The following is a 282992-nucleotide window of genomic DNA, read 5'->3' on the forward strand; positions in this document are numbered from 1 at the left end:
GATCTGCCCAGTGCATTGCCATGGCAGCTGGTTGCTGGAGGAGCACAGGGAGACAGGAGGAGGATTTGGTCAGTGTGGGTACAGACCTGGAGAGATTTCAGAGGGTGTCTCAGCAATCCAGATGATCCAGGGTCAGCAGCATGGAGAAAAAACCTTTTGGATTTCCTTGGGCAGAGAAACCAGACAGGCAGGGCTGGCAGAAGGCAGGGACACAGCCTGGCTGAAATCCTCACTGCTGTGCTCAGGAGAACATCATTTGTGTAAAAGCCATTTCTGAGCCCCAGGAAAGGCAGCAGAAGCCCCTCAAGCCAGCTGAGAGCCACTCATGGACAAAACTCCCCACAGCATCAACCAGTTCCCTGCAGAGCCACCCCTCAGCTCAGTGACCCCACTCATCACCTGGGCACTCCCTGAAGTTAGTCACACCTCATGGGACAGGTGTTGGGGGTAAAGCAATTTAGACCCACAAACAGATCCCAGGGCTTCTTAATTTCTTAATTATATAATTGCTCATTAGCCTCCCCCAAAATTTCCTACAGCCCTGGGTGAATGAGACAAGGGTCTAGGGGTGCTCACTGTGCCCTCATCACCTGCTGCCACCACCCCTGGGTCCCCTCAGCCCACGGTACCTCAGACACCCCATCAGTGCCAGCACAGGGTCCCTTAACCCCCCTCCCCTCAGGAGCAGCTCACCCTGCCCAGGCTCACACACCCCCACAGGCAGGAGCTGCTTTCTGCTGTCAAAGAAGTTTTGGTTGGGTTGGTTTGTTTGTTTTTTATTTCACCAGCACAGCAGTGGTCACTGGTGGGCACAGCAACAGTGAACAAACCCAGCAGCTCCAGCAGAAAACCTTCCCTCTGGAGCCAGCTGTGGGATTATTTACACCTGGGGCTCCCTGCACAGCCCCTGCTGTGGCACAAGTCCCTCCACAGCAGCTCTGCACAGGCTGGGTACACACACAATTTCCCCCTCCCAATACAGTTCAAGAGAGAAATTGTCCGGAGATTCGTTTGTTTTTGTACAAGTTACAAACTTGGTAATAAACTCGGGGTTTTGGAGTAGTTTAATGTTTCTCCTGGATTCAGAACTGCAGCTGACAGCACAAGGAGCTGCTGTCAGATCCTGCTCTGAGATTTTGGGGTGCTTGGGGATGCCTTGGTGGGAACAAGAGCCAGAGGGGAAAACACCACAACCTGCAGGAGCAGCAGCTCCTCCTTCCCCAAAACCACACTGCCCTGGGTACACACCTGAGCAGGTACAGCAGGACCATCCTCTGCAGCCTCCCAGCTCCAGGGGGATCCCCACCAAGCCAGGCAGCTCCAGGGGGGCTGGGTGGGCCTGGGGTGTGTGGGGAGACACAGCAATGGAGACAGGAGTGCCAAAATCAAGCAGTGCTGTGGCCAAGTGTGGGGCTGAGCTCTCAGCAAGGATCCCACTGGAGCTAAACCCACCTGTGCTGGACTCAGCTGGTGTCCTGCACCCCAGCCTAGGACAGGCAGGATGGGGACACACAGCACTCTGTGCTCCTGCAGAGTTGGGAACATCAGCAGTACTGTCATTCCCCCATTCAGGAACAATACCTGGATCCCACTGGGCAGGGGTGAGGCTGCTGGAGCCCTGCAGCATCTCAGTGTCACCAGTGTCACCCCAGCACCTTCGTGTCCCCTCCTGCCCACACTGCCCTGCCCAGCAGCTGCTGGGAAACACCTGCCCATCCATCCATCCATCCATCCATCCATCCATCCATCCATCCATCCATCCATCCATCCATCCATCCATCCATCAGCACTGAGCCACAAACCCCACAAGGGCTGGAACAACCTCACCAGTACCTTGGAACTCTCCTGCCACGCTCAGGCACAGCCTCAGGTGTGCTTTGGGCTCCTGGCACACGTGGAGAAGAGTGGAGGGAGAGCACAAACACGGCTCCAGGGCTGGCACTGAAGGGTGGCACAGGCTCTTCTCTCTCCATCCCAGGGCTCTGGGCTCTGCCCATGCTGCTGGGGAAGGCTGCCATGGCAGACACAGCAAGCTGGGCACAGCTCTGCAGCTCCTGCCTGAGCCTGTGTCCCCTCCTGCTGTCCCAGCAGCTGCTGCAGGGCTGAGTGACCCAGTGGCAGCCAGCACTGCTGTTGGGGACAGCAGCCCCAGGCCCCTCTCTGCCCCTGCTGGGTCACTCTGCAGCCACCGTCCCCAGCAGCCTTCCTGCACACCTGCAGACACCAAGCAGCACACAGTATTGCTACTGTGCCAAGTGGGAACTTTATTCTTTGTCGTGGTTGGGGTTTTTTCCGCTGTTTTTTTCCGAATCAGCTCAGGAGGCGGCTTTGAAGATGGGTCAGATTTGGATAATTCTTTTTTTTTTTTTTTTTCCCCAGCAGAATCTGCAACATTTTAATAGCGTTTTGCCCAGACATCAGCTCTGTGAGTTTGTACAGCTCAGAGCCACGGAGACACCAGCAGCAATAACCTGGGAATGCAAAGACTTTCCACATCGTTTGTGCATTGTCTCGGATTCTTTTCTTTTAAAAAAAAAAAAAAAAAAAAAAAGCACAACAGAAAAGACACAAAACATCGATGAACATTTAAAAACCTGTACATTGTAAAAAAACAAAACAAAAAATAAAACCCAACAGAAAAAAAAAAAGAAAACAAAAACAAACCCCAAACAAACAACAAACATCATCATTCTCTTGCTTTGAAATCAGAATCAACCTGGGAACGTTGCAGGGGGAAAAGAAAGTTCCTTGGGGGAGGTGATGGTGCCTGAGCCCGCGGGGCTGCCCGAGGCTGGGGCTCCTCTAGCGTATAGAATGCAAAGCATTTAATACATTTTATTTTTTTTTCTTCTTTTTTTCTTTTTTTTTTTTTTTTTTGCCATTTGTTTTCCCCCCAGAGCGAGAAAGCAGAAGTGAATGAAAAAAAGTCTAATATTTTTGTTCTTTAACCATGTAACTGCAGATATGAGCCAACATCATGGAATGAAAAAAATAATGTAAAGTAGAGCATTCGTGTGTATCACAAAAATACAATAAAAACTTTTTTTTAACTTTTTTTCCTTTTTTTTTTTTTTTTTTTAAAGTTTCCTGTGAACTCCCTGCCACGCTGGCCTCCTGCCCACTCTGCCCCTGCCCTGGCCAGCTCAGAGGGCTCTGGAGAATCAACGTTTACAACCAGCAAAGGTGTGTGTAACGGGGGGCCCTGCAACCATGGCAAGATTTTTGTTTGGTTTTTTTTTTTTTTTTTTAAACTAAGTACATACATTCTCCTGACTCTCAGATAACTTGGATGGATCATTGTTACCTTTTTTTTTTTTTTTTTTAAACCCTTCCATACAATGGACAAATGCATCAAAGCCTGCATGTAAGAACAGAACCTCTTTTACAGCATGTAATACTGTGTTTTGTTTAAGTCCTTCCTTGCGTAAAATATTGACATAATTCACCGAAGGTATCAAAAATATACCCTGTAGACCAATACAATTTACAATTGCCTTTTCTCACCATTCAGAAAACAATGCACTTAAAGCAACCAGCCCCTCCTGGGCAGTGTGAGCCAGCCCGGGGACGGCCCTGCCCGCTCCCATTGCTTCCAGCAAAGGGACCACGAGTTGTTTGTGGGTTTTTTTTAGAGAAACAGCTCTTCACTCCCTCCCTGCCCACTCCTCCCAGCCACCTTCCAAGCATGTCCAGGGCTGATAGGTCTGGTGGCACGGGAATGCCCTCGATGAGCCAGGGAACCGACCTGGGGCCTTCTGTCCCGTTTCACTTGTCAATAGTTTGGGTTCTTTTGTTTTTTTCGTTTTCAATCTTTTCTTTAACCCGCTCAAGGTTTTGCAATTCTGAGGCACATCCCCCATGGCCGGGTCCGGGGCCAACTCTGCAGGAACATCCAGCAGCACCTCACTCTGTGCAGTGTCCGAGCGGTGCCAGGATGGACACACGGCCCTGGGATGGACACACGGCCACTCCTGATGGACACACGGCCCTGGGATGGACACACGGCCACTCCTGATGGACACACGGCCACTCCTGATGGACACACGGCCCTGGGATGGACACATGGCCATTCCTGATGGACACATGGCTGCTCCTGATGGACACACGGCCCTGGGATGGACACATGGCCCTGGGATGGACACACGGCCACTCCTGATGGACACACGGCCACTCCTGATGGACACACGGCCCTGGGATGGACACATGGCCATTCCGGATGGACACATGGCTGCTCCTGATGGACACACGGCCACTCCTGATGGACACATGGCCCTGGGATGGACACATGGCCCTGGGATGGACACACGGCCCCTCTGGATGGACACACGGCCATTCACAGTCTCTCTCCAGCCCAGCACGGCTGCCAAGATCGAAGATGGGTTCCTTGGGTTTTGTCTCGTTAAGGCTTTTTTTTTTTCTCTATATCAGACCGAAGAAGATGCAGAAATTTCCAGATGTTGAGAAAGAAAAAAAAAATAACTCAAAGAAAATGAAAAAAAAAAAACCAAACCAAAAATAATAATAATAATAAAAAAAAAACCATCATCCCCACCAAATTTGCTGGTTGGGAGGGAAGGGAAAAAAAAAATAAGGAAAAGGGAAAAATGAAATAGCTCAGCTCCTGCATCTTCGCTGGTGAGAGCCGGCGGGCCGGGGTGGCCCCGGCGTCCCGCTGGCTCCCTGTGCCCCGGGTTTGGTCGCCGTCTCCCTGCCCCGGCTCCTCTCATTCACTGTCCGAAAGGGTTTCGTACTGGGAGCAGAGCAGGGGCTTGGGCTCCTCGTCCCAGGCGTGGTGCTGGCTGCCGGGGGCGCCCTGCGGCAGGGGCGCGCTGGCCGCGGCCGCCACCACCCCGCTGGGCAGCCGCATGGTCAGCGGGTTGTAGGGGAACGGCGTCGAGCCTGCCGGGGAGGAGCGGACACTCAGCACCGGGGTGGCCCTGCCCCTGTCGCCCTGTCCCCATTTCCCCTTGTCTCCCTGTCCTCTTGTTCCCTTCTCCCCCCGTCCCCTTGTTCCCACATCCCCCTGTCCCCTCGTTCCCTTCTCCCCCTGTTCCCATGTCCCCTTGTCCCCATGTCCCTTAGTCCCCCCGTCCCCTGCAGCCTCCCGCCCCCGCCAGGGTGTCTCTGCCCGTCCCCCCCAGCCCCACCTGCGGAGGAGGGTCTGTCCTCCCAGACGCGGTTGGTCAGGGGGGTCCTGCGGTTGCAGTCTCCCTCCGAGTGCACGGAGGACACGGAGGGCGGCCGCTCGCCCGAGGGCAGCCCCGGCGCCGGGGACTTGGCCTTGCGGCTGTTGGGTCTGGCAGCGATCTTTGGCTTCCCCCCTCCTCCTGCAAAGAGAGGCACCGCTGTCACCCGGCTCCTGGGACAGCACTGGGGGCTTGGGGCGGGGCTGCGGGTGCCCAGAGCTCCCCCCTTGGGAGCTTGGCAAAAACGGCTGGTGGCAGTGGAAAAGCTCACCCCGGGATGATGGTGATGGGGCAGGGGGATGCAGCGGCTGCAGGAGGGTTCTGTCCCTCCTGGGCTGCTCCACTTTGTGGGTTGGTGCCACCAGGGGCAGGGCAGGCCGTGTGGCTTTGGCTGTTTCCCTGCAGGATCTGCTCCTGAGCTCCGTGTGCCGCCCCACATGCACAGGCAGTGACCCCCCCTCCTCATGGTCTACATGGCCAGGATGGTCTTTCACCCCTCCTTACATCCCTGGGGATGATGTTCAGCAGTTTGTCAAAGGGCCTCTGTGGGGCAGGGGAGCCCAGCTAAAGCAGGGGGAGCTCCCCAAGGGGGGATGATGGCCCTGCATCCCACCCTGCCTGCCCAGCAGCAGCCAGCCTCACCAGCCATGGGAGGAAACAGCTGCAAGAAGCTGCTGGTTTCATGCAGGAGCCAGAAAAGCTTTTCTGCAAAAAGCTTTAGAGTGGCTGGTGTTAGCTGCCCCAGAGAGGTGTGAGCTGACCTGGAGGAAGGTGCAGGTGTGCACCAGGATCTGTCCTGAGCAGGGCCTCTGTCCTGCATTCCCGAGGGTGATCCCTGGCAGTGCTGCCATGCTCTGTGCAGGGCTCTCACATGAGGCACTCTGCCCTCATGTGTGGGGGTAAATGCTTCCCCCATCCATCCCTGGTCCCCTTCCTCCCTCCCTTTCTTAACTGGGGATTTGTGCAACCACCCTCTCATCTCTGCTCAAGTCTCCCCAAAGCTGAGCAGACCCTGCCATGGGGCAGCTGACCCCCAGCTCACCTCTCTTATCATTCCCCAGGCACCACTTTTAGCTCCCTTACAATCTCCCTCTTGCTCCAGGTGCTCCCAGATCCCAGCCCAGGTTGGATTCTGCCCTGAAATCCCCAGAGACTGCAGTAGGGAGGGAAATGTCTGCCCTGAGTCCTCCACTCCAGCCCTTCTCAGCACCTTCCCCTATTTTGGCAGCAGCAATCCCCCTGGGGGTTTACAGACAATTGGGGCTGGCTATTCAAGTTTATGCCTTTGATTTTTTGGGTGGGGGGATTCTCCACCCCCATAAACTTCTCCATTGTGTAAAAAAAAATTTAGGAAAAGGAGATATTAAAACCAACAAATAGGGAAAGGAGCAAGTCAGTGGTTTAGAGAAAGCAACAGCACCTTTGGAGACTATTAAATTAACATCAAACAGGATTAATCAGCAGATCCACAAAGCTCAAAGCTGGGGGAGGGAGGGAAGGGAGGGGAGAAAAGAAAACCAAAATGAACAAAAACGGGGAGGGGAGGAATAAATCCCCCTGTAAATGGGGAGATCAAAAGGCAGAGAATTAATAACACAGAGAGGGTGAAGGTGGAGAGGGCTGCAGACCTGGCAAGGAGCGCACGTCCTCGTTTCGTCCATCAGCAGGAGTTATGGGCATAGCAGCGGGCAGGCTTGCACTGGCATTCAGAGAGTTAAAAGCATTGGCACTGAGAGGTGAGCGCTCTTCCCACTGCTCGTCATATTTACCCATTAGGGCTTTCCTAATTATTGCCTCCAACCCCATGTTGGTACTGGAATTCTCTTGGACCGACTGGCTCCTACAACTGATTAGCCCTGGGAGATACGGGAGAGGGAGGAGAGAGGGGATGGGAGATGGGGGGGAGCCAAATGAGAAGAAAGATGGGGGGGATGGGGAAAGGGGGAGAAAGGAGACAAGGGAGAAGGGAAGAAACAAACAGTCAGCACATTCTCGCAAAGCAACAAACTTTGTCATCTTGTTCTTTAAAGCACTGCGATGCACCCGTCCTCCTCCTCCTCCTCCTCCTCCTCCTCCTCCTCCCGCTCCATCCCGCCCCGGGGCGGGACTCACTCTGCCATCTGGGCTTTGGGAAGGTTCCCCAGGGCCAGGGAATGGGGCAAGGGATTGTCACTGAGCATCTCCAAGGAGCAGGAGCTGTGCTCCCAACCCAGCCTGGGCTTGGTATGGGGGCAGAAGTAAAGTCATTTGGATTTGGGGTCCATAAGCACACACAGCAAAAGTCAGTGTGCCAGGGATTGGGAGGCTGGGGTGGTTTCCCATAAAGGAAATCAGGGAAGAGTAAGGAGAACCCCACAAAAACACTTGATGAGAAAGACAAGCCTGGATTTGGCCCTGGGGTGACAGGATGCAGGCAGCCCCCAGAGCTACACCGGGAGAGGGGAGCATCCTGCTGTCCCTCCTCGTCCTGCTGTCCCTCCTCGTCCTGCTGTCCCTCCTCACACTCCCTGCAAGCCCCTGCCCCCCTCCCCCCCCAGGCTGGGCTCCCTGGGCCCAGGACAGGGTGCAGAGGCGAGGTGTGCCGTGGGTGTGAGTCTCAAGCCATGCAGTTATATTGCAGCACCGCACAGGGACCAGAGGCTCAGCCACCATCATTCCCAGGGTGGCAGCCACAGGGAACAAGCAAAGGGCAAAATATAGACACAAAACTGCCAGGCCCCCCCAGCTGACCCCATCCTGGAGTGCTTGGCCTGGGATTCCTGCCCCTCTGCTTGGAAAGGGACAGATCCCAGGCTCCTGTAAACCTAGTGTGAACATTTGTCTTGCTGTAAAAACAAGCAGGGGCTTTGCTGGTCCCCTCCAGCCAAAACTGACCCTCAAACGTCTGACAGGGTCCCTCAGGTCCTACCCCAGCAGCTGATGCCAGCTCACTTCTTCTCCCAAACTCATTTCCACTGGCAAACAATCCTGTACCACTGGCCCTCCCACAGCACCAACCTCCTGCCCTTGGCTGTGGGAAACCTGCTCTTCTCCTACTTAAATCAACCTGAAGGATTCCTGCTGTAGGAGAGCATTAATCTCCTCAATCAATTAAGTAGCAATTAGTATTCCTCAGTGGGGATTCACTCCACTGGTGAGCCCACCTGGTCAGTGTGACAGTTTCCCACTGTCATTGTCCCTTGGGCTGGTCCTGGGCCTGAGCACTCCTCCAACTCCCAGGGAACACCTCCTCCTGTCCCAGCACCCCTCATCTCCCTTTCAGTCCTCAACGTGGCCACTCTGCCCAGCACAGGGTGCTGCTCTTGCCCCAGTTTGCTTTTGCAACTGGCTCCTGCATCCTGCCCAGCCCACAGTGACACAGACCCCACTGCCCACCCTCACATTCCCCTTTGCCACTGCCCTCCCACCAAGAGCAGGTTGCTCTCTCCAGGGGTGAGGTCCACCTTGCTAAGGTGGTTTAACCCTCTGATGGCATCAGATGGCTCAACCTTCAACCTCTCCTCAAACTCTGCCAGGATTTCCAAGGAATTACACTGCCCTTTCTCCAACCCAACAGCAGGGAGTTGTGCTGTGCCCTGAGGCAGCAACTGTTACACTTGGTCTTAAGGGAAAACAGAACAAAGGAGATGCTTAAATCTACTGAGCCTCCTGCTCTCCACAGCTGTAAGCCCTGTGGGAAATGAGGTACAGGTATGTGGGGAGTTACCTGCTCCAGTAATCGCTGGCATGTTGAAAATCTCTGTCCCAGGCTGTCCCACATCTGCAGAAAAACAAAGAAGCTCTTCAGTACAGACAGCAGCACGTGCAGGTTAGTGGCTGGGAGGATCTGCTGTGGCTGCCATGACAAGACTCCCATCCCTGTCACAGCACTCTCAACAGCAGCCCAGCTCCCCTGGCACAGGGATGGGACTGTGGGTGCTGGCTGGGACCAGGAATAACTCCCAGCACCTTTGGGAGACACACAGTGGGCACCTTCCCCTTCACCAGGCAGGAAAGGGCAAAAAAGCAGAGCCCTGAAAGGCAGGGCAATGTCTTTGTGCTCAGTACTTTCCTCCCTCCTGCCCTTGGGATTACAAGCTCCATGAAGCCAAACCCTCTCTCCTGCCTTTGGGATTTTCAAAGGCTCAGTGCCCCCTATCCATGGAGCAGGATCTGGGCAGCAGAGAGGGCGAGGAGGAGGAGAAATGTTAAATCAATATTTTCCCTCTTAGCCGAGCTGTTTGACTTGGATATTGCTTTCCTTAGAATAACAGAAATTCTCATCAAATAAGAGGCGTATCCAATTTCTATATATTTTTTCTTGATAAGGGAAAGTGTGGAAGGTCAGGGGGTTCAGCCACATGTCCCCAAAGGGGCATAACAATACTGTTGGCTCATGGTAACATCATCCAGGAGACGAGACAGCTCGGTCCCTCTTATCCGATGCAGCTGTTGTAAGATGGATTCAAATTGAATTAGTATTGACTGTATAATGCTGGGCTAAATTAAATTATGATCCTATCTACTCTATTAGCAGTTAATGAATGAATGGGCTGAATTTCTAATCTGAGCCAGCCTGGTTAGTTTTACAGAGCTGCACCAATATTGATGTAGGGCTTAAAGTAAGGCTGGGGGGAGATGCATCTCAAGGAGGAAGGATTCAGCTTGGCTGGCCAGTCATTAAAATATCAATTGCTCTTAAGTGTCCTCCATGCTCAGCTCATTATTTCCTTCCTACTGAGGTTATCTGGTGAGGGTGGGATTGACAGCCTCAGAGCAGAGAGTCTGGGCTGGGAAGTCTCCCATTGCCTCCCCAGACACGCACAGTGACTGCTGGCACCAGAACACAGCACTCCAGGAAACATTTGGACCTTGTACTCCACAGAATCACAGAATATTCTGAGTTGGAAGGGACCCTCAAAGACCATGGAGTCTGTCTCTACAGTGCAGACAGAGCTGTCTGGGAGCTCCCAGCTCTTTAACACATCAGCATCCATTCCCCAGTCTCCTCTGCTTCAAGTGTCCTCAAGGCTTTTCCTCCCCTGGTTTCCTGCATTTGCCCCCCCACAGGTTCTTACTGTACTCCGTCTCGTTTTTGTTGGTCGTGCTGAGCTTCTTGATGATCTCCTGCTTCTTGGACTTCACCATGGCAGAGTTGCTTTCAGTCAGCTTGCTGAAGAAAGCAGGACGCTGAGTGTTGTTTCCTGGGGACTTGGACCCCATCCTGCAGAGCAAAGCACCACTGGAAACCTCTGCAACGTCCACTGCACAAAATCCTACCTAAAGATCATCTTCCCTCAGTGTAACTGCTGAGGATCAGGCTGGGAGCTCCTGGAATCCTCAGCATCTCCTGCCACTCTTCATATCCCAACCATAAATGCAGCCCATGGTATTGAACAAATACATCCCCCTGGGATGGGACAGAGCTTTGGGCAGCAAGGAAAGCAGCCCAGCCCAGGCCACGTGTGGGGACATGCCCATGCCCAGCTGCCCCAGGCCATACCTCTGCTCCATGGGCTCTCCCTCTCGGAACAGGACGGGGTACGGGGCGCTCTTGGCGTGCTCGGCTTCCCCCGCGCCGTCCGGTGGAGACACGGGCTCGATGCAGCTCTCGGGGCCCCCTGGTGCTGCCTTGCCCTGCTCCGGGGACCTGCACAGCAAGGGGACAGCCACGGGTTCAGTGGGACAGCCATGGGTTCAGTGGGGCAGCCACGGGTTCAATGTGACAGCCACGGGTTCAGTGGGACAGCCACAGGTTCAGTGGGGCAGCCATGGGTTCAGTGTGACAGCCATGGGGTCACTGTGCCAGCCCCTGTCCCTGGCTTGGGAGGGGACAAGGATTCTTGCTGCTTTTCAGCATGGTTTGGGCAGAGAGAGCTGGGCTGAGCCAGGTTTAGCTGAGCCAGGTTCAGCTGAGCCACCCCAAACTGCAGCCCAGGAGGGATTTGCTGGTGGCAGGGACATGGATCCCTGTGCAGGGCTGTGACATTTTTCTTTTGGAGACACTCTCTATTGTGAACACAGCAGAAGGAGAAGTGCCACCTGTCACCCTCCTTGCCAGGAGCTGGGTGGCTCAGGAGGGGACTGGAGCTGGGGCAGCTGGCAGAGGATCACTGCTGGCCTCTGATGCCTGGGACAGGCTCCAGTCTGTGAGGAATTCCTCACAGTGAGTTCTGGGAATTCACATCTTTGTTCTTTCTGTGGTTTCTCTTTTTTCCCGTTTTTTTCATCACTGGGTGGTCAGAGCTGGGCTCTTTTCCTTCATGTCTTAAAGGCAACTCTGGGCAAAACAATCCCATTTACTGACAAGGCACCACTGATTCCTGGATACATCTGGGTGGGTGTTTGGGTGGGAAGACAGACCCATTTTTTAATCCCATACAACAGCAACCAGGCCTGCCTTGTAGCAGCAAGGGGATTTGAAAGTGACTTTAAAACAAATACAGGTGGTGCCTGAAATGAACAATTGCAGTTGTCAGGGCACCTGTGTCTATTAAACTTGTGATTCACTGTGAAGGAGGAAGATAAAATTAACTTTGAACCAATGGAAAACGTGTTGCTTCAGGTTTTTCAGAATCATCTGTGGTCAGGAACAGTGACAGGACAAGAGACAACAGGCACAAACGAAACACATGAAATTCCATCCCAACACAAGAAAACCCCTTCTTCCTGTAAGAGTGCTGAAATGTTGGGAACAGCTTGGTGCTGTCTCCAACAGTGGAGACACTCTGAAACCAACCAGCCACGACCCAGGAAAACCTGCTCAAGAGGTCAAGACTGGGCTGGATGATCTCAGGAGATCCCTTCCCACCTAAACTATTCTGTGACACTGGCCAGATTGGGAAGGGAATTATGCATGGACTCTGAGGGGGTCTAAAGAGCATCTCCAGGACACGGATGGCAAGAGGGAAAAGATGAGACAGATGAAGGAGCTGGGCTGTGCCAGGAGGGAACCCCACAGCACCAAGCCTGGCAGAGCAATGCCAATCTCCTTCTATGTTGAATATTCTACTCTTTCACTAACCAATCTAGTACAAGATACAAATTCTCTAACATTTACATACAACCTATAGGAATTGCTACATTACCATGTTTTACTATTTTTTTATCTCTAAACCTTGTCTTGGACCCTTCCTGTCATGCCAGGAGAGGGTCTCTGCTGCTCTTTGGTATGTTTATCATAACAAAGGGAGAAGACCTTCAGGCATCCACACTGCTGCTCTCAGTCACTCAGTCAAAAACTGCTTTCACCTCAATCTCACTTAACTTTCCATATTCCCAAACTCTTTTGTTAGGCAATCATATTTCTAAGGTTTTCCTGATTCAAGCTGGGTTGTGCCAGGAGGGAATCCCCACATCACTGAGCCTGGCACAGCGATGCCAACCTCCAGCCTGCCCCGTGCCACCCCAGGGCTCAGGGGGGCTCAGGGTGGGCTCAGGGGGATTCAGGGCTCAGGGCTGGCTCAGGGCTGGCTCAGTCAGGCTCAGGCAGGCTCAGGCCAGGTTCAGTCAGGCTCAGGCCGGGCTCAGGGCTAGCTCAGGCAGGCTCAGGCCTGGCTCATGCCGAGCTCAGGCGGGCTCAGGCCAGGTTCAGGGCTGGCTCAGGGCAGGCTCAGGCTGGGCTCAGGGCCGGCTCAGTCAGGCTTAGGCCGGGCTCAGGGCTGGCTCAGGCCAGGCTCAGGGTGGGCTCAGGGCTGGGCTCAGGGTGGGCTCATGCCGAGCTCAGTCAGGCTCAGGCCGGGCTCAGGGGGGCTCAGGGCGGGCTCAGGGTGGGCTCAGGGCTGGCTCAGTCAGGCTGAGGCCGGGCTCAGGGCTGGCTCAGGGCAGGCTCAGGGGGACTCAGGGCTGGCTCAGTCAGGCTCAGGGTGGGCTCAGGGCTGGGCTCAGGGTGGGCTCAGGGCTGGCTCAGTCAGGCTCAGGCTGGCTCAGGCGGGCTCAGTCAGGCTCAGGCTGGCTCAGGCGGGCTCAGGCCGGGTTCAGGGCGGGCTCAGGGCTGGGCTCAGGGTGGGCTCAGGGCCGGCTCAGTCAGGCTCAGTCAGGCTCAGGGCTCACCGCTTGCCGCCCTCGCCGTGCGGGGACACGCGCGAGGCCGCCGGGTGCTCGGGCTGCTGCAGGAAGGCGTCGGCGGGCGCGCGGCGCAGGTCCAGCACCGGGCACGCCGCGCCGGGGAACGAGTACACCGGAGCCTGCAGGTGCGAGTTGAGCTGCTGCGGGTGGTGCCGCGTGTAGTCCTGCGTGATCACCTCCTGCACCAGGAAACACGGCAATGTGGCTGCTTCCCACCTCTGCAGCAGGGGAAGGGGGTGATATGTCCCTGCAGATGGAAATTCTGCCTCTTGGGGACACAAATATCTGGGCTGCACGCTCGTGATGCCCTCTGTTCTCCAGCCCCCAGCTAGAGGAGCTGAGGTCTCCAGCATCACTCCCAGCCCATCCCCACCAGATGTTTCCCTGAGCCCCTCCCTCCCCCCTGGAGCCCCAGCAGGAAGGGGAATGAGGTGAGGTAATTACACTGATGTGCTGGGCCAGCGTGACCACGCGCTGGTTCATGCCCTTGATGCTCTGGCTGGACTGCAGGGGCTGGCACTGGGGGTGCTGCAGGTGGGCGCCTTCGGGAGCCTTCAGCGAGCCTGGGGGCACCAAGGACAGAGCAGCAATCAGATGACATCTGTGTCCCTTCCTTCAAAGGCCATCCCAGCTCTGGAGCTCAGCCAGCCTGGGCTGTCCTGTGCCAGCCCCTGCTCTCACCTTGCTGCTTCTGCCTCGGGTCGTGCTCCCCGTGGCCCTTGTCTGAGTCCTGCAGCAGCTTGGCCCCTTTCTCGTGGGACAGGCTGGGCGAGCTCACGGGACTCACGGCTTCCATCCGCTCAGGGCTGTAGCCTCCATGAAAGCCTGAGGAAATCAGAGGGAGTTAAAAACAGGAGCTCACTCAGCTTCTCCCCAGCACTGTTCCACCATTCCTTCTGGGTGGAGTTGTACGTTCAGCAAAGTGGAAGAAGAAAGAGATGAGGGAAGGCCTGGCAGGTCACACTGCAGGGCCACCTCTGATGTCCAGCTGTGGTGATGGCTGCTGTGAAGAGGTGATGTCTCATTCCTGCAGAACTGGACACTCAGCAGCTCTCAGTGACAGCATCACACCCAGAGACCAAATCCAACCCCTGCAGGCTCCCAGTTTGTTTCCCCATTTTCTCCATCCACTGAACTCCCCCCCATGCCCACACACAGTGGAGGTCTCCAAGTGCATTATAAAACAAAGCCCCAAGCCCAGCATTGCCAGGACCAGAGAGTTGAAAACTGGATGTGAGACCCTGGAGGCCCCAGATGCCTCTCCAGAGACAGTAGACTCACAAACTACAGGGGCAAAATTGGACCATTCTCTGCTTTTGAACACCTTGCACAGACTCATAGAACCATTTAGGCTGGAAAGGCCTCTAAGCTCATTGAGTTCAACCACCAGCCTACCACTGAAAAGTCCAGCAAGTCCACACAAGCCTCTGCACAGACTGAAAGTGCATCAAAGCAGGTAGAGCTGCAGTGAGGGACAACAATCACCTTTCAGCAGAGAGGGGAAACTGAGGCATGGATGGGTTATGCGTCTGCAGAGGAGAGGAAGAGGATGGAGGGGCCCTGGAGGAGGCAAATGCTGCCTCACTCCAGCCAAGCACATTTGGCAACACAGCCTCTGCCTCCACAGACCTTTACCCTCCTAATGCTCTATTCCTAGAGATTGCCCTCAGCAGGCAAAAGTGGCAGGGGACCCACAGCACTGCTGGAGGGTTCCTCCCTGCACCTGAGGCACAGGGAGGGGGGGACTCCATGGAGAACCTCCCTGCACCAGGGATGGGGATGCAGCACCCCCCATTACCCCATGCACACCAGCACTGAAGGGACCACACTTTGGATTCACCCAAATTTAAGTGTCCTGCTCTGGAAAGGTCCCCAACCAACAGTCAGGACCTGAGGAACAGCACCTTCTTTCTGTAAGCTCTGTGGCAAGACCAGAGCTGCCCCTTTCTACAGCACAACACTCAGCTGGATCAAGTACAGGTGGCAGGGAAAAAGTGGGGAAAGCTGAGCCAGAGTGCACCACAGGCAGAGGCACATCCACAGTGCTGGAACATCCTGCTAGAAGGTGCCAGGACTAGACATGATTGAGGGGTGGGGTGGGATGCAGCTCTTCTCCCCAGCCCTGCTGCCATATCCTCTCCATCCTTGGATTACAGGAAGGGGAAGGGACAGAAACTCCCAGTACTCATGGCCAAAGCAGCTGCTGCAACTTGAAGATGGGGTCCCACCAAATCCCCACAGGCTGCTTGTTGCTTTTGAAGGTTGCTCCCATCAAGAATGACCCAGACCTTCCCTACACTTTCTATTGGAATAACTAATCCCAGTGCTTTAGTGTCTTACACAAGATTCCTCTGAGGTGGTTCTTGTGGTCTGCTCTGGAAACAGCTGCTGAGCACAGCTGGGCAGCACCCAGCACCAGGACCCTGAGTGAGGTCACCCCGAGCACAGGGACCCCATCCATCCAAGCTGAGACCCCCAGAGCCCTCAGAGACCTGCAGCTCATGAGCAGGGAGGTGCTTGTCTGGTGGCCAGCAGCCTTGTCACGCTCACAATCCCAGATCTCTGCTTTGCTCCTTTGATTTATTACCCACAACTGTTCCTTACAGACTGCTTGGGAATTTCTAAGGATGGGGAAATCAAAATTAGCAAATGGCTATTGTCTGTAAAAACCAATACCAGGAACTGGACAACGTTTGCAAAACAAGACTTGGCAATAAGAGGGTGGAAGAAGGGAAGATCCTTAAAACAAGCAGAAATAAAAAGGTTTGGAATAACACAAGGGCCAGGAAGCAGAAGGACAAGCACACTCAGGGAGCTGATGGATTCCAATATCCAAAATGTGCAACTAAAAATAAAGAAATAGTGAAATAAAATGGGTGCCAGGCCACAATCTCTCTCACCTCTGCCCTCCAATTTCTGACCATCACTAGAGGAGTGGTTACCAGCCAGGCTCTCTCTTGCTGCCCCTCACCACAAGACACTTGGTGCATGGCAATCCCACCATGAAGCTGCTGCTGCTGTGGGGGCCTTACCGAGTGCTCGCAGCTCCTGCTCCTGCATGAAGCGTTTGCTGTGACTCTTCTCTCTGCTGTGCTGCTCAGAGCCTGAGGCTGCGTGCTGCTGGTCCAGAGGGTGGTGGTGCTGCTGGCTTTTCCCCTGTCCCCTGCCATAGTGGTGGGAGGAACCAGAGGAGGCGGGCAAAGCTCTCGACTCCACGGCTTTAATGGGCGAAGGCGACTGCTCCAGGCTGGCCCCGCTGGGCAGCTTTGAGGTGTAGTTGTTGTCAGTCTGGGCTCGCTCTGCCTTGCTGTCCCGGGCCCTGGGGGTCTCTTTCTGCAGCAGGGCTGGCTCCAGGGGGGTGGCGTAGCCGTCGGCAGCGCCGAGCGAGGAGCGCAGCGTGGAGGCCGAGGGGAAGGCGGCGGAGCGGATGGGTGACGTGGTGGTGGTGGAGGAGGATCTGGAAGGAAAAGGAAGGCAAGGACAAGGTGAGAGAAGCACATGGGGAAAGGGAATGCTGCTACCACAGCCTCAGTGTTCAGCCTTGCCCAGTCCAGGCCATGCAGGGCCAGTGAGGAAGGTTTGGATGGAACTCCACCACAGTTAACTGGCCACAGGCTATTGGGCCTGAATGCACTGACTGGAGAACACAAAACCCATGGACAGGTCCCAGAGACCTCGATAGCTCCACCACCAATCCTCAGCAAGAGAAGCAATACCTGTATTTAGGCACAGGCACACTCCTACTTTTTTCTCCTGGCAGCAGGAAAAGCCACCAGGAAAAGCAAAAGAACTGGGGGTCTCTCCCCATCACAACCTCCCTGAAAGCCCCAATCCTGCTCCCACTGAGACTGAAGGGAAAACAACTCTCAGCCCTTCCTCTCAGAGATGCTCATTAATGAAGTGCTGGTGCAGGCATCCAGCCAAGCACTGAAAACCACGGGGGGGAACGTACCGTAGGACGGAGGGGGTGGGGGTCTCCGAGGAGATGATCTTCATGCCCGTGTTGTGGAGCACGCTGGGGCGCTGCTGGATGGTCTCGTGGGTGCGGGGGGACACGGGAGAGTGCTGGTGGCTGTGGGAGTGCGAGGAGGAACGGCTGCTGGACTGCTCCGTACCTGGGGACAGCACGAGGAAGGGCTTCTTCAGCTCTCTGTCCAACAGCCCCAACCCCACCTTCCACCCAGGGTGGAGGATGTACTCCTCCCCAGCCTACCTGGTCTCCAGATGGGCGCGTGCTCCACTGTGGTGGAGGCTAGGATGGATTTCTCACGCTCCCTCTCTCGTTCCCGCTCCCGCTCCCGTTCGGACACCGACGATCCCGACTGTTTGGTCATGTGTGTGGGCCCTCCTGAAACCCGACCAAGAGGCAGTGAGAGGGCTGCAGACACAGCAGCTCCCCCTGGGAATGCTGCCTGCTCTTCACATTGCTGTGTCTGCAGAGCAGATAAGGAATGGCTGCATCCAAGGTCACCTGGAGCAGCACAGACGAGGGCAACCAGCGCGACAAAACCCAGACAAATCATGGAATAGCTGTCTCCAGGGTCTGACCTTCCACAGAGCTGTTTGCTTTGGGGAGGAAGGGGGAAAAGCAAGGAAGCCCTCAACAAGCAGAGAGAGAGGGAGTCAGTCCCTGAGTGAGAATTAATTTGGGATATCCCAAACTGTCCAGGCACGCTGGACTGGTTACGATCGTCCTGCTCAATCATTTTTCTGCTGGAAAAGCATCCCCCAGCATTACCTGGGGAGAGCGGGGAGCTGCTGTGCCGGCTGCCAAAGGTCTGGGGGGGTCCAGGGATGTAGGTGATGCGGTCCATGGTGGTGGCAGAGGTGCCAGGGGTAGGGGGAACAAGGACAGGCAGGTGTGGCACTTGGGACAGGTCGATGATGCCTGCGGAGAGAATCAAGAGGATTGTCAGGACGATGCTGGCAGTGCACCCTGACCCAGCCTCCTCCTCCTCCCACACCCTGCTCCCCGAGCAGCAGCGTGCTGGCAGCACCTGCTGCATAGTTGAGGGCGAGGGAGGGCTCGCGGGGCGACAGCCCGCGCAGCATGTCCGCCCGCTGCGCCATGGCCGTGGCCGCCGCGTTGTGGTGCATCTGCTGCGACGTGATGTAGTCGTTGATGATGGTCTGGCGGTTCTCCATGGCCGCCGTGTCCGGGTAGCCCCGGATGAGGTACGGGGGGTACAGGTGTGGGTACGTGGGGCTCGGAGCCAGGTGCCTCGGCAGGTAGTAAGCAGCAGCTGGGAGAGAAAAGGGTGAAGATGTGAAGCCGCAGAGATTTTGGGAGTGTAAGAAGGAAAATAACAGTGTGGCCCCTGTGGATGATACAGCTGTCTCTGAAAAGGGCATCTGGGATCTCATACCCTGAGACAATGAAACTTTTTCTTAGGATGGCTGATGTCAGACAAATGTTCACCTCCCCTGTTATCATTTAGGACTTCTACTGGTCTTTAACTTCACTAAATGATTGGTCTTTTCTCACCTAAAATCTTAAAGCAATTAGATAATTCCCAACTTACAATTTCACTGGTTAGAATCTCAATAAAAAACCCCTTGCTATGCCATGCGTTCGCCTTTTGCCAGCAGAACCTTTCCAAGAAATGAAGCAGCTCCGTGCCCCCAGGTGAGGTACCTGCTTCCAGCTGGATTCCCCTGGGGATGGCGGCGGGGTCGAAGGGCAGCGGGATGTGCCCTCGGTACAGGTCGACGCCGCTGACGCCGCGCAGCAGGTGCTCGTAGGGGGACATGGGGTGGTGGTGCTCGGGCACGGGGGCGTGCGGGGACTTGGAGTTGCTGAGCTCTCTCGATGTGGGGGGGATCTTTCTGTCCTGGGACACTGGCTTCCCAGCAGTGATGCTGCCTGCAGGGAGCAGAAGGAAATGAGTCAGAGATGGAGCACAGCGGCCAAGACTTGTCCCTGAGGGAATTCTCTGGCCGAGCGTGTCCCACAGGGACAATCGTAGCTGCCCTGAACTCCAGGGACCTTTCCCTCCTCCCTGTTACACCACCAAGGTCGAGTGGGCCAAGTCTCAGCTGTCCCTTGGCAGAGAGGCCTTTCCCAAATCATCCCTCCACCCCAGCACATCCATGCTGGGCAATCTGTGCATTCACCCTGGCCTGCACAAGCAGATGGTGGTGCAGCTTTGCTGCCAGGCTCTTCAGCACAAGGAGGTGTTAGTGAGAAGTGTGAACATCTCCCACCCAGTGTCTCAAGTACACCACTTTCCTGCTCGCCTATGGAAAAAAGAGTGCTGTGGGCCACTGCTGGGACAGGGAGGACACTTTTGAAACATCAATGGCTTCACCAGCCTTGGCCCAAGTCTCCCTTTGGTCACCCTGGTGCAGGTGAGGTGTCCTCACCCTCACTTCAACAGTGTGAGCAGCCCAGGCCGAGCCCCAGCTATCCCTGGCAGCCACCCCAGTGCCGTGAGTCAGCCGTGGGCGTGGGGGGAGGAACGGGTTCAACAGGCACCTGCTGGGAACTGCTGGGGCAGGTGGGGTCAGCAGCCACCTCCTGCACAGCTCCCTGCTCGGCTATCAGGGATAAACCATGGAGTTTACCATCCCAGGGAAGCTGTGCCAAGTACCTTCGTGCTGCCGCGGCGTGGACTCGCGCGTGGAGACCGGAGAGCCCCGGTGCAGGTGGCTGCTGAAGGCTGTGCTGTGCCCTGCCTGGTGCTCCTCGTAGCCCAGGGCACTTTGGTGGGGCTTGCCCGGCTCAGGTACAATCACAGGAGCCCCTCTGGCGATGGAGCCACCCGAGTTTGTCACAGGGCTGGGCCTGTTTTTCAGGCTCTCCTCGTAAGCTCTCTCCAGATTCCGGGGGTCCTGGATGACGTCCAGGGAATGCACAGGGTGGAACGTCCTGCCGGGACTGCCGATGATGGAGCGCACGTCGTGCTTTTTGGTACTCGAGGAGGAAGAGCTGCTGTCGTACTTCAGAGGGGTACCCTGGGGACAGGAGGCACAGGGGACATCAAAGGGGTTTAGAACAGAAGGAGCCCAGTGACTGCACCCCACTGAGCTTCTACAGGACTCAGGATGCTTCGTTAGTGGGTCAAAACACAAAGTTTTCTCAGTCCAACAGCCACTGGCAGAGTAAAGTACCCACTCAGCACAGGGCAGGGTGGAGGGCCCATCCTGCATGTCTTGTTGTGCTCCAACAGGATGATGATGAGTCACTGCCTGAAGGCTGGCTGTGCCCATCACGCCTCTCTCCTACACACACTGTGAAATGGGATAGGACTGCAAGGTGCCATGGGAACCCTGCAAATATTTGGAGACCAGCAGCAGACAGCATGCCATGTTTCATCCTGACTATTGGCCCTGCTGGGTTGTCACTTGCCCATGAAGGGAGGAGACCAAGTTTATGTGCACCCAGAGTCACAAATGCTGAGGGCACCGAGTTGACTCTGACCTTGAAAAAGAGGCAAATTTGTCCCCTTTTATTTACACATCCAGATGGATCATTGCTTTCTTAACGTGACAGGGCTTCCCTGGGTTTTGAGTTATCTGCAGGGAAGGATTATAGGATGGACAGGATTGGAAGGGATCCCTTCAAAGGATGGGGCAGGACAACCTGCACCCAAGGAGAGCATCAGTTCTTACCAGTGATGCAACACAACCCTTTTCCCTTGGGAATGGCTCCCAGGGTCTGTGCAAGGGCAGCAGTCTGAGCAGGACTGACCTCACCTGCTGCTCACTCCACACTCACCTGTGTGATGGAACCCTCCTTCAGGGGCCTGGTCAGGGAGATGTCTGGTGTCCTCCTCAGCTCCTCCCGGGGAATCTCATGGATTGATCTTCCTGCTTCTTTCACCGTGGCTACCAGGTCTTCATGGGCTGATTTCATTTTTAGAGGAGTCAGATCGTGAGATCTAACCTTGTAGGCATCAGATAAGTCCCTTGGTGGAGTGTTTTCCCTCTTGAGCTGTTTGGCTTCTCTTCTGAGGTAGTCCTCATGGGCCTCCACATAGGACCGAGGTATTCCTGCAAGCAGATGATGGATGCAGAGGTGACTCCCCAGGCAGGCCCTGGGCTCCCAGTCCCCCTGCAGATACTCACTTCTAGGGGGTCTCTAGTCAACACATGTAACTCAGGGACTGGTACCCAGCTGAGCCCACAGAGCAGCTATACCACCAATGCAGCTCACATCTACCACCACTTCCTGCACTCATTTCACACTGATTTCAACCTGCTTCATGCCAATCACTGACAATTTTGTCCCTGACTTTGGCAGAATTCATGTTGGTAGACTGAAAATCTCTGAGCACAAAGCAGGGGCTGCAAAGATCTGACTGGACCTTGACATGCCCATCCCTGCCTCCTCCTGTCCCACCCTGACAATGAGAACAAGGGGCCATGCATGTGAGATGCTCCCCTGCCCATGCCCATCCTGTGCTCAGTTTTACCTTGTGTAATGGAGCCTCGCATGTGATGCTGCTCCTTCAGGTTATGGGGACTGTGTCTGTCTGGAGGGATGGCTCGACCCATGAGACCTGTAAGAGACCCAGGAGGGAAAGTCAGGCTGTGACACAGGAATTAATTCACAATGAGTACATGACAGTGTTACCAGGGATGCCTGGGACAACAAGGATAAATGCAAACAATTTCTAAATTATTTATTTATTTATTTTTTAGAAAGATGTTTTTGTTTTTTTAATTCCTGGAGCTGGTCTGCCAGGACAGACACTCAAGGCAAACAGGCCAGTCTACATTCTGTTTTTTCCCAGGTCAGATGCTGCCCTGTTGGGATACCAGCTAACCACTGCCAGAACACTGGCACAGGAAGATGCATCATGTAGACAGCAGACAAGGTGAAATCTCCACAGGTCACTGACATTACCCTGGTGAAAGGCTCCACCCAGACCCACCTTCAATGCTGGTAGATAAGGTATCACGGGCTGATAAGCCCCTGCTGATCCTCCCCTCCATCATATCATAGGTCCGCTTGGTTCCTGTGGGCTCGTGGGAAGCTCCAGAGCTCCTGCTGTCATCTTTGGGACACTGAGAAGCAGCAACTCCACCTGTGAGGGGAACACCAAGAGGCATGGAAAGGCAGCAGGGCCAAGAGAGGGTGTTTACTGCTGTTTGTGTGCATTGCTGAGGGGTCAGATCCCACCCAGCATCAGCCACTGCTACGCAGTTCCAGAAACATTGCACGGGATTGGCTGCCAGGAAATTCAGCTGGTGTTTTCTCCCCTCCCTGTCTGCCTCAGACTCCAGATTTGTGTCTCCCTCTTGGGTAGGAGCATCCACCCTGTCGTGTCCCATCCCCTCTCCCCCTGGTGGGGCCATCCTGCAGGCAGCAGGACAGTCCTGAGCCAGTGGGAGCAGCTGCAGTTCCACTGAACTTGGCTCTTTGGGTCTGGGGAGTTCTGGTTTTTTTTCCCTGTTTGTTTTGATTTTTGCTAGACACCTACTGTTTGGGATCTTGGCCAGCCTAAACATCTGCTGAGACACTCCCTGGGTGAGAAAATCAGGGAAAACGGAGGAGAAGCAAAGCTGAGAATGATTCCTTGGAAACAGCACAGAGCACACATAGGAACTGGGAGAGATGGACAAAGCAGGACTGATGGAGTGAGTGCTAGAGTGAGGAGAGACCCCTGACCCAAACCTGGAGCGAGTTCCCTGCAAACAAGCCCTGGCCATCTGTGCTGAGCTGCAGCCCCAGCAGCAGCACAGCCCTGCCTGTGCCAGGCAGCATCACACCCACCCCGGGCAATGGGCACCCATCATGTGCACTGAGCTGTGAATTCAGCAGCTCCTGATCCAGCTGGATGCCTCGGGTTTGTGCCATGAGCTCCAAACAGGATGTCAGCTAGGAGAGACAAACGCCTCTGCCCATCATCCCTGGCCAGGCTGCCCTTGCCAAGGATTGCCAGTGCCCTGATCCTCCTCTTTGTGGGCAAGGAAGGCTGTTGTACAATTAGAGAAAGCAGGCAAGTTAAAAACATTCATTCTATTGTGGACAACCAGGAACAAAACTCCTCCTTGGCAAAAGCAGTAATTAATAAAATGGGATTATTACAACTTCACACCCACTGTTGGTTTCCGCAATCAGCACCCACTCAATCCACAAAGTGTTTGGGGCTGTGTGTGGGGAAACAAGAGGGGGTCCGTGCCTGAGCCTTTGCTTCAGCTCCATTTGACAGCAGAAATCCGGGGGTGACATTCAGAATCAGCCAAGCACCATGTGGGTGATGTGCCTGCACCCTGTCATCACGGCACATCTGCTGCACCAGCCCTTGTGCAGGAGGGGACGTGCTCCAGGCACCCTTTGTACCACGGGAAGCAGGGGGAGGGCGTGAGGGAGAAGAGAGACTAAACAGAAAGAAAACCATTCCAAACCCACGTCCCTCGCCTTGCAGAAGCCATCAGCAATCATATGCAGGATGAGAATAACCAATCTAGCACAATTCAGCTCACACATGCTACAGGATCTCGTCTCATTACAGCTCTTTTATTTTAAGCACCCTCATGACACTAAAGAATTTGCAATTTTTTTTCTGCTTGCCAAAATTCATAATCACCAACAGTTTCAGTTTTCTTATTTAATTTTTTTTTTTAACTCTTCTGTTCCTGGGCTGCTCAGGCTTGCTGGGCTTTACAGGGGGAAGGAGAGAGGCAGGGCTGGCAAGGCTGCAGCAGCTTGTGGGATCATTGGGGATGTGATAAATCCTATCAAGCATGTAAAAGGCTGCTGGGGAGAGGAAGGAATTAATTCCTCATCTGTGTCCATGGGGGGCAGCATGAGAGGTGATGGACACAGGCTACAGCCAAGGAGACTGGAGCTGACACAAACAACAGGGCAGAGTTTGGTCTGCAGCTCTCCCTCGTAGCCTGGAGAGGGATCCCAGCTCTGGCATGGGCAGCCTCAGTGCCAGGAGCCCTCCCCATCTCTCCCTGATGCTGCTATTTCTGAGATCAGCCTCACTCGACCCCCAGCCCGGGCAGAGGTGATTAAAATAGCTTCTTGCACAAACAAGTCCTGAAACACTTCCTGTGCCTCCCTGGTGCAAGCCTTGCCAACTGTCCCAAAGGGCATCCAGGCACAAATCTTGCACGGTGACATTTCTTATCTGGGCTAGAGTTGACAGTGGACCCAGGGGGACATGCTATGAGCCAGTTTCCATGTGGCAGGAGAGAGGCAGAGCACAGAGCCCTGGCCTGAAAGGTCCCTGCAGCCCCAGGACACACACCAAGGTGACATCAGCTGGAGTTTGAGAGCTGTCCCCATGGCCTGACCTGAACCCTGTGCCTCCAGCCCTGGATAAGAGAACCCAGCCCATGATGAAACAAGCTGCCTGCACTTGTGGGCATGAGGAAAGGCTGCCCACAGGCAGGTGGCATGGGTACTGTGTCCCAGGGAGCAAGGCACAGGGCTCAGGCAGCACAGCAGCTTGCTGAGGTCAGGATCAGCTCCTTAGTCATCTCCAAACTCAACTGAGAAGGGAAGTGGCACATGAGGACAGCCACCCCTGTGCACACCAAAGCACACACCAGTGTGCTCTGAGTCAACTAGAGGTGCAAGGCAGCAGAGTCCAGCTCCACAGGGATGACCCAGACCATGGTGAAGGGCAGGAATGGGGCTGTTTCCAGCCTCACCAGACAGCAACATCTGCTCATCTCCAATGGGAGGCACTGGGACACGCAGAGCAGCTCTGATGGGCAGTGCTGAGATGGGCTGAGCAGGCAGGAGCAGCTGGTGACCACCTGCAGGTACCACTAACACAGCAAGGAAAAACCTTCCCGTGCTGCAGGGGTGGGGCAGCAGCCAGCACATCCCCAGACAGGCTCCTGGTGGGAAGCAGGAATGGCTTCACCACCTCCAACAGCTCTAGCAAAACTCAGCAGACACTGAGGCTGGGTCCAGGAGGATTCCTGCAGGGCAGCCCCATGCTGGAAAAGCCTCACAGTGCCCAAGTCAACACAGGTGAGAATCTGACATCCAAATAAACCTTTATGCTGAACTACCTGACTTGCCTCCATCTTGCAAGTTTTTGAGTCCACCTTGGCCCAAGAGTTTGGGAGTGCTCTCAGTATTTTCAGTCAGTCCCCCTCCAGGACAGGGTGGTGGGGATAAAGATAACACCTTCCTATCTGGTTCTTTCCTGTTCCCTGTTTCCCAAAATCATTGCAACCCTGCCTGCCATCTCTCAAACAAAATAACCACAAGGGACAGATGGACACAGGGCACCAGGGTGGGAAGGGAGAGAAACACTGGAAGCAAAGACATGAAGCTGGACCGTTGTACTTTGTCAGCCTTTCCTCAAATCCCAGCTACAGTGGCACAAAGCCCTGACATGTGCCCTAAAAAGGCAGAGAGGATCAGACTCACCCTCGTAGGACAGCACGTGGCCTTTCTTCCCTTCATAGATGACATGTCCCTTGGGCACGGCATCCTCCCTCGCCTTCTCTGCCCTGCTGGGGCTGTCTTCTCCAATGATCCTGGTAATGGTTCCCTTGTACAGCACTTCTGCCGGGGTGCCCTTGGAAAGCCACCAAGATCCAGATTTAACAGAGTCACAGGCAGTTGTGTGGGGACAGGCTGTTCCTGCAGGGAGCCCCGCACCCGCCGCAGCCACACAGGCACTGCAGCTTAATTATTGATGAGCATGCTAACGAGGAGCGGTAAAAAGGGACGTGATCTGTGTGAGGCTGCTGGGAAGAGGCAGGGGATGAGGAGAGCACAGATCTCCAACACAGCAACTCTCACCCCTGCGTGTTTTGCTGCCTGGTTTGGGGGACAGGGCTGGTGCTCCCCCGGGGACACCTTAGTGACAGCAGGCACTGCTCCAGCATGAGCTTCCTCCCTGCAGCCATTCCCCAGCCTGGCACGGGTGCCACAGAGCTGTCCTGGCCGCCCAGCACAGCTGCTGGCAGCAGTGTGACCTTCAGTGAGCTGCCTGCGTGCGGGAGCTGGCGGCTGGCAGCGCGCCCGGCGGGACAACAAACCCCTCCTGGAGCAGCTCGGGGAGCAGAGCCTGCCCTGCCTCTCCAACAGCACAGAGCAGTGTCAACTGAAACCTCTCCTTCACCACAGCAGACACAGCTCACAGCACCTGCCCCCAGATCCCCCTCAAAACACACAGAGCTGAATGTCCCTGAGGATGTCCTGTCCCCTTCCTACTGTCCTGTCAGTGCCATGGGGTGACAGTCCCCCTTCCCCACCTCTGGGAAGGCACAATGATGCTGTCAGAGTGACACTCCTGACTGACACCTGTCACCCCAGCAAGCCCTGGGAATGATGCCTGGGGAAGCCCTGGGGATGTGATGCCCTTTGCTGGTGCTTCCAGGCTGTGCCACTCAGGCTCTTTCCCCACCCCTGCTCTTTACCAAGCCTTCAGAGTAGCAGCAGTCCCCAAAAACCAGGACATGCCAGCGTGTGGGTTCAGTGCTCTGGTCATTCACCCTTCCAGTGGATCTGGGCACCTGGTAATGGCTCTCCCAGCCCCAGGTAAGTCACCTCCCTTCCACAGATGTGCTCCAAGGGGATGTGAAAGCAGGTGATGACAGATGGCTTCAGAGCAGAGAGCATATATTCAAGATCTGCTTCCTGTGAACTGGATGACTAATGTGAGATCAAGTATCAGCTCTGGTACCAGGAGCTGCTGCCAGAACAGGGGGCTCCTCCCCAGCAGGAGCAGAGGGATGCAGGCTGCTGGGCCAGCAGGGGAGCCAGGCAATGCCCTGCATCTGAGCTTGGTACCTTCATCCCAAGCCAAAAAAAAGGAATCTGGATGGATTCATTAGTTGGCTGGATTCATTAACTGGATGCAGAACAGTGTCTCAACAAACTCTGCTGATCTCCTGAACTGGCACATGGTGCTCAAGGTCCTTCACGCCCACCCACTGCTGCCCACAGCTGCTGCAGGAGCATCTGAGAGGATGGAGCAAGTGTTTGCTCTGATTATTTACAGCCCCTGAGCACCCACTCCTGGCAGTTGCTGGACACAGGGCACCAGGCAAGCTAAGCCTTTGCTCTGGGCCAGGACTCAGGATCAGGTCCCCAGGGCCAAAGCAAACATGGTCATCCTCCTTGAAGAAGGCAGACAAAAACTGGAGTCTGAGTGTCTTTAAATATCTGAATGATAGCCAGATAAAATCCCCACGGGAAACAGATTTTTCTTTTAATGCTCTCTGCTCTGTTAGCAGATGAGCAATAACTCACACTGCAAGGAACCATCGCCCGCTTGCCAGCTGCTCTTCTGAAGATGGATGGTGGAGATTAAGGCCAAAGTATCTTCCTGCAGAAGAGCCTTTGGCAGGACCCCCAGCACAGCAGGCTCAGCCCTGGCAGGAGCTCTTGCTACCTCACCTGCCCCTCACTCCTCCCTCCTGCACCTGGCCTGGGTTGTCCACCCATCTCCTCTGCTCTGCTCCACTTTTTTGCCCTGGCAAGATGACCTTGCCAGAGCCATTTACAGCTGCTTTTGCCTCTGTTCCTGAGAGCTACAAAAGACAAAGCTGGGTTTAAAGGTGCTGTAAGGTGCATTGCTGTTTGTTGGGCTCTCCCTTCTGCAGTCTCCACTCAGGGGACACAGCTTGTGCCATCCCAAGTGGGGCTGTTTGCAGGGGCTCCATGGGGTGGGAGCATCACAGAGCTGCTGCACAGCCCTGCCCTGCACACCCAGAGTGCCCCACAGACCCCCAGTGCCCACGCCCAGCACCCAGGGGACACAGGGGACCTACGTGTGTGATGGACCCTCGGTAGGTGATGGGCGACTCCGGAGGGGGTCGGGATGTGGGTGTTCCTTTGGTGATGCTTCCTCCAGAGGCAGAGCTCAGGGAAGTACCTGCAGGACACAGAACCTTGTGAGCTGAGGGGTGGGTTTGCTGTTCAGCACAAAACCCATGGGCTGAGGCCAAGTGCAGGATTTGACCCAGGCTCTGTGGTACTGGGTCACCCTCCAAGAGCTGTCAGTGTTCAATCCCAAGCCTTGCAGAACCCTCTGGACCAAGTCTCTTGAGAAACCCATCCCTGTGAGTGTGGGGTGGAAAGGAGGTAAAATACAGGTATTTTGAGGCTATCAGCTCCCTGCTGTCTTTGTGGAGGTGCCAGGCAGATTTATGAGCCTGGGAGAAAGCACAGCCTGGCTCAGCCTCTCCTGATGTGATCAGAGCAGATCTGTGGTGAGATGCAGCTCAGGGTGGCTGGAGTTCATTCACACAGATCTGTCCTGGGCTGGAGCCAGCCCACTGCACTCAGCCTCCCAGCTTGTCTCACTGGGGGTGCTCACAAACCAGAAACCTTTGCATTTATTTTCTTCTGCCTGGTTAATGGGGAGAGAAATCCCTGAGGGCTGTATTGAACCAAAATGGGGACCCTGTCCAGCTGCAGCAGCAACAATAAGGAGCATGAAAACACCAATTAATGTGATTTAGACAGGTCTTGCTTTGTCTTAAGCAACAGATTTTCAGGTGCCCCTTAGAACACAAAACCTCCACCAGAATCAACCCGAGGCCCTAATTTGGGGAGGCAGGAAAGGAGACAGAGACCCCTTTGGCCAAACCTGAGATCACTGGGCAGCTGCAGCCAGTGTGGCACTCCCCAGGCTGGCAGGGCCAGCACCCCTCCCTCCACAGCTGGGTCCTCACCCCTCAGGATGGAGCCCTCCTGGGATGGCTGCAGAACCAGACTTTCAGGCTGGCTGGCCTGGCTTCTAGGAGAAAGTTGTTCCTGCTTTACTCCAGGAAAAGGCACTGAAAAACATGAACCATGTATCAGCACAGGTGCAGGACATGGGGCACAGCTCCTGGAGGCAGCACCTTCTTGGCACCTTTGGCATTCCCAGCTCTTTGGGATGGGCTTCCCCAAGGAAGATCCTTTGCCCTGGCACTGCCCACACCAGGAGCAGAGTTAACATTGAAAATTCTGTGCTGGTTTATAACAGGATCCACACACAGTGGGAAACAGAGCTCATATCTCTCCTCCCCAGGCTTGATCCCTCACCCATTCCCTCCTGCTGGTAAGAAAAGCTTCCAAATCTGCAGACTAAACACTTTCTTTGTTCACTTCAGGCTATTTACTCTTTATCCTACCAGTCTGGGGAGCAACAATATATTTCCTTCCTTCGATCACAGTATTACCTGAAGGGTATTTATAGGCTGGGAAGTGTCCCTGACCGAGTTGTTGCTTTCCCATACTGAACAAATTTAGCTCCCTGTGTCTCTGCTCCCCTGATGGACTAATCCTTTCATCCTCTTAGCAGTTCTCTGTGCTCCCTTGCTGTGCCCTGTGTTCCTCCTTTCCCTTAAGCTTCTGGCAAGCTCAGAGCCTGTAAGAAACAACTCATCTCCCAATTGCTCACCCAGTTTCTTGGGATCCATGGTCAGTGGCAGGCCCATGGTGATGGAGCCCACGGGGACCTTGGCGTGCTCGGGGCTGTAGGGTGTGTGGAGCTGGATGGGCATTCCCTGTGGGGCAAGAGGAGAGGTCAGGAGCAGCTGATGGTCCCTGTGGGGCACCCCCAGCACTCACACCATCACTGGCCTACCTGGGAAATGGATCCCACGGATCTCTCCAGCACTGAGGGGTGCTTGGTGGAGGAGATGAGGGGAGGAGGGTTGGAGATGCTGGCTAATCTCTGCAGCCCAGAGCGAGAGCTCTCATGCAGGTTGAGAGGGATGGGGTGTCCTGTGAGGAGAACACAAATGTCAGTGAGACTGAGGGCAGGCAGAGAGGCTGCAGCCAGCAAAGGGGCACAGGAGGGAGCAGAGCTGGCTGTCAGCCTGCACCAGGCTCCAAGTCACACAGGCATTTTGGAAAGGACTGGAATAGTTTAAATTACTGCCTTGTCCCCTGTGCAGCCAGAGGATGAGCTGTGCCTGACCTGTCTGCCCTCCAGCCAGAGAGGACAGTGCAGTGAGGAATAAAACCTGCCTGACTTTGCACCCACACTGCTCTATGACAAACCACATCCTACACCTGCCCCAGCCAGAGCTGGGACACACTCCTGACCACCCTGGGACCTCTGAACAGCCCAACCTGTGATGCTGGCTGTAAGCACAGCCTCTGTGTCAGTCCCAGATCAGGCAGGGGGGCACACTCCATGCAGCCAGTGGTTGTACTTGCCTGGTGGGTTATACTGGAACAAGTGGGGCTCTGCCTGGGGAGAAGTTTTGATCACATCCCGGGGGTAGGAGAGAACAGGGGGCCAGCACGAGGCAGCCATGGACTCTGCACTCAGCTTCTGAGCCTCTGCAATGGCTGAGAAATGCACAGACTTCTCTGCAAAAGACACAGAAAGAAACTGCATGGTCAGTGGCCACCATGAGTGAGGGGTCCCTAAGAGCACAGGCAGGGGAGCAAGAGCCAGCTCCAAGCACAGGAGATGGTTCCAGTTCAGTCCAAATTGGCCATGAGGTGAGGGATGAACTCCCCAGCCAAAGTAAAAGGAAAAAGCTCAGTGTCACCTCCTGGATTTGACAGCATTTATTTTACTCAGATTTAAAGTGTGGTGGGATGTCTGATGGTGACTCTGCTGGTGCTCACTGCCTGCAGGAAGCTCCATGGACCTGGTGCCATCCCACCTCACCCAGGAGAGATGGCATTTGGCATTCAGCTGGTCTCAGAGTCCAGCTCCCTGCCAGGACCTGGCCATTAGTGAATTGCTCCTGGGCAGCTCCTGCCTGTGCCCACAGCTCCACATCATCCCAGCATGGCAGGGCTGGAGGATTAATGATGATGCTGCCAAATCCTCCCCTGAGGTTAAAGCCAAGAAGCAGCAATGTTGGCATTCCCCTGGTGCATGGGGGCATCCAGAGGGCACCAGCTCACTGCTGACTACACTGTGGTGTGCAGCTGGGCATGGGGTGCCTGCAGAGCCCCAGGCCACTGCCAGGACCACTACAGTGCCACCACACCAGGGACAGGCTCATCCCTACATCACACAGAGATGTGAAAGCTCAGCTGATCTTACAGACTGGCTATAAACCTTTTGTAGGCTGTGGGAAGGGACCAGAAATAATGGTATCAGTTTCTCAGACAGCAAGGGAATAACACAGGGATGTTCTCTGAACACCTGGGACAAGCACACTGCTCCAGACTGTCAAAGGCAAAGGAAGATGGAGACTGGCTCTGTGGAACAACCAAATGAGGGAAATTAGGGAGGCTCACTGGTCTCTGTGAGGCACAGGCTGGGGCAGGAAAGCTTCCCAAAATTACCTGGTTCAGGGCATCCTGGATACCAGGCTGGGTTCATCCTGGCTATAAAAAGGCTGATGGGAGGCCAAGAAGAGCTTAATGATGGAGGAGCTGTGCTGGCAACACCTGAATCCTGCCATGTGCTGAAAGATGCTGAGGAAAAGAGAGGCTTCATTTGCACCAGCTCCATGCCAAGTGCATCCTCACGCTTGGCTGAGCAGAGGGATGAGACAGCCTTTTCTGCATGGATTAGAGGCAGGTTTGGTAGGATTTGCTTCTAATCAATAAACACTTCATTTTGCACTGCCCTTCCTCCCCAGATCTACCTGTGTAACGTTTACATTGACCAGAAATTAGAAACTGGGCAGTAAACAATAGCAGTCACAAATGAGCCCAGCCTTTAACCATCAATTTTTGATAAAAATAGATGCTGAATCCTGCTAAGCCTAATAATAGGGCAAGTAGATTATCAGAGGCCCAATTTAATGAGGCTTTACTACATTATCGTTATTAATGCTCAGGGTACTCAGAAGCTGGGAGATTATTCTTGTCTGCTTCAGTGAGAGAAGAAATCCATTCTGGGCACACAGAGGTGTGCAGCCACTCACACCTCTGCAGCCTGGTGGGACCAGACCTTGGCTGTGGCCTCTTCTGTCCCTGTGCCTCCCAGAGAGGCTCCCTTCATCCTGCCAACAGAGAGGAATCCAGGCACATCCTCCTCACTGATGGAGAGCCTCTGGCACATCCAACACTCCCTGATCTTCTCCCCTTCAGCTCGGCCCCAGCTCTGCTTGCGTGGGGGGCAAACAGCGCTGGGATCTCCCAGCTGAAGATGCTCCCTGACGCCAAGGCACCGTCAGCCAAGGCTGTGTGCACCCTGGATGGCTCTTGGAGAGCCTCATCCTCCTCCCCTCCCCGTGGGAGCCATCCCCTCCCCTGCAAGCCTCTCCAGCCTGTGAAATGTGGCCAGTTCCTAATTGCCCCCGCATTAGAGGGTGGCTATAACTCAGCCAGCTTTTGATAAAATAGCACTTACACGGGGAAGAGAGAGTTCCTATTACCGTTTATCAAGTCCCTGGAATGGGAGAGAAGGAGTCAGAGTTTATATGATCCGTCATCCAAATTAATGCTCTTGGCTCCCCATCGCCTCCAAAGGCCAAAGGAAACACAACTAAATCAGCCCAGGACAGGGCACTGGCGCTGCCAGCGCCGGGCGATGACCGCGCTTCGCCCGACGGCGCTCGGCACCGCCAGAGGACCCGCCCGCCTGCCGGGGCGCTGCCTGCCCCTGCCCCTGCCCCTGCCCCTGCCCCTGCCCCTGCCCCTGCCCAGCCCCAGCTCCTGCTGGAGGCAGGGAGTGCTCAGAAGGCAGGGCTGGCTGGCTGGCCGCCCTCCAGGGCGATGGAGCCGCAGCCAGCGATGCCTCGGCCAGGATGTGTGCACGACGCGGCTTTGAAGCGGAGCCAGCGCGGCTCGAGGGAGGGATGTGCATCCCGGAGCAGCTGCAGGAGTTCAGGCTCTCTTATCAAGAACAGGAGTACTGCTCTGGTGGAGTCAGCCCCTTGCTGGGAGGTGGCACAGGGCTGCTCTCCAGAGGGGGCTGGACCCTCCCTTGTAGCTCCAAGCCATGTGGCAGCACAGTGTCTGAGGCTGGATGCTTGCCACTTCACTGGGATGCCTTGGAAAGCAGGGGAGGGAAGGGATGCACACAGATTTGCCAGGACTATCTGGCTATCTCCCTTCTAACCCCTGACCCACAGCCAGGATGTGTTCCAAGAGGCAGAGACAGAACTGAGATGGTGTCTGAGTCCATACTTGAACTGAAACCAGGGCTTTGGGGGACTTGATTTCTCCCCTCGAGGTGACTCATCACAAACCTGCTGCTTTTCAAAAGGGAGATGCATTCCCATCATGAACAGGGGAGACCTGCCTAGGTCTCCCTGGGGTCCACATGCATTCCAGACCCACTGTGGCACCCAGCACAGATGCACAGCCACACAGGGCTTGGAGAGCACACAGCTGGAGCCCAAGACCTGCTGAGATGTTTGCAGGGATATAGGGAGGCATAATTACTTTCATTAACATGAAAGATTCAGAGCTGCACAGAGGAGAGAATAAAGTGCTTCATATCATTAGTGCCTAGTGGAGAACAAAGCAACAAAAGATCCACCTGGGTAACAGATCATTGGATTTGAAAACGGTGCCAGCAGGCTGTGGAACAGAGTGGGTGACTTCAACCCCTAAACCCTGCCTTGTACCTCATACCCATTGATCTGCCTCACCTCCTCATCCTCCTGTGGCCAGGAGGAAGCTGGAGCTGCAGCACTGGGACATGGGTGATGCAGAGCTCTGGGCTGGAGTGCTGGCTGTGGCACCCAGCTCACAAAGAAGCTGAGCAGTGCAGCATCAGATCTGCACAGGATTAGGCACAGGAGATCAAACCTGATTACCTGCCACTGGGGGGGAAGAGCTGGAGGGGAACTGTTCCACCTGAGCAGCAAACAGGAGCACAGCAGGATAAGATCTACTGCAAATGGGACTTCACGGGTGGCAACACAACAGCTTAGGGGAAACTCCCTTTCTTGCAAGGTGAGCAGTCACCTTCCTTGCTTATATGCAAAACATGCTGAAGGTGTGATGCACACATGGTGCTATTTATTGTTTGAAAAAACTGTGGCCAAGTGCCAGCAACCAATTCTTCTTGCAAGTACATCCTTCTGTCCAGAGGGACATGACAGCTTGAGGAATAACTACCTGGCCTGGGCACTGCAGAGCAGACTGCTACAATCCTGGCAGCCTGAGGCTGAACTTGTGCTGTGATTTTCCAGCAAAAATCACAGCCCAAGTCCAGTGCAGTCTTGTTCACCCTCCTCTTCCATGCACAAGCAGGTGATTTTTGCAGCTGCACCCATTCCTGTTCAGGATCCAGCACTGGTGGACATTGTACCCATTCCTGGCTCCTGAGTGTGCCATTGGTGGCAGCCTCTCACCTTCCTTAACAACAGAGCAACGGGCTGGCAAGGGGGGCAGGGACACAGACTCCAAACTGGAACAGAACCTAACACTCCGATTAAAAACACATTTAGAGGATGGTCTCATCAGGACTTCCCGTCTCTCCTTAACCTTGATCCCCAGGTGATCAAGCTAATAATGTTTCAGATGCTCTACGGTGGGAACTTCTGAATTGCTCATTAGGCAGCCAAACCACATCAGAGCTATTCCGGGGAGAAAGCACTGGGAATCTTTACAGGAACCTTTGGACTCCGAGTCACAGTATTAGCATTGATTTTAAATGAAATAATGGTCCCCGCTGTGCATTAAAAGCATTCTTTATAGAAAGCCAGCAAGGTAGAAAAGAGCCATTGTACCCAGAGCCTTGGCATGCCTCCAGGCCCCTCTGCTCTCTGGTGAATGGCAGATGCTAATAAAGGCAATCTTCACCTCCTCAGCGCTCCACACTGCCCAGCCTTTGCTGTAGGCTCAATGAGACATCGTGTACTGTCTAATGAACATGGGAAATTAGCCATGCCTCTCTCGTCCTGCCTCAAGATGCCATTAAAGAGCTTTCAGGGGTCGAAACAAGCTTTCACCTAAGAGGGGGAAGCTGCTGGCTGTGTACAGCTGCACACGGATAAACACACACACAGCCCCACCTTCCTTGTCACCAACGGCGGGGCTCCGGCTCTTCCCCCTGGGGCTGCTGCTGGGCTGCTGCTGCTCCTTCTCAGCCTGCTGCTGCTGCTGGGGCTGGCAGAGCTTGCTGGGGGGCACGTCCTCACGGGCAGACTCGTGGGCTTTTGTGATCTGCTGCTGGTAGAGAGCCAAGGCGTGGGGAGGCACCTGAGGCTTCGCGCTTCCACTCTGCAGCACCCCCTCTGAGAAACCTTCTGAAATCTGCAAAGCAGAGGTGGTGACACTCATCATGGGCTGTTGGCATTCAGAACAATCTTGAAGACATCAGGAGTTGTGAGAAGGATCTGTCCCACACTATCTTAGGGGCTTCATAGCTCACTAGCCACAGGAGATTAAAAAAGCCCAAGACAAGAGTATCAGCTCTGTGCTGGTGGTACTACAGGAGAGAGTCAGACTTGTGCAAAACCTCTAATCTATAGTAACATGCTTGTAGCTTTTGCCAGAATTTACATTACAGCAGCCACATCTTAAGCTGGAATATGGGAAACTGGAAAAGCATCAGGAATGGGTCCTCCCTGTGCATGCAAACCCCAAAGCAGGGATTTCCTCCCTGCCCATCCAGTGCTGACCCTGGAGATACCAGAATGCTTCTTCTCACAGCCCAAGCCACTCTGTCAGTACTTTTAGTACATGGCTACTGGGCAGTCAAAAAGGGGGACCAAGCAAAGCTCCTGGGTGAGGAAGGTGACATCCTTCAAGCACGAGATGAAGTGCAGGGCTGGGAAGGTGCACTCTTTCTTTTTAAAGCAATGGGAGGCAGCAGTCATGTGGCAATGAGAAGCTTTTTCTGTCCAGACCTCCCACGATTTTCTGATAAAAGAGCTCAAGAGACATCCAAATGCTGCTGGCAGAGTTGCTCCAGCAGCTGGGAACATGCTCTGCACAGGGAGCACCTTGCCTGGCCAGGGCTCACATCACACAGGCACAGCTCTCTGCGGAGCAGAGGCCATCCCCAGGGAGCAGCACATCCTTGAACCCTGACACACACCAGGAGCCCAGAGGGAGAGCATGCACGAGGCACAGGCTGTGCTCCAGCCCTCTCCAGCAGGGCACTCACAATGGGAGGGATGGCAGCAGCTCTCTGCTTCAGCTGTTTCAGGTCCAGCGGCTTCTGCGGCGAGGAGTTGAGCCTGGCATCACTGGGGGTGCTGAGCAGGCTGGGCCGGGGGGACAGCAACCTGGAACCAAAACACAACATCAGCCATGGACAGCTCAATGCCCCAAGGCTCCCCCACACCGTGCACCCCTGCTTTGGGCTGCCAAACCCACAGGACATCCTCTCATCAGAGAGGGGCGTGTTGGACCGCTGCTCGCTGCTGGGAATCTGGGCTCAAAGACAACTCCCATGGGACTGCATGTTCTAACAAGACCCTTATGTCTGCCTCAAGAGGCTCTTGAGCCCACTTTCCCTCATCTCCATGCTATTTCTAGCAAATTTGCTGCTGTCCAGAATAAACCTGAGGGAAAATGAACTCCAGAGCTGGGTGTTATGGAGTGAGGGGACCAGCTCAGATTTCATTTGGACATCATGCTACCCTCCAGAGCTCACATGTAGGGTTTACCCAGAGCTGGAGATTAGCTTCATGCTCTTCTTCAAGGACTGTCTTTTATCAAGGTGCTAAGGCCAGGCCAAGGCACCATGTGCAGCAACTCAGGCCCTTGGGTCATTTGAAAGACGAGAGGCTGGATTTGGATGGATTTGGTACTCAGCAGCCCAGCAGCTGTGTAGCCCTGCACCCTCACCATTCGCTCTTCCCCTTGGCTGTTTGAGCTGCCTGGCAGACACTCAGCCCTGTGCAAACATGGGGGGCATCCCCATGGTGCCACCAAAATGGGGTAGGATGGAGGAGTGCAAAGCCCATGGGTGAAACCCTCAGTGTGTCCAGCTCTGAGCTTATGCTGAAACCTCAGGGACCACGTCTGCCCAGGCCATCTCTGTTTTCCCCCCCTCCTGACTCCAATATTTTGAAGCCAGTTCATAGTTTTCAAGCTTTACAGCTTGATTTGTTTATTTTAGCTGTTATTTCAGTGTTCTCTTCAGCCTATAAATTTCAAGGTCATTCCATGCTCACCCTTGGATGAATAAACAAGTGTGGCGGGGCCATGTGTGGGGAATAAACTCATCATGGTGCTGGGACTGCCCCAGCCCTAACTCTGCACAGTGTGTGCCATCAGAGGGGAAGGGAACCCCCCTCCACACTGGGACAAGGGCTAGGAACCCAGGGGAAACCAACCAAGGGACAGCAAATTTGAACTCTTCCCTAAATAATCCCAATGATGTCTGCCTGCAGAGCCACATGGGTTTTGTGAAACCACACTCCTGGAGGGGTGCAACGCCCCAAAATCTGCAGAGACACAAGGCTGGGGACAAGGACACCCAGAACTTGTTCCTGAGACCTTCCTGCCACGCTGAGCTGTGGAACTGCCACCCCAGCAGCTGCTTCGTGCACTCGTTGGTGCTTGAAGAGGTACATTTAAGCACCCTTAAAGTCCCTTTAAGCACCCTCAAGATCTTCAGGTTTCCTGAAGCCCTCAAGGATCCTGATGCTTCGGAAGCCAAAGTCAGGATTAAATTCATCAACATGCAAATTGCCTAATTTATTACGTCCCTCCCAGCAGATCTTGCGCCAGACAATGGGATGTCTGTTGGATGCTTTGCTCTGGAAATCACCATGTGAACAATTCCTGGCATCTCTTATCCACCTGCTGCCAATGCAGCACCTCCCAAACCCAAGGACCAGTGCCTTAAGATGGATGATGGCATTGGGAAGGATGGGAGAAAGAGCAGGAAGGGATTGGCAGGCTCACAGCATGGAAATGTCCCCTCCCAGGCACAAAGCTTTGGGGATGACCATGACACTGCACTTCCCATACTCTTTCTGCCCTGGAGATGGATGGGGACTAATTCAACAGCTGACCCATGACCCAGCCAAGCGTGACTCCACAGTAGCTGTGTAAAGGCAGAGGCTACCAGATCTCCACAATGGGCTCCCCAAGGCAGAGACAGGGCTCCAACACGGCACTGGCAGAGTCCCTGCACCCAGAGCTGAGCAATGGGATATGCAGCACGGGGATGGCGGGTGCAGGTGTCTCCTGATCCTCACAGGTCTGCAGGAGCTGCGGGTGGCCTCCCTCACACGTCCCCACCTGGCGTGACCTCCTGCTGAACCACATCTTGGCCGTGCTGGCAGCAGCCCTCCTGCAGCCCTTGCTGCAGGGAACCACAGCCAGCCAGCTGCCTCCTTCGGCTCGCATGAGCTCAGCCTGCGCCTCCCCAACCCCGGGCACGTCCCCGCTAGCGTCAACTGCCGCAGCACCAAAAAAAGGCTGCCCCTCCCGTGAACCCTTTCCTCTCTCACCGCGGGGACACCCCAGCCACCCTCTGTCCCCTTCTGGGAGATGCTGGGGACAGCTTGCTGCTTTCACAAGGCGGGGAGGAGCACCCACGCGGCGCGGGGCCGGGTGGGCGGCGAGCAGCGGTGCCGCGGTGCCGGGGCGGCTCACGCGGCCGCTCGGCGCCCGTGGGCAGCCCTGGGCACGGGGGAGCCACGCCTGGCAAGGGCACCCAGCCCCTGCGTGTGCCTGCTGGGATGGGTGCATCAGCAAAACCTTGTATGACTGCCTAGCAAATGATTCTGAGAATATGGAAACCGTGAGTGAGATTGCAATGAAAGCCATCTTTGAGATACCAAACCTTAGCTACTAAATAACTGGAATACAATGGGATGGCTGGCCAAAAGTAATCCCCTCTTGATAGCACAATGGTCCAAAGGTCAGAGAAAACCCTGCTAGCTTGGCAGAGGGGTCCAAAGAGTAGCTTTTAAGGTTCAAAGTATAACACATTGTGGTAACTAATGATTCTTATAGGCTGTATGTAAATGCTGTAGGATTTATATCTTGTATTAGATTGGTTAGTGGAAATTAGAATATTCAACATAGAAGATTTATTGTATTGTAAACGGGAAAATCTCCCTCTTACTTCACTCCCTTACTTCATTCTCTTACCACTCTCTTACCTCTTAGAGCTCTTACTACCCCCCTGTCTCTTTCTGCCCTGCTCTGAGCTGCTGCAGGGCCCTTTTCACCCACGCCCAGTGCAATAAATCACAAGTTTCAAGACCTGGCTTACAGAGATCTCTCTGACCACCATCCCATAGTCTCCTACAGGTGCCAAAGCTCTGAGCCAGCTGAGGATCAGCCCTGTGGGGGCTTCCTGGCCAGCCCTGCCCTGCCATGGCAGCAGGCTCTGCTGCTCTGGGCCGTGCCACCACGCTGGATCACAGAGCAGCCTGGCAGCTGCGGGGAGCCTGTTTAATGTTTAATATTCCTGGGAACTGGGAACTGTTTGACAAGAGAGATAGGCGCTGACTCAGCGAGGAGCCTGATGGAAAAGTCGTTCCCAAGACGACTCCTTGCTCCTGGTGCTGCTGAGAAGTTGGTACAAGCCACTGCTTTCCGTTGGGTTAATGTTAAACTGGAGGACAGCCCTGCTGGCCTCACTCTCCCTTACTGGGAGATTTTCTCCTGTCTGGGAAGCAGGGGAGGGTGGGGAGGGGTGGTGCTGGACTTTGGCCATTGCTGGAGAGGAGCACTGCAGCCAAGAGGCCTCAGCCTTGCCACGGGGCCAGGGCCAGCAGCACCCACACCACCCCCTGGCACTGCCAGCTGTTCCAGCTGCTCAGCAGCGAGGGGCTGCACCCCAGAGGATGCTCTGCACTGACTCCTGCATCAATCACAGGGGAAGCACAGAGGCCATTTGGAGCCCTGGGATACACAACAGCTCCCTCTGACTTCATCCCATCACTTTATTTTTCCAATAATCCCATCCACAGCGCTGCACGCAGCCTGCCCAGCCTGGCAGCACCCATCTTGCTGCCAAACTGCTCCCTGTGAGCCCGTAGATGCTTGCACAACACTGGATGCTGGATGCCAGCCTTCAGTCCCTGCCCAGCTCTGGGTCAAGGAGGGACTGCTGCCCTGACATACAATGGCAGGGTGTACACAGGAGTCCTACCTGGCCCAGGAGCCATCACAAAACTCAGCGCTACAAAGATGTGTGTATTCACATGTATTCTTTATAAAATGGAAAACCCTCTCTCCATCTGTGAGGCTCTTGGGTGGGGAGGGCCCTGTGGGAAAAGCTGGGAGGGGAGCAGGATGTTTCTCCAAGGAGGAGGCCAGTGTTTGTCCTCCCTGTCCCAAGAGCCATCCATGAAGGGTCTGAGGCACTCCTGGCTGCCAGGCCTAGGGGTGAGTGGAGGGCTGGGGGCTGCAGTGGCTCAGGTGAAGACAAAGCTCACACACACCACATTCTCCTGCCTTTATGGCCAGGATGGATAATGCCAACTCAGGCAGAAACCAACCACCAACTCCTGCCAATGCCAACTCAGACAGAAACCGTTCCCAGCCCCGGATGCTGGCAAACCAGCACAACTCCTCTGTCCCTGAGAGCACATCCCGCTCCATTGCATCAGCCAGACTGGCAGCTGCCACCAGCAGATGCAGTGGCTCTGTACCCAACATCTGCCCACGGCCATGTCCCAGAAGCACCCCTACGTTGGGACATCCCACTGCTTGTTGTGTCACAGCCCCTTTGAAAGCAGGGGGCACACGGGGACACAGCTGGCAAGTCCCTTTGCCTGGGGAACGCCTGAGCAGCGCTGCTCCCAAGGAGGAGCTCACAAAGGGTTGTGACACGCAGTGGAGGAGCTCACCTGGCCCTGGGGCCGTGCCCTGGTCCCCCAGTCCCTCTGCTCCTACCTGCTCTTGTCCACGGCATCCTGCTCGTCCATCTCGTCGGCGCTGCAGGTCGCGCTGGAGTCGCTGTCGGGGTTCACCGCGCCGCCTTTGCCGCCCTTGTGGCTCTCCTTCTTCTCGGCCTTGGCCGGCCCCTCCGGCCCCGCGCTGCCAGTGCCGCTTTCCACCTTCTTGTCATTCCCCTTCTCCTTCTCCTGGCTCTCTTCGCTCTCCTCCTTCTTCACCTCGCTCTTGCAGGGCTCCTCGCTCGCCTTCTCCTCCGGCTCCTCCGTTTTCACCACGTCCACCACCAGCTCCTCCGGCTTCTCCTCGGCGCTGGGTGCCTCCGGAGCTGTGTCTGGCTGGGGGCTGGCAGCAGGAGCGGGGTTGGCTGGGGGAGCAGGGGCAGCCTCGGGGGGTGCTGGAGCCTCTTCCCACTTGACTGCCGGCTCAGTGCCGGCGTCACCTCCCGGCCCGGGTGGTGCCTTGGCCCCGCTTTCGCCTCCTTCTTTGGCTTCGGGCCTTGGCGAGGGAATGCTCTCGGTGTCGGAGCTGTTATTTACTGCAGCTGAGAAAAGGGAAGAAATAAAAATAAGGATCAGCCTGAGATTCTTGCTTCCCATATCGCTGCCTCCACCCCCTCCCTTGGGAAGAGAACGCCCTCGTTCCTCTGAGGGGGAGATGATCCCGGGGCTGGGAGAGCTGTGCTGGGATCCCCACATCCAGAGCCTGCTTAGCAAAGGGCTCTTCTGGGGGCCTCTGCTCGCCCAGCACGACTCTTAACCCCCACCCAAACACAGAATCACACGCCCAAAAGCCTGGAGACTGAGTGACTGGGAAGCTGGATTTTAAGGGAAAACCCTGGCTGCTGGCTGGTCTGAAAGGACAAGATCTGCTTCCTTCTTGCCCTCTCACCCATGCACTTGATCAGCTGCCCCAGATCAGGCACCTTAGTGGCACCCTGCTCGCTGACTTACGTCACCTGTGTCCCTGGCTCTGCCACCCCTGGAGCAGCTGGGATCATCCCAAAACACTACACGTGTTTGTTGTTATTTAAGCCACCGGTGGCAGAAGAAAAGAGGTCAGGGTCAGTGAAGGGAAAGTGCTGGCAGTGCTGCAGAACAGGTTAATTATTACATGGGAAGGATCACTCCCAGATCTGCCACCGGCGGCTCGATGCGAGCTGGAAGCACAAGCATCCATGCACTGCTCAGAGGTAGGTGCTGCCAAGAGATTGTTTCTACAGCTGGGGAGAGGATCACTCCCTCCAAGCCTCTGCTGGACAAACATGGCCAGGGCCAGGAACACCAGGAGATTTCCACAGTCCTGTCCCAGCGTGTCCCCACCGGGCAGGGCTCTCACGCTCACACCCCAAAGGCTTCCTCACATGCATCCCTTGACTTGCCTCTCTCCACAGCAGCTCAGCCAGCCTTCAAACACTGGTGAGAGTGCCACAGAGGGACTGTGTCCTGAGAGCTGTACATCACAGCACACCCATCTGTCCTCAGAGTGAAATCATACCACACTCATCAGGAATCTCAGTCTACTCCAATCTTACTTGCAAACAAGAAATGAGGTGTCTCATCACCCAGCCAGGACAAGGTTCACAGTGTGTTGGACAAAACTCTTCTCAACTGCCACCTGATGCTACTCTGAATGCCATGCTGAGACATCAACAGTGTCTCATCCCAAGCTCAAGACTTCCTTGCATTCCCTCCAGATGCTGAACCCACAGTCTACACTGTAATTCCATACCGAGTCTTTCCCCCCGTCCCTGGATTGGCCACAGGGCCCCTGAAACTGCAAGGTATTGTCTGAGCATCTCCTGGAGCCAGTGCCCATCTCCTGCATAACATCACTCTGGCACTTCCATGCCCATCACATTTCATCCCCCTGCTCATGCTTTTCCTCAACTCTGTAGGGCATCCCAGCAGCAGAACAAGAGCCAATGCCTGGATAGTAAGGCTCAGAAGCATGTCAAGAGATCAGACTCTAATCTCAAAATCATGTTGTTTCCTCTCAAGCACTCTTAACAAAGAGCAGTCACTACCTCTCCCTTTGCTCCTGTGAGTCACCTACCACCTCGTGCAAAGATTTACCTGGAATCTGCCTTGTAATGAGTCACTCAAAAGGACAATTCAAAAAGATTTCCCATTTCAAGTCCCATTAGCCTGGGTGCTAAGGCCAGGAACCAGTGTGGTGCCAGAGGCGCTGGTTAAGTCATTAAATACCTTTGACAGAAGTCAAATGGGCATTGTTGGAAAATTGTGTGCATTTTCTCTGAACTCCAAACTGCTGTGCTTTCTAAGCGGTAAATAGCTGAAAATTGTCACTTTCAAGTTGTTTCCTTTCTTTGGTATGGATGGGAGGGAGAAAAATGCTGCCTTAAAGGGAAAGGAGGAGGAAAAGCCCCATAAGGTGCATCAGCCTTGTTGGTGGGAGACCAAGGCTTCCCCTGCCTTTGCTCCAGTGCTGGGCTCTGGGAACTCCACTGGCCAGGAAAGCAGCATGCCCTGCTGGGATGGGCACACACAGACCTTGGTGGGTTATCTCTCCTTGAGCCCATGATAAGCTCCATGAGAGCCCACAGTGGTGGCTAAGAGCATGCAGGGACTCTCCTGTGAAGCAAAACACCAAGAAATGTGATTTACACGAGGCCCTGGGAAGCTGCTGCCTCTTGGAAAGCACAGTGACGGAAATCAGAAACCAAAGGGCTCCCAAAATAGCCATGTGTCCAGACAGACACGGGAGGAGGGCAGTGACCCAGGGCACTCCTTGCAAGTGTGAAATCCACAGGCATCCAGAACGCCACGAGTGCTGTGAGACACCGTCCCCTCGGTGTGACTTTGGGGTGACAGACCCCTTGTGAGGGCTGACATTGCACAGTGTGCTGTGATCAGGCAGCAAAGCCAGCAGAGCTGAGCACGTTCCCTGCCACATCCCCCACCTGCCTCACCTTCTGCCTCCTCTGCCATCTCCTCCTCGTTGCCGCTCGTCCCCGACACCTCCATCTCCTCGTCCTCGGCTGCGGGAGGGAAAGCGGCTTCTTCGCTCTGAACAGCCGCGCCTTTTTTCTTCTTCCTCTTGGCGTTCCTCTCTTTCTCCTGGGGAAGAGGAGGAATGGTGAGAAGCAAAGCCTAGGGGAGTTCTGGGGGAGCAGAGCACTGGTTCTGCCCAAAGGGTCAAGAGGGATGCTCACACTGCCAGGGATGCTCACACTGCCAGGGACACCTGCCCTGGGTGAACTCTCTGAGCACCAGGCTTTGGGAGCAGACTGGCCTGTTGGAAGCCTGGCAGTGTGGTGACACCTGGCCAAAAACTTTTGACTGCTCTGCAATGGCCAGCCTGGCTCCACAGAGAGCTCCAGCCTCAGCCAGCAGTGAGCGTTCAGGGGAAGGATGGCACAGGTACATGGATAAGGGACAAGCATGCAGAGGTCACCAGTGCAGGGCTGGCCAGAGCCTGGGGGTCACATGTGTGCCCGTGACACACGTGGGACGTGCTGCTCCTGCGCATTTCCAGGCTCTACCTGAGCTACACAAACATGTGTGGCTGCACTTGACGCTTATCTGCAGATAAGGAAGCTGATGCCCCAGATACAGCCCAGCCAACATGTACCTGCTTTCATGACCCCTTTGGCAGGTGCTGCCAAAGAACTTTGACTCCCATGCCAGCACAGCTGTCACCACTGGGCAGTGGGCAAGCTCAGTGCAGCATGGCATCCCAGAGGTGACTGCCTGCTGTCCTGGCTTGCCCTGAGACAGCCCCTGGCTGGAGCACGTGCCACAGCCACGAGGGTGTGGACAGCTGCTCCCTCCTGCAGACCTAAAGGAAAAGTCTCGGCTTTGCTATTGTTTCCTGCTCTTGTTGCTTGAGTAAATATTACCGGTAGGAACAGGCTCATCATCTCTGGCTCTCCCTGCAAACCCCACATGAGTGACGTGTGTAGGACGTTTATTTACATGGATGAAAAGATAAAGCCGTGGTGGAAACGTTAACTTTGCTGCTGGATCCCTGCGCTGGGAAGAGCTGGTCCCCCCTTTCCCCACCCCCAACTTTTCAATCCTTTAGAAAACTTCCAGATAAAACAAACAAATACAACTGCTTTTTTGCTTGGAAACGCTGCTCGCTCAAAATCTATTTTTATCAAACTGGGCAGGAGAGAGGGAAGAGAGGCACTTGAGCTGTGTGCAGGCAGTGGGAGGCAGGCCAGGCTCTGTGGTTCCCCTGCCCCATCCCTGCCCTGGCGCTGTCCCGGTGCCGCGGCAGCGACTCAGCACCGCACACTCCGTGTGGAGCAGCAGCTCCCGGCACTGACAAAGCGCCCACGTTACTATGGCAAAGACTTCTCTGCCTCTTACTCACGGGTCCGTGACTCAGCCGCGGGCAGGAGCAGCCCCGAGCTGGGAACGAGCTGGGAAGCTGCCTCTGCCTCAGCACCCTACCTGGCCACAGCCTGGGGCTGGCCCCGTGGGGCACTCCCCAGCTGACCCCACTGCTGGCATTCAGGGAAAATTATGCGAAATGCAGGCAGCAGATTCTGCATCTAGAGATGTGCTCAAGGCCACCACTTTGCCTCTTATCACGCCTACAGCTCCAGACTCCTTGTGCAGCTTTGCTCCTCTCTACCTTCCACCAGGTGTTTCTTGAGGAGCATCCAGGATTTGGTGCATGCTGACCCTGAGGATATCCACCGTGCACAGCAAGGACATGGAACCCTGCACGAGGGGTCACTCCATGCCTCCTCCTCCACAATGTCTTTCCTGACAAATCTGGCCTCTTTCTGCACTCACCACCTCGGCAACAGCCCAAACAGCTTCCAAATCCTGCCACCAACATGCAACTACCCTGATGGGAACCTCCCACAGGCTCAGCCTATCCTAACAGCAGGACCAAGGCAACTCAGACACACTCACTCCCCAGAAGCAGAGGCCACGGGACTGCACTCCTGAAGCAGTTTTGCTGTGCAAAGCCAGCATCATCCAAAAAAGCAAGGAATTAAAGAAATGCTGCTCAGAGGAGGTCCACAGGACTCAATCTGCAAGCAGGGCCAGCCCCAGTGATAACCAGTCCCTCTTTCCTGCACAAGCCAAAACAAGCCCAGCAGTCAGCAGACCAATCACCCCACAGACTGATCCCAGTGAAGACAGAGCCTAATCTCCAGGCACTAAGAGAAGGAGCAGCTCTGAGGACACTGTGTATCCCAATGCCCTGCTTTCCTTCAATGCCAGGATTAGCCAGTGCAGTGTGCAGAAGGTCAGGGCTAAGTGACGCATCCGAGCGGCGCAACGGCGAAACCAAGCCAAAACACACAGCAGGGCAGATAAAGGGAAGCCTCAAGGTGGCCTGACCCTGCCCCAGCAGTGACAGGCTGCCTGTCCCAAGGAGCAGCTGCCTGCTTTGGTGTCTGTTTCCCATCCCACACTGGCCTCACAGCTCCTCAGAATCACCTGCACCCCGCTGAATCCTGCTGTCACACCTACCTGCAAGAGGAGGCTGCAATATTAACGAGCCCCATTTGGGAAATGAATGAGATCTGCTAATTAAGTTTACTCCCATTTAGCATGAGGAGGAAAAGCAGAGCCACTGCATTTCCCTGCACACGATCAGCAATAGCTGGTGGTGCTGAGGTCAGGGAATCATCTGTGGATATTGTGGCAAAACTAAACGATGCCACACTGCTTCGCCACGTGCTTCCTCTGCAGAGGTCACACCTGATACTGGCTATAGGATGAGATTCAGAGGCTCGGCTTGCTTGGGATTATATTTAGGAGTCAGGAAGGAAGGTCTATGGCAATTTCATCTCAGTTGTTCTTTTATTTTATTCAGCTTTCTGGCATCTGCTGTTGCCACAAAACAATAGAGTACAATAAATAACAGCTGAATGTTCATTGTTCTTCTCCACGACCGAATCCCACAGCCTCCAATGCTCAAAAAATAAAATGATGATGCTGATATAAACTGCAAGTGAGAGTGAGCAATTAGACTGGAGAAGTCTAGCGGCTGCCTTGGAGGGACGGATGCAGGGAAAAATGTGGTTCTGCAGAAAAACACTTCCGTGATATAATTTCTGCAACATTAGGGAGCAGAGTAAATTAATACACACCGGCTCCAGTGCCAGCAAAGCTGTATGATCTTATTTCAGATTCTCCCCAGTAATGAACAATGATATCTTTCTAATGTAACTTTTTATATTCAGAGGGCTCGATGCACATTTCACAGAATATTTCATTCCAGCCTTTATATGGGTCTGGGGGTCTTTTATATAGTTTGTTTGCTTTGTTTCTAAAAACAATTTGGTGAAACATGGGAACACAGGAGTGTCTCTGTGCACAGAGAATTAATAAAAAAGAATCGCCGATGTCTTCTCTTTCTCTCATTCCTATAGACTGACTAGGATATTAAATTCCTGGGTGAGTCATTGAATGTTTTCCTGTCTTTCTTTTTACTCTTGCTGTAATAGCTTGCTTGGAAAGATTCCTGCATTGAACATTGTCCTTTGCATTTTCAAAGCACCCCTTGGGGGTTTAGCCATGTGAATTCTATTAGCCAGAAACTGGGAACCCCAGGATACTCTACAAATGAAATAATTATAATCTTTAGTGTCTCTTAGCAGTCCAGGCTATCTCCAGAACACCAAACAAGCCCCACTACATTCACACCCTGCAGCACCACATGCCAGGAAAGAAGCAGCACTTCCCCCATCTTAAGGGGAAACTGAGGCACAGAGAGGTGTGCACATCTGCCTGCAGTGCTGAAGAAATCCTCTTTTCAGAGCCAGGCTTTCCTCACATTATCCTAAATCCCTGATTTTCTTCGGGGCAAACCAAGGCAGTTTAGTTGCAGAACCAGCAAGTCACAGACCCGTGTGGCCCTAGGGTGGAACATCACAATCTCACCAGGGACAAAGCATCTGCACAGCCATCAGAACTTGTGTCCTGGCCAACACAGCACAGCCCTGCTCCTCCTCCTGCTCCTTATCTCCCTGTGTACCAGCCATGCTCCAGACACCCAGGCATCTCCCACACAGCAGCTCTGCCTCATCCAGAGCTCCCAGGGACACACGGGGGGACAATCCCTCCCTGTGCCACTCCACAGTCCCCACAGCTTTCACCAGGGTGACAGAGAAGGAAACACCCACAGTGCCCAGTGCAGGCTCTCACCATTTTCAGTTTGTGCTGCTGTAGGATCTCGTCCAAGTTCTGCCTCTTCTTGTAGTTGAAGTAGAAGTTTTTGCACTGTGAGACGGTCTTGGAGCCCACCATCCTGGCAATGGCCGACCAGTTCCGCCCATGCTCAAGGAGACCTGCAGTGGGAGGAGGCACAGAGCAGAAAGGTTCAACTCCAGCTGCACTCACACAAGGGCAGCATTATCCACACAGCACTGGAAACCTCCTCCGTGCAAGCCAAACTCCACAGGAACAATATGGTCACTAGCACCTGTCTGAATGGCTTCCAGGCCAGGGGATGACCTATGAGAACCTGTTTTTCTTTCCAAAGGGAAAAAAGGCACTATGCTGACTGTCTGTGCAATAAAATACATCCCACAGCCCTGGCTCAGCAGTCATGAGGACGAGTGGTGCTGCATTTCCTTTGGGATGGCTGCAGCAGGTGTTGGCAGGTCCAGGAGAACTGGGGACAGCTGCTCTCAGCCCTTTACACCAAGCAAAGGCTCTTCTTCCCACCCTCCTGTGCCCCAGTGAGGATTTCAAGAGGGAAGGACAGGGAAGCCCAGGCAGGTAAGCAGCAGCCTGCTGGCAGGGAAGCCCAGGTGATGTCCCTGGCTGGGAAGAGGCGTGCCAGGGGATTAGTGCTGATCACAGGCTCATGAGCAAAAGCAGCTTCCCAGGTCAGGCACCACGCCAAGGGCTGGCAATCCTGGTCAGATGGTGCCACCCAAACGTGGGGCAAACCCAGCAGGTGGAGCAGGACGAGGAGGAGGAAGGAGACAGTCCTTGCCATCTCTGCAGGGGTATCTGGGCACCCCTGGTGCTGCAGATGGAGGTAGGAGTTACAAGCCCAGCCCAGGGATGGATGCAGTGGCACCTCAGGCTCCTGGAGGTGACCTGTGAAAGAACCATCCAGCTTTCTGGGAAGTAAAGCCTCACTGCCTGTGGTTACTCCTGCTGTGTGGCTGGTCCTTTGTGTGGTGTCTTGTGGGGCTGGAGCTGCCAGCAGCCTGTGGGACACTGCCAGCCTGCCTTGCTCCTGACTGCCCATGTGATGCCACTATCAGGCCAACAGTTCCCCAGCCCTTCCCTGCACCTTGTGAGGGCACAGGAGGCAGAGTCTGTGAGTCCAGAGTTACTATCCTGCCACAGAAATGTAACTTCAAGATGAAAGCCAGCAGGGAATGAATCTGCTAAGAACATCTTTCTCTGCTGAGAGACTTTCTGCCCAGAGGCCACCAACCACAGACCCCTGTGTTGTTGGGATTAGCACTGGCTCCAGATCCAAGCCTCTCCCTGGCTGCTCTGACACCATGGGGCTTGGGACCACGGTGGGTGCCACGCTGGGGCTGCTGGCACGGCTCTGCTCGTGCCTGGGAACACGGCAGCTGTGCCCCAGCCCTGCTGCCAGCCTCCTGCCAAGCTGCTGCCATGTGCCAGCCCAACAACAAACCCAGGGGATGGGCTGATCTCAGCATAACCACATGCAAGCAGGCCCAAAGAACGGTTTTATATTAATTGCATTATTATTTTATATTATTTATATCCTGCCCCCCAGCCAGGATCTGTTCTGTGCAAGAGGAGGGCACAGTGGTGGGGCTGAGAGCATGGCTGCATTGAATAGATGCCACCATGGACCCCCAGAGAGATGAAAACGCCCTCCCTGCTTCCCAGATCCTGGAAAAAGCCAGCAGCACCCAGCACAGCAGGAGTTAACATCCAGCTGGTGCCTGTATCCTGCCCGTCCCAGCACCAGGCTTATCAAATTGCATGTACGAGGCATCACATGCACTGAGCACCAGAAAAGCCCTGGCAAGCCAAGAAACAAGTTTGAGCTTTAACTCTGCAACTCCCAGCCCTCGCTCAGCCAAACCCACGACCTCCGTCACCCCGCTGATGGGCTGGGACTTCTTAAAAAAAAATATTAAAAAAAAAATCACATCCGGCCACCAATCCTGAGGCAACGAGCAGGGCAGGAGTCCTCCCCCTGCCGCTGCTGAATGCCGCAGGGGAAAACAGGACAGTCCCCAGAGTCACAACCCATCCCCTCTGACACAACCCACTGCTGCCGTCCAAGGCAAACAAGCGGCTCTGTCCCTCTGCTCATCACCACCCTGGTGGCCCAGCACCAAGTGTGACAGCTGATTGTGTGCCCCAGGCAAAGCTGGAACGGAGACGCTGGCAGCGGCGTGGATGTGCCATGGGCACCGATGCTCTGCCAGGAAGCAGGAGCTGGCACGGCAGAGCTTGGGGCTGGGGGGGTGATGGATGTCACTGTGAGTGGTCCCCAGCGTGGTGTGACCTTTAGCAGCCACGGGCAATGCCAGCTCCTGGCTGTGCCCCTGCTGAAGGAGCTGCAGCTGAGCGGGCAGGTGGCCGCTGCTCGGGAGGAGGAGGAGGAGGAGGAGGAGGAGGCTGCCTGCAGCCCCTGCCCGCGGGACCCGCAGGGAGCCCCGCCACTCTTCTACACGAAACCACATCAAAACAGCAACACCTGCTTGCCACGCTGTGGTTATCTGCACGCTCGCGAGGGACCCCCGGACGTGCCGGTAAGCTCCCGGCTCGGCAGGCACCCCAAATCCACGAGCTCCTCCAGCACAGCCACCCCAGAGCCTGCTCCCCCTGCCCGGCACGGCAGCACAGCCCTTCGCTCCGCATCGCGAGTGAAACTATGACTAACCGAGTTATCAGATCCCGGGCAAGGCTGAGCTCCGGGCTCGGGGCGGGGGCTCCGCACGCAGGGTCTGCAGCCACACACATCCTGGAGGTGAACCCCATCCTTCGGCCCCCCCGACCCCACTTACGTGCTGCTCCGGCGGGCAGGGAGCACACCCGGAGCGTGCCGCGGGTGGGCTGCGGGGGACACGGCTGTCAGGGCACTTCTTCAGAGCCCCCCCGGGCACGGCAGCCCGCGGCAAAGCGCTGCGAGTGCTCCGCTCACACCCTCCCCACGCATCTCGCTTTCGCTCCCTCGCAGCAGCCGGAGACAGAGAAGAAAGCAAAGCCGGTTCCTTAAATCCTGGGGGCGAGAGGATTTCAGAGCCATGGGCGGCCGGCAGCGGCGAGCAAACGGGCAGCGAGGCTGGAAACCAGGTCACAGGCGGCAGAGTCCTGACCCCGATGGCAGAAGTTGGTGGGAACACATGCTCCGGCCCCAGCGCTCTTCCCTTCGGAGCCAGCAGCGCTCTCCGCTCCCTGCCGCTCGCTCGCCGAGCGTTCCAGCCGGCTGCAGCCGCGCTTGTTAAGGTGGATGGAAGCGCCGCCAGTATTTTCTCTCCCCTACCTCATCTCCTTGCTCAGCAGCTCGGGGCTATAGGGAGACTGTGCAGTTTCAGGAGATGCCCGACGTTGCCAAGAAATAATAATAATTAAAAAAAAAAAAAAAAAAAGGCAGGAGAAAAGCGAAGGGGCGGGAGCGCGGCAGCTCCGCTCCTGCCAGCCCGGGGACGCGGAGCCGGTGCCGTCGGTATGTGGCGGAGCAGCGAGCAAGCTCTAATCTGTTCCTCTGGCTGACCCGGGGCTCGTTGCATCTGAATGTGACCTCTAGACAGAGCATTAATAACGAACGTGGCGCTGACCCAAGCTGACAAGGGGTGCGGCGCTTGGCACCCGCTCCCGCCCTCCCTCGCTCACTTTCTGTCTCCCTCGCTCTCGGCTGAATGTCAGCGGCAGGGGGAGGGATCCAGGAAAACAAAGCTTGGCTAATAGTTTTCTCCGCTCTCAAGTGGAATCAAAGGCGCTTTTCTTTGGGGACGTGCGCGCCGGCGAGCCCGGTGTCGCACCGACGGGCGCCCCAGGACACCGCGCCCCGCAGCTGCTGCCCTGGCACTGCAGCGATGGATGGAGAGAGGTTTGGCACCGGTGTCACCATGGCCAGAACGGGGCCTCTGCTCCCGTACAGCAAGTGGAGGATTTGGGAGAAGAGGAGCTCGGAGAACGGGGTACTGTGCTCAGCATCTCGGGCAAGTGAGAAGAAAGCTGGAGGGGCAGCGCGGCAGGAGAGGGCTGTGGATCGCACCCCTCGGCTCTCTGCAGCTGGGGGGGATTTTACCAGAGACATTGCAAGGCTCTCCAGCTGCCCAGCTCCACCCTGGGCTTGGTGAGGGCGGAGAGAGCCCGTAAAAGGGTCCGGTCCCTTAATGGGAGCTCACGCGGATTAACAGATCAAGGTTATAGGGGGAAAACCAAGTGATATCATTCCCTACGACGGTACCTGGTGTGATCCTTCAGTACCTCCTGTGCCCACACACCCTCCTGGGAGCGAGCATGGAGGCAGTTCTGGCTACGGCACAGCCAAAATGTGCTGCAATCCTGTTCTGGAGAAGGACCAGCCCTTGGAGCCAGCGACACCACCCAAGGCATCCCCAAAGCGTGGCTGCATCGCCTCCCCGCACTAACCCGGGCTGCTTCAGAGGTGAGTAACCTCTGCAGGGCCATGGAGCAGTGGGTGGCAGAGCCAGGTGCATGCCAGGCTCCTGATGCTGTGCCAAGGGAAGCAGTGGGGATGGCTGGGGGTGAGCCCACATTTCCCCAGGTGCTGGGATGTTGCTGGAGGGACCATGGCACAGGCAGCCAGCTCGGTGTGCTCCTGCTACCACGGTGGGTGATGCCCTTCCTGCCTGCCTTCCTGGGTGAGTGATGCCCTTCCTTCCTTCAGGTGATGCTGGCAGCAGCCTGCTGTGCTCCCAGTGACTCTCACTGGGTGACTGGACACAAGCACACCTCTGATGTGTCCCACAGCTACAAGGGAGCTGAACTTCCAGCACCTTTCACACCCCTCCTGTCACTTCTCTGCAGGGTGCCAGTATCACCAAACAAGGTGTGGGTACATGACCAGCAAGGAGTTGGGACCCCTGACCAGCTCAGCTCTAGTGCTGTCCCCTCTCTGCTGCCCCTGGCTGGGGACCCTCAGCTCCCAAGTCTCCCCTTTGAAACAGAAAATTCCTATACCACTGCATCCACCTGCTGCAAAACCTTGATCACAAACCTTCCTGGTTTTACTACTCCTGCCACAGCCTTTCTTTTTTGCTGTGTCCTATCCTTTGACACCAGGGGACAGATGCCTGCTCCTGCAGATTTGCCATCCCCTCTGGTCCAGTGTGGCAGTGAGCACACGTGGAGCAGCCACTGCTGGCAGGCCCAGCTCTCTTCTTTCACCTGGTTCAGATACTATTCCCGCTCCCTTATTGTTGAAAAAATAATACTCAAAATTAAAATGTAGGCAGCAAATTATAGTAATTACCCAGCAGTTTCTCCTGACAGGCCTTTTGTATTCCATTCACTGACACTCACTAAGCAAATCCTCGCAGTTTGCTCCTACACACTCAAGAAACATTCAGCCAATGGTGGCAGAAAGTGCAGCTCTGGGGGCACGGTGGGCACTGGCACCACAGGCACAGTCCTGGGCAACACCTTGGCTGAAAGGCAGCCAAACATCAGCCTGGGACAGCAGGGATGGGACTGCAGTCAACCACAGCCTCACTCAGGGCAAGTGTGGCTAATTTACACCTTTACAGTTGTGCCCTCATGGCACCCAGTGTGCCCCATCCTGATAAATTTTTACCATGTCACATTGCACAGAGCTCACAACAAACACCAGGCACGCAGAGCACTCTGTCTGTGGGCACTGGGATGGCCAGGCTGGGCTCCCCTTCACCCTGCCTGGATAGAGGACACCTGAGTGGGACACCCCAAGGCACATCCCACCCCAAGGCCACCCAGAAGGACAACGTGCAGTGACGGGCATGGGCTGCAAACCAGTTTCTCCAGCCCACTTTTACTACTACTATCAGCAGGTTTTTGCAGTTGTAAATACCTCTGATGGGAGAAGGGAAGGCTCCAGCATGAGCTCAGGGAAGACAAAAGGAGGAAGGTATGGAGCTGCCAGCTCCCCAGCATCACCCAGCCACTCCTGCATTTCAAAGGTGATGCAAGGTGGCTGACTTTATTTTATGGGAAATAAACGGTTCAGGTCAGTCCAAAACTCAGATGAATCACTGGCAGCACTGGAAATAAGAGTGCCTTCGGTATCTAAGGGAATATTTTGTATCTACCCAAAAGGAACTATATAGGAGTTTTCATGGGTTATTTAACTCTCTGTCATCAGTATTTACATTCATGCCCAACCCTCCTCTGCCTCATCACGCTGACTCCATCCTGTGGCCTCTCTGTATCCTCCTCGTGGGAAAAGGCACAGAGAGCCCCAGGCTGGCTGTGCCCTGAGGACAAGCAGCACAGAGCCTGGGCAAGGCAGGGAGGACCTCAGCAAGAACCTGCTGCTTGCAGCCGCCTCTTTTCAAAGAACAAAACCACTTGTTAGACGCCAGGGGAAAACCCCGGGCTGGGCGAGAACAGGTACCAGACTTTAAGGACTAACAAAGGTCATGTCGAAACCTCCTGGTTCATCGAGTTCAGCTCCAGGGCGGTTGTGGCTGCCCTGAAACTCTGGCATTGGTGGTGACACTTGGTGGAGGGGCTGGGGGGACAATAAACCCACCCACTGATGCAGCTGGTGCTCACAGATGCCTTTCCAGCCCACCTTGAACTCCTGCCTGCCAGGGCTCATCCAGCAGGTCCCCCAAGGCAGGAACTGCCTCAACATCGCCTTTTAAGGAGCAGCCCCATGCTGCTGCTGAATGCCTCTGCACCCTGCCCAGCAGCAGAGCAGTGGGTGCTGCCTGCTTCCCAGCATGGGAAGGGAAGGGGAAATCCTCCAGCAACTCCTGCTCTGAGGATCAAGCCCTGGCACAAGGAGATAGTATCAGAAAAACACATTCCCCCATCGTTATCCCAACCTCTGCACAATTTGACAGACTACTGAATTGAAGTGTATTGCATAATGCAAGTGTCATTAACCAAGAACTTTCCTCTCGCTGGGTTTTTGTTCCCCTATTTAAGTTTAGTAACACAGTACTCCCCTTCACCGTCTCCCCTGGCAGACACAATCCTGCCTTCTCCTGATGGAAACTCCCTGTGCAGCCCTGTGACTGTGGAGGAGAGCAGGCAGCTCTGCCATCTCTCTGTTCCAGGGCTGTTTTCTCTCACCTCCCTGAACACAAATGACATGGAGTTTCCTGCCACACACAGGCATCCCAGGGTGGGCAGCAGGACCAGGCTGGTCTCCTGGTTGGAAGCACCAGGAGCAGTGGTCACCAACTGTACCCATCTACCAATATACCCTGGGGTAGCAGGGCTGACTTTCCCTGGGACTCACATCTTGCTGAACTCCCTAAAGCAGCCAGCTATGGGCTCTCACTGGTACCAGTATGGAGGAGAAGCCTTGGGTGGCTGAGTCCTCCTGTGCCTGGATCTCTGAGCAGGCCACCACCCCCTCTGCCCCTGCCCAGCCCTGCTGGCAGCAGCTCTGCCACCGCCTCCTCCAGCCTCTGAGGTTACCTCCGGAGTTTCACAGTTGCTGTGAGTGGAAACCCCCACCACCGAGGTCCCTGGAAATGCCAGACACAGCCAGTTCGAGGCATTAGAGCTGCTGCTTCCTGGCAGAGGGGAATTTGGCTTTTCTGTAGAAGTCTGGTGTTGCAATCTCAGTTTCCCAGGTTGTAATGAAGGGAGAAACAATCAGCCATTGGGCTTCACACCAGCAAATCTCCCTGCCTCCTCCTGGCCCCTGGGCTGGAATAGTGCTACATGCTCCCACGCTTCATCCTTCCTTCACACAGGCTTTGGCAGCTGGTGTTGAGACTCCTTAAGTGCACCTCCAGCATAAAACAAGAGGCAGTTTTTCACAACCAGATGCTGATCTCCAAAATAAAGAGTGCTCAGAAAAGATCCCTCCAATGACCCTCCCCTGCCAGCATCTGCTCACCCCATTACCTGGCCCCAGGCCAGTTTGCTTGATTAAAGTCTATCTATTAAGTTTTGTGACTATAGAGAGCCCCGTTCAGCAACGCACAGGATTGGCACTGGGCTGTAAAAGAGGGTTGGAACAGATTAAAGGCGAGCGAGCCAAACACTTTGGGATATTCACAGGCAAAGTAATCCAAGTCCACAGCTCCCAGCGGCACCTGGGCAGCCGGCGCTCCAGAACGTGCAATCACCATCCCAGCAGCAGGTGCACTTTCCAAGCTGAGCCCAACCTGCTAACACGCCTCTTTGCCTTTGCCATCCCCCATCGGCTCTCATTTCCATTTTAATTTCCCATTTACAATCCTCTCCGGGCCAGCAGAGCCAGCAGCAACGCAAGCGGGACGCACGGGCTGGGGACGCCAGCTCGACAGCCCATCAACAGGACGTGACTTTGGCAAAAAATTCAAGCAGTGAAAGAGCTGGCGCAGGAGCGGCACGAGGAGGGGAAGTGGCAAGAAGGGCTGTGCTACACTCAGCACTTTTTAAAAACGGTCTCAGCAAAGGCTCTGAATCAGCTCCAGGATGTAAAGTCACCCCACGCTGCCCGCAGCCCCGGCTCTCGAGAGCTCCCCAACACGTGCCTGCGGAGTGCTGGGCTTCACCCCCTGGGTCCCAGAGCTGTGAACACAGGCAGACACTCTCTGTGTGCCTGGAACATCACACTGAGGCCATAAAGCTCCAAAGAGTGGGGTGAAACTACACCCCATACACGCACCAGCAGCTCCAACACTGCAATGGTGTCTTCCCCATTTCCTACAGCCAACTCCTGCCTCGTGGGACACACATGGCTCCAGTCACAGCCCAGGCATCCCTGGTGCTGGGTGCTGGCACAGCTCCCAGGGCTGGAGAAGCTGAGCACACTCCCTGCACCATTCCCTGCCTTCCCCACACCCTCCCTGAGGTGCACTGGGAACAAACCAACAGCAGGACAGGCAGGATCTGGCACCACAGCTCCTGACCTGCCACACTGCACCAAAGCCAGCAGTCAGGTACTTTCCATCCCCAATTGCTGGGTTAGCCCAGCACAGCCGATAAAAGAAAGAAAATGAGTGTCTTACCTTTTTTAGCTGTCTCCATCTCCTCTTCGGTCCAGCGAGAGCTTTCATTCATTTCCAGGGAAGCTGGGAAGGAAGAAGAAAAGAGAGCAGTCAGCTGTGAGCAGGATCCAGCAAGCCCAGTGAGCTCAGAGGAGGTGTCCCAACACCAAAACCCTGTCCCATGCCCTGCTGCCTGGAGGCATGACAAAACCCCATGCAGTGCAGAAGTGCTCCCACAAGAAAGGCTGTCGTGGTGCGTGAGGCTCTTCCACGTCACAGTGCCCCACGCACAACATCCCCTCAGTGATGCAAAACCTCCACTTTGGGCCTAGAGCAAAGCCAGACAGTTTGAGAGTGGCAGCTGCTGGCCCAACCACAGGTAGCTAAGATGGAGCTGGCTGTGGCTGTGTGCCTGGGAGGAGGCAGACACAGGGTGGGACCGTCAGCGATGGACAAACAGCGTCACCTCAGTGGTGACTTTGGCCGAGTGCATCTGTCAGGGGTGTTGGCCGTGTGACCACGAGCTCTCTCTGTGCCACCCCTGGACAACACCTCCGAGCCACTCCAGCAGCACTGGGGGCCTGTCTGGAGCAGTGCCCAGCGAAGGGGACGTGCTGCTCCAGCCAGGAGGCAGGCAGGGGTGTCAGCATCTGATGCTGCCTCTCTCCCCAACCCCAAGCAGGTGCTGGGGACACCGAGGTCCTGCATAAAGCCTTCACTATGCACCAGTCCTCTGGCAGCCTGGCATAGAGCAAACCCTACAATAACAAACTGGGGTGTGAGTCAGAGACAAAAAACAACTCGGTAAGGAAACAGATTTCCGGCTCAGGCTGCCAAGGGGTTATTACTCTAAACAACAGGCAAAGCATTATTTCAACAGTGATGAGAGATGTTTTGACAGTGTCCTTTCAAAATGGAAAACAGGCTGATAGGTTCAGGATAAAGAATACAGGCAAGGAGAGAAGGAAGGATCTTCAAGAAGCTCTACAAGAAGCCCTGTGGGAGGGCAGCGCGGGTTCTGGTGCCCACAGCGTTGGGCAGAACAATCTCCTTCAGAGCTGGCTGAGCACGAGTGCAGGTGTCACCTCCCACAACACAGCACAGGTCACTGCCTCCCCCAGCACCGTGTCACCCCTGGGACACCAGCCAGGAGGGAGGGAAATCGATCCCTCACTGCTTCCCCTGGGAGTGGGCAGAGCCGGGGCCACAACGCTGGTGTACACAAAAACCAGTGTCCCCAAGGCTGTGCAGCCCTGGGCTCAGCTGGTGATGGCTGTTGTTGCATGGCACAGGAATGCCACAGGAACGGCCCGTTTGGTTTGATTAATGGCACTGCCTGAGGTTGCACAGTTATGAAACAGATGCCTACAGGGAGCTCCGGCACGCTGCAGTTAAACCACAATACGGTTTTGTGCTGTTTTTTAATGTTCAATTGGTATTTAAAATGCAATAACTTTCTTAGCCAACCTAAATTAAAGCGCTATTGGAGAGACATAAAGTGAAATCAATTGCTCAGATATGTCACTGGAATTGATCCATTTCTTTTTCCCAATTTAACATGGTCTAAAGGCTTTCCTCTGTGTTCGCAGTGAAGTTTATCAACGACTCTGAGATACCAGGATAAAAAAATCCCATCTAAGTTACTGGCATTATCTGCTGCTTCTCTGCAGCACTGCTGAACAAGTTGGAGGGAGAGAGCAGGGTTCTGTTGTGCTGGGGACTATTTATATCTCCTGTATGAAAACAGAGCGCTCGCAATCAAGGCTTCAGCCAGTTGTCAGCAGAGAACAGGGAGGCGAAACACCTCCGCGTGATTTATGGCACATGGAACAGCACAGGCAGGAAACTGCAGAGCAAGGAAACCAAGAGGAGTCACCCTGCTTTTATTTTTACCTGCCTTAGGTAGCACAGCAGTAATTCTGTACTTTGACAGAGTAGAAAATATAGGAAAATCAGCCAAATTCCTCGATGCATTGGCTTGTGTAAGTTAATACATGAGCTCGCTCCCTGGGGTGGCAACTACTGATGCTGCAAATGCCAGAGGCAGATGTGCCCAAAGTGGGGCTGTGGATGCTGCCATGAATTCCCATCTAGCCCAAGGCCAGCATGGCAGAGTGGCACAGCTATGGCTGGTGCACTGCCTGGATACCATGGTACAGGCAGCACCCTTTGCTGCATCAGGCATGGATGGAAATGGACCAGCCCAATGCCCAAGGAGGAGCAGATCCTACAGGCTGCAGCTGCTCAGGCTCCAGACAAATTTGAAAACAGAGCAGGTAGGAGAAGTGGCAGGGACGCAAGCAAGGCTGGGAGGACAGAGCAGGGTCCTGTGCAGAGGTTGAGGGGACTGGGAAGCTGGAGTAGCCACAAAGGGAACCAGCTCCAAGTGCAGGAGGGACACAAGCCTTACCAAAGCACTGCTAAAATGGAAGGCTTCCCTTTTCATCTCTTGCAACACTTTCCCTCTAAGGCCCTAAAACCCATTAACACTCAGCCAAGAAAGCCCAGGCTTACAAATACCCCAACTCATCCTAGCCAACCACACCGAGCAACCCACGCCACAGAGAACAACCTCACTGCTACTCCCCACAAAGGCGGAATTCACAAAGAAACGAGAGCGGGGAGCAGAGCAGGTGCCACCCCATGCCAGCACGATGCATACCCCAAATCCCAGCCCAGGGCAGCATCCCCTGGTGGCTGGCACCTACCCAGCTCGGCGCTCTGCTGAGGCGTGGCTGCCTCCTCGTTGTTGGCCTCGTTGGCCATGGAGCGGGTGATGCGGCCCTTGCGCCGGCCCTGGCTGTTGGCGGTTTTGCGCCCTTTGCAGGTGACAGTCTCCTTCTCATCGTTGTCTTCTCCGGATGTGTCGTCGTTCTTGTCCCTGCAAAAACAGGGAGAGAAGGGGAAAAAAAAAATAAAATGTTGTTTGGTTGGTCTGATTTTTAGGTCAAGCAATTATTTCTCTGCACGTGTTTGGGGGTTTTTTTCTTTTTGTTGTTGGTTTTTTAGGGGGGCAGGTCTGCAGTTTTTTTGCAGACACAGGCTCTTTTCCTTTGGGGTGATTTGTGGTGGGGTTTTCTTTCTGCAGCTGGCTGCAGCTCCACCACCAAGTGCACGCAGAGACCTGACAGAGACAGGTTTAATACCAGACCATTCAAATTCATCCCTGCCTCCTCCTCATTTATCTTCCTGAAAGGGACCTGCTGGTAAATGTCTTTGCAGCCTAGATATAATGAAGCCAGATGTTCTTTTAAACCAAGTATTAAGCCCGTTACAGATAGCGAGCGGTCTGCGTGCCAACCTTCCCCTGCCACGGCGCTGATGCTCGGTGTGAGGGAGGCAGGGCTGGCTGCAGCTCCTCATCTGGGAGTGCTCACGTTGACATCAATAACACTAAAGGTGAAGAGCCACACTCTGCTGCACCAGGATTGCTCCTCCAGCTCCCAGAGGCTCTCGTAACAACAAAACAAGCTGGAGGATCACAGGAGCTTTGCAGATTGATTGGGTTAATATTTTTTAAAGAAACCCCCATATCGTGTTGCTTTCCCAGTTTGGGAGCAGGAATGAGGAGGAGGCTCTGCTTTTGCCCCCCTGCAGAGGAGGTGAGTGGGCACACACAGGGTCAGGCATCCCTGGACTATGCTGCATCCCATCACCACATTCCACACTGCAGCCCCAGCCCACTGCAGCCAGGCAGGGAGGGTCATCCTTACTTTGTCAGTTCTTCTTTGTCATTTTCTGCTTCCTGCTTGTCTTCTTCCTTTTCTCCCTCCTTCTCTTTTTCTTTCTCTTTTTCATCTTTCTCTTCTTGGCTGCTCCGGGGCATTTGCTGCTGCTGCAAAACAAAGGGTGTAAAATAAACCAAGCGCTGAGGCGGCCACAGGGCAGCACCTGGGCCAACCCAAACAACTGCTGTGGAACAATGCTGGGGGCCAGCAGCCAAGAGGAAAGAGCTGCAGGCAGAGGGTGCAGGCAGGGCACTGGTGGAGGCCACAGGGGCCAAAGCTTTCCAGGGAGATCAGAGGTAGCTCAGGATCAGGCATGGCAGCTGCACTCTGGCTCCTGTTCCAGGCAGTGGGGCAGCCCCAGCTGCTCCCCTGGCATCAGGCAACAAGCAAGGATCTGATGTGGGGGTAAGGCAGGGAGGTGAGAACCACCTTCCTGTTCTGGCTTGGCCACATGGGTGGTGATTTGCAGCCAGTGGATGCATTTTGCTGGAGCATGAAGGAGACAGGGCACCGGTGACACCCCGAGGCTCAGCAATATCAACTCTTCTGATCTTTTTCCCAAGCATCTGACACAGCCCACGGGGAAAGTTTGTGGCTCTGTATCACCAAGCAGGGAAGGTGCCCTCTCTGCCCCACCTGGAACCTTCAGCTGTGAGCCCAACCACCCCAATGCTGCTGCTGCTGCTGCTGCTGCTGCTGCTGCTGCTCAAACCAAGGCACACAGTACCCCAGGGAGGGACACAGTGATTATTACAGTTCTGGATTTTGTTTCAACAGCTGCAGGAAGGAGGTTGCTGTGGAGGCCTGGTTCCCCTGACCTCCCTTCTCTCTGGTGACCAGCAAACGAGAGGCAGTGAATAGAGAAGTAGAAATTAGAGACGGAAATGATTTATTAAACCATCCTGCTCCTGGCTAATGCAAGGCTGCTTGCTCCAGGAAACCCACCCGGGCTCACCCGGCCCCTGCCCAGCCTGCAGGGCTTCCACCACCCCTTGGGAAAGGGTTTGGTGATGTCATGGGGAGTAAAATTGCCTTAGAACGGATTTATCAGCAGAAGGTGGCTGGTCTGGCTGGCATGCAGCCATACAGCAAGTACAGATGAGGTGTCCTCACATCCCTTGAGCCTGTAGGACTGGCCTGATCCCAGTCTGCAGAACTGGGAGGCTGCTTCAAACATGGGCATCCTGCAGCAGCAGCACTGGGTGCAAGCAGAGCTCTTTGACCCCATGGGCTGGTGCTAAAATCAGAAGCATGGAGCTGTCAAATGGAGCAGTTTAACAAGAAAACTGCTGATTCCTACAGGTCCTGGTTGAACAAAAGTCCTTAAAATTCAGGCACAGCCATCACTGAAACCCCACAGACTTTCAGTTCCTCCTTGTACAGGGGGAGGCAGCTGTGCTGGCACGCTGGGCCAGCCCCTGGAGCACCTCTGCACAGGGCAGAACTGCAATCAGCTCACACCCCAGCTGCTCTGGAAATTGCTCCATGGGATGCAAGGCCCCCAGGGGAGAGGGAATCAGGGAACAGTTGGGATGAGCACTTGGTTGCTTAGGATTTTCCAAAATCCCCAGATCTCTAAGGCTTGGAGAACAGGCTGTGTCATGCAGCAGGTACTGGGCACTGCCCTTGTGAGCCCCCAGGCCAGGGGAGCAGCAGGAGGGCAGTGGACAAGCTGGGACAGGAGGTGGGGAAGCTGCACTGTCTGCAGAGGAGCAAAGGGCATCCATCATGTGCATTCCCTAGCACTGCCCTGAACTTTCTGACTCTGAGTCACTCCATGGTGAACCCTGAGTGTGGGTTCAGCCCAGACAGACACCCTGAGGTGTGATGTGAGGGCTGTGACCTCCAAGGGCTGGGCAGGCACCAGGACAGGCTCTGCCCCAGCCCTGGCCATCACCATCCATCTGCAATCCTTTCACCAAAGGCTTTGGCAAGGAAGGGGAGCCCATGGGAAGTTCACAGTATTTCTACCACCCAATTGCAAATATTTTCTTTTGAGGGATGGGGAAACCCTGCATCCCAGATATCCCAGTTCTCCTTCACATTTAAACCCAACCATGACCACACAAGTACCTGCTCCAGGTTCAGGCTGGAGTGAATGTCCAAGAAAGGTTCAGCATCATCTTATCCTGTTTCTACACTTGTCTAAACTAAGGGGCTGCCAGCCTGAGCAGCCATTGCAGCTTTTCCCCAGAGGAAAAGGCTGGAATGGCAGCACTGCCAAGGAGCTCCCTGTAGCAGCCTGCAAACCCAGGAGCAGGAAGGCAGGGAGAGAGGAGAGTGGCCTTGGTAGCTCATGCAGCAGCACAAGGGCTCCCCTGCAGAGGCATCTGCCAAGCTTTGGTGTGATCAGGATGGGCAGACCCCACTGGGCTGGCTTCAGTGGGCCACTGCACATCCCTCTCCTCCCAAACGTTTCAAGCCCAGCCTGGCAGGACATCAAGCTAAGGTTTCTCCCAGTGCAGAGGCACATCTCAATCCAAGGTTGCCCTCTAGTGATTGCCCTGCTCTGGCCACAGCTGGGTGCCCCAGCCAGGAGCGAGAGCCAGGTGGGAAAAGCACCCAGCAGGACAGACAGGACAGGTCTCACCTGTCAGCCAGGTGAGATACATAAAATGGGCATCATCATCATCACCGTGAGGCCATGGTGGGAAAACTGACCCAGCTCCACCCAAGGCTGTGCTCATGTCTTCATGTGAGTAAAGGCTCCCAGCCAAATGCTGATCTGAACCCTGGCAAGCCCACAGTGATGGCTTATCTCCTGTACCAGAGCTTGGCTGCACAGCAGGGCACCTGCCAAACACCCCAGGAAACTGCTCTGCTCATGAAGGGCCCCCTAACACAGCCAGGGGTACGTGCTGGGATGGAAGCTGTGGGGCTGGCACTGAGCACCCAGCCCTGGGTGGGGACAGGGTGCCACTGGGTGCTGAACGAAGCCATTTCAGAGCTCAGCTACAAACAGCACACACAGACGGGACCATAGGCCACGGCAGCTGCCCCAGCCCACCCATGCTGTGTGCCCACCCCAAACCCCACACTGGCATGGAAACCAAGCCATGCCATGGCACAGGGGCAGCAAGGCACGGCCAGGGTGTGCCCACCCCAAACCCCACACTGGCATGGAAACCAGACCATGCCATGGCACAGGGGCAGCAAGGCACGGCCAGGGTGTGCCCACCCCAAACCCCACACTGGCATGGGAACGGGGCCATGCCATGGCACAGGGGCAGCAAGGCACGGCCAGGGTGTGCCCACCCCAAACCCCACACTGGCATGGGAACGGGGCCATGCCATGGCACAGGGGCAGCAAGGCACGGCCAGGGTGTGCCCACCCCAAACCCCACACTGGCATGGGAACGGGGCCATGCCATGGCACAGGGGCAGCAAGGCACGGCAGGAACCCTGTGCTGGCCGGTCCCCCTGCCGGCGCTGCCCCCGCGCTGTGTGGGGAGCTATTCTTAGTGCTGGACACGGACCAGCTCTGCATGATTCAAGGGACGGGACGCCATCCCAAAGCGTGACGGGCCAGGAAATGCTTCCCCAATGAGCAGCTGATGTTTCGCTGTGATTCACACCGCCCCGGCTAGAGGCGGACTGGCAGGTGGGTCAGCCCTCAGCGGACACGCCAAAGGCCGGCACCAAAACTGCTCCGAGCTCCCGGCAAGCTTCAACCTCTCTCCACCTACACCGCTGCCATCGTGGCCGAGAGGGGCTGCACCTCCCAAAGGTGAGCCAGGTACGTGCTGCTCACCTTGCAGGCGAGGCCAAGGGATGTGCCCGAGGCCGGGGAAGATGCCTGTGGCAGAGGGCAGGGCTGTCCCTCCCTCCCAGGTCAGACGCTCTAACCCCGCACCGCCCTTCCTCCTCCTCCTCCTCCTCAGCATCGCTGCTGCTTGTTTTTGCTGCCGACGCATCCTGTTTATTTAAAAAGGCCCCAGGACAAAATCGGACGCGGGACGCGAGAGCGAGAGGCCGAGGCTGCCCGGAGTGCAGGGGGACAGGCTCACTCCTCCGCAGTGTCTGTAATGACCAGCACCTGCTCACCGCTGCCCGCGGCCCCGAGCAGCTGGGGCGGCGCGGAGCGCTGCCAGCTCTCCGGGAACGCCGCGTTCCGGGCCGGCGGCGGGACACACGGGCTGCGGCCCGGCCCGGCCCGGCTCGGCTCGGCTCGGCATGCCCCGCTCCCCTGGCACCGCGGCGGGACACACGGGCTGCAGCCCGGCCCGGCTCGGCTCGGCATGCCCCGCTCCCCTGGCACCGCACCAGCAGCTCTGCCGCCAGGCAGCTTCGCCTCCGAGCTCGCTTTCCGGGCACGGCGGCTGCCAGGTGGGAGCCGGGCGGGGAAAGGCTCTGCCCGCCGAGCGCGCACTAACTCGCTGTCCTGACAGAGAGAGCCCCGGCGAGGAAGAGGTGCAGCTCCTCCCACTCTGTTTACTTCCTCTGCCGAGGCACTGCCTGCCGCTGGAAGCGGGACGGAGCCGGGGGAAGCAGCTCCCCACCTCTGCCCTCCCCAGCCCCGCCGGACGCGCCGGTGCCCGTGGCACGGAGAGCCGAAAGCAGCCACAATCCCCTGGCAGCGCGTCCCTCGCCTCCGCAGCGCCCCGCTCGCTCGCTCCCCGGGAGCCGCGGCCCCTCGTCCCCCCAAAATCACTCACCTCCCCGCTCCCCGGCTCCCGCGGGCGGCCGGTCCCCGCCAGCCCCATGGGCAGCGCCCGGCCCCTGCTCACCGCCCAGCCATCCGGGCGCGCTGTGCCTTACGTTCTCCGGCTCTGAAGGCTTCCTGACGATTTGCATAGTTAAGCCGTAAACTAACCACAACATTCCTCTTATGATTTTGCAATCTGCTGGAATAACGTGGTCGCTCTAAGTCGAGCGATGAATCATCATCTATAAACCACAGCTCTCGTCACCGGGGCTCTCAGTGCTGGCTGCAGCCTGCGTGATTAATCCGCCAGGATGCCAAGCTTAACCTACAGTGCAGGGCTATTTATCTTCCAAACTTGCAAGCCTCCGGAAAACGACCGCTGCTGCCCTTCCCCATCCCCTTTGTGGCGAGATGCCCCAGGCTGTGGCAGGGCACCAGGAACAGGGGACATCCCTTGTTGCCCACAGGACATCCCAGGGTTAGCCACTGGACCGTGCACCTTGCGACTCGGGCACCCACGCCCTCCCCCGGCACCCCTCTCACTCCCTGTGCCACAGCACCCTGAAACACGCACCAAAACACCGCTTTAGCCAGCAGGGATGAGCTCATCCCTGGCACTCCTGAATCAGAACTACCAGCTCCTGCCACCCCAACTACACCACTTGCTGCTGGATACGCTAGTGGGGAGCAGGACATAGTGGTGACACTCACGGAGAGCCTGTCCCTGAGCCCAAGAGCCTGAGCCTGTCCCAGAGCCCTGGCATCTCCTCTCTCCCACACCAGCTTTCAAGGCCAGATTGGCTGCATGGGGGATGCCATTTGGCTGCCAGCAGATGCATCAGCTCCCCTGCCATCATTACAGTGCCCTGGGCTCTAACAGGAGATGGAACCACCGGCTCCTGTTTGTTCCTTCCATCAGGAGGGAGTAAGGCTGTATGAGGCACAGAGGGAGCTGTGCATGCCAGGCTGAGCTGCAAGGCACATGGTTTTGGTGCCACTCAAGCTCATTCCCAGCTACTGCAGGCAGCGAGCTCCGGGTTTTTGTTTAAAGGCAGCTCTGCACCCTTGCCACAGTCTCACTGCCGCAGCACAGGGACCTGTGCCAGCCCTCTCCCAGCATGTCACACCACAGTCTGCCTTGACAGGGACTCTGGAGGGAGCTCATCCCACCAGTGTGAGCCCCATATCCTGTGGCAGCTGGGAGCACCCACTCGCCTGTGCCACCTCTCCCACTTGCAGGGCACCAGCTCCTCACTTGTGCAGCGTGTGACTTCAGATCAATGGCATTTATGATGTTCTCTGGGGCACTCAGCTGCAGAGCAAGCTCAGGCCAAGGTCATTGCACGCAATCAGGGAGTTGCAAATTAAAACCAGCTCGAGATAAGCTGAAGACAAAAGGCCAATGCTGCGCTGGCCAGGAACGCCTGGGGTTTGCTTTGCTGCTCCTCCAGAAGCCCCAGCACGGCTGCCATGGCCCTGGGCACAGCCAGGTGCCTGCTGGCATCACCCTGAACATCCCACAGGGCCCAGAACTGGCACCACAGGGCAGGATGTTCTGTGAAGCACAGCCAGCAGCACTTGGCACTTGGTTTTTACTCCCCTCCCCAGCCCCACAGGTTCTGTGCAGGGCATCTTTGCCAGGAACAAGGCTGGCACCATGCAGTTGTAGCACAGGAGCATCCTCTCTGCCACCTACATCTGTCTTTCCACTTGCTTTCAACTCTTCCTCTGGCAGGTCACACCAGTGAGAGCCAGGGCAGGGACCTGGCCACCCTCAGCCTCCCTGTTAGCCACCACGCTCCCAGGCACCCAGAGTGCCCATGGGACTTCCCTCCTTGCCAAAGCCATGACAGAGACAGAAACACCCACCTCTGAGGTTTGATACTGCACAGCCACTGCAAACACTGCTCCCCACATGTCCCTATCACCTCCTGAGACAGGCTGGACACGCAGCAGGGGGAGGATGGCTTGGAAATACACATGTGTGTCATGTAACCACCTCCCAGGGCCTGGAGCCCCTGCTCCAATGGTCTGGAACGCCTCAAGCCTCGCTGCCACCCAGCCTGGCTTCTCACAGCTCTACACAGCACCCTCTGCTCCTGGGAGAAACCACAAAACAAAACAAACTGCTGCCAAAACAACAAGGGCAGGAAGAGGAATGTCTGCCGGCAACTCGGCTTTTATTGCTTGTGTCCCAGGGCTGGGGCTGATGCTGTTGGCTGTGGAAGCAAGTAAAACAAAAAAAAAAAAAAATCAAAGGGCCAGGCTCAGATTTCATAAGAATGATAGAGAGCGTGGGGATCACTCAGTGCAGCTCAAACTGTGACAGCTCTGAGCTGGGCTGCTGCTCTGCCAGCAAACAGCCAACTCTGCAACACACAGGCATCCCATGGCAGGGATGGAGAACACCAGGGCTGTGCCCAGTGTCCCAGGAGATGTGGACAGGCCCTGTGCACTCACCAGCACGGCTCCTGTGCACCACAGTGCACAGAACATGGCCAGTGGCAGCAGCAAAGTGCTGGCAGCTGCAGCCAGGCTGCCCTGCCATGCCATGGGGAAGCCCTGTGCCACCTCCCAGCCTGCTGGTCCTGGAGCAAGCAGGGTTCTGGGGGCACACAGGGGTGAGGAGAGGGGCTGGAGGTGGAATTGGAGTGATGCTGGACCCTGCTAGACCCTGCCAGACCACAGGACAGCATGCCCAGGTACACTCACCTGAGTGTGGGCTCATCTTGGGCAGCACTGGGAGCAGGCTGGGCACAGGAGCTGTTCAGGCAGGGCTCTGTGTGGCTCAGGCCAGCACAGCTGGCACTGCTGCCTTCCCACCACTCTCTCTGAGATACCACGGAAGCACTGAAGTGATTTTTACAGGACCCTGCTCACCAGATCCTTCCTTGAACCACTGAGGGCTTTTCCATAAGAGGAAATGTTTCTTTTCTGGGTCGCTGCTGAGTTTTTTAAAAAGTGATTTGATTGCTTGTGAAGGGAAAAATGACCCGAAGGGAAAAGAGCATAACGTTTGGAAGCAGTGGAGATGAGCCCCCGCTCTGTCCCAGGCAGGGAACACGTGTTTTCTCCTCCCTGTGGTTTGCTTTACCCTGCTCCCCCCTGCTCACAGCCCCCTGGCCACACGCCAACCCCTCTCCAAGCCCTGCCAACAGAGGAAGGTGCCAGGTCAGCACTTTGTGGGATGCAGAGCAGCATCCACACACGTCACCAACAACCAGGGGCAAAGCAAGCTTTGCATCCTTGTAAAAGCAGATTTCTGGGACTTTCAGCTGTGCCTGCTTCAGAAAGCAGTTTAGCAATGACATGACCTATTTCCCATCCATTCCTATTCAAACCTGGATCACAACAACAGGTAAAACAACTCATCCCAAAATCCAACTGCTTCTGTGTCCTGCGGTGAAGATGCTGCAGGTGCCTCGCTCAGCCTGGATCCCAAACCCTGCCCCAGGAATACTCAGGTGGGCAGGGGTGTGGTGGAGCACTCCCTGCAAGGACACATCCACCTGCTGCTGCAGAAACACCAGTCCCAACCTGGGGGCCAGCTGGAGTGGGGGGTCACCTCACTGCAGTGACTATTTTGTTATTGCTACCTGCAGATGGGATCAAGCAGTGCAGAAGAGCCTGGCTGTGAGGAACAAAGGGTCCAGCAGCAGCCTGAGCAAAGTGGCTCTGTGTCCCTGCCTGTCCCTGCTCTGAGCCCACAAGTCTCCCTGCTGTCCCTGCACTGCCACCAGCCCACGTGGGGACCTGGGACCAAGCAGCCACCCTCCTGTGGCAACGCATCCTCTGATTCTTTTCCCAAATATGGCCATGCCATTCTCATTAAATCACCCCCAAAACTACAGCTGGGATTTCAGGAATGCAAGTTTCCATTGTGTTTGCCCTATTGTGCTGCCTGGAGGGGTGGCAGGGCTGTGGGAAAGCTGCTACACCCTTGTGATGGGGGGACAGACACGATGGACCTTACAGGGCACACCTGGGGGAGCAACAGGAGTCCAGACTGACAGAACAGGTACCAAGGGAGGGTTACAGAATCGATCTCAACTCAAGCATCACATTTCTCACACCTCATCCACCTCCTGGACAGGCATCCTGACACAAACCTCCCTGGTGACTGCAGGTTTAAAGAGTGAGCACTGAGCACCCAGGGGACAACCACTCTGAGATGTTTCTTCCTGTGAGGCCACTTGAGCAGGACCAGGACCACAGGGTCTGAACAAGTTCAACTTCTCACCAGTCCTTCAGCCTCAGCCTGATTTCCTGGGCCATAAGCAGCCCTGTCACACTGCATATTTGTCCAGAAAAGGAGCCAAATTGAAGCCCTTTTATATCCCAGCAGTGACATTTCACTGGCAGAAGATGAACCCATGCCCCAGCACTGACATCTCTGGCATCAATCCCAACCAGGCAATCTCCATCACAGACCGCCCCTGCTCATCCACAGATAATTTCAGTGCTGTTTTAGATACAACACTCCAGTCAGCACAGCTTTAAGTGCCTGCAGAATCATTTCTTGGTATTTGTGGCACAACGTTTACTGGCCACATCCAGGGCTGTGTCTGTGTGATGTGCTGAGTGATTAAACCAGGATTTTGTGACAAGTATTTCCCTGCCTCTGGAACAGAAGTTGTCAAAGCCTTTATCACTAATGAGGAGCTGCTCCCTGGACTGATGAAGATCAAATGGTTCCCAGAAACAAGTATCATTCCTCTCATTAGCTGCTGTGGTTACTGGAGTGGGAGCACTTGCACAATTTACAGAGTTAGAACAGTTTGCTGAGCTCTGGATCTGATCCCTAGGGAGGGGGGAGAGGCACATGGCAAGGCTGGGGCATGGCAGGAGCTCTGCCCCTGCACTGGGGTCAGGGTGCAGGGAGCCCTAGAGTCTGGAATCCCAAACCCTGCTATGTGACAGGGCTGCTGGTGGCCAGGGAAACCTGCCTGGCCAGGTTTTTCTTAATGCTCCAGGACCCACGAGATATCAAACCTGGCCAGATCCTGCTGGGACAGCGCTTCTGCCAAAAAAGTAAGCGGGCTGTTTATAAAAATCTGGGTTGAGGCTGTTTATCCACGTTGGTGAGGGGAATGGTTTGTGTTTGGGGAGGGCGGGACAGACGGCGGGACAGACGGATAATTCGATTTGGGTTTTGGCAGGGTACGGGGAAGAGGGTGGGCCTGGGAAAGGGACAGCGCTGGCCAGGTGACAGCGCGTCCCGCCCTGCGGCACGGCTCTGGCAGGCTCTGGCTGCAGCAGGGGGAGCACACGGGGAGAGTCCTCGAAAGTGTCGGCACTGACACAGCCGGGCCAGGAGTGCGTGAGCACGGTCTGACAGCAGTGCGAGCGGCTGGCGTGGGGCTCCCCGCCGTGACTTCAGCCCGGATGACTCATCCCCAGGGCGGCAGGCGGCTCCTGCACCGCCCATGGTGCTGCTGCCGACAGACCGACCCGACCGACAGACTGACTGTACTGACAGACCAACCCGACTGACAGACCGCCCTGACTGACAGACTGACCTGACCGACAGACTGACCCGACTGACTGTACTGACAGACCGACCCGACTGACAGACCGCCCAGACTGACAGACTGACCCGACCGACAGACTGACTGTACTGACAGACTGACCATCCCGATAGACTGACCCGACTGACAGACTGACTGTACTGAGAGACCGACCCGACCGACAGACTGACTGTACTGACAGACCAACCCGACTGACAGACTGACTGTACTGACAGACTGACCTGACCGACAGACTGACCCGACTGACAGACCGCCCTGACTGACAGACTGACCTGACCGACAGACTGACCCGACTGACAGACTGACTGTACTGACAGACCAACCCGACTGACAGACCGCCCTGACTGACAGACTGACCTGACCGACAGACTGACCCGACTGACAGACCGCCCTGACTGACAGACTGACCTGACCGACAGACTGACCCGACTGACAGACTGACTGTACTGACAGACTGACCATCCCGACAGACCGACCCGACCGACAGACCGACCCGACTGACAGACCGCCCAGACTGACAGACCGACCCGACTGACAGACTGACCTGACCGACAGACTGACCCGACTGACAGACTGACCCGACTGACAGACTGACCCGACTGACAGACTGACTGTACTGACAGACTGACCGTCCCGACAGATTGACCCGACCGACAGACTGACTGTACTGATAGACTGACCATCCCGACAGACCGACCCGACTGACAGACCGACCCGACTGACAGACCACCCCGACTGACAGACTGACCATCCCGACAGACCGACCCGACTGACAGACTGACCCCACTGACAGACTGACCCCACTGACAGACTGACTGTACTGACAGACCGACCTGACCGATAGACCGACCCGACTGACAGACTGACCATCCCGACAGACTGACCCTAAGGACAGACTGACCCTAAGGACAGACTGACCATCCCGACAGACCGACCCTCCCAACAGACTGACCATCCCGACAGACCGACCCAAAGGACAGACTGACCCCACTGACAGACTGACCATCCTGACAGCCTGACCCCACTGGCAGCTTTTCCCGGTGGAATGGGTGCCCACCTGCCCACCCCAGCAGTGTGTGGGGTACTCTGTGGAATGGGTGCCCACCTGCCCACCCCAGCAGTGTGTGGGGTACTCTGTGGAATGGGTGCCCACCTGCCCACCCCAGCAGTGTGTGGGGTACTCTGTTTTTTCCCCCCAGGAATTCACTGGCAGGCAGTGTATCTGGGATGCTGCAGCTGCTCTCCACCACAAGGGCAATGTAACTCCACAATCAAAGCAGATTTTCTCTGGAATAAAAATCTCGCACTCCAAATAATGTTGAAGTAGAGTCACTTTCCTTCCAGCCCAGTTTCAGCCCAACACTTGTGCCCCCACAGTCCAGCAAAAACAGTTTCCCAAAAAATGAAGCACATGGTCAATTTTGGTGACCCTGCTATAGAATTGAGGTTTCACAGAGAGACACTGAAATACCCTGAGAGCAACAGCCACAGCCCCTGAGTTATATGGACACATCAACACAAGGGTTTGCCATTACAAGCTCATGCAAATTTATGCTTATTACTGTACACTGATCATTGGATCACACTGTTTTACCATGGCACAAATTCTTTTTTTTTTTTCAGTGAGAAATGACAAGAGGAAGCTATTTCTCTTCCTGTCAATTCCCCCTCCTTTGCAGGGTTATATTGCCTTTTCATACACAAACACAGAGGATTATTTTAGAAAGATCTTACTCTCAGGAGCCTCAGTATCATGCATCATGACCCACTGGATGTGGTACCTTCCCCAGTGCCATGGAAGGGGAGTGCTGGAGCATCCTGCCTCCGAGTGGGCGGCTGCTCCTTTTTCTGACAAACTGCAAGTGGAATCATGTGAAGTCCCTGCTCTTGGCAGGAGATTTTTAGCAGTAAGTAGCAGCTTTATGAGGAATATCCTTTGCCAGGGGACCATCAGCCAGGGAGCAGTGGGATTCTTATTTTTTAATGGACTTTTAATAAGTAGGCCACAAAGATAGTCTTGAACAGAGCAGCTTTTTTCTGCCTGTAATTATCTCCCCTTCTCTCTCAAGCTCCCTGCAGCCTCCTACAGCAAATAAGACCACCAACCTCTCAGTGAGAAAAGGAGCAAAAAACCAGCATAGGGCCACTTGAAATGCTCTTTGTATCAGATCTCATCCACTCTCCTCTCATCTGACACAAGAACCAACCTCTCCTCCCCTCCTCTGAATTAATTTAAGCTCAGCTTTTGCTGTTAAACTGCTTGAACCTTTACCAGCAGGAAAATTCCTGCTCAGAGCTTGGGCAGTGCTGGGAACATGATGCCATGCCTCCATGTGCTGCAGGAAGGCTGCCTATGATTGTCTCCTCCCTGCAAGTTGCCCATTCCTGTGTGTTCTCTGTCCTTCACCATGTCACCATCTCTGGTCACCAAAAAAAAAAAACCAGAATGAGATACCTGCAGGAACATGCACAGGGTTCCAAATAATCCAGGATCCCTTGGGAACAAGCAGGATGCTGGCTGAGCCTCTGGGACAGGTTACTCCCAAATGAGCACTCCTGAAGCACAGGCAGAATTTGAGCTGCTTCTGAAAAGACTCACTGAGTAAAATGCCAGCAGGAGCATCCCTCCATCCCAGCCCTACAGATCTGCCAGTATCTCCCTCTCCCATGATGGTCTGTGCAGTCACACACTGACCAGTCTGATGTGTGGGGGACACCCTGGCTCCATGAAGAGGGGCAAAGGAGATGCCTCACTGCTCCCACCAGCTTCTGGTAGGATATTTACTATCATATTCCCTTTATCACCTCAAAATGCCACCCTAAAGTGAGTCTCTCCCCAGCAGAGCCTTCCTCTGCAGCACAGACCCAGCCCCCCAGCAGCAGTGTGCCCTTCCCTGCTCACAGGCTCTTCCTGCACTCCCCTCATGCAGTCTTGCAGGAAATGGATGCAAATACTAGAGGCATCACAGCACAAAGTGTGAATTTCTAAACCCCCCCAAGATCTCTTGGAGAGCTGCTCCAGGCTGAATGCAGCAGCTGCTGTTCTGCACCTCTCTCCTACTGTGAATCATGCAGCCAGTCCTTGGCTCTTAAAGCTTTTCTGAACATCCCACCTTCCACCTGAGCATCCAACAGCAATGGGAAATATTCACTGAGTTGCTTCCTCCCAGACTCAGAGGGGCTCCTCTTTCAAAACCAACCATGTTCTGGCTGAGGTCTGCTCCAGGGGAGGTGCAAATTGTTCCCTTTGGTGTGATTCCTACTTGCAAAAACAATCCATGAGGGAATGAAGCAAGTCCCTGCCTCTCCAGGCTGGCACTGAAGGAGGCTCCAAAGGGCAGCACACATCTCTCCAGGGCTCAGGCTGGAAAGCAGCGTGGGAAATTCTGCAACCAGCCATGCCTTGGATCATTTCAAAACCCAAAACACAAACAGGCCCTGCTGGGTGCAGGAGGGGCAGGTCTGTGGCTGCTGGGGTAGGTGGGCAGATGCAGAGCAAAGCCTCTCACTCTCCACACTTGCTCAATTTAACATTGAAACCAGAATGAGCTGTGCTAAATGTCTCCACTGCTAACAAGAAACAAATGTGGCCTCATGTTCCAGTTGCTGTGATCTAAGAAAACAGACCATGGTAAACACTATAAAAATGTACTGGAGGGAACCACCCTGTGTTTGCTGGGAGAGGGACTGGATAATCTAACAGGGCTTTATCCATCTCTAATGTCTCTGAAAAAAAGAAGGGAAAATTGGGCCCTGTCCACGACATTTGTCATGTGCTAGCTATTCTGATGTCTTAATGCTGCAGAAATCAAACTGGAGTGAGGCTACCTATCTGCTTCCCAATCAGGATCTCAGCCCAAGTGCTGCTTTTTATGGCCATGCAGCATGAAGATCTGCTGATGTCAGTGGTGTCATCAGGCCAGTTTTTCCATCCTTATCCCCACATTATCTGGGGAGACAGTCCCTTTGTGGCTACCTCACTCTCCTTGTGACATGAATAACCACTTCATGGACCTGGGGGTCCACCAGCAGGACCTGCCTCTGGCTGAGAGCATTCATGGGGATAAGGCACCTTCCCAAAAGGTTAGCACTTATCTCTTCCTGAGTATCATGGTATCAGCAGCAACATTGCCAAGGCAATGTCTAGATTTGTATCTTGGCCATGGTAATGGTAAGGGTTGACTCAGTCACCTGCCCCCAGGCTCCTCGTGGTGCTTTGGAATCTGCTCTGCCCTTAAACAAAGGGTTAAGGATCTCTGGCAGCTTTAGTGCCAGCCCCACAGGAGACCCCCACAGGGATCTCAGACACCCTCTGGCACTTCAGATGGATTTATATGCTCCTGCTCAGGTGTCACCAGAAGTCCCTCCCACCCAAGGCATTTTCCTCCCACACCTTTCCCTGTGAAGAGCCTTGGGCAGGCTCTCCAAGCAGGAGCCCTGGCACCATTGGCACCTCAGCTGCCATGTCCAGAGGGGAGAGAGACAGACCCCACTGGGTTCAGGCTGCATGGACACCCCCATGCTGCTGACACACAGCCAGGTTTTCCACAGTCACTCCACTCCTTTTTTTAAGCATCTTGGATTTGTTTGTTTTTTAAAGATACCGTGACCTTGGCGTGGGCATGGACAAACACCAACTGCCATTGAACAGTTCTGAAAAGCTACACAGAGCAGAACCACAACCCTTCACAGCCTGCAAGCAGCATCTCCATGTGAGGAGGGGGGAAAGCACCATGTGGGGGGCTCAGACAAACACTCTCTCCTCCAGCTCTTACCTGGCTCTTCCCGCGCCGCCGGTAATTCCTCCTCACCAGGTTCTTGTAATTCTCATTCTTCTTGGTCAGGTAGTAATAGAGGACACAGTCAGCCACGGTCTGCAATGACACAGGCAGCTCAGGGAACAGAAGGTGCTGCCCTCCTGTGCTGTTGGGGCACAGGTTTCCAGGAGCAGCATTCAGAGCCCATCACCAGCAGGTCTCCTGCTGCTCCTGAAGAGCTGCAGCCCCTCAGCCCCCACCCTCCCTGCCCAGGGCCCCCAGAGCAGCAAAGAAGGGGACAATGCAGAGTGTGCTGGCAGAGAGGCTCAGCCCTTCACAGCACAGAGCAGGGCAGTCCTGCAGTCAGAGGGAGATGGGGTGCTGAGCAGAGATCACCCCGTGCTGCAGGCAAAGCAGGCTGACCCCAGATGACCGTGGCAAGCAGAGGCAGGAGGAGGAGCTGCCTGTCAGCCTCTGTTGCAGTGACACGAGGCACAACCTGCCACACTGCTGTCAGCTGCTGTTACTTCCAGCTGCTGAGCTCGCTGGCTCCAGTGACTTTGCTGTGGCCAAACTGAGATCCCAGTGCTCAGAAGCTGCCATCCCAACCCCAGTGGTTGGCTCCACGAGCTCCAGCACAGACTGGACATGTTAGGAAAATAAGGAGTCACAGCCAGGACAGCACCAAGTGTGCCTGTGCTGAACAGGCTGGGCACCTGAACACCAGCCTTGGGCTACACCTTCACATACAGGATCACTGGCTTCACGAAAAAAAAAATAAATTATCCCACAGATCCATCATGCCACAAGTCCTCAGGAGCCTAGGGCAGCTGTGTGTGCCCAGGGGCTTCACTCACCCCATCCCTCTGCAAGGAATGGAACCATTTGCAAAAACAGATTGCAACTTTTAAAGTGTTAATTGGATCTCTTTCTAATTTAGCCCTGATTATACACACACACACGCGAACACAAAAACTTACAGTCATCTGTTCCAAGGGCTAAGATCACTATTTTTTTATAATGCAATTTAAAAATCTATTAATTCATTACATTGAGCCATACTTTGCATCTCTCTCCAACAGGATAATGGATGTGTTCTGTATCATAATTACAGCCTGATTTACAAACGAGTACAAATAAAATTAGAAGACATTTTACAGCTTGGAACACAGACTGGATTGTGAGCACCATCCAAGTCCCACCACTTTCAGCTTTATCGAGTATGAAAGGATGAGGAGCTGGGATCTTACAGAAACAGCAGCAGCAGGAGGTGGCTGCTGGCCTTCCTTGCTGCTTTGGACAGGAAGGTCAAGGTCTTATAAATTATTTCCCCAGCCTGAGTTATGAGGAATCAGAGAATAATTCAGGCTGGAAGTGATCCCTGCAGGCCACCCCCTGAGAGCAGAGTGCTTCCCCCAGAGACAGTGGACACTGTGTGTATGAAGCTCTGCATGAAGTGGGCAGAGGATGCAAATAACTAAAAGGATCAGAAAAGCAGCAGCTTTAAAATGTTTCTTGCTCAGGAGAGCATTCAAGTGATGGACACAGCTATCTTTTCAGGCTGTCCAGGATCTGCTCATATGGCCTGCCCAGGACAAGAGACTCACTCCTCCATCAGGTCTTTTTCTCAAACCTTTCTTCCATCAGCCCAATTAAGATCAAAAACAAAAACTCCAAGCAGCACAACACACGAGGTGTGGGGGAAGTCAGGCAGCTCCTGTGAACTATTCCTGCATACCAAGGGGAGGTGGGGGTACTGTCAGGATGAAATGGGACTCAGCCACCCTCAAAAACCCGAGCCAAGAGCCCCCTGTGCTGTGTGCTGGGGTGCCCACCCCCCGTGCCAGCCTGGCTGGTGCAGAATGCCTCGGGAGATGCTGGCAGTGGCTCCTGGTGGATCAGGGGTGGGCTGTGCCTCCCACACGCCAGCCTGGCTGTGTTCACACCTCCCTGAGCTCCTCTCCCTGCAGCTGACTCAGCCCTGGCTCTGCAGGGAGCCCGGGGGCGGCTGGACCCTGCCCGGGGCTCGCAGCCACACCACCCACGGGTGGGCAGCACCTGCTGGCAGCTCCAGCAGCAGCCAGGGAGGGGGACAGGCAGCACAAGGGAGGTCAGAGGCAGGCTGGCAGGCAGGCTGGCAGTCTTACCTTCCTGTCCAGAAAGGAGGCGATCAGGCCGAAGTTCTTGGGATGCTGCATGAACCTGCAGAGTGACAGGGAGAGGGTTACTGTGGGTGCTGCCTCTGACCCCTCTCAGCTGGGCTGCCATGCCCTGCACGCCCAGGGCAGCAAGGCCAGCTCCCAGAGGGACTCTGGGCTTTGAGAAAATATTTGCCTGCTGCTCAGCTTCCCAGAAAGACAGGAACTTTAAATTTAGCCCTGTGGGGCTGGGCTGGCTGGGAGCTTCGATGTGCAAATGTTCATCATGGGGTGGGAGAGGGAAGGGGGCCAGCAGGGCCAGAGAGCTGCTGATCACCCTGCACCATCCCATGGCCACCCAAACCTGTACCAAGACCAGGACAGGGCAGGCACAGAGGGCAGACACACCTGGCCAAGGCCTCAGGATCTGGCAAGGAAAGGGTGAGGAATTGCCATCACACCCCACAGCGTGGCCATGGGTGGCCCTGGCACTCAGCAGGACCCCGAGCCCTGCTTGGCTACTGGAGCAGCTGCAAAGGACAGGAAGGGAAACCCAAACCCTGGGAGGAAGCACAGAGCTGCCACAGTGCTGAGCTGCTCAAGAGGTCCCCAGTGGCTCAGCAGCTCTGCTCAACGCTGCCTCGTGCCCAGCAAGGGCAGGAGCTGTCAGCAAGCTCATCCCTGGCTCTGGCAGCCCAGGAGGGTACACTGTCCCCTCCAGCAGGGATGCCTCCCCCACAAATCCCTGTGGCTAGCTGCTGTGGAAGCACTCAGGGCCCTTGGCAGGAGGGGCTGCTGCTGGCAGCACAGTTAACCAATGCATTGCCAAAGCATGGAGAGCCTGGTGAGTGGTGACTGTGCCAGGAGATGTGGCCACCAGCACCTGGGGAGCTGAGCAGCCACGTTCTGCACGTGCAGCTCAGCCAGCTGCCAGGAGCTGACAGCTCTGTGCCCTGGGGAAAGGGATCAAAAGGTGGGAGAGCTGCAGAGTGGGTGTAACATGGCCAGGATGTGGTGAGGAGCTCCATGTCTCCAGCCCTGCCAGTGATTCCCCTGGGGCACCTGGCTGAGCTCTCTCCTGCTTTTGCTGCTTTGTCCCAATGCCAAACTGGGATTTAAGGCACTGAGCTCAACTCAGCAAGGGCCTGACAAACTCCAGCAGGACATGGGTGCTGTCACCCACGTTGATGCTGTTCTTGATGCAGAACTCCCACATGGTTCAGGTGGCACTGCAAGATCCCTGTCACCAGTGATGATCACAGAACAAAAAAGAAACCAGAAGTGCTGGGGGGGGGGGGGGGGACAAAAACCCAAAGGACAAAAGCCAACCAGACAGGCTGCTTAGACAGCCTGGGATGAGGGCACAGAGCCAGAGCTGGCTCCTCACTCTGCACACAGCACAAAGCCAGGGCTGACCACGGGACAGGGTTTTCAAGGCTCTGCTATCAATGGTGCTAACCCACTGTCAGGGGCAATGCAGAAAACAATCCACTCTTTTCATGGGCCAGCCCATCTCCCCACAATGAGAGATGGATGCTGCATTCTCACACTGCCCAGCACAACACAGCCTTGATGCCTGAGTAGCACCCTGCTCCTTCACCAGCAAACCACAGCTTCCCTGGGAGTAGGCCAGCAATGGGCTCTCAACAGAGACCTGAAATCCTGCCCAGAAGCAAATCAAATCAGGTTCTCCCTCGTGGTTATGTTCTGACAGCTATAAGAGTTCAGACCTGGAGCTTGTCAGCCTTGCAGTGCCTGCCTGTTTACTCCAAGAGTTTCTGCCAACTGGGCTGAACAAAAGGTTGAACCAGGTTTTCCTGGTCTCAGGAGGAGGCCAGCTGCAGGTCACAATCATGGATGACACAACTCCTGTTCACCTTAAAAGCCCAGTGCAGAAACTGCAGCACAGCAGGCAGCTGGGCTGGGGGAGAGCTGGGGCAGGACTCTGCACCCTCCTCACCTCACTCCTGAGTACCAACCTCCCAAAATGAGCTTGGTGAGAGCCCTGAAACCCTGCTGTGTTTGTGCCTCGAGCTCTGCATCACCCACAGTGATGACACAGAATGCAGTGAGCACTGCAGGATGCACACACTGGGTGTGGGTTCTTCCAGCCCCATTAGCCAGGCTCAGCCCTGCCATTAAAGACCAAATAATTGGCCTCTGCGTCATTTGTGGCAAGCCTTGCTGTTTGGAGTGGCACATTTTAAGGCTAATTAGCAATGAGGATTCTCCTCTATCAAAGGCTTGGAGCCAGCTTGCTTGTTTTGTTCTTTTTTGGGCCATCTTGGCAATTAATTATTTCAGCTGCAAACAGGAGTCCTGATGAGCAGGGGGAGGAGGAGGGATCCTGGACACAGGGAGGATCCAGCAAGGCTGGCCATGGTAACCCATGGAGCCACCCCTGACTGTCCAGAGGCCAGACCAAGTGGTGCTGCTGCTCAGGACAAAGTGGTCCTGGAGCATCCTTGTACCTCCATGTCCCTCAGCCCAGAGCAGAGCTCATCCCACTGGAAGCTGAACTCCAGCTCTGTTTTCACAGACACTCAGAGCACACTGGGGGCACCAAGGATGCTCCATGCAAACACACCTGGTCCCTGCTGGGATACAGGGGAATCTGGAGCTGAGCAGCCACATCTTGGCTGACAGCACAGTGCTACCCAGGGAAGGAATCAGTGACTCCCCAAGTGATCTCACTGGATAGAGCCAAGCTGTTCTCAAGCACTGCTTGCAAACAGGAGGAAGCACCACAGCCAGAGCCTGCACGTGGCTGATGTGGGAATGCATCCATGGAAACAGCAGCTGGTGGCAAATCCTGCAGACTGCAGGATGGAGCACTGAGGGACAGGCACCAGCTGGAAGCTGCAGCCTGAGGGGGTCTGCATGAGCCCCAAAAATGCCCTGGACAGACAGTGCCCAAAGGACAGCATGAAAATCCAGAAAGGAAATCCATGGAGCGTTGGGCTCCTTTAAACTGGCCGATACAACAGAGAACACAAAAGCTGAAAAACTTCCTGTTCTCCCCCTGCCACGAGCCCAGCACAGGGACAGGAACACCCCAACCACACAGAAGGCCTGAAGTTTGTGTGCAGAAGCACCACGACCTGGATGTTCCCATGGGGGACAAGCCAAGCACTGGGAATTCCCCCCTGGCTGTGCCGGGCTCCAGCTGCAGCCCCGCCCTGACCCTGCCCACACTGCCCGGGGGCTGCACTCACTTTTCCCGGAAGGTTTCCTTCTCCTGCTCACTCCACATGTTCATCACCTGCCGGTCCTTGTAGACCTTCATGGGGTCGTCCATGAGGCCGTTCATGTTGATGAATTTGATGCGCTGCTGGTCGGCGTCGTACAGCATGGGCGGGATGACGGCCAGCTGCCGCATCTGCTTCTCCAGGTTCTTGGGGAAAGCACAGGGAACAGCTGGTCAGCACCAGGGACTGCAGGGACAGATGTTGGAGAGGAAAAGGACAGGCAGAGGAACGGGGGAATTCGAATGAAAGCACTAGACAGCTTTATTGCTGGAGTAATTGTAAATTAAAGGCTGCAAGAGGCTATCGCTGGCAGCCAGGAAATAATTAATCTTTCATTTTGGAGTAAAAGGCTTCAAGATCCTGTGTGGAAATGTCTGAATTAAGTGAAACAGCTCCTGACCATGATGAGAAACCAGTCAAAGCAGTGGTGGCACAGGGAATGCTGACCCTCTCCCAAAGCCACATGGAGGTTCAGCCCCTATCCCAGTTGTGAGGGAAGTGATCCAGCTTTGCAAAGCTTCCTGAAAGGGTGGGCAGAGCCAGACATCATGTTTCCCTTCCACAGGAATCCTGAATTGTTCCAGGAGGTTTCAAATGGCACTGAAACAGGCTGTCACTCCTTATTGCAACACCTTGGGACATAATCTGATGCCTTTACTCCATCCTATGGAGCACAAAGTTCATCCACAGCCCCAGCTGCACAGCAGGACAGGACAGACTGGGTACACTGGTTTCCTTGGCTATTTGCAACAGAGAGGCCAATGTGATGTCTCATTTGTGCTGTCTTCTGCTCAAATGGTGGGACTGTCCCTTTGGCTGAGCTGCTGGTGATCCTCTAGCACAGTCCACCCTGTGGGGATGAAGGGATGCTCTGGCCACCCCCTCTCAATTGCAACATCAGTCTGAGTCCTCCCTGCCACCTGGATTTCATTGCTCAAACTCCAACCCTTGACCCAGGAAGGCCAGGTCTCAAGTGCTGTTGTTTTAATTTACAGCCAGATGCTGGTTCCTGGGAGAACAGTAATGGCCAGCCCTTCCCCAGCTCTCACCTTCCTGCTCCTTCCAACGCTGTGGAAGAGCTGGAAGCTCTTAAGGTCTCCTCTGAGACAAGCAAAGCAGATTTGGGGCTCAGCAGGCAGTGTTCAGGGTGGAGTTTAGCAGCACACTGTGCAGGGGGATGGATCAGCTAACACTCCACTTGGCCAGCACCTCTGCAGGGCTGTGAAATTTCCCTTTGCTTCCAAGATCTGTGTCCTTCACGTTGTCACCTTAACTGGCTAAGAGCAAAGTGCCTGGGATCCCAGAGAGGGATCAGCCATGGCTCACAGGCAGCAAATATCCCAGCTATTGCTGGGCAATGGCTGCTCTGCCCTCCCAAACATGATCCATTCACTGCAGCTCGTCTCTGTGCCAAGAGTGGAACCCTTGTGAAACCAGATCCAAACGAAGCCGAGGTCATGGGGATGTTTCAAGATGAATGGAGCACTCCCAGAACATGTGGGCCAACTGGCTCGTGTACAAACCATTCATTCCATAGGATTCCCCTGTGTCAAGCCACACAACCCATTCAAAACAAAACGAAACAGAAAAACCCCTCCACCCAGCAGTCTGGGTGCTGGCTCCCTTCCCTTCCCTTCCCTTCCCTTCCCTTCCCTTCCCTTCCTTCCCTTCCCTTCCCTTCCCTTCCCTTCCCTTCCCTTCCCTTCCCTTCCCTTCCCTTCCCTTCCCTTCCCTTCCCTTCCCTTCCCTTCCCTTCCCTTCCCTTCCCTTTCCAGGAGGTGATACCCAGGATGAGCAGCACGCTGGGGTTTCAGGTCCCTAAGAGAGCCAAATGCTAATAAACCCAACCTACTGCCACCAGCTCTGTGTTTTGCTCTGGCAGAATCACTGCATGGCTCTATTACACCTCTCACATGGCTGAGCAGATGCTGATGAGTATTAAATAAACCTCTGACTTTACATCCTGTCCACAAAGTGCGTTTGGCATCATGGCAACCTCCCCAACCTCAGCAGGACCTAAAGTTAGTGGGATTTGGCATAAGATTTCACTGTGTGACCTGGCAGTCTTGGTTCCCTCAGAGCAGGCAGGGTGAGGGGTGAAGGGGAGGAGAAAGGAGCAGCTGGTCTCACCTCCTGCTCGGAGAGGCCGTCGATGATTTCGGACACCTCGTGCTCGCTGCGTGCGGCCGACATGGAGAGCCCGCCACTGCCCCTCTGTCCTACCCTGCTGGGAAAGGGCAGCCACACTCTCAGGCACTGATGCTCCATTCCAGAAGCAGCAAAGACCATTCTGACCTCCCTAACAGCCACATCCCCGTGTTCCACCCAGGCCACCCCCTCCCACACTGTGGGAATGGTGGCTGTGTTTAGGGCTCGCAGGTCAAGAGCCTCAAAACCACTTTCCTTACCTGCGTCAACTTCCTGGCCTGCTAGAACACAAGGACATTTCAAGCCCAGCCACACTCTCCCCCACATTTTCTTTTGTTCACCCCACCACAGCAGTGGCACAAAGGTGTTGGTGTTAGCACTGAGCCACCATATCTGGTTTGCAAATGCTGTGGCAAGTTTTAAATCAAACCCATCCACTGATATCCTTCCCTTAGAGTAGCAGCCACACTTCTTACAACTTTTCTTATTAAGCAGGTAAAAAATTCAAACATTTCTCAGTGCCATTTCTCCCTTTCTCTTTCAGACAAAAAAACATCAGTTAGGAAGTTTGGACCCACCCAGCTGTTAGTGGGGCACAAGGATGGAATGCTGGCAGAAGGGTTTAGGTTTTCTGCTATCAGGTGACCCCAGGCAAGATGCCAGGGCTGAAATGGGAAGGACAGGGAGTTTTCAGCAAAAAGGGTGGAGATCATGAAGTCGTGTCTCCTCCTGGCAGAAAACAACATGACCTCAATTGCACTTCCAATGAGGAGAGGAAAATGGACAAGGGGTGGGAGAGACAGGGGACATCCCTTCCAGTGATGAAATTTCACTCCCTTCGTATTGTCTGTGGTCATTCCAATAACCTCTGCAGATGTTTCTGCTCCCACCAAAGCACGTGCATGTACTAAATCATCAACATGACCAAATGCACCTGCAAGTTTTGTACATCTTAATCTGGGCACACCAGTAAGGCTGTGGGGCACAAGGGAGCTAGCCTGGCTCTGATGGGAGAGATCAGCAGGCGAGGTGAGACAGGCAGTCACATTCCTGACATTTCTGCTCCTTCTGCCTCTGTGCCGAACCACTCTGAGAACAAAAGCAGCAAGACTCGTGTCTGCTGGTTCACATCTGCTGGCTGGGATCAGAGAGGGAGCAAAGGCACCGAGAGCCACCCCAGCAAACCCCACACCCCCCAGAGAAGAAAAAGAAAGGCTGAGTGGCAGCAGCCCAGCCCCTGCGTACCGCTTCTCCTCTAACCTCTGCATGCGCTCCTGCAGCTCGCGCTGCTTGCGGATCTCGGGGAACTGTTTCTCATAGTACTCGCGCACTTTGCTCTCCTTGGCGCGCCGCCGCGGGTTGTTCTCAATGCGCTCCACTTTCTTCTCCCAGGCCTCCATCAGCTGGTCGTAGCGCTGGCAGAACTTCTGCTCCTGCAAGGGCAGAGGGACAGGGAGCTCGGGGATGGGCCTGCCAAGGGCAGCGCCTCCAGGGCTGCTCAGGTTCTGCCTGAGTCATGTTCCTCAAAGAAATGCCATTTATTAGGATGTGGACACGCTCCAGGGCCTGGGATTGACCCGAGGGTGAATTCTCTAATCAGGTCATCAGGTACCCTCAGGCTCCTTCCTTCAGATCCATGTTTGGTGGAAGCAGGGCTCTTACCCAGAGTGGCTTGGCTCACCCCTCACATCTGCCTGAGCATCCTCTGGGTGCTCGATTCAGCAGCCAAAGGCCCCGTGCTGGGAAGGGAACACCATCAGAGATGATGCTCAGCCTCAGTTGATAGCAGCAGGGGGACCAGAGGGGTTTTAGGGTTTCAGTTTGTGTCAGACAAATGCCTTCTAAGCCCCAAATCAGGAAGTGAAAGCAGATGTTGCTCTAATGGCAAACCCCAGGTCACTCCTGACCCTGACCCTGCTTTCCAGAAAGGGTGGCTCAGCACCAGCACACTCAGCACCACAACAGACACACAGGGAATCCAGATTTCTAAGAAAAACTCATCTCTTGCCACCACCACCCTATGACCAGAAGTCTGAGGCTGCAGGATTTCCCAGATATGCTTTGTTCTTGCCCCATTTGCTCTTAGCCACAAAGAAAAATTAGAAGAGGTAAAAAACTCTCAACCCACTAGAAATACACAGCAACCTGCAGCCCATGTCACACGGGTTTGGTTTGTCCATCCTGGACCTGGCAATAATCCAAGAACAGCAACACATCTTTGATCTCCTTGGCCTTTTGGAGGCATCTCAACAATAATGTGAAGCAGATAAGAGTATCTCAAGTCCTAGAGCTGAGCCAGATTAACACTCCCCTGCAAATAAATCAATTCCCACTTGCATGCCTGGTGCCAGAGACTGTCCTGCCTTGCATGGATGCACAGGAGGGGCTTGAGTTTCATCAGGAGCTGAAGGAAACAGCCACAAGATAAAAACAAGGAAGGAGAACAGACATTACAATGCCCTAAAAGCCCACATGGGGTATCTCACACTTTGGGTGAGGAGCTACAGGTAACACCAACAGCCTGTGGCAGCTTGGCAAAATCACAGCTGCTGCATTTGCACCTCTCCCAAAGCAATGCCATCAGCCCCCTGAAAACCAGAGCTCCCACCCTGCCAGCAAATCTGCTACATCCTCCTGCTTTCAGAGCATCACATTTGGGAAGAAGCTAAAAATACCCATAGGTTGATGAAACTGGTGCCTGGTGCTGCCAGCCTGTGGCACGGCCAGGAGAGAGCCCAGCACGAGAGCTCAGTCTCTGAGAAACCCTGAGGCTCCCAAAGGTTTGTAATTCCCACTGGGAATGAGCCAGTGCTGGGTCCCTCATTGTCACCACCCCAGCAGAGCCACCTGGCACTGCCCTGGCTGCTTCACAGCCAGCAGGGTCCCTCTTTTCCCCCTTTTCTTCCACTCCTGGGAACAACTCCATGAGAGCTTTATCCAGAATTCCTCTTTTAAGGAACTGGCATTTGAAGATGGAAAAAGCAACATCAATGTCACGCTGCTGATTCCCCAGCACTCACAGCCTGGCAGCAGCACCAAAGTTTCCCCCTGCACAGCTCTGCCCTCCAGAGCTCTGCTCCATAATGGACCAGCTGAGCATTTCCTTAACTCCCCACCAGCCAAACTTCAAACCCCACTGCAGCTGGGCTGGGCTGCACCATCTCCATCCAGTGCTTTTTGCTCCAGCTGGGATGCTTCAAAAGCCAAGATCAGAGCCCCCTTACAGCACTGCAAACTCCTCAGATCATCACAGCTCCAGCACCAGGAGAAGCTCCTGGTCAGGCACCGGAGGAACAGAAGCATCTATTCCTCCTGCAGCTCCCTCTGAGCAGCCCTAAGCATGTCCATCCCTGAGGAACCATCTGTGCTGGTTTTTGGCAGGGTGCCCCCGTGCTGGGCTCAGCAGCCCCTCAGCCTCTCCATCCCCCCAGTGAGTGAGGGAGCCAGGGGGACCCGAGGTGTGTGTAAAAGGGGAGGGATAGTAACGCTGCCGTAGCAGCTGAAGGCAGCCTGTGGCTGTGCCAAGCCCCAGCCCTCCTGCAGCCCACGCTCTCACAGCTCCAGGGAACTCTGCAGGGGAGAGAGGAGCCAAGGTGACAGCAGCAACCAGTCCCACTCCTCTGCAAACCCCCTGCTTTTCTTCCCTTGGCTGATGGAGACAAACCTCTGGCACCCAGACCAGCTCCCCTCAGCATTCCCTCTCTGCAGCACCACCCCGATGGCAATTCCATGTCCTCTGTGTCTGACCAGGGGAAATCCTGTGCATCCTCTGGGATGGGGCTCTGACCCTGCTCTGACCCTGCTCCAGCCAGCCCCAGGCAGCAACAATACCCCAGAAAGTAAAAGAGCCAGAAAGAAACGCTGGCATGTGGATGGGCTTTGCTAAAAATAGGGTCTGCTACAAAATAGGCAGAAAAATAGCTAAGCATACCCATTTTGCAAACAGAATCAGCAAATGTATTCACTTTGCAAATTCAGCAACCGTATGTTGCCTATTTTGTAGAATAGGCAAAATGCTTCCCTAAACTGAAAAATCCCCTTTCAAGGACACTGAATAAACTGGCTGGCAGAAATTCACCTATTTTGCATGACAGGCGACTTTACTGCAAGTTGTATTTTAGGAACTGTGCTCCTGCAGCCTAATTAAACCTTCTCCCCCAGCTCCTTGATATTCACACATGGCAGCTCACTCAGGTTTAGCACAGTAACCAGCCATTTCCACCAGAAAGCAGCTCCCAGGCACTTCCCTCCTGCTTCCAACAAAACCACATGATGCTCTGCAATCCCTTTTTTGAGGAAGGGAATATTGACCCATTTCCCACCAGCTGCAGGGGGGAGGTGCCCAGAGCCACATCATGATGGAGTTGTAAACCCTACAAACCTTTGCCCTGGGAGAAGCTTTATCATGGCAAAGTCTACATGAACAAGGATTTGGGCACAAATGGGACACACAGCCATTCCTGGGGAATGCAAGGTCTGTGGATTTTGGAATACTGGGGCAAATAACAAAGCATGGAAAGGAAAATAATTATTCAAAATAAATGACAAAATAATGTGATAGGTGCCTCAGAAACGTATCTGTTGGAAGTTGCTTTTAAAGGTACAGCCTTCAAACCACTTCCCAGGCTTGTTATTTTGAATTTTTCCAACAATCCCTCCCAGTTTTGGCACTTCTGTCCAAAACCAGCCTTAAAGACACAGAGAAAACCTGCACCAATACAAGACACTGACACTGCTCCTGAGCCTGCCCCAGGACAGAGACAAGGAATCAGGGTGTAAATACTCATTGAGTGTTCACATCTTCCTCATGAAATGTGAAGCCCTGTGGCTGAACCACCATCACTGAAAGACCCTGCAAAATCCACCTTCCTGGTGGGAGCCACTGGCTGTTCTGGCATCTCCTCTTCTGTGCTGGCTTTGCCTTCCAGCTCCTGCCAGGAATGACTGCAACTATCAGCATGGAAAATGTACAAATTCTGTGAAACCCACTTGAACTTTCTCCTCCAAAAACTGCAGACTTTGCAACAAACGCCTTTGAAGCCTCATAACCAGCCCTGCCTTGCCCCTTACCCAACCAAGACCTGTGTCCTTAAAGGTCACTGAAACTCCCTTGCAGGCAACAAACTGGCACAGAGCTTGAATTCTTTTTTTTTTTTTTAAACCACAAATTCCTAGAACATTGCTCTGTGGTCAGCTGGAAGGAGGCAGAGCAGCCTTCAGACCAAGCAGAGTCAGCTTGTTTCACACCTCTCTTAGGGCTCAGCTGCTCACAAAATAGACATTAATGCTGTGAACAGGCTTTCTGAGATCAATGATGGGCTCTGCTGTGATTAAGCCAGCCCCACTGTCTGCTCTGTGGGAGGTGCTGCCTGCAGCAGGCTCAGGGACCTCTCCTTCACATGTTATTTTAAGCAGGAGAGATTCCACAGTAATAAAACAGGCAAAGTACAGAGTACCAGCACCTCTCTGCTGGAAATCATCCTTTTCTTTCTCACATAATAAATTACACTGTGTTATACATACAGAATAAGGTCTAAGGGAATCACTTACCCACTGTTTGCGCGCATGATTTCTCCTCTTAAAGTATAAAATTAACTTTTTCCGCATTGCCTGGTTTCTGTGAAGAGAGGAAAAAAAAAAAAAAAAGATGAGATCTGATTAATGAGGCAGCTAAAACACACAGCCTGGCTTTCCCCATTCCCAAAAGAGTGTGCAGCTCTGCTTCCACCTCCACTTGGAATTGCATCAACTAGAGAACAGCAAATGCTCTTAGCTCAGACCCTGAGCCAGCTTAGAGAAAGACCAACAAACCCTCTGAGACTGGGAATTCACCCACATCTGATGGTAAGCCATGACTAAAGCTGAGAACTAAATTAATAAAGTCCCACTGCAAACCTTCCCTGTGTTCTCAGCACCACTCAGCTCTGCATCTGTCAATGGGTCAGGCTGTTCCTCCACTTATTTCACACTGTTCTGCAAAACCCCAGTGGGTGCCCAAGAGCTGGGGGGCTCAGGCAGGAGGTGGCACCCCCTGAGCAGAGCCCACCCTGGGCACCCCAGTGATGGGGATGTCAGTGCACACATGTTCACCCCTGGGCTCTGAAGCCCTGATAAGGAGGCAGGATCACTGCAGGGCTTGCAGCACTTATCTCCTGACCTCTTGCTTCCTTGGAGCCTGCCCTACAGAGCTGCAAACAGCAGAGTTCAGCCACGTGCAGAATTAGGACCTCAAGGGGGAAACTAGCCACCACAACCCCGACCACCCCAGTGTCTGCCCAGACACTCCCTCACTTTCTTCTTTCTGCTTTCTAAAGGCAGTGTGAAAAAACTGCTCAAAGAGAGGCAGCACAGGAGCAGAACAGCTGAAAAGGCTTCAGGAGCTCCCAGAGCCTGCATGAGCCCCAGAGCTGAGCTCCTGTGGTTGCTCCTGTTGCTAATATTCACAGCAATAAAATCTCTAGGTAAAAGGTAGAGACCAGGGGCAAAGGAGTTTCCTTAAGTCTTTTATCCTGATTAAAGGCAGAGCTGCAGTGTGTAATTACTGATCAGGAGCTTAGCAGTCTCATGTAGGCATATTCTGTGGGATTTAGCAGAATGAGAGACACCCTTGCTGCTTCCTCATTCCCCTCCTGTGTGGCTACAGGAGGGAAAAGCCATCCTCCTGCCCTTGTAAATCCCTCAGCACAATCAGCAGCTCACAGATTGTTTGGGAAGGGGCAGAGGGCCCAGCTCACTTAGAGAGAACTGGGGGCAGCCCTGGCTAAGTTTAGGAATAGAGAACATGGCTGAAAGCATCAGTATTTCTTCCTTTTTAAACTCTCTTCTTGCTACACCACTGAAGCATGCATGGGCACTGACAGGGACCACAGCCATCCCTCAGCAAGCACTGCCCTGGGAACCACAGTCCCTCCAGCCCTTGTTTGTCAGCCCCAGCTCCTCACAGGCTCCTGCATCCCTTCCCACCACACACAGTGACCTTTCCTCAGTGGGCAGCAAACCCTCCTGCAGAGGGTCAGACACCTTTCCTTCCAAGGGTTCAGCTCCTTGGGAGGGTCACTGTGCCCAACAAACACATTTCCATTGTTGCTTTATTCCTAATTCTAATGGAAGGTCTAACACAAGGAAACTTTAGGGGTAGTGCTAATGATGAGCATGTGTGGGATGGTCCCCAACAAAGAGTCATGGATTGTCCCTTGGGGCCAGCTCAATCAATCAATACATCAATCAATCAATCAATCAATCAATCAATCAATCAATCAATCAATCAATCCCTGCCCTCCCCATGCCAGCCTGGGGACATCCAGGATCAGTGCAGGGCTTTGACACGCTGCTGCTGGATCTGCTGCACAAGTTCTTAGAAAACAGGAGAGCAAATGCAGGAAATCAGCAGCTCTTATGCAGCTGATGGGTTGCCTTGAGTTGTGCATCATGGCTGACCTTGAAAATGTGAATACAGGCAAAGGCTTAATGGCTCTGCAGCTGCAAAAATCAGGAATGCCTTGAAAGCCAGCTATGTTTACCACCACCAAGGCTCAAGTAATCAAAGAGTGAAAGGATCAAAACAACAACAAACCCCCTCATGCCCTGAATGTTTTTGCCACTTTATCTTTTTGTTTTGTTTTGCTGCTTTTTTTTTTTTTTTTTTCTCTTTTTGCATAAGGTCAACCTTTCAAAGGTTAATACAATCTTGGTAAATATAAATAGGCTTCACAGTTTATCTTGCTGCATGTTCTGCTGTTACTTAGAAACGGTTTGCAGCGAGGTTAATTCGGGCCACGTGTCTCCCCAGCACACTCTGTGCTCCCTGGGCAAACCATGGAGCTGAGCACAGCCTGTGCACAAGAGGGGAAGGTGGAGGCTGGCTGCTGGCAGCAGGGCATGCAAACACCCACTCTGGGGTGGCACATGGCAAAGGCTGCCCCTGCAAGGTGCCAGCCTTCCTCCCTCCTCCTCCTCTGCCCGAGTCCTGTGGTGTTTTGGGGAACGAGGGAAGGGTCAGGGATGGAGACCTGGAGAGTGAAGGGTGAGGAAATCAGGCAGCTGCCAGGCAGGAGGAATGGTGCTCCTTAGGTAAAGCAACAGTGACTCTTGTGGGCAGTTTAAAGTATTGCTGGGCTGGCATGTGACAGCACACAGGGTGGGGAGGATGTGAGAGTTCCTTGCTTCATCCTCAGCAGTGTCCCCAAGCACTGGGCAGGCTGGGATGCACACAGAGCCCCAAAATGGGTGCTGGAGGCTGCCAGATGGCACATCCCCATCCCTGTGGTCAACAGCACATCTGTTGGATGGAGCCCATCTCCATTCCTAACCCTCTGGAGCTGCAACCTCTCCTCTCCCCTGCCCTGGGAGCCCCACACAGGAGCTCAGCTCTCAGGGCTCCAAATCCCAGTGAATCCTATCTCCCACCCTGAGCCAAGCAAAGCCAGCCCTGGGAGCTTCAACCTTCACAGGCTTGGCCCAAGGTTGCTTTTGTTTTATGCCTTTCACAATGGAGCCAGTCAAGGAGAAAACCTGTAGCTCTGACTTTTGAGTTACTTGGCCCGGGTCCACAGGAGAGAGCTGGCAGGATCCTTGTGGAGGATGTGGGAGCACACGTGTGCCAAGCCCTGGGACAAGGCTCCCAAGGGACACAAAGAGCTGATGCACACCTGGCCCAGCCTGTGCAGCCCTTCCACCGGTGCAAGAGGAGATGAAAGGAAGTTTGCTGTTTGAGCAAAACTAATCAGGGGTGTTTAATTACACAGGAGCGTCTTTCATCAGCCAGAGCAAACAAAGTAGGGACCAAACTGCAAAGAGCCACGGGAAGGAGGCAGTGAGCAGCTGGCAAAGCCATTGTACTGCAAGATGGATCACACAGGCAAGGGCAGGAAACTGAGGAAGCTCAGCCAAATAAAGCACGGGGAGATGAGAGAGATCTGCAAACCAGCAGAGCTGGGAGCACAGCAAGAGGTGAAACCAGCCTGGGGAGGATGGAGAGACACCACAGAGACCCTGTCCCCTCCCTGCCATGTGCAAGGCACAGCTTGGGCAGCCCCTGAGTCCCTGCAGCCAGGGCAGGGACAGCTCAGCCTGTGCACAGGTCACTGCTCTCATTCCCTGGAATGGCTGCAGCACACAGCTCCAGCTGCTAACACACTCTAACCCACTAACCCCAAGGCAGGGCACCCTTCTGGAAAGCCAGCTGGTCAGAGCAGCTCCTTGTAATATTTAGAAACAATTTCTGGGGAAGAAAAGCCAAGCCAAGATCTTTAGTTATTTACCCCAGAGCCTTTGGGCACCACCAGTGCCTCTGAGGTTTCTGACTCTGGTTGTAGAGTCAGGCAGGTGTCCAGAAACAGCTCTGCCCTGCCCTGAAGCCCAAGCTGACAGCACAACCCCAAGTGATGCAAGATAATCCCCCCCAAAACCAGTATTGACTTTTTACTAGGAAGAGGAAGAAGCAGAAGGTAGCAGTGTGTGTCTCCATCATTTAGGAATTCATCACTAGGTAATCTGCTGCCTTGGTGCATGCCAACAGAGAATAAAAGAGATGAAAAACCTTGAATGGGATGAGCGGGGAGCTGCTAGGTGAATTTCTAATGAGGAAAATGTCTACAAGCACTAATAAAAAGACCTGAAAGAGAATGCATTAGTAATGACAGGGTTTGAAAGAACATTTGTGTTACATGTCAGGCTTCAACTATGAATTTAGAGGCAATCCAGTGCTACTAAATCCCCTAAACAGCAAGTAATGAAAAGATGACTTAAATTTCCCAATGTGACAAGTGATTTGGAAAGCCACAGTTTGAGATTTTCAGAAGACAGATGTTCTGCTCTTCTGGTGGGGCACTTAGAAAACAAAAAGAGATTCAGAAGCCCTGAAACCTCTCTGAAAATCCTGACTTTAGATTTTGATTCTGCAGATTTCCTGCCCTCTCCCCAAGAAGCTCTCAGCTGCAGAGAGCAACCCAGATGTGCAAATATTAACAGTGCATTCAGCTCTGCTGCTGCTGGATCTGGGCACATGAGAAAACCCAAACCACACCAAGCTCTCCATCTGTTTTTGTTGTACATTCAGAGACATTTTCCAACACCTCTCTGAGCATCTTGAAGGGACACAGCCTGGTGTCACCCCAACATTCCTGAATTTCAGTGTAAAGCAAGGAGAAGTTCTTACAGGGGAGGCTTAATGTAAACCCTGTGAACAGCACCTTACATGCACTTACCCTGGGCTACTCACTTTGCTTTTTATCTGCTTTTTCAAGGCTCAGGGAAGCTCACATTTTGTTTTCAAACACAAGTCTCACAGAATATGACTGTAATTTGACTGCCTTGGGAAAGGGGGGATGGAGTCCTGCAGGGCTGTTTCTCACAGCTGACCGAGCAGGAATCTCCTGCCAGAGACCAAGGCCCCCCTGGAGAATATCTCTTCAGACAGACAGCAGGTAATTGATCCTGCTCATGTGAACAACATCTTGTCATTTTTCAAACACTCGGAGGAAAGAAGGTTAATATCTCTGAGCTGGAGTCTGGGGAATACTCAGTGGCAGGGTGGGGAGGGCAGCTCTCATCCTTGTACAACCAGCTGGCAAAGCACTAAATAAAGACCTTCACCAGAGGCACTGGAGCTTCACTGGTGCACCAGCACATCCTGCATTTTGTATTTCAGCAAAATGTAGAAAAAGGGTCTTTGCAGCCTCCTCAGCTGATGCAGAATCACTCCAGTGGTTTCCAGCTGTGCTCAGGGCTGTGATGCAGCCTGAAGAAACTTTTCAGGCTGTTGCAAAGCCAAAAAATCCTCACCTTGAGAAACAGCAAGGGACAAGCCAGCCATGGGGGCAAAGCTCACCCATGCCTGAAATGAGGGCACTAAATGCCACCTTGCCCTCCTCTCTCTTGATGAGCAAGTGGCAGAGCCCTTCTCTCCAATGCAGATATTTCAAAAGGAAAGGAGGAAAAGACCCATCAAAGGTAGGTCAAGCCTTTGGAACAAACCACTCAAGGGTGCCTTGGATCCTGCAGCAGATGTAGCATACAAAATTAACCATGTTTGCTGGAAGCCTGCACTCACAGGTGAACCAAAGGGACTGTGCAGGCGAGGAGCAGAGCACAGCCAGCCAGCTAAATAGGACTTAAAAGCTTTTGAAGCTGCAAACACTGGAATGAACTGGGGCATGAAATTAATTTTAACTGTACTGAATAGGAGACAGGCCATAAACCTCCGTGAATATAAGAGACCAGTAACATTTTAGCAAGAGGAGAAATTCTCCTGGTAACTCCCCAGCCAGCTCTATTAGCATATGTGACTCATCCCAGCTGAACAGCAAAGCAAACAAGAAGGGAGAATCAAATGAGTGTTGCAAGGCAGAGAGTATAGCTGTGGAGAAATCGAGGAATCCTGCCTTTCTGATATTCAAATGCCTTCCCACTGATACTTGCAAACATTCAACTGTGAATAAAAAAAAATTCACACTAAGAAGCGTTTAAAAACAGCAAAAAAAAAAAAAAAAAAAAGGTATTTGTGACAGTAACAGCCTGGCCACCTTGTGCCCACGAGGCTTCAAACCAGCTTCAGGTGGTTTCCATTTGGCACAACACAGCCAGGATGCAGTGAGGATTTGTGGACAGAATCACAACCCAGATGATTTTCCAGCAAGCTGCCAAAAGGCTTTTTCATCATGGCTAAATCTGCATGGGGTGAAGGCTGTTCTGGAGAATCTGCATCCAATTACACCTTGGCAAAATGTGACCTGTGGTGTCCTGGCAGCTGTCCTGGTGCTCTAATGCATCTGGCTGGTTGCTCCCAGCACCCTGAGGATTTACTCCATCTTCTATGGAAACAGACACCTCCAGGCTATGGAGCAGAAGCTGCTCTTCTGGAGCAGAAAGCCATAAACATATTAATAACAAGGAAAAGACAAAAAAAAAAAATCTTCAAATTCAGCTTGTGGAAAAGTTGTAGATCAGATGTCAACATCCACGTGTAACTCTGTCAAAACAGAAAAGTCTTTTGCTCTTGGTCAAAGAACCCTGAATCATTTGCTTGGAATAATCACCAAAATCTTGATTTCCTAATTGCCTCCCAAGCATCAAAATGTCCTTTAATATGCAGCACTGATGGAGAGATAGGAGGAAAGACACACCAATTTCTCTGCACACCCACCAACAAGCAGCAAAGTGCAGACCAGACCCAAGGACCTGCAAGACAGACCCATGGCCAAAACCTGCCAACATCTGGAGCCCAGATCACTCAGGGGCCTTTCACTGCCCCAGATGTGTGACTGTGCTCTGCTGGCACCAATAACCAGCTGAAGGCAGCTAATTGCCAGGTTTCTGGAAGGAGGAGATGGAGGCTTTTCATTAAAATGTGTGGTTTCCTTCCCGTATTTTTGCAGCATTAATCACAGTGAACATTAACCCCAAGGCTGCCTGTTCCAGCCTCTCCTTGCTCTGTCACTGCCACCTCTGCAGCCACATGGGGACTGTCACTGTGTGGGGTGGGGATGACCCTGCAGGTGCCCACAGAGGCAGGAATGGAGGGAACACCTGCTCTGCTGGCTGCTTTGGTGGGGTTTCACCTCTTAACAACACTTTTCCTCCTGAGCTGAGCACTCAGCTCCCTCTTGTTTGTGCCCATCTTTCAGGCAGCAACCCAGGACAGGAAATGGTTTAAATCACAGGAAAATGTGATCACAAACCCACAAATATTGGCAGGGAAATGGAGAGTGGGTGAAGTATCTGAATCTACTTTTAACTCCTTCTTTCAAGGACAACACCAGCAATTAGCTTTAAAAAAAATAAAATTGCCACGTCCAGCACCTGCAATGGGATGGCTGTGGGGTCCTTCAGGGCAAGAGAGAGTCCTCAAGAGATGGTGACTTCCACACCCCACCAGAGCTGGGGGTGAGACACAAAATGCAGAGCAGAGAGCACATCCTTGGGCACACAAGAGGGATGATCAGTCATCAGACCCCTGAACTGACAGGGACCCCCTGAACTGACAGGGACCCCTGAAGCCTGTGGGAGCCCAGGGGCTGGGGGTGACTCTGGGTTTGAATGTTTTGCAGGGAGTGATGTTTGCATTGCTGGGGTGGCACAGGAAGCTTTGGGTGGAGCAGGAATGGAGCAGGGCTGGCAGCAAGCAGTGGGGTCACATCAGCAAACCCTCCTCCCTGCAGTCCTTGGGGACAGAGAGCCCTAAACACTGATCCCCCAGAGCAAAGGTACAGGAACTCTTCCCTTATAAACCCCCGGGATCAATTAACATACCGCTGAAAAGCAAGGGATTATTAACTTTTGTTAATAGATTATTAAAGATGATTATCACCAGCTGACCGAGCTGGTACCAAAATAGACACGCTGCAGGCAGCTCAGAGCAATCATCAGTTCATTCAAGGCAGATAAAAAGTTTCATCTCTGGTTTGACTATTTAAATTTCCAACAATAATCACAATTATCGCTATTCTCATTATCTGTTATAGTTCTTCTATGTTCAGGAAGTCACTGTGGTTATTAAACACATGCTGATGATTAAATCATGTATTGAGGTGATAAGTCAAATTAGATGATTGCTAAGTCTCAGTAAGTATCTTTGAAATAACCAGTTGTTATTAGACATTCAAGAGGTCCTTCATGAAAATCTAATTGTAATTGCAACTTTTCATTTTACCTCATCTTTCTCGCATGCAAACACACACACACACACAGAGGCAGCTGATTTCATATTTCAGTATGGGTGATACACAGAAGAAAGCACTTAAGGTAAGTGCTGTCTGGGAAAACATCAAGGACCCACATCCACCCCACCCTGAGAAAATCCAACAAATCCAACAGCACCTTCAGCATCCACCTTAAGCTACAGCTGAGCTCCTGGAGCTGGTTTGTGCTTCAGGCACCCACAGCAGCTCCAACAGGATGCTCACAATTCCTCAGCAGCTTTAACTGGGGTGTGGGAACGAGCTGGCCGCCCTCCTGCTGCAATCCACTGCCCAACCTGCCATTTAAAACAGCTTTACTGCCACATACTTACATTTTAATGTTCTCATGGTACTGCCTGGTGTCTGAAGGCTGGTTGTATAACGGCTGAAATAAATAAGAGAAGCGAAGGCATAAATGGCACGGTCAGACATGCAGAAACCCCAAACCCCCCATGCTGAGCCCCCAGCCCCCCCAGGCCGGAGCGGAGGCTGCTGGCCCCCGGCAGAGCCCGGAGCACCCGGGCCAGCCCCAGGGAGAGCCGGGGACAGAGGGAGCCGAGCCAGGACGCGGCTGCTGCTCGCCAAGGGAAGCGCACTGCGCCTCCGGCAGACGGCTGGGGAGGCAGGGACAGCGGGGACACTGCCTGCCAGCTCACACCTGCTGTGTCTCCGTGGGAAACCCTGCCTGAGCCCTGGCAGGGGCCAGGCACACGTGTCTGCCCCTGGGGTGTCCAGCACTGCCGGCTCCCGGGGTGGCACTGCAGCCCCCGGCAGCTCTGAGCAGCGATGCTCGGCTGCCCCTCAGCACGGACAAAGTGTTTCCCCAGGGTTGATCTGTGCCCCACAGTGGGGATGTGGCATGGGGAGTTGGGAGAGTTGGATCCATCCCTGGTCACTGCTTCACTACCTCTTCATTTACCCCTGGGAATCTGGAGCACCTCTGGAAGGGAGAGATGCCACAGAGACCAGGCTCAATCCCACCCATTGCAATTAACAGCTCAGCACACACTCCGGGACTGCCACCCTAATATGGTGCTCAGGATTAAGCCCTTCAACACTTCTATTCATCGTCTTAAGCTGCTGTGAACATGTCCAAGACTGGGATAATCAGAAACTTGCCACAGCCCAACCATCACCAGCAACCACCACCTAAAGAGCACAGCTCAGGTCTGACCACAAAAACATCACCAAGTACTCAAGCAGTCCATCCACAAACCTTCCCCAAACCAGCTGTGAGCATCTAACACCTGTGACCAACACAGGCAGAGGGACATGTGATGGGCTGGTTGAAGGCAGCATCCTGACCATGGATGCACACACCTGTGGTCAATAGGGCTGAGGCTGTGCTCTGGGTCTACTTGATTTAATCTCAGATTAAACACAGGAAAAGAGTAAAACATGTGCTGAGCATCTGGTCAACCAGGTGAGCAGCACTGGGGGCGACATGACCCATAAACAAAGATGGGTCCTTTCCCCCTCCAGTCTGAAGAAGGTGTTACTCCCACATCCTCTGTGGTATCTCCCTCTCACCATCACAGGTGCTTGGCACAGAAGCTTGTTTTTCCACACAGCCTGTTTCTACTTCTCTGTAAAAGACAGATTCTGCTTCACCACTCTGCTGCCACCCAGCACAGCCACATCAATCCACACAGAAGGAGTGGGTGCAGCTCTCCCTGCTCCATCACTGCTGCACCAGCAGGTCAGGTCACCAGCTTCTCTTTCTGGCTGCCCTTGGACGTGTCCCTCCTCTCTGTGAGAGCACATGTAATCCCCAGGCAGAAGGGCCAGGCAGAGGCACGTAATCCCCAGGCAGGCAGGCACAGGGAGATGAACTGCTGTGCTCCAGGAGGGACACAGGGCTGACAGCAGCACCTGGGTTAGCTGGGGAGGGGCTGAGGGGCTGCAGATCTGCCAGGAGACACCTGGCCAGCCTGTGCTGGCAGAGCCAGGGCAGGTGAGAGGGGCAAGCAGCTCCTCAGGAAGGAATTCTCAGTGTGATCCCTTCCCCAGGGGTGCTGCTATCACGAATCCTCTCAGATCTGCTGGTTGCACTCCAGGCTCAGAGCTGGCTGTGCACTTCACGCTTGGAAAGCTCAGAGGAACACAGACATCAGTCTCATCACGTAGCTCCAGAGGCAGGTCTGCACCACAGACAGCAGAAACACAGCCACAGCTCCAGAGCATCACACCCTCAGCCACCCTGGGAAAGCTGGGAGGCTCTGACCAGTGGCTGTCTTTTGGAAGGGGACTGCAGGAACTGGAAATACTGAGAAATAATTCTCTTTTCCCTCCTTGCTCATAAATATCAAAGGAAAGAAGCTTGCACGTTGCAGGTCACAGAGACCTTCCTCCTGGGAGAAGCACTGGAATTAACATTTTGGTTTGGAGCTGGGTTAGAAAATGCTCATGTGCACATGCACAGATGCCCTGATGTCAGGCAGCTATCCAAAAACTGACCAAAAGCTAATGACTCCTCTCCACTACAACCTATAAATGATATGAACACTTAGAGTCTCAGCTAGCAATCCTCAGTGTTAGCAGACAAGCACTGGTACACATCACTTTAAAATAAATGCCAAAACACTCAGAAATATGAAATGCTGGAACTCAAACCCAAAATCCACATGACACCAGCATGTCAAAGAGATTTTTATCTGCACAACAGCCTCAGCACCATAACTCAACCCATGCAGTGGAGGAAGCCCAGGAGAAAAGTTCTACTCACCCACAGAGAATTTACAGACTAAATACTTAAAGAAACTTTATTCTCAGCAGGGCAGGGACTGAGAAACAGCACCTTCCCTCAGAGCCATCCACAACCCCTAATTCCACCTTTCTCAGTAAGTGAGCAGAAGTAAAGCTCACAGGTCAGATAGGTAAGGTGATGTTCAAAACATACCCAGTGTTTCTCCAGGGTTAGGAACATGCAATGCATTTCTCTGGAGGATGACATTTTAGAAAAACATAATTGCAATGCAAAGCTATTACTGGAAAAGCCCTGGATTTACTGAAAGCTCTTTAGAAATAAAACAGAATGGAAGGTCTCAATTGCTTTCTGGACACTGCATGGTTCAGATTATGCATCTCAAAAACATTTCTCCCTGGGAAAAGCATGCAGAGATTTTTTTAAATGGTATCACTACACGCATGAAATGAGCAGAGCCCTGGTTTACTGAATCACACCCTCCTCCTGACCCAGAGGGGAGCACCAGTTTCCCAGGACCCAAATGATCCTGCTTCCCAGAAATCCCTGGCCTCTTGCTCCAATCTGTCAGCAGCACCCAGGGCTGGTGCCATGCCTGACCAATTCCCACTGCAAACTCTCACCTCTCCCCACAAGCTCCATCACTGGGTGTGCATCCTGCACCACCACTGCCCCAAAGGCACCAAGCAGAGCTCTCTGAACAGCCACAGCAGGACATCCTAGCAATGACAACCCCACTGGGGACAGCCACCCCTCTCCCTGCAGAGACTGGATTGGCACCAGGATGCTCAACCTCCCTGAAGGAGATCCATGGGCTGTGGCAGCTCCAAGGCTGGAGTGTGAGCTGTGTGACATGGAGCAGGCATCAGCACTGGGCAGAGCATGCTCTTCCTCCTGGAGCTGCTCCCTTTGCAGCTGTGACTATTCACCTGTCCCTCCCAGGCTGTTGGCACGTCCTGGGCACTGCTGTGCCTCACACAACATGGGGCTGGCCCATAGGAACAGCCTCTCCCATGGGAGATGGGCCAGACAGGCTGCAGGATGCACACAGAGCCCAGCTGGGCTTTGTCACTGAGGCTTCCCTTCATCCCCTGCCCTCCCCTGAATAAGGCACAGAAACAGAGGAAAGGTTTGCATAGGGAGAAAACAGCAACAAAGTGAAAAAAGAAAAAACAGAAGGGGAAAAAAACCAGACAAACAAACAAGGGAGGAGGAAGGAAAGGAAATACATCTTTTGGATGAGGAAGCACTAACCCTGGGCACTGCCAATCTTTAGAGCAGAAAGAGCAAAGGGTTTGACCCTGGTGACTCAGAGGAATAATAATGAGTGTTAGCTCCCCAACAAGGAAGTGGGCTTTGTCACATGTGACCTCTCCCTCATGCACAGGGGAAGACAGCAATTAGTGCCACCCCCACCAGGCAAGTGCAAATTACAGCTGTGAAGCCTCTGAGCTCCCTTCTACAGACAGCTGCCTCCACTGCATCCCACAGTGGTGCAGAGCAGGAGACTGTCAGCCAGACTGCATCTGACCCTTGCAGCAGCACCACTGCCACAGCACCTTCCCCAGGACTCAGCCCTCAGGGGGTTGTTTCCAGCTGCCCCTCCTGCAGTCAGTCCTTTGACTTACAGATGGATTTTTCCAAAGGAGGGAGCAGCCCAAAATTGACAATTTGCTCTAAGTTGTTTTCTCAGCTTCCCTGTGAGTGAGAGAGACTGGAATAGGAAGTGTGCAAGTCCTGATACCTGCAGGTTGTGGCAGCTGCAGTGGAGCTGTGCTCACAGAGCACCCTTCAGCATCCTCCTCCATTTTCAGTGGGACAGGGGAGAGTCCAAGCACCCATCCCTGCCCCTCAGAGCTGGCCAGTGCTGCTGCTGTGTCTGCCACCAGCACACAAAGCCACCAGCATCCCAAGACTGGCACACTGTGCCAGAGCCCCTTGCACCCTCCAGCTCCAGTGCAGCGTGTGAGGAAGGAGCCAAAGGGTTAAACCTCTCTGAGGAGGGCTCTGTGTGTGTGTCTGCCTGTGTTTCAGTACTCATCTCAGTCACTTTGCTTCCTGCCTTGGTGCTGTGCCAGCAAGAGGTCCGGGCCAGCAGCACACTTCCTTCTGACAGACACACACACAGAGACAGACAGACAGACAGAGTGCAGGATCCCTCCCCACCCAAGAACTCTCCAAAACTGGCCCAGCAGTCAAGGTAACACTCACCAGCTCCACCTGGGGACCCAGCCCTTCCAGGATCCGGTGGGCAGCCTCTGCCTTCTTCTGCAGGGAGGAAAGGAGAGAGGAAGAAAATAAAGTTATTTGTGCTATCGGTTACGAGCCGCAGCTCTCTGCTCCAGCTCTCCCCTCTGCTAAAACCACTTCTCAAACCTCCAGAGAGCCGTCACAAATCCCATCCCTGCCTGACAGTGGCTGCAAAGGTTCAGCTCAGCCTCTGGACCCGCAGCAAAAACCCGTGGGTGAGGAAGGGCTCTGTGAGCATGGTGTGCCCAGGAGGTGACCCAGCCCCTGCCCCGGTGGGTGCAGGAGGGATTGTGGCCGGTACCTCTGCACGGCTGCCCTGGCAGCAGCAGGAGGAGGAGGAGGAGGAGGAGGAGGAGAGGAGGGCGGGCAGAGCAGCACGCACGCAGAGATGATGATGCCCTTTCTAGGATTCATCGCTTGACGAGCATGTGATCATTAGAGTTGAGCTGCCCTTGGCTCCTCTCGCTTCCCTCCCCTCCCTGCAGAGCCCTTCCTCACCCCCTCCCGCCCCCGGCCAGGCCACCTACAGCTTATTAAAGGCAAAAAAACCACCCAGGAACACGTGTCAGGGGCTGTGCAGTGGTTACTAATTAAACAGGCCTGAAAAAAAAAAAAAAAAAAAAAAAAAAAAAAGAAAAAAAAGACACGGGTTGGCTGTAGCAGGAGTCTAAATAAAAGATGACATTTTCAGTAAACAGCACTTCCTCGCAGAGCCAGGCTGCTCAGGGGGGTTACTGACAGTCCAATAAATCCAGATCGCTGCGTGCTGCCGACACCACGGGCTGAGCTGCTGCAGCCAGACACTGACACTGATGGGCACCAGCAGGTTTTCAGAGGTTCAGATAAAACAGGTAGTTTTAGCTCTTTTGGAGTAAGGGAGATAGAAAATCCCCAGCTGTCTGAAACAGAGAGCTGAGCCCCAGGCCTGGGGTCTGGGCTCCTGGCAGAACCAGTGGGGCTTGGCAAGCCCTGGAAGAGTTTCAGCTCTTCAGCCCAGGGAAGGGATTTCAGCTCACACAGCTCTCCAGCACCAGGCACCTCTCACACTGTCCCAGGCAGGATATTTCCCAAGGACTGTCTCCCCAAAGGATGGCACACAGCCCTGCTGCCTGTCCCCACATCCACCCCCGTGGAGGGTTTCCAAAAGTTTCATCAATCCCCCCACTGCTGGCTGGTCCCCAGAAGCACTGATGCAGCTGTAGGTGTGCAGACTCCTCACTGCAGCCTTGTGCACCCACACAGAGCCTGATCTGCACATGAGGACATTGCAAGAGTCACCCAAGCAGCTGCACCCTGGCTGTGCTGGCTCAGGCTCCAGCAACCAGCCCTGTCCCAGCTGCACAGCCTGCAGCAGGTGCCTCACCACAGCATGGCAGGAGAGCTTCCAGTTCCTGTATTTACTGTACACTCAGGGGGACACAAAGCTTTTGTGCAATTTAGAAATGACTTAAGGATGCTGAGAGAGATGTGACAATGTGACCATGCAGGGAGCCTGCTCTGGCACCATCCCACACAGGGCAGGCAGCAGCCCTGCTGTCAGTGCATCCCTGCCTGGTTATCCACAGCACCCCCTCACATCTGTGAATATTGGGGCTCACAGATGTCATCATCACTGTGACACCCACCTGACTCTGTTAATGGGAATGAGCCAAGTCTGCCCAGGCACCTGCCCCTTGGAAAATTACATCCCAGAATGAGAACTCTGAGCCAGAGGTCAATATTTTGGTCTTCACGAGCAATAAAATCTGCTGACCTCAGAGAACATCAGCACTGTGGTATCAAAAAGTCTTATTGGATTAAAACCAGGGGGTAAGATTTTCAGGAGAGGAAGGACCACTAAAACTGCTAAAAACACTGTATCAGTGGCCAAGAGGATGATTTGGCCAATGCCCTCCTGCCTGCCATTGGTTGCTGGTGAGCAGGAGGCATCAGGTCACCAAAAATTTTTTGGTGCACACCTGGGACAAAAAGCAGCAAACAAATTAATTGCATTCTGCATAAGTATGGGTAGAAGACTGTAGCCTCACTCAAGGCACACCATAGGCCTGATCTCCTTGGCACCAGAGCTGGTGGAAGGTGCCCTGGCAGCAGGGATGGCACAGCAAGGGACTGGTGATGCTGCAGGCCCGTGTGTACAATGAGATTAACTTTGAGAAAAAGCTGAATATATTCAGCTTGCTGCATTTGCCATGTTTAGACAACTTAATGAGACAAGCCAGAGGCAAACCACCACAGGCAGAACATGTGGAGAATCAAGAAGAATGACATAATTTGTCTTGCATTAACCAAGTGCAATCCCCAAGTCTCCAGAAGGAAAGATCAGGGGGAGAAGCTATTCCAAGCACGTCATATCTCTGTACGTACACAAAGAAATGCCTCTATCTTGAAAGCTGCCCAATTAACACTTGACACCCACTGTAATTGCTGATGCTCCTTGCTGCCTTTATCAGATCATAGCAGAACCATAATGAGCTGTCTGAAAGGCCTGGCAGCCCGAGGTGAGAGCTGGCAGCAGAATTGGGAAAAACATAAAGCCAGCAGAAGGTTCCCACCACGCTAGGGCTCATCTCTGAGGACAGACAGACACAGGGAGGTGTGTTCCTGCCCAGGCACCCAGCAAGCCAGAAGTCTGACTGGAGAATTTATGCAAACCTCAAACTGTTCAGGTACAAAGGCAGCCCCCCAGGCCCTCCTGAAGCAGCAGGATCTTTGCTAAAGACCACCAGCAGTCCTGGCAAATCCTTCCCCTTCCAAAGGCATGGCCACCTAGGACTTGGTTCCAACACTGATTTTATTAGGAGTATGTTTAGTGATGGACCCTGCAGGAGAAAACCACAGGGCTCATCCTGCATCTGCTGAATGACCCAGTAGTGCCTGCATTCCTGCTGTTTGACAAAAAGAAATGTATCAAGAAGCAAACTCAAGTCTTTACCTCTAGTGAGAAACATGAAGATCCTCACCACTTGTACAGTCCCTCTGCAGCTTCCCAGCAAGCAGGCAAACACCCCTTTTCTTGATTTGGTACAGAATCCTGAAATATTGCAGTGGAGCAGCGGGGCTCGTGAAGGGCCCTCCAAGTGCATTTTTGGAGGGATCAATGCCTCAAGAACATGTCTGAACAAAAAACACCGTGGCTGCAGGGCCCAAAGATTCAGAAGGGAGCCCACAAATGTATCAGGCAGCAGCAGAATGTCTCCCCCTGGGCAGGGGCACAATCCGTGCTCTTACCCCAGCTCATGCTGCTCCAAGGGACCTGGAGCTAAGAAGATCTTCACCAACAGCAAAATCCTCCCTGCAGACTACAGAAATCTTCATTCTCGCCCTGAAGAGCATTTGGCTTCCAAAACAAACTCCAGCCCCTTGCCTTTCCTTTGAAGAAACTGAAAATAGGCTTGGGAGGGGAAAGCAGGCAGGAGAGCAACTTTCCGGCCATGTGAGCTCCCGTGGGGATGAGGAGCCAGCCCCAGGAGGCAGCAAAGCCACTGAAACCAGAGCAGGGAGAGCCTGGGATTTTGCGTGGGCTCTCCTTAAAGCCAAGTTTAAAAATGGAAGAGAAGGAAACACAGGAGTTATTTTGAGAAAGCGGATCTGAAATTAGGAGGCGGCACTTTCTTGGACCGGCTCCAGCCGTGGCTCCATGCAGCACAAAGCTGCTGCAGCTGAACCGTGCTCCTGGGTTATTTATAGCATCCTGTAGGCAGCAGAGCTGGGGAATGGAGGGCTTCTCTCTGGGACCAGGCAAAGCCCTTCCAGAGCAGCAGGCTGCACGCAGGATGGGGCTGGAAAAAGTTCCTGTCCTGGCACTGCATCCCCTGGACAGGGGGAGCAGCGTGGCAAAGAGACAGGCTGGAGTGGGACTTTGTTTAAAACAAAGTTCAGAAGTGTGGCTGAAGTCAGCAGAAATCATGGAAACCCTCAGGCTAGACACCTCTCCACATGCAGCAGAAAGCAAACAGCACAGCCAAAATGTGCAGGGACCAAACCACAACCTGGCAATGCCCGTTCCACAGGGAAAGATTTTCACTCCTACAGCCACAAGCACTATTTTTTTCTCTCCTTTAAACCTCAGCATGCTCTCTCTGAGAGCCAAACCACCCCAGCAATTTGCTGCCCTCCACACAAAGCAGGTGGGATGAGCAGTGTTGTGGAAGGGAAAGCAACACTCAAAGCAACACTCCTCCCTCTGCAGCTCCTGCAGGCTTGGCCAGCACAATGCTCTCAGCACACCAAGAATGATCTCCCTCCACCCTCTCCTGGGCTCTCCCTGAAGCCAAATGCTCTGAGCACCAGGGAACAGCCTCACTGACCCCTCTCCCCTGGCCCAGGGGATGATGTTCTCCAGGGATGCCCATGGGACGCTCCCTGCAGGATCCCACCTCCCTGTGCTGAGCTGGAGCATTTCCCCCACACCAGCAACAACACAGCACTGTCCCTAAGGCTGGGGCCATGTCTGTCCCCAAGGCTGGGGCCATGTCTGTCCCTAAGGCTGGGGCCATGTCTGTCCCCAGGGCTGGGGCCAGCAGGTGATGTAGTGGGGGTTACAAATGACTCATCACAAATAGTAAGAAAACAGAGGAAACTGGTGACGTTGGAGCTCACACCAGCTCACACCATTCCCATCCACCCTTCACAGAGTGTGACAAAACCACTCATTTCAGTCATTTGCTACTCTCTGGCTTTGGCTCATCATTGCCAGACAGTTTCAGTCCTTGGCTTGCTCATACCCCACCCATGGCCATGGGGGAACCCCCAGACACAGCTGGGTTTCCACTCACAGACTCTGCTGTCTGCAAGGCTGGGGTGCCCTTCAAAGGCACAATAAGGTTAAAGTGATGTGCCAGCAAGGTTTTGCCACTGCAAACCATGGCTGAACGTTCCACCACTGCAAAACTGCTCAAAGTGTTGGCATTGCACAGAAAACTTGCAGAAATCCACGTTTTAGCCCTGCAGCAGTTACAGGAAAGCTCCAGTCACACAAGAGCCAGGGCTGTGATGCAGGGTCTGCCTTCCAGCCTCCAGCAGATTGGGGATCTCTGCAATTCCCATCCTGAAAATGCAGGACACAGCCTTATCTGGTCTGGGTTAACCACACACAAATCTTCTAAGCAAATACACCTATTGGGAACTCCAGATCCTGAAATAGACACAAGGACCAATAAAGAGCCAAAACAAATGGAAATTTCCTTAAAGTCCAATAAAAATTTAAAAGATTCTCAATGACTCCAGGGTCATTGTTTAAAATTTTATCTTTTTGGAAATCTTGCTGTCATGCGGAAATGCCAATGGTTTCTGAATTCTGGTATTTCCATTTTTCCTGTGGACTTTCCAAAAGCTCATTTTGCATCCCCAAGCCCAGATGAGGGAGAATAAAAGTTATTAGAAACAAAAGCAAAACAAACAAGGCCCTTTCATCAGCCAAATACGAAATACCCTCATCCCCACTACCACATAAACTAGAATTTGAAAAAAGGCTCGTAGATTAAATGCTCAAAAGCACTTTTACTGTTAAGGTCTTATTTACTGCACCAGCTCCGTGCTGATGAGGCAGGCCTGATTCTTCCCTTTCTCATGTAAATCAGGAGTTCATAGAAAATCAGAGTTCTACAGACATCAAATCCCTGTAGGATCTGAGTCACACAGTGTCTGTGAGTAGTTAACAGCAAGCTTATATTCTGCAATGCTAAAAGCTTTCATTTATTTATTCTCTTATTTATGGATGGGGCATTAATGCTTTATGAAGGTATTTGAGGGTAAAAGGATAGCTGGGAACGTGCTCTGCACAGACACAACAGCAGCAGGGGATGGAAAAAGTTCCAAACAGTCCTTTGAATTCCAATTTTACAGCACAATGCCGAATTTATAGATAGATAGCTGTGCCCTTTTGAAGGAACAAGCATCAAGACAGAGAACGAATTAAAATTTAATCTTATTGATTTCCACCAGCTCAATCTCAAGAGCAAGACAGACACTGCTGCTGCTTGCACTGCCTGCACTGCATCAAACCCAGATTTTCAGAGAGCTGACAGCAGAGCAGGGACAGGCCCAGGGCTGGCGTGGGGGGACTGGCGGCAGCCCTGGCAGCTGTGGTGGGTGACACTGTGCCCTGGCAGCTGTGGTGGGTGACACTGTGCCCTGGCAGGCTGTGGTGGGTCACACTGTGCCCTGGCAGCTGTGGTGGGTGACAGTGTGCCCTGGCAGGCTGTGGTGGGTCACACTGTGCCCTGGCAGGCTGTGGTGGGTCACACTGTGCCCTGGCAGCTGTGGTGGGTGACACTGTGCCCTGGCAGGCTGTGGTGGGTCACAGTGTGTCCTGGCAGCTGTGGTGGGTCACAGTGTGCCCTGGCAGGCTGTGGTGGGTGACACTGTGCCCTGGCAGCTGTGGTGGGTGACACTGTGCCCTGGCAGGCTGTGGTGGGTCACAGTGTGTCCTGGCAGGCTGTGGTGGGTCACACTGTGTCCTGGCAGGCTGTGGTAGGTGACACTGTGTCCTGGCAGGCTGTGGTGGGTGACAGTGTGCCCTGGCAGGCTGTGGTGGGTCACACTGTGTCCTGGCAGGCTGTGGTGGGTGACACTGTGTCCTGGCAGGCTGTGGTGGGAGACAGTGTGCCCTGGCAGGCTGTGGTGGGTCACAGTGTGCCCTGGCAGGCTGTGAATGTTTTGGGGGAAGCTGCTGTGAGCTGCTTTGCAGGGACAGAGCAGGGAGCTGCCTGCTGGCCCTGGGGCACAGGGACCTCCAGCCACCTGCATGTGGCTCACAGAGAGCTGGATGTGGCCACCTGTGGGCTCCACATCACCACGAGGAGCAAAGAGATGGCACAGGCACCTCTGCAGGCACACAGACAGGAATTTTTTGGGACACATGGGTGACTTGGAGGAGAATTCACTCAGCTAAGCCATGCCAAGAAGAGCTCAGCCAGCCCTGTTACCCAGGGAAGGCACAGAGCAATACTGCTCTCCTCCCTGGGCTTAGCAAGGGACTTGGAAATTTCCTTTTAAAGCACAAAAACATCTTCAAGCCCAGGTATGCTCAATCGATTTCAAGGGAAGGTGGATGCAAGGAATCCCGTGAACGCCCCGTGGAATAAAGCTACAGCTAAAAATACACACAGATGATCTGCTCTGGTCATGGGGATTTGAGGTGGAAGAAAGGTAAATTCTGTTGATACTGTAACACATCCCAGAGGTGCAAATTAAAGGCCTCAAGGAGGCTGTGCCACACAGCCACCAGCTCTGAGGTGCCAGACCCAGCACAGACCAGCTTTCTCCCTCAGGGGGGACACTAAAATCACCCACAGGGTTTAATTTAGGAGATCCCCAATGTCTCCATCACTGGATCAGAGGCATCCATCCCAGCCTGATTTCTGCAGGTAGCTCTGGGTCCCTGCCAGCTCCTGGAGAGGAGCCCCCAGCACCCTGCAGCCAAAACTGTCCCCTGAGCTTCCCACGGCACTTCTCAAAGGCTCTTGGCAATTGCAGCCCTCTAATTGTTTTCAAACATCATTTTGTTTCTTCAAGGACTGAACACACTTTTGAAAATAGGACTCAAATGATTCTGACAATGTTGCCCACTGTCTGTTGTCAGGTTAGTCCACTGACAGTACCAAAAACTCCCATTTCTCATCAATCCTTTCAGAAATGGCACAGTTGACACTTGAATTGAATTTCTGGCTTGGATACAAAAATGTGTGTTTTTCTGTGAAGATTTCCCAGAAGGTCAGCACATAGCAGGGGAAAGAGCACCTGGATCTTGAATATCAACTGTTCCTCTACAATCCAAGTCCCCTAAAAGCTTCCCAAATGCAACCACAGCTCATAGTCCAGGATTTGATTGCAGCCAGGAGCAGCTTCTCTCCACTCTTCCCCAGCAGAATATGTACAGTCACCTTTTTTTTTTTTTTTTTCTGGAAATCAATTACATGTCCAGCAGAGTGTAGCAAGAGGGGATTACAGGTCACATTTTCCATAATTATCCTCTCTGACACCGAGGAACTTTTCAAATCATACGTGTTAAGTAGGTCACGAGAGGGAACAGCAGCGTGATGGGCATTTAGCACCAGAAAACCTGAATTTGGAGAAAACCAGATACAGCCCAGCACCACCCTCATCCCAACCCCTCACCCATACACAGCACGGTGGTGAGAAAAATATATAGACTTCCCTGATGAACCATAAGCTAAAATTAGAAACCATTCACGCCTGCAAAGCCACAGCTATCGCCAAAAGGAAAGTAGGTCACAGAGTGGCTGGTAACTTGATTTTCCGGCTTTTCTAGCTGTGCTGTCCTCACGTAACCCCTCCCCTCCCTTCGGGCTCCCTTTGTTCGGGGTACAAGTGCTGGCAGCAGCGGTGGGAACGGCAGGGGCTGGCTCAGCACAGACCCTGCTGCTCAGGAGCCAGGCAGAGCCAGGACAGAGCCCCTGCTGCCCCCACCGGCTCGGGGACTGGCACAAGGGCTGCCTCTGCCCCCTGCACAGCCCTGCTCTTAAAGATGGTTTCAGGCTTTGCCAGCACTTCTGGGGTGCTTTCCTTTCTCCCTCCTCCTGAGGCCTGAATATCCTCTTTTTATTTGCATTTCTTAGCGTGCACTGCCTCCCTCAAGCAAGCCACAAGCCAAGCGATGCGAGTAAATCTGGCTCTGCTTCCCTTTGTGCATGGGCTGGAGCCCTGGCTCAGCCACTGCTGATGCTTTTCCCACAAGCAGACCTCCAGGCATCAGCTTCACGGCTTTTCCACGGCAAAGAAGAGGCAGAAAAGCTTAAAATTTGGCTCAGTGACCTTCCTCACTCTAAATCAATACATTTCTATCCAGCTTGCAGTCCTTTGCTCCTACCAACTCGCCTTGCAATTAATTGTAAAGCTGCAGGTCAGCACAGGAGTGCCTGGGCCTCTCCCATTCCCAGACAGCTGGACACATCTGGAGGATCTGCTGCCATCAAACCCACCTCACAGCCACTCTTTTCCACCACAGTCTCAACTGGCTCTAATCCCAAAACCCTTCCCCTTCCAGCTTTCCTCCTCCTGGCCCCAAAGGAAGAGCAGTCACCACTAAAATGCATCCCAAACACTCAGTACATGAGTGGCTGAAAGCTGAGCCCCTGAATGTTCTTCAGCAGGGCAATTACACCCTGGTTCCCTCCCTTGTTACTGCACCATCACAGACAACACCCAGCACTCCCCTGCAGCCCCAGCTCAGCTCTCCCTGCTGTGGTTTGGAAAGGCTCTTCCACCCCTCAGCCATCACAGCTGGCCACTGATGCTGTCAGCTCTCTGCTGGCCACAGACAGATCTGTCCTCTCCAAAGGAGGAACCTGCCTGCAGCCTGCTCTGGTTTCTATCAAGCCAAAGGGAAGGTTGTTGGTTGAGTCTCCTGCCCACAGGCTCCTCATCACGACAAGGGGACTTTGCAAGAACAGGGAGGAATCATTGTTTGTATCCTATCCCTGGGGTAATTCAGACATGAACACAGAGCCAGCTCTGAAATGACACACACCTTGGGTGTCCAAGGTGACCTTTGCTTGCTGGGCACCCAGCTGGAATGAGTGCACCCATCACAAAGGTTAATGCTGAAACTCCTGGCTGAGATCAGCCTAGTCCTGCCACAGGGGCACCACCAGCTCTGAGCACTGTGGGACAGTGTCCCAGGTGTTATGGCTGTGGGCTTTCCAGGAAAAACATACAAATAGAACTCCCTGTTTGCCCTCCACAATCTCTGCCATCAGACATGGCACAGAAATGCCAAGGGACCACCCTGAGTGGTGGTGAGGCTTGGAGAGCAGATGCTGTCTGCTGTGGAGAAGGTGGTGGGAGGGGATCTGTGACCCTTCTGCTGTCATGGGCAGAGACAAGAGGTGACAAAGCAGGACAGGGAGCTGGCAGGACAGCCAGCCCTGAGCCAGCTCCAGCTAATGGGGACTGCTACAATGCAGACTGTTGGGGATATGATGGATGGAGATCACCTTTCCCTCCTGCCCCACCACCACACCCATTTCTGCCCCTTGTAATGTGGTTCAGCTACACAAGAGTGCCCGAGGAGGATGGGGCTCAAACAAACAGGAATAAAAACATTTGAGAGCTCACTTTTTTTAAGCCTCCCCTCTTGCACAGGAGGCACAAGCCATCTAGCCCAGGACCCCAGAGAGGGTGCCTGGTGGTGAGAATGGTTTTGAGGAGCCCTCAGCACCTGCCCCAAAGCCCAGTGCTGTGAAGCCACCACCAGCTGCTGCCTGCTAAAGCTTCAAACACACCGACCTCAGCCTTCACCCACTCACACAGCAGCCTGTGCCAGCACTGGGCTTCCTACTGCTCAGGGACAGCAGCAGATGGAAAAAGGAGAACCAGGGAAATTGCACTGCCTGGGAGAGCAGGGGAGGAGATTTTTTTTTTTCTTTTTAGGAGTCAGGCACCTGGATTTCTGCAGCTCCCAGTGAAATCGCAGGCCTCGCAATTCAAAATAATTAGCGACTGGTAGTTTTCCTTTTATGCAAAATCATCCTTTTTATCCAACACCTAAATGGAAATGAATATGCTTGATTATCTACCAAAGGGCCCAATTTCTGAGCACTGCTCCGATGCACACAGCAAAATTCATCTCTCCTCGGGCTGCTATTACAGGCAGTGGCTGATAAATGAGTGGTCAAGGCAGAGATCCAGAGCCAGGGATGCCAGCCTGACCTTTGTTAATGCTATTTACAGCATCAAATATCCACAAATCCAGCCATGGCTGCCTCCACAGCCTTGCTGCTCCAGCCTGAGGGGCTTAGGGGCACGAGGAGAGCTCACAGCTGGCCTGCCAGTATCAGAGCACCACAGATGTCACCCTCCATCCATGCAGCCCACCCACCATGGCAAAGCCCACCCCTTGAGGCAGCTTTCAAGCTGGTTCTCTCCCAGGGGAGAGGATGAAGCAAGCTGATTAACAGAGAGGAGTTTGAAGCATCTCTTGAATGCTTCATCTCTAAGACTGATCAGATGAAATCCCCCAGACAGGTTCTTCAGGATACATTAGTGCTCATCCACACCATCCTCACAGGGCTGCACCTATCCCACTCCCATGCCCTCCACCCCAAAGGTGAAACCCCCCACCTGATCCTCACCACCCTGGCCACGCTGACAGGGCACAATCTGCACTTCCATCGTTTCCAGACTCACCCTGTTCTCGTCGTAGATGATCTGCACCAAGCTGCGATGTTTGGACTCGATAGGAGGGGGAGAGATGGGTTTTTCAGGCTCTGGTGGTTTGGCTGCTTCTTCCTCCAACTGTTGCTGTGGAAGGAGAGGGGGGAGGAGGAGGGTGAGTCACAGTGAGGAACGCAGCAGTGCCTGTCCACACGAGACTCTGCGTGGTGCCGTGAGCCAGGCACAGCCTGCCATGGCAGAGACTGCTGGCAGCCAGGGCAGGCTGGGCTGGGCTGGGCTGGGGATGGGGCTGGGCTGGGGATGAGGATGGGGATGGGGCTGGGCTGGGCTGGGCTGGGATGGGGATGGGGCTGGGCTGGGGATGAGGATGGGGATGGGGATGGGCTGGGCTGGGATGGGGATGGGGATGGGGCTGGGGATGGGGCTGGGACTGGGGATGGGGCTGGGGATGGGGCTGAGCTGGGCTGCGGCTGGGATGGGGCTGGGCTGGGGCTGGGGATGGGGATAGGGATGGGCAGGGGCTGGGATGGGGCTGGGATGGGGCTGGGCTGGGGATGGGGCTGGGCTGGGGATGGGGCTGGGCTGGGCTGGGCTGGGCTGGGATAGGGATAGGGATGAGGATGGGGCTGGGGCTGGGGCTGGGGCTGGGGCTGGGGCAGGGAGGGAAGGGGAGCTGCACAGCCCCAGCCACGCAGGCACAGCCTGGCCTGCCCCAGGCACCAGCCCTGTGCTCGTGGGCTGCCCTGCTTTAGGTATGGCTCCTCAAAGGATCCTCCTGCAACGGGCCTGAGGCTAGAAATAACCATTTACTGGGAACACTGAAATGAAACCACAGCTCCAGCCCTGCTGCTACCTGCCTCTGGAGCTGCTGCTGCGTGCAGGGAGAGCTGGAGGAGCCAGGGGTGATGAGCAAGGCTGCTCCCCACCCTCAGCCTCACTGTGCAGTGCAGTGGTTGGAGGACATGCCTTGGGATGACTGTTCTCCATTAAATGACTCGTGACCAGCCAGCCCTGAGCTCTGGGATATCACTGTGGTCAGCAGCTAAACCTGACATTCCACCTGAGCTCCTTCTCTCCCAGCACTGGGAACTGGGAGGAGACATCCCAGCCCTTCCTGTAAGTTTGAGGAACTGCTGAGCTGAAAGGGGAAATGACAGATTCCTGCAGGCTCCTCCTGGGACAGCCTGTGAGCAGGGAGAGCTGTGGGGCAGCACAGGCACAGCAGAGGCTGGAAAACACTGAGGATCCTTTCCCTGACAGGCTCTCCATCTCCACATCTCTGTGGATTCTTTTCCTGCAGATAAAGCATCCCCTGTTGAAGCCTGAGGAAAATCGAGGGGGTTTTGTACTAGGAAGAAAATGCACCTGGGACTTGTCTCAGAGGAGAGCACACCACTGATTTCCTGGGGACAGTGGTGGCTGGTGGCCTCAGAAGAAGGTGAGCATCTATTCCTCCTCCTCCTCCTCATCATCACCTCTGCTCCTGCTGATGATACCTTTAGCCCACCAGGGCAGGAGGATGCACTTGGGATGATCCCAAGAAGGCACTTAAGCACCCAGATAGGTCTAATGGCTTGGCTGAGAAAACTCTCACTCCTAAAATTGTGTTTCAGTGGACGAAGCACCCTGTGCTGTGGACTCCAGCTCCTCACAGGTGGATACTTCTCTCCACAAAGGGAAAAGCAGCAGTAGCAGTCTAGGGAACACCAAAATACAGCCAAAAACCTTGGTGTTGCTGGCCACAGTGGGGAGCAGGCTCTGGCAGCACAGCAGAGCCTGTGTAACATAAACTGGCATCACCAACAGCCTTAGAGCTACTCCAGCCACGAGTGAGAAGAGCCAGGAACTGGCCAGCTTGAGCCATCTGCTCCCTGGAAAGGGATGAACCTTTCCCAGCCCTGCAGAATCCCCTCCTGCCTGCCAACAGCCACACCATGGTGTGAAGGCTCCAATCCAGGGACAGCCCCCAGCCCTCTGCTGTTGTCACCCCTGGCCACACTTCAGGTGGCCCAAACCACAGGACAGGGGACAAGAGCTCCCTGGGAAAGGAAAACCTGCAAAGCTGTATTTGGCATCAGCCCTGGCACAGAAGCAGCACTTCCAGGACCTGCCAGCTCTTCCCTGGTGTTCTCCTAAGGAACCCTATCACACATCCTCACCCCCATGGGATAAACTCTACAAACCTCCAATGAATGAGCCAGCAAAAAGGATCAGATGCATCTACTTCTGTTGGGGAAAATATTTGTGTATAAAAAAAAAGTCAAAGCATCCAAAACTTGGCTATATCAGTCTGGAAAGCCACAAAAATTCTGCCAAGTGGTCGAGTGTGTAGGGAGGGATTTCAGATGAGAGGGTTTGATGGCCTATCAGGAAACCAAAGTTTGCCACTAAGTGGAGGCTCATTAAAAACAGCTCATTAGAAGAAGAAACACAAATCTAATTATAGTTGAAATACAGTAGAGAATTAAAGTCCAGTCGCTGTGGAGTAGCCCTGTATGGATATTAAAGGGCCAGATGCTGGGGAAAGGATGTGAGGAGGGCTGGAGGCAGCACACCTGACTGCAGCCTGAGACAGCTACTCCTGGGAGCCGTGGGAAATGGCAGAGCAAAATAGGTCAGGGTTCCCAGACAGGGACAAAATGGATTTCTTAAAGGTCTGCCACAAAAGCCAGGCTGGGACTGTGACCTTTACAGGAGAGAGCAGGATGAGAGATGAGCCTTGACAGCTCCACACCCCCTCCCTCCTCCCAGCAGTGCTGCTCAAGACCTCCCTCCTCTCCCCAGATGGAGACAGTGCTGGAGGGATGCAAGACATCACCATGAGCCACAGCCCTGCTCCCACAGGCCAACCCATTCCAGGGGGAAGAGGTGCCCCCTCCAGGAAAGAGACCCTCTGGCAGCACCACAAGATACAGAGGGGCCACTGCAGCACTGCTGGGAAGGGTAAAATGTCAGGTACAAGACTCTCAGGCTGTGGCAGGGACTGCAGTCACAACTTTCATATAATTATAAATATAGCACAAGCTTGAGTCAAGTGCTGGATTTGAGCTTTTGTTGCCTACAACTGACAGACATGGAATTGAGGTGAGATTGCTGTAGGAATGTGGTCATGTCTCACTGTGGGGGAAGTTAAGAGCAAAATTCCCAAGGTAAAAGCATCTCCTGCCCTCTTCAGTAAAAACAGACTGAGCAAGATGCAGGTTGTTTTTCAGAGCTGGTGCAGAGGGACCTTTCCTTCAGCCACCAGGTTGTGTGCTACAGATGCCAAAACTGTCTTAGTCATTTCCTGCTAAAAGAAATCTACAATTGTGTAGTTCTGGGTGATGTTCCAGTAAGGCTCCATCCTTCCATGCACAGCTCCTGGGCTCTGCCACCTCTGTCACACACACACCCAGCTGCCATCACTGAGCACTGGGATGCACTGCCAGGCAGAGCAGAGCCTCCCAGCCACAGGGCAGCTCTGGAAACCACTTCCCAAGAGAGCACAGAAGCTCAGGCAGATGAAGGGGAGCCCTGGAGCTGCTCCTGCAGCTCCACCTCCATCACCAGGTGGGAGTGTTGTACTCCCGGAGAGCCCAGGAGGCTCCAGCACTGCACTGAGCAGCCCAGCAGCTCATTCCTCCTTCAGATCCCTGCTCTGCTGCCAGGAATAAATGCATAAGGATTATCCTTGGCTGCCAGAGGAGGGGGAGAGGACTCAGGGAGAGCTGGAGGCGCATATGGAGCGTGAATGAGCGGGGGTGGCCTCCTGCCAGGGGTGTGCAGGGTCTGGGGAAGGTTTCTCAGCTTGCTCAAGATGTTTGCTTCTTGCAAAGTCCAGGCAGAGCCTTCCCTGCCATTTTTGGAACAACCAGAAAGAGAGAGATGGTGGATTGTGGTTGGTTGGGATTCTTTTTTTTTTTCTGCACAGCCTTTCCATCCAAGTGTATTTAATTACCCTGAGAAGGCCTCCCAAAGACAGAGGGGAAAAACATTAGGATATTCTGGCTGTATACAATTTCTCCCCTGCTCCACTGACACTCCTGCAGGAGCAGAATCTGTTCCAGGCTCATTGCTTTCCCTCACTCCTGCTCCTGCACTGACAGCTCAGATGCACAGATGCACAAAACGTTCCTGGAGCATCTCAGACAGGACCCCCTGCTCCAAAAACACTTCCCAGATGTGCTAGCTCTGCTGGAGGACTGGGATGGGGAAGGCTCCAGCCAGAGGGAGGTGGAGGCCATAGTGGGGGGGGGGGGGTCAGTTTTGCTACCATATGACTTTGCCACCATGTGCCAAAAAAAGAAAAAAAATTAGAATAAAAGGAAGGGAGTGGATACTTTCTCTGCCAACAGCCACTTTCACCTTCTTCCCCATTTAACAGAGCATTTTTGTGGGCAGGAAGAATCATAAAATTCGTTCAAAGGGAAGAAATAAAGCAAGTGAGCAGCCAACAATAAAACCTCATTTCCTCACGGAAAGGACAGTTTGATTTTAACAGTGAGCAGCAGCAGCTCCTCAGCATCCCTGAGAATTCAGGCAATGGATCATCAGAGCTGTCAGTGACAGGAGCTTCCCTGCCCTGCCAGGCACACATCCCACTTGGGGAGCCTTTTCCAGAGCAGGAAATGAGCGTGGTTTGCATCTCTTTCCCCAAATGGGAGTAAAAAACCATGGAGCAGCAGCCAGACTGCCAGGTGGGAGAGGACACCAACACTGTCTGAGCTTCCTACGAGGGACAGGGGAAGGGCTCCCACCAAAACCAGCAAGAGGAACCTCTGTGGTTGCTCCAGATGTTGCTCTGGGCACTGTGAGCTGGCACAGAGCAGCTGCTTCTGCCCACTCCTGGCTGCCTCTCCCTAAGCACTCAGACACCTCTGCAGACACGAAGCAACACATCCCCAAAAAAACGGCCCTTCATATCAATTAAGCTATATTGTTTGAAAACAAAATGAAAATATTCCTGCTTTGTCTTGCAGGACAGAAAGGAAGTGTGTTTGGTATGGGAAAATATAGATCTGATGGGGAAGAGCAAGTGCATGCTTATTCTCAAGGAGCTCCAACAAACAGCCCAAGCAGAGGATTTGCTCCATTCCCAAATTCCTACTGTAGCTACAACCCCTTGGGAAAGGTCATTCCTCTTGGGCAGTTTGGGATTAGCAGCCATCAGGGAGTTCAGAAATTCATCCCAAGCAAAGAAAATAAAGCAAGCAGAAAAAAAAAAGAGGCAGAGAAGTGATTTGCTTTAAGAAGTGAAAGCCCTTAAGTCTGTGGGTTTTTTCACGGACATCCCTGAAGGTTTTGTTATATTAATCTCTTAATGGGTTTATGGTAATTATGTACAGGCCAACACTGAGTGGGCCATCCTTCTACTGAGGAGTGCTCCTGTGCAGGGTAAAGCTGCAGCCAGGAAGATCAGACTCAAATCCCTGCTCAAGCACAGCCCTGACTGGAGCTGGACCAGATGCTGCTCAAGGCTGCAGAGCTGGAAAGTCTCACAGAAATGGAACTGGATGCACTGGAAGGGCCATTTGGTCATTGCAGCAATGTTTGAAACAGCCCAGTACTGAATATTGGCAGCACAATAGGGGAGAGACAATTGCTGGAAAGGTAAAAGAAAAGACCTTGTGCCAGGCTGGGCTGCACAGATGACTCTGACAACCCAGGTTGTACTTCCTGCTCTGCTGCCCACCACTTGCACAGGCACTGGGGACACATTTTTCTCTGTCTGAGGTTCTCTAACATGCAAAGAGCTACAAGCTGGGTTTCCAAAGCTCCCTCCCTCACCTTGTGACTACCAGCCCCAGCCTGGAGGCACAGCAGGCAGGTCACAGCAGGGAGCAGGGACACAGATGATGCTGCTGCACTGGCACTGCCACTTCCCCTCTGTGGCCATGCAGGGCAAGCACAGGGCCTGTGGCAGCATGCAGAAGCAGGGACACGTGTTTCCCTCCAGAGCACAGCCTCTCACCTGCTTCTTCTTCAGCTTGGAGATCTGCTGCTCCACCATGGTGATCTCGCGGTCCACGCGGTCCATGTTCTGGATCAGCTCCTCCTTGGACAGCCGGGCTGGCAGCAGCTCCAGCTCGGGGTCAGGGTGAGCAGGGCTCACAGGAGACACAGGCTCCAGCTTGCCAGGCAGGCCACGGTCCTGGGAAGCATAAAACAACCAGATCAACCCTCTCCCAGGAGACTGGATCCTTCTCTCATCCTCCCACAGCTCCCTGGCCCATTCCCAGCCTTCTGAGATAGACAAAAGCCTCAAAAAAACCTGCTAGACTAGGGAGTACCAGCTGTCAGATCACATCACAAGTGCTCCACAACCTCCAGAATCTCCACAGAGAACCAGGTTATTCTCCCAGCAGCTCTTCCTCCTGACAAAGCCTCAGAGGCCTGAACCACCTGAGTGCTGCTCATATTCCCACAGATCAATAAACCCATCCATATTCAGGAGCTCCCAGCACCACTGTCCCCTCAGAGGGCTCAAGGCTGCATCTTCTCTGCAAAAATGAGACACCACAGTCACACCCTCCTCACAGAGACAAGAGCAGCAGAGCCATGCTGAAGGAGAGGGGCAATGAGGGCAGCCCCTGGGAGCAAAGAGGGCTCCCAGCTCCTCCCTGGCTGCCTTTCTCCATCTCCTCCTAAACCCTGGGGGCACTCTGAGTGTTGGAGGTTGAATGCATCCAAAAAGAGAAAAAGGGGATAGGTGAGTCAAGATGAAAACAAACTGAACTGACTTCTTCAAATTCCAGGTGAAGAGGCTCTCAGCTCAACAAGACCCTTCAAGTCAGAGACTGGAGAGATCAGCAAAACCTCTGTGGCCTTGACAGGGAGAGCTCTAATAGCCCAGGGCTGATGGAAAACACATCCCAACACTCATCCCTGCCCCCAGCAGTGCAACAAGTCTGCTGAGGCAAGTTTTCCAGGAGCATCCCAGAGACACAGTGCCTCTCCTGCACCCACAGCACCCTGCAGCCCCAAGCACAGGAGCCACTTCTGGCAGCACAGGCTGTGTGCTGGGTGAGCCTGCCCCCAGGGATGGCAGCAGATGCTCAGGGCACACAGATGGGAGCACAGCACAGCACCACCCACCCTGAGCCAGGACACTCCTCTCTGGCAGCCAGCCAGGGCTGGAATTAAACGTGTGTCTATTCATTTGCTTAGGGAGTGGATGGATTTCTTTTCCTGGAGGGGGAGAGGAGGAGCAGTGGCTCAGTGTGTAACCCTAAACTGTGCCAGGCTGGGCAGCCAGGGCACTGCAGCTGCTGCCCAGGGCAGGGATGGGGGAGGCAAACAGGGGAGGAAGGTCACACAACTTTGCCACCTTCATTACAGCAGCCCTGCAGAAAGCCAGCACTGCTCTGCTCCAACTGAGCACCCAGGTGCTGGCAGCTGTGAAAGGCAGGGCTGACCCTCTGCCCAGGCTGCTCCTGCTGTGACAGGGCTGGATGGTGCCCTGGGCACCCCCTGTGCTCCCCCATCCCACCACTGGATGGTGGCTCTGGGGCACTCACCAGCCCTGCTGGTGGACACAGTGCTGTATCTGGGTGTACACAGCACCCAACACTGCCCAGCATCCCAACAGCATCTGCTGTGATGCTGCTGGAGCATCTGCTCTGCCCTGTCCCTGCTGGGAGCAGCTGGAGGCACCAATGCCCTTCCCCCTGCTGCCATCAGGGGCAGAAAGCAAAGGAGCACCCCAAAACCCCACTCTCCCTGTCCTGCCTCAGCCCCAGGAAGGCTGAGCTGGTTGTATCCAGCACCCATCCAGAAGAGAAGCTACAGGAACTTGAGAGCTCTCTAGAGAATCCTGAAGAGAAGATCCCATCTTATTTTACTTTCCCAGCATTAGACATTTAAAAATGGTCAGTCTGCTGAAGTGGGAAGGCTTTGTGCTCTCCACAACTGGTTGTTTTTTGGTTTTGTTTTTTTTTTTTTGTGGTTTAGTTTTTTTGTCAAGTCAAGAAGAGCAGGACAACCACAAGAAGCAAAAGATAAATTAGGTGTTCATGAAATCTCATTCAGATTAAGGCACAGGAAAGGGAAGTGGCAGTGGCTGGTAGGTTTTTCTAAATGAAAGGAAGGTACCTGCTAAAAATGCAGGAGAGAAAGGCTCCTCACTGGGCACATGAAACAAATGCTACTTTCTCACATCTGCCAATATGCAGGACAGGACATCTTTAAACTCCTGCTTGGCACAGGACACGTTGGAAACCTGGCTCCTGATACGTTTTTATCTTTTTACCTTGCAGAATCTGAAGCAGAAGAGCAGCTAAGGTGAGTCAGGGAAATAGCTGCAAGCACAGACATCATCATCATCTGGTATTAGGAGATGGTTACAGCAATAGAGAGGCAATGTGAACCTGGACCTCACATGCTGGGCACTGCCATGCCACAAGCACCTCTCTAAATCAACAAAATGGCAAGCAGTAAAAAGGAAAAACCAAAACTAAACGAAAAAAAAAAAAAAAAAAGTCTTGTCTGAGTAGTGCTGACATCCAAAAAGCAAGGCCCATGGATTTATGAAAGGCATAAAGAAGTCCTTATAAAATCACAAAAGTGGGTTGAAAAGAGGTTTGCAAAGACCAGAGTCCACCCAGAGCATGGGGAAGAGCCCAATGGTCAGAGATATTTCAACCAGTGCTCTGCTTCCTACAGCTCAAGAAACCCTCAGAATATATTGCCCTGCTCTAGACTGTCATACCCTGAGCAAGTGCAGTGTGAAATGTGAAATTCCCCTTATTAACGTGAAGTCACAGACTTCCAAACCAGGAAGAGCCAGGAGAGGTGGAATAAATCTGCTGGAGGGAAGAAAACAATTACTGCATTACTCAAGTTGATATTTTCTCAGTAATTACACTGTTTCCATGTGATTTGTTTTTACACACGGCTAACAGCTACTGCAGCTCCTGTGTATCCCTGGCCTTGTTTTGTGATTTATATGATAACAAGGGTGGGTGTGAGGGGGGCAGAGGCTGCACAAACCTCCCCACAGCAAGAGGAGGTGCTGGCACTGAAGAAAACAATTATCACTGAGGAGGTTGTCAGAGAGCAAGGCCAGGCTTTGGGGTGGGTTTCTTTTACATGCTTAGGAATAAAAATTCCCAACACAGCTAATGGAGCAAGGCTGCTATTTGCTGTTAAGCAACATGCCAGAAAGAGAGGAAGGAAAAGGATGAGCCAACTGCCTGTTGATGCCTTGAAAAGCAAGAAAGTCTCCAGGTAAATTTGATGTCCCTGCCTTCAGACATGCCAACATCTTGTCCACAAGAAAAAAATTACACTGGGAAGCCCAAGTGAGGTCCCAGGACACACACTGGAACCTGCACCAGCCCATCTCCACCTGCTTATTTTGCATATCTGACCCAGCTTTGATACCCACAGAGAAATCATGGGAGTTGGAGGGATTTAAAATAATCTCTGTGCCCTGCTTAAGCCCAGCCCTCCTGAAGGGGCATTTTTCTCTTGTTTCAGGAGACAGCAGGTAACAGCTCTGCTCCATCTGCACCTAACTCTCTCTGCAAAGAGCATTTTGACCTTGCTGGTCCCTTGACTGTGTCAGCTGCCTCTCCAAAACTCCACAGTGGAGCTCCCCAACCTCCCCAGCCCACCAGTGTGTCCCAGGAGAACAGAGCCCCTTCCTTGGGATGAGCCTCAGCATCCCCAGCACAGCTCACAGTGTTTGCCCTACATATCATCCCTGGTAAACCCAGGCCTCTCTCTGCCTCTAATCCAGATCATTAGTGAAGTTCCCCCAAGCCCAGGACAGAGATTTAGGGATGCCAACATCATCTCCTCCACAGTCTGTTCACTTTCTAATTATCAGCCAGCAGCAGCATTTCCTGCTGCAGCACCAGGAGGGATTAGGAGGTGTTATCTTCAACGCCTGCCCACTCACACATCTTATGTCCTCATGGGCTGGAGAAGATTGCCAAAGCTGCCAGGATAGGCTAGGGCCACTCAATTTGTGCTCAAATTAATTCCCAAAACAACCTCACACGAACCTGTGAGCAGGGGATCTCCTTGCAGGGATGCCTGAGCCACTGACAGAGCACTGAGCCAGTGAACATTCCAGCACTCCAACACCCCTCCCAAACCCCATCCCAAGGGCTGAGCCCCACTGCAGAGCCAGCAGCTCATCCTCCTGTCCAGGAGCCCAGGGATGAGCAGCATCACACTCTGAGCCCCAGGAATGACAACTGAGCAGGAAAGCAACACCCCACTCCTCCACCCGTCAGGTTTTTAGGTAAAAACATGCATATAAAACTCCTGAGTGAGCCAAACACAGACTAAAGGAATCTGCTTTTTTAATTGGAAAAGTGTCCAACACATTCTGACATATCTAAGCCCCAGCATGACAGCATTGACAGAGGAAAAAGTTATGGAGCTGAAAACTAATGTCTTGTTTCCTCAGGGAGATGCATGAGCACAAAAAGGGATTCCAAGCAGTGAAAAGTACATCGAGTTACTGCCACTCTTTTGTTCATGGCCATCTGCTGTGCTGGGGCTCTTTCTGCAGCCTGGCCCTCCCAATGAGGTTTTCATTTTAAACACTGCTGGGCTGGTCCCAGAGAGCTCCCAGGGCTGCTGGAGCAGGATGGAGATGTGAGTGTGCTCTGGGTGCTCCCTGCAAGGCCACCAGAGCTCCTGAGGGATGCCAGGTGTGGCACCAAAGCACCATCCACCTCCTTCCTCCATCCCCACTCTCCATGCCATGTGCAGAACAGGGATTGCTTTCACTGGGTGCAGCCCACTATGTGCTCTCATGGGAATTCATGAAGCTGGAGACCAAGGAGCTGTCTGAAGACAAAGCCAGGGTTTTTTTTAAAAAACCTAATTTATTTTTTTTTTAAATAAATCTGACTTTACGAGCAGGCCCACGAAATTCCTTTCCTCTGTAATCCAGCTGAATTCCACACAGACAGAGCAGAAAACATCCCAACAATTTCTAAAGCTTGCACGAAAGTAGGTCAAAAAACTTCCCCCATGTTTCAACAGCTTGAAGCAATTTAATTGCAAAAGCAGTACCAAATGCTGACCCTCCCTGGCTGCCTCCCCTCCCTGGCAGATTTATGAGGGTGGTAAAACCTCACCAGCCAGAGCCTGGGTTCAATGCATAACCAAAACCTTGTATCTGGTCTCACTAAACTCTGCTCTGTGCTGTTCCAGCCAACACATGCTGCCTCTGCATCTCAGAGCTGCACAATTCCACAGCAGCAGCACCAAACAGGGCTGATGGACTCAGAGAACACCTGAAATAAAGGGTGAAACAGGAAAACCTTCCTCCCACCGGCGCCCAAGGCATCACCCGGCAGATGGATGCTGTGCCTTCCATCCCCTCCCTGTGCTTCCCCATTAGTGGGTAATAATTGCATTGAATGCCAACGTTCCCCGCTGACTTAGAGCAGTGATGAATTCTCACCTACCCATCTACTCATTACAACGAGGAACTAATTGCTCCACCTCTCATTAAGAATTCCCCAACACTGCCTATTCTGCATCTCTGCATTTACAGTTGACCTTAAGTTTGTTAGAACAGTAACTGTCTGGACTGAAATTTTCCATGCTGAAGATCAGCTTTAGGCATTTTTAGTCCTTTTTTTTTTTTTTCCCTAAACAGGGAATTTCAGCCAAAACAACTCTGTCACTTCCAAGAACAAGTTTACAAGAAAATATGCCTTTCTGCAACATTCAGAAAGACTCTGGGAACTTTTTCTTTGAGCATCTTCAGTACAGTTGATACATCTGGTAAGACTCTCTGCCAGTGATCTGCCTTTTGTTAACAATGAAAAAGTGTCCAAGTCAAAGAAAAAAAAATTAATAAAAATCTCATCTTAGTGCTTGCCTTAAGGGGAATAACTTGGAACTGAGCACGCAAGCAGAGTGGGATCCTGGAAAGGTACTGCACTCCTGCAAAGGCAAGGAAAAGGCTGAGATGGAAGGACCATGCTGGCATGAGTGGAGCATTCCAGGCCAACAGCAAGTGCCCCAAAAGAGCTGTGAATAAATGATTTGGGCAGGTAAAGAAAGCCTGAGACCAGCCAGCAGGTGATAAGGGTGGAGCAATGCACAGCTGGGACAAGGCTGAGGCTGTCCCAGGCAGGCACAGAGGGGCAGGTGCAGCAAAGACTGAACTGCAAACAAGGAAAGGACAATTTAAGGGTCCCAGAGCAGCAAAGCTCCTCCACCCCCCCCCCCCCATCTGCAACTTCAGTGCTCTCCCAAAAATCTGCTCAGCCAGCAGCCACCCCAGCTGACACTGCACACACCAGCACATGTTTGAAGCCTCTGAAAAACGACCAAACTGCAAAAAGCACCTCTGATTGCATGATGTGCCAAGGCAGGGAGGGAAATTGTTAATTGCCCAGCTTGGTACTCAGGCAGGCAGGGGGGTCACCCCCGGCTGCAGAGCCACATTTGAGAGGTAATGGGGAGCTCATGGCACAGCCTGGCTGCTCCTTGCTGGGGCTCAAACCCCCCTTGCTCCAATCCCTGGGGCCAGCTGATTTTGGGCAGCTTTCACAGGAATCTCTGAATCATCACCAGAGCCTGTTTTTGCATTTCCACTTGTGCCTGCTGCTCAGGGAGTTTCCTTAGGGAGGGTCCCCCACCCAGCTGGGGGTGCAGGCACAATCCCAAACCTGGGCACTCACTCCACGCCTTTGAAAGCTTTAGCTTCTCAATTATTTTGGGGTTTTTTTTGTTTTTTCAATAACCACATGCAGTAAAGCAAGTTCTGAGTCCTTCCAGCATATCAACCAGGCAGGGATGAAGCATCAAGGTCCATGTTAATCCCAGCAGGTAAATTCCCTCTGACAGAAGATGCTGGAATAGTCCCTGCCAAATCCCAGCTGTCCCTCAGGCAGGAAGAAAACCCTCCAGGCCTAGATACCATGTGAAAAGCAAGCTCCAATGCTGTAAAAAAGGCTTCTGCAGGGGAAAAAAACCAAAAAATTCCTTTTTAAACCAGTGCAATACTCCAGTGAACACAGCAAACCTGCTGCTCTGCTTCCAGAGCTCCATCACAGCATGGACACACAAAACCTGCTGCTCTGCTTCCAGGAGGGACTGAGAGGGTGTCCCCAGGTGGGCTGTGCCCCAGGAAGCTCCAGCTCATTCACTGGGTGGTGCCAGGTGCATCCTCCAGCACAGGGACAAAGATATTATGGGGAGGGAGAGGGAAAATACACCACGGCAGCTTCTCCAAACCTCACTGATTTAAAAATAAAAAATTGAGGGGAAATGAAAAGACAAAAGCCCTTCTCAGCCTGGTGTTATCAAGCAGAGGAAATGAGACTTCTAAAGCTCCCATTCAGAGAGGAGTGGGGGAGAGAAATCCCACTCCAGACGCACTTGAACGAACAGCTTTTGAAATGGAAATGTTGCTCTTCAGAAACATTTAAATTTCCTCCTATTGCCAGGGAGGAGAGAAGGCAGGAGGCCGAGGAGAGCAGGGACTCCTCAGCCACACATCCCAGCAGGATCCAGGCAGGGCAGCCCTGTGAAGCAGGGATTTGTCTGGGAGTTAATCAGGATGGCACACAACATCAATACTGGGAAGATGGCTTGAAGGGGAATCAGATTTAGAGGGGAGGGAGGGGAATGATTGAAGACAGCTCTATTTAACCACTATTGCTGCAAGTGAGATACACTTAAAGGCAGCTTACACTCCCTCCCTCCCTCCCAGCCATCACCCAAAATTATTTTCCCCCAATCGCAGAGACTGAGCTGCTACAGAGGAGAAGACTGAGTGATGGAAAAAGGAAATGCAAACAACATCTAAAATGGTTTGAGCAGCTGAGGAGTGTTGTGGGACAACCCAGACCTCCTCTTGCATGCAAGAGCCATTGCACCAAGCCAAGGTTACCAACAACTCTCCCAAGACTCACAGCCCAGGGTGATGAGTCCCAGCAGCACAGCCCTGCCCAATGCAACTGTGCCAGCTCAGCAAACTGAAGTAACTGCTGCTAACGGAACCCTCTGAGCTCTGCTGCAGCTGCACCTCACCCCCTCCTCCTCCAGGGTCCCCAGAGCCACCTGCACAGCTCCATCCTGGCTGGGGTCCCCACCTGCACAGCTCCAACCTGGCTGGGGTCCCCTCCTGCACAGCTCCATCCTGGCTGGAGTCCCCAGGGCCACCTGCACAGCTCCATCCTGGCTGGGGTCCCCTCCTGCACAGCTCCATCCTGGCTGGGGTCCCCTCCTGCACAGCTCCACCCTGGCTGGGTCCCCTCCTGCACAGCTCCATCCTGGCTGGAGTCCCCTCCTGCACAGCTCCATCCTGGCTGGAGTCCCCTCCTGCACAGCTCCATCCTGGCTGGGGTCCCCTCCTGCACAGCTCCACCCTGGCTGGGGTCCCCTCCTGCACAGCTCCACCCTGGCTGGGGTCCCCTCCTGCAGAGCTCCACCCTGGCTGGGTCCCCTCCTGCACAGCTCCATCCTGGCTGGGGTCCCCTCCTGCACAGCTCCACCCTGGCTGGGTCCCCTCCTGCACAGCTCCACCCTGGCTGTGCTCTCAGGATGAAGCAGGACATCAAACAGCTCTCAGGTGTAAAAACCATGAGGGACACAGTGGGGACAACATCTCTGCCTGAGGAATCTGCCAGCAGCCTGGCAGCCCCCAAATCCACACAGAGCACATCCACTGACCCAAGCCCAAAGAGCAGAGCTCTGGTGGCACCTGGGACACACACAGGGGACGTGGGACAGCCCTGGCAGGCTGGGCTGGCAGCAGCAGGGTGGTGCCCAGCAGAGGTGGCTGTGCTCAATGCTCCATTGTCCCCAGCATTGTGCAGACACGTGGAAGGGGCTGCCTCGACATTCCCTGCTTGTTTCAGGAGCCATTTCCCTGCCTGGTTTTCCACCAGGGGGTCCCATCCTGAGAGGGGACAGTGCAGGAACTCCCAGAGCCAGCCCCAGCCCCAGGACACACAGGGTCCTGCTCCACAGCCCAGCTGGCAGCCAGGCCCTGCACTCAACATAAACCTTATGTGAGAGTTTTGGGATCACATGGAGAATTTTTTGCCATAATAACCCTCCCCCATTCAGCAGCTGAGGATGGCTGCAGGGTGCCAGGAGCATCAGGGTGTCCCAAATGTGTCACACCTTCAGCTCTGTGCTCAGAGCAGGACTGACCACAGAGAAACCAGATACCAACAAGAGCAGGGACGGAGCAGTTCCCAAAGGCTCAGAGCAGAAACACCATTTCTACCTGTGAATGGCTGTGGGAGTTGCTCAAACCACAAATCTCTGCCCAGGCTGTTCCTGAAGAAAACCATGAAGCACCTCTGCTTCCCCAGACCACGGCATTACACAAAACCCTGAACATCTCAGCTCCCACAGCACCAATGAGCCCTCAGTGAATTTGTTATTATCTGTTAGCAAAGCAGCAGCTTCCCACCAAGGCTGGAATTTCCATCTTGGTTTGGCAGGCACGGGGCTGTGAAATGATTACTGTGTTTACTTTTCCTTTGCTAACTATAAAATCCCATTCCACTGCCCTGCCAAGAATGACTGAAGCTAATAAAATTCAGGCATTTGGAAGAAAGCAATAATAAACCTCCCTTTTGGGGCCTTTATGATGAAATTTCCCCACTCCAATCAGCGATTATGCTGCATTCATGAACACTAGTGATGTCTCCAAGTGCACCCAGATTGACTCAAATCAATATTTAGCTTTGCTCGAGACTGGGAGTCTTTCTCCTTGTGGCAGCTGAAGGCAGAATCACTGAACAAGGCTAGAAGAAGCCTTTGAAAAAAACAGCTTACGAGAAAAGGAGGCAGCATATATAAATACATATCTATGTATTTATATATATATGAAAATGTAGGCTTTTCGATTACCTAAAAACCTATAAAAAGCACACACACATGAATTCACAAATTTACAAATTTCCCTCTGAACATACTGAAAGTCCTTCATACAATGCACTGTATATATTTATATACACACACCTGCCTATTCTTTAGGAGTTTTTAGTGTTTGAAAGCCTGCAACATTCCTGTGTTTACATCTGCCACTCTGTCTGCTGCTGAGGCAGAAACACATTAGCTGCTGGGGGCAATCTGTTCTACATCATACCTGAGATGGCTGGCTTGAAATAAAACAACACAGACCTGAAAACCAGCTGGAAATAAAAACCTGTGCTTGGTTTGGTCACGTAACCACGTGGGACAGCTTGATCTGCACGAGGCAATGGCTCTTTTTTAAGCAGTCATGGGAACAACAGCATCCAAAGTGGAGATCAGAAGGCAGAAAGGATCATTGCTGCCCCTCAGGGAACTGCACAGGAGGAGAGAATCAGCCCCTGTTAGGCAGTGACCAGAGCACAGTGCTCAAAGCCAAGCCTAGGAAGCACCATGGTGCAGGCAGAGGAGGGAGGCAGAGAAATTCACTGTGGGCAGATGCTGGAGCAGGATGCCACAGGCTCTGCAGCCCTGGGAGAATCCTCAGGATGCAGCAGAGGATGGGAAACAGCACAAGCACTGCCCATCTCCTCTCCTGCTTGGCACTGGCAGAGCACAGTGTGCCAGCTGCAGGGTTAAGGCAAGCAGAACCTGGGCAGAACACTGGCACCTGCAGAAAATGCTCTGTCAGAGCACTGAGATGACCAAAGAGGAGCTAGACAGAGGTCAGCACTGCAAGGAGATGGTTCAGGTCATTCATCCCACACTGCTTCTCCCCCTCTTGTGCTCCACCAAACCTGGGGTAGGACAGAGCACAGTGCTCCCAGCCTGAGCCAGCTCTGCCCTGGGTAAAAACCCATTTCCAAGGACAGAGGGAACAGGCTCCACTGTGCTCTCCCTCCTTATCCTCCTGGAAAAAGGTGCCAAGAATTAGAATTACATTTTTCGAGAGCAGCAGAACAAGCCAAGGGCCTGTCAGCCTGTCCTAAAACAACCCCTGTGTGCTCTGGAGCCAGAATTCCTGACACACACCAGCGTCCAGCCCCCCCTGCCAGAAATCCCTCAGTGTGCTCTGCCTAAAACACAGCCAAGCAGCTTTTCTGTTTAAAAAGCAACTTTAGGTCCAAAAAGAAAGGAGGTTTTCAGTGAGTGATTTTAACTAGGCCCTTTGGCACTCGACAGCTCCTCTCTTGTTAGGATGCTAAGGGTGTTGTTAAGGGATGAGGCTCCACGAAGCACGAACGTGAAGTCACAGAGCTTTAGCAAGGGCTGGTGCCATGTTCAATATGTTATTACAGCTCCAGCACCACAGGCACAAAGAGCAGCACCTCATCTCTGCCAAATCCATCTCTGAAATCCCTCCCCCACTCCATCCCCTCCAGCAGCAGCAAGCAAACACTATTGATTGCTGTTGCATCTCCTCCACTGCTTCCACCCCATGCTGGGAAGGAAGGTATTAGCATGAAATACCCTCCTTCTCCTCAAAACACAGCACCCAAAACCATTCTGATGGGTGTCACAACTCCCTGGCTTCCATTGTGTGAGTCAGGACCATTGATGGGCTGCACTCCCCAACCATGTACAGCACCAAAAATGTGCTCAGGGTGGTGCCAGGAAGACCCTTGGGAGGAGGGGTATGCAGGGATGCTGAACAAGGAGGGAGGAGCAGTGAGATGTATTTACTTGCAAATTGGCAACAACCTCCTGCTGCTTGGTCACCTAACTGGGCAGATCCCACAAAACCTACCCTGGAGTGTGCCTGGATCTGGGGGAGCTGGAGCAATGCTCCCTGCCAGCAGCACATCCCCTCCCAGAACATGAGGGAAGAGAAGGAAAACAGATCAGGATGAGAATGCAACAGGGAAAAAAAATAATCAGGATGGTCCTTGTTACCAGGACCAAACTCTTCCCCTGATTATTTCAGGAGAGGGGCTCTTTTTTAACACAACTGGTTGAGCACAGCCATCCTCACCCCACACCATCCTCATCCTCAGGAGGCCAGTAGCAGTTCCTGCCATACCAACACTATTTCCTAAGTCCCACCTGAGGACTGACAAAGCAGCAAACATAGCTCTCATCTCTCCTGCATTTCCAGGATGAAACAGGGCACATGAGAATTCTTGCTATCAGATAAAACAGATACATACAACATGTACAAACACTTCATAGATAGAGAAGAAAAGTCTCCACGAATCCACACAGCACACCCAGCTCAGCACACTGCCTGCTGCCAGCACAGAGCCAGAAATATTTCTTCCAATTACAGGGGTGAGGCACACAAAGTCAGGGGACTTTCTTTCCCTCCAGCAGATCAGGTGAGATGCTGCACTGTGTGAGCCTTGTAATATTGACTGAGTGGAACAGAAAAGTCCAATTATGCAAATGCTGAAGCAGGTTCCTGAGAAGCAGCCAGCCTTATCACACCTTCCTTTGCCACCAGTGTGGCTTGAAAGGCAATTTAAAAGGTTGTTTTGGATGTCCATCACCACAAACGAGCTGAAGAAGTGTGAAACAGCCCGTGCTTGAGGCAGCATCAGTTCTCCTGTTGGTTTTCCAGCTGCTCTGTGGTTTGAGGATCACTGCAGGGCAGGGGAGATCCAGGCTGCAGGCAGCTCAGGGGTCAAAGGCTTTTACATCGTGCCTCTGGAATGTTTCTGCAGCCCCTGAGGCCTTTTCCTGCCATACCTGAGTATCTCAGACCATAGTTCAGTTCTTGGGCCACAGGAATTTTAGCTGAGAAATGGAATAAAACCAGGTTGTCTTGCAATCATGGTGCTCCTTTCCTTTGCCCCTCAGCCCAGGTCCAGATGGAAGAGCCAAACATCTCACAAGGACTATGCAACGCCCAAAAGCATCTGTTTTTCAAATGAAACCAGCACGAGTCTGTGCATGGGATGGAGGAATTCCTCATACAACACTCCTCAGGCTGTTCCCTTGGCTTCCTGTCCATGCTGGTGCAGGGCACGGGCTGCTGACCATCCCCTGCAGCCACCCTGGCACAGTGGGCAGTGCAGTGGAGTGCCAGGCATGCCAGGAGAGCCACTCTGCTTGCAGGGGCTGACACACTGACACTCATCCCATCCTCCCATGATTTGGAAATTATCTTCAGAGCAGGGAGGGAAACCCAGCCAGAAGTGTTTGTGCTGTGGCAACGTGAACAACGCAAATATTTCAGCTTTTAAATATGTTTGGAATGACAGAGAATGCCAACACGTCCCTCATCTTCCCAGAAATAGCTTTGAATCATTACTCCCCTAACGTAAATTCCCCACCTCACCAAATCCTTTTTTTTTTTTTTTTTTTTTTGCAACCAGATTTTTATCAGGCACAAGTCGACAGAGTGAGCAAGCACACAGCAGATGGGTGAGTGTCAAACACATCACAGGAGGATCCTCCTGACAGCCCCAGGCCACTCCTGATGGGTCAGCTTCACTGGGAGAGTGAACAAAAACTGCTCTTCTCTGCAGGGGCAGGGGGACAAAAGCAGGAAAGACGTAGGTGTGTTTGTACCCGCTGAAATTGTTTCATTGCACTGCTCACATCTGAGGGTAGAGCTGCTTCTACACAAGTGCAGTCCTCCAAGGAGAGGTGGGGAGGCCACAGAGCACTTTGTGCAGGCTTTGCATGGAGCACCCCACAGTCCAGGACAAGCAGTTCTTTTCATGGCAGGGTGTCTGAGGAATTGAATTTCCCACAGGCTGGTCCAGCCAGGCACTGGCACAGGTCTCTGCGTGTCCCCTGGGTTGTGGATAGCTGGGATGGAGCGCTGGCAGCGCTGCTGTGTCCCCTGTCCATCGGTGCCACCACAACTCCACAGGATGTCCCTGCCCGGTGTCCTGCAGGGTGTGCTGGCAGCCCCTCCCCAGCACATGTCAGCATCCCTGTCCCAAGCAGAGATGCACAGCTGGGAAAACCACACTTGTGCTGTCCCTGCTCCCCGCTTGCAGACATTCCCCAAAAGCCCAAGGAACAAGCCCAGAGCTCTTCTGCTCGAGTGAAAAACAGCCTCCCGTGGGGCAGGGAGAGCCCGGAGCGATCCCTGCTGCAGGCAGCGAGGCGAAGGGAGGACACACACCCAGGAACGGCGGCGCTCACAGCCCGTTCCACCCCGGCCCTCCGTGCTATTGTTCCCCAGCATCAATCACGGGGAGGCGCTGGAATTCCGGCTGTGCCGGGCAGGAGGGAGCCCGGGGCGCGGATCCGGGCTGTGCCTGCCCCGGGCCCAGCCCTGCAGCCCACGCAGCCCGGCTCTCCGCTTCAAAGCTGCTCCCTCCCCAGCCCGCATTACTCAATTAGAGATTATGCTTTTGCCAGTTACCTCCAAGCCAACTGGGGCCTCTGCCAAGGTCAACACAAGTTCCAGCCAGTTTCATTAATAACTGCGAGACCAGCCCACTGGAAACTCTGAGAGGTTAATCCCAGCAACAGATCAATGTTCCCATAACAAAGCCACGGAGCAGAAAGGCAACCGGGGATTTACCAGCCGGCCCAGCTATCTGTGCTGGGAGCTGGGGCACTGCTCCTCCATCCCATTCCAGAGCAAACCCTGCTGCCAGGACCTGAGCCTCCCTCTGCTCTGCCCTGGTGTGTTTGTCCAGGGATGCAGCAGCTACCAGGGACCAGCTCTGCCAAGGCACAGAGCTCCCGAAAAGCCTTTCTGCTGTGCTGGGTGCCCTGCCAGCCTGCAGCCAGGGCAGGAGTTAGCAGGCTGGCCAAGAGCCTTTTCCATCCCACAGCCTCTCTTCCAGGAGTTCATTGTAAATTGGGCTCTGGAACGGGCAGCCAGTGTGAAATTTGGCATGGACGCTGCTGGCTTCAATGCATCATTAAAAAGGCATTTCAAATGTGTTAATTCCTCCTTTTTCAATTAATTGCTTTTAAAGCTACATTGATATGCATGAAAGCAAAATAACCTCTGCCCTAATTTCTGTTTTGCCATACCTATTTCCTGACCTTAGTGCTGTCTTTTCCAAGACTACGCCCCCCACACTTTTCTTAGTCCATTTTTCAGTCCGTAACACAACAAAAAATGCTCACGCAGAAAGGGAAGAAATTAAAACCTTTGCACAATGTAAAGTACAGTCCAAGTCTTAACAACACATGGCTTCTTAATTGCCTTTTTCCATCCACAGTTGTTAATTATTTTACAAAAGAGGGAAGTGGCATTGTCCCTTGTACAGATGGGGAAATCTGAGATAGAGAAAGGGGAAGAGACTTACCCGGTGACCAGCAGCCTGCCAGGGCAGATGGCAGCAAGGTTCAGGTTTCCTAAACCTCCACCCAGCCCCATTCCCGTGGGATTACATGGCTCCCTGTCAGTGAATTCCTGTCAGAGCAACAGGCCACTCATAAGTGCAGCCAGCCAGCCCTTGCAGGGGACTCAATGCAGATCACAACTGACTCACATCCTAGAGGAAGGAGCAGCAAACCACGGACGTGGTGGAAGAGAAATGGGGAGAACAACAGTGAAAGCATAACAGGAATAAGAAGAGATGGAAGGGGAGAGGCAGGATGAAGGTCTGGAGAGCAGAGAGCAGGCTCTGATTGACCAGATGTGCCATGCTCACCATCCCTGTGAGGCAGGATCATGGGCAGCACCAGCTGTGCAGGGACAGGGTTGTGCACAGCATCAGCCTGCTCTGGGACTCTCTGCTTTCCTCCTGGCTGCTCTAACATGAGGGACAGCTGTGACTTTATTGGAAAGAAAGCAGAAGCCACTGAGGGTCCTGGGAACCAGCTCCTGCCTCTCTGCCAAGAACACACCTGGCAAAGCCACATCACAGAAACTTTCCCAGTGAATTCCACATCCAGGCTTGCAAAAAAAAAAAAAAAACAACAGCCCTGCTTGAGTTGCTCTGGTTATTGTCAGCCTGATAAAAGGAATACCTTCCTGGGGAAAAGCATCAGCCCCAGCTGGCACAGAGGGCACTGGGAGGTTTCATTTCTCCCCAGCAGACTGAGCTCAGCCCTCCAGGCCACATCCAACAGCAGGAGCCCAGGACCATGGTACCAACAACAGCAGGGAAAAGATGCTGAAGTGGGGTAAAGCAGGCAAGAAACAACCTTCTGCCTCTGGCTTGAGAAGAAACACCTGTGTTTGAGGAAATGAGCCATGTGAGGTTCATAAGGAAAGGTAGTATCTTTTACTTGCACAAATGAGATTTTGCTCAAAGCTGCTGCTTTTGAAAGGCATGCTGCCCAAAAGTGTGTCTGCTTCCTCCAGGGAAAATGCACTGATCCAAGAGCTTCTCCCTGCAGCCTTGCTTGGAGTGAGGCTGCAGTGATACTCAACAGGGTTTAAGGGGCCCAGCTCTCCTCCTGTTTGCAAGAGGTGGATGAGGAACAAAAGGCATGAGAAATCCATTTCTCTTTGGGGGAGGAAAAACTCTGAAGCCTGTTACCAACAATTACCCCATCAATTGTTCTGTGTTCAGAGCATAGATTATGGCTCTAAACAAAGACCTTGGAAATGTGCAGGAATAGTGCTGCTGACTTCTCTCCCCTGGGCTGACGGTTGGTAAATCCAGTTATCAATGGTTATCAGGGATGTGCTAAACTTATATCCCATCACAGATCTGATTCTGCATCTCAGCTCAACAGCTGCTCTGAAACCAGGAGAGCCCAGGACCTACCCACTGCCTGAGAGCAACATCCATTCCAGTGACACCCCTGGGACAGTCAGGCTGGCGCCCAGAGCGTGTAACCAAACCCCTACCCTTTTTATTGAGGGCTTTGTGGAGCTCTTACTGTGCAAAAACAAGCTCAATCTGCAAAATCACCATGAAAACCAGCCCTAGCACTATCAGCCCAGTGAGAAAATGGAGCTCCTCCCTACACAGTGAGTGCAGCAATGAGGAATGGGGTAATGGGTAAGTGAACAACTCCTGGGATACTCTGGCTGAACAACCAGATTGTGTTTAGCAATACTGGGCTCACGTGGTGCATCTCACCCTGCTGGCACAGCTGCCCTAGATAAAGTATTGACTTCCTCAGACACTGAGTCAGCAGCACAGACTGAACAGCAAACATCTCTGCAGCTCTGGTCACTGGGACACGTCCTGCCAGTGTGTGCCACTGCTCTGGGACACACAGACTCTCTCAGGAAGGTCCTTGTCATCTGTCCTGGGTGGTGAGTTCAGAGCCCAGTGCTGAGTTCAGCTGTGGCTGGCTTAGCCTGGGTGCAAGAGGAGGTTCCACCTGTGTCCACAGCCCAGATCTGCCAGTGCCAGGGCTGTGCCCAAAGGGAGCCTCAGCTCTTTGCATTTCCCCTGGACCCACAGCCAGAGCAGCTTCTCCAGCATGCTGAGGCTCAGAGCAATGCACACAGGAGCTTTTCATGACTTCCATGTCCATCAGCAGTTTATATACCAATGTGAGCACAACTGCTCAGAACTAAGCCCAAAAAACTGCTATTAACCCAATTTCCCAAGCTGCAAAGGCTGATATACCCTGTGTCCCAGACCCACCTTCTGCTCCCAGCACCTGAACAGCACTGAGACCATCCACTCTTGCACTGAGCTCCATCAAACCATTCTAGAAGCATCTCCATCCTTGCTCCATCAAACCATTCTAGAAGCAGCCCCTGCTGCTTTAGGGAAACTAATCCCAGCTCCACTCAGGCTCTCACCAGTCAGGGACACCACATTTTCTTCTTCCTTTCAGACTCTAAAATTACAAATGGCTCCACTAAAAGCATAATCTTGTCTTGCTGAATTGCATCTCAGCTCTCTCTCTCTCTTTCATTAATAATGTTTTAAGGCCCATAAAATGCATGTACATCTTGGAAACGTGTCACAGACCAAGAAGCAAATGCAGACCCTAAACTGATGAATTAATTCCTCAAGAGCAGCTATGCCTATTAGAAACAAATAGTTGAGATCATCCATGGTTTTCTGGTGACAGGTGGGACAGAACTGCTGGTGGGAATAATGTGAAGACAGAAAAGTCACCCTGGTTTCCTCATGTCTTTGGAGGGGGATATTTTTTGTTTTGTGGACAAGAGTGTATTTTTTCCATCAGCCACCCAACCAACATGCCCTGAGGATGCTTCAGAGCCTTCAGGCCTCCCCTGGCATCTGAACTACTCCAGGGTTAAATATCCTTCTCATTAAAGTGAGGTCAGAGGGATCCCAGGTAAAGCCCACCAGGATTGACAGATAAGAAATGTCTGAATATCCCAGCATTCCCAAGGAAGAGCTTTCTTGTCCTTGTGTTATTTCAGTCAGCTCCCACAGGGATAAAGCAAACCATCCCCATCTTCCTGGGTATGGATGCAAATCTCCTTTCACTTCTGAAAGGGCTGAGGGCAATTTCCATCCCAGCCTGCAGCTGCACCAACCCTCAGCACCAGCATCAGAGCCCCCAGCACATTTATCCAGCAAGACTTTCCTGCCAACCAGGAGCATGCCCAAACTGGAAGTAAAATCAAATACAATCTGCCCCAAGAGAAGATGAAAGTAAATCCAAACAGGCACACAAGCAAGGGATTTCTCTTTGCTACATTTATTCCATGTGCAGAGGGGACAATTGTAAGTAAATTATTTGCTTTGTTAAATGAGACTGGCCAAGAGAGGCTTTCCTGGGAAGATTATATTAAGAACCACCAGAACTGATTCCAGCCCTTCAAACACCAATATTAAATAAAGAGATGTGATAAATGAGAAGCATCAAATAAAAATCAAATCAAGGCAGAGTATCCAGAAAAGCCAGACATGACCATCCTTAATTCAGCCTACAGGAGCTTCCAAATTGTTCTGGTGCATCTAATAGCCCAGTAAAAAAAAGCCCATGACTGTAACAGTTATGGGGAAAGCTGATATGCTTCTGTTCCCACAAAGTGCTCACCCCACCTCAGGGAAAACCATCCAAGCACTGCTTGATAGGGAACCACAATCTGCACTGAATTCAGAGCCTCAAAGGCAGCTCTGGACAAGCCCAAAATGCAGCCCCACAGCCAGCTGTGGGCCAGGCCACCAGCCCCTTACCTTTGAGAGCTCCTCTGTGCCCCCCTGCTGGCTCTGGCTCAGGAGGGGTGAGTGCCTCATCAGGGGCTCCTGCAGCAGCTCCAGGCGTGGCCTCTTGGTCTCCATGAACTCCAAATCCGATGGCTTGGGCAGGTCAGAGAGATAGGAATGGCCCTCAGCTCTCAGGTGCAGCTCCTGAGATCTGGGGACAAAGGGACAGGAGTTCAGAAAAGGAACTACAAAGGGAGAGGAGTTTAGAAAAGGAATTACCTCTGCTCTCCTCCACTCCACAGCTGCAAACCACTGGAGGAGGACAGGGCTCAATTTTCCAGGTGTTCCTGCCCTCAAACAGCCAAAGGCACAGCCCCATAGCTTGGCTGTGGAGCAGGACCACCACCACCCTCCCAAGGGGCCACCTGCTGTCCCCTCCATCTGTGTCACCTGCAAAGCCCTGCTGTCACCCCCTGTCTCTACACCAGGACAAAGAGAGTAAGGCTGCAGGGCTGAGCCTTCCCTGCCATGACACATGGGTTGGGCTGCTCAGAAAAAGGCAAAGCTTGGAAAGTCCTCAAATCCACCCCATAAATCCTCCACGACCAGGCAGAGCCTCCTCCTGCCACGTTTGGCTTATTTAGTCAAAGCTACTTGCCCTAGTGTTTATATTTAGCATCTTCTATAGGAATACCAAAGATTATATGTTGGGGAAAAAAAATGCCTACTCCTCCTTGGCTAGACAGTAGGGATTTATTTTTCCAGGATGGGGGAGGAAAGAACCAGGCACATGTATTTGCACATCTCTGACACAGACCTGGCAGCCTGTAAAGCCACATTATTCAGTGACAGCAACTGCACCAACCAGTCACACTGAGCTCAAACATCTTTTACCTGTTAAATATCATGCAGTTGGTAATACCTGGAGAGTGGGCTTGGTTTTGCTTTTTTTTAAACAAATGTAGAACTTTTTTTTGTACTTCTGTTTTCCTTAGCAGGATTCTCTTGTGGGAATCGTAAAGGGATCCTACAAAAATACATTAACCTTTTACTATGCCCTAGGATCAGCTTTGCTGCAGCAGCTCCAAGGGTGTGTTTTTAACACTTCAGGCAGAAATGTCTCTTAAAATAAATAAAATGAAGCACAGGAGAATCGAAACTTGTGAAAAAACATTGAGTTTTTTTCTTTTCCCCTTAAACAAGATTGCTGCAATTCTCCTGAGCTGGTGGTGTCCTCCCCAGTTACCATACACTAACAAACTTAACAGCCTTTGGAGCTGCTGGAAGGGGAGGGAGAAGGAGGATATGTTTTGTCAAGAGCAAGCACAGCAGACATGGGGTCTCTGCATCACCCACAAACTGCAACTGCTGACATTAAAAATCCCAGAGAAGATGGCAAAAAGGAAGGACAGAGCCCTGAAGCCAGCAGCTAGAATGGCTCTGGCTCACATCCAGGGAGAGGATTTTGTAGGAATCCACCCAGAGCACTGCCCTGTGCCCTCCCCTGCAGCAGCGTGGCCACCTGAACCCAGCTCCAGGGAATCAGGATCAAACTGGGGGGTTATTTTTTAATTAAACATCAACAGCAGGCACAAAGCACAGGCACGCCAAGCTCTGCTGCTGTGGGTTTGGCACTGGGATCAGGCAGCAGCTTTGCTGCTGACACACACAAACAGAATGTGGCTCATCCTCTTCCTCCTCCCCAGCACAAAGGGGACAGCAGAGTGGGAAGGCTCCAGCACTGCCTCTGCTGCTCCAGCACCCCCGACAGAATGTGCAGCTCACTGAGCTCAAAAGCCCTGAAATTTGGCACTGAAGCACAGCTCGCTTCACCTGCAAACACTTCCATGCTGAATGATCCTCAACTTTTCTCAGCAAGCCCAAAAATCTCTCCTGGCACCTCTCAGGTTTCCTGCTGCCTGCTCCCAGCCCTTCACACAATCCCTGCCTGCCCACAGCTGCACGCTGGCATGTCAGGCTCTGCTGTAAAACCCAGGAACAATAAAGCAACTGTTGAGCTGGGCAGGTGCTAAAATATTCCAACACCCAAGGCCCTGCTCTAGTGAGGCAATTAAAAATGTATTTATTTTCACTTTTCCCCCCTTTTTAAGGCCATATTACCAAGAAGCTGCTAATTGACAAAGGAGGGCTCCAAGACCTCTCTGCAGTTGTCGGGAACTCGACACAACTGCTCCACTCAGAAAAAAAAAAAAAACCCTTGGATTCTGCAGATAAGAGCTTTACAAAGGCAGTTACTCAGAGCAAGGCAGGGGCCACGCCAGGGAAAGCAGCTGCAATGTTATAAGGTGCTATTTTATTTCCATTTCCACATCCACTGGAACAGCTATTAACTTTATCCACTGGAATTTCCAGCCGCTCCCGAGATTACTTTGCCCAACACAACCCGCTCAGCCTGTCCTGGCTGCAAACACAAATGCTTTTTTTGCTTGAAGCCTTCACACCTTTCACTCTTCACATCCACACCTGCAGCAAGCTCTTTACAGCAGAGTTTTATACAGCAAGGACGCTGCTGTCAGTGCAAAAATGACTCTGCCTGAAAAACCCTCCCGTTACACCGAGTTTGGGGGTTGCTGCTATTTTCCAAATTGTTCCCACCCATCTGGTTATTCCAGAGATTCCTACTTTGCTGAAGGGAAGAGTGTTCTTAATTGCTTGTGAGTTGTGCATAATTAAATGAAGCAAAGCAAATGGCAGCATTAATTATGAAGTGGGACAGGTTAGTCCTCACCTGAGTCCCTCACCACAAACACTGAATACTGCAGGGAAGCAGAGCAGCTGGGATGTGCTGACACACAAGGCTGGGTGCCCAGGGTTTGCCCAACTCCCAACCACCCCCACACAGCTCTGCTCAGGGTAGGTCCAGGTCCAGAAGCCCAAGATAACCCAAGAGGAGACCTTTGGTTTATTACCAATGCAACAAATGAATTGCACCCTCCCAGCTGCAGTTACTCATTCACTGGGGCTCATTCCTCAGCAGACTCACAGAGGGTGTAAGGAAGGCAAGAGCAGATAAAATCCTAGAGCAGGGCTGAAAACACACATTGTCTGGTAGCTGGGTATCAAGGAATCAAAGAACCCTTAAGGTTGGAAAGGACCTCTAAAATCACTGAGTCCAGTCATTAAGCTGAGAGCTGGGGAGAGAGGATCAAATGAGATATCCTGAGCTGCCCTTGGCTGGGACTTGCAAGAGCAGTTGTGATGAGATCTTGCCATGAGGGATCTTACTTGTACTTTCCTGGGCAAGTACAAACTTTTCAGGAGGCCAAAGGCTGTCCCTCCCCAATAACCCAGAGCAGCACATCCCTCCCCTGCTCTTCAGACCTTCCCACTTCTCCCCCAGCAGAGGGTGGCTGCAGGAAATTACTCCAAGCAGCTCCTACCAAATTCCCAGCAAGAGCAGATTTTAAGAGATGCTCCCATCTGCAAATTCTGTTCCCTACCTCATGGGGCCAAACAACATCACCAGGCTGGAAAACTGATTCTCAGTGTCTCCTGGAAGCAGAACCAAGACAAACGACTGTGTTGCTAAGGCTGTTTATTTCCTCCAGCTAAGGTGGTTTGGTGGGAAATTGTCTCCAAAAATAAGTTCTAAAAAGAGTATCCAACCCCCACAGGTACAGACAGACAATAAAATGTTTTGAGAGACAGCAATATAGAAAATCACTGGTGCTGAAGTGAATTATTTACAGCCAACGCTAAGATTTGTCAGAGGTTTCAACAATTCCTTTACAGCTAATGAGAGCCAGAGTGTGAGACTGGGCAAATTGGGACCTGTTAAAGAGAGGAACTGGAAGCTTTGGAGGAGCAAATCTGCCACCAGACACCTACAGAAACATGTCCAGGACCAGCTGGTATATTCCCTTTGTCATGTAGGTGGAGAGGGAGATAAACCATGGAAGAGCTGCGTGTCTGGGCGGGAAGGTGGAGCTGCTCCCACACCCTCAGCAAATCCTGCCAGCAGCAGGACTGAGTCTTCCCAAGCCAGAGGTGTGGGACAGCCTGGGGCAGGGTGCTCAGCTCACCATGTGGCCCAGCTGAAGGAGTCCCAGGTGCTCAGGAGCTCTGGCCAAGCACCCACAGGGGCTGTGCATTCCCAGACCAGGGCAGGGAGCAGAGCCCAGCCTCCCTGCACAGCCCCTCAGCCACCAACTGCAATTTAGGTAAGAGCAAATGCTTTATTTAAAACTTGCATATTGAAGATCCCCATACACAGAGCCTGAATTATTCATGCACAGGACCAGCAGAAGCTTTAACACAATAGCATTGCCTCACTCTAGAGGAAGAAAAGGAATATTTGCCTCTCTCCACAAGCTCCCCCACATGCTTTCTCCAGGTATTCTCAACTGCAGCCTGCCAGTAAAACCCTCTTGGCAGTCCTGGGTGGCTGGAACTCTCCTGAATCAAGAGACATCCCATGCCCCTGGCCATCCTCCATGTCCATGCCAGCCCACACCAGAGCTTGCAAGGTAAGGCTTGTCCCCAAGTGCCTCCACACCAGCACCTGCTCTCTCCAGATGTTGTTTTCCTACATTCAATTACAAGGAAGGAAAAAAACCAACAACAACAAAAAAACCCTCACAGCTCCTGGTACATCATTTCCAGTATGAAAGACACAGATATATGGTTGTGGGGATTTCAGCCACACCACTGCTCACTCCTGAGAAAAGGATCACCTTTAAAAACAGAAACTTAATTAAAAACCATAAATAAAACCAAACTGGTCATGCTGTTACCTTGGGAGCAGCTGGTGGCATTTGGCCCAGCACAGATGAAGACTCAGGGCTGTGTGTGATCCCCAGCACTGCCCCAGCTCCCCAGCCCTGCCTGGGCTCCAGGACCAGCAGGATCCATCCCAGCCAGAGGCACAGGGATCTGCCTGCTCCCCATGTGCCACACTGCACATGGACATCTCAGATGGCTGCAGAAACACAGCAGCTGCTCTGTGTATCCTGAATGTCACCCTGCAGAGCCACACGGGGCAAACTCTTCTGTGCCTGCTAAGCAGAACGGCTCCAAAGGAGAAGTGTGGTCTTCTGAACTGGGAAAATAATCTTCTATGAAAATAGTGACTCATCTCATTCTGGATAAAGGTGGAATATACTGTGGTAACACACATTCCATTTATTTACAGCCACATTTTCTGCCAGAGAAGCAGAGAGAAGTATCCACCCCAGCATTCCTGCATTAATATGGAACCTTGCTCTAAAATCCTAACACGTATAAAAAGTTAGAAAAATACAGTTCCTTGATTTTTCAGATCCCTCACCCTCTGGCACCTGCCATTTAACACTCAACCCAGTTTTTCTCACTTCTTTTGAGGACCAAAATATATATAGAATAGGGAAAAAAGCCCTAATCCTTGTCACCCTGCCAGGACATTCCACTGCAAGTATTCATGGTACGACTTGTACCAACAGCAGATCCTGAAATACTTCTCTTCACTCCTGCAGACCAGTTGGCACAGCCAACTGAACAAGCTAAGGGGAAGTCTGTGGATCCTTCCAAGAAAAAGCCTGCTACCAAAAAAACCATCATGGAAAGCAGCACATCCCTGCAAAGACAGGCAGAGCCAATTTTCCCTACAGCAAGAGATTCAGAGAGGTTCAGGTTTTCCTTCCTTCTTCCAGCCAGAATTGCTGCACAGGGAGTTCAGTTCTTTGCCCAACCACTGAGGGGTGATGACAACTCTGGATTCTGACGTATGTGGAGGGCAGACTGCAACTTCCCAACAAGCTTCTTGCTCAGGAAGCCCCAAAATGCAGCACCATCCCAGCATTCCATTCCTTCCAGCAAGTTACCACTCCACACCTTTTTGCCAACAACACTTGAATCATCCTTAAAACATTGTGCCCATGGTGAAACACTTCACCTCTTGTTCCCTTTCCACTGAATCACAACTAACCACCAGCCTGGTGGCTACAGAAAAACTGCAGCCAGAGAGACTGCAAACATGCACAGCTGTAGGAAGATCATCCAACAAGCCCAAATGGTTTCTGTGGGATTTCAAGCATCCAATACCATGTGCAAAGACAGCCTGCAGAGGTTTCAGAGAACTGTCCAAAGTGAAAATAAAGCCAAAATAGGGGGAAACACCCCAAAACCAGCACAGCAAGTGAATCCCTGTGGTTTCCAGGACAGGAAGGCAAACAGCAGCCAGTCAGCAGGCAGGTGGGCTCAGAGGAGCTGGGAGTGATGGTCAGCACTCTGCAGTGCCCAGCATGAGTGCAGGGCAGTGGGAATGCACACAGGGTTTGATCTCCAGTGCAGTGGGGGACTGGAAGGGTTCCCTCTGTGACACTTGCTTCAAAGGGCAGGATTGTCACATGCCCACCATCCCTGAGCCACAGTGAGGGGCTTCCTTTCAGACACAGCACAGCCCTGTGCTTCCCTCTGCTCACCCTGTGCTGGGCTGTGGATGATGTTTGCCTTTCCCTCTTCCCAGCCCCTCATGCCCAGAGCCAGCTGCCTCTGCTCAAAACCATCAATCCCAGCCCAGGAACAAAGCCAAGGCTCTGAGCCTGCCAAGGGGACTCAGCTGCAGCCATCACCACCCTCCCTCACCCAGGCTCTGCTCTGCACCACCAAGAGCCACAGCTATTTTTTGGGGAAGGCACCAGTGACCAGCCCAACCTGCTCCAGGGTCTTGGCCACCCCCCAAAGGGCTCCTCTCCCACTGTTACAGCAGCTCCTCACACCACAAAGGTGAGCCAGCAAAGCCCCCAGACAATGGATTTTTAAATGTAGAGCTGAAAGAGAAACAGCAGCTGGCTTTGAAAACCAGACTAACACCTCCCCAGCCCAAATGATACCCAATCCGAGTCAATAACTAATTACATTGGATTGAAAATTTCTTTCTTACAACTTTTTCAAAGACCCCCCCACTCCTTTCTGCATGCCCCCAAAAATGTTCAATGTCCCAGCATTCTGACACAAGATGTCAACTGAGCTGACGCAGTATTTTTAGCTTTACTACATAGTATAATTTTTGCAAAAAAATTTTTTTTTTATGTTAAGGGGAAATGGGATGAAATGTAAGTTATTAAAAGAGTTTCCTTTTATAGCATGCCAAAACATCACCATTCAGGCTGAAAATGAGGTACCATGGTAAGCATGTGGATGTGCAACATCCCCTGAGAACTTTGATTAACATTTACCCACATTCACGTGACTGTCAACACAAAAATAAGTTTAGTGACTTTGAAACATTTGTAAGCCAAAGGCAGATGCCTGGGTGACCACACCAGACCAGGCATGTGGTACAGCAGACACCAAGGTTTGCAGATGGGTTTTTTTTTTTTAGTGATACAGAAAAACCAAGATTCATTTTTTTAAACAGCTTATTACTGGAGAGCAGAATTGCTTCTCCATTTTGCAAACCATCAGTAGTGTGAAAAACAAAAACAGGCAGGAGCATGTTACTGAGTCCTCTTTACCCATCTCCCCCAAATTTAGCTAAATCTGACCCAATTCCAACTTAACTGTGTTACTCTGTGATAAGAAATCAAAGCACTGAGAAATCAAAGTGAGCCAAGGCAGTGCAACATGCTGTAATAAATTATGGGTTATCAAAAGTGGCATGACCCTCTGTAACCCACAAGGGCACATCCAGATGTAAAAAGAATTTTGGAAGTTGCTTTTTGCCTCCAAATTCTCATGGGTTTGTTTCTGCTGAGCACCAAGTTGAACCCAACCTAGTAGAAAAAAGAGGATCCTGTCTGCATTTATTATGCATCCTGCACCCTGAGTTCTTCCTCCTCTTCCCTAACAATGATGATTTTAGAGAAACAGATTAATCTCTGACTCTGCACTGGTTTTGTTCTTAGCCTAAGGAATAAGCATTAAAAGAATTGTTTTGTGTATATCTACTGTAGCAAGGCTATTTCACTTCCAGGCCAGCTTTTTTCCCAAACCACTTAACATCAAATGCAGAAGAGAAAGCAGAGTTTTGCATTGAAACAGAGAGTGAGAGTGATGTCCCTCAAACAGATCAGCTCCTGTGGTTAAAGCATGCACAGCACTCCCAGCCACAGCACTCACACCCAAAAACTCTGGCACCCCCCATGAGGCCGGGACAGGAAACAGGGACACAGAGAGAGGCATGAAGGGAGCAGACAGGAAAAAAAAAAAGCAGCTCAGAGAAAGTTGTGAAGGCAATGCAGAAAGAGAAACAAAAACAATGAAAGCGGGGAGGAAGAGCAGCAGCAGAGGAAGCGGAGATGGGGGAGGAAATGAGCTCTTCTCACTCCTCCCTGCAGCCTGGGAGCCACAGACCAAATCTAACCACACTGCTTCGTCTCCTATGCTGAAAAACCCAACACAACCAGCCCCAGCAACCTGAAGAACACAAGTGAGGGGGTGATTTTTTATTTTGCTGTTTGTTGTTTTAAGACTCCATTAAAGTGCATGACAGTTAGAGGTAACAAACCAGAAGGCAAAAGTGCCACTGGATTAGCAGAAGGAATCTGAACTGGCGCTGAGCCTGAGCACAGTCAGCACCCAAAACCAGCATCCCACTGCCCAGGGGTCCCTCCCAGCCCTGCCCCAGCCCAAATCCCTGGCCAGTACCTGTCACTGCCCGGCTGGAACTCGGAGAGCAGGGACGGGCGCCGGCGCTGCGGCTGCATCATCGACCCCGGCGCCAGGTGGGAGGCAAAATCCCTGGAATGATGCTGGTACTCCAACAGTGCCACGTCCTGCAGGGACAAACACAGCACTCAGCTGCTGGCAACTCTCAGGCAAGCACAGAACAACTCAAAAAACCCATGTTGGTATTCTTCCTTTGAAGCATTGGGTCACAGAGCTCAGTGGTTTGCCCTCCCCAGTAATTCCCAGTAACTCCCAGTCCCACTGCATTGGGATGGCAGCTCAGCCCCTTGTTCAATCACCCTCCAGCCTTTTCCTGGGGCTGCAGGCAGGGCTGGCTCCTAGGAAAGGACCCCAGCAAGCCCAACCCAGCCACTGAGTACCCACACATGAATCTTTGGCATCCAAGCAGCCCTGATGACAATTGTGAATCCAAGAGTAAGAACAGGTAAGAGCAAAATTAAGTCACAGGATACTTTCAGCTTCAATAGTCCACACAGCAGCATGGAGAAAGAAAGAAAGGGAGAGGGGAAGGACAGAAGAAAAATCACAAGTGTTATCTTGAAAATGTTCCTTTAAACACAGCTCCCCTGGGCTGAGCTCAAGGGGTTTGAAAGGACAGTTTGCTACTTATTATGTGTACGTCCCTTTTGTTCCTTGACCCTCGGAGAGTACAGTACAGTATGTTCCTGATTTTAATTAAATAAGAAGCCCTCCTGCTCTGTGCCACAGACTGATTCCAGCAGCAGTATTTTAGGCAGCCACATTCAACTGCTATTTTTTATTTGCAGATAGATACTTGACCAGCAAACTAATCATCTAATTAACTAAGACCTTCAGCAATGGCACAGAATAACCCTGGTAACACTGACACACATTTACCTTAGAAGAACCAATTCCACCTGGGAATCTATTTTTGAACAGTTCCCAACTGTAACAAGAAAGGTTTAACTTCCTTAAAAAGAAGAAAGGAATTTCAGGGTCTACAGGAAAAAAAATAAAAAAAATCAATAAATAAGATACCACCAGCTCTTGCAGGCCAGCCAAAGCAGAATCCCTGCCTACAAACAAGCTTCCCCACGTTCACACTTGTCCTGGTTTGAAATTAAAAATAAATATTTAAATAGAAGAGTGATGCAGCTCCTGACATCCACCTACAAAACAAACACATTGTGTCTGGGAAGACACACCAACAGGCCCAAAAGCAGGACTGTCACTTTCTGTGGGTGTATAAACAAGAATTACCCGTCTGGGAGGCTCAAAGGCTGTGCCCTTGAGAAAAAAAAAAGGCTCTTGCATGTCCCAAGAACCATTTGTTTTTCCTTTTTCCTCTGCCCACATCAGCTGAGCTTTTGCCTCCTTTAACCCCATCAGAAAGTGGCTGGTGGAGCTCAGAACCTGCTGGCATGGCCTGGAGGGACTCTGACCTTGCTTACATCCATGGTGGGTTTTACAAGGAGAAAACAAAACCTAAAAATTAGTGAGGAGGATTAAAATGGACAAATTTCTGTGCCTTGTGAAGAACTGTTCAGAGGCACCATGGAAGCCCTGGCAGGATGTAGGTGGATTAATTGCTCAGAAGGTTACTCCAGTAAATTACACTGTGAGCTGTGAGTGTTTTTCAACTGCAAACACCAGAAAGGTTGATGAGCTGCCTGCTGGACTTGGCAGTGCTGGGCTAATGGTTGGACTGGATGATTCTATGGGTATTTTCCAATCAAAATGATTCCATGATTCACAAGAGGCTTCAGTTTTCTCTTGCAGAGTTTGAAAGACACCTGCTGGGAGGCACCACTGCACCTTCCACACAGACACAGGAGCAGCACCCAGTGGGTGCCACCTGAATTCCCCACCACTGAATCACACAGATGTGATGTAGACCTCACCCTGACCTCAAATTTCTAGCACCTGCTCAAGGGCAACTCCAAGACACCTGAAATAAAACAACTAAAGAACCCTGCAGCCCCAAACTACATGTTGCTCCTTTTCCTCTCCATTGTTTTGCTGGGTTTTGCTCAATTCTATTTTTTTGCTCCTCCTCTCCCTCTCTTTGCATCTGTTCCTTGTGGTTCAGGTGCTCCCACATGGATGTAACTTTGGGAAGCTTAGCAGATTTCATGAATTCAGTAACTGTCATGACAGAAATCAAGGAAGCAGAATGACCATGGACAGTGAGATTTGGGGGGAGGAGGGCAGTACTAGCAGCACTGCCAAGGCCAGGCAGACACCAAGAATGCCACAGCACCACCACAAGCCATCCCAGCAGAGCAGGGCAGCACCAGGCAAATCTGTGGATAAATGAAATGCTAAAGACCCCGAAGTGGCCTCATTAAAACACACTTCATGCAGCAGAATGAAGAGGTACTTAGGCCCAGCCTAAGGGACTAAAAGCATCCTTTGCTGCCCACCAGGAAAACTGGACACATCCCTGCTGCTCCTGTGTGGGGTGATGGGAGGGAGAGCCTGGGAAAGCACCCTGAGTCTCAAGGATTCTGTGTTATCCCTTGATTTGGGAGTGCCAAGAACACTATTTCCATCCCCTTCCTGGCAAATCCTTCTCTCCCAATAACCTGAGTCTACCAGGCTCATTTAGATTTGCTAATCAAATTGTTTAAAGCCAGGCTCCTGAACACAGTATTACAGAAAACTTCTTGGTAATACACAGAGAAATGACACAGAGAAATACACACAGAATGAGAAAGGAAGAAGCTTCCTCACCACCCCCAGCTTTTAAAATTATTTTAAAGCTTCCAACCTGCTGCCTTACCTACCATAAAGTCTCCAGCAGACTCTTCAGTGTTGTCCCAACCTCAGGGTAACCCCCACACCAAGCCCACAAGTGCGGGCAGCAGCAGAGCCCTCCTGCCTGCCTTGCTTTCTGTTTTGGACACGTGCTCTTGCTGCTGCGCTTCCTTTCTCCTTGCCCTGCCTGCAGCTGCTGCGGCTGCCTGGTCTCCAGCCAGGAGGAGCAAGGGCAGCTCTGGGAGCGATGCTGGACCTGCAGCACACGGGCAGTGCCGCCCGCAGCACTGTGACCTGCACTCAGCCACACGGGCAGGGCACACTGCTCCATCAACAGCTTACACACAGCCCCAAGAATCGCCTGAGGAGGAGACCTCGGAGATGGGAGGCCTGCAGAAAGGAAGGCTGGAGCTGCTCTGGCAACAGAAAGGCGAACTGCTCCTCCTCTCTTCCTCCCACCGGCAGAAAAACAAGAACAAACACCCAGCGCTCCTTGGAAAACAGGAGCGAACCCACGGAGAGCCAGCGCGCAGCCAGATGAGAACCTGCAGCACAAAGCCGAGACCGTCCTCAGCTCTTACCGCGTCCTGCACCGAGAGAGCGGGCGGGGGCTCCCCGCCGGGTTTCGGTGTAAACCAGCTCCACACACCGGGCGGCTGCGGTGCCGTGACGGCGAGAGGAGCAGGTGTGGGGAGCAGAGCAGGCGAGGGGAGCAGCCGGGCCGGGCCGGGGCCGGTCCCACATCCGCCAGCGGAGCCCCGAGAGCCGCAGCCCGGCTCGGCTCGGCTCGGCCGGGCAGCAGCACATGCCAGCCCCTCGCCACCTCCGCCATGGATTAGGGCTGCTCCTTAGCTCACCCACTGCTGTATTGCACATAATGTTTATTTCCTAACAATGTGCTGCTTCTGCTGGAACGCTCACTGAGGCCAATTAACAGGAGCGTGGTACAAATAGTGAGAAAAAGACAATGCCAAAACATCCCTATTTGTTTCACTTCTCGTGAGCTGGCCCTTATCTCATCTCAGAAGGGATGCCTGGCGTGTGCCTGCGAGCAGCTCGGTGCCGTTCTGGGGGCTGTTAACCACAGGGGAAGCGCTGGCTGGTGGCACAGGGCTGGTGGCACTGGTGGCACGCAGAGCCACAGCTGGACACTCGACAGCTGCTGCTCTGGCATGTCCACATGGACAACATGATATGACCACGCAGGCTTGGCCAGCAAAGCCGCCCCATCCTGGGAAGCACAGGGCTTGCTGAGCTTCCTGCACCCCCAGATCCACACAGCCAGCACGGAGCAGCAAATCCCAGCTTGGAACGTGCCAGGGCCTCAGAGCATCCAGCAGTTAATTTGTGGGGTGGACACAGCAGGACGGGCACCACTCTGGTGGGGATGTCACCCATCCCTGATCTGCACATCCTCGACTTTGGAAAAAGAAGCTGCCTAACATCTCTTTCTGCCAGCAGTGAGTGTGACCTATTTTAGCAATAAAAGGAAAAGTTCTCTGGTGCCTGGATACCCCTTGGCACTGGCAGCACAGCATTTGCTCATCAGACCGAGAAATGTACTTTTAGCATTACTGAAGAAAGTAATTTTTCCCAAAGCCAATTCTCAAAGGTAAGAGGAAGGGGAAAGGTTTGGGAGGAACCAGGGTGGTAGCAGAGCTGTCACTGCATAAGGTGCAGACACAGCTCGGGCTGTGAGGGGACCAGCGTGGCACAGAACCCACCGTGCTCAGCCTCCCCAGCCCAGAGGAACCATCCTCTGCTGCTGAAAACCTCCTCTGAAGTGTAAGGGAGGTGATTATTGACCCAGACAGGTTGTCCACAAGCACAATGCTGTCTGCCCAACTTCTTCCCCAAAACCCTCTGAGGAGCTCAGTGCAGATTGAAGAAAAAAAATATCAACAACAGAAACTAAACAATAACTCCTCCATAATCAGCTCCCCCATTGAAGATAAGGTCAGTAATAAAAACCTGGCTGAATACATGCATTTTTATCTTGCCTACAGGGATGCAAGATGTGCTGAAAAGACAAACACCCTTATTGTTCTGGGACAGTCTCGCTGCCATCCATCTCTCAGAAGCTGCTGACTTGGCCTTTTGTTTTAGGAGGTGACCACAGTGCGCGTAGCCCCGTGTTGCAAGGCGCTGCTTTCTGCTGCCATCCCTGATGCTGCCAGCACTGATAGCATCTGTACCACTGCACAGCACTGCACCCTTCTCACAGCCTCTCCCAGCAGGGCAGGGCTGTCAGCAGTGCTTGGCTGCCCTGGCTGAATGTGCCATTCATGGGGCAGTCACGTCTCGGTGAGGACAGCTCTCAGCTGTTGTGGCTTCCTGATCATCTGACTGGTGCTGGCTGCTGGAGCCAGCCAGAGGTGCCCACAGAGCAGCAGCACATAACTACAGTGCTGCTTTTCAGCCTCTCTCCATCACAAGACTTTTGTCCCAGTGGCATCCAGGCGCCTTTGAGTCGGGAGGGAGCTGTCTGTCCTTCCTGCAGCCCCTCGCCTGCTGCTGTGCTTCCTGAGCCACAAACACCCAGCCAGGGTGAGCAGCTCCCTTCACACAAACCCAAACCTTCTACTCTGAAAGGCACCAGGTCACTTAGCTCACCATCACATCTCTTCTGCAGCACAGGCCCCCACCACCTCCCACCACACCTGCTCCCATGCAACACCCACAATCTATCTGCAGGTCTATGTAGGAACCTTTTAGCTTTCCACATCCCCTACTCCTCCTTACACCTCCACAGCAAATCCTTCACTTGCTCAGCATTTTGAATAAATACTGTGACAATGACAACCAGCCAAAGTCCCCAGTCCTGCAGAAGGTGCCTCCAGGGCCTGGTGGGGCAGCACAATCAGAATCAGGCCTGAAGCACAGGAAAAAGCTCCAAAAGTGGCTTTAGTGGCTCTGCCAAACCACATAAGCAGTGAAAGTTCTTTCTTGCCCTGTGGATTTACAATCTTGAGATCAACCAAAAGCAAAGCATCACCTTCTGCATCAAATCATGTCCAAAAAGGAGATTAGGAAGCAACCACAGAAGTTTACTGTAGCTTAAAGTAGAAGAACTGTTTTGGATAAAGGCTGTATTCTAGGGAAAACAAGATTTAAATACAAACTGCTGTAAGCCAACTTCTTCCCAGCAATGGGAGGGAGACCCTAGGGCAGGGAATTAGGTGTCCTGTTCTTTCACCTCCATGCTCTCCCAGTCCCAGAGCAGAAAGCCAATTTTCTGAAATCTACCGCTGAGCTGCTCAGAGCTAATGCAATCTGTCACTGGAAACTCGAGAGAGATGGCACTGAGCTCTCATGGCAGGCCAATCACAGTCAGTATTTCCAAGGTATGTCTCTTATTTTCAGGTCATTCCTTAAAACATGCGCTGGAGCCCAGCAGGCAGAATCCAGGATGTCCCTCGCTCAGCTGGTACCAGGAGATTGTTCTTTGTGCTTGGAGGTGGTGCACCATAAACTCTTCTATTCCACTGGATCACTGACACATTTCACTCCCAGGAGACAAAAGTGGGAATCACTACTCCAAGGAAAACCAACACAGCAGCACAGCACAGTGCTCCTGAGCAGGCTTACCTGGTGCTGCTGTGCCACACTGACCATGTCACCGCAGAGAGGAGAGCAGCATCCCTGGAGCCTGCACCTTCCACAGCAGGACACTGGACTCAACTCACCCTGCTCCAACTGCTGGGAGGAGGAGCCTGCCCAGGGAAGGCACTCCATCCCCCCAGGCCACCCTCTGGCTTGGACACCAAATCAACACGCAAGTTTGCACCAAGCTCTTGTCTCTGGTTCACACAGACAAGGAAGTTATTTATCATGGGCCAAAGCAAACGAGCCATGGGGCTGGGACACTCCTGCACAAGGGCTGGTTTGCAAATGGGGAGTTAATGAAGGAGCTACTGAGCTGCTCCCAGGCAGGAGAGGTGGCATGGGAAAGGCACAATGGTCTCAAAGCTGGAGCAGAGGAGGGCTTAAGCTCAGCTTGCCATCCCAGATGAAACTCTGTGCAGGGAATGGGGGCAAAATGAGCCTCTTCTTTAGTAGGGAGGGAAAATGCTCACAAAAGGGAATTCAAGTGGTGATGGAGCACCAATTACATATAAATGTGTACACACCCCACTCCTACCAATCCCTAATCCTGTTCAGCACCTCAGCACATAAAACATTTAAAGCACCCCAAAAGCAGAAGCTGTTTTGTCACAGAGGCTGCAGCTTGAGGACACCTTGTGTGCCCTGACCCCCAGCATCTCCAACACCTGACACCACCCTCCTGGAAAGCACAGCCTGCATCCAAAGCCACACCATCCCTCTCTGAAATGTCAGGGCACTAACAGGAGCAGGAAGGCTGGTAAGGAGGGCACAGCAAGAAACTGGATTCACACAGGAGGAAAAGAGGGGAACCCTCCTGCTCCCAGGGAATATTGATCATGAAGAGGTTTTAAAAAGAAAGGGGGACGTGCACTACACAGGAAAATTGATCTGTTTACAGAAAATATCTGCAGGTTGCCTGAAAATGAATATCCTTCATGTGAAAGTTTCCTTTGAGAGAGCATGAACTTTGGACACATTAGAAGGTTAAGAGCGTAAGTAATGTGTTTTTTCACCTTTAGCTAAAGGTCACGGAGCATTCAAACAATTCCTCTGTTTCCAAGCTGAACATGACAGAAGTGACTGCGCACCCCAACATTACAGCTAATGAATATGGAAAACAGAAATGTTTTCCCTGCACTTTGGCCAAGAACCACTCCATGCCCTTAAGAAGAAACTGCTGATTATTGGAGATTTTAGTTTTACCTCACCAAAGTCAAACAAACCAGAACCTTTTCACTAAGCTTCCTTCTTCCCATTAACAGCATGTTGACTTGTCAAAGCTTTTTGCAACTCACTGTCTACCAAGACAGAATTAAATCCAAGGTCATTATAAAATTCTGCACCATTTTCACATCACACCCAGCCTTCCCAACAGCTGTTGGGACCAGATATCTCTCAGTGAGGAGGAAGAGGAGGAAGACACTGAGGATGTTGCTTACCCTGTGGGAGAGGTAGAGGTTTGCTGCGTCAGCCACTGGAGACAGCTCAGTCTGGGTCAGACCCACGGGTTCACAGCCCTGCCCAAAGCTGGCAGCCAAGAGTGAAACCAGACAACAAACATCCTCACTCAACCGGTACTGGATCTTCTCTGCCAGCTCCAAACTCAGCTGCAGCTCGTGGAACATGCTGCTGGGAGGAGATGCCCATATGTACAAAGCATATTTCTGTTTGTTTACTTCAAATACACTCTTTTTTCCCCCCATTTTGTTGGATATTCCCTTGAGCTTTATGTGATGGGAGAAGAAAAATCCCTCAGCCTCCTGCCCCTTCACAACATCCCCTCTCACTTGCCTCATCTGTGAAATCAAACAGCTGCAATCCTTTAAATCACTTTTCATAAAGTGTCTCCAAGCCTAAAATAATGTCACGGCTCATTTCTGAGCTCAGCATTCCTGCCGCGCCGCATTTCCCTGGGTGCGACCGTCACAGTTGGGCTGTGATTATTTATTTATATTATAATAGCACTTGCAGCCCTGCTGTGCTCAGCCCTGCACACACCCCCAGGAGCTGACCCAGGGCGTTTCCACCACCAGGATAAGGATCCCTGAGCTGACCAATTCCCAGCTCTCAGGAAAGGATGCCTTGGAACGCAACAAACCAGAACCAAAATTTAATTAGATGCAAGACATGTTAGTGTCGGGTTGGTTTTGGCCTCTCTTGGTTTCTTCCAAACAAGCCCTCACTGTGCAAACACACCCCATGACAAAACTGACCTGGCCAAGACATGCAAGCAAAATACCGCTGACTTTTAATATTAAACAGTGCAGCAACTTCAAAGGAGCTGGGCTCTCCTCTCCTGAGCAATCCCACCAGAGATCAGCTCCAGCCCAGAGCCATGGCCAGCGTCCAGCTCACGGCGCCGCCGAGCAGGAGACACGTGTTTGTGAACAGCTGAGAGCAGATCATGCAGGGACACGCTCCCACCAGCACTGCCTGCCCTCCCAGCACAGCCAAGGTGTGTTTCTGTGGGGCTGCCATGCTTCTGCCCACAGGAGTGTTTTGGCTTTCCATCCAAAAAAAATCTCAGCTCGGACCTTTCCTGCATGCAGACACCCAAAAGGTATCGCATAACTTGGGGTGATTACATGTGTCTGTAAAAACAGCTCCTAGAAGTGAATGCCAGCAACTTCTTCCAACATTAATACAACAGAACACAACCAGTGTTCACTGCAGGCTGCAGAAACCCCCAGCTCCAGCCCACTGCCCTGCTCTGCTCATCCTGCTCTTGCAGCACTAAGGAGAAGAAGTTGGGATTTTGCAGGAGACAAGAGCTCAGCACCCCAAGGACAGGGGCCGTTCACACTCTTTTTTAAAACCAGTCTTCACACTGCAGTTTGAGATCCTTTGGTTTGCTTTTAAGCCACAGCCTTCCAACAACTGCACATCGTGCTCACCTGGTCTCATCGTCCTCCCGCTCTGATAAAAAGAAAACTGGGATTTTCTTTTTGAGACAAATGCTCTTGGTTACGTTCCAGCCCCCAAACAAACAGGCTCACACTGAAGCAAAGCTGCCATAAATCGAAGCAGGTCAGCGTGTCTCAGGCAGGATGAAAAGGCTCTTTGTGCAGCAGCACGCAGGCCCCGAGCGAGGAGGATGAGCCAGCAAACGCAGCCAGCAGCTCGTCCCGCGCCCTCCTTAACGGTTCTATTTCAAAGCCTTCCCAATCCCCAGCTCTGCTCCCTGTGCCACTCTGCTGAAGCAAGGCAAAGAGGGCAAAAGAGGGAATTTCAGCCCTTGACTTGTATTTCATGGGTTTCCAAGCTCTCGAGTCAAACACTAAAACCAGCACAGGCTGAATTTGACCATTCAGTAGCTGCCACTGTCAAACGTAACCCCCAGACAAGGTCTCCTCTCTGATTTGTGTTTCAGGCACCTTCCACCTCACTGTGATCCACCAAGCAGCAGCTCCAAAGACCCTTGGAAGTGTGAGCCATACTCCAGCACCTAATAAGATTCCTTTAAGCAGCCTGAGCTGACTAAAGCTGTTCCACTAAGAAGAGTTTCTTCCGTTAAGGCTTAAACTGAAAATGTTCACCCATCCAGGATGAGCAAACACAGGCATGAGTGAGGCAGCACAGAAAGGAGAGGCTGGATCCAGGTGAATTAACCTCTGCCAGTTCTGGTATATTCAACAAGACAGAACCAAAAAAAAAAAAAAAAGCAAGATCATCTCCAGCTTATGCCTTGATCCAAGAAGAGAAAAGATTACAGGTCAAGACTAAGAGGGAGGGAAAGAAAATGGAAAGCTCAGCAGCTCAGTTATCTTCTTGCTCCCCAGGAGGGCTGCATAAAGAGAGGCAGGTCAGCTAACAGAGGGCAGGAGGCAGGCTCACTCTCAGCTGTGTGCCTGGGAACCAGGAGAGCTCTCCTGGGGGTGCAAGGAGCAAGGACTGGGTTCACTGGGAAGCAGTAAGTCCACATGTAGAAGAGGATGGTCCTTCCCTTGTGATTCTGTGCCTAGGAAAGGCAATGCCACAAAAGGGCTGGAGGGCACGTGCTCCTGGTCTCTAAGAGTGGTCAAACCTTCCCCTTTGCCCCCAGGCTGATGCTGCACCCAACCAAGGGTGCTCTTGCCAGGAGGACAAAGAGACACAGGTGCTCAGAAATGATGAGCCAGAGCCCATGAGCACAATCACAACAACTGCTTAGAAAAAGGCTGGAAAGGGAGAGAAAAACTGAAAGCACCATATGGAGAAACAAAAGAGGATCCCATGAGAGAGGAACAGTGAAATCCTGCACCGCAGGCACGGAAATGGTCTGATTTCTCTGTAACAGCCACATCCGAGAGCGGGGACACCCGGGAGGGGAGGGGAGGGGAGGGGAGGGGAGGGAGGGGAGGGGAGGGGAGGGGAGGGGAGGGGGAGGGGAGGGGAGGGGAGGGAAGGGAAGGGCCTCACCGCGTGCGGGCGGGCGATCTGCAGCGGGTAGGACAGCGCGTGCGGCGCGTAGCGCGGCTCGGCCGCCCGCCAGCTCTGCGTCACGGGCTGCGTGGAGCCAGACATGGCCAAGGAGCAGGGGCTGCTTCCAAATCACCAGCAAAGGCTCAGGAGAGCAGGGAGCTCCTCTTCATCGTGTGTGTGCTTCCCACGGTGTGCAACAGCTGGAAGGAAGGAGAGCGGCAGGTTAAAATTCAGCCAGCTGTCATTCTGTGAGACAACCATCAGGCTTGGGCCACCACCAAAACCTCACTGCCCTCGCAATTCCCCAGCAGCCCTGCTTTCCCCTTGGCAAACCCCACTGCTGAGCTTTTTCTCGAGGCTACTCCTATCACAGGAAATCCAAATTAAGATTTTTTGCCAAATTTATCCTACCCAATTTCCCTGGAAAGCCTTCACCCACCATCAGCAGGACTGGGAAGCTGAACTGCCAGCTATTTCTTTGGGTCCTGCTGATCTCTAAGTCCCTTGGAGATGGGGATTTTTTTTGCAGGGTGACTCACTTTCCAAAAACACAGTCTAGAGTTTTGGCATTTCAACACAAGGTCCAAAAAGCCACAAGGTTCCTCCCCAGCCCATCCCTTTCAACATCCACACTCTCACATGTCAGTGCTCTTCTTTCCAAGCTCTGGCCACTTCTGCAGCATTCTGAGGTTAGCTCTGATCTAATGGCAGGAGGGACAGCAGGCACTGACCATGCCTGCAGCTGTGTCCATCCATGAAGCTACAATAAAACTAAAGCATGTCACACACCTCCAGTGCCACCTGGATCAGCTTCTGACAGGAACCGAGTGCCAGAGAACACACCACAGCCCCGAGGGTATTTTCACAAACACCCATCACCCACACATTCACTCCTGTACTACCTGTTGTAATTCCTTTAGCAGCTGCAACAAAATCAGGAAAACCAACAAAGTGAGAAGGTGCCTCTTGGCCCCAAGGGGAGATCTAGGAGTTACTGATTTTCATAGTTACTTCACACTGTTTGCTTGGTGATTATTTTAAGCCTCTTGTTTTTTGTCTGGATTACAATGAAAAAGTAACAAAGGTCTAAATGCTGCCCTTCATTGCTGTCAGTTTGAGGTGTGTTAACTATTATTCTCAAATTAACAGTTAGTCACACATAGGATAAATTACCACTGCTGCCTGCCTGGGTCAGGGGATGTTATCAGGACTGATCCCAAGGGATCCATTCTCCATCCCACCCAAAGCTGTGCTCGCCTCCTCCCCAGTGCAGGTATGTGCTATGTATGGATTTGTGCAAGGTTTCTGGCAGTAGCCAACTCTTCCAGCAGCACACCAGGAACAGCAAAGGAGATTTCCAGTGCTCCCAGCAGCCTCTCCCCATCTTTGTGGTCTCTGTGCATGGGCAGCACAGCCAGCCCCAGCCAACGCTATTTCAACTGAAACAGCAGTTGGTGTGTACAAAAACCAAAAAGCGGGTGGGAAAACGGGGGAAAAATAAAAATAAAAAAAAAAAATAAAAGAAAAAAAAAGAAAGAGGAAGCTTTTCTTTTTGTATTTCTTTTCCCTCCTGTGAGACCACAGATGAGCATGTGCTGATAAAGCCCTCGCTATCTGCTGCAGGCAGGCACAGGGCTGCCTCACTGGCTGAGATGCAGCCTCAGAGCCAGAAATAAACCAAAGCAAGACAACATCCCCTGGCAGCCAGGGCAAGGCAGCCAGGGAGGCTGCTCACACAGAGGTCAGATCTTACAGAAATCACCTTTGCAGCAAATCCATAGGAAGCCCAAGGATGACAGACACACAAAGACATCACCACCTCCCGATGAGGGTCAGGTGAGTCTCTGAAAAAGCTATTTTACCAAGTGACAAATGGAGAAAGACAAGGGTTAGCTCTCAAGGCAAAGGAACAGCCGGGTGCCTCCTGCTTCCAGCTCACTCCCTGCACAAGAGCTGGGATTGCCCCCAGCTCTGGACCCTGCTGAGCCCCAGGGCACCTTACCTGCCAGCCCAGGGAGCAGCCTGAGCCTGCTCCCAGCCCTGACAGCCTCCCCATGCTGGCGTGTCAGGGATCCAGCCCGGGCAGGAAAGCCCCTGTGCCTGCAGGGGAATTCACAGGCACCCAGAACAGACGCATTTCTACTTCCAGTATGACTGTCCCACTTCCCCTGGTGCTTCCGACTGGATGGGATTTTAAACACCCATTCCACCCTCAGCTGGAGCCTCCTGCCATGCTCAGCCCTCCAGGGACACAGCAGCACTGTCCCAGCTCTCCTGCAGCCCAAGGGATGCTCTAGGGACAAACAAACCCTCCCTGCAGCTGCCAAGGACACGTGCATGTGGCTCTCAAAGGCTCCAAAAGCTCAGTGGGATCTGCAGTAATTTAAGGTACTTTCCCAACAACAGATTCAAACTCTGACATGTTGGCTTAAAGCCACCTACAAATTAATTAGCACATGTAAATATATACATATATACACACACATACTCTCCAACCCAGAATCCCTGGCAGTTTTTAGCAAGCCAAGGCTTCCTGGAAGCACAGCAGGTAGACCTGACCATGCTGAGGCAGCTGTCTACAGTAAAAGAAATGGGATGAATTCTTTTTTTTTTTTTAAACTCTTCAGATCAGCAGTTCTGAACTTAAAACACAGCTTTAAAACACAGCACCAGGTGCAAAGCCACATGGTATAGAGCTCTAAAACAGTTTTAAAGCTTTTTTGCCTTGGCCTGTGCAACTAAAAAAAGTTAAGTGTCTGCTAGAGGAACAGAGACACAGGATGAAAACACAAAAGTGTCCTGCACCAAGGACTGTGAGCCGTGTCCTGCATTCATCACAAGCTAGCAGAAGCACAAAAAGATTTTTTCCTTAAAAAGAGCAGCAAACCACCTCTGCCTCTATTGTTAGAAGCCCTGGGAAGACAAAAGTAAAAATCTCATGGTCCTTGCAAGCAGCCAAGAAGCACTGTCCATGCAGTTCCACATCTGCAGGTCACCAGCTGGACACCACCAGGCCACCCATTCCCAGCAAAAGACACTGGGCTGCCTCCTCCTCCAGAACTTTTTATTAATTATTTTTAAGGGAGGAACACAAACAATAGGAACAGATTAATGCAAGTAAGAGAGAGAGTGCAGCCAGGCTCTCTAAATCTTTAGAATCAAACTGTTTAGTTCTTACTTTCTCAACTGATCTTGATGAAGAACAGACATTGTCTCACAGGAAAGGTATTTCCCCCCCCAGTTAGAGTCTCCATCTGAGACTGTTTTACCCATAGACCTGCATTAGCCATTACAGCACTAGGTACCAGGAGATTTATGGTCTCTGATTAGGAACAGGAGAAAGCTGGAGGTTATCACCAAAACCAGAGTCAGGGCTATGACATGAACCTGTGCAGGGGGTGAGTGCCTATGGAACCTCCTGTACCTGTTTATTTTCACCTGTTGAAAAACTCACAGGACTCTGCCCCACTGCTGAAGCCTTCAACTCCCCCATCCTCCCCCTGCTCTCCTGTTTCTCCTCTTCACGTGCCATTCACCATCTAAAATTGTTTCCCCATCCCCTGTTCTCCCAATTCACGCCACAGAAGAACAAGCTGCTGCAGCTGCCCCCCATGCCAAGGAGCTCTGCTAATGGGGGGCACAGTCACACCCCAAAGAGGGGCACAGAGGAGTCCACAGCACCCTGCAGTCACCCCTGGATCCTCAGCACACAGCTAAACCTACACTGGAACAGGCAGGACCCTGCTAAAACCCTACAGGTCTAAAATAAGGGGTTTGCAATTAAACCCAAGAGAAAAAAAAAAAAAAAAATTAATTAACATCATTCAACACACTTGTTGCTCTTCAAAGTCAAAGGCAACGTTCCTGATTTGTTCTGGACTCCTCAGGGAGAGCAGCATTCCCAGGTGAGGTCCCTGCCTTGACTGGCACAGACAAATGTGGGCCAGTTGCTGTAATTACCCCGTGCCTTAGTTCCTCTATCTGAAAGGTGAGAACAACAAGACACTCCCAGCTCACAGGAAACACCAGTTCATCTGTTCTCAGAGGAGTTTCAAAGATCCCAGTGAAAACACATGGCTCAAATTCAAAATACACTTTTTTTTTTCTTTTTTTTTTTTTTTTTAGAGCAAGGACATGCTGAAATAAGATTAACAGAATATTTTGTTTCCTAAGTCCAGAGTAATGTTACTCAACTTGTGGTCTACGGACCATGGATGGTCTACAGAAGACGTTAGGAGCCCACAAAGTGACTGCAGAACCCCTTATTAAAAGGCAAAAACTAGAACCACCACACCATGCAGACATGGCAAATGAGAGAAATGCTGTTGGCACTCACCAGTGCATTTAAGTGAAGAGTATTGACAACAAAGCTCATGTTTAATTACATTAAATGATGCAGTTTTTGGAAAAAACAACAAAGTCATCTTTAATCAAATGCTAAATACATGACAATTTTCCTCCTCAAACAAGAAATAAAAGGTGTATATCCTCCAGACAACTCATGTATTTTCAAATAAAAGTTAAGGAGACCTTTGTAATGATGCTTAATTAATACTGAGCTGTACCATCCACCTCCAAGAGTCAACCATGATGCCTAAAAAACCCCAACACCCAACTGTGTGTGGCACAGGAGATCCCCACTGCAGCTCTAGATCAAAACCAGACCTGAAAAGCAGCTAAGAGATTTACCCAGTCTTGCTTTAAAGGACTAGTGGAAGCAGAAATAATTCAGATGTAATGAAAATGGGTAGAGAGATGTACCTGAAAAATGCACCACAACGTAACGTTAATGGATTTGTCTAATCAATATGTGCATGAAATTTTCTGGGAAGACAGTTGACATTATACACAAATATTTGTACGTACTGGATCAACCAAGTCCTTTCAAGAGGAAAGCAGGCTGTCTGCCACGAATTTAGGGCTCTATTCAGAACAACAGTGATGACAATGTCAATGTCTGCAGCCTGGGAATCCACAGTTCAATCACAGCAGAGCAGAGGTTTTACATTAACATTGCAGCACGGGGTCAACAGGAAAGATCAGGCACATGCTGAGCTCTGTGGCATGAGGGAGAGGTTATTTCAACCCCAGGGATCAAGGCTTGTACCTGTGTGTGATCCTAAAACACTTGCCTTGCTCTAGAGGAGTGCACAAGTCAAGCCAGACCGGCAGCACCCTGCACACCATGGTCAGACCCTGTGCTCCTCAGCTGCTCCTCCAACATCAGTACCCAAAACTGCTCTTGTCCCATTCCCCAGAGGACTCCTCCCTCTTCTCTTTTGTCCACATGACTTCTGAACCAGATTTTTTTTCCTTGCCTGACCAACGGTGTGGATGCACAAGCAATTACAGGAGCAGATCTGGGGATAGAAGGGACCTTGCAGCACCATGGCAGAGTTGCTCAGAGCAGGGTGTTGCCCTTGTAAGAAGGCACAGCAGTCCCTAAGGCCATGGAGGGGATGACAGAAGCTCAGGAGCTGCAGTCTCTCATCCTGGTTTGCTGTCTCATAGCTGCAATCAGGCTGCATCAGCTCTCCCAACCACGGCACGGCTCGACACGGAACCGGTTCCAAGCCCTGATGAAAGATGACTTCTCTGCCCTGCTCCTATCACTGCCCAAAGCTGCAAAGCAGGATTTGCCACTTGTATTTCTCCTTTTCAATCTTTCTGAGCTATTTTGGGCATGGGACCCATGTTTAGCTCTGCCCCAAGATAACCTTTGCCAGCATTTGTGTACAGATCTTGGCACGGCAGCGGCGCGGAGCAAGGTCAGAGCATTGGATTTTGCCAGCCCCATTCCCAGTAGTGTTTTGAAAAGCAGGTTTGCCAGGCCAGCTGCTCCCAGCCTGATGCTTCTGGGAAGGACATGCTGACTGTGCACTGTGATTGCTGTCCCTGACAGCCCTTGCTCAGACCCCAACCCACAGCAGGAGAAGCTGATTCCCCAAGAGCCGACAAGACACCTGCGCTCGTGCCCCAGCACTCCTCTGTCAGGGGAGCACTTGCAGGGGATTTCATGTGCTTTAAATACATTTCAGCCCTCAGCAGAGGGGCTGCAAGTGACCTTGTGATAGCTCCCAGAGGGACATGTATGTGGTAAAAGAACAAGACTGACCCATTTCTCTTTGCAGGAGCATTTGGCCATCACCCCCCAGCTGCAGGAGCATTTTTGTGCTAAAACACACAAGCCACACAGCAAGTGCCATCAACATGGCCAAGCTGAGTCTTTACTTCTCAAATCCAGTCCTAATGTGCTTCTTTTCCTTTAGTCTCCCTTCTCCCACTGCTGGATTCCCCCCTTTGAATCCATCTACAACACACAAGCACCTCCTGATTTTGCAGCAGACACGGGTCACCCATGCAGACACCGCGTGGCTCTCTGAGCAGCGAGCCTGCCAGCAGGGACACGGTGGCAGAGCTGCTCCTGTTATGCAAGAGCATGGCTGCTCCTGTGCCAAGGCACCCACAGCCCTGCAAACCCATTCCCAAGCTGCTCCCAGGGCAGTGGGGACAGCCAGCACGCAACCCGCAGCTCCCCACTGCCAGCTGCAGCCTGAATGCCCAAAAGGGACACTTCAAGTAATTAAAGATAGTGACAAGGAACAGTGAAACAGAAACCCACACTAAAAAAAAAAAAAAATAATAAAAGGGGGAGGTGGGATTTGGATCCATGCACAGGCCATTCATGGAACAAAGGAGTTATTTTAAGGCTGGGCTGGAAATAGAAAACAAATTAGACCATGCAAGGCCTTTGTTGAAGATGATCTGCAAAGACAAATGGAAACGCCTGGAGAGGAAATTAAAAAAACCAAACATGAAACCACCCGGGCACTAGGATTGCAAAGGGAAACAGGGCAGGGGACTGGAAGAAGAAAGGAAAGGAGTGACAATCAGATGCCAAAAAGGAGACAGATAAGAAAACCAGCACAGGACAGCAAAAGCAGACTAACAGAACTGACTGATAAAACCCCAGGGATGGAAAAACTGCTGAGAATGCCCCATTTTGCTGTGGAATCCCATCCCAAAGCTTCAGATACAGAAATGCAGTAGTTGAAACTAAAAAGCACATCTGCTGGGGCAAGATGGGCTGTGCAGAGGAACAAACCAAAGCCTCCCCCTCTTCTCCCAACCCCCTGTCTGGCAGCCTGGCACGCTGCAAACATTCACCCTGTGCTGCCACGTCCACCTGGCATGGCATCCAGGTGATTTTAACCATGGTGCAAGTGCAGACAGCCAGTTCCAGGGCAAAACTCCTTCTCTCTCCCCTTCCAGACCCCATTTCTCTCTCTCCCCTGCTCACACTATACACCATCCTTCCCACTCCAGCTACCCCCCTCTTCCATTAAACACGGACTTAAACGCTGGAACTGTTACACAGTTCTAATCTCAATTGAATAAACACACACCAGCAAGTTTAAATCAAGAAACCCCACGCAGTTCCTTGCTGACAATGATACTGTAAGCATATGGGAATTTCAGCCACGCTCCCCAGTGCATTAAACAGCACATTAACAACCCTTGCTGGAACAACACATGGCCACTGTGGCCACTGGCTGCTCCCAGGAGCTAACCTAAAGCCCAGGCTACCCAGACAAACAAGGCTTTTAAAATGCAAGGCAGATTACAAAGCACCTGCAAGATTTATTAATATATTTTGCACAGAACACGCTGCTCTTTTGATTTTCAAACCTTTCAGTTCATGTTGCTAAAGAGACAGGTCCTCTGATGTCTTGGGCACGTTCATGAAAGCGAGGGGAGTCATCTCCTCCAGATCCTTTTGTTGAACAAATTACTCAGCTCAGGAGTGACATTTTCAGTTATTTACATCCTGAATAAAGAAGGGAAATTCATTTTCTGGAGTTCCTAAGGTAAGTTCTTTGAGGCAGATTGTACCACTAAACATTTTCTCCTTTCGCACGTTCCCAATTTTCAAAGGCGACAAAACATCTTTGCCTTCTAAATTATTCCTTTTCTTTCATGATCCTCTAATGATTCAGGAGTCTAAACTTCATAGGAGGATCTTTGAAGAGCACCAACTGCCAGCATAAAAGCTGAACTATTATGACAAACTGTACAATTTAATGCCTCCCTAGGAAGACACGTGCAAAGGAACAGAATTACCCTAGGGAACCGAAACGAAGCCTGCAAATAAATTAAATGACCTGTAAACCAAGGTACTCAAAAATATATGAGATGCTATGCAACTGTGCCATAAAATATCACTAAAGGAGGGAGTCTTTTGGGAGCAGAGCTGTTTTTAACCCATTTCACTGCAATTGTTCCACAAACCCAGCACACTGCTGCACCCCACACTCTGTCACTTGTGATGGTCTGTGAAATACCAGCCCTGAACCCTCCCCTAAGCCTTCCTCATCACATCCTCCAGGTAATTACTAGCAGATAGAGTCAATTTTCAGCCCAGGTTAATAACTGAATTCCAGCTATTTGTTCCTGCACATTGCTGCTGCTTTCATTTCTCCCCAGGAGTGCTGATGATAAGTTCTGCCTCGCTGGTGGCCCAGAGAAAGGAGCTGCTCATTAGTTCACAGTCGGACAGACAGGTCCAAGTAGCAGCCATTAATTGCCTATGTTCTGCTTTTCTTGTCTAGGTAATTAATAGTTTTTAGACAGAAAGTCAAAGTCTCTCTAGAGGCACCAGAAATTCCAATGTTTGCATACAATGAGGACAATTTACAGTGAGGGAAGGGGAGCAGGAAAACATCACCTCCACCTCCTCCTCCTTCCCCTTGTCAAATACCCTGTACATAAACCACAGCCCACTGCAGCTGGAGGCCTGGACTGCAGCAAACCTGCTCTGAATCCACAAAGGAGTCTTATCCTGAGAAGAAGGAAAGGCTTGCACAGCTCCAGCTTCACTCCAAGGCAAATGGCACTTTGCAGGAGCCAGGCTTTGGGTTATGTTTCCAGAAACAGCCTTACAAAACAGATGGGGATTCCTGATGTGTTTAATAACTGCACTCATGCAAGTGGGCAAACGGGATTTCAGTGCTTCCCTGCCAAGCTCAGTCCTGCTGACAACAAGCTGTCCAAAGCTGTCAGTCACTCCCAGCAGACCAGCAGAGCTGCCTTGTTGATCAGGACACTTCTCCAAGAGCAGCCTGCTCAAACCCTTTGCCATTTGCCTCTGCTGGGCTCGGGGCAGGGGTTTGCAGCCTGTCACTTACAGGTTTCTGGGAGCCTGAGGACTGGTGTGCAGCAGTTACTGTGATTCATGCTGCACAGATCTGATATCTTGAAGGGTCTGCTCTTCCAGGGAGAGGCAATGAGCACTGGGGTCAGAAGACTCTGGTCTCCCTGCTCTGTTACATGGGAGGGAGGGGAGAATTCTGCCTTGTTTGCTGGCAGAATGCCCAGTCCCTGGGCCATCAGTCCATCCTGTTTAGCAATTGCTGAACTCATGGCTATTTAGTAATAATAATTAATAACTACTTTTAAAACCCCCTGAGCTGCCAATGTCAAGCTGTTCCTAAGATGAGTCACTGGCCCCATTTGCTGCTGCCACTGTGCAGGCACAAACAGGTACCTCCTGTCCCCCTCCACCTGTCCTGGGGTCAAAGTTTCCAAGGGCTCCTCACCCTCCAACCTTCCAGACATGTAACAGAAACAAAGAAAACCATGGGGGAGATGTGTGACACTAAGCAATCCTCCTCATCTGGGCAGCACTGCAGCTCCATCTCTGAGTCACTGAACTCAGACCAAGCTGGTCTGCACTGGGAATGCCAGCAGAGGAAACAGGAGAGCCATAGTCTCAAGGTCAAATACTGCTTTTGTGGAGCTATAGAAACAAATTACAGCATAATAATCTTTCCATCTGGGAGGTACTTAAGGGTGCTTCCCAGTTCTTTCATGCACTGAGCTAATAACCTTGATGAAGGCCTCAGATTTAAAGGAAGATGAATGCTGGTCACGCACAGCAAGAAAAAACAAGGCATCCAAAATTGTCTCTGCTGAGGCAATGAGTTTCCCATGGTATCAAGTTGAAACAGGGCAGCTCACACAGAGATAACTAAGACAATTATTGTCCCCAAATCTCCATGACTTCTTGGGCAGTTGAGCTGCTCATGAGAACTGCCTTGAACATCCTGCTACTTTACTGGGAGTAGCCAGTGATGGTGGATTTGACTGAAAATAGCTGTGGTGCCTGTGAGGGCTCTCTGTACACAGCACACAGCCCTTGCCACTGCTCCTGCAAAGCCCCCCAGCCCACCCAGGGAACACAAATCCAACCAAAAAAAGGAAAATGTAAGGCAAATGCTTTTCACACAGCCAAGAGGCCATCACAGCATCCAGGTGTAGAGCAGTCACATCAGGGCTTGCTCCTCTGCACAGCTGGGCAGTGTGTCTGTGCTCCTGGGGCTCTGCCATGGCAAAGTCCTGATTTGTCCATCCTTGGAGCTGCAATTCCAGAAGAATTCACACCAGTGGACACTGATTACAGCTCGATGGGAACAGACATGCCACTTCAAACTGGAAAAGCAGCAAGTCTGTGAATTTCAGATAACTCTCCAGCTTCTAAGTTGTACAGGAATTTTTATGGATGAACCCAGCTCACACACACATCATGAAGCTCTGCTGCATGCTTTACCCAGGAAATTCAGTCTGCTTTAATACAAAACACTTGACCACAATTTCAACCAACAGAAGAACTGCCTGCCCTTCAAAAGGAGCAGTGCCATCCTCCCAGGATTGGGAAATAGCAGGTTTCCCTCACAATCACTGCCAGGCTCTCCCAGCAGTAGCTCCACACAGCTCAGGTGTAAGGCTGTGGCTGACTCAGGCAGGACAGGGAGATCCTTAGTCCTCCTCCCACAGCTCTGGTTTAAGGGGTGTGGAATCACTTAATTACGCCCCTCAAGGCAGGAAGAAGTCGCTTGTCTTTAAATACTCCAACTTTTATTGAGTTAACAAGTTTTAACAAGGTCAAGGCTTGAACAGTAAACTCTTACCCAAAGGGGACTTTGCTGTTTCCCCTCTTGCAATTCATTAGTGTCCCCCCACCCCAGTTTATTCCTTACCCCTGGGTTAAACTGATAAACTTTACGCAGAGAGAGCAATCAAGGAAAGAAAATATTGGAGCAGTTAGGGTAAATAAACTTTAATTTTCTTCATCCTGTCACAATGTCCCAGAGAAGCACCTGGCTCTCTACACAGCACACACACACATCCCCTTGGAAGGGGCCACAGGCAGGGCAGCCTCATCTGTCCCCTCCTGCCCAGCACAGGGGTGAAGCTCTGGAAACCCCCTCTGTTCAAACCACTGTGGGCTCTGCACTGCAAACAGCTGCACAACAGCTGGCTGGGAGCTGAACAATGGGCTCGGGCCACTGCAGCCAGCCCCTTCTCCCTCTGTTTCCTACAGCATGGCTGAGGAAATCTCCAGAAACAAACACACAAATCTTGCAGGCAGATGCTAGAGGTAAAGAAATGAATGCTGAACTGCTTAACAACATGGAAAGAGAAATATTAATTGCAGCCTTCCACAAAACCACCTCCCTGCTTCCCAGCCCAAGCCTGGAAAAGGCTTCCCAGTTTTGTTTTTACATCAGCCACCCACAGGGCAGGACCATTCCCACGTCCCCATGTGCTCATTTACATCATCAGCCCTGCCACAACATTTCCAAGTCCTACAAGTCAGACTGCCAAGGAAAAGAACAGCATTATCATTCAAACACACACCACTGACCAAGATCATTTAACCATGTGAGAACTACGAGGCAGGAGTGGGACAGGAAAAGTCAGCCCTTGCCAATTTTACCTAATTCCTAAAGCTCTTGGGAAGTGCAGAGATCAGGGATGTACCTTCAACCTGCAGGTGAGAGGTTCCACTCACTGTCCACTTGAGGATCCCTCAGCAGCAGTCACTGACCTGAAGTGCCACAAATTGGACATAAAGCAGTTTGAATTTCTTCAAGCAGGAGTTTGCACTGGTTTGACTGAATTTGCTTTTAAATCAGGTCTGCTTAAACTGGAGCTGGTTTCCTGTTGCAATTCAGATATCCCATTACACAGCTCATCCCACATGCCAGCTCTGTACAGCTTAAGCAAATGGAAAGTTGAGCAGTTCATGGAAAAAAAATGCTTTTATACACAGACAAAGAAGTCAGATTTTTAAAAGCCTGTCTTCTATAAACTTGTGTAGAGGATTCACCTCTAGGTTCTGGTAGTTGGTTAAATAAAGGTAAGGACAGGTTGGATGGGGGGTTGAGCAATCTCATCTGGGGGGAGGCAGGAACTAGATGATCTTTAAGGTCCTTTCAAACCCCACCCATCCTAAGATTCTAGTAAAACTCAGAAGACAGCACACTCCTGGGACACAGAGAGCTCTGTAAGAGCTGCTCCCAAGGACAGTGTCCACAGACACCAGGCAAGGGAGCAGATTGCACTTCTGTGCCTTAAACACACCAAGAACTATCTGCAACAACATATCTAATACTTCAAACACATGAAATATATTTTCTGTCAACTAAATCAGTGTTACAGGTCCACAGCCTATTTTATTAGCTGGATGCTAATGGAGCTACAATATATCAGGTCCCATTTTAAAAGTTGCAGATAGTTTATAAAGACTTAATCATTAAATAGGTGTTTGAATAAATGGCTAAATCAATCATTATAAGCCCTAACTCTAAGTAAGCTATTGGACTTTGTAATAATCTGCAATATCTCCAGCTGAGATTCCCACACCTACACAGAGGACCCCATCATGTTACAGACTTGAAGAACAGAACATGCTATATATTATTTCTTAATTATTTGTGCATAGGCTTTAATGTAAATATGGACAACATATTGCCACATTAAATGCAGGTAATGTTAAAAATACAGATGAAACATTGAAGAGCACTAAAAAGTGGTCCTTTGGGATGGCACTGGAGAATATTTAATAAAGGCAAAAGCTGCAGGCTAATTTCCCCTGGGAGTTCCCATTTAGAGCCTGTCACAGTGAGAATCCATCACAGACAAAACTGATTCACCCACATCAGAGAGAAAAAAAAAACCCCTTTTCCTTGCCCACTGCCAGTCACCAGGATATCACCACTGGTAAGGGAAGGAGCCTTCCCTGTCTGTGGGTATCCAGCAGTGGGATGGAGAGGGATGAGCAGAGCCACAGCATCCCTCAGCTTCCACCCCAGCCCCTCCCATGAACCTGCCTGAGAAGGGCTGTGATCAAACTCTTCTGTTTGATCCTCCTGTAATTCATGCCAAGTAACCTTTGTTAGATGCTGTTTAGGAACCCCAAAGAGAAAGAGATGCAGTTTAACACAGACTGACACATTAAAGTCACTCACACCCTGCAGCACCACTGTTCTCTCTGGCACACCAACCCAAAGGTTAGTTATCAGCAGGTATTCAAATTTCAAAGTAAAACAGTTAAACTTTAAACCATTTGAAGTCTGTATCACACCCATGTGTGCTAAGTAGAGAAGGGAAAGGCATCCTGTCCAATGGTTTAAAAAGATTTCAGGTCACTGTCCCTTATGCAATGAGAGTTACTCAGCTGGATAAGATCAGCCATTAAGCAGGATTACAAATTTATCTTCCCTCAGTAGTGTGATCTTCTACTAATAATTCTATCATGAAAAATAACGTAGAAAATGTTTAAAAAATTGCCCTTTGAGTAACTAGAAAGGCACAAATTGCTTGCATAGCAAAGCAAAAATCTTGTCTTTTAACTGAGGTGTGCACACAAAACAAAACACCACAGCCTGGTGTCAACACCAGCAGGAGAAAACTCTGGCAGTGCTGAGACCCTGCAAATCAAAGCAGTTGGGAGGGAAGATGTGAAGCATCACCAGCTGACTCACCCCAAGAAGGTGGGATTTGATATGGCACCTTTCTGTAACTTCCATCTGGGCAGCACCTTCCTGGCCCAGGACAGTAAAAATAAATACAAACACAACCTAAGACATCCCTTGAGAGAATGAAGGCAATTTTTACAGTTTCACTGCCAGCCCCAGTCCCACAGAGCAGAGCAGAGGCAGCTGCTGGACCAGTGCTGGCCAAGAACTGCCCTGCACCTCCCAGGGTGGGCACACCCCACTTCAATCTCATCCCACTAATCACTGCACCAGGGAACACTGGACTACTCCAGCAATGACATCACTGGCAGGTTTGATTACAGTGCTGATTACATCATCAGCCACAAGAGATTATGCAGCTTCCAAATGGCACCAGCAGCTCCTAAATAGCTTAGGTGGAGGAAGCCACGAAGGACGTATAAATTTCAGAAGCCTCAGGTTGTAAGTCTAATGGAAGAACTTTCAACACTATCTTTTGGAAATATCCATGCATGGACAAAGTATTTTCACATGCTGTTGCTCATGTCAGTGAGCCAGCACATGCTTAGGAGAATATTTTGGTTCCTGGAAAAGTCACAGAGTGAGGGAAGGACTCTGCATGAGCGTAACCAGGAGAACGTCAGCGCTGCTCAGAGGGCAACAGGCACCCCCAGATCTGCCAAGAGCACCAGAGGGAATGTGTGCACTGAACCATCTCCCTGCAGGGTGGGAAAAACGCTTCTCAAAGCCTATTTAAATGACTTTCAGCAGAAGATAACAAAGTTTAATAACAGGAACTGGAATGAGAAGCAAGCACCCGTTTCAGAGTCTGGCGCTGCGAGGCCAGGAGCGTGAGAAGGACAGAGTTTTGCTGTCCCCATGCCACACACCAGCATTAGCTCTGTCACGGGGTGCTGCTGCTTGCTCAGCCTTCCCTCCTCTGCCTGGACTATTTGCAGAAACAGCATTAAAGCAACCATCAAGCAGATGCTTAAAAAATGCAGAATGACGTTCAAATGACATCTATCCATAAATCAGCCCAAACCACAAACATCTGAAGAAGATTTTCACTTAATCCAATTTACTGTAATCTCTCTCTTTAGTTAAAATGACAGAAATGTCAAAATGGGACTTTACTCCTCTGTCAAAGCATCTCATGGTGAAAAAAGAAAATAAGCAGGCTCTCGCACGCAGCACCACTTATTAGGTTAGAAATGTCAAAACTGTACTTTGATTCTCACTATTAGCAGTCACATCCACATGCTGTGCCCTTCTGTTTCGCTTCACTTCCCCCAAAAGTGAGCACAGAGCATATGCTCCATGCCAAGCATCATCCAGGCAAAACCACAAGTTTCCAGTTTTTGTTCCTGCTGACCCTGGTGCTCATCCCTGGCTGGGAGCAGGCTGACCCTCTCAGGTCACACACTAACACTCTTATTTGCCATCAGAGCTCTCAGGAGGACTGTGTTCTGCTGCTTCCAGAAAAATAAAGCCATGCTCCAAGCCTGCTCAACAGCTCAACCTCCAATTGCTTTCCCCTATCTCCCCACATTAATTAGCAAATGGGGTAATTGACTGTCTGCCTGGGAGTTCAGCATTTGTGTGTCCACATAGATATTTCCATGTGAGAGTGCATATCTTTTTCCCCAGTGGTCACAAAAATTAAGCCATTATCCAAGAGTCCAGGAAAGTGAAAGAAAAATACCTACTGTCAAGAGTGGGGTCTTCATGCATTATTTAACAAGAACTCTGTTGGCAAAACTGGTGTTGTTTTTATATAAAAGCTAATAGAAATTGTACCTCCAGGTGTCAAAACACTGATGGTAATTCCTGCTGCCTCAGACATCTTGATGTTTCAATTTTAGCAGTATGAGGAGCCTGCAGGGAATCCAAGAGGGTAAAGTGCTTGTACTCAAAGAGAAGCAGAGAGAAGGAGAGCCTTTTTATTTCTTTATAAAGGGCTCAGGGGAACAGTTCTACTCACTGGAATTATCAGATCTGGTTCCCCTGCTCCTTCCCTTCCTTGAAAGAGGAAAGAGCAAGATAGGCTAACAAGGAGTGATTGTATTGTGTCGACAGGGGGAAAAAAAAAATCCATGAGGCTGCTAAGGAGAAAAGACAAAGAATTGGTGAACAGAAGATATCACTGGGGTGCAGCAGCACAAGAGCAGCTGGAAGTAACAGGATGCTTCAGTGATCTCCAGGGAACAGACAAGCTGCAATGGAAGAGCTATTTTAATATAGGCTGGGTTTCATTAAGTTTGTGCCTAAAAGCACAGTGACATGTAGGAACCCTCCCTCTCTAAGTTCCACCTGTTCTCCTTCAGCCCACCAGACCTCCACAGAGCAATGACAGGGCTGAGAAACTGTAAGAGACACATGAAGAGTCCTCTCCCTGACCAGCCCAGAATGTACAGCCAACTCCAGCCAAAATCACAGCACCAGGCAGCAAATCAGCTCTGACATTCCAATAATCAATTGTGGCACCCATGAAATACTGGTTTCAGGCCAATGCTGCACCTGAAAACCTCAGGCAATGCAGGCCACTGTCCCCAAGTACCCCAAGGGAAGCTGTGGGGAGGACAGACAGCTCTCCAAACCCACCCTGGTGTGCTCAGTGAGTAGAAAGCCCCAGGAACCACCTCATGGTCTGGGCAGTCCTGTTTCCATATCCCTTCCACCACGGGATGGTGGGGAGGGGGGGACAGACCAGAGGAAAACAATAGCTCAGGAATCCACACACAGCTCAGCAAGGAGCTCAAAGGAAAAGAAAAACAGCTTCTCCAGGCAGCCACTCAGCCAGGGACACAAAGGTCTTGGAGAGATCCTTCACTGGGTCACGAACTTTCACAACCCCCACCACAAAAACAGCGCCGAGGAAACTCCCAGGGAAAAGTAAATGGACACAAGAGCAAACTCAGACATGGGATGCCAGGACTGCTGCTGGTCCCATTCCACCAAAGCACATGCCCAGGCTCCTTCCACCTGGCAGCCCAGTGAACAGCCCATGGAGCTGCACCCAAAGCACCCCAGGGGCTGCTGGAGTGGGAGGTGAGCAGGGCACAGGGATCTGACCCCAGAGCTTCTCCCAGAGCTCTGCCCCAGTCCCCCTCCCCACTGTGCCTGCCCAGGCATCACTTACAGCTCACTAACAGCCTGCCATGGCTCCCACCCGCTCCGACAGAGCCATTTGCTGCCTTCTTGCTCCTCCAGCCATGTCTCAGTGCGTGGTAGAAACTTTAAGAGGCAATGACCTCATCGGAGCTGGGAAGAGGGAGGCGGGGAAATTGGCTACTTGCCACCTTCTCGTTTTTCACATAAGAAAAATTATTTATGAGTGAAAGCTCGTTTTATTCATCTAAAAGAAAAAAAAAAATCCTACTAAAAGCAGCAGGCCTGCCTTGGAGTGCATCACTTGTACAGCAGCTCCTGGAGCAGCACCCACCTGGGTGATGCAGAGTGGGACCCCCAGCTCTCCCTGTACCCCCTGCTCCCAGGAACAAACCCCAGGCACTCAGTGATGCCCCAAGCCCACAGAACACACCAGGCTGTGCTGCAAGCATCCCTCCCATCTCTGTTAGAGCTGCCTTCCGTTAAGGCACAGGGAGGGACTCGCAGCTCTCTCTAATTTGTAACTCCTCCAAAAGGGCAATTAAGCAGCCAAACCGTAGCTGTGACTGGGATTGCAGCTCAGCTCTCTGATGAGGCCATCAGACAGAGCTCTGCAGAGAGCAGTAACTCCAAGGCATGTCATTAATTTTGCCCAGACATGTATCACACCCCATTTGAGAACGCACACGGAGCTGTGAGCTGTGCTCTGCAGACACAGGACACACAGATCCTGCACACTCACATTTTATATACTCCTATTACTTGTGTTATAGATTCACACACACATTACTCATAGCTCTTACGAACAGAACATACAGTTCATCTTGGCATGAATCCCAGAGAAAGGGAAAAAAACCCCCAAAAATCCCTGCAGTAACAAATCCAACTTGCATTGAATCCAACAGCATCTGTGGTAGGAGTTAGAGCAGTCTTATGGATCATAAATGAATTATTTTGTGTAACACACCCATGCATCTCTGATACCACCAGGCAAACCTGCTGTTTCAAGGGACATTTCCCCACTGAAAGCATGCCACCACTCTCCCAAGTTCTTGCCCATAACTTGGGAAGCTGTGGAAAAAGCAGTTTATTTCTGCAGTGTGCATTCAACAAGCTGTTGTGTACCCTGAGGCAGCCCTACGTTTCAAGACAGGGTCCAAATATGTTCATATGGGACTGTAGGTGTCCCTAAGAAGTGTGGGATCTCTGAGTCACAAGTGCTGGAGTCCATTCTTGAGAGCAGTCGAGGATATTTCATACAACAGTGGCAAGAAGGCAGATTAGCATGGACTGAAAAGATAACTCCTTCATAGGAAACAGTGGCACGAAAGAAAACTTAAAAATCACAGCACACTGCAGCTTCTATACACTTTTGTAACCTCTGCAGCAAGTTTACAGCATATCAGAGAATTCTTCATCCCCTCCAAAATGAGCTTTGTTCACTCTTGGGACCTTTACACACAATGTTAAAGCTTTAAAAAGTCAGAGTTGCAAGACCCTTATTTACTGAAGGAGAGCAGAGCAGGATGAGGAGCAGCTAAAAGCCCCATCCCACCATCTCTCCTGGAATCCCCATCACACCACAAGTGTCTTCCCCAGGATTACAGGACCAGGACCCTCAGACCCAGCAAAACCACCCTTTCTCCAAGTTCTGCAGAGAGTTCAGCAGCAGGAGCTCCCTGTATGCCACAGGCAGCCCCAGAACAGCAGCTGCAAACTCCCACTGGCCTGACCGGAGTCAAAACACACTGAGCGCTGCTCTCCAGGCAAACCCAAATTACAGCATCATCTGCTCACTGCTCCCAGGATGAACAAACCCACACTAATTACAGGCTAAACTTTGCAATTCACCTCTCAAAAGCATGAAAACGTCAGCAGAACTGCTTTGATCCTACTGACAAATCCCCTCTCCAGCCGACGGAGCAACGCACGAGACCAAGATGTCCAGGGAGGGGGAAAAAAAAAAAAATCCAAACTTTTTCTCTCCTTTTTCCTTGTTGCTGCCCTCCCCCTAAAATTACATGCTCCCTGCCAAGGAGGGCTGGAGGGATAAAATCACCTCAGAAAGCAGCAGGGGCTCTCAAAACCTTGCCCTTCACCTCCAGCAGCAAGCAGCCGGGCAGCGCAGCAGTGTGTGCTCAGCCTCCAGCACTGAACACTGTTTCTGTGTCGCCGGGCCAAGTCCCAGTTTTTCAAAAGCAACTTCTTTCTGCTGTGGCCTAGTTTAGTTCTCCACACAAAACACCACCAAAACAAAAGCCTCCCAGCCAGTCGGGGGAGGGAAGTGGGGGGTACTTACCTAGCAGCATCCCCACATCACCTCCTGCATCTTTAGCAGCCACCCTCTTAACTTCAAAATAAATAAATAAAGCGAGGCCACACAGCCTTAAAACCAATCTGGAAATGAAATGGAAAGCCTGTAATTATTTCTCAATGCTCCTGCCAGTCTCAGCCTATAAACACAGTGGATTACATAAGTCCACCCCTCCTGTTTTGAAGCCAAAAGTATGAGCTTTTCCTCCAGCTCTGGCAGCAAGTAATAATTCCTCGTCGGCATGGCAACGCTGGCTGGCTTCCAGCAGACAATGGGCGAGTTGAAATACTGCTACGGCCTTTTTATAGCTTAGCTCTGAAAAACCTCTAAAATATTAGCTATCTGATGGCTAACCCAACCTGACAACCTCTCCTCCTTTAACCATTTCCTTCCTGCACCGCCAGCAGATGAACGCTCCAGGGTGACCAGGCAGAGGAGCAGGGGATGCTCCCTGCTCCGATGCAGGAATCGTTTCCCATCTAGTGGATTTGTTGATTTGTCACACACACAGTAAGTGCCACAACCCCATCTGGGCTTTTCCAGACTGGGTTTATTTCAGTCTCTTACTCAGCAGGTACGTTTGCTCTGCTCACTGGCTCCAGGAGTTGTGTGAGAGGTTTTCCTCCAGCTCGCCTGGCCTGAGAGAAAACAGACCACAAAATACCACTTGGTGCATGTGGCTCTGTCAGTGCCCTCCAGGGCAAGCTGGGAGCAGGCTGCTGGGGCTCTGGGTGTGATGTGCAGAGCTGCAGGGAAGCAAGATGCTTTACAACCCTCTCATCAAATGCTGGGAGAATTCATGTGTCCTTTTGGGACTGCACTGCAGGGATGCCCTGTGCCCCTGTGGCAGTGTAGGGCAACCTGCCCATACAGTTGGGACTTATTCTGAAGCTGAATGAGTTAAAAGCAATAATACATCCCAGCAAGACTGTGAAACAGCAGTGAAACTCAAACAGAAGAGGAAAAGACACTCAAGCCATCATTAATGTCAGTGGCGTAGGAAGACTGATGAAGTTAAGGAACCTTATGATGGTGTTTCAACCAAATCCTACTGAAATGAGCAGCTAGCACACACACACAGCAGTCCCCAAGATCATGTGAAGTTAATATTTACCCTGATTACACACACACTCTGTCCAGGATGACCCCACTATCTCCACAGCTGTCACAGACCCTGACCACCTGAAGGCCAGCAGGTCCCAGATGTATTTACACCTCTGAGCATGAGCTCAGGGAGTGCCACTGCCATGTGCTGCCTCACTGCAGCCCCAAGGAAAACTCATCCCAAGGGCTGGGACATCCTCTGCAATTTGCTGAATTTTGCAAGTTAGCAAATAAGCAAAGAAAACAATAGAAATTAAAGGGAAAACTGAAAAACAGCAGAGCCAAGGCCACCACAAAAAACACAGCTCCATTCTCGATGCTCAGTTCTCAAAACAGTGCTGCCAGTGTTCAGATCCAGCTCCATTTCTGGCAGGAATGCTGGGAAAGCCAAAGGCTCCTGCTCTGCACTGGTGGCTCTCCATGGCCAGCCCCCTGCACACAGCAGCCCACTGCCCCCGTCATCTCCAGCAGAATGCACGACCCCTGGGAGTCTTTAACACTCAAAACCAGAAGGCAAACAAAAAAAGAACATTTCTTTCTAAATCTCATTAAGTTGCAGAGCATGATTATGATTTTTTCTAATGTGTAGAGGTGATAACACTGCTTGGAGCTCTAGTTCAATTAATTATTTTATGGGAATAAACATACCAGGAGAGACTAAATGCAAACCATAAAGGTTCCTTGCTACGTCAGGCTCACAGCTGCTCAGCCTTTGATACAAGGCTACAACTCCTCATGCCACAGAAGAGCCTAATTCCCACAGTAAAAAAAATAAAAAAAGGAGTCAAGCAATCATCTTAGCACAAACCAGGATGCAGCACACCCTGGCAGATGCTGGTTCCTACACCAAAGTGTGCAAGATGGCCAAGAGCAGCAGCTGCTGCTGCTGATAATTAAATACATGTTGTGCTACCACAGAGCCAAGCAGAGCCACACACGAAGGGGGAGAAAACCAGACCTGTCCTGGAGCATCTACCTGAATCCCATGAGCTCAGAATGGGCTGAAGTTAAGAGGTGCCAACCTTAAACCTCACAATGTTATTTTTTTTAATGATGACTCAGGATCACATGACTGGAACGCTTGTGCTTTCAATGTGAGAATAATCATTTAGCCTCTTTTTAATGGGAAATTTTCTGGGTTTCACCCCAGTAAGTTACAGGTGAACAGGAAACAGAGAACCCCAAGAGCTTCCATGGGGATGGGACTTTGCCCAGCTCTGGTGAATGTCACAGACACAGCTCTATCTCATGCTCCTCTATTCCAGTGAACCCCAGTGTGTCTCAGGATACCTTCCTGAGCAGAATCCATTTGATCCCAGCCTCCCAAAACCTCCCTCCCAATTTGCTATTACCAAGATGACATCTAAGAACATGACTACTAACCAGTCTGAAGAAAAACCCCAAACTACTAAGGAAAACCACAGCTGCAATTTCCTCCTGTGTGTAACACACCATGTGCAAAGACAGCACCTTAAGGTGGCATCAGGAGCCACAAGGAAGAGAAAACTGTAAAATCAAGGCTAAAACATTGGAGAAACCTTCCTAGTCTCACACAGACCAACCTCTGCTCTCTGGGTGAGGAACACCCAGCCCCACCATGACCCCAGACACACAGAGGGATGATGCAAGATGAGGAATAACAACTACAAAACCCTGCTGAAACTTTAAAATGGCATCACACTGCACACACTCTTCCAGCTTAAACCCTTAATTAAACAGACTATTCTTTACAGTGCTGGAGCCACTCCAACTCCCATTGTTAAATTTAAAATAAAACCCCACAACCCCACAGCATCTGTAAGACATTACAACATTCAATACCGACTTCTTTATTCAGCTTTAAGACATTATTTAATAATTTTTCCCCTCAAACCCCAAATCTAAAGAATTAAAGGAAATAACCACCAGCACCTCTTACAGAATGTTGGTGGGGTTTTTTTTGAATGAACCCTCTGCACTAATATCTTTGACCTTTAACAATTCTAGGCTGATTAAGTGTGTTTTTGATCATGTACAGCCTCTGGACAGACTGCACAGCCAGTGCAGTGTCAGGATGAAGCAGACTGCAGCTTGGAGCACTGTCCCAAATACAATCCCTTCATGCACAGGGACAAAACAAGAAGGCAGATTTGACCACAGAAAAATCACTGGGAGCTCAAGAAAAACACATTAGAAAATCAATTTTGATCACTGCTAATAAAGCTGGAAACACAAGCCAGAACCTTGTTGTTATAACCTCCACTATTCCAAGGTGGGTTTTCACTTCTGCTCTCCCTGGAGGAGTCACAGCTCCTGTACCACCCTCAGGTGGCCCCCATGGCCTGGAAATCACATCTTTAGCCATGCCAAGGGATCCAGACACCATGACTTTCCTGACAGGATCAGGAGAAGAACCTGGGCTGAATGCCAACCTCTGCAAAGTCATGGGGAGCCTGTATTCCCTGCAGGGAGAGCAGGATTACAAACTGAAATATCACCTGTTAGCAACCTCTGAAAAGATGCTGGCAGGCCATGACAAACCTCCAGGTTCCCATAAAGCTCCTGCAACTTAAAACACTGCTGATATTGCTCCTGGAGCCAGTTTCACAGCCTCTGGAAGAGTGTGAGGTGCCAGGTGGAAGAGGAGATGACACAAAGAGGAGCAATGTGCACCCTGGCACCATGAGCAGCCTGCCCAGGTTGGGGTACCAGCTCAGGGACTGGTTCCCAGCAGCAAGCAGCCAGCCTACACCCAGAGTCAACTGCACAGGCACTGGGATCCCTGCTCAGGTGATAACATCTTACCTGGGCCACATTCTCAGGCACTCCTGCCTGCTTGCTCACAGAAACTGTGTGTGTCAAAAACATGAAAAGGGCAGCAAGGTTTGCAGAAAATCCCACTAAGTTCTCTCCAGCAGTTCCCACAGTTAATTAAACTGTTCAATCACACACACTTTAAAGTCTACGAAATAAAAAAAATCCTGAAAGAAATACAAAAACTGGACAATTGGTGGAAGCAGGTTTGTTTGATCAACTCTCCTCCACCTGCCAAGCAATTCTGTGGTCACAGTAAAAAGAAAAAATCCTTCAGGCAACTCAGTCCTGTGTGCTGATCCTAGCCTGCAGCTCCAAGTCTCCTACACCCACAGCTGCATGGCCAGGGCTAAACCAGCCCCCTGCTCCACAAGCCAGAGCCTCCAAAAATCTCACCCACCCCAGGTACAACTGCCCACTGGGCACACCTGCCTCTACCAGAGCAGCCTGCAGCACAGAAAGAGTTTTGCAAGGGCCAAACCACATCCTTCAGAACAGGCTCCAACATCAAAACTCAACACAGGCAAAACAAAGGAAGCAAGTGGCATGTACGTAGGAACCAAAGGATGTTGGATGAGGAACACAAAGAAGGGAGGAGGTGGAAAAAGAAGACTCATTCAAGGATCTGTGCAAAAGCTGGCTTTACTAGGCAGTGCCTCTCCAACTGGATCAAGAAGTCCAGAAGCAGAGTATATTCCACAGACAGCAATGAAAGGAAAAAAATATATCCAACAAATCAGAAGAGGGAAATAGCTCACCACATCTTTCAGCAAAATAAAGTGGAAGGGAATAAAAATCAAATCAAGAATCTGATCCTAAACCATGCATTGCTCCAGTAAGAGCCTTCTCTGTTTCTTTGAGCTCTGGACCACTCCTTGCCAAAGGCACTGCCTAGGCAATTAAAAAAAATAATTTAAAAGCAATCAACCATGAGACCTCTGAAAGGTGTAACAACACAGTGTGCAGAGCCCAGAGGATCTTCCTAACCTGTGGGAGAGAGCTGCAGACATGTAAGAGGCCACATGGACAAACAGATCCTGAAAGCAAAGCAGGAACATGGTGAAGATACTCAACAGCTAAGTTATAAAACAGAGCAAACCCCTGAAAACCCAGCCAGCTCACACTGGATGTGGAACCAGGAGAAAAGAGCAGCAGAAACACAAATCACTCTTGTGCAAGCCAAGAATTCAGGTAGAAACTGAAGGACAATGTTCAGCCACAAAGTCAGAGGGGCTTTGAAACACAGCTGGAACCTGTGTAAAGCTTGTTTTTTATCTCAGGAAAGGGTAAGTTCAGAGCCATCCAACCACCACACCAGTCCTCTTCCACAGGATTCGACATTTCCTGATTTTCAGCCTGAAACAGAAACAGCCTGTCAAGGGAAAAATAAAAAAAAAAGTACTAACAAAAATAAAAAAAAAACTAAACAAGGGGGGGCTCTAACCAGGCCATGCAACTCAGCTGCTTCCCAAACACACACCACTTATCTGTTTATTCTCAGCTGGAGCTTCCCCTCCACATCCACCTCCTCCCTCCTTTCACTTACAAATTGATGTGCCATTTAAGATCTCCTATCTGCTGGCTCTGCCCACTGCATCCTCAGCATTTAAAATAAGCTGTGACAAGCACGGGGTGAACCCAGGCACTGTGAATACTGCAGAGCCAGGGGCTGAGGGGCACTGCAGACTAGTCATATGCTTCAATATTTTGTCCCCAAGAACTCGGCCAATCCATTTAGCAATGGAGCAGGACTCTAATAATAGACACAAGGATACACAGGAGATAAATGTACACAAGATAAAAATAAATCCCAGCCTTGTTATAATTTTAATACGGGAGCTAAACTGGGAAACGATAAATGAAGACCGTTTCCACAACTGAGTCAAGAGGAAAATTTAACTCCCAACAGCCCAAAAGTGAACACAGACATTCAAAACTGGATGGGAATTTTCAGAAGTTGAATGAGCATTAAACCAAAAGTAAGTTTTTCATTATTTCAAACTACACCAAAAAACCCAGCACTTTAGAGAAGCAGATTTTAAACAACTGTGCATGTTCTCAGTCAGCAAGTTGTGGGGCCACCATCCATCTCAGAAAGTTGCTCTCAGCTCTCTGTAAGTGGTTTAGCTCCACAGCAGCTCGTTTTAATCTCAGCCAGTGATCTCAAACTGAAGTTCTAATACACTCATATACATCTATAAACTCCTACATACATTTCTGCTTTATGAGTTTTAGCCTGTCTTCACTCTACATGGTTAACCACGCTCCCCCACAGCCCTGCCTTCGCTCTACAAAACAACCTCTGGTGTTTATGAGATTAACTATTTCCCCATGGAAATTATCTGAGGGATAACTCTTCCCTTCCCACAGGAATACCCAGAAGAGCCTCAAAGATTTCACAACCTTAAGCCCTGTGTCATCACGAGTTCTGTTCTGCACACACAAACATCTTCTGTGCGATCAAACGAGGAGGCAGAGCAGGGGCTGGGGGCCAGGGTGATGCTCTGATCTGACCCCTGCCCAGATGTCTCCAGCCCAGGGTTTCACCCAGCAGCTCTCAGACCCTCCTCAAGCCTCCAGACAGGGGAACCCACCATGATCCTCAGCAATGTGCCCCAGCATTCACCACCCTACCTGTCCATCCAGCCCCTCCTACGTGTGACCGTGTTCACTCCTCAAAAGGAGCTCCAGCTCTGCATGGCAGAGGCTTTGTGGCTTCAAAGCTCATTAAAAGGTCTGAGCATCCTCCCTCAGGTGACTCCAGACTGCAAGGAAATCCATACTGGTAGTGGAGTAAGATTGAACCAGGCTAAATTTTACTGCATGTTTATCTCTGCTCTAATCATCCAACTAAAAAGGAGAAAACAGTCATGTTCCAGATGGGAGAGATTTTTTATAGCAAGCCATGGATATCTGGCACGCTTTGCTGAAGGTCTTTCATCATGCACACAAGGTATAATGCTATCTAGTAATCTGAGGAAACATCCATGGGATTTTCAACCTCCTCTAAAAATTGAGATTCAACAGGAAACCACAAATACACCACGCAATTAATTTTTCTTTACCAAATGTTTCCAGTCATGTCGCAATTTCAACAGTAAGCAAAGTATTTGGGTTCTCTCCAGTTCTTGTGCAACAATGATCCTCATTTTTTATTTTATTTTTTAAAGAATCTGTCTGAGATTTTTTTTTTTTTTTTTTTTAAAGAAGAGTTTAAAGCAAGTTAGGAACTCAGCCTGAATAGATCATACTCTCCCTGTTACTTACACCACCACCCCCCAAAGTTTCCATACCACACAGCAGAGGTTTTGTACAAACAAAGACTTTTCCCAGCTAAAAATACAGCGAGAAGCTTAAGAAATAAGAGCAGAACAACATATCTACCAACACAGGCAACGCTGAGCTATCTGAACCACATAAATAAAAGTCTCATTCAAACATTCCCCCACTCCCCTCCCAACACCATTCCAGGAGAACAAAGAAACATTAAGTCTTACTTTCCTGGTGTATATTTGATCAGACCTTCTGTTAACACAATATGACAACAGCAATGAGGGGAAGAATATCACAGCTAAACAAGCGTCTACCATTCCCCTTCCTTCTGCGAGCCTGTGCTGACGCAAGGATGGAGCAGCTGCTGTCTGTTTTTAAACAGCTCCATATTTCATAAGAAGCTGCTGATTTCTGAAAGGACAGAAAACCCAGCCAATGGCTTACAAAATAAGAACCAAATTAAAGCAATTCAGGACACACCATTTAAACGTGGTGTCCGTTTGCTCAGCGCGGCACCGCAGCTGAAATTCCTGAGACACGTCTGGCCTCTGTCTCCCTATCACCACAAGAACAACTTTAAAGTATTCATCTAGCACAGAGCAGAGGACAATGGAAAATCCCTCCCACAGCTCCAGATAAAACAAATGCTTGAAATATGGGAGAAAAACTTGTGTCCAGCTTGATGCAATGATACAAACTACTTCATCAGATTAACATAACCCTCCCCTAGCTGTGTGTTCTGCTGCTGAGGGATGATTTATCAACAATAAACAGATTTGGGATGGAAAGACTCTCCTTGAAGGACACAGCCATATGTCTCAAACTTTTGAAAACTTACCCACAATATATATATAGCTACTAAGATTAATTTCTATTTAACCAGGGATGTATTAGATATCTGGGAAGCCCCTCATTACCACTAAAATTACACATTTGGGTTTTCTTAAAAACTACATCATAGCATACAGGTCAGTACATATTAGGACCTCAAAAGAAAGAATCTTAAAGCTTTTCTGTTGTGACTGTGCAGCTCTCAGTGTGGCTGTTAAAAGCAATGGGTTATTCCAGGCGAGTCCCTCCCGAGGGGCTCCAGACGCCCGCTGTCTCCTTCCCACTTAATAGCTGCTGTAAGAACACTGCTTTTTTGGCTGTTTGTGTCATGTTGATTAGCTTAGATAAGGGCTTGGGAGAGCAGGGAGAAGAAGAGAGCATGTAGGGGGAGGAGGATTCAAAGAGGAGGAAAAAAAAAAAGGCTTTCATCTGCTCTGATAATTAGCAGGTCATGCTGAAAATGATCAGCATCCCTTTAACGCAACTGTGCATGAAATGTGCAGAGCCCTGCTCAGGTCACTGCACCCATGCAAATCACTTCTATATCTGTCACTGCACCCTGTGCTTTACTAAACCTCTCTGCCTTCATGAGGACTCCAAAAAGATCCTTCCACTGCCACACTCCCATTTGGGAGATGGGAGGGTTACAAGGGTCTCCAGTCTTGCTGCTCTGTCACAGGGGCGTTGGGCATGGAGGTGGCTGAGGCCAATCAAGGATTAATTAAAGGTTTGCAAAAGACATCCAGATTCTCACAGGGGAAGCACTTGCCTTTCCTGGAGGAAAAAATGGTTGCACGATCCTCCTGTTTATCACCTGGAGGTTTTCCCAGGGAAACCATCAACAAGGAAGAATCAGACTGCCCTGAACGTGACAAAAATCTTGTGACATTTATCACCTGTAGCTGCTGTCCCAGAGCATTTATTGCTTCATGCAGAAGCTCTCCCTGCCCAAACACTGCCAGCTGTGGGTCCAGGAGCACAGCCCCTGCACCAGGCAAGCTGGGCTACTACACTGGAGACACCATCTGGGACTTGGCACACAAACCCTGCTGCAAAATGAGCAGTGGGGGGAATTCAAGCAATGCAGCTCTGTCATTTGGGCTCTCTCTCCTCCCCACATCTACTCTCATCTTCAGAAAAGTCAGCAGTCATGTCCTGGAGGGGCAGGACCAGTTCTGTTGGAGCAGAGCCCCTCTAATAGACCTGCCCTTCTCAAAAGGAGGTGAAAAGATGATAATGACAATGACAATTCTTCCTCTGATGTACTCACATCCTTCTATTAAGGACACATTACCTCAAAGGTCAGTAATTGCCAGCCAGAGCCAGCTCTGCCTTGACAACCCATCTTCAAAATGCACTGAGTGTCTGCCCATGCCCAGGACAGGGAGAGGCTGCTCTCAACGTGCTGTCTGGAGAGAGGAGAATTGCCTTTGGTGCCTGTGATGGCTGCATCTTCTCAAGAGTCTTTAATTTTGGCAGCTTTCCCTCCCTTCAAAATTGTTCTTCTGCCTCAGCTTAATGTTTATCCCCAAACTGACACACACCTTCAAAGTGCTGCTGTTTCAAAGGAGCTCACAAGGATGGGAATTAAGAGATTATTTTCAAATAAAGAAATGGGCTAAATCTTTGTGCTCAGAGTTCCCAGATGTGCTCTCCTGCTTTGTAGAAACAGGAGCAACTTGCCAGGCACCACAGGGATGGGAAGGGCAGGGGACTGCCCCAACAAGATCAGTGGGGCACAGGGACCAAGGAAACAGCACTAAAGCTGGTCTAGGAGCAGACCAAAACCCTCAGCAGGATTGTAAAAAAAACAATCTCAGTAAAACAGAAAACTGCAACACTGCAATGGTCACAAGAGCATCAGGGAGGAGCCAAAGTGAAGTGTAAAACTTCCCTCTGTGGTACCAACATTCACCTGGGAAATGGGAAGCTTCAGCCAAGAGGGGAGTGTGGAGTTCCTCAATGACAAACCTACAGCAATTATTAGAAAGGCATCATCCATACATAATTTTGAATTTAATTTAATTAGGCACCCTGCTAACTTCATTACTTATTTAACTGGACTGCTCATTCAATTTACATTACTACTGTTTCAGATAACTGCTCTGGGCCCTCATGCATGAGAGGACACATTTGGGAATGCTGGAGCCCCAGGCCACAACTGGGAATGCTGAAGCCCTAAGCCCACACTCCCCTGACACTCAGCATTTCTCCTGGGACAAAGGCATTGGCCATGTCTTAGGTTTCATTTTTCTAGCTGCATGAAAGAAGTTGAGAAGAACTTAAAGAGTTAAAAAAATAGACAAAAAATCCCAGGTAAAATCCTCATATTTATCATTTTAATGCTTGTGTACACCAGTCAAAGCAACAGCCTCCTACACAGTTGCCAGATTCTTCTTTTTCACCTAAGTACAGAAAAATAATACTCCATGGAGCTTGGGGGAAATATGTATCAGAGCACTTCACTCACCACCCAAGAGCATCTTTGTACAACCATGGTCTCCAGAACATGACACGTCAGGTCAGGACAGAAACCCAGAGAGTCTCACGCAAGCAACTGCTGGTGCCACAGTGCAGGGCCAGGGTTCAGCAGCCTGGAGCCAAACCTTTCACACCAAATCAGAGGATCCAGCTCCCCAGAGCCTCCCTGGCCAGGGTGTGCATCCTCCTTCCCACTGCTCCAGACAGTCACATCATCCCTCCCTGTCTGGCAGCTCTGCCTGCCCTTCCCAGCTGCTCAGACACAGCAGAATTCTCCCAGGCAACTTCAGGAGGCTCCTTGGAGGGCTGAGTCCAAATCCTCAATTCCCTGCCTGATCAGAAGCAGCATGGCTGTGAAATGTTAAAGAGGGAACAGCACCTCAAACAGCCTGAAGTATGCAGGAAGATACCTCAGCCTTAGACTGCAAGGTCTGTCTCAAAATTTATACACATTTGAAACCTCCCTGACTGACAGGAGTAAGAGTGTGACATGGTACAGACACCAGCCTCAAATTAGGCAATCCTCTGTTGTGTTTGGATTGAGGTTTTTTTAATTCTTTCAGCTCAACATTTCTTCTTGAAATCAAACTGCTCAGAGGATTGTGACAATCCATTAAAAAAAAAAAAAAAAAAAAAAAAAGAAAAGTGAACAAAATGCTGGAGAGCAGCACAAAGCCAGGAACACAGCAGGACAGCCCAACCCATTCCTTGTGCAACAGCCCTGTTAGCAGGGAGGTGCTGCTCACCAGTGCCTGCACAGCCTGGAACAAGATCATTACCTCAGGCAGCATCTTCAAGACACTTGTGACATCCATTTTTCACTCTTCATATCAACTCCAGACCCAAAAATAATCTAAGAGCTCGGGACTTCAATGTAATTTGCTCCAATCAATGTACAAGCCCTCTATGAAGCATCAGAAGTTTAGAAGAGCAGACCAATCCTCACTTGGCATTCTGGAATCTCCTACATCAGTGAAAAAGATACAGACCCACTGGTAGTGATTTTTTATTTTGAGGTTACCTGGTAAACAAAAGGACTAAAATAATCTCTACAAAAATCAACAATTCTGTCATGAAACCAACACATATTCAGCAGCAGTGATAACTCAGTGACTACAAGACCTTCAAGAAGAACCAGCAGCAGCAGTGATGAGGTTTCCAGCTACCTCCCATAAAATGAGACTTTCTAGCTCAAAACCCCCTCTGATCTTGTCTTCAAGATGTTCAAAATGAAACCTCTCACCAAGCCAATCTAGTATTTGGTTTCATTAGCATGAAAGTGCAGCACGGACCATTTGCAACTTTATTTTCACAAGGAACAGGCAAAATGCTTTGCACAGCATTAAGAGAAGTGCAAGCATTACAGTTGCCAGAAGGAGACTGACAGTCCCAAAGCCATCTCTGCTGGCATGTCCTTGTAGAGAGGGGTGGAAGAGATGAATTATTATATCAGAAGGACCAGGCTTTGCTGTCTGAAAGGCTGAGGGGCAATACCAGCATCAGTTCAGCCTCCACAAGGGGAAGGCATCACATTGAAACAGAGGATCCTGGCAATTCTCATTTCCTACAAACAGTTCTCAGGGGCCTCCTCCAACCTCCTCCAGCAGGAAGAGGGGAACTTCCAACACCTCATTGCTGACATTTAAGAATGCAAAGCTTCAGCCATCAAGCTGAAGCAGGGAATGCAGCTAACAGGTATACAGTTGCAGGATCCCAGAGTGTGGATTTCAATTTACAGTTTAAAAGAGGAGAGAGGAAACTAACCTAAAAAACAATCAGCTTTATCTGGGCTATTTATCCTCACAAACCATGAGGCTACACCATAATGTACAACTGTGTGGATTATGCATTTTTCTTCCACTAGCACTGCCCAAGACATGCTCACATCTGGAATCCTTTATGTTTTAAAAGCTACTTCTGCCTTCTCCTTGGTGCCAAAATGCCTTGAGCAAGCAGCACGCACATGGGGGAGGAAAGGAGCAGCAGAAGAATCAGTGAGGTACCAAAACTTCAGGTATCAACATGATGAACACAGTAGGCAGCTTGAGGAGCAGACATCCACCAGTGAGCCTGTAGGCAGAGATGCTGTGGTTCAGAAGAAGATCACACTATGTGAAAGTTGCTGTTCTCCTGTGGCTAACAATAAAAAGCAAAGTCACACTTCTCTTAAATAAAGCCAATGTTTGTTATTTCTGTTCCTTTGTTTGCTATGTGGAGCTCTAAAGCCATGCAGGAACATTTCCTGCCCAGCTCATGTCATTCACTTACAATTCACCAATCTAGGCTTGCACTTGGACTGTTCTATGCATGAGAGACACAACAAGTTTCACAGGCAACCCCTGAAGGACACAGCACTCCACAACACAAATACCCAAAAAGTGCCTTACAAAACCTCTCCAAGGCTGCCCCAGCTTGGCTGCTGCCATTTGAGGTTCTTTCAAAGCAAGGACTTTGTGATGCATCTCTCTTGCTGCTCTGGGAGACAGCATTAAAACACAAAGCCACACAGTGCTCATGCTAATGTTTCCATCTGCTCAGAGCCTGGGTTTCCTTAAGGACAAAATAAAATTAAGTGTGTTGTGATGATCCTGTGCACAGACACTTGGGTGCCTCAATCCTTTCAGGCACCTCCAGAGATTTTCTAAGTGCCCCAAGGACACACACAAACATTTAAAGGGAGATGGTTGTGGAGAGGCCCAGCAGCAGGTCTGGAAGAGATGTTTGGCCTAAGAACTCAAGACACAAGGATATGGGAAATCCCTCTGCCTTCAACCACAGGTGGGCTGACCCTCCCAACAGCCTCACTCACACAGCCTACCCCTTGCCTTTGCTCCAGTTACCCCAGCAAGGACTGGGGTGACCCCAGCTAGCCTTTCACTCTTTGCTTTCAATGTCCAGCCTCCAAAGAAACCTGACCCAAAGTCCAGTGAGCTCAGGGGACAGGCTCACGCTGACGTCAGCGAGGTCCCTGCATAAGGTCACTGCAGATTTTGCCTTATCTCAAAACTGGCACTGCCTGGAAGCCAAGGAACAAAGTTAACCCTGATCAGAGGTTTGCTGTCTTCCCCTTTCCGTGGCCCAGCCTCTCCTGTGCACACACCCCTGGACACTGGGGCAAGAGGGCATTGATGTTAGAAAGCTTTTTCAACCATCCCTATGGAATTCTCCACATCAATGAACCAACATGGCCAGACTTAGAATTCAAACCCCAAAGGCAAGACAAGAGATCATGGGGAAAACTACACACAAAATGTTGATGTGCATTTCATCTCATGGGCCAAAGTGCCAAAATCAAATCTCTAAAACTTTTACACTTGGGTTGCTCAGAGGTTCAAGGGCTGCTCCCAGCACTGTCCAGCAGACACAGCAGACCTGGCCTCATCTGAGCACAGCACACAACACTGGGACTCACAGTCCCAAACATTTGCCTCATAAGGCCAGAGGTTGCAGTGACGTTATTTACTTTGAGAGTTTAATTCTACGAAAGGAGATTTTTGGGCTGCACTCCAGAGACATTTACCTCCTGCACCAGCCTACCCTGCCAGGGACACCAGGAACTCAGTTATTCATCAATCCCTTTGCTGAAAAGGGGAAAAAAAAAATTACACCATTACTAAAGTTAGCTCTTTGATCGAGACTCCCTGAAGATCCTCACGTGACAAAAGACAGGAGAGACAAACACTCCTCTGCTCCCATGCCAGAACACCTGTTTATTTCAATGCCAAATTCCAATGGCTCAAAAAAAAGAAAAAAAAATCATAAGCCATTTTTCTCCCCTGCTTCTTTTGAAGATGATGGATGCATCTGGTGGGAAGCTGAGCAGCACACAAACAGGCCTTTTTAACACCCCCACAGCCCACGAGCAAGACATGCAAAGCAGTCACTAAGAGAGATCAAGTCCTCATAAGACCTGAAATATGAACAGATCACACAGAACAGCATTGCTGAGTACTTGTGTACTAAAGCAACTTCTCTACAGCAGCCAAAAAACCCAGAGAGCCTAAGGCAGTCCCAGGCAGGACGTGCAGGCTCCGAGCAAATGTTCACACCAACAGGGAAAGAAGCAGTGCAGCAGCCTCCTCCCCTGTAAATAAACAGCTCAGCACAGAGCTGGAGCTCCTCAGGCCTGTGTAACCTGCCCCAGGCTGCCAGCATGGGAAGGGATGATGCTGTTAGCACAGCCTGCACCCAAGCCTGCAGAGCCAAGACAGGCTGGGGGCTCAAATCCCCCACAAGCATCCGGGCTGGCAGCAACACTCAGAAGCTTCAGGCATTTCTCAGAAGTGCCTTGCTAAGAGCAGCAATACTGGCTACTCCAGGAGTCTTAATCAGAGTTTTGAAGTCATGGTAAAGGTCCATGAGTGCCCTAAAACCTGGACAATGTAGCAGCAAGCACTGAACAGCCACCAACAACGACTGGAGGGGCACAGTCTTCAACCAGCACTCAGCCTCACCCCAAAAGAACTGTGTGGTCATTCCAGGACCCTACCCAAGGTCAGCAATTCCTAGAGCAGAGCTGAGGAACAAAAGCACATTCCCAAGCCACAAAACCCCACTCTGCAGTGCTCACAGCATCACCCCAAGCGAGCACGCCTGCAGCGAGAGGGGCAGCCAAGCCCTGCCCACACCGGGGCTGTGTGTGCTCCTGGAGTGGAGCATCCCCAGCAGAGCCCGTGTGTGCTCCTGGAGTGGAGCATCCCCAGCAGAGCCCGTGTGTGCTCCTGGAGTGGAGCATCCCCAGCAGAGCCCGTGTGTGCTCCTGGAGTGGAGCATCCCCAGCACAGCCCGTGTGTGCTCCTGGAGTGGAGCATCCCCAGCACAGCCCGTGTGTGCTCCTGGCACTGCAGTGTCCCCAGCACAGCCCGTGTGTGCTCCTGGCACTGCAGTGTCCCCAGCACAGCCCGTGTGTGCTCCTGGAGTGGAGCATCCCCAGCACAGCCCGTGTGTGCTCCTGGAGTGGAGCATCCCCAGCAGAGCCCGTGTGTGCTCCTGGAGTGGAGCATCCCCAGCAGAGCCCGTGTGTTCTCCCAGCCCTGCAGTGTCCCCAGCACAGCCCGTGTGTGCTCCTGGCACTGCAGTGTCCCCAGCAGAGCCCATCGCAGCCAAAGCGAGGGAAGGTCACCAAGGGAGGGCGGGAGCCCTGCAGAAAATGCACGGCATTGTTGGGAAAGCAGCAGGAATGTGGCACAAAGGTAACTGCTACAGCCCAGGGCCGCCAGATGAAAGCACGATCAATACTCCACTATGTTGTTTAACCCGTTTATTGGGGGGAGGTGGAGATAAATGAGTGTTTGAGTTGCCAGAGGGTACACTTTCACCCCAATCTGAGTCAGCCAGAGCCGAGTTCCTGCCCAGCAACACCATCGCAGCCAAGTGATTTCAGCCTTACAGTTCACTTAACCACAGAACACAAAGAGCCAGTAACCCAGCAGTCGATAATGGAATAAACTATAGGTCAGTGACCAGGAGAAAACACACCATTTAAAATTATTCCAGTATTGACAGGCGCAGGAAACAGGCCTGTATATTTATTTATTTGTTTTAACCAGCCTATCTGCTCAGAGGCAGTGCTGAACCAGCTGCTAAAATTACAAGGTTAGATTCTCAAAGTCTGTGGGTGAGCTGCACGATGCCAGCACACTCTTGCAGCCTCCAGAGCACAGCACTGGCAGGCAGGACTGAGTGTGACCAGCCCCAGCACAGCACACATTGCTTATCAGAACATCAGCAGGCCAGGGGTGAGGGGTACCTGAGCACGAAACACAGCTCTGCCAAGCTGCCTCTGAAAGCCTGGCCTGCAGCCAAGAGGGAGAGCACAAACTGATTCAAAACACTCAGCCAGGAGCCCAGCCAGGCTCATTTATAGCTCCATTTCCTCTCAAGGCTGCTTTTCCCCTGGAAAATGCTGCAATGGCAATTTGCACCTTAGGATTAAAGATCACTACGGCTCTCCAGCAACTGAAAGCACCCAGAAAAGCCCTTTCCCCTCCCAAGTCTAAGGAGCATTTCTCCCTTTGCATGTGAACAAAGTGAGGAGGAGGAGGCGACACCAATTACTGCACAGGCACCAAGTAGGAACATGTCAGCTGGAGTTCACATGGTACCACAAATCAACCCCATTTCCTCAAAATGCAACAAGACAAGTGTGAGCTTGGCAGGGCAGCTCAGACCAGCAGTAGGCACTGCTCCTGGCCAACCTCTTGCTCCACTGAGTAAAGCAAAACCAGCTGCACCATGTGCACCAAGCAGAGCTTCGAGCCTGCGAGACCAAAGAAGAATTTGCAAGGATCAGATTCTTACACCCGATCACACAAGTAAAACTAAGTTACAAGTACAGTTAAATTTTAACACATTCAGACACAGAGTGTCAATTCCAATTCCTCCTATTTGCAGAGCTGGCCAACCTCCTGACAGTGAATGTGCTGCAGAGTGCTCCTCATCCATGCTGGCACCATCACAGCCAGGCTCCCTGTGCTGACCAGCCTGCCCAGCTGACACAGCCAGTGCCAGCAGCATGGCACCAAAGCATCATTTCTCAACACCACTGAAGGGAATACAAAGCCAAGACTGATGACTTTTCCAGGAGAGTACCAAGGAAATAAATTACACTGTTTCCAAAATCCGTTTTTCCTCAAAAATACTTGCTTACCAGAGGGGAAAGACTTCAAGGCTGAATTTAGTGCACAGGAAAAAGACTGGATTAAGAACCCCAGAGACCACTCGCTCTGTTTTTTCTCCAGCAGAAGAGAAATAGAGCTGTGAATCCTGGCCAGGCAGATCTGCACATCACTGAGGAGCAAGGGACCACAGGATGGAGTTCAGCTTCCCATCCCAGCCTCTCCTTGGCATCTTTCTCAGCCCTGCTAACAAGAGCACTGTGATTCCCACCAGCAGGAGAAGCACCTGCCCATTAACAACTGGACTCCTGCCACCCTGTGCCACCCCATGGCAGAGCTCAGGCTGTCCCTGCCAGCCTGCCCAGACCTGAGCTGGCAGATCCCATGGCTGGCTGCTTCCCTCCAAAGCACAGCCTTTGTTCAGTGTCTGCTCCTTCCTCTCATGTGCTTGGGAATCAACCTGCAGGTAAACAACACCAGCATCTGTTTACCAACAAAGAAAATCCTCACCTTTCAGCTTTTATTTCTTTACTTCTTTTTTGTTGTTGCTGTTGGGGTTTTTTTTTTTGTTTTGTTTTAATTCCAGTAAGTAACAAAGCCTTAACCCAGCTCAATAAAGCACTGCAGAGCCTGGCTCAGCTCACTTTGGCTACAGGCAGATCAATAGCTTTCTTATATCTCTCTGCTCTGCTTGGGAGGGGAAAGGGGCCACTTCTTTCCCAGCCAAGACATCTGCACAAGGCATCTATGTGCTGTGAGCCAGGACCCCTCACAGGGAGGGCTGAAAAGAGATGAAAGAGTGCTCTGGCACAGCAGAGCTTCTCCTCTCACCCTCATCTCCGCTGGCACTGCCAGTGCCTTTCATGTGGGAAAGTTTTCAAGTCCAGTTTGGCCTCCCAACCACCATCAGTTCTGGACTAGTCAGTTATTCACAGTGGGGTGGGAGGAGGGGGGAAAAGCCCCTTGGAGCAGAGGTTCAGACACTGTAGGTAGGACTGCACAGGCCTCCGGTGCTGCCCAGGCAGCTGCTGAGTGAACTGATTATTCTGCACATTTATAAGCTTAAAAAACGAGCTCTAGAGGCACTGAGGAAAAATCACACAGGAAAGCCAGCCTGGAGTCAGGAATGCCTCAGTGGAAATCCATCAGTCCCTAAAGTCTCCCTGAAGGTCATGAAGGATGGCTGCTGTTTCTTTGGAGAAGACAGTGACATCCAAAAAAGCACCTGTGCAAACATCCATGGGTTGGGGAGCTTTGACTTTTTGAAGTGAAATTAGCCTGGACCAGCCTTTCAACCTCCACCCATGAGCCATCCATGGGCTGCCACCATGCTGGTCCAGGAAAACCCAGCTCCACACAGCAGGTTCAATCCTGCAGAAGAAGGGAGACTTGAGAAGGTCAGCCACCAGCTACCCCAGCAATAAATCATAAACCCCACAGCTTGAAAATAACAGTTCACATAAACCCATATTCCAAACATGAACAAAGCTCTGTCAATTGCATTAGGCTCTGCCTTATCCATCATGTTTACAAGACATGTGAATGCTTTCTAAAGAGCAGATGCTTTTCAAGTTTAATAATTCAACCGTTTAGAATGGAGCACTGAAAGACCCTGCACGCGAGGAAATAAATGCACGCACATCAGAAGCCTTTGCTGATTTTCAACTTTTTCCCTTCAAACAGAACCTACCAAGAATGCCAGAAATGTTTGCTTCTGAAGAAATGATTGACAAAGAGGATGTCTAATAGATGCAAAGCATTTGAAGAAGGAAAAACAAAAACAAGATGACCCTCAAACATATTCTTGTGGGACAACTTCTGAAAACCACATGAATAAGTAATACAGACTTCCCTTGAAACAGCAACATCATGAGCTTCAATGGACAACGTCACCAGGACTCCATCTCTGCTGCAGATCAAATGCCACACAGCAGGAAACAGCTGACACACAGCTCAGCCCAATTATACACAGTGCCCTTTGCATACAGGGCCTCCTCTTTAATGCATCTCCAGCTCTGCTCTTTGCTGGCAACCAGCCCCTTCTGCCCCTTGAAGGGAAAAGGCAAAGCTGGATTGTGCACTCTGCCATGCAGCCCAAGGGAACACAGAGCTGGCATGTCTCAGGGTGTCTAACCTGTGCTCTCTCTGCACGGATGTTCAGCAGCTCAAGATGGAAAGCCACAAAACACCCCACGGCTAATCTCAGCTCTGATAACATCTTCCTGGAACATGTCACTTAAGGTCTCCAAACCTCAATTTCTCTATCTGTTAAAAAAAAAAAAAAAAAAAAAAAAAGAACAGCAAAAGAAAAAAACTTTGCCACTGCAAGGGCTAAATGGAAAACACCCAAAAAAAAGATTTTTTTCCAGGTGTGCCCTGCACTGTTTGTACTCACTGTTATCAGGGCTCAGACTGTGAATTGTTCAGAGCCTGAACTATTTGCATTACCTGGTGAAAACGGTGCAGGCTGTTGCTAATGCTCAATGCAAGGTATTTTCTACACACCCATCTCATCATCGCAGTCATTTATACCATGACTAGCTCTTTTACATGTATACTCACACATAACCACCTAAGTTTGGCATTTACCACATTATCACTACAGAGAAATGACTGCAGGGGACAAATTAATTACCTATGCAAAGTAGGCTGAGAATAGTCAGCAACATACTGTACCACTGAAATGCTAGACAAAGCCTCAAACAGAACTTCCCTCATGTGGAGGATTACAGGCTCTACCCACAAAGGACTCAAGTGTCTTGTCTTATCTTTTTTCCATTTAAAAGGAAAGAGACTTTCCTGAAAACCTGATAGAAACATGCCTTTACAGAACAAATGCAAATGGATTAACACACTTATCAGCAGTAGGCTTGAGGGGAGACAAAGACATACTTCTCCTGCTGCCTAGATATTCTAAGATACTTTTAATTAAATTATAGAACATCATTAGCTAATTAAATATTCTGGTCCATCATTACACATCCCTACACCTCCTGCTGCCTTGCAGACCCCCATGGTCTATGAATCACAGAACTGGTCAAGCTGTTCAAGCAGGATTGCCTCCAGACAGTTCTTGAACACCTCCAGTGAAAGAGACTCCACAACCTCTCTGGGAAACCTGTTCCAGCAGGTGGTCACTCACACAGTAAAGAAGCTCCTTCCTCACATTTAGGTGGAACCTCCTGTGCATCAGTTTCTGCCTGATGTTTTGTTGGCATCACCAAGAGAGAATCCATTTCAAAGACATGGGCACCATAAAGGGAGTTGTAAAAGCAAATCTCACTGCTCTTCCCTTCCTCCACAGACATCTGTGCCCACTCCTACTTGATTCTGGGACACAGAATCCCCCTTAGATAGGGGAAGTCGACTATGCTAGCAGCTTTATTAAATTCATCATTCAGCCTTGAGCAGCACAACTGCCTGAGCCCACAGTTCAGCCACACTTCTCTCCTGCTCCCAGGGTGATGTGAAAACACAGGTACCTCCCCACTCACCCATCACAGGCAGCATCTGATCCCCAAGGGAAGCAGAGCCCCCCTAAAATTGGTCACACAAATCCACAAAGGTCTGCACAGGCAGAAGGTCTCCTAAACTGCTTGTTTTTCAATGCCTTGCACTGGCTGAGGGCTTTAACAAGTATATTTCAAAACATTGCCTTGTCAGGTTCTGGATCGTCAGTGTTAAATCCTTGAGCAACCAAGTGAGAAATGAACCTGCAGACAGAGAAACGTGTCTCGGTGTTCTTCCCCTGCCTCGCCCTCTCCTTTAGCCAGTGACTGTTTGCTTTTGCTTCTAAACTTCACTTCTCTGTGCAAACAGTCTGCTATGAGAGGTATTTGCTCAGTCCACAAGTTTCCTGCATTTTTTTGTCCAGCTCTGGGGCCTGATCATCAGGCATTTCCAGCTCAGAAATCCAGGCTATGGACGATTTCAGCCCTGCAGAAGTGATGCATCAGAAGCAGAGACACTTCTGCACAGCTATCTGAGCACCAGAGCAGGTGACAGGGATACTGCAGAGAACCCCAGGGTGTCAGAGCCATGGGGCAGCCCACCCTTTCAGCCAAAAACACAAACACCCAAAGCACTGCATCTTTGAAGCCATGATTCAAAAACATCAAGCAGCTGCAAATCCACAGCACAGCCTCCTCTCTGCCCACCTACTCCCAAAAATTTCTGCCCTTGGTAGTCTGGCCACCTCTGAAACTCAGCCTGCTCAAAGTCAGCTTTTATAATCTCACTTCTGTTCTACATCAGAGCTTTACTCCACACTCATCACCAGCCCATGGACCCTAAATTCATGCACCCAGCCTATGGAGATGTGGTAACTTTCCCTTTTCCAAAGGCCTTTGACACCCACGTCTTCCAAGTATTTGCTGCAGCTCTGTATGACACCATTCCTTGAAGAGCCTGTAACGTGCTGTACACTGAGCAGCTTTGACCTGGAACAGCACCAAGCACAAAGGGTCCTCAGCAGGCTCTGTGTGCAACAACACCACAACAAGGAACACTCCATCCAACAGAAACCCAGGGGACACAAACAGTTGAGCAGGATTTGGTGGATGGAGGTTATTAGTGCATTACAAATAGAACAGAAATTCAGGAAGCAGTTATCTCCAGAAAAGAAAGATTCATTTCCTTATGGTGCTTGCAAATCACACTGCTAACTTCAGATCGGAAGAGCTGGTGCTCAGTAGAATGAAATTAAGCATGTTGGATCACACAGGACACCCGAGTGGATAATAGCAGAAAATTAATGGAAGCATATGTGCCTCAGGCAGAGGACTGGAAGACCAGCAAGAGAGCTGTGCTCAACTAAACTTCACCATGATAAATGAAAGCCAGAAAACATACTGCAAATGCAGAAATATGATGATTAGCTCTACACCGGAGGTTCAACGTCTTAAACATTAATTTGCTTTCTCCAAGAGCATCGCTCCCAGCCAACATAAGCACATGCACAGTTCTCCTTCAGAGACAAAAGGGTACAGAGAAAAAACAATCACAAACTTTTGGAAATCACTGGCCTCACACAAGGATTTTATTCCTGGATCATCTCCAAAGAAAACCTTCCCAAACAACAAATGAAATGGGACTGCAGAGACAAAGCAATCTGCCACTTAACTCCTGACAGCCAACACTCTGGTACCTGGGCACCTGGTGACCCTCTGGCACTGCACACCTTTCCTCAGCAAGTCACAACCCTGAGACAGGTGGTCTCACCTCAGCACCACCAGCGTGGGGTTCAAGAGAAAGCACAGGGCACTAGCACAGGACACTGATTAAGGCCACCACTCCAATGTTAAAAAGTCTGTGCCCTTGTACCTCATACCTGACTGTTCCCACTGCCCCTGCCACGCCGCCTCCTCTCCACCAGAGCATCAAGTACTTTGCTTGCACATTTCCAGCAATCTGTTGTTTTCACTGATGCCAATTCCCTCCTTGCAAACCTAAATCTTGGAGTCTCCCTATGACTTGCCTTCACAAGAATGCTAATTAGGTCTTTACTACCCCCAGGCTTTCTGAGAGAACACAAGCATCTGCCATGTGCACTCCCACTCCAGCTATGTTTTCCCACTCCAAATCAACAAAACAAGTGTGTTACTCGGTCAGTGACATGCAGAGGACACAGCCAGATCTGTAAGAAACCTGGGAAAGGAGCTGCATCACCCACCACATTTCACTCTCAAACACCACGGGGAGCATCCATTCTCCTCCAGGAGACCATGCCCCTTGTGAGAGGCTGTAGTGCCTGGTTCTCCCTGTGCTCCAATGGTGCTGGGCTCCCTCTGCATTTCCCAAGGAACAGGCTGCTACCATACCTCTGCCCACACACAGGCTCTCCAACCTACACCATTCCCTTCCCATGACACTCTGGTATTTTTAGCATGAGGTGCACAGAGTGAAAGGCAATCTGCTCCCATCAGCTGGTCACACTCATTACATCCACCCAAAACTATCCTTCTCCACACAGTCCACACCCAGGAACACTGAGGTTTTCCAGCCAAAGAACCTATTCAAGGACAGCTGCCAAGGTGGAACCAGCTTGTTTCTCCTGCTCATGTTTGCTCTTCACTCCTTCCTAAAAAGGGGGCATTTCCCAGGACCAGGCTGCCCTCAGATCTCACATACAAATGAACAGACACAGAATAGCATGACGAGGGGACTGCTGTAAGATCTGTCTTCTGCACAGCTCCTGGATGACAGACATGCCCTGCAAATGCTAAGCCCTGCAGGTCTCACCTTCTGGCTCAAGTACAAGAGAATGCAGCACTCCCTGCCAGACTTAGGGAAGGTGTCATTTTGAGGAGCAAAAATTATCCTCACACTAAAGGGCCTCTGATGCAGGAACAGGCACCCAAACACACTGAAACAGATAACCAGACATGTCAATGTGAATCAGGAAGATGGCACACATCTCCCAGTTTCCAAACAGGTAAACCATTTGGATGCTTCTTTTCAGCTTCCCAATTCAGAAGATGGCTCACATTCACCACTGCCCACCTCCAGAGAGACTGGCCATTTTCCACAGCTAATCTATTTTGTACTTAGAAAGCAGGGAACTGAAAGATAAGGGAATATACTCAGATACAAAGAATGTGGCACAAGTGGCTTTGGGGGGAAGCATTCTTTAAATGCAGCGTTTTACAAGCAGAATAAATCCTAGACCATGTGGCGACAACTGAGCTGCACACAGCTGCTGAGCCAGCTATCTCTTTCTAGGGGCAAGACCAGCTCCCTGCATAAATGGTTCTTTAAACTTTATAATGCCAACTGCATGAATAGGACTTTTATGGATTCCTGCAGTGACGCACAAAGACGTCCTCAACATTTCAGAGCTGCCCAGGGAGCCCACACGCTAGCTGCCTTCAGCAGAGCCCAGCCCAAGAGCAGCACTCTTCCAGGAAGAGGAAGAAGACAGAGGAAGCTTGTCTCACCAGGGACATCCTGCAGTCTCCAGGAAGTCAGGATTGCTGGCAGAGTTTGGTTAAAGTCTAAACAGATCAGACTCTGCACCACCACCCTCCTCAGACTGCTGCACAGGGTTTCTTTGTCCACACAGTTGTGCCTTCGAAGAGAGGCACAAAAGAAACTGAGATGAGCGTGTAATCAATAGGCTTCACCCTCTCAGCTCTCCTGCTGTCCCTGCCATTTCTCAAAGGGAACTTTTCCTTCCTCCCTCCCCTTCTGCATCATCTTCCCTGGCACCCAAACCCACAGCTGTGGCCGTGCTAAGCTAAGCATGACCCTGGCCATGCCCTGGGACAGCAACGTGCCAGAGCTGGGACCTCTCCCTGAGCTGCTGCAGCTGCCTCAAAGGCACCCTCCCACCCCAGTGAACACCATCCAAAGGCATGGCCACGGGACAGGCTGTGACCCCAGGCACACCAGCATGTGCACTCCCTCCTGCTGAGGAGGGACACAGCTTCCAGGCATGAAAGGAAACAGTCCTGCTGCTCTCAGAGCAGCCAGGACACCACAACTGCCCTGACACAGATTTCTGTGGCTGTCCAAGGAATGCCTCCCCCTCAGTTTCAGAACAAGAGCTTTACAGCCTGCTTCTCTTCAAATTCCCTGATGCAGCCCAATCCCACAGTATGTCAGTGAGCAGCTGGCACTCACTCTGCTGTTTCCAGCTGTGCTGCTTCTGCAGAGCAAGGCAGGGAAGCCTGTGGACTTTCCAGGACACGTGGGAGGCTCAACACTCAAAGAGCATCAGAGACAGGCCCACTGCAGGGAAGCATCTCTGTGAAGGCTGAACAATGCCACCTGTGCTGCTGGAACTCCTCAAGGGATGGACACAAAGAGCACAATGACAGAGATAAAAGGTGTGTTCTCAAATGTGCCAGTGTGGCTGCAAGACACAGAGAACAGTCTGTACTGTGCTTTCAGGAAATCCTCTGCCTTTTCCATATTCATATTGATCCAAAAACTCCTACATGACATCTCCTCAAGCTCAATGTAAGCTATTGCAGAACTCTGGAAACACAGACAAAACCTTGAAGACACTCTCACAGCAGATTTAACGAGGCTGATGGTTTATCCACCTGACTTTAATCTCCCCTGCTTGTCTTCAGTAACACGCAGAGATCTTCTGGGACTTTTTCCACGAGCAGAAAAAGTGCTTTTCACTGCAAGACCAGGCTCTCAGGATTGAAATTCAAGTACTAAGGCATAGAAATACATAAGACAGCAAAAGCAGCAGCTAATATCAGGCACATCTCACCTAATTTCGTACATGACAGAGCTTGACCACACTCCCAAGGAAAATGCAAGGCCATGGCATGGCAGCCCCCACGTTACCCCACAGACACTGTGAGCTCTCTCCAGCCTCTTTGGCAACCAGCACAACTCCCAGCTGCCAGGCTGCTGCACAGAAACCTGGCAGGATATGTGGGAAACCAAGAAAATCAATACTGCTTGGGTTGTTTGCAAATCTGTTCCTACCCTCACCTTCCTGGTCTCACAGAGGACAACTCCTGAGGTGTCTGGAGAGCTGCCAAACCCAGATGGGCCCGAGCAAGCTGCAGTCCTGCAGGGCACATCCTCACAGAGCTGATAGCCAGAGCCTTGCAGCCCCCCTCCCCTCCCACAGAGCAGGTGAAAGTGGTGCAGGCAGCAGATAAAAAGGGTAAATAGAATCCAGCCCAACGTGCACCTGTCCTCCAGACAAAGGCTGCTCAGGAAGGCAGGCTGTGCCTCTCAGAGCACAAAGACGGGTCTAAATCTGTCTGTAATGGAGCTTTTCAGGCTGACTGAACAGTAATGTTCACAAGCTGCTCCCCTCAAGGGAATACTGTATCCTCTTCACTGCATTACCCCAATCAGAAAGATCAGTGAGCAGCTCAAAGGCAAAGGTGGAAGAGGCACTGCTGATGTGATTCCATTTAGAATCTATCAGAATATTTTATTCCTCCCTTTGAAAGCGACAGATTAGGTATTTCCACTTCTCTTTGAAGTCTGGCAGAACAATTCACACCAGTGGACCAAACACCCCTCACTCCTCATTCCTCTCACTGTGCCAGGTACTGCAGAAGGGAGAAAAAGCCTCTTTGAGAGCCCCCAGAGTCACCCGAGGCAAAGTTACCTCTGCAATCAAAGCCAAACTCCCAGCCAAACAGGGCAGCGATTTCTCTTCATCACAGCAAGCTTTATTTCCATTCCAGCTTCTTTATTTTCAGAAAGTCTCCTGGAAAATTAAGTGTGGTACACCTCTATTCCAAAAATCTTTCCTTGGCAAGTGCTGGCTTCCCACTTTCTGGCAGACACTGAAATTAAATGCAGCCTCCCTGTTTATTTCCTTCTTGCTGTGGATATGCACATCCTTGCTGAGCTCTGGAAGCAATTTTTTAGTTGGGAAAAAAAGAAAGATTCCAAGCTCTTACATAAACAATGGCTGGTGACAAGAGGAAAGACAAGGGTTGGAAAATTTCTCACATTTTATTCAAGCATCTCTCAGTGCAGCAGATCAGACAAAAAGAACAAACCCAAACAAACAGATTGAAACAGCTGAATATTAAAATGGTACTGGAGGGATCAGCTGCAGCATCTTTCCATGGCCAGGACCAGAGCCTCTACCAGACAATGTTGTTGTCCACAAACAAGGGTAGATTCTGCTGTTCCATGGTACAGAAAGAAGCCTTCTAGAAAGAAGGTGCTCAGCACAGACCCACAATGGAAAAGCAGAGCCCAAGGCTGTTGTACTTGTCAAACACACCTCTGGTCTCAAGTCTCAGTGTTAGAAGGAATGGGATTAAAAAAGAAAACAAACTTTCTGCACAAAAAGGGAAAACAAGCAACTTTGTGACTGTTTCCTCCAGCCTGAAGCACAAACTGATAGGATCACAGTGATCTAATCCAGAGGGCATTCCCCTAGAGATTACAGCAGTCTCAAAGTAGGTCATGCTTGGGCTTGAGCTTCTCAGCAAGTCCAACTCTGACATATTTCCAGAGCCAGTGTAGGTGCAGTGTGTTTTCCCTTTCCCTACAGCAGCTCACTGTGCAACACTCATTTCCAGAAGCCCAAATCAGACAGGAGTGAAGTTTAAGGGCTGAATCTCTGCTTGGAACAGCAAGAGGTGGAGCTCTCCAGGCCAGTGACCCTCCTCTGCACACTCTGCACAGCTGCTCATGGCCAAGGGCATTCCCCCTGCCTGGGGTTTCCAGGGATTAGGGCTGAAACACCAAGGAACCCACACACTGCCATAAAGCACAGATGTTAACAGGACCAGGGCCATGCTGGCCACAAGCTGAGCTCAGGGACAGCAGAGTGCTTCAAACCAGACCTGGAGCAAGACACAGATTGTGGTGTGCACACAGGGTCCCGTTCCTCCCTCCCTCACTCCTTTTCTGCATCAGCTTCAGCACAGGGAGCTCGTGTGGACACAGCTGCCACTCCTCCCTGCTATGCATATTACACAAGGCTGCCTCTCCAAGCTGGAGCTGACTCCAGGCTCACCCTCCACCCAGCCAACCTGCTGCACACTTCAGCCTGGAACAAACAAAACCCAGAGACCTTCACCAGCCTGCATTTCATCCAACTACAATAAGAACTCCTTCACTTCGCCACTCCACTGTTTACCTCTCCCCTTATCTTGAACACACAACATATCACAATCAATGTTTGCAATCAGATCCCTACAAAACAAGGCATATATAAGCACAGCAATATTTTTGATTTGTCAGGACATGAGCACATCCCTGTTCACCCTAGAACAGCTACAAAACAAAACACCCACCCATGCCAAATTGCTTTTACACTCATGCACTCAGAGCCTTTCCCATAACTTCAATTTCAGATCCTCCCAGCTGTCACAGCACTTGCCTCATCCTCCAAGGACTACAAACACAGGCTTTCTTCAGGGTCCTGGACTGTTGATGTGCAGAGAGAGGATGAGAATTGCATTTGCTGAGGCTATGAATGATTTATCATCACGCTGAATGCGAGAGGAGCGGGGTCCCAGGGCTCGCTGCATGACCGGAATCTCACAGGCAGCCTGCATCTGCAGAGATGTTTGTGTGCACTCTCCAAATCATCATTAACCAACAGGACCCTCAAGAGGAGCATTTATTTCCTTGGGATTGTAAAGGCTGCTGAGAAAACAGCTGGGCAGGATTTAGCCCCATTATATCCGTCTGTCTTGTTCCGCTCTCCCGCCCCTCCACCTCTGGGTACAAAAATAGAAATAATAATGAAAATTAAAAAAAAAAGAAAAAAAAAAAGAGAGGGAAGTGCAGCACATAGCACAGGCCAACTGCAGGTCACAGCTCTGGTCAGTGGAAGCACATGCAGCTGCACAGGGCAGGTTTTATATTTCCAAATAACTCCCCCCCCCACCCCGGGGGTTTAAGCACTCATCCCATTCTCCAGATGATGTGCACAGTGCTGTAAATGCAGGTGTTATAAATAAACAAAAATATGCCCATGCTGGCACACAGCTTTCAGCCAGTAAAATGGGCATCAAGGATTCTTAATGAAACAGTTCTGCAATTCCCAGCAGTTCTGCATTCTCTGGAGACAGGGTGATTAAACAAATACACAGAGCAAGAGCCCAGCCTTGCCTCCATCTATGGGAGTTTTGTCACAGACTGAAATGAGGCAGGAATGCCATCCCATGGACCTCCTCTCCCAGACAGCTACACAGGCTGTAACTTAATATTATGCCTCTTGTTACTTGTGTGATACCAAGAGGCAACCATATTTAATACAGCACTCTGTATCTAGGGATAAAGCAGGATGGAGCCAACCATCAATCACTCAGCCTCTTTCCTTGCAGGATTACACAGGCCAACCCCATGGCTAGGAAGTATTTATAAAGTCTTTTTTTAGTTCTAGATACTGCAGACTTTTTTTATAGTTACTATAGCCCTCTATTTTCTGTGGACTATATTTTCATGCACGTAATCCTTACCTCAAAACCCACTCATTAAAAAAAGTACTGCTCCCTTGAAAAATAGGGTGAGTTGTGGGTAATCTGAGGACTTTCTTTTTCCCAACAGCTAAGAATGCCATCAATTACCCCAGCAAAGGCTCCCTGCAACCAGGGAGAAAACTGGAAGTAGGAAGAGGAAGGACCAGGCAGGGGGTGGACAGCCTTGGAGTAAACCTCCCCTATTTCTACACTTGAATCATTTCCTCCTCCTTCCCCAGGCAAGCCGTGGATTAGATGCATGAAAGTACAGCAATTACCCTCTTCAAATACCCTAAAGACTCAGCAAGAATAAATTGTTTGCAATGGAGAACCCTCTTGCCTTCTCCCCCCTCAAAGCCAAACCCTTCCTCCATCATCTGCAGCTCTGAAATGTGTGTGCTCTGCAGACCAAGCCCATTGCTGAGCAGGCAGCTTTAATTCCCTTGGAGTGCTCCAAACACAGTTATCCACCATCACCTTTGGAGGCTCCATTCCTCCCCTCCCCAGCTCACAGCCAACATATCATCAAATACAGGCAGGAAGAGAAGGGAGCAAGGAAACTTCTCTTCAAAACCATCTCTTTATTTCAGGTTTCTTGGATGTGGTGTGACACCAGTTTGGACAAGAATTCCTCACTCCCCACAGCCTACTGAGCTTCCAAGGGCTGTTTGGAGAAACAGCACCAGACATCAGCTGACACTAGCAATTACATCCAAATAGCAGATACAAGTCTGTTATCGATCTGTTCCTAGAGGGAAGGACAAGCTATCCAGTAAAAAGGGGTGTCAGGTTATTAAATTCTGAAAGGATAATAACCCAACACACAGGGCACAGCTGTTACTGGTACACTTCAGGCTTCGTTTCCAAGCCTGACAGGGAGCAAAGATCATGAGAATGCTTCAGTGTTCAGAGACAGGCTTAGAAATTAGAGGAATAAATTAACATATCCATATCTGAATTATTGGGCTAAGGGGACTGCAAGTTGTACTGGCAGGAACTGGCCTGGTGCTGCCAGTTATCCCAGCAGCTGCTGGAACCTCTTTTTAGCCAGAGCACAACCCTCAAACACTTCAACCTCTCCAAGCTCTGCAGCTTTGCCCCAGAGCAGGAGTTTTAACAGCCCAAACACTTTCAACAACCCATGGAAAAGGTGCAGGGAGGTTGTCTCCTTCAGTAACCTGAGCCAAACATCCTGGTGAAGAACACCAACAGACAGCTCTGTGGAAAAGCCTGGATCAATTTTGCTGCAAAAAAGAAAACATGGCTCAGGGTAACAGAACAAGCCACAGCCTTTCAATATCAGCAACTCAAAAGAATGGGAGAGTTTAACCAAGCTGCTGCTGGGAAAAAAAAAAAAAAAAAATCCACGAAGAGTTATTGATTTTTATGAGCTTGGAGTCAAGAGATCCATAAATTATTCATAAGGCAACAGAGATGGCAGATTTCTTGGACATTTCAGTGCTGCACCACACAGAATTACGAGCTCAGATCATTTGGCCAGACTGTCTCTCAATTGAGCCTTTATAAACAGCAACAGCCATCTCCAAAAGGGGCCTCTGGACCTGTGACAGGCAACTGCCCCACCAGCAGCTCTCAGGATGTGCCAGGGGCTGCAGGCAGAGCTGGACAGACAGAACCACAATAGAAAGTGGTTTCAGAGCATACCCTGGGGATTTTCCACCCCACTGCAGGCAGCAGCTCTCCCTGTCTGCATGAACCAAACTACAAACATAACACCAGGAATTGAAATGCACCCATATCCCTGCCCAAACACTTGGCCAAGGAATCAAAGCTCCTCCAATCGTCCCAAAAGGCACTTGGAAATCAAGGTGTGAAGAGCACTACAGACACCAGTATTTATCTCAGATGGATGTCTGGGCAGAAAACTCAAGCTCAAGAGCTCTGTGAGGTACTCCCAGCTTCATCACCAGCCTCAGGTGCAGCCTCTGGCAACTCATCTCTCCAGGCCCCTCTGCAAAATACAAGGCAACAGTTTTCCTCCTGCTGCAAGGGAGAAGCACTGATGCCCTCAGATGTGAGAGCAGCCAAGGCCAGGCAGTGCCTCAGATCCTGAGCTGGTCTGCACAGATCCTCATCTCCACAGCCAACCTCCAACACCAAAACAAAGTGGTGCCTTAGATTTGCAGCACTGGAGACACCTGGATTATCCCTTCACACAGCCAGAACAGCATGGGCTGAAGAAGTGCTGCTGGGCACACAGCCACTGCCTCCAGGCACACCAGTCCCTGCTCCTGGCTGAGAACTGGGGAGTCTCTGGTTGAACTTAAGCCAGATCTGACTCCAGAGCACATAAAAGACCTCAGCACTGGAAAGACTCCTGTATAAAAATCAGTAGATTGGAAACTTCAGACCAAGATAAGTTTTTATGAAATCTAATGAAAGAAGGTAAGTATATTCTTCTGTAGGTAAATGTGGTCTTTGGAAACACTGGAGCAGCAGCTCAGGAGACAGATTTTCCATTTATCCACACCACCAGAAGCAAAAGTGAGAACAAAGACAAGGTAAACTATCCTTACCCATCACACCAACACAAACCTAATCCAGGATTCCAAAGCCTTTAACTTGCAGGAAAAAAACCCTCAAATCTCCCAGTGCTTGTGCAGAAAGAGCTGAAGGTTTAAAGACTGCTGGAAGGGAAGCCAGCCATTTGTCTTTACTCCTTCCAAATCCAAGGACGTGGATGCCTGGCCAGTTGCTCATAGCAGCACCTAAACCCAAGGCAGTGGCATTGGCACAGCTCTAAACATCCAAATCCCCAAGTGTGGGTTTGCAGCACAAACCCCACACGCTCTGTGGCAAACCCAGAGATCCTGGGGGCACAGGGATGGGAAGGCTGAGCTGTCTCACACTAATGACCCCACAGCAGGAGCTGGCAGGCTGAGGCAGCCCCCGGATTCAGCCAGGGCTGCTTCAGTTCCAGAGGGTGCAGAACAGCACATTGATCCATTTATGGTCTGTGCGTTGCCATGGAGACCACAAGTCATTCCCCACCATCACCACCCCCCTGCAGACCCCCCCACTGCTTTTCAATTGATAGCTGGGCACTGGGGAAGCATTTGCAGCACCGTGGAAATTAAATCCACACCAGAGGAGCAGAGGATTCAGAGCTGACACAGCCAAGGGACCTCAGCTTGAGGCAGTCTGTCCCACTCTCCCCCACCGAGCAAGGCCAAGCACTCCAAAGCTGAGTATTACAGGAAATTAACAATAATAAAGTGGGATTTTAATGCCACTCCATGGGTTCCCCTCTGACAGTTCTCCAAGGTAGCAGGGAGGAAAGACTTAGAGTCTAAGTGCATGTGGCAAAACAGGCTTTGGAGTATTCCAGAGGACAACTCCACCAGGGTGGAGCACCAGGAGTTCCCTCCTCCCCAAACTGGGTAACATCCAGCAGTTCTGCTTTCCATACAGCAGATGCTCTCCTGAAGGATCACAGCTGACCCTCCACTGAGGGAGCAGAGCACTGAGCAGTTTGTGCACACTACAGGGAGTGGGATGAGAGTGGGTGGATCAAACTCCAGCTGCCTGCTACTGGAAAAAAGTCACTTCTTGGTCTGTAGGAGATACATGAGCCACCAGCTCTGGGGGCAGCAGAGCAGGGGGCTAGGCTTGAGCACAGGCTGTAAGCCCACCCTTCAGATATACATTCCCCAACCTCTCAGCCAGGAAGCAGAGAAAATATCTGAGCTGCTTTTGGGGCAAATGTCCCAACAGGGTGCACAACACTGCCTCCCCACACCTACCCAGTCCAGGCTGTGGCATCACAAAGTATATTCAGGTGCTGTACAGCACTGTCATTTACTAGAACCAGATAGTATCACATTTCCTTCCTCCCACCCCACGTAGGATGAAAAAACACCATCAAGACAACCTGAGAATTTTTTCAAAGCTTAGTACTTAAGGTTTGGCTTTTAACTCCACACACAGCCACTCAAGCCAGTCACCTGCACAGTGAAACGAGCTGATCCCATGTAATTCCCTTGCATTTTAGCAAAGAGCACCTGTGCAAGTGCTGCACTTCTTAACAGCTCATTCCCTGCACACACAGGTGTGAAAACTTGGTGCTGGCTTCACCCCTGGCTGCAGAACTGGATTCCAAGCAGCACCTTTCAGGAGGCCAAAGGGCAGAGGAAGAGCTGGTGCCACCAGCCCCCCCAGCAGGGGGGGATGCTGCCAGAGCAGCCCAGCAGCCAGAGCCCACCCCAGGGGCTGAGCATGAGGACACAGGGCAGGTGCAGTGCACAGAAAGGCAGCTGCAGGCTGAGAGCCTGCAGGGAAACTCAAGAAGCGTGGTGTAAATACTGTATGTGCCTGGAGCCAGAAAGCTCAGCGAGGGCTGTGTGTGGCATTTCCTGAAGGTTACCTCTAATAAGTGCTGTCAGCTTGCCAGCCTTCGACTGTCTGCTGAGTCCTTCTGTGGGAAGCACAGACCTCTGTGGCATTGTCACAATCTGTGACAGCAAGAGCTCAAAAAATAAAATTCCTCCCACGCAGCAGAGACAAAGCGGGTGTGGGACAGCAGGGCAGGCAAAGGCACTGTAATGTGGCAGGGTGGAGAGGCTCCTCTCTTCTTCCTAAAGCCTGCTCTCACACAGAGCTGCCTCTGAGCACAGGGGAGGTGGCAGAGGCTGAGGAGAGAGCCAGCCCAGGTGAGCAGCTGGCCCTGCAGCCCTGCTGTGCTCACAGCTCTCAGCTCAGGCGTGTCCAACAGGATTGTGTGGGTGAGATCACAGCTGTGATGCTCAGGCCACTCTCCTCCTCCTCCAGGTGCTGCAGCATGTCCCCCACCCCTGCAGAGGGCTGGGCACTGCCTGCACCCTGTGTCTGTGATGGGTCAGAGCACAGCAGCACATTTACCCACACTCATTCTCTAGCTGCCACCACAGAGACTATCCTGGCCCTCCCCACTCATTTACTTTGTCCATGGGAACAGGCAGGGCATTTCATCTATTCCCAGGCATTTCCTGCCTCTCAGGGTGAAGTTTACTCCCAGCTTTTGAGCCTTTCCAGCCCCATGCTCACAGCCCACTGGTGAAGTGGATCTGCTTTCTGCAGATTTTGATTGTTCAGATCACCTGCTGAGCTGGGTATAACAGGGGTTTGCCACCACCCATGTAGATCCATCTCTGCAGCAAGGACACCAGGCTTTCCTGCAAAAGCAGAAAATGCCCACGACTGCTCTTGCTGAGCTTCTGCCTCAACCCCTTTTCTTGTCTTTTTTTCAGAGGACAGCTCCAAACACAGTACTGGAAATAAATACCAGTGGTAAGCAGGCAGTACACACCAGATAAACACTGCAGTTGTGAGCAGAGAACTCAGGAGATCTGTCATTCCAGTTTCCAGAAGAGAAAAAAAAAAAAAGCCACAGTTCAAGGCCTCTTTGGTTACGTAAACTTCATTTCCATGTCTTTTATCACTGATAAGATAAGCCATTGCTCAAGTTCAAGTTCTGTATCAAGTAAACCATGATAATCCTCTTAGGAATTCCCCATGCCCCAGCTTGAACAGACCTGCAGAAAAGAGCTTAAGGGGTTGCCTTCAGCTTAAAAAAAGAAACACACAAGCACACAGCCACAGACTTATTTACAACGTAGGCAAATTTGGGGCCTAGTATAGAGCACTGGAGGCTTATACAGCTCTGTCTGAATAAAGGATCCACTTCTGCCCCAGTTCATAAATGCTACAAGCTGCTACTTGGTCATGCATGGCTCAGCTGAGCACCAGCCTGGAGATGATTGCCTTCCAAGGAGGATTTCTTGCAGCGATAAGAATCCAGAGGGTCAGACCCCAGCAGAAATTAAACTGATTCACAACCAGTCACACACACTTTGTCCTGGATTAGAGCAACAAGACTTTTCCAGGCAGCTGTATTTTTTTGATTTATCACAGCACAGGATAATTTTATATCCTTTAATGCTGGTAGCAGAATTACAGTGATTTTAAGCAATTACTGCCCTGCTTCGGGTACAAGATGTTAAACTCACCAAGACCACCTCCTCCTGTACTTTACTGTCAAAACACCCAGATGCAAAACATCACTGTCTATATTTGTTAAGAGGATGATTTGATCCAATCTAGCAACTGACTCTATTTACAAACCACTTAAATATGCACTCACACACCCCCCACTGCAACACAAAAGGCCATTTCATAAATATCTGATTGCAAGACAGATGACAGCAATAAGCAGGCACACAAACTCTTGCCCTCCTCTCTGCTGCTCATCATCAGGACACAAATTACCTGGGCCAGCAATTTTATCACAGCATCTTCCAGGGAACTGACTTAGCCTGAAGGCAATGAAGGCCAACATTTGAAGTTTAATATTTTACTTCCCAGGGCTGCATCTGGCCACCCCCAGCACGATTCAGGGACGTGCAGCCACACACTGGAAGGGCACAGCATTAAACTCTCCTAAACCAGAGGCTGCCAGAAGATCAAGGCACAAGCCAGTGGGTAACATCTGAAATTGGTGCTTAAAATGCAAATTTTCTTCAGGTCTATCTACTTCCTCAGCCAGCCCCAACGGGCTCCTGGCACCCACAACTGTTTCTTACACATTTCCAGCCACCATGACTTTTATCCCTCTGATAGCTTCTCTCCATTAGGGTCTTTCACACATCTCTCACTCAAACTAAAAGATGCAGCATATCAAATAAAACACATCTCTCCCCTTCCCACCAGCAACTTCAAGATCCTTTAGCATTGACTGACAACCCACAATATTGTGGGAAAGGCTGTTTTCAGATCAGCTGCTGGAAAAGCTCTTCCAAGGTAGCAGCTGAATTCAAATCACACACCAATTAGCTCAGGGGGATTTGTATGTTTTTCTTTCAGGAAACCTATTTGAAAACAAAACAAAGAGGGGGAAAAAATTGTTTAAATCTCATTAAAATATCTCAAACTGTGTCACAAGCATGCCACATTTTCTACTGAACAGAGTGCGAGCAGCTTTAACTAGTTTCCCCTCATCAGACAGAACTGCATCCTTTAACCCCTCCTGCTGTGTTCCCCCACCTCCAAGCAGATAACAGAGGTCCAGAGCAGCTACAGACCTGCTCAGCATCACACAGCAAGTAAAGCACTGTGCCAAACTGCCCAGGTTTGTCCCAGATCTTCCCAAAAAACGAGGTTTTCCACACCACCTTCCTCAGGTTTTCGCCTCTCGCCTCAAGGCCACATGCAGATGACCGTGCTTTTTCTGAAGCCAGTGCCAATGAGGCCACTGCATTCGTTATCCAGCAGGATAATGACAGAGTGCAATTCAGTCAACAGCAAATCCTCCCCAGGGAGATGCCCTCTGACCTTCCCTGAGCTGGGGGATGAACGCAGACAGCCAGATCTCAGACAGGCGGCAGAGCCCAGTGAATAATTCCTAATGAATCCTTTCATCTCTTCTTTTGTTTTGGGGAAGGGAGGGAGTGGGTGAAAGGAAATAGTTTGGTACTATCCACCAGCAGAAAATTATTTTCTAGAGCTACCCCCAAATCACTGTCATCTGAACAACATTTTTCATGGCTTCTGCACAGTACGTGAGCACAGAACACAGGCTGCTCTCTGCAGAAAAGCCCCTCGTGCACACAGCCAGGCTGGGAGAGGGCAGCAACAGCCCAAGACACAGGAAGAGCAGGGATACTGCTGGAAGCCTTGCTTAAAATCACCCTTAGGCAGGAAACTGAGAATTTATCTAAGATATCCACTCAAACCACATTTTTTGCCAACGAAATTCAGTTCCACTGAGGTACCAGCAAATGAATGAAGGACAAGAAAGTTCATGAAATGAGGCCCACAGAAAGGCAGGATCTTACCTCTCTCCACATGTCAGTCAGCCCTCACTATCAATTTTCTCTCATTTTCCAAGCCACAAGCTGTAGGGATAACAAGGATGTGATAAAAGCAGATTTATTTTTTCCCCCAACAAAAAGAAGCAATTCTCATTTCTCCAGTGAATTCAGCTGTAGAATTCAGTTTAGCAGCATCTCCTGAACGCTCTGTGTCACCCAGAGGTATCACAGTAAATAAACTGGGAGATCCCAGAGCTGCTCCACAAGCTCTCAGTCATTCAGGCACCACCCTGGCCCATGGGCACTGGTCCCCATCACTTTTAGCCACACAGTTTTTATCTTCCTCTCTCAACTGTTCCTGAAATCACCCATGTCTGAAGCAGTCACTTCCAGCTGCACCAGCATTGCCAGGGATTTACCCTCAGCAAGCCCCACCTCATCAGACTGGGTTATACTGGGAACAGAAACACAGGGAAGGGCCATGGTCGTGAGATGCTCCCAGCCCCATTCCCAGACAAATGAACTGACATGAACCTACACACTTAAACAGAGCTTGGCTCGTGTATTTATATAGATGCCAAATCCCAGGGATATCAGTGACAATCTCTTCCCCAGTAAAACCTGATTACAGCTCTGCACTCTCTAAAACCCCCCCTGCCACCTCCCTGTCACCCCAGGCATCATGGGGAGACACCAGCAAACCCCTCCAGATGCCTGGCACAGCAGGGGTTACAATGCCAATGATTAAGCAGATCTTCAAAGGAAAAAAAAAACAAGAGTCCTGGTCAATGACTGACCAGTGTAATAGCTCAGGCTACTATCATGTGCTCTTCTCACACCACATTTGTTTGCTGGGCTGCCCAAGAGGTTTCCAAGGGTCAAACATGAGGTCATCAGTTTTGCTGAGAAATAGAAAAAGCTGGAGCTGCAAGGAAGGTCCTAGTGCTTACAATTAAGGCTAAAAAGACATGAAAATGCAAATCCCTCTAAGTTTATACATACCAGAGGCAGCATCAAAAAGGAGGAAAAAATAAAAGATTGTTTTTGAAGATCAGACCTTTGCAATATTTAGTAATCCACGAAAAATTCTGACCAGCCTCAAGGACCAAGAGTGGCTGCAGAAAGCAAAACCTTGCTTTCAGGCTATTTTGAGAAGCACTCACAAGGTTTATCCCAGAAACTGCTTTCTGCCTACTCAGATTTCTCAACTGAGCCGATCACATGGTGTTTCGATGGACTGCTGGAGACACTTGAGAATAGCAGAGCTGCCTGCTGCTATCTGCCTGGCACAGGGTGGTTTTTAATTGAGGCTGAACCCTTCAGTCCCTGCTGCAGTCTGCAGCTCCAATCACTGAAATAATAATTAAACCCAGGAGAAACCGTGCAAACAGCAATGCCTTTAACAAGTACATGAAGATGAGGGAACCTGAAGATGTGCACAGACATCTCCAGGATGTGGGGTTTTATTTCAAGCCTGAGGATTTCACTGATTTTTTAAAGAGGAAGTCAGGGTGGCAGAGATCCTGCAGTACAGAAACAGGAGAGATGCAGGGAAGTATCCACTTTCACCTCAGCCAGTGCAAGGAAGAAATCAGAGCAAGTTTTTTCCATCTGAGTTTGGGACCTTCCTTCCATGGGAATCAGAGAGGGGAATGAAGAGCAAGAGACCTTCAGCCATCCTCCCTAATTCAAATTAACCTGGGAAAGAAACTTGTTAAAGAAACCACTGATGAAGTCTGCACTTGCTGGGGAGGTTGCTGGAGAATCAGACAACACAAGTTCAGCTCTGAAATCCAAGGGGAGACTCAGCCTGGAAACGACTCTCCATTAGGTTAATTAGTCAAGTTTGATGTATCCCAGCCGGTTACCATGGCCACAGGAACTGAGGAGTAATGCTTTACACAGATTTCCTTGTGAGGGACTGGGGACAGGGGACTCATCCAGCCCCTCCAGGCTGGGCAGGGAGGAGGGAAGGAACCTGGCACCCAGGGCTGGGCTGCTCACAAACACTCACTGGAGCTGCTCCCTGTCCATGCACCATAAGGCTGCTAAAAATAGCACCCGAGCTCAACCAGGTTAATGACACATCAAGAAGATGTATTTGCACATAGAAATAAACAGAATGCATGAGAGTTCTAGCCTCCACCTGGCTTTGGTTGGCTGGTTTTGAGTGGGGAGGGAAAAAAAAAAAAAAAAAAACACCACAAAAAGCTGCTCTGTTTTCCCTTAAAAATTCAAAGTCTATCTGTCAAAGAAGTGACAGAAAGCTGTCCATCTCCCCAAACACCATGCCAAATACAGCTGAAGCTTGTCTCAATTTCAGAGCCTGGAAAGAGACCGCAGTATGTTACAAACAAACAAACATTAAGTGTCTTTAGTTACATGATGATCAACATCATGCCAGTTGCTTACAACCCTACTCTGCAGCAAACACTCACACCCATGCACTAGCACACATGAGTAAAATCTACTGCAACTTCAGGAACAGCAGCAGATTTAGAAAAGAGTGGGAGAGAAAAAGCAATTTGTAATTCAGCAAGGCTCCTGTGGCAGAGTGGTTTCAAACTCCCCTGAGAAAAGGACAGACCCTCCTCTCACTCTCTGCTCATCAGGTGCCTCACTGAGCCGATGGCTTCTGCCCAACTCTGCTCTTCATCAGTTTGCTGAGGATTTGCAGGGCCACAGCACAAGAGAACAGACCACTTGGGCACAACCAGGACTGACTGAACAAAGGTGCTGCAGCAGGCAGCACAAAGCAGCAGCAATGTGAAAAACCAAAGCCCTGCCCAGGAGGAACTCCCAGTCACCACTCTGAGCCAAGCACCTCATTTCCAGCTCAGAGACCTTCCAATATCTCCCCTTTAGAAGGGAATTGCAGTCCTGTGAAATGTACTGCTGCAAAAGAAAGGCCTGAAACCCAACCAGGTTGTCTGATTTCAGGCCCTGTGTCCCCTGGCTCCACATCTGTTCTTGCAGTACCTATACTTTCAACAAAGCAGGGCTGACCTCAACAAAACCATGACTGCTTGGTGAAGACATTCATGCAACTACTCAGGTCAAAAAGAACATGAGAGAGAAGCACTGATAGGAACATGCTGAGAAGCAGTGAGGTGGCAAACTCCTTCAACCAGCAATAGAAATACACCTTAAATTAAGGGAGCCAGGTGCTGTGAAAAATGGGAGCAGGAACCACCCTTGTTTGACAACCCCAACCCCACCAAGAGTTACAATTCAGCTCCACCTTTCTCAGCAAGTTAATGTTTAGCTGTTAGCTTCCCCCCCTTCTCTGCACATGCCTTAAATTGTTCCTTGATACAGATTTCTCTGTTACACTTACCAAAAAACTGGGAGATGGCCATGTGACAGCAGCACGGAACACGGAGAAGACCATTTGCTTCTGTAACTAATTGTTCTGCCCCCTCAACACTCACCAAACTGACTTGGCAAGGCTGCAAGGCGAAGCTGTTGTATTTATTTACACTTTTTTTTCTGCTGGTTAAGAGGCTTCGTAAAGCAGATTGCAAATGGCCAAGACAGCATGGGCACCTTTATCAAGTTTTGCATAAACTGGAATGAGTGAAGAATAGAAGAGACAGCAGCATTCCTGGCTGTGTCCTTCACATTACATATTTTCGTTACCCAAGAATTAATTGGCAAAACACTCAAAAAGCCGGTGAAGGCAAGTGTGAGCACTCACTTATTTCTGGTACAGCATCTAAAACACAAGTATGTGCAGACTGGCTGCTCAGAAGCAGGGAGTGCCCGTGTTAGCCAAGCAGCCGGAGCCTGCAGCAGCAGCGGCTGAGGAGCCGTGCACCGACACGCTGCTCCTGGAACCGACCCGACTCTGCACCACCTTCCAACTCCGCCAAAGGTTCAAGGTGTTTCCGCATGAAACGAGGAACTGGAGTGAGGCAAACAATAATACATTGTGTGGGGACTGAAACCTCCTGCTGAGAAGAAATCCACAGACGTTTAAAAAGCACAACCGAACAAAACGCAGAAAAAAAAAAAAATAAGACGCAGATGGAGCTTAAGGCTCTTGTCTCATTGAAGCAGCCCAAAACTCACTCTGCCTTTGGCAAGGGAAACAGGAGCAGCCAGGGTGCTTGTGTCTGCCTCTGCAGCACGACTCCTCCACCTCAGGGCAGAGCAAATTCCCCATTTCTCAGCCTCTCAGCTGTTGGCAGAGTTTAAGGACATTCACAGAAGTGCGTTACATTTCACGAGCACCAGTCTCAGCGGAGAAGATGCAAACCTCAGCTCTTCACAGTGAGAGAGTTAAAATAAAAACACAAGCCTTAAGGTACATGCTGACTTCTCTCTTTACTTCTGTTTCATAATGCTGGAGAAAACCCAAAACCCTGCAGTGTTTCTCACTCCAACACCACACAGCCCTCAGGAACGCTGCTGGCAGCTGGCTGGGTTCTGGACCAAAACCACAGCAGCTCTTTATGTGCATCTCAAGACACGTAGACATCAAAAAGCAAAAAAAAAAAAAAAAGAAAAAAAAAAAGAAAAAATAAAAAAAATCCACTCCAACAATCTTTTAGCAGCAACCCTGTCAAGATATCAAAGTAAAGCCAAAACTAAAACCTACAAATGAAGCAAAAAAACAGAGTGGAAGAAGAAAAAAAGGGCTGGCTGACACCTCCTATACATGCTGTCAGCAGGACCATTTGCTCCAAAAATAAGGATGCTCAACACATCTTAACCGATGACATGACAACTGCTTCATGGTCCCAACACCGAGGTTGCAAAAAACCTCTGAATACCCATTGCCTTGCAGCTCAGTAAAAAACAAGCACTCGTACTCACTCCGAGCAGGCAGCAGCCACTGTGTGCTGCTCCTCAGGAAGATTTTCAGCTCTTCATTTCCACTCGAGCATCCACTTGGGCTGCAGAGAAGCCTTTTACCCTGCACCCTTTGCCACTCACACCACAAGGCTGCTGCCTGCCCAGGTGCCTGTACCCACAACCCGCAAAAATATCCCAGCTCCAGCTCTGGATCCCAAACAACTCTGCAGAACAAGTGCTGCCGACTCCAGATCCCCCCCAGAGAGCAGCCACCAACCTCCTGCAGAGCCTGGCTACGCTCAGGCTGCCTCATCAGCACCTCCCCAGTAAGTGATATTTAAGACTAGAAAGCCTACAGTAAAAATTCTGAAAGCTTTTTCCACTGCCAGTTCAGAGAGTTGTCCCAAAACACTGAACACACAGATTCCTGTAATGCAGACTTCGCTGCGTTTTATTTCTTTGACAATTTTTAATCACCTCTGGTCTAGCATTTGGAAATTATTATTCACACACACAACAGGAACAAGGCTGCAGGGAAACATGAATTTCACTGGCCTGCCTGGTTTTGTCTGTGGACACCACCTCACATATTACCAAATCAAAACAAGCCGGCCAACTTGAGCGTGAGGGGGAAATGAAAGGGCAGACCAGTGACCTAGAAATGAAGCTGACACTCTGGCATGAGCTTGAAACTCTGCAGCAAAGGGAAAACAAAAAAAAAGCTGTAACTGCTTTCAAGATGGAGCTTGAAAAGTTTATTAATGGAATTATATGATGTGGTACCCACAGAAAAGCAAGGACTTGATCAAAGAGGTTTTTCCAATGAGAAAGAGTCATCCCTTTTGCTAAACACAAGAAACTCTTATGTTAAAGAAGCAGTGTAGTTATTTAGGGTACAGATGTTGTAAAAACACCTCTACCAAACTACTGGAGAACACAATTCTGGTACCAAACATCACTGCTCTGATACACCCCCAAGATTTACACAGCACATGATGGAACAAATCACACGATGGTAACAGCAGGGGTTGAGGAGGCAGCAGACAAAGCTCTAGGGCTTCAAGTAGTGGATCAGGAATGCCACAGTCACACACCTCAGCACTCACCCTGCCAGGTGTAATTGGTTCAAGGAGGGTGCTAACAAGTTACCTTTGTTCCAGCAAGTCTCAGGCTTGAGTGAGAAATGTCCGTATCACCGGCATGAGCTGAGACAGGAGCTGCATCGCCCTCTGGCAAGGCTGACACCAGAGGCCTTCAGAGCCAATATCCAGCCCAGACTCTGCCTGCACCACCAGGTAACCCAGTGTAAACCACTGGGGACCCACAGCCTTCCAAAACCAGCTCCTTGCAACATCAGACCAAGGAGATCACGCGGCCTCTCAGCAAACACTTACACAGAACGCTACAGAAGCCAGGTGCTGCCACTGATAAACCAGGTGCTCACCAGGGTTCCTGCAGCACTGCAGGAATGGCTTTGAGAAGTCTGCAGAGCCCAAAGACTGAGCTATTCATGAACTGATCTCAGATCTAGCCGAGATCTGGTCTTATAAAACTTTAGCCGCTGGAATAATTTTATAAGGTTTTTAAAATATTTTCAGAAGACAGCCAACTTTCCATTGTTTGCCACAGCTTGTTAGAAGCCCACACATCCCGCAGTGTAGAGGAAAAGACACCCTCCACCCTCTCCAGCCAGCCCTGCACGGCTGGAGGCACAGGCAGATTTTCAGAAAGCTTCAGAATGACTTTGCCTGTCATCCTACTCAGCCATTCAGTTCTCCCACCACATCCCACTGACACCCAAGCACAGGGTTCTGTCCTTCACCATGCTGTGTTGCAATAATCAGGCCCCAGCTCTTTACACAACCACCTAAGCCTCCAGACCTTGCAATTAAACACTCCCTGAGGAGGATGAAACCTGCCCACCTGGGAGACAGCAAGTCCTCAGGGACTGATCACAGACGATGGGATGATCTGCACCAGGAACCTTCCCAACTCCTGCCATCCTCCACCCACAGGCTGACACATTGCTTTCCTTCTGCCTTCTTCAACACAGAGACAAGGAAGAGCACACTGCAAACCACTCTCCTGCCCTAACATGCACAGGACAAACCCAAACTGTGCTGCTTAGGAAGCTGGTAGACAACATTCAGGTACCAGCACACAGCACCAGCCAGAACCTGCAGAAAACAGAGTTTAGAAGACATAGAAGTCCCACAAACTACATGATAGATGGTCAGGCCACTGAAGTATTTATTCAGTTTACAGCCAGCTCCCTGAGCAGGCAGAGGGAAGCACACCCAACTGGAAGAGTTAACTTCCCACATATTTGGGCTGAAACTGCATTTCTGGGCACCGCCACTCCGGCCAGCGCTACACCAGGGAAACAATGCTAAATAAAGATTACGTGGAGTGGTATTATGTAAATAACTCTCTTCCACAATGAAAGGATAAACCCAGACTGCTTGGTTAGTTATTAACCCAGGAGCCAGCGCTGCAGAGAGGAAATCCTGCCGGCTCTGCCTCCCTCCCTGACACACGCACCACCCACCCGAGAGCCACAGCCTGTGCAGACAATGCCCACACCATCCCTGCCTGCTGGCACTCTCCCTCAGATCACTGCCCACAGCAGGGAACTATGTGAACCCCACCACATTGTCTCCTCTCAGGACAACCCTGCTCCCAGCCTCATCACTGCTGCCAAGGCTCAGCTTGGCCCCCTTCCTCCTCATCACCCTCCTCTCACCACGACAGGACACAGAGGGTTCCCTGCACTTGGATGGGAACACACTCCTTGACACATCCCTCCTCTTGAAAGCCTTCCCCTCTCAGGCTGAACCCACTGGAGCCTTTGCTTGCTCATCTTCTTCTGCCCAGAATAACTTATTCGACCTTTCTGCCTCCATTTCTCCCTGCAACCTTCCTCCTGCCTTGGCCTCACGTCTGAATGCTTTATGTTTGTCGTACGATTTTAAATCTGTCAGCAATTCATCCATCTGCCACCTCTCGGGTTTTTAATGCCACAAAACGTTCTGGGATACAGCCTTGCATAAACCTCTTGGTGGAAAATTAAGCTGTGCCTCGTTCACAAACCAAACTGGCTTTGAGATCATTTCTTTCCAAGGTGCTGGGCTATTTCAAAGACAGCGAGCAGAAAAGCCATGATGCTATCCGGTCTAAAATAAACATTATGGGAGCGGCGATAAGGGGAAATATTTCAGCTGACTAAGAGCAATGTGGGTTCAAATCCAAGCGTAAGCTGATATTGCTTGTAATTTGTTCCCAAGCCAAAAACACAGTCTGGGAGTGAAAAAATGGAAGGCATTAAACAACAAGCGGTGTACTCGGTGACTCCGAAAAACTTCAGCATTTCCATTTACGTTATTATTTTTTTAAATAACCTTCAGTTTCACGGATCATAAAGTTAATTTGGAGTAACTTCCCTTCCCTGTAACTAGACAGGGCTGCTATCCTTTACGTTCATTAATGTTTGCTCAGTGCTCTGCAGCCATAAAGAGAGCACAAACCATTATCAGCATCCTCCACGCACCCAGCAGGCACAAAACCACTGCCGTGCTCTCCCTGTCCCCTCAATCCCCTCCAGCCCAGCACTGTGGGAACAATGACAGTCATGGCCACCTACCTCCATCTTCACTGCTTTTCTTCCAGTGCCAGTCACCTCTGCAGGCAGGGCTCCCCTCTGGGCTCCCCAAGCCAGATTCAGATCAGCAGCCGGGCACACGCTGCTGGCAGCACAATCTGCAGCAATCAGTGCCTGTTCTCACCTGCCCAGCCCCAGCCAGGTCACATTTCTGAGCTTCACACAGTGAAGGAGCACTGCCTGCTCACCAGAAAGATCCCCTCCTGGGACACCCTGCTCACCTTCAATAAGGAACAGTCCACAGCCCAGAGAGACTCCAGCTGCCAAAGGCAGGTTGGCAGGAACAGAGAACGAGAAGGGAAGTGACAAGCAGGGTGGGCAGCAGCACTGAGGGTGCAGCCCAGATTTCTCAATTCCCAGTATAGTCCTGCTGCTGCCTCATTCTCAGGTCAGGGATCACTTCCCAAAACTGACAAATCACTCACTTCCTTCTGCTCTTCCGTCTTCTTTCCCTTCTTGCCAGATCCATCCCTCACTCTGACCAAGCTTTTACATGCACTTTCATGCCCTCTGTTCTGGAGCTTCAGCTCCCTCTTCAATTTTCTTTTTGAGAAGCATCTCTGCTCTAGTCATGCTCATTAAATGATACACATTTCCATTTTCTACTGCAAAGCAAAGACCTATCCCTTGACATTACAGGGCAAATCAGAGACCTCAACACCTGTGTGCCAGCACAAACCCAGACATAAATAGCAACTCTCCACTGCTTTCCTATGTGGACACACAGCAAGGGCCCTTCAAAGCCATGCAGGAGCCTGTGCCACAGCAGCCTAGATGAGAATCCACGACCTCATGATGCCCAAATCCTTAAGCAGCTGCAAAAGCCTCAGTCACTAATCAGAGAGGCGACCAGGTGCTGCTATACCTCATTTCCAGCTCCATTAGAGCTGACCCTGCTCTCCCTTAAACTCTCAGCCAAGACTAAAGCGAGCCACAGTTCCTACAAATGCAACTGCACAAAAATAACATCTAAGAACACCCTGGCCTGGATTTCCACCCTTGTGCACCCCTGCAGCTAAGCCCATGGTCTGCATTTGGGGACCACTGCTCACAGGCACAAAACCCAGGGGGAACCAGCACTTTGCTACTGGGAGTAACAAGCAAAGCACTCATGGAGAAAGAGACTCTTCACCAGCTCTCCAGCAGACTTGCTCTGACACATTGAACTTCACATAACCTCACCAGTCTCAGTTTTCTGACTTGTGAAGATCCAGTCAGAATGAGCCATTGGGTTAGGGATGGGGAGCACTGCACCCCAAAGGCTCTCTCCAACCCATTCCCCGTCACAACTGCTCAAATCAGGCACCCAGAGCCCACCTCTGAAAATTGACCCATTTCATCCTCCTTTTGTAGCCACTCATCCAGAAACAGACAAGATCGTAACTTTCCTTTCCCACAGGGCCGTGAAGATGATGGGATTTCAGGCACAAATTACAACTGGTTACAAACTAAAGGTTTGTAGGTTTCTCCCAGGATAGTGCATTGCAAAAAGGACCGTATTGCAGCAGAGGCCACTAAAAACCAGAACCAGCAGTGGGACGAACACTGGGAGCCATCAAGGGGGACAAATAATTCACAGCCATGTCACAAAAGATGAAGATATCTGCCATGACCCAGTTCCAGCGAGCGCAGTCCAGAGCTGCCGTGGAGATGAGACGGGGAGCTCTCAACACGTGCAGCTATCAGCACAGCTGCATGCACACCATCACTGCCAATCACAACAAAACTGCCTTCAGCACACTGCAGCTCCTAATTACAGCACGGGAACACGGCCTGAACCAAACCCTCTCTGGATTTAACGCAGGACAGCTCCAGGGATTAGTACAACCTCCACTGGAGGCAGCTTGGTTTAAATCCAACCACAGCCATTAGCAAGTGAAAGGTATTGCCAAGCAGCAGCTGGTTGGTGGCTTGCATGAAACGAGTTTATGGTTTCAGTGCAGATCCTGTCACTAAAAAAAAAAAATGCCAGTCACCTCCCTGGAGCTCAGAGGTGTGAAGGCAGAGGCACCCACTGCTCCTGGAGATGCTGACGGGGGAGGTGTTCCCATGGGGCCCAGGACCAGCTGGCAGAGCCAGCCCTGACCTCTGCAGGGCTTTCAGAACCAGGTATGTTTTGCAACTTGGCAGAAACACAGGGCTAAGTAACAGAAACCACCACCCACATGAAGCTAGAAGAACAAAGTACCAGTGTTTTCCTGCCCCAGACATGTGCGTGCCCCATCTCCTCTCTCACACCAAAAATAGCTTCTACTTTTTCCCTTTTGGCAACAACAAACTGAGGTTTGAGTGCATTTGCTTCCAATAAACTAAACACGTTTTGCAAGAGTTTCTCTTGCAGTGAAACTTACTCAACTAAAGTTATAAAATGTTTGTCGCATGCAAAACTTCCCTCCCGACACACTCTGTGAGCTGTGCTCACTGAATTCTTCACCCAAGGTCCTGCACAGAGCTGGCAGACCCGGAGGCTTAAGCTAAATCCCAAAGTCAGCAGTGAAACTCAGAGAATTAAGTACAATTTCATTAAAACCACCCAAGAAAACACAGTTTCACTAAAGCCCTTGATGAGTTTTGTCACCACTTCCAAAAGGGAGGGAAATGCTCATCCAGCTGTCCCAAGTCACACTTTATGACTCAGTAGTGGTACCAAATCTTTATTAGTAACGCACATGGCAAACTTAAACTTAACCTTGCTGATGAAAACCCTATACTAAACAGAAAAACTCTCGCCCCACACGACCAAGGAATACCAGTGGAACAATATCACACCCACCAAACTGATTAAAAATGTCAGATTCAGCAAAACACTGATGTTCCCAGGCACCCAGAACACCAACCTTTGCTTCACGGGAATACTGAGGTCACCAAAAGATTTTAACCCATAAGAAGCAAAGGGTGAGGAAACACGCACTGCACAGATCACCTCCAGCAGCACTGTCCTCTGCCGCACATTCTTGAGCTGACCCAAAACACAAAGTTCAGGGAGCAGACGCAGCCTGCGGTGCCTGCGGGCGTGCTGGGCTTCCAGAGGCTTCAAAGCGCTGGCTTTGCTCGGGGATGGGTTTGTCAGGTCACCACGGCCCCGGCGCCCCAGGCAGCCCCAGCCCGAGCCCTGCAGGTTTTGCTGCTTCAGTGGTGTTGGCAGCAGCCCACATGGCAGGCAGCTGCCTGCACCCACTGCAGCCTGCTCTTTGTGCATTGTCAGGGCAGGGAGCAGGAGGAAGGGCCGAGGGAGAGGAGGGAACAGGAAATTATAAGAATCAACAGAAAACAAAAAAACAAAAAAAAAAAAAACCAACAAAAAGGCGATCTCTCCAGGGACCGCAGCTGGGGTTCAGAGAAACGTGCACTTGTTGCCTGCAGACAGCGGCTCGGTTACCTCCCGTAAATATTGACACGGCGAGCAGCACACCGCCCAAGCGGCGGCCGCAGCTCTGCCCTGCCGGGGCCGGCCGTGCCCTCACAGCCCGGGCCGCGCTCGGGGCTCACCCGCAGCCCGGCTACCACACACCCGACCAGCGGGGGCAACAGCGCGAACACAGCGGGGCTGGAAGAAACGGGGGGAAAAAAGAGAAAAAGGGGAAAGAAAAGGCCCTTGGGTGCCCCCACCCCGCCGGGGATGTCCCCGCCAGTTTGCCAAGTGCGGGGCTCCCCCGCGCTCCCAAGCGGCGCGTTCCCTGGAGGCCGAACACAGCAAAATCAACAACAACAACAAAATATTAAAAAAAAAAAAAAAATAGAGAGAAAGTTTCTCCCCGGCGAGCAGCTCCCGTGGCACATTTTCATTTTTACGTAACGCGGCCGCCTTTCCCCCACCTGCGGGGAGCGGAGCGGCGCCCCCAGCCCAGCCCGCACCGGGGGCTCCCCGGGGCTCCCCACTCACCTAATCCCGCCGGCAGCTGCCGCCCCCCATCGCCGCCGCCGCCGCTCCCGCCTCAGCGGCCGGCGGGGCAGCGCTGGGCGCCGGGACGCGGCCGCGCCATCTGCGCCGTGTTTATAAATCCAGAGCCATGGGGCTGCGAGCCGCGCCGGCCGCCCCGCTGTCTGTCCGTCCGTGTGTCCGTGCGTGGGGCCGGGCCGCCCCTCGCCGCAGCGCCCTGCCCAGCCCTGCCCTGCCCGGCGCTGCTCGCTCGGTCGGTCGGGCTGTCGGTCGGTCCCTAAGGCCGCCCCATAGCCGGCCGGGCGGGGCGGGCCGGGGCGGGGCCGCGCCGCCCGCGCGCCTTAAAGGGGCCGCGCGCGCCCGCCCGCGCCGCCGAGCGCCCGGCGGGAGCGCGCACCGCGCTCCGGGACAGCGGCGGGAGCGCGCACCGGCACAGCGGCGGCACCGGGACAGCGGCGGGGCAGTGCCACCCCCTCCATCACCCCCTGCGTCACCACCTTCATTACCATCTCCATCCCCGTCACCCCCTCCATCCGTGTCACCCCCCGGTGCCCCTGCCATCCGTGCCCAAGCTTTATCAGTGCCACCACTTAGTTACCCCGGTGCTGCCGCCTGCACCGCCGCCGGTGTTCCCAGCTTTTTTAAATGTTTTTGGTGCAAATCGGGGGATTCGCACTGTGTGTCAGCCCCTCGTGCCGGTGTGGTGTTGTGGGCGCTTTGGTGGAAGGGGTCGGGCACTGCTTGGCTTTATGAATCCTGCCAAAGGTTTAGCTCTGGGAATTGTCCAGAGCATCTCACGGCAATGTAGTTAAGAAACTTCAGTTTTCCCGCTAAAGGAAGGTAGAGGCCTTCAGGAAAAGACCCTATGATGCACATTCCCAGCCCTAGGTTAGTGTCCGTGCTATCATCCTGGCTGCATTAAAACCTTATCAGGGTGGGATCTTTGCAGAAAAATCTGAACAATTTAACAAGCAGCAATCAGCGCTGAGGCAACCCAGCTCACTGACAGATTTCAACTAATATCTTGCTTTTTTCATACTTTTTCTTCCCCTCCATCCTCCCGGGGCGGGGGGATGAGGAAGGTCACATCTCCTCAGCCACCACTGTTCCCGCTCCACTGCTGGGTGCCCCCTCCCCCTGCCATGACCCCAACAGCTGGAAAAGCATCTCTCAAGCCTCCAATGCTCCAGCAGCTGCACAAACCTCCGGCAGGCAGATGCGGGCACGCACGCATCTCTGCAGGGAATGAAACCTCTCTTTCCCCGAGCGGCATTTCCCTGCGGGTGGGAGAGCAGGACAGCGGGCAGCTCACGGCATTCCTTGCCCCAATACGGCTGAGCTGCTGCAGGGCACGGGGACTTTCCCAGGCCTGGGCTCAGTCTCTCCTTAAGTCACCCCAGCGCGATGGAAGCGCGGGCGCACGCCGCGGTGAGAGCGCAAACACCGGCAGCGCAAGGCAAATTGCCCGAAATGAGCCTGGCGCGCCGGGAAAAGCAGGGAAAGTTGCCCTCCTGTGCCTGTGGCGGTTGTGTGTCTGCACCTTTGCTGCGGTTCAGGTCTTTGGTTTATTCACAGGCTGAGCGTCTTCGTTTTATCTTGGTAGATAAAGGACCGGATTTATCCCTGTTGAATTGCGGGGTTTCTCTGCTCCAGCCATTTAGCCTTTTCTGAGCCTTTTTTTTTTTTTTTTTTTTTTTTTTTTTAATATATCTGTGACGTTTCACTCAATGAATAGAATGCAAGTCCTGTACCACAGCAAAAAGACCCAGGACGTTAATTTTACAGGAGCCAGGCTTTTATATCCCAATGACCTTAGAACAACATTAGAATCAAATGTATTTAAACAAACTCCTTAGAGTTGAACACACTTTCCAGCAACGCTAAATATCCTGCCAGAGCACAGATGGATTTTTTTGCCTGTTCTTGTTGTCCAGAAGCCCATGGTGCCAAAGGGAATCACCAGGATGGTGTTGCAGAGGGAATATGGGTTTTCTGCTGTGGCATTGCTCTTAGAGCAGTGGGGATCATTACCGTGTGCATTTCTGCCTTTTGGAGCCTGGAGGCTTTTTGTTTTCAAGCTTTTCCCCTGCAATATTGGAAGCTGGAAGCTTCTTGCGCTGGAGAAATCACAGATAAGATCGTGGCAGCATCTCAAGGCTCTGGGAGCTGTCTTCATGTGAGCAAAGCCCACGGTGAGCCTGCCTTGAGCATCCCGGAGCAGAGGGAGCCTGGCGTGGGTGCTGTGCTGCAGTGGGACACGTACACTGCCATTAAACCCGGGAGACAGAGCCTGGCTGTCGCTGTAATCGCGGTGTATCTGTGCTGCGAGGCTGCAGATAGCTTACACAGATTTTCCTCAGCGTTTCACTTGGAAGCTGCCATTGATAGCTATTCCATCAGATAAAATGGTAATGCGAGCCGTCCGGCAGCAAAGATGGGGATTTCAGCTCTCAGCGGAAAACTGGAGTCCTGCCTCAGATATTTGAGATGGTCTGCATTAGACTTGCCCCGCGCCCGGTGCAAATGCAAGAAAATCGGGGTGTTTTCTTGCTTAGGTTGACCCGAACTCCTCCAGGAAAAGAAGTGAGATGCAAAATAGGAGCCACCCTCCCTTTGAAACCACCCTCCCATGGAAAGCTTCAGGGGAAAGTGATTCATCTAAAGCAATCCTTTAGCTCCAGTCAGCCTGGAGCATCAGCCCACTGGGACCAATGCGAGTGGAAACTTTGGCAGGGGCTTTCCCTGCACAGCCACTCATCCCGGCACAGGGATGGGGGTCCTGGACCCCTTGGTGGTCGCAGGGAGGGGCTGAGGGTGAGTCTGGCAAAGGGAGGAGGCAGCAGGAGGTTTGCAGCCCTGCCCTGTATGATGTAACACATCCAAAAACTCCAAAACACCTTCTCACCGCCCTGGTGACCTGCCTTTACTTGCTGCAGGCATGAGAGGAATTCGATGGGACCCAGGCCATGTGAAGGGATGGAGCTCACCTTAGAGAAGTGGATCTGTCTCAGGGAAAAAAAACCAACTAAACTAAAGATCTCTGCATGTTTCCCTGAAGAAGGAGGAAAGGCAAAACCCGAGGATGCAGCCCCCCACACACACTCTTGCCTTTTTCTGTGTTTACCTTCAAGCTAGCAATGATTTACAGAAACAAATTATGCAACGTGAAATATCTCAAAGTCAGTCACTCTGCTACGTGCAGGAGGGTAAAAATTAAGTGATCTTGGATGGTGGCTGTAAATTGGGAAATGATTTGAACATCCCCAGGGTGCGAGGGTGATCCCACCCCATCAGCACCTGCAACTGCAATGAAGTTCTGCTCTCCCAGCCAGTCCTGACCAGGCCACAAGGCTTGGCTTCTCCTCTTTCTCTGCCCATTCCTTGGCTCCCTCTCCCACTGGCTGGGCTCAGTGGCTCTGAGCAGCTGTTCCTTCCCTCCCACGGTGGGGTTGGGCTGTGTTTGGACACCCTGTGCCAGCAGTGGGTCACGCTCCATCTGCCTCCCCAGTCCCACGTCACACCCACATCCACTCCTCTCAGGTTCTCCAGGGGCTGCCTGAGATTTGAACACATCAGGGGACACACAGGACCCCAAAAGGGTCACATCCCTCCTGGTGGGATCAGCTTTTAAATGCAGATTGGTTTTAAATCCAGCTGAAAGCAGCAAACATTCTCCCCTCCACAGGTTCACGGTGACCCAGGGCTGAGCTGCTGTGGCACCAGGTGTCAATTTTGGGGACAAAGGGACAAAGCTGTCCCTGTCACAGCCAGCAATGGGGACACTGACAGGCAGGACACAGCCCCAGTGACCATCCCCCCTGCATTTTGGCCTCCCCAATACACAACTGCAGCTGCCTCCCACCGTGCTGGGGCAGCTCACAGATTAACTAGTTTTTACCACAGAAATAAATGGCCACAGCTTTATTAAATCAATATTAATTCATAATCTTTAACAGACAATTATAGTTATCTCACACACAAAACTACCCACCTCTTCAAATCTCTGATCTGACATGGTTATAATTAGCTTATTACTGGCCATACATCTGCTAATAACTTTTCCCTCAGCCCTGTGAAGTGAATTAAGGAGCGCTAATAAACCATGGCTGTTAATCCATTTATATGTCTTATGCTTTTGTCTAGGCACTAAAATTAAAGATACATAAAAAGAGGTTTTCTCCTTTCTCTCCTCCAAGGTCTGACTAACCTGCAGCCAGCCCTTGAGTGCTGGATGTGGACAAGGTTGTCCTTTTGGTGTCCTGGCAGATGCCATCCTAATTGGGAATAGGGTGCAACGGGAAACTTGGGGAAGCACTTTACAAGCTGAAAACCCTCCGAATATTTGAGACCAGGAATGTTTTCTCCAGTGCTTTCCTAATCACACCCCCAGTTCCCAAACCTGGCACGAGGCAGAAGGTATTTTGGGAAGGTCCACAAAGCTGTGAAACCCCAAAAACACCCTCTGGGAAGAGATGATGGGCAGGCAGGCAGGGAAGAGGGGCTGGTTTTGGGCAGCTCCACACCGCAGAGCGCCGGCAGCGCGGGTCATTAGCAATAATGAAAGTGAGATCAGCCGCGGTCGGGAGCGCCGGTCTCGAATGACGGCCGCTAATAGGGGACAGCGGAGAGGCACCGAGGGATGCGAGACATAAAAGCAGATGGCTGGCTGCTGCTTCTAATTATAGGGCCCTGCTAACGAAGAGGGTGCTGATTAGACTGACATTGTCCTAGGACACGCATTTCTGGATGGATCTGGCAGTAAAGCTCAGAATTTGGGGGTGGTGTGATGGGGATCCCCACTGCCTGCCTGTCCCAAAACCTTTTCCTGCCCCATCTCTGCCCGAGTGAAGTTTGCTCCCACCATGGAAACAGCCGGGTCAGGGGCTGGGGGATGTCAAGGGTGTTCCCCATGTGTCCCCCAGGCAGTGGCAGGTGGAAAAGCCCTGAAATCCACCACCGGCCCGGGAGGCTCAGAGTTCCAAGCCCCTGAAGAGGAAAGGAAGCTCCTTTTGAGTAAGAAATGTGGTTGAATTCACTCATGGGTGAATAATTTATGATGCTTACTGTAATGAGACGCAAAAAAAAAAAAAAAACCATTCAGTTCTGGTTTCATCATATTTTTGGCGATGAGTAAAACAGTAGAAAATGATGAGGGCTTCCCACAGCAAAGCTGAACTGAAACTAGTAGCCAGGCCACTTCCAACCAGAGAGTTGATCTTATGCATATTTTTGGTCGTGTTGGCACTTTTCCTCCCCCATGGAAGAGATCTGAAGAGTATTTGCAATGACAGCTCCGTCTCTTTCTCAGCTGAGCTCAGCTGGGGATGCAGGAGGGTCCATAGTGGCAGAGAGGACACTCACCAGTCTTCCCTACTTTGGATATGCTGCTTTATGTAGTAATTGGGAAATTTTGTTTCTGGAGGTTTTTCATTTTGAGGCATCTGGTATTTTCTGGAACTGGGAAAAATGTATTTCTCTCTTTGGTAGTCAAACTCCAGTGAGAGCCCTGCATTGGGATGAAGAAGCATCTTTTAACACAAGACATTGGATGTGCAGCCTAAGGAGGAGCTAGAAAAAAAAATTGGTAGAAATTTTGCCAGACAGGATGTGGATGGAGAGGCTAGAGAGCAGCTGGCTGAAATTTGGCAAAATCTTGAAAAAAACCCCTCTAAACTCAGCAGAACCAAACTGATGCATGCAAGCCACAGAATAAATAATAAATAAATAAAATAAATCCAAATACCTTTCAGACAATGACTTTTTCTGGGTGAAGCCCACAGGAATGACCCTCGTGGCCCTGAATTGGTATTTCCAGTGGGGATGGGAAGGGCTGGAAGTGGCACACGGGGCAGTGGGTGAGGTGACACAGGGGCTGGACACCCAGGTGCCCAAGGGGCAGCTGCTCCCAGCCAGGAAACCTGTCCTGGCTGAAATGAGAGCAGCTTTTCAGGAGGATCCTGAGCTCAGCTATGGGATCTTCCCAAGCACACGGAGCCCAGCGAGCGCCTGCGGATTCCCCGCGGGACGGCTGCAGGAATTTCAAGCCCTGCTTAGAGACACGAAGCAGTTGCCAGGGCACCCAACCTTTTGACATCTTAATGAGCCAAGAGTTCAAAAGGATTTTTTTTCCTTCTTTTTCTTTTTTTTTTTTTTTTTTTTTTTTTTTTTTTTTTTTCTGCCTCCCTTCTCAGAGAATTCAACTTTTCATCTCCCTCCTCCCAAGTAGGAGACAGCCAAACAGGGGATGACAAATGAGCGTCTCGCTCCACCTGAGGAGTTCAAGCTGCAATCATCCAGCTCCTTGTAGCTGCAAAGAGCTGCGAAGTGCCAGCGTGCAGGAGAGGAGATGTAATTAGGTGCGATTCAAGAACAGCTCATCAGCTATATTTAACAGATGGGAGGAATCCTCAGAAGCACAGCCCTGCAGAGGAGCTGTGGCAGAGCTGTTTCCCCCCAGCCCTGGATCTCTGCTTGTGTTTCTGCCCTGAACATTCTCTTTTTTTTTTTATTATTATTTTGCAATTTTAAAGTTGTAATGGTTGTTTACTCTGTAAACATCCAAGCAGGACTTCTCACCCGGGATTTTTTAGCATGTGGATTTTCCCCTTCACCAGGATTAAAGTTAGTTGGAGGGAGAAGAGCACAATAGTCCCTTTTATCCTGATCTTTGTGTCTGGAACAGATGGAGAGTCCTGCCTGAGTCCCAGTGATGTGCCACGAGGTAACAGAGGAGACTCTGTGCCTTCTGCAGAGAGAGGGGAAAGGGCTGGGACTCCAGCTCTGCTCCTGCACAGAACCACAGAATGGTTTGGGTTGGAGGGGACCTGAAAGGGGTCCAGTTCCAGCCCCACCACCCCGGTTTTAGGGGATGCCAGTATCTAGATGGAGCTGCTGAAAGCCCCATCCCTGGCCTTGGATGACCCTGCTGGCCAGGGCTCACAAAGGACTGGGAGGTTTGGGGGCACCCAGAGAGCTGGAGAAATGGGCTGGGGGGTGGCAGGGCTGCTGAGGGTTGTGGTGACTCTGATTTATCCTCAAACCACTTCTCTGCTCTCCATCTCAGTCAATGCCATGCTGGGAACTCCTCCAGCCCTCCCTCAGTGTCTCTGCCAGACCCCGTCCCAAAATAACACCTGGAGAAGAGGTTCAGGATCCAACCATGGCAAGTCAAGGAGCCACAGGAGATTCTGCATCCATGCTTGCCTATAAAGATCTCTTAAATACACAAACTGCATTAAAGTATCAGCTTAACTACAGAAATCACTGAAGTAACTGTTGCAGCTCCCTGGAATATTATTCATATTCTTTTTGTTAATGACACTCATCAAAGAGATGGCAAAAAAACTTTGCTGGTGCTTCCCACCCATCACAGGCCAGAAAACGGGACCAGTGATGCTCAACAGCTGTAAACACCAAACCAAGCTGGTGCACAGCAAAACACCCCCAAGTTCAAGGATTTGCTGGCAAAAAGAATTATCCAAACACACAAGGCAGAGTTCTCTGACTATGGGTGCTGCCCTCCAGTAAGGCTGGAGCTGAAACAGGCGGGTCTGTGGAGAGCAGGGCATGCTTCCCTCCTCAGGGAAGGATAAAAGAGCCATTATGGAGATCCAGGCTGTGTTCAGGCTCATGCTCAGCTCCTTGTGAGCAGAGGGTAAAGAGCTACTTATGCTGGAACATAAAAGCTGGGAGACAGCAGAGTGCTATAAATAGGGCATATAAACTTTCAACTGACAAGGCTCTGATTTTGTTATTGTAAAAAAAAAAATGAAAAAGAGAGGGAGAAAAAGTGCCTTGGTGGAGCTGACAAAGAGGGAAATACATGCAGAGTACAGGTTTGTTCCCAGGAATGTGCTTATTATAAGTCAGATGTAGTTAGAGCTATTACTTTAGCTTCAAATGAATGGAAGGAGAATAAATCTGCCTTTGTGCAAGGCTGCCTGCAAATAGCATCTCCCTCTAGCAAACCTGCAATTGTGTTTGCATGAGACATTTGTTAGAATAAATGCAATTTAAAAAGAAAAACAGTTCACACCTACGGCAAGGGAAGGCTGGTGGTATGAATGGCAACCAGCAGAGGAGGAGAAGGAAGCACAACAGGCTCCAGCAGCAGGGGGCAAAGCCTGTGGCACTGCAAGGAGCTCACCTGGGATGCCTGGAGGATGGGGATCCTGACAACAGCTCACCCTCAGTCCCTATCACATCATCTTCACACAATCACCCCAAACCGCTGGGCTGGTTTCAGCCCTTTTCTCACTTTCTGTCCCCAAGGAAGTGATTAAACACAGATTATCTGGGGAAAGGATCAGCCACACTGAAGGTGGGGAGGAAGCATCTCGCCCTGCTGGAAGCAGCCACAGCATCACAGCTGTGGGAGCAAACCCTGAGGTTTTTCTGCATCCAAAAACTGGGACATGCCAGGGATGGAGTCCCAGGAGAGCTCATCTCTGTGAGACAACTGAAAAATCCAGCACTTCCCTGGAAGTTTTTGGCTTTGCATCTCCTAGTCCTAAATAACTTTCCCAAGGTACTGAAAGTGCTTGCAGGTTATTTTTCTTCTGTTTTCAACTAATAAAGAGTTTTTCCTTTTTCCCCTCAGAGCACATCAGCACCCTGCTCTGACCTCCATCCTTTACAGTGGCAGCAGCTCCAGGGGGGGAGCTGCAGGGTTGGGGGCTGTTTGTCACCTCGAGATACCCACAGGCACATCCATGCCCCCTGACTGTAACAGTGTGGATGGACTGGGGCTTTCAACAGGTCAATGCAGCAAATTCCTTGGGTGATTACCTAAAGAGGGGAGAAAACCCTCTGCAAAGTCCCTTCCTGCCTTTTATTGTTACTTTTTTTTTTTTTTAATATTATTCCCATTGAATTTATAGGAGTAACTGTCTGGGAAAATGACTTTACCTCTGGCTCCTTCATAAATTTTTAATAGGGCAGAAATAGAACCAAAAGGGATTTAAAAAAAAAAATATGCGTTAGCGTCAAACTCTGGCTCTATTCATAATTAATTATACTTTCAGGGGGAGGGGAAAAAAAAGAGGAAACATAATTACAAGCTTCTAGTGAGAACATTCATTATCATGCTAATGCAGAAATCAGTAGTGCTGCGCCTCTGTGAGTGTGTGTGTGTGTGTGTGCTCGGTCTAATTACCCCGCAGTGATGTGTGTCACTCCAGAGCTGCCTGGGACTGCAAAAGTCAAAGTTAAAAACCAGGGGATGAGTCACAGCCTGCATTGATGGGGATTGGGACTGGAGGGGTGCAGAGGGTTTTTTGGGGTGTTTCTCAGCGCTGGCTCCTCGAACATCCCCTGGCCAAAGGTGTGAGTGACATCCCAGCGCTGATAATTTGGGGTGAAAAGCCACTGCAGGGGTGTTGGGGGGCATTTGAGGTGTGAGGAGCAGTGCAGAGCAGGGGAGGGAAGAAGGAGATGGGTTGAGGGGAGGAAAGAGCCCGGGGAGAGGTGGAAGTGGAGAAAAACAAGGCAATAATTGAACTGTTTAGTAGTTGAGAGCTTGCCATGGCAGGGAGATTCTCTTCCTACAAAGAGATCCTGAACTCTTTCCAGGAGAAGGATTTGGGCTCAGCTGGGCTGCAAAACTACCCTGGGCAAAACTACCCTTGCTCCCAAATACCAAGGGAGATTTCCCATTAAAAAGGGGGTCATTTTAACCCCAGAGCACAAATATTACCAGCAGTAAGTTCTTTTTCCCCCTTTTCTATCCTGTTCCCAGCACAGGACCTGAGTGCCTTGCTGCCCACAACATCCTGGTGAAAAACTCTTGCAAACCAGAGGAAAACATCTTCCCCAGCATTCCAGACCTGAACCAAGGGTCTGGTGGTGCCCACTGGGGTCAGGCACAGGGATGAGCCTGCTCCTGTAGGTTTCTTGAAGCTCCAAATTTAATCAAAGAGGAAAAGCACAGGCTGGGATCTGTGGCTTTCCATCCACATTTGGCCCCAGACATGTTTATAGACATGAGTTATCTAAATTATATTAAACCTAAGTTCGTCATCTGCACAATCTGAGCATTTCTGGGGAATAATTAAATGGATTTCCCATTATTTCTCGAGCTGCCAAGCAAATGTCCTAGTTTCATAAGTCAGAGCACTGCATCTCCCCAGCAGTAAATCCTCCAGCAGGAGCCAGAGCCTGGCAGGCAGAGCAGAGCCCAGGGAGAATGGGGCAGTGGTGGGACACCCAGCCCTCCTGGATGTCTAAAAACTCAGAGCAAAAGAGCTCCACAGGCAGTGCATGGAGTGCTCTGGGTGGGGAGAGGGCTGGGAACACCAGCCAGTGCCCCAAACATGGATTAAAGAGGGGAAAAGGTGGAGCCAAGTGTTGGGGCACTGCCATCTCAGATTCAGGAATCCTCTGCTTGGAGTGATAATTAAAGCAAGAACATTGCTTCCCATCCTCAAGTGGGAAAATCAGCTCTTGTAGGAAATTGGAGGGAGAAAACACAGAGCCAGGGTGAATAATGCTGTGGGATTCAGTGTGTCCCTGCCCTGCAAACACCTGAAATTTCCTCCTGTGCAGGATGAAGATCCCTCCTGGGCACTGCCAGGATCAGGGCTGGGTATCACAGCTCCAATTTGCAGTGATGCTTCTGGAGAGCTGCCAAAAAAGGGATGACAGAACACTTGTGAATGCTCTCTTGTGCCTCCATCCAGAGGACAGCAAGGGGGAATTACTGTCCTGAAAAAGAACTGGAGCTCTGTCACCCACAGGCACCTCAGTGTCCCCAGCAAAGGAGCATCCAACACCTTCAAAATGTACCAATTTTTCTTGGCAGAGAAGCAGCTGCTGGCACGCTGGGATGAGCACATTAAATTTAAGTGTGAAGGCATTAAAAAAACCCGAGAATTGTTTGCACAAAAAGCCACCATTACCCAGGCATGACAGAAGTTCCCCATCCAAGGATGCTCCACGAGCAGCACCAAAACCCTGCTGTCAGTGTGGAGGTTGGGAAGAAGAGAAAGTGAATGCCTGGAGTGCCAAGGATAAGATCAGAGGGTTTTGGGGGTTTTTTTGTTTTTTTTAATTCCCCCAGAGGTGGGCTTTGTGCAACATCTGTGAGCCATTCCCTTTCCCAAGAGCTCAGAGCTGGGTGAGGGGCTGCTCTGGCCTCACCCGAGCTCCAGCTGTGCCTAATTCCAACATTTGGGTTTGCTGCAAAGCTCCCCCACCCACACCAGCCCTGGACAAATGGACCAGGGGGTGTTTTCAGGCAGTGACAGAGCTCAGGGCTATTTGGGAACCTGGAGCATAATTGCTCTGCAGAGTCTGCCAGCTGCTCTAAAAATATCCACCCCACCTCAGGACGACACTCCCATTTCTATCCAGAAATGCATTTTGGAGGCTGAGAGTAGCACCGGGGGCTGTGGCTTCAAAAAGAGCAATTACAAGGAAAATAGAGGGAGAAAAACACAATTTGGCCATCTCCATGGCATTGCACAAGTGGTGAGGTGCTCAGAGTGGAGCGTGGCACAGTCCTGAGGATCGGGGTCAGTGTGTCCCCAGCCTCTGCCCTGCCCCTTTGGAGCACTTTCCCAAGCCCTAAAACAGAGCACAGGTTTTATGTGAGGGTCTAAAATGAGTTACCACACAAGGCAGAGACCAGGCAGCCATGCCTCCTCCCTGCAAGCCCTTTGCTGATAAAAGGGCCTCACTGTTCCTTCCCAGTGATGAAATGGTGAAACCGGAGCCAAATCCCTTGAAAGGAAACAGATGACCTCGTTTGCTGGGAACTGCTCCCCTCCCTCCATTAACTTGATCATCACCAGAGTGCAGCCCAGAGGAAAAGCAATAAGCCATGACATGAGCATCCATGTCCCTGTGGTGGGTGGGTGGGTGGGAGGCACATCCCCCTGCTCCTGATGAAGAATCTCATTAGGGATAACGGGGCTGGGCTCCTGCTGCTCCTGTCTCCCCCATTTTCCAGCTGATATTTGTTCTCTGCCAGAGCAGGGTGATGTCTAAGCCCTCAAGTGCTGGTGGGAGTCGTGGTTTTATTCAGAAAGGTCACACTGAGCATTGCTCCCCTTCTGCTGGATGCAGAATTTGCCATCTAAAGTCTGTGTTTTAAGCAGATACAGCCCAGGCCATAGTTCAAGACTTTTTTTCTGTTTATAACCAACTAATTAGGAAAATGAAACAGGATTGATCATGCCTTTCATGAAGATGTTTTATGGTGCTAAAAAGTAGCCCTAAAGCTTTTCCCAAAAGTCTCCCTGATGGAGTTTGGGAACAGCCAGACAGGGACAGCCCAGACCTGCATTTTCTGAGCATCCTTCACCCTCCAGGCAAAGGCAGTGGGAAATTGAACTTCCCACTGAGAAACCCGTGCCATGAGAAATGTTTTGCTGCAAATAGATGATCTTTAAGGTCCCTTCTAAGCCAAATCATTCTGTGACAACTGCAGGAATTCTGGCTGATGGTGTTTTTTCATGGCAGGGGTGGCTGTTGGTGCAAGGGCACAGCCAACATGTCCCAGCACAACCCAGGGCAGGGATTTGGGAAACACCAGAACCACCAGGGCATGGACAGCCCAGTTCCCCAAATCCCTCCTTTCCCACTTTCTCCATCTGTATGGAATAGCAGAGCTATGAATATTCAGAGAGACAAATGTGTTAAAAATCAGTGACATTTTCAGGGTTGGCTGGCACTAGCCAGGGAACGTCATTCACAGTAATTACAAATAAAATCCACAGCCCTTCACAGATGACAACAAATCCAAATGGCCTTTTTGCACAGTGAAAATATTAGCCTTAACACTTTTCTTTTTTTTTTTTTTAATCTCTTCCAACCAGTTGCTGCTTTCACAGGCACCTCTGAGAGAGCTGATTTTGGGAAAATTTTTCCTGTCCAAGTGGTGTTTGTTGCCTTGTACAGAAAGCAAATAGCAATTTTTTCTCCCCCTCCCTCTCGTTTGAGACTTTTCTTGGTAGGGATGAAACCATGAAACAGAAGGCCACCTAAATGAAATTATTAACCCAGAGAAACCACTAAAGGAACTTGATTAATTTGCCAAGCAACAGAGCCCAGTTTGTTCTTTTAGGCAACACATCTTAAAGTAATTGAATCACCCCCTGAAAAAAAAAAACTGTAGATGATTGAGCCCTGAGGTACACTCGTTCACTATCCTTAATAAATCTCTCTTTATGAAGGAGGTAGTATGCTTTTCTCATCAGAAACCTGTTAATTTTTTTCTCCTTTAAGTAATTGAATACAAAGTTCAAAATCTATCTGCAGCATCCTTCAAGAGAAAAAAAAAAAAAAAATCAAAGGTTTATCTCCTGCTTCATCTCAGCAAGGTAATTATGCACTCATAATTGAGTTAAACCAGCAGGTTATTAAAAATACCACAGGATAATTTTTTTTTTAATGAAGTATCATGAACCCCAAATCTTTAGCAGAACCATGTCTCCCAAGACCTGCACTGTGCCCTGCTTGCTGCAGGAGGTGCCCAAGGTGGGCAGTGCCAGCCTCACCCCAGCTGAGAAAAGAGGCTGAGGTGGTTTTATTGCTCCTTTTTCAGGAGTGAGAAGGTCCAGCTGTGGTGTCTTTCCTGATCCCAGGGTGCTCCAAGCCCCATCCAACCTGGCTTTGAACATTTCCAGGGATGGGGCGGCCACAGCTTCTCTGGGAACCTGTGCCAGCACCTCCCCACCCTCTGGGTAAGGAATTTCTTCCTCATATCTAATCCTACCCTGCCCTCTCTCAGTTTGAATCCATCCCCCTTGTCCTGTCACTCCTGTCCCTGCCCAAAGTCCCTCTCCAGCTCTCTTGGAACACTGCAAGGATCTTGAATTTCTCCACAAATTCTTCTCCAGGCTGAACAACTCCAGCCTGTCCTCATAGCAGAGGAGTTTCAGCACCTTTGGTGGCATGACTGAGACATCTCTGACTATTCCCCAGGAAACCTGAGCTGAGCTCTGTTATGCCCTGGGATGGAGGAGGAGCCCCCAAAGCTGCACCACAATGCTCCTGGTGCTTCCACATCAAATGTATTTCTAATCAGCATTTCACTTCAAATATTACCCATTCAACTAATTCTACTAATTCTAGGGAATTACAGAAATAATTGCTATTTTCCAATAGACACAGGACTGCCTCTCGAGACAGAAGAAAAAAAATAAGGAAAAAAATTCACTGAAGTACTGTTTAAGGAAAGTCAAAATAAGCTATTTCCATCTCCTCATTTGCAATTAACTTCAGAGCATAACACAGTGGGAGGTGGTTCATGGGGAAAGTACAACTTGGTTGTAATCCTCCCTCCTCCTGAGAGGGGAGGGCAGGGGAGTGCCAGCCCCAAGTGTGTGTTGTCACCACTGTGTGACCATCCTCACCTCCACCCCTACCTGAGTGCAGATCCCACACCACAGCTCCCAGGAGACAAAGCAGAGGGGGAAAAAGGGGATGTGAGGCTGATGACAGCCTGGAAGAGCAAACTTCTGCCTGGGAAAAACAGGAGTAGGTGCTTGTTGGGTTGGAGTTTTCAGAGTGGAGCTGCTCTCACTGGGCTGCCTCAAAGAAGGGCTGGTTGTTACCATAATCTGCCTTTGTTTTTGTTTTTTTTAATGCAAAAAATTAAATCAGGACTTTCTCTAGCAATGCCCTTCTCTTCTTCCCCACCAGTGACACTACTGCTGCAAGAAGAGGTGCCCCAGCACTGATCCTTCCCTGGAGAGCTCTGGGTACCCTTTGCAGGGTCTTCTCAGTGGGGCACTGTGTCCCCACTCTGCCCTGCTTCACCCCAGAACTCCTCTCCACATTCCCAAAAATCCCAGGCCAAGCAATGGTTTGGGAAAGAGCAGGTTCCCTTGCAGTGCCTGGCAGGGCTGGGAGCTCTTTCCCAAATGTTCCCCGGAGGAGCAGGAGGCTCAGACCAGCCTGGGAACTCCTGCCAGTGGCAGAGAATCCAGGCTGCCAGGAGGGGTCCATCAGCCTGGCTTTGGCTCCTGGGTTGGCTGCAAACAGTGAGCAGCCCAGGGGCTGCAGCCAGAGCTGTGCCCTGAATCCCAGCCCTGCTGCAGCCAGGAGCAGAACCCTGCTGCCACTGCAGGACCAACCTCAGACTCCCCCTGCAGTGCCCACTGACCTTTGCTGGTGAGGAGGGATGCTCTGCCCCCAGCAAGCACTTCCCATCCTTTGCCCTACAACATTAAAAGCACCACTGACGTGGCAGCCTGCTGATTGTGCATTAAATATTCACCTACATGATACTTCCTTTGAAGAATTCTCCTTTTAACTGTTCTATTTTCATCGCTGTCCTCATCTCTCCGTAACGCTCCATCTTCTGCTTAAGTGTCATCTTCAGATTTTGTTCCCAATTAATATTTCTATGGCAACTGCATTTAATTTTGAAGTGGTAGCACTCACTCTGCATAGGAACCAGAGCCTCCTCCTCACCTCACAGCTCTTGGTGTGCCTGTGGTGGACAGTTATGCTGTTGTGTTTGCTTTTGAAAGTCATCATTCCCTGGAGCATCTGCCTTTCCTCTCCATGCCAGTCTAGGCACAGCCAGTAGGTTGGTCCTGGCAAAACTGAGCTCAAATGAATCCATCAGCTTGTGATCCCTTATGACCAAGGGCCTGTATCTATCACCAGGGTAAAGTATGGATATTTGGGAGCACAGGAACTGCACCAGGGGAGCAGCAGGGTCCCAAGGCAGGAGAGGAACACTGTGAAATAAGAATGGTTGGGAATGCAGGAGGTGGCAGAAGGGATTGCTGTGTTTGGAAGCCAATCCTTCACCCCATATCCAGCTCCAGACAATGACCAGTGCTGGGTGGAGAGTTTTGCCCCAACCAGTGATGGGGTGCAGACACTTCCCTGGATCCTGTAGCCACCAGGCACTCCCCAGAGTGATGGGGAAGGCATCCACTTGTGTCTACATGTGGGTTTCCTCCTCATTCAAAGGACAGAAACAATCCTCCAAAGGGTAGAACCAATCCTTGAAGGTGGAAACAATCCATAAAGGTGACCAGCAGCAGCAGGATGGGGACATCCCCAGCTCAGTGCCACTGAGAGCACCACAGGGCTCTGCACTGCTGAGGAATAAAATGAGCACAGAGTGGTTAAAATAAAGCCGGGTTATGGCCTGGAATGAGAAGTATTTGTGTGCTGGTTTCCCTGACAGGGCTGCCTCTGGTCTGGCTGAAACCTGGCAGGCATCTCTGGAATGACAGAAATGCTGAGGGTCCTGTTAGCTGGGCTCTGCAGCCTCAGCACAGCTCTGTGCACAGCAGCCTGGCACGGATGGCCCCAGGGCTGGCAGCCTGACAGATGGAAAGCTGTGCTGCTGCATGTACAGCACAGGAGTTTGGGCATTCAGCTGCATAAATCCACCTTCAAAATTATTTTGTTCTGAGCCAACATCCCTCCTGCCACCGATGCCCTCCAGGGCACTGTGAGAGCATCTCCTGTTCATGCAGGGTGACAAAATGTGCACAGGGGTTCTCCTGGCACGTCATGGCTTGGCTCTCCCTGCTTCCCACTGCAGCCTGGGGCAGCTATCCTATCCCTGGCATTGCATATTTCCACACTTCTTGTCTTACCAAAACATCTCAGACACTCCCCAGGGGACATTCTGGGGGTTTGCTCTGTTTTTGGCCCTGTGTTTAGAGTTGGCATCCAGCTTTCTAATCCCAGACTCCATTCCCTGCAAAGTGCCTTGCAAAGCTGAATTCCTGCTGAATTCCTACCCAGAGCCTGGGGTGCCCTGCTGCCCGCTGTTCCCACTTTATTGTGCCCCCCAACAAAGTGCCACCAGCAGAACAAGTGCACTCGCCATAGGTTTGGTTTTCCAAGGGCTCCCAGACAAGCTCTGCTCACAATATCTACATTATTCCCTCATTCAAATGAGGGAAGCAGAGAAAAATGTGATTTTGGAAGCCGAGTAACTTAACTCCCCGCAGCTGTGCCTCGGGCTGGGCTCCAGCTGCCTGGCTGCACACAGGGCTCCCAAACCTCACCCCAGCACCAGATTCCTCCCCACAGTCACTTCCCAGGATGGGCAGTCGCTGTGAATGAAATCTGGGACTCGGATTTCTTTCCTCGGCCAGCTGGGCCGCCCCGCGGTGGTGGCACGAACAGGTTTTTTATGGAGCGCACCGCTGGAAGGCACCGCTGCTGCCACTGCCCTTCCCAAAGATGCTGAGCTGGGAGAGGATCACATTCCTCACTCCGTGCTGTTTAACTGTGCGGGTTTCTGCCCCACCGGGCAGAGAGGGCCCTTTCAAACCATGCCAAGGTGTTGGTTATGGGTCTGACATCAGCCCTCCTTTGAAATAATTGCTGTGGTAGTGACGCGCTGACATCCCATCCCATCCCATCCCATCCCATCCCATCCCATCCCATCCCATCCCATCCCATCCCATCCCATCCCATCCCATCCCATCCCATCCCATCCCATCCCATCCCAAACAAACCCCTTCCGCTCTCTGTGCCCTGCAGACCGGCAGGAGCCTGTGACACAGCCTGGAGCAAGGTGACAGGGCAGGGTGTCCCCTTTGTGTCACCCTGCAGTGGAACCGGCAGCGCTGCGGTGACACCGCCACTGTCCCTGCGGCACTGGGCGCCCTTCTCTCCGCATTTCTGGGCTCGGCAGCGAGGGGCTCAGGAGCCACGGGCACAGCCCACCTGGGGAAGGCTCTAAATGCCCTTCTGCCGCTGCCGGGCGGGCTGGTGGCAGCACATTGTCCCCAGACACAGTGACACTGCGGGACGCGTGGGGCAGGGGATGCGGCACCAGCGACTGCTCATCCAGCGCGGGAGCTCAGAGGGTGTCCCGACACCCAAAGGCACCTTTAAACACCCGCTGTCACCCTCTAACAGCCACTGTCACCCTCCAGCACCCACTGCCACCCTCCAACATCCAATGTCACCTTTCAGCACCCAGTGCCACCCTCCGCCGCCGCCCTCGCCCGGCTCTGCCCCAGGACATCTCTCCCTGTGCACAGGGAGCCCTGCTGCCCTGAGCTGTTTGTGCCTGGGCATTTTCCATCTGCACCCATCCCTTCCCAGCTCGCCCAGCCCCGGATGCCAGGGTTGCGTTTTCTCCTCTCAGCGCTGCGATGCTCTGTGCTGAAGGGTGATGGAAACTCACTTAAAAACCAAGGCACCTCCACAAATCAGTCTGACCCTGTGTGTTTGTCTCGCCAGCTGAAGGACTGTGCTGTCCTGCTGAGCCTTTTCCCAGGGACAGTAAATCACAAACGAGCTCAGAAAATGCAGCTCATGCACCGAAACCTTCCTCCCCGCCTGACCCGGCCATGGAAAATAGCACCGATAATAACAGGCACCGGCTCTCTCTTTAACCTGAGATCTTTACGAGTGATCAGCAAATTCGAGAGGGCAATTAAGGAAAATCAGCACTTCATTAGCTGCCTGAAATGCTGTCGCCGCTGGAACGAGAGACAGCAGAGCTCAGCACAGTGCGAACCCTGGGCGAAATGCAGAGCAGAAAAACGCTCCGGTCACTGCGGCTGGAGTTCGTGCTGCCTTTGGGAGTCCCCAGTGGGAATGCGAGGGTCAGCAGCTGGGACTCCCTCCTTACCAGCCCCCAGGCTGCAGAACAGCTGGGGGAAAATTATTTTTTAAAGGCACGGCTGGTTGGATGGTGTGAAATGCTTCCCCACACCCGTGCAGGCTGTGGGTGAGCTCATTCTCCATCCCATTCCCAAACCGCTGCGCTGGTGCCCCGCTCCCGGGCAGCACGAGTTAACCCCAGCCCAGCCCCAGGCTTTGGGAAGCCCAGCTTCCCTGGCAGATGAGAGAAAACCCCGAGGTTAGGACTTGGCAGAGAAGTGAGACACCTCTCCCCTCCCCGCATCCCTTCCCTGCTTATGGAACGCTTTGTTTTTTAAGACAGCCTTACGAAAACGGCATGAAAATTTAATCAGCCCGGCACAAAATCCAATAGCTGCTCTTCTCACGCACCTCGCAGTGATTTATTCTCCTTCTAAAGCCTTCCCATCCTCTTAGGGCAGCTCCCCTGTCCCAGGGAAAAGCAGTGTCCCATTCCCAAGCCATTCCAGGGATTCCCACAGCTGCAGTGCCGCAGGGTGGAGCGGCTTTGGGTGCTTTTTACACCTCTGGGGACATTGCTGTGAGCACAGTGGGGGTGTCCTTATCGGCCTGGGCTGCCCCAGGGCAGTGATATTCCCCTGCAGGGCCTCCAGCCTGGCTCCAAGGAAAGATTTCTCTGTGGAAAATGAACAAGAGTGATGAGACACCCAGCGCTGCAAGCCACGGGCTTTACCCTTCCCTGGACTTGTGCTCAAGGAAAGCCATGACATTTATCAGGAGAATCTCCTCCAGTTAAAACCAGAGACCCTGATTCTGTTAACAATTTGGCAATGAATTAATGGCATTTTCCAGTGGAAAAGAAATTGCAAAACCCTCCTGGGAGCTTCTAATTCGACCCAAACAATCCGTCAAGTCAAGCTGACTGGAGCCTGCCCGCTCAGCAGCTCGTGTGGCTCTGAGCTCATCCCCAGCCCAAGCAGCAAAAGATAAAAAATAGGAGGATGACACTGGATACCAGGGATGGGGTCTCTGACTCCATTGAAACCCCTCAGCAAGAGGATCTGAGAGGGTGGGCATGCAGGATTTTAAGAGTTCAGTGCCTTGGATGATGGGTTATTTAAAATATCAGGAATATCAGTATTCTTTAAATATCAATGAACCCCATGGTAAGGGTGGAGGTTCCCCAATCCTTCCAAACCTGGGCTCCATTCATCTCCAGTTCCTGCCCCACATGCCAAATCACTGCTTCAGCATGGACATCCCTGCCCACTGCACATCAAGAAAGACAAGATGCTTAAAGCAACTAATAGCTGGAGCTAAAGGAGAGAATATCATTATCCAAATTGCCTGCTCCTCTGAGAGAGCTGGGCAGAGTTCCAGGGATGCAATGGAACATTTTCCCTGGGCAGCTGAGGGATGCTCTGTGCCCCCTGGGCAGGAGGGCTGTGCAGCAGAACCAAGCTGAAGGGATGAAGGGATGAAGGAAGGAAGAGATGAAGGGATGAAGGGCTGAGGATCCCCCTAGTGAAACACCCCATGGGATCCTCACAAAGCAGGAGACACCCTGGAAAAGGCTCAGGGCAGGGCTGGGGCTCCTTGCAATTCCTCAGCAGCATCCTGGCAATGTTAGGATGGAGTTTGAGCTCATGGGTGCTGAGCAGCTGAATGCTGGGTTGGTAAACAGGGAGATAAACTCTCATTTCTTGGGAAGATCCTCTGCCCTGTCAGTGCCCACATCCTGAGCCCCCTGATTTACAGTTAGAAAGTTCGCCTTGGCTGTGCTCAGAATCATTAAACTACAAACCATAGACTAATTATGGGGCCCTGGGCAAAAACGTTAATCCAAAGAGCATAAAATTATAATGACTTTCTTGGCATAATTAGCCCAAACAAGACAAACAGTCCAAACAGCAACTGCAGCTTCGGCACATTCCCAGCCCCAGCTCAGCCCAGAGCAGGGTGGTGGGGGGATGGCAGAAGGGATGTCCTGGGAGCCTGGGGAGCTGTGACCACCCAGCAGAGCTGCCCCACGGTCTGCAATTCCCCCAGACACCAAACCAAACCCAGCCCACCCTCAGAGGTGCAGGAAGGATGCAGCCAGTGCCACTCTGTGCATCATCCCTCCCTGCCAAGCACTGCATGCCCACGGGGACAGCACACCCAGCACCAGCTGGAACAAAACTTCCTCACATCAGGACAGGGCTCTCTTAGCTCTGCCAAATCCAGGAGGAGTCACTCAGATCAGCCTCTGATCCCCCGTGCCAGTGCCTGAGTCCAGGGGCTCAGGGAAGTGGCCTCAGGCAGGGTCACAGGAGCCACTTCCAAAAACACAGCTTAAGAGTAACATTCCCTTAATCTGCATCTTTATTTATTTATTGCTGACTGGGAAGTACGACACCACAGCTAATTATTTGATAAAAGCTTTGGGCAGGGTATTAACGAGCCAGACTTCTAAGCAGATTTCCAAAGCTCTTTTCTGTCTCCACCCCCAGATCGGAGCTGGCTGTGCCGGGTGGGCTGGGGAGCACAGAGCCCCTTTTCACCTCTGCCTGGGGCTCACCCGGGGACAGACACATGCCAAGTACCACCAAAGGGCTGTTATCCCTATTTTCTCCCTCCTGGAGGAACGCTGGCTGTTCCCAGTTCCAGAGACAGGAGGAGGAGAGGATGGGCAGCAGCTCAGAAACTCAGCATCCACCAGCATCTCCTGCCCAGACCCTGCTAGGAGGTTTAAAGCTGTTCCCACCAAGACAAGCCTTTCGACTCATTATGTCCCTCTTTCCTATTTTACCAAATATTTTACTCCAAAAGCAGAAAGAGCAGTCTCAGTGCTGGCAGCTCCTCTGATGTGCCCAAACTGCCACCCTTGGGTACAAACAGAAATGTCCCTGCAGTGAGGGCAGGGAGCACACAGAGTGCTGGGGACATTTTCCAGTCCAGAAAATCCCACCTGGACACCTGGCAGACTTTCCTGGGTCAGCCTGGCATTCCCCTCCCTGCTCCCAGCTCCAGCTGCTTTGTGGACACCCACTGGAGCCACTCCCCAAAAATCTGCTGTTAAATCCAGCTGTAAATCCCAGCTTCCAGTTAATTTTTGAGATGAAATACTGCTCATATTTCAGCCACACTCAAAGAAAGGTCAGACCAAGAGCATGTGGCTGGAAGCCCCATGGAGGGGATGCCACCCCTCCTGCCCAGACTCCCTTTGGGTGCTCCACCAGTGAGCCTCAGGTCTGGCTTTTGATGGGAAAATGAAATAAATCCATCTCTGTTTTCCCTGCAGGTTCATCTCTGTGTGGGGCTGCTCTTGTGGCAAACCCACCCACTCAAGGCAATGAAACCACTCAGACATTTTAAAAACAGCATGTTAGCTGGAAAATTTTGCAACCACAGGATAATAAAGACTATCTCTGGGCAAGCAAGAGATTAGGAAGATAAATGGCATCGATAAAGGACATTTTAGCCCCAAGCAATTTGAAATCAATGTAAATGGGAGAGTTTTTGCAGGCAGATGTGCAGGTGCTGGGGCTGCCCATGGGGAGGGCTTGGCCATCAGAGCTTCAGGTTCCCTCCTGGCAGCACAACCAGTGAGCCAAAAAGGGCTCTGACATGGAATATTTATTGGCTGAATAATTTTAATTCCCTGGTAATTGGGAAAATGGCGTTGAAATTTAATGTGTCTTGAACCAGTGACTACTTCAAATAAAGGAGAACAACTGCACCTACAGTGAGCCAAGGCTTGTGAGCAAAGTGCAGCTTCTAGGTGTGGAAATGCTGATTTGTGCCAGCAGTTAAACCACCACCAACACAAAAAGCAACGTGTGTGCACATGCTGTCCCTCCCATCTGTGCCTCCCCACAGGGACACCCACCCAACAGCTTCCACATTCCTTCCCCACTCCTCTTTTTTCACTCAAACTTCAGGGTTTTTTTAGGACGTGGCACATGGAAGAGCAGTGCCAAGGAAGGGGGTTAGCAACATGAAAAGCCAATTGCAGATCCTGGGAGCACAATGAATTGCTCCTTAAAAAAAAAAAAAAAAAAAATCTAATCAAGAACTTTTCCTTTCTTTCCTTTTCTTGATTTTTGTTTTTTTTCACCAAGGATGGTATGTGATGTGTATAGTCTCAAAAGGAGATTTACTAGAGACTGCTGTGACTAAGGCAAGATGTAATTAGAAGAGGGGAGGAACATTTATCATTTGCCAGAGTGAATTAGGTATTTCGACTTCTCAAAAGAATTGAACACAGAGGGTGAATTTTTTTCCAATTTCTCTCACATCTCCAATATTATTAAGTTCAGCTAGAAAACACTTGAGACAAATTGACTCATCTGAGCCCATCTCTTCATAATTGCTACACATTTTAAATTGGCTTAGTTAAATGAACACTTCGCGTGGTGGTTGACAGGCTCTGTTGTCTGGATGCAATATTAAAAATATCAAAATCAACACCAGAGTTGGAGCAGAGCTTGGGGATATTGCTTTTCTGAGCTCTGGATATTGCTTTAGCTGGACTGTAGCAAATGCCTACAACTCTCAGGGTGTTTTTAGACATAGATGAAGAGATACTATTCCTTTCCCATTAATAGTGCAGCATTTTTTTCACCTTTTCTTTCTACTTAGCAAGAAATTTATAAGCTTATGCTCCAAACTGAGCCACCAGCCATGAGCTGTGTACAGAAACCATCCCAACAATGGTTATTCACTTTGCAAACCTCCACACAGTGCAATGCCCCCATACATTGTTTGCATGGAATACATCCACTCCCAGCAGGCAGGACCCTCAAGGTGCCTGATCCTCCCCAGCTTTTTGTGACTCCAGCCAGCACCAGGAGCTCTGGGGCAGAGCTGGAGATGCTCAGCATCTCCCCAGATCCCAGCAAATCCTCTCCCCAGCTCGTTTCCTGCTGCTGTGCACGTGAGATGTTCCACGGGTCTCCTCTAAAGGCTGCTGAGAGTCAGGCACAGGGGAAGAATTTGGGTCTGTGCTCTGCCAGCATGATCTCAGGCTGCATTTGTGAGACTCAAGAGCTTTGTGAAAACCCAAAGCCAGGCAAAATAATTGCTGATACAGAAACATTTGAGCAGCTCAGGCACGCATTAGATAAGGGATCTTGTTTCTTCTCCCCCTCCCCTTGGCCTGCGTGCTTTCTTTCCACATTGTTTTATCATGAACAGAAAATAACAGCAGAGACAGAAAGGCAGAGCCTGCCAACAGTGTGATTTATGTTGGCTTTGGAGCTGAAACTCTTGATAAAGCATCCAAAGCCTTGGATGGCTGCACAGGGGCTGCAGCAGGGCTGGGTACCAGCCTGGCCTCTGGCTGGCAGGGCAGGGATGAGCTGAGATCAGAAAGGCACCACTGGTGACACTGGGACAAGGGTTTCCCAACCTTCCTGCACCCACATCCTGCTCTGCTGAGCCCCTGGGCCAGCACAGTGTCCCTGCCCTCAGCAACCACAGGGGGAACTGCCTGCCCCAAAAAAAGGAAGGGCAGGTGAGCAGCACCACCCACCCAGGTCATGGGGATGATGTTGGTCATGAGCATCACTCAATATCTTGTTGGGAAATGCCCCAAAGATGGAGATGGAGGCTGTGGAGGGATGTGTCCACAGCAGGATGGGGGCTTTGCAACTCCTCATTTTGCTGCAGAGATACACAAACAACCACATTGGCAGAATTTTTCACAGGACTGGGATGGAAGTGAACGGGTTCCCAGCAGTGTGTATTTGTTCATTCCCATCCCAGCAGTGAGATTTCTCCCTTATTTAAATTGTGTCTCCAAGGCTTTCCCCTTACTCATCTAATAAAGCAGCGTGTCAACACCAGTTCTGCATCACAAAATGAAGGGCACTCAGCAATTCCCCCACGGGACAATTCAATAAAGAGAAAGAAAACAAAGGATCATCTCAGCAGAGCAGAGACCTCTCAGTGCACACAGGGGCTCTCCCTGTCTGATGGGGCAGGTGGCAGTGCTGCCCTGCCCAGCACAGGAGAGCAGGGCTGGCCAGAGCAATCAGGGGCTCTAAAGCACTGAATAAAACTCAGGGGGAATCCCCCAGGAGGGATGGGCAGGGGGCTCTGGCAGCAGCACTGGTGCCCCCACAGGGATGGGAACCAGCAGCAAAGGGCTGAAATGGGGATTTGTTGATTTGGAGCAAAAAGACAATAGAGCCAAGCAAAACACCTCAGTTTAGTGCTGGGCTTAGCAAACCCCATCCTCACACAGCCTGCCCACCTTTCCCCTTCCCTTTCCCTCCCCCAGGCATCTGCAGACAGCAGCAGTGATGGCATCCCTGGGTTTAACATCAAACTCCTCCAATTCTGTTTTTTTTTAATGAAAAGACTTGAGGGCATTTTTAGCACATCTCCATTGAGTCACTTGCCCAGAAAAATAAAGACACTTGGAGAACAGAGCTGTCCTGAAACATCATAGCTGTCAGGAAACATGGTGCTCTTATCCCCTTAGCAGAAGGGAAGCAGGGAGCGCTCCCTTTAAAGTGCCTCAAAATGAATTTAATTTAGAATGGATTTCACATTCGCATTTGATGAATTAAAACCAGTGTGGTTTAACAGCTATGTAATGGGGTATATATATGATCTGTTAAACAGGTGTTTGAGGTTTAGCAATTATCTAATAAGAGACTTATACATATTACAGTAGATAAACTTCAATAAATATGTTCTTAATCAACCAGAGAGCACTCAACATACAATTACCATCCCTGCCACATCTCGTTGAAGCGAGCAGCTGATTCAGTGCACGGCAGGATTTTATGTGCTGCTTAAAAAAAACCTCCCCTGCCTCCTGCTTGTGCTGCTGGGGTGGGGTCTCCACACTTCCACCCAGGAGCTGGGGAGGGATCCCTGCAGTGATTTTCCCCGTGGAATATTCCCCATGGAATATCCATGGTGGGGTCTGTGTGACAATCACAAGCTCCTGCCCTCCCCTCCCCACCTTGGTACCCACCGGTGCTTATTCACCGAGAAAAATTGGAATTCAGGATGCTTCATCCCCACGGAGGGGTTTGCACTAGGAGGTGTCAAAAGGGGAGCAGAAGGTGCACCAGGACACTTTGGGATTCTGCTGGAGATCCTGGGTCCCTCCAGGGGAGGATGCAGAGCCCCAGTCCCACCCTGGCGTTAACACTCTGATGTTTTGCCTAATTTGCCACGTTCCTAGCTCGGGTGTTAAATCTAATTAGCACATTAGTGCTGGCTTTCCCAGCTGTAAAACAGCAGGGAAATCCCTACTAACACCAGAGACAAATGCCAGAGTTGCCTCAGCAGCTTCCCCAAGGCTGTTTCACCCCAAACCCGGGCACAAGGACAGCTCACCATCCTCCCACTGCCGGGAAAATAAGCACAGGCTGCCGTGGGGAACAGGAAAGTACCCAGAAAATACCACTGGGTTCACAGAGTTTGTTCTGCTTTATGCACACACTCCAAGGAGAAGTTCACAGTGAGTTTAAATCAGTGCTGGGACAGGGAAAAATTCAACAGCAGCACTGAGCTGACCTCTGAAATCACATCCTGGAGCTCCAGCAGCCCCTGCTCATCCCACCTGATAACCAGGATATATACAACATCATATATAACATACATATATAACACATATGTTATATATAACAAATATAACTTATAACATGTATGTTACATATAACATCATATATAATGTATAGAACATATATAACAACACATATACCTTACAAAACTAATATAACACATACAACATATATGTTATGTGTAACATATATAACAGGGCATCCCCTGTGCTGGATTAACTCTGTCCCCACCCTGGAGAGGGGTGGGGGTTTTGTGATCCCCCTTCCCAGGGAATTCTCCTCTCTTTCCCTGCATGCCATGGACACATTTTAAGCACAGCATCAGTGCTTCTGACCCAGGCTGGCTCAGGTTGGGGAATGTGAGTCTCTCCCATGGGTTTCACAGCAGCCAAAGGCAGGGACAGCAGGTGTGCTCAGGGGATGGGCACTCACCAGGCACAGCCTGCTCTGGCTGAATGATTTCTGCCCAAGAGCAGCCCTCCCTCCTGTGCACAGCTCTGTCTGCTCCTGCTGGTGCTTTTTCCCATCCTTACTGGCACAGTTTTATCGATGACTGTATTGCTGGCTATTTAATTATTCCCTTTTAATCCTTCCAAGCAGATGAGACATAAAAGCAAAGGCCATTAGTGACTGGAGTGAGCCTGGGGGGCAGAGTGAATCCCAGCCTGGGTAGTGCTGCCCACCCACCACCCCTGTGCTGGACAGCCATGTGGGAAGAGGCATGCTGGAGGGAACAGAGCTTTAAATAGACAACAAAGTGGGAAAAACAAGGAGGAAAGTGCCAAGGATGCCCCAGGGCCTGTTTCCACCCTTCCCAGAGCACCTGCTGCAAGGGGCAGACAAAGGCTGAGTATCCTCTGTGGGATTTTCTGCTCAGCCCAAATTCCCAGCACCCAAACCCTGCTGTGGTGAGGATGTCACCCCCAGCACCCTGCAGGCTGCTCCTGCTGAGGTTCAGCTCTCAAGCTCAGGTGGAAGGAAAGCAAAAGACATTTCCTTCTTTTTTTAGACCCGAACGGAGAAGTTGTACAATTTCAGTGTATAAATAATTGAAGGGCTAATGTGATCTCAAACTGAGCACTTATGAAATGGAAACGTCCCTGTTGACAGATGAATTCCTGTAAATTTTCTTTGGTTGAGCTCAGATGCCCATTTTGTGCCTTGAAGCATATGAGGTCACCCTGGCTGGACAGCACACACTGTGCCTGGCAGGGACCTGGCCTTGGGAAAGGAGGAAAGGATGATAACAATCATAGCTGTAATAAAGGATTTTACAGGCTGCAGGATGGTGCATGCAGCTCAGTGCACACATTTGCTCTCTCTCTCTTCTTCAAAGACCCAAGGAGGGTTCCCTGGGATGTCCCCAGGCAGATGGAGATGACCCTGGCCAAGTCCCTGTGCATCACCCAGCAGAGTGGGGATGGAGGGCAAGGTCAGCACAGAGCTGCCCCCAGCGTGCCATCACCTCCCCCCACACTGCTGCTGTGTTTATGTTCTGCCTTCCTTCAATTATAATTAATAGCAGCTCATTATCAGGAGGGGACCGTTTATAAGATTCAATTAGAAGCCATTTATTTTAATGCTTTTGAACACAAAATGAGTTTGATCTCAGGAAACATTTCATTAGCATAATCTTCCCATAACGAGATCATCTCCTGAGCTTGACATATTCACACACCAGCACCAGGGGGAGGGATGGGCTCTGAGTGGGAGGGTCAGTGGCCAGCACCCTGCAGCCCCCCATCGTCCAGGGAATGGCATCCTCAGGGATGAGGATGCAGTTTTTGGGAGTTCAGCTCTCCCCAGCAGCAGCAGCAGCACCCCCAGGGCTCTCAGAGCTGCCTCTCCCTGCCCCAAAGGCAGCACTGAGCCACCAGCATGGCTCTGCCCTTGACCAAGCACAGCCCCCTGACCCCTCCAGCTGGAGCCCTGCCTGCTCCAGCTCCATGGCACACAGAGGGAATGAGATCATTTCATTTGACTGCTCAGCTTAGGAAATTTAGTCATGAAGCAGGAATGAAAACTTGTGTCTACTCCAAGTCAAAATGCTCAATACAGCATGGCCATTTTTTTCCCCAGGGATAATCATCTCTGATTTGTTGCCCATATGGAAGATGGATTGGTTTTCCATACACCAGATGAGTTATACATTTCATAAGCTAAGCTGTCCATATATTCAAAGCAACATGATATCATTCACTTACACTTAAGCTGCACAGTTCACCACCACGTATTTTGGGTATAAAACTATGCCATGAACATATTTTTAAATGCTTGGTCTTTATCAGAGCCCTGTCTGGAGCTATTGCCTTCCACAGAACGATGCTCAGGGTGTTCTGCCACATCAGCTGCTAAACAGGCAGATAAAACCCCTCACCCCTGCCTCAAGCAGCTTGTGGGGAACAGTTTGGTTTCAGGGCACAGGGATGTGGGGCTGCAGAGTGCAGAGAAGCTGCTTTGTGTGTTGGATGGAGAAGGAGCCCCCTGAGCCCAGGCTGGGCTGACCCTGGGTTCAGACCCCCTTTCCCAGGCCTGGTGCTACTCCCTGTTCAATCCAGGGGCAGGCAGGATGAAAACAGGCAGGAACTGAGGTCCCAGATCATTGCAAATGGACAAAGGGTGTAAAAAGAATGCAATTATGGTTACAGCATTGGCATTGGCACAGGCAGTGCCCACCCTGCTGCCTGGCTGGGGCACTGGGCACAAACCCAAACCTCTCCCTTCCCAGGATCATGTTTTAGAGCTGCCTAAACCACCAAGAAATAAATTCTCCTCCAAAGAAATCTCTGGTGTCACAGCTCCAGATTATCTGCTAGTGCAGGAGGCAGCTCTCAAATATTTTAAATGTATGGGCCATACGTTCTGGGAAATAGAACATACACAGAGAAAAAAAACATTGCCTCCCATATGGGCTGGGAGAAGCTGAGGATTACAGCCAGATGGCCAGCAGCTCAATGCAGCTGAACAGAAATCTCTGGGCCAAATTCATCCCCAGCACGAGCACCCTGAGCCCCAAAGGCTCCAGCTCTGCTCAGCCCATCCCTGTGGCTGCTGCAAGGTGGGAGTTGTTTGCCTGTGCAAGCCAGGCTGCGACAGAGAGCTGGAACTGGGGATGTGCAGCTGCTCCTCCTGCTCTGGTGTCTTCCTGTCCCCCCTGGCTCTCTCACTCAGGCTGGGGAATTAGACAATAGGTTCAGGAGCATTTCATGGACCACAGCATTTCATACCCACTCCATGGGTATTTTTGTTGGTGATTTGGGCTGGCTGTGTCATCTGTGCCATCTCCTCTGTGCTGCAGGACACCCTCCTGCACTCTGTCACTTTTTTCTGATGTTGTGGTCAGCATAAATGAACAGAAAAATCTATTTTTGTGCTAGATTTGCTGCAGAGCTCAGGTTGTGAGCAATGCCTGAGCAGCCAGCCCTGCCTGCAGGTGGCACAGGGCTGGGCTGGCACCTGGGCAGCTCTGGCATGGCCAGGTCACCAAAATTCCTCCCTGGAAGTTGTGCCCAAACCCTGGAGGGGAAAAGGAATTCCTGCAGGCTCCTCCCAACACTGGAGTCCAGCAGCACACAGGGATGGAAACCCAAGCCCCTTCCCAAAAGGAGATTACAACATCATGACTAGCACACCAGGAGTGTTTCCAGCTGTTACTCTGCTGAATAAATGGCTTAGAAAGGAGCAAAGGCTGGAGCTGCCCATCTCCTGAGGCTGCCCAGGCTCTGGGACAGGCTGAGCCTCCTCCACCTTCACATCCCTGGTTTTTCTTGGTTTTTCCCTGAGCCCAGCATGCTGCATCCTGCCTCGTGGTTTGCTGTGAGTCACCCACCAGCCTCCCCCTGGAAGCACCAATCCTGCTCCTCTCCCTGCTCCCCCTGTGCTGCTGTCCCTGTGAATCATTAGTCTGCAGCAGGGACACCAGATGCACTCCAAATGAGTCATCCCAAGGAGGTGAAAGGAAAACCAGACCTGCCACATATTGAACAATAAAAGGGCTGAGGACACAAATCAGTGTTTTCACTACAGCCATAGTGACTGCTGGGAACACGTTGACTTGACCAAAAAATGCCAGGTCAGAACAATTCCAGGGATGGGGCAGCCACAGCTTCTCTGGGAAACCTGTTCATTAGTGCCTTGGCCTTAATGAAGTTGAATTTAAACACGGCTCAGGGATGGAATGGGTCCCTTGATGCAGCCCTGGGGTGCAGAACAAGGTCCCTGGGCTTTGGGACACCCAGCACAACCCACAGAACCCATCAGCCCTTCCCACAAGGGACAGGCAGGAGCTGTGGTCAGGGGAATAAAGACAATTTGGTTTGTGACATTTAGATTTAGGGGCTCAGTGTCAGCCAGAGGGGAGGCAGAGAAGGAAAGGGAGATGCTGCAAGAGATCTCCCAACATTTAATGAAGCACAAGCACAGCTTCCCTCACTAACCCAGCTCCACGATGGGGTTTTATGGGATTTTTTGGAGTCTCACAGAGATCTGCACCCTGGAACACCCCTGCAATCCTGGAGAAGGGGAGAGGGGATGAGCCCTGGGTGCCCTGAGGATCCCAGCTGGCAGAGGGAGCCCTGGCAGTGCCAGCCACCACCAGGGTTCTGTGGGCTCATCCCAAATTCTTCACATTCCTCCCCTCATCTCCAGGCTGCTCATCTCAGCATCTCTGAGGAACTGGGGCTGTTTCTCTCTGCTCTGCCCAGAGCTGCTCAAGGAGGGAAAGCAGAGGATGGGGCAGGCATGGATTAGGGGCTCCAAATTGACACAGACAAAAAAAAAAAAAAAACCAACCCAAAAAAAAAAAACCTTGCTAAAAAATTATATCCTTCCTCCAGCCAACAAAACCACTAAATGGGAGCAATCTGCCTGTCCCAGACCCACAGCTGGGCAGAAGAGTGGAGCTGTGGCACCCTCAGGAAATTCCAAAGCACTGCAGCCCTTGCCTGACCCCCCAAGGAAATCTCCAGGAGCAGAGCCATTGCCAGCAGGATTTGTGTGTACCCAGCCTCCTGCATGGGCAAGACAGAAAGGAAGAGGATTTTGAGCAGCAGAGAGAGGTAGAGAGAGCTCTGAAATCCCTCTGGCTTCACTTCACCGAGGTCTCTGTTTAACCAAGCCAGCTCCTTCCTGCCAAATGCAAACATGATCCTCAGGGGAATAACAGAGCAAAGAATTTGGATGAAGCTTTGAAAAAAAAAAAAAAAAAAAAAGAAGAGGAAGAAAAAGGAAGACATCCAATAAATACTTAAGGGGAAAACTGAAGAAGAGATTTCCAAAAATTCAGAAGCATGAAGGGTTGATCTTAGGGGAAAGCCAGCTTGAGCATTTCCAGGAGCTGCTGTTCCAGCACTGCTGGTGCTCCCTGGGCTGTCCCTGCCTGCCCCAGCAGCTCCCCATGCCCAGGGAGTTTGGCTTTATTTCTGAGCATCCCCAGAGGGTACCCACCGACAGAAAAGTCAGGAACCACCTCAGGACATGCACAGTGCTTAAAAAAAAAAATACTCAGTTCATCTTGAAGAAATCTGGAGGTCCTTCACCATGTCCTGCCCTCCAGGCTGAGCAAACAGCAGGAATCTCCTGATGCCACCTACGGGGCAGCCCAAGGCCAGAGCAAACCCCTGGGGACAGCAGATAAACCAGATTTAATGACTTATCTCCCTTCCTTAATTTTCTCTCCCTCTGGCTCTGTTTCCAGACTGCTGCAGTGGGATGTGGATCCTCCCCTGCAGCCCCCAGAGCAGGATGCTGTGTCTCTGAGCTCATCAGGGGCTTTGGAACAGCAAAGGCTCATCCTCCATCCCCCAGCTCCCAGCACTGGCACAGAAGGAGTCTGAGCAAGGGCCAGGAGAAGGGAGCCTGCCCTCCCTTTTATTGCCTGGCTCTGGGGTCACACTGGGGTCACACTGGGGTCACACTGGGTTTTGGGGCATTCACTCTGCACCAGCCCTGGCTCTGCTGCCCCAGGGTCCCCCCACATCCCCCGAGCAGGCACTAAAGGCTGGGGAGCACCTGCATTAAATAAATTATGCTGTTGCAGGATCGATTTAGCTGGTGGTGCTCTGAGTGGAGCATTAACATCCCATCAGGGGAAGGGGAAAAGCCTCTGCTTCCTTTGCTCCCTTTGGCAGGGCAGCACTGCAGGATGCGAAATGGAAGTTTGTTTTCAAGGCAGCTCCCTCCAGGTTCCTGGGTTTTCCAGATGGTTTGGCTGTCTGGGGATGCCTCTTGATGCCTTTCACAGAGTGAAAGCCCTCCCTGAAATATGGGAAATGGGAACTGATGCTGAAGTCAAAAACCAGATTGCGGGAGATGAAGAGTACAGATGTGTCACGAAATCCAAGAGTGGCTTTTCCCCTTCCCCACTATGGCTGTGGGACTCCTTTTATAGCCAGAATATTAATGTGAAACAAACCTTCCCCAAAATGTCTGAAGCTGAGAGTCTCTTTCTGCAGAGGAAATTGCTAATTCAGTGCAGGGCAGACCCGTGTCCACAGGAAATGGGAGTCTGGAGGGAGAGCAGGGAATTCCTGGGGAAGGCATCCCTGGATGAGCCAGGACCTCCAAAGGGATGTGCAATATTGCAGATGGTTGTTGTAGGTCCCTTCCAAATGAGCTCTCTTCCCCCATCCTGCCCTGTTTTATCTGTCACCCCTGGAGCCAGTTCTCACAGGGACCTTATTTTGCACCCTGAGCCCTTGGAAAATCTCCATTTCCTCGAGCTGTTTCCAGGGAGACTCTGCCAGTCCAGCAGCAGCCCAGCTCTCTGCCTGCTCTAAACAAGAAAATCCATACATGGCAGGGAAGTTTGTAAAAGCAGAATCTCTTCGATCTCAGATAGAGTCAGCACGTGATGGAAAGAATTTCCCCATTTGCAGGGCAGGAGAATCAATTTAAGGTGTTTACACAATGCAAAGCTCCCAGTGTATAATTATCATTTTATAGTCAATCAATTGTAATTCTGATCCAGAGCACAGCACAGGAAAATTAGCATTCAGGAGCACCTTTGATAAATTAGTGAGGATTAGGGAGTCTGTGTTTGCAGAGATTTTGGTCTGGCACTAAGGGAGGATTTAAAAATGGCAAAGTTTTTGCCTCTGCAGCTGAATACACATGGGACTGAGGAATTTAAAGCTGTTTAGTTCTGGAAGAGAAGTAGGATTAAAGCTATGGAGAGGGCAGGGATCTATTCTGTATTTGATTAGGAGTTTTATGATGCAAAGGAGCTTTAGGGAACGCTTCAACTCTCCGTGCACAGGATTATACACATCACTGTATTAATTATTAGTATTAGAATAACACCTAAAAACCCCAGCAGCATGCAGAGCCCTCCTGTTTCATATATTTTGTGTTTGAGCCAAGCCCAGCTGAAGCAGCCCAGGATCTGAGCTGATCCCTGGGGTAAATTACCTCGGATCACCCCAGTGCAGCCACAAATCTTTCCCAAAGGAAACCTCAGACAGGGGTTGATGAGTGTTTCCAAAAAAAGACCTTCCCTACAGACCTGACATCATCATCATCATCATCCTTCTCCCAGATTGCTGCAGCAGGTCCTGGGAGGGAATGCAGAATTTCTCCACTTTGCCAAAAAAAGCCAAACAGCATCCTCAGCATGGGGGGGGGGGGGGGGAAAAGCCAAACCCTGCAAAGGTTTGGGGAGCCTGGAATCAGTCAGTGCTGGGTGACAGGGATGCTCCCAGGAGCCCAGCCCTGCCTGCCTGAGCTCAGGCATGAAATCACTCCCAGAAAACAGCAGGAAATCGATCCAGTGACAGGAGATGCTTTTCCTTGCCCAGCTCACAGACTGCACATGGAAAAACAGCTTCCAGAAGCTGCTGAGCTGAGGATTGTTGGGGTGGCTCCTGGCAGGACATGCCCAGGAATTGGCAGAACCTCACACACCCACTCCTCATCCACCTGCCCCTCCAAATCTTTTATTTGGGAAAAGGAAGAATTTGAAAAACCCCTGATCCCAGGCAGTTATTAGGATTTCCTCCTCTGACCTGCCCCATCACATTCCTTTTCCAAAATGCCTTTTAGCAGCGCAATTAATAGACAAAAATGAATGGGGAGGGGGGGAAAAATTAAAAAAAAATTAAAAAACCCCAATGACAACAAAAAAAAATCCCCAAAAAATCAGGAAAAGGGGCCCAAGCAGCAGCTGGGTGCAAGGACTGTGTGACCAACACTCCCCCAGCAGCTGCACCCCTGGGGCAGCCCCAGGGCTGGGATGCAGGGCAGGAGCTGCTCTGTATGCACAGCCAGCCTCTTCTGCTTTGTCATGGTAATACCGGGAGCCCAGTCTGGTGGCAATAATCTCCTCATTCTCTGCCATTTCCTCACGGGGGTAAAGATCATGGAGCATTAACACAACGGATGTGCACTCTGAACCAGAAGCTGTTCCCTGGGCTATAAATCAGTGCCTGCCACTGCAGCACAATGGCCCTGAAATTAATTACCCTGTCCTTTGGCAGAGGGAAGGAGCCCTGTGTAGGAACACAGCCCTGGGCTGGCTGGAGACACAATTTTGGCTACACATCTCCCTTGGAACCTCCCCAGCCATCTGAGGTACCTGTCCTGCTCCCTCCTCATCCCCAAAATGCTGCTGGAGATCAGGAGAGCAATAAAAACACCAGCATGGAGCCCAGGCATTCACCTTGGGGTAAATCCCCATGGTTTTTGTCCCTGTGCTGGTCCAATCAGCTCTCCCAGATAAATCTGCTTTCCCCAGGTTTGAGGATGCTCAGATTTACAGGGAGGGCAGACATAAAGAACAAGCTGAGAGCCAGAGAGGGCAGGGAAGGAATGTCCTTTTCATTAAAACCTACAAAACACTGGACATTTCTAACATTTCTCAGATTAAAGGGCCATCCACTCTTTTTACACCTTTCCCATCGTTTCTCAGAATGGGAATAGGGAAAACACACCAAGCCTGAAATCTGGATGATTTTTGGTTGTCTCTCAGTTCCCAATAACAGCTGGACATTGTTTCCTCAATTTCCCTCTCCACATTCCCCAGAAATCCCCCACCACCATGGTGTGTACCCCCACAAATGCACATTTTTCCCTGTGACCCTTCTGGCTGAAGACACCCCTGAAATGACACACAGACCCCCAGAGCAGCAGAATTTCAGAATCCCAGGGTGCCAGGTGGGAGTGGTGCCACAGGAATTTGGCTGTGTGGAGCAGGGTTACCTGGGGCTGCTGTCCCATGAGATGCTATTTATGAGAAACACAAACCTGCTTTGCCTTCCCCACAGCCAAGAAGGTCACACCAAGTGAGAGGAGAAGATTTCCAGTTTGAACAGACTGTTCGGGGGTTGTTTGCTGTAAATTTTCTGGTTGGTTGTTTCTTTTTTGTTGTTTTTTTTTTTTTTACATCTCAAGAACTGGCACAGCACTGTACACAAGACCTTGTCTCACATGAGACACAAGAAAGAAAAATGCAGTTGGTGCCCATCCAGAGCATCTCCTGCCTGGCTTGCAGATCCTTTCACCCACTGCAAACTCTCACCCCCAAGGTTGCTCCTCTGAGCCAAATCCATCCCTGCTTTTGGGAGCCAGAACAGCAAAACTGATGTGAAAATGAGACCTAAAAACATTGGTGCTAATGGGAGATGTTGTAAAGCACAAATAAAAATATGATGTGTGTGAAATGGCAGCATCCATCAGCTCTGAGGTGTTTGCTTGCTGTTAGCTCCACCAGCATTGCAGAAGGGAAAGGGGGAATTACAGCACTTTTCCAGCCTGGCTTCCCTTCCCTGTCTGTGCCAAAAAGGTGTAAAAGGACAAAGAAAGATGAGCTGACCAACCAAAACCCAGGTCACAAGAAAGCAAGTCCATTTATTGGAGAGATATTTACATTTTTAGGAAGGAAAACTCAAAGTATTTCAAAGGATTTCAGCAGTTTTTAGCTGCTCTTCCTCTCTCCATCTCCACTGACAGCTCAATAAATAACACCCTGCATCCCTTTGCACCTGGATGAAACCACGTTAGGCAGTGACTCTTGGGAATCACAAAAAACCAAACAAACAAAAAAAAAACCCTTTTGATTTAAACTAAACCTTCTTTTCTTGTCATTCCTGGTCACACATTCTTTAGTGAACACTTTATTAATCACTATTTTTTTCACTCTGAGGCTAAATTAGACCCAAAAGGAAAAATCCTTGCTCACCACACAGGTCCCTTCCAGCTTGAGATATTCCATGATTCCAGAGGAGTTCTTGCTGCTGGAGGCATTTTTGGGGTCCCAAAGCTTTGTGTCCCTGCCAGGGGACACATCCAGGCTGTGCTGTCCCTGCTCTGCACCTGGGAGCAGCTCCCAGACAAGCAGAGCAGGAAAAGCACATTTTTAATTAAGTGATTTTGGCTGAAGTTTTTATAACCGAAAGGCCCCAGAACAAGAACAAAAGCTTCCTTTCAGGCAAAATAAATGTTTGATGAGGTATTTAATCAAAACCAGCACAACTTTGAGGCAAGGAATTGTTCCAAGAGGGTGTATTTTGGAGGATGATAGGTTCCCCTGCTCAGGTCACTCATCAGGAAAAAATTCTGATTGTCCTGCAACCTCCCCCCCACCATTCTGGCTTAAAAAGGATGAAAGATCCAAAATGATCCAAACCTGGGCTCTGCTCAGACACCCACAGGACACCCAGAGCTTGGTTCCCAAACCAAGGCCAGCTCACACCTCTTCCTCCCCTGGAGAGGATGCTCTGAGCTCCTCATCCTCTTCAGCCAGTGACTCATGCCAGCATCACCTCTCCCCAAAAACCTCTCTCAAAGATCTGCCTTCAATATATATATATCTATATATCACAATTTTTTTCTTCTAATAATAAAACATTTAGTTCTAGGTCACTAAGCAGAGGAGATGGAAGATGAGAGGGAGAGCTGCTCTGATCTCTTTTGCAGCTTTTTATAGAGGAATGTTCTGCTTAACTGCCTTGCTGGGAAAAAAAACCTGCCCACAGTATAAATGGGAACTGGCCCTCAGCCAAGGCTGCCCAGCTCCAACCTGCTGCTGTGATCAGGTAAGCAGCAATTTACAGGACTGGTGTAAAAAGCTCATTTTCCCTGGCTGGAAGAGCTGAACCAGCCCAAAAGGGAAAGGGAGGACAAAGGCAGTGTTGGTATTTGGCTGGAATTAAAGAGAATATGAATTTAAACTGCTGGAAGTTCATCCACTCCTAGAGCAATGTGCTATAAAACTTTACACACATCGATTTTGGGGGGGGGGGGGGGAAAAAGCAGTTTGCTTATTTTTTATTCAGCATTATGAACCAATAAGGGAGCAAAACCCAAGTCATTAGTGAAGAGCTGGTGCTCACGTAATCCTTACAGAAAATGTCTGTCTCCTGGCTTGATAGCCATAACAAAAATGATTAATAATCTGCTGCAGACACTTATAATTGCCATAGCTTCCTCTTGTGAATTTAAATAGCTTTCTTGAATTACTGCCTTTGACATAATCAATAAAGCTGAGTTATTGCTTTATCAGCCAGGTCTCTATGGCAGGGGAAAGACAGAAACCTGGGGAGACAAAAATCCCTCCAAAAATTCAAAGCCAGGGGGTTTGTCCCCAGCAGGGCTGGGCCACTGTGGCCCCAGAGCCCCTCCAGGGTAATTTACATCCCTTTAAACAGCCCTGACAACAAGCTGGAGACAGAATCCCATCCCAGCCCAGCAGCAAATATTTAATGACTGCTTGTAAACCCAACAGCATGTTTAACTTCTCCCATTCTCTGTAAAATTTAGCTCAGAGGCCATGCCAGGGTGTCAGGGGGAGTTTCCAGGGCAGGATTTCCATCTCTGTGTGGAATATGGTGTGAGCCTGGTCCAGGGATGTGGATTTTCCCCCAAATTAAACTTTCCACCACAGCCAGCAGTAAGGACAAATATTGTGTTTTCAAGTTTTAGATAAAACTCAGAAATTTATAGATTCTGAAGAAAATAATAATAATGATAATATTTCTTTCTAACAGGCAGAACTCTTTTTGAGCTCTCAGGAAACTGCACTAATTTGGCAAAATCTTTCTTTAATCCAACACCCTGCCACAAGAGCCTCAAAGATTAAAGAAAATCATTCCAAATCCATCAGCTAAATAATTCTGGGGCCAGAGCAGGAGATGCTGCCCCTGCTCCTCCCTGCAGCAAAGGCTCAGGATGGGTTTGGGGAGCCCAAAGCTCCCCAGAAATGCTCTGGGCACAGATCCTGCCTGAAAAAGATAAAATAAAAATTTTAAAAAATATCCTCCCTGAGCTCAGCAGTGTCTCAGGGAGAGGTTTTTTTTGAGGCCAAACTAAATGTTGATTTTTTATTAGATTGGGGTTTTTTTAAAGCTTTTATCTCTTTTCTGGACTGGGGATGGAAACAACTATGCTGGTGAGAGCCCAGTTTCCAATTTGGCTGCCCATCCCAGGCAGATAATGTATTGACAAGGGTTTCTTGGTCATATATAGGGATTTTACTTGTTTTCAAATTCATGCCTTTGATAGATTCTTTGAAGTGCAAAATATTTCCTTTTAATAAATGCTGCACCATATTAATATTAAGATTTTTTTTTTTTCTGTGAGAATCTCCTGCTAGACCTGCTCAGAAAGCAAAAACACCCCCAAAATTAGGGGAAAAAAAATAAATTCCCTTGAGGTTAACAAGGACTTCCCATAACTCACTGTGAGTCTCTGCCCTAATGGAGATGGATGAGTCACAGGTGGGGCTGCTCTGAGAAAATCACATTTTTCATTCTGATAGCACCTTTTAACAGGAGCTCTCCAAGTGCTTGGAAACCCTTTAGAGCTTCTTCCCAGGGATGGGGCAGGGATGGAAATTCCCCTTCAGAGAGTTTTCTCTCGGGTTTTGTTTTCCCTGCAGGACAGGAGCATCTTGCACCATCCTGCCCATGAATAAAGAAATCCCAAGGCTTTCCTGGGATCAAAAAAATAAATTAAAAAAATACACAACAACAACAAAAATCTCACTATTGTTTTGCTTCATCTGTGCTCTCAGCAGCACAACAAATATTTCCCACAGGATCATTTCTTTCTGAAGAGATAAATGAGCAAAATCTTGTTAAATTGAAGACCAGAGACAAGTATAAAGTGGGATTTTCCTGTCTGGGAATAATAATATAAAAAGTGTTCCTTTTTCTTGACTAACCAAAGTGTCACCTTAATTCCCCAGTGGCTTCCAGCACATGTTGGGAAAAGCTTTGCACAGCAGGAGAGCACCCACCACATCTCTGGGGGGGGAAAGGGGATTAACACGTGTCATCTAATCCCAGTTTTAGTGGAAACCTTTCTTTAATTGAATCAGCATCGTGGATATTCCAGCAGAGCTGTGTTAAGCCAATATTCAGGCAGGCTCTGCTGGGAATTAGGGTGGTTTAAAAGGAGGGGGGTTGCTCATGGAGGGGCTGCCTGGGGGCTGTGCAGCCCCAGGGAGGGGGCACAAGGGTGAATTTGGGAGCAGCATCTTGGGGAGAAGCTGATTCATTCTGTCACAGGGGGTTAAGCACAAAGATGGGGCAGCAAATGCCAGCTCATGTGGGTTTGGGGTAACATCAGAGGTGCATGGCATAAAATTGTAGAATGTTTCAGATTGGAAAGGACCTTAAAATTCATCTTGTCCCACCCCATCCATGGGCAAGGGCACCTTCCACCATCCAAATTTGCTCCAAGCTCTGTCCAGCCCATCCTTGGGCACTGCCAGGGGTATCCCCACCCTCTGAACAAGGAATTCTTCTCAACATCTAATAGAAATCTTCCCTCTCAGTTTATATAAAGTTGCTCTCCCTCTCTCTTGTAAATGCTGAGAGGGAATGAGCAGACTCCAAAGCTGCCAAACCCCAAACCCAGGCTTGGTTTGGGAACACAACTGCCCCAAAGCAGCTCTCCCAACACTCAGAAATCCCCAATTCTCAGCAAATCCTCAGGAAAATGAGAAAAACCAGGAGGCTCTTGCAGCAGTGAGAGCACAGAAGGCAATTCCTGCACTGGCACTGCAGCTGTGGCACCTTCCCCAAGGAGAAAATCAAGATAAAGCTCCCGTGCCCAGCCCAAATGATTGATTGATTGATGATGGCAAGGGAAGGAACAAGGGAGAAAATCTGAAAATCCCTGGGAGGGAGATGCTCTCAGTGCTGGGCTGGGTGTGTCCCCCCGGGGTCACCCCAGCTGGGAGCCTGCACTGCCCATTAACCCCTTAACCCCCATCCTGCCTTGTGCTGCCCCTCACCCTGGCCAGCAGCCTCCCTCCCCCCACATTTGTGGGATTGTGAATTTTCATTTCCACCATAAAATGATTTAAAAGGCAGAGGGGCCAGCTCTGCTCTCAGCTGCACAGAGGAAATTCCTGTCTGTCTCTCTGGGGCTTTGCTTTATCCATACTGGAGCTGCTCCCACCACCACCTTTTAATAGTTTTTGACTCTTACTTCCTCCAGCTCCTCATTCAGCTGCTTCAATCACCACATTTCATGATTTCCTGAGAGCAGCAGCAACAAATAATAATAAAAAAAAAATCTACTAATGCTGAAAATAAACCTATTGAAGGGCTGCAGCTATGGGACTCAGTGATGCAGAACTCCTGGCCCAGGGAAAACTCTTTTGAGTCCTTTTTGGCCAAAAATTGTAATTCAGATCATGCCATGGGTTCTGAGACATGGCTGTGGAGGGCAGCAGGGTTGGAGCAGGGTTTGTGCACCAGCCCTGAGCCTGGACCCAGCTGTGCCAGACCCATGGAGATGTTAAAACTGGTGCTGGTTTAAGAGATCCCAGCCTGGCTTTGAGCAGTGTGGTGTAAATACTGGTAATTAGCTCCTTTTGGGGAGGTTTGGCTCTGAATTCCTAATAAAAACAACTGCCTTGGCATCCCACACCAGGTAAGGGTGTAAATAACCCTGAGTGCACACCAGGGTTAAAAGCTTGCTCTGAATAAAGGAAAAGCTTCTGGTGGGGGAAAGAACTTGTGGCACAGACCCAAAGGTGTGGTGAGGTGCAAACTGGAGCAGGAGCCTTCCAGCCTCTCCCTTTTCCAAAGGAGGGAAAAAACTGAGAGGAGCCAGTGAGCTGGATTTAAGAGAATAGCTCTGAGCTCATGCTCTCCCCTAATAAAGACATCAGCTGGGGATGAAGGGGGAGGGCAGGGGCTGAGCCCAGGGGATGGTCAGGGAAACCTCAGCAAGGGCTGGAAAAGCCCCAAAATGACTCTGGATGGAAAATCTGAGGTTGACACATGAAGTTTCCTGTTGCTGCTCCAGTGCCATCATCTCTGGAGCATTCCCATCTCCCAGGCTGCAGCACAAGTGCCAAAAGCTGGAATATTTCAACAACCCTGCACCCAGGTGCAGTCAGAGATGGAATTATGGAGGGAGGAAACGTGCAGAAGTGATGATACACTCAGTGCTTGGCAGGCCCCAGTGCCAAAACATTTCAAGGAGTTACAAGGTGTAGGAACACAATTTTTGTAGTGTAAGTTATCCTGTGAAGGGTCCAGGCAGAGCTCCCTGGTCAGCCTGTTCCTGGGACAGAGCTGACACACAGCAGCACCTCTCTAATAAAAATATCTGTTTATTTACACATACAAACATTTCTGCCTGAAGTTTTTATGATCACTTCAGCAAAAATGTGAGCAGGACCTGAAGATTTGCAGGGTTGAGCTGCCTGCCTTGGGGCTTTTTTCACATCCCCCATGCCCCATCAAGGGCTGTCACAGCCACCCCAGGGCTCTCTGCTCTCACAAACACATCTGACAAACCTGCAAATAGCCAAATTTGGCTTCTGGGGACCCAACAGATCAGGACCCCAGACTCAGAGCCCAGGAGAATTCAGGGATTACCAAAAAAGCAGCACGTGGAGGGTCATTTTTTAATAAGACCTTCCCCAAATGCTGGTGCTGTGACTGGGGATGAGGGAACACCCTTGCAGGAGTGTCCCCGAGCTCCTGTACCTGGCCAGGTGTGGGAGGAAGGAGAAGCAGCATCTGCCTGGTGGCTGCCATGGGCACATCTGCAGTGGGAGCAGCAAATACCCACAGGGCACATCTAAAATAACCCATTTAAGGGCAGCCTCCAGTAAAACTAAGGGGCTCCTCCCAAGAACCAGTTTGTTTCTTGCTAAGCTTGTGGGGAGGGTGAAGATATCACCTGGTAAATTAAGCATGAGATGCAGCTTAATGGCCAAAATCCACATTCTGCCCTTCAGCTGCCTCACCCACCCGTGCTCCCAGCTCTTCAATAATTTGCTGCCTTTAATGTTTTTATGTGAACAGCTTTCCAGGCATGGCAGAAAAACACCACAAGCAAAGAAAAGGAGTCAGGGTGAGCAGACATGTTTTCTAAACCTTGTTTGCAGGTCAAGATAAACACACAAACAGAGACAGGTGATGAATCCCTGGTTTCCCAAAGTTTTGGGATCTGCAAGGACACACAGCCCCAGACACCCCAAATCCATCCCAGGCTGGGTAGCCCTGCAGAAACACAGCTCTGAGAATGCACCAAAAATCTCACAGCACACCAAAAACAAAGCATGAAAAGCTGTTTTGGTTTTGGGAAAGGAGGATTTAACATTTGGGTTAGTCCCCCAGAGCCCCTCAGTGTGCTCTGCAGAAGGATTTGCTCACCCAGGGGATCAGAGCATCTCTGATTTTCAGCAGATTTTGGCAAGCAATGAGCCAAGAGCATCAGTGCCATGTCCCACCTGTGTTGGGTTACCTGGGATCCTCCCCCAGGATCCCTGGAGGTGCTCAAGGCTGAGCTTGGAGCATCCAGGTCTAGTGAGTGCCATATTTATAGGGGAAAAAATTGGAATTATGGGAGAAATAAGGGAAACTTATAGGGGAAAAAATCCAGAATTTATAGGGGAAAAAAATCTGAATTTTTGGGGAAACAAGGGGAATTTATGGGGGAAAAATATGCAGAATTATAGGGGGAAATCCAGAATTTATTGGGGGAAAGGAAATTTATAGGGGGAAAAAACCCCAGAATTTATAGGGGAAAAAATTGGAATTACGGGGGAAATAAGGGAAATTTGTGGTGGGGAAATGCAGAATTTATTGGGGAAGAAAAGGAAATTCATAGGGGAAAAGATCTGCAATTTAGAGGGGAAAACAATCCAGAACTTATAGGGGGAAAAAAATGGGAATGAGGGGAGAAAATTAGTTGGGAAATAAGGGAAATTTATGGGGGGGAAAATGGGCATTTATGGGGAGAAAAATCCAAAATTTATGTGGAGAAAAGGAAATTTATAGAGGAAAAAAAATCCAGAATTTAGAAGGGAAAAAAAAAAAAATCCAGAATTACATGGGGGAAAAAATGGAAATTTTAGGGGAAGGAAAGGACTGCAGATAAACCTTAATGACAAAAATGTAACCTATAATTACCAGTTAACATGCAGGGAAGATGGGCCTCAGATGGAGGCAAGGAGAAACTCGGTCATTTATATTCCATGTGGCTCCAGGAAGCTCCCACACACACTTGCATGTGTAAATAACAGCTCCTTCAAATGAGGGAAAGGATTTACAGCAAACAACACTCTGGGTGCTTGCTCAAGTATCTTATGTTTAAATAATAGCAGCTAAGTGATGCATTTCTGCTCAGGCACTAATCACTTCCAGCTCCTTTAGGGAAATTGCCTTCTTCAATCATTTAGGGCCATCTATGGTTCTCTGGACCCAGAGCTGATCAAAATTTGCTTCAGTGTTCTTCTAATTCACTCGTGGATTTTTTTTTTGTGGGGGGGAAAGAAAAAAAAAATCAGGATTGGGGGTTTGAGTTCATGTGTGGATGGAGTTGTCACATTGCTGGGAGGGAGGAGATGCAGAGGAGACACCATTCTGATAAATGGGGTCTGATTAATAAATATCCCATTGATCCAGATAAATATCCCATTGATCCAGATAAATATCCCATTGATCCAGATAAATATCCCACCCCAGCCTGACACACAGCACTGCCACAGAGCAGGAATTAAGAGCAGAGTTTCCACCAAGAGCAGCAGTGTCCCTCCCTCCAAGCACACCCAGAGCATCCCCTGCCAACACAAACATTATTTTAGCTGCAAAACTCAGACTGCAATCCCTGTCACCGTTGGACAGCTGCAGGATTTTATAAGCAAAGCTGGAAAACAAAAAGGCCAACACTTATTTTTGATGCATCCCAGCCTTCCCCTAACCAGGTAAGAGGGGAAATCCTTCCCCAGGGTGCTGAGCATCACCTGGGGATGGCAAATCCTGGAGCTGCCAGCCAGGGAGGGACAGGACATGCAACCCACACATGCTGCTGTGCTTTTCCAACTGCTAAAATTTCAAATAGGCATTAAATATCTTATTGAGACTATCAGCACATACAATTTGTGGTCATTAAATGCGTTTCCTTTATGTTCCCCCGAGGCTAGAACAAACCTTATTTTCAGCTCATTTGCAAGAAAACTCTCTGAAGACTATAATTTACCTGCTACCAACACCATAAATCTTTAAAATTAGTTACTTAACTGTTTGCTAATGACCATGGATGTGTTCACTAATGCAGCTACTTTTCAATTAGCTCACAAGAAGGAATTTGAGCAGAGAGGAATGTTTGGATTTTTTAAAGTTCATGCAATCCCAAGATAACAGAGGCAGCACTGAAGGAGCCATCCCTCCTTCCATCAGTTTGGGGACAGTGATCCCATCCAGGCTTGGAGAGCTGGATTCAGGCTCATTCCAGCATCCAGCACACACAGGTGCACCAGAGCAGCAGATAAGCCAATGAATTCAGGAAAAAGCAGGATATCCCCACTGTGGGCAGGCACTGAGGATGCAAACAGCAGCTTGGGGTGTGGAGAGAGGGAAAGGGACCAGCAGAGCTCCCCTGAGCTGAGCTTTCCTCTCCTGAGCATCCCCTTCCCCCATTCCCTGCAGAGCTGGCTGCACAGTGCTCTGCTCCCCTCCTGCACAGGGCAGCAGTTCTGCCTCAATTCCCACATTTATTCTTAATTACCTCATGAAGAAGTCAGATATATTGACTGCCACCTGTTCAATGCATAATTCATGTGCCAGCAGAAGCAATTTCCAGCAGTTCACCTTGCTGGATCCTTCCAGGGGAGGGGAGGGCAGGTTTTTCCCTGGGTGTCAGCAATCACAAGCTGTTCCAGCAGAGATGGATCCCTGCTTGTGCTGCAGTGGATTTCCAACCACCACTGCACAACAGGGGGGCAAACATGAGCCCTCTGAGGCATTTTGCAAGGCAGACATTTCAATTTAAATCAATGAGTTATTGATTCATTTTTCATGTGGCAAGGAGAGCTCAGTGTGTATTTCTGCCACTCCATCTGTACTTCTGATGACCTCAGGCATACAGTATAAACCTGATGTAAAATATTTCCTTTCCTAATAGGGAAGCTTTTATGGCCTTGGACCTGAGTGAGCAGAAAGTCATCTGGGAAAGGATGCCTGACTAGGAAACCATGGCAAGGAAGGTAATTAATGTTTAGCACATACTCTCAAATTAGCCTATCCCTGAATAGGAAGGAAATGAATCACGAGCTGAACTTTTATATAGCCTCAGGGTCTTCTCAGACACTTACAAAATTTCCTGGTGTACAGGAGCTGATAAAGGGCTCAGATCCCCACACCCACAGGCTTGGGAAGGAGCAGAATGGAGAGACCCATCTGTTTTTGGGAATAGGAAAATGGATGGGGATTTTTTAGGGGAGAATCTTCATTAGGAAGCTCAGGGACCACAAGAAAAGCTGATTTTTGAGCTGTGACAGCTGAGAGCACAATCTCTCTGCAATTAAAAGAATTACCAAGATGTCATTGATGCTGGACACTCCTAATAGGAACCAACCCCAGAGCCACCACCAGCCCTGCCTGAGTTCCACGTTCAGCTGCACAGGGCAGGAAGGGGAGCTGGCACCTTTCCCTGGCAATGAGAGAGGGAGACAACACTGCCTGCAGCTTTTTTAGGTGAAAACATCCCTTTTCCAGCCAGCTGATTCCCCAGCAGTGACTCTTTTGTCCCCCACAAGTTCATGCTCTCCAGCCCTAAACCATCACCCAACTGCAATGTCAAGGGATGTCCAGCCAAGGAAAATTAACCACAATCACCAAAAGCCTTACCTGAGTGCCACCTCTCTCAGAAATCTGCAAATGCAATGAAAATAACAGCAGAGCAGCCTGGCTGGGGAAGGAGTCTGAAGGGAAGTGGTTTTGCACAGATTTCCAGGAGATACCAGCAGGTCTTTGCCCAGCCTGGGTAATTGCATTCTTTGAAGTCTGGCTCATAAACCAGCAACAACAACAAAAAAATCACTTTCATGTCCCTAATAAAGCAGAACTATAAAAGCATGAGCCAGCTCCCAAGGAGAGCTGACCTGTGTGAGCAGCCAGGGCTGGGGGGAGTGGAGGGGCTGTGCTGGGGCATGGACCTGCCCAGGGATGTGCAGACTCATTTTTGCAATGCCCCTTTGGAGAATTAATGTGTTTTAGCCCCAAAACCAGGGCAGCAGCCCCAGTGCCCTCTCTCTGTGCCAGATTTTGGGGACAGATTTGCTGTCCCTGAGTGTTGAGCAGCACACCCTGCAAGAACAAGCTGCCAGCTCTATGATGAGCAATGCAGAAAATTCTCTGTTCTTGGGGGCAGCACCCCAGAACCAGCCCCCTCACACCATCCAGGCACCACAGTGACCTTTATTCACCCCCAAACCCTCCTTCCACAGAAAGGAATAAGGAATAAACATTTCCCCAGCTGCCTGATGAGAGTGCAGTCCTGAAAGAGTCCCTAAAGCAAATATTCTGCAGGAGAACAGGGAGTTGAGCACTCAACCAGGTGTTAACTGAGGTTTTTTGGTGGAGGAAACATCCCATCAAGGGCAGTTTTTCTCCCCAGCACTACAGCAAGCAGATGCCAGGAGGTTTTTGCAGGTGAAAGGAAGAGTTACCAAACACCATGTGGATAATAATTTCTGGGATGTTTGCAGAAGAAACCCTTCTGGTAATATTAAATGATGAATTATGTGCCAATAAGTGCCTGGGCAATGATCAGAAGGCATTTCAGAGAGGACAGGAGATGGGGCTGACAGTGACAAATTGGCAGTGCCAGCAGCCACAGAGCCCTTCCCAGGAAATGCCATGTGTCAGCATTTCCAAATTAAACCTGCAGACACCCAGCAAATCCCTGCCAGGGCAGGGGGAAATGCAAAAAGCCACATTTGTCATGCACCAGTGTCCCCAGCTGGCAGCAGGGCTCTGCTTTTAACCCTTTGCCTTCCTCTCCCCAGGGAGATGCTTCAGGGAAGGTGTTTGCCTGAGACCCTGACACTGAGGATTTGATGCTGAAGGACATGAAAAGATTTAACACTAAAAAAGGCATTTGGAGCCCAAAGCTCAGAGCTTTGCTCCCACTGAGAGGCAGTCAGGGATCAGCCTGACAAAGAATTGGGGCACATCTCACTGTGGGAAACTTGAGGGTTGTGATTAGCAAGGAAAAAAAAAGCAAGAAAAGAAAAATCCAAGAGAGGCTTCTCCAAAGGCACCTGCAGTTGCCAGCAGAGCAGAAGGAGCCTTGGCAAAGGCTGCAGAGCTCAGATTCCAGAGCAAACAATGGCTCTTTGTGGGGCTGCAGCACAGCAGATGGCTGCTGGTGGAGGATCCAAGTTTAAGGATGCACTAAGGCACAGGGGAGCACAGGGAGAGGGGCTGCAGAGATAATGGGGTGCAACATCCCCCCCTCCTCACCCAGCAGCCTTGCAGGGAAACTGTGCTCTGCCAAGACCTGCAAACACACTCCAAACCCCAAAAGTTCCTCCAAAGGAGCCCAGGGAAGAAGCAGAGCTGGTTCACAGGCAAACACACTTCTCATGTCTCACAAAAATAGGTGGGGTAAATAGGGAATAAAAGCAAAAAGGCTGATTGCTGGTGTGCAAAAAGATTGTTCAGAAGATTGTGAGCTCTGTGTTTTTGTTTTGTTTTTTTTTTAAGGGGGAAAACAATAGTATTGTAGATTTTTTGTTAGATAATATTTGAAGGAAAATCCTCCAGATCAAAAAAATCTAGAGACAGGGAAAATTAAATGCCCATTTCCTTTAATAGCTTGGGGCAAGGGTTTTGCTTGTATTTCCAAATTTTTTAAGAAAACCTCTCTCCCAGAGCAGTGCTGTGCTACCCCTGCCATGTGCACAGCCAGGGGAATGGTGCCAAAAGCAGCAGCCCAGAGGGAGGAAAGCACCAAGCAGTGAGTCAGAGGAAGAGATTTTGCCTATAGATGGTAGGAGAGCAGCAGAGCTGTGCAGGGGCAGATGGGGAGTGGAGAAAGCAGCAGCAGCAGAGGATGGAAGGAGCCAGGAGAGCTGAGCTGCAGTGCTGGACCAGCCTGGGAGCTGCTGGAGAGCTCTGCAGTGTGCAAGGCAGCAAAAGCAGCAGAGCCCAGGCAAGCTCTGAGCAGCACAGGGCTGATGGAAAACCCACAGGAACTTACAACCAACCAAATTCACAAATCAAATGAGCCCAGAGCCAAAGAACAGCTCCTACAAGGAAAAAAAAACCAACTAAAATTTGTGCCCACAGCTGTTAAAACCCAGAGATGTGCCCCCAGGTTAGCAGGGCATTGCTGGAGTGGGTGGAGCATCTCCTGAGCACCAGTTTGTGCTGGGAAATGTGGAATTGCAGCATCAGCTGGGAGATGGGTGGGTTGAACCCTCTGGGGACACCTGGGAAAGGAGGGAAAAAACAACCTCTGCCAGCACAGCAGCACAGAAATGTGATTTTTACAACCTAAAACCAGGGGCAGGGCTGCTCAGGGGCAGTGTCCAGCCAGGGGTGGCACAGGATTGTCCCCAGGACTGTCCCCAGAGTGGGGTCAGGGGCAGGGCCAGCCCAGGGCTGTTTCCACCCAGCTGAGCTCACCCAAAAAAGCCTCCAAGGAGTCTCACACCCCCATCACCTGCCAAAATCCCACAGTGGAGTTTGGACCCTCCCAGCCCCAGGCAGCACCCCTACTCCTGTTTAATAAACCCCAAGTTGTTCTAAGCCACAAAAAGTTGGTTTTCTGTGAATTTATCCTGGCAGCCCATCCGTGCACCAAGGGTCCCACACTGCCAAATGCTGCTGGGATTGTCCTGGGGCAACAAAATAAATCTCCTGCAAAGCCCTGATTTCCTCCTGTGCCTCACTTTCCACCCTCCAAATCACACATGATGTGGCTTTGGCCAAGTTGAATTTTTAGGACAGAAAAGAAAAAAAAACTTCTGGAGATTTATTTCTTAACCCAAAACTATCTCTTTTGGAAGAGGCCTTCCATGCCACATCTTAAAAAAAAAAAAAAAGCAAACCCAAAAATGAAAAAAAAACATAAAACCCCACAAAAACAAAATAACCAAAAGAGCCATAGAAAAAGAAAATAATAAAATCACATTCATTAGTCAGCTCACTTGGCTGCATCTGTAATAAACTTTCCATATGTCTCTGATAAACTAGACAGCTTAAGTTACGAGCAGAAAAAGGCATCAATTTTTTAAAAATGTCAAAATTTGCCACGAGGCTTGGGCCAAGCACTTGTTCCTAACGAGATGGTGGAAAGAGTCAGATCCAAGTTTACAGACAAAGGAGCTGCAGGAGGCCAGCCCAGCTCTCCTGGCTCATTTAAAAGCTCTTTTTTTCCCCAGAAATGTCCATGGAGAGCTCCTTCCCCTGCTCCCAAAGCAGGGCTTGTCCCCTTGTCCCAGCCCCACTCAAGCAGGGACAGCAGGGTGAGAGCCTGGCACTGATGGATAAATATTTTGTGACCTGTCCTCCTTGCAGGTGGGCACAGAGTGAGCAAACCTCAGAGAGTGATGGTCTTTCAGCACTTTAATTACAAAGCAGTAGGTGAGAACATTTCCTGATGTTCAGCAGGAAATTGAAGTGCACCAGCAGAGACATATCCCTGCACAGCTCCCCCAGCAACTCTGGGAAACTTTCCAAATTCCTGCACCATTAACATTTAAGGAATTGTCTCTGAACTCTGGTGGTTGAACAGTGAGGAGAAACAGGGCACTGTAAATGGATTTGTTCAGTGCAGGGCAGGTGCTGAAGGGGCTGCTGAAATCAGGGCTTTGTCAAACCACTCCATCATTTTGGGTTTTCCACCTATTTTTTACCCCTTGCCCACTGTCAGACCAGGGCAATATCTGATGGTCATGCCTGAGTGTCCCCTCTCTGAGGGTGACTAGATGGTGAGAGAAATTATTCCTTTTCTAACAGGCTGCAGCTCTCTGGTCTCAGAGTTTAAACACCAGCCCAGAAAATGCAGTTTCTTCCCTCCCCTCTTGTAATTAACCTGCCCAATGCCACAAGTGCAATTATAGTGATAAACTCCTGATTCAGTGCCCTCTGTCCCAGGCAGAACCAGTTCTGCCTCCACTACCCTCTTGCAAACACATGGATTTGGTGCTCTCAGTTGAAGAATTTAATTTTTAAAAAAATAATTTGTGAGCCTTGGTGCAAGCTGCTGGGCAGCACACTCCAAACCATTCCACCTCTTAAAAGAGAGTGCCTGTCCCTTCCTACAGGCAGCAAAGGGAAGAAAACAGTAAAAAACCTCCTCCCTCTGCAGGGACACCAGGACCACCCAGAGCTTCAAAAGGCAGAATCTGCACCCAAAATCCACGTGCAGCCCAGTGCTTGTCCTGACCCCAGCTGCTGATGGGCTCCCAGTGCTGCACTGGAGGATCCACAGCACCAATAAATTGAGCAAATTGCTCATTTGGACACAGGGCTTGGATCCCTTCAGGGTAGCACCAGGAGTTCATGATTTAAGAGTATATAATTTTAAAGTTTACAGTAAGTTTAAGAGTATATAATGAGCCAAAATCACCTCCAATTAGTTCTTCTGGGACCACCCTGTGTATGAAGGAGTTTTGCTCCATCCTATTGGCTCTGCCTCTGCTGCAAAAGGCAATTTTTTGGAACTGTGGAGAGCATATTGGCAGAGGGGACTGTCCCCTCTCAGGTCCCACAGACCTGGCTGTGCAGGAGACACCAGCACTGCCTCAGAAAAACAAATTCAGCATTTGGAGACAGTACAAAGCACTTGTGCTCCTCTGCAGACCAAATGTTTGCTGGATGTGTAATTCTCTCCACTAACAAATCCAGGAGGAAAGAAAAAAAATCCTGGAAGAGTTTATGTTCACCCTCCTGGGACTTTGTTTGCCACTTACACATATTCAATTTCAAATGTGGACCTGACAATTTCTCCCAGTGCAAGCTGAGGATGGAGCAGAGGCTGTTCCTCTCCCCAGCCCAGGGCAGCAGAGGTTTTCTCATTCCTTTGAAGGGGCCAGGGATGGGGCTGAGCTGCCCCAGCCCCTGCTGAAGGATCCACAGACATGAGGAAATTGCTCACAATTTTATATATATATAAAATATATTATGCGTATATAATATAATATATATATAAAATAAATATATTTATTTTAATAAATGCATAAAGCCAGTGAGCTGCTCAGCCCCAGTGCTCAGAAGGGGACCCCAAAACTCTCTGAGCAGTGTGAAACTGGGCTGGGAGCAGGCTCTGAGACCAGCCCTGCATGGTAAATGAACCAGCAGCCCAAACACAGGCTGGCCAGCAGAGCCCCCACTTTGTGTGCACACTCTCCCAGCCCAGCACTCCTGGATTTACTGTGATCTACCCCAAATCCCTGGTCCATGCAGCTGGCAGCAGAGCCCATCACTCACCCCCCTGGCTCTCAGCACTGGCATCAATCACCAGGCACAGGAGAAATAAAAGCACTGGGATATTGTTGTTCCAGGATTAATGCCTCTTGCTGTGAAAACAAACGTCCCAGACTCGCCTCAACCTCCTTTTCTGATAAATGATTTGAGTTCACCTTGACGCTCCTGCAGCAGCAGGAGACCATTACCCTGAGACAATGTTTTATTCTATTGACATTATCTCTTAATTATAATGTGAGGGATATCAAAGAGAGCAGGAGCCCACCAATTCCTCAGGCAGGCCTCCTGTGGTTTCTCCTGTCAGGGTATCTGGGAGGGGTTTTTTGCAGCAGTTCAAGGATGGGCTCCAGCCCAGCCTGAAGAGGGACCCTGACCCAGCTCTGCTCCCCCAGGGATGCTGTGCCCCCCTTCACACACCTCAATAATGTTTTTATCCAGTAGCAAGAGATTGCTGGTCGGGTTTCTCTATTTTTTTTTTTTTAATTTCCAGAAGCAGAGAGCTTTTCAGAAAGACAGAAAGGTCGCTTGCATATTTTAAACCGAGATTTTTCTCGAGATTCAAAAGGGATTTGGCATTTACTGTACATCACTTAACATTCAGATGCAATTTTTGGAAGGGATCACAAACCTTATGCTTCAGGCACTCTGCCAGTTGCTAACTGCTGGCAGGAGGCTGCTGAGGTGAGTGCTGTGCTCACCTGTGCTATTTTGGGGTTATTTTTCCCTGCAGAAGCCCCAGGAGCAGGCAAAGCCTGGACACTGCAGAGCTCAGCCCATGGGCTGTCAGAGAGCCTGATTGGCATCAATTGTTTGAAAGACTTGGTTTTACAAAACCATTTTGCAACTCGGTGAATAAACAAAGCAGTGCCTTGAATCCCTGAAGCACAGTGAACATCCCTGCTCTGCCCTAGAGCCCTGCATTGCTGCTCTGGAAACAAAAAACCAACCTAGCAAACAGCATTTTTAACACTTAAACCCAGCCAAATGATTAACTGCAAGTAAAAAGCCACACACCTGGCAGGTCAGGACAGCCTCAAATAACCCAGGGCTCTGTCAGGGACAGAGGGGTGGGGACAGAGCCCTGTCCCAGCCCCAGCCCTGCCCAGCTCTCTGGAAAGCAGAGTGTGAAGCTCTCCACAGGGAGCATGTGTTGATTTGTCTCACGATTTCCATTAATTACCAGGTAAATGAGATCCCTGCACACTCCTTGGGCACCTTGCCTCATCTGTCTGGGCTCTGACAGCTGCTGGAGCAGTGAGTGTGTTTTCATCACACGATGCCTGGCAGTGCAGCCTCTCCTCGCTCTGACCTCCAGAATCCTCCCATCTGCTTTATTTCAGCATCCTCCCCTGGAATTTGTTAAAACCCATCCCAGTGCAGGCAGGGAGGGGGTTCTGAGCCCCTGAGGCTTCAATTAGCAAAAAGGACCTCGGAGGCTGGCTGCAGTTTTTGGGCAAGTGACAGCCAGAGTGGTGAATTTGGGAGCTGGCACAGGGCTCACACCAGGCTGAGCTGCTGCACACAGGGAACCCAGCAGAGCAATCCCTGGAGCCTTCAGCTCCCCCTGTGAAACCTTTCCTGGAAAGCCAATTAACAGCACCTAGTGCCTGCTCAGCTGCTCTTAATTTGTAATTAAAGTCAGGCCACAGCTGAGCAGTAACAACCTTAGAGGGGAGGATGGGGAAAGGGGAATAATCTCTGATTTATTGCAAGGGGGACTTGTGCAATCACAGGTTCCATGGTTTAAAGCCCTCTTGCCCTGGGGCTGGGGGAGGCAGAGCTTTCCTGCTCTGTCCCAGAAAATCCCAGGCATGGAAAGAAAACTGAGCAGGGCAAGAGGTGCAGAAGATGGCACAGGGCAGCCCCGGTTAATGGGGGGCTCAGGGAGGCTCTGGGTGAGCTGGGAGCACCCAGACCAAGGCACACACACAGAAGAAGACACCAAACCCACCCCAAACTGCATCCCTAGGGCTCTGCCCCTCCAGGTGAGCATCCTGCCCCAGCCCCACTGGAAAAACACCCAGGGCACACTCCCACCCCACCGGGGTGAGCACAGCCAGCTGCAGCTCTGAGGGAACAGGGATGATTTTCCTGGGCAGGGGCAGGTTTTGGATCACATGAAGGGGTGGGACATGCTCATTTACAGCCTGGGACATGCCCCAGTGATTTACAGGCACCAAGAGGGGCTCAGCCCACTGGGCTCCTAAGGATTACTTAACACAGGATGAAGTAGATCAAATGCAAATGGGTGGATGGTATGTGAACCACTCCAGCCAGCCAGGGCTGCTAAACCCTCTGGTTTCTTTCACAAGGCTTTGAAATGGGGAAATGTAGCTTCAGATAATTTATTTGCCAGGGCACTGAGGAGGGCAGGGGAGTATTTATGAGCTGAAGAAAATCCACAAGGTTATGTCTCCAGGGCTGCACCCAGCAGGACACTGAGGGGTTTGGGTGGGAGGGGAATGTGATCCCTGCCCTCAGCCCTGGCTGCCAGGGAGAGGGGTCACCTCCTCCAGAGCCCCCAAACTATTCCCTATTCCCACCAGGGCATGAAAATTGACCTTGCAAACAGAGCATGTTCTGGAGAGGGGGGAAGCACAACCAGGATCTGTCTGCTGCCCCTTGGTCTCTGGGGCAGAGAAGCTGTTTGGTTACCCACAGGGGATCCCCCTGCACCCCCCAGATGTGCTCAGCACATCTGGATTTACCAACACCAGAAACTGCTGTTTGCTAAAGCAGTGCTCAAAAAAAAAAAAACCTTAATCACCCTTTATTTTTGTCATCACTGGAGGTGGTTTTCCAGCTCCTGGTGGCATCCAGAGCTCTGGAATCACAGGGAGACAGCTGAGAGAGAGGCACAGTGTCAGAACTGGGGACACTTAATGCAGATAAAGAGCCACAGGCTGTGAACCTGGAAAACACCAACTCCCAGCCCCGGATGTTCCCATGGATCTGCTCTGGTTGCTGCACAAATGGCCCCGAGCCAGAGACTTACTTGGAAAAGCAGAGGAAGTCTGCAGCAAGGGGGAAGAGGGTAATTCCTTGAAATGCTGTCTTTGGGGATGGATCTGCAGTTGCTGGAAATCCCTTCCCTGGAAGCTCAGCTGCAAAGCTCAGCTCTCTGCCAGGCCTGAGCTCAGCCTGGTGCTCAGCACTGGGACCAGGGGTGAAGCTCCTGCCTGTGGGGCTGCTCAGGAGGCAATTTCCTACAGGAACTGCTCTGGGAAGCAGTCCAGATGGAAAAGACAGAAAGCAGCTGTGGCACCTGGGGAGGTGGGGGTTTTTGCAGTGTTATGGAGGCCAGAAATGCAGCTGGACACCCCCAGGAACACTCAGAGCAACAGGGGCAGACAGCAAGGATGGGAAACATCTCCAGGCTGGGAACAGGCAGGCAGCCCTTGGGGACTGTCCCCACCTCAGGATAACAATCCTGGGGGGCTGGCAGAGCCCCTGGTGTGGTTGGGGATGGTCCCTGGTCCTGCAGAACCCAAAAAGCAGCTGGAGAAGGGCTGGGCACAGCTCTCAGACCCTCCTCACCCTGCAGACACCACACACAGCCAAAGCAGCATCTTGTGCCATCAGCATCAAATCTGAAACCAGCTCATAGCTGGGAAAATTAGGAACTTACAAAAGGAGGAAAATAATAAACTTTAAAAAAAAAAAAAAATTCCTCTAAAATAGCATTGAATCCTCTGTCCTAACCCTCCAAGAATCACAGGTTGAGGGATCAGACCTTGTTCCTCAAGGGACTGATAGCACCACTTGGTATCAATTTTCCATTTGGCTGCTCCTTTTTAGGAATTGTTTCTCTTGCTTCAGAGAACTCGTGCTCCAGGGAGTGTGGATGTGAGCTGGCAGCACATCACCAGAGGCTGGGATCTCAGTGGGATCTCCCTGTGGGGCTGGGGTCTAGTTTGCCCCAGCAGAGCTGGGGTTTGGCACAAGAACAGCCTTGAGAAGGGGGTGCTGGGGTGCCTTGTGCCCACAGCAAGGATGGGGCACCCCAAAGTGATGCTCTGTGCCAGGGGCACCTCAGTGAAAGCAACAGCTCCAAGCAAGAAGCACAGGAGGTTTTATTGCACTTTTGGAAGGGCAGGAGAATTTCAGTCAGCCCTGGCTGGAGGAGCTTGTGTACAGACAGGGTTATTCCCACAAATGGTCCAGCCCTGACTCTGGTGAATGGCAAGGCAATAAAATAAAGCTCCTGTGTGCTCAGAGCAGAAGGACGTTTACATTCAGTCACACTCCCTCAATGAGGCACTAAGCACCAAGTTTAACACAGACATCCAACACCCCTAAAGCCCCGAGGCTCCCCTGCCACATAAACACACCCAGAGTGGCACTCAGCACATCTCCAGGAGGGCAGGGGGTGATGCTGGGGTCACCCAGCACTGTCCCTACCCCAGGAAAGGGACACAGAGCTCCCTGGACACCTCTGGGTGACAGCCAAGGTGGCAGAAGGGTGTGCAGAGCTGAGCTGGCCAAGCACACAGGGCAGCTCAGGGCCAGGCTCTGCCCGTGCCAGCACTGCAGCAGCTCAGCTCTGAGAGAGATTAAAGCAGCACAGAGACACAGCCAGAGCCACGAGCTGCACACAGGACAGTGATGGGTTTAGGCTACAAACACCCACCCAGGGCCTGAATCCTGCAGCACAGAGCCCTGCCTGAGACAGGATGAAACCCAACCAGCACAGGAGCCCAGCAAAGCCACAGTGCCCAGCACAGCCTCCAAAACCACAGGGGCTGCTTGTCTTCCCCCAGCCCAGACAGAGGGGTGCATTGTGGCCAAACACAAGAGAAACCAGGTGCCACAAGTCACTTCATCCCCCCCAGGCATCTCTGGCCTGGATTTTGGGTCCTGCAGTCCCACACTACAGGGATATAAAGGTGGGCACTCTATAGCTTCCAGAAAGATAAACACTTCCCCATCAAACCCCTGTAACTGCAGCAGCTCCACACCACTCCCTTTGTTTCTTGGGTTTTTTAAGCAACCAGAGGCAAAGAGACACATCATCCCACACCATCCCAGCAGCAGCCCCACTCACCCTGCAGCACTGGAGGGCTTGGTCACTGCTGGAGGAGCCTTGCATGCAGGAGAGCAGAGGCAGAACTCAGGAAAGGACCTGGATGTGGTGAAGAGAAGCTCAAAACAGAGCCTCCTCTGCCCAACAGGGTTCAACCAGCTTAAACTGGCAGTTTTAACCCAGCACAGCCAACAAGGAACACCTGGGGGCAATGAGGCACAGGTGAAAGGGATAACACAGAGCTCCTGGTGGAGGAGGGTCTAAACCATCTCACCCCTGGATGGCCAGGCTGGGAGTGCTTCAGGAAAAGTGGGATAGAGATGGATACAGGGAATGGGAAAACTCTTTATGCTGCATTTATAAAAGTGCCCTGCCCCCAGTGAGGGTGCATAGGGCTGTGTTTTCTCTTTTCTCTCTTCCAGAGGAGACACCTGACAGTTCCCCTGGGGATGAAGAGCCTGGTGGATGGAGATGACTCCTTCATTTCCCATGGCCGTGCCAGGCTCTGCACAGTAAATCGAGATTGTTGTGATGATAACTGAGCCTGTGGGGCCAATTAAAATCCTGGGGAGAGGGGAATGACTTCAACCTGGGCTGGCACAGGGCGGGAGGGGCTGCGGCAGCTCTGAACGCGCTGTACCGAGGGAGCTGGCAAGGGACAGAGTCGGGGCCGGGGAAGGACTCGGGGCTGTGAGAAGCATTTTAAACGCAGCTGGAAAATTCACAGGCAACCAACAAGGTGACTGAAGAACAGGAGGGAAACAACGGGAGCGCTGCGTGCT

At 51.1% G+C, this 282992-nt stretch overlaps 1 protein-coding gene across 16 annotated transcripts; it reads right to left on the bottom strand.

The window, feature by feature from the left end:
* Positions 1-3599: 3599 nt before the first annotated feature.
* Positions 3600-225684, bottom strand: NCOR2 (nuclear receptor corepressor 2). Of its 16 annotated transcripts, none has more exons than XM_079322088.1 (47): positions 225410-225684; positions 157032-157234; positions 146268-146395; positions 137712-137892; positions 118790-118969; positions 112852-112965; positions 101665-101721; positions 97082-97134; positions 88624-88690; positions 84334-84506; positions 83056-83149; positions 80893-81071; positions 77687-77741; positions 75558-75656; positions 60595-60716; positions 59590-59762; positions 56903-56965; positions 47976-48118; positions 43769-43916; positions 40837-41380; positions 36134-36254; positions 35037-35277; positions 30313-30468; positions 29735-29874; positions 29549-29654; positions 28836-28940; positions 27930-28033; positions 25576-25726; positions 22109-22261; positions 21647-21733; positions 20950-21224; positions 19823-20186; positions 18868-19095; positions 18230-18475; positions 17971-18120; positions 17446-17580; positions 17185-17347; positions 16265-16689; positions 13914-14057; positions 13677-13795; positions 13218-13411; positions 10669-10815; positions 10244-10389; positions 8893-8946; positions 6815-7042; positions 5148-5327; positions 3600-4899 (listed from the first exon to the last, which is right to left on the bottom strand). In XM_079322088.1, exons 2-47 carry the CDS (start codon positions 157134-157136, stop codon positions 4724-4726), a joined length of 7416 nt encoding a protein of 2471 aa, XP_079178214.1. In that variant the 5' UTR covers positions 157137-157234; positions 225410-225684; the 3' UTR covers positions 3600-4723. The 16 variants fall into 16 exon arrangements, with proteins under 16 accessions (XP_079178214.1, XP_079178219.1, XP_079178213.1 ...); XM_079322093.1 differs by having other exon boundaries at positions 6956-7042; positions 60595-60719; XM_079322087.1 differs by having other exon boundaries at positions 60595-60719.
* Between the last annotated feature and the right edge of the window lie 57308 nt (positions 225685-282992).

Source organism: Erithacus rubecula (genome assembly GCF_903797595.1).
Source record: "Erithacus rubecula genome assembly, chromosome: 19".
Lineage (NCBI taxonomy): Eukaryota > Metazoa > Chordata > Aves > Passeriformes > Muscicapidae > Erithacus > Erithacus rubecula.

What these genes read in the sequence shown, in the direction of transcription:
- NCOR2 (XM_079322086.1), bottom strand. Translation starts at nt 157,136, where the DNA reads ATGTCTGGCTCCACGCAGCCCGTGACGCAGAGCTGGCGGGCGGCCGAG. An exon ending in CATGGATCCCAAGAAACTGG is followed by an intron (nt 28,941 to 29,548) that starts GTGAGCAATTGG and finishes CATGTTTTTCAG; the next exon opens with TGCCTTTTCCTGGAGTAAAG. An exon ending in CCCGAGGCAGAAGCAGCAAG is followed by an intron (nt 13,796 to 13,913) that starts GTGAGAGCAGGG and finishes TGGTGCCCCCAG; the next exon opens with GCTCGCTGAAGGCTCCCGAA.